The 270,075-nt window shown below is 40.8% G+C and overlaps 1 protein-coding gene across 1 annotated transcript; it reads right to left on the bottom strand.

Moving 5' to 3' along the window:
* Window positions 1–26,823: 26,823 nt before the first annotated feature.
* Window positions 26,824–205,723, bottom strand: LOC126235919 (proton-coupled folate transporter-like). The gene is made up of 10 exons (XM_049944879.1): window positions 205,546–205,723; window positions 166,065–166,343; window positions 128,305–128,479; window positions 115,981–116,167; window positions 96,129–96,273; window positions 95,945–96,046; window positions 72,612–72,749; window positions 55,868–55,951; window positions 35,534–35,690; window positions 26,824–27,231 (listed from the first exon to the last, which is right to left on the bottom strand). The coding sequence occupies exons 1-10, from the start codon at window positions 205,640–205,642 to the stop codon at window positions 27,144–27,146; spliced, it is 1,452 nt and encodes a 483-aa protein (XP_049800836.1). The 5' UTR covers window positions 205,643–205,723; the 3' UTR covers window positions 26,824–27,143.
* Between the last annotated feature and the right edge of the window lie 64,352 nt (window positions 205,724–270,075).

Here is a 270,075-nt window from a genome sequence, read left to right as displayed (position 1 = left end):
GGTTGCGGTTTACAATATTTGCACTGCAAATATGAAGTTGCTTAATTTATTTATCAAGTACCCAATGGGTGTCCGCCAACTCAACTTTTTATTCAGATTTAATCCTAAGGATTTGACTGAGTCAACTTCTTCTATATCTTGGCTGCTGTGAATGACCTTAATATGCTCACATTTTGATTGTTTGGTTTTAAATTGCATCATGTGTGTCTTAGGTATGTTAAGAGTCAACACAGTTAATTGAAACCAAATTTCTAAGGTACTGAGGGTACTAATCAAAGATTTGGGAATTTTTTCTGAGTCCTGTTTTTCAACTGCCACAGAAGTATCACTTTCAAACAGAACGGATGGGGAGCTGATATTAAATAGTGAGTCATTAATATGGAAGGGAAGCAGGACTCAGTGTAGTAGAACAGCATCAGATATTTTAACCGTCAGAGTATTAGTTTGCCCCATTTAAAGAAATCCTAATTCTTTCCTTTCTGTTTGATAAGTAAGATTTAAGTCTTGTAGGGCACTGTCCTAATACTATCATTTTCCAGTTTGTAAATAAGCAATGCATGGTTATAGAATCAAGTGCCTTTCTGAAGATTCCTGACACCTTATTGCTCTTGTCTAATTTCTCAGTGAAAATGTTTACTGCATCTATGGTGTTTTTCCCTTGCAGAAAACCAAATTGATTATTTGGGATAACAGAGAATTTTGCAATGGAGTTTTTCGATTTGGGTAATAGCAACTTTTTTCGTATAGTTTAGAAGTGATTGGAAGAATTGAGACAGAATGATAATTTCCCATAACCTCTCTTGATCCTTTTTTGAAAAATGGCTTAACTTTGACATGTTTCAATGTTTCCGGGAAGCAGCCCTCTTCAATACAATGATTTATTATTTCAGCTAGGGGGTTTGATATTGTATTATTTACCTCTTTAATAACTTTGGCTGGTATTCAATCCCACCCTGCAGAGTTTTGCTTTATAATGCTAGGGTTACATTTTCTACATACTTCAGGGAAATTTTTGAAAATTTTGTAGGGTGTTCAATCTTTTCATTGGGGCCAAACAGATATACTTTGGTGTAATAATCTGTTACAGTGACATCAGGCTTTGCTAAATTTATAAAGAATTTATTGAAGCAGACTTGTATTTGAGTTGGAATTACAATAGTGTTCCTTTCAATATTAATTTTTGTAATCTCTTGGTTAGAGATTTTAACAACTAGTTCAGATTTAATGCCTGATCACAAAGCTTTATCTTATTTTTAACAGTTTTTGAAAACTCTTTCAGTACAGTTTTATAGAGTCTAGCACATTCAATGAAATCACTATCTGACTTATCATTTAATAGTCAGTGCAGCTTCCTTTTCCTTACACTGTGTGGTACAATTTAATTTATTTGACACTTTATCACTACCGAGTCTAGATGAAAATATTTCATTAAAAACACCTAGAACACTGTTTACGTAAGAGTTTAAAAAGTTTTCATCACTCACAGTACAATGATCAATAGGCTATTTTGTCCATTTACCTTCTTACTAAACATTACAAAGTTTTCTTTTCTTAAGTCCCTTGTCATATGTGTTCTTACACTTGAAATGTTCCTTCCTGTCTGTGGCAGCTCAATAAATAATGCACAACGATCTGAGATACCCAATCTAGTCAAAATTTACACAAATCTTCATATAGAAAGGGTACTAAAAAAAAGGAATTATTTTTTAAAAGCAATGTATTTTCAAATTGCTTACAAAACAACCTTATCCCATTAAAAATACTCTCCATTGCAACTAATACATTTGTCCCTCATTTTTTTTCTTGACTTCTTCTGTTTTGACAAATCGGTGTCCTTTCATGCCCCTTTTCATGCATGAAAATAAGAAAAAGTCACATGGAGTCAGGTTTGGCGAATAAGGTGCATGGTGCTGAGGAACCATGCCATTTTTTGCCAAAGAGTAACAGAGATGACTGTGTGTGCAGGTGCATTGTCATGGTAGAATAACCAGTCTCCTGTCTGCCACTAATCGGGTCTTTTTTGGCAAATACTGTTGCACAATCTTCTTAAAACTTCTTAAAATAGTCTGTGAACACAAGCTCTCGAATTTGTTCAATATATTCGTCGATTTGGGAAGTTTATGGACATCCAAAACAAGGTTTGTCATCAATTGACATGTCGCCATTTTTAAATCGAGCAAACCACTAATGCAATTGAGATTTTGCCATAGCGTCTTCTTGGTAAGCTGGTTTCAATATTGAAACAGTATCAGCAGTATTTTTACCTAGAAGAAAACAAAATTTCACAACTGCACATTGTTCACTTAAACATGTCATCATAAAAAACGAATCAAGAACAACAAAGCGTTAGCAAAAATAATTATTCAGATGGACAGAACAAGCCAGATCAACAACACAGGCGGCACTAAACTGGCAATGAGTTGTGCTATACACATTTAGCAACAGAAATACGCACTACACAAGCTCTGCCCATAGCAATGTTATTCTGGTTTTTTTGGGGTGTCATCTTGTACATAATTAGATGGAGCATTATCAGTACAGTTTGCTGATTGGCCATTGGAATAACTTCCATAAAACTGTAGGGAATTGTAGAGTCTAAAAACTATAGAGAAAGACACAGACTAGAACACAGCTAATAAATAATTGAGGATATACGAGGTGTGGCTAGAAAAAAACCGGACTAGTACTGGTGAAACAATAAAACGAATGCAATAAGGCTGAAAGTCGCGTGGCCTGTCACGTGACTCTCGCTCCGCCTACTGCTCGACTTTTCATCTGCCTCCTGCACTCAGTCTGCCCGTGGCGTCTGTTTTAAGTAGTTGACGTTTTGTCTGTGCGTCGGAAAATGTTGAGTGTACAGAAAGAACAGCGTGTTAACATCAAATTTTGTTTCAAACTAGGAAAATCTGCAAGTGAAACGTTTGTAATGTTACAACAAGTGTACGGCAATGATTGTTTATCGCGAAGACAAGTGTTTGAGTGGTTTAAACGATTTAAAGATGGCCGCGAAGACACTAGTGATGACACTCGCACTGGCAGACCATTGTCAGCAAAAACTGATGCAAACATTGAAAAAATCGGTAAACTTGTTCGACAAGATCGCCGTTTAACAATCAGAGCAGTGTCTGAGTTAACAGGAGTTGACAAGGAAAGTGTTAGGCAGATTCTTCATGAAAGTTTCAACATGAACAAAGTGTGCTCAAAAATGGTTCCAAAGTGTCTCACAATTGAACAGAAGGAACGCCGAAGAATGATTTGTTCTGACATCCTGGAAAACATTGAAAGTGATCCCACCTTCTTACAAAATGTTATTACTTGCGATGAATCGTGGTTTTTTACTTACGATCCCGAAACTAAACGCCAATCGATGCATTGGAAAACTCCTGGTTCTCCACGACAAAAAAAAGCACGAATGTCAAAATCGAAATTCAAGGCAATGATGTTTTTTTTTTTTTTTTACATCAAAGGGATTGTGCACATTGATTGGGTACCAGAGGGACAAACAGTGAATCAGCATTACTACATTAGCGTCCTGGCTACCCTACGTGAGCGAGTATGGAGAAAACGGAACGATTTGTGGAGAAAAAAGTCATGGATCCTTCACCAAGACAATGCCCCAGCTCACAGTGCGTTGTCAGTGAAGGCGTTTTTGGCAAAACACAACATTCCCATCTTAGATCATCCACCCTACTCACCTGATTTGGCCCCCTGTGACTTTTTTCTTTTCCCTAAAGTCAAGTCAGCTTTGAAAGGAACTAGATTTGAGACTGTTGAAGCAGTAAATGAAAAAGCGACGGAAGTAATGTATGGACTTACCGAAAATGATCTGCAGCATTGCTATGAACAGTGGAAAATTCGTATGGAGCGGTGTAGAGACCGAGGAGGAGAGTACATTGAAGGAGATAACATGAAATTGTAAATAATTGTAAATAAATGTTTTTTCCAGCATCAGTCCGGTTTTTTTCTAGCCGCACCTCGTATACGAAGCTGTAACACTGAAATGAATAGGTTGTCACGAGAGAGCAGTCCTTGGTGGGCTACATCAAACCAGTCAGATAACTGATGAGTCAAAAAGATAACTAAGAAACTATGGAGCTTTATCTGGAACCAAGGTGTTGTTGTCTTCATTGATATACTCTGTTGAATACTGATACATCTCTGTCACCTGATAGTGAGGTCAATACCTTCCAATGTCCTCCGCTTTCAGTGACTCTTCCAGCGGCTGGTAAGAGGCACTAGCGTGCTGTCACATGGACCAGGCCACTAACATCAAGACAAAAATAAACTCTGACTGAGCAGCTGCACGATACTTCAAATCCTTCAGTGCTTAAGTCTTTACTTCACTTGCACTGTATTTCTGTGACCTGCCTGTTTAGTGGATTTCCAGTAGATTATGTTTTGGATTGCAGTTGTGCGGATTGATGATGGATTTTCTTGACCATGGACTATCGGGTTTATTCTCTTGGTGTGTTTCACAAATTACTACAATCTGGCATGCCCTGGAATCATGAGCAAGCAAATGATACAGCATTAGAACTCCAAAAATTACAGCAGAAACGCCATCACACTACAAGTCAACTCGCCCAACACGAAACAGGAAAGAACCACAACGTTTGTTATGGCAAGTGATTCCAGAGAAATGTTGATTTCATCTTCTAAAACATCGATCTGGAAAGAAAACTTCAATTGTAAAAGTGTTAAAAATGATATGTCATGTGCAGCTGTCGAACATAAGGTAGGCCAAAACAACCTAGTAAATAAGTCATCGTCGAAATTTATGCTCCTGCACCAAAATGTACAATCTTTATCAAATAAAGTTAGTGAGATAGAAATATTGTTATCAGATGAACTAAAAGAAGTGTCTGTTATATGTGTTAGTGAGCACTGGTTATCCGAAAATATGTTACATCACACAAGGATAGAGGGCTTTACCCTTTCATCTTTTTTTTTTGTAGGAAAACCTCCATGCATGGAGGAACATGCATATATGTTAGAGAGGACGTCAAACACGAAAATTTAAAGTTCACTAACCAGCTAGGGGAAGAGCAAAACTTCGAAATTTCTGCTACAGAACTGACAAATTTAAAAATAATTGTTATTTGCATATATAGAAGCCCAGATGGAAACGTAACTACTTTCATTGAAAATCTTGAGAAGGCACTTAACAATATAAAAATAGTTAGTAAAACAACCATCATATGTGGTGACTTTAATATAGATTTCAACAAGAACTCAAAAGACAGATTAAACCTTGAGGCCTTATTAAAAACCTACAATATACATACAACTATCAAATCCCCCACCAGTCACCAAATCGTCAAGCAGTGCTATAGATCAGATACTAATAAATATAGATAAATATTTATACAAATCTGGAAATATGAATACAGGTTTCAGTGATCATTATGCACAGTTTATTGAATTCCCAGTAGACACTGCAGGAAATACTGAACAACAAATGACAAGAAACGGTAGAAATTTTAGCAAGCACAACCTAGAACACTTCAGGCACTTACTGAAAAAAGAAACATGGAATGATATAGACAACTATGAGGACACATGTAAAAAATTTGACATGTTCATGGAAATATTCTCCCATTATTTCAATATTTCTTTTCCAGTTAAAAACCAAACATTAAAAACTAAAAAAAAAGAAATGTTACATGGCTGACGAAAGGCATTAAAATATCATGTGCTGAAAAGAGGAGACTTTATGAAATCTCAAAAACACAAAATGTTACAGAAGAATTTCTGGTGCATTTCAAGAATTATAAGAGAGTGCTTCACAAAGTCATAAAAGAATCTAAAAAAACAACAAATGATCACCATATAAAAATGGCCAGGAACAAAATGAAAGCCATGTGGAAGATAGTCAGAGAACAAGTAGGAAACGAGACCTCCCAAAATGTAAATCCCCAGGTAATCCAAGATGGCAAAAAAATTACAAATCCAGAAGAAGTAGCCAATGCTTTTAATACATACTTTGCAAATATTAGTGAAAAATTACTATCTGACATAAAATCTTCAAATAAAAATCCTGCTACAACACCATCCAATCAAAATAGAAACTGCAACTCCCTATTTCTTACTCCAACCAACCCTAAGGAAATTATACTATCAATTAGAGAGTTAAAAACAAAATTTTCAGCAGGTGTGGATGAGATTCCAGATTATGTCATTAAAAATGTGGGGGACCTCATTGCAATACCATTAGCCCACATTTTCAACAGTTCATTAACAAATGGAGTCTTTCCTTCCTGCTTAAAGACAGTGAAACTAAAACCACTGTTCAAAAAGGGTAAGAAAGAAGACATAGCCAATTATAGACCTATTGCCTTACTATCTACATTTTCGAAAATACTAGAAAAAATTTTTCATAAGAGGTTGCTAGATTTTCTAGAAAAGTGCAAAATATTATCCACAACCCAACATGGCTTCCGGAAAGGCCGATCAACAGAAACAGCAATATATGAATTTCTGGGTGAAGTACTTGAAAAAATTGATAGTGGACAAAAAGTAACTGGCATATGCCTCGATCTGTCTAAGGCTTTTGACATCATAGACCACACTATTGCTGCAGAAGCTTGAAAGAATTGGTATCAGAGGTATGCCTAACAACTGGCTTAGATCATATCTTACTGACCGCAAGCAAGTAGTAGAAATACATTTTCACAAAGAAAATAAATCAACAAGACACTATTCTGATTATAAAGCAGTAAAATATGGAGTACCGCAGGGCTCGGTACTGGGCCCCATCCTATTTTTGATATATATAAATGACCTAACATCAACCAACCAGTACCATAGCACTATCCAGTTTGCAGATGACACAAGCATATTAGTCAGCGGGAAGACTGCAGAGATACTACAGACAAGACTGTCTGAGGCATTAACAAATGTTGTAAACTGGTTCAACCAAAACAAACTAATAATAAATAAAAGCAAAACAGTAGCATTAAATTTTCATAATGTCAAGAGAAACATTGAAGAGGATATAAGAATTCAGATGTCAGACACGGATATTGCAAGTGTGTCTAATACAAAATTTCTGGGGATCTGGCTACACGATAATCTTAGATGGGAAACTCACATTGACAACATATTAAAGAAGCTAAGTACCATGTGTTATTTAATGAGAGTGCTAGAAAACTGCTGTCATAAGGACTGTCTAATGACAGTTTACTATTCTAATATACATTCTGTCCTAAAATATGGGATCACTTTTTGGGGTAACTCGCCATCCTGCCTAAAACTCTTCAGGATGCAAAAAAGAATAGTGAGAATCATGGCTGGAATAAAAAGGAACAAACCATGTAGACCATTATTTAAAAGGATGGGGATTCTTCCCCTTCCATGTATTTTCCTATTTGAAAGTGCAATGTTTATAAAGAAATATACAATAACAAATCCTAGTACCCTCTCCAAAAATGAAAATGTTCATCATCATAATACAAGACAGAAAACTGACTTTCATGTACTCCATACAAAAACCAGTTTGTACCAAAAAGGAACATTACACCATGGAAAAATTATCTACAATAAATTGCCAAGAGAAATTAAAGTAAAGACTGATGTAAACATTTTTAAAGCAGCATTAAAAGAATATCTGTTGACACATTGCTTTTATAGTGTGGAAGAGTTCCTCCAAAATCCTCGAGAGTCTAAGTGATGATTATGCAAATACTGTAACCATTAATATTGGCCCATAAATACATTCAGATGTAATTCTCAAGTTTCTAATGGGGTTCAAGTATAAGTTGTATACCGACTTGCCCAGTATATGAAGTAAAATTCTGTGATTGTAATTCTCTAGTGTACATGTCAGTTCATAGTGTAGAAGAGTTCCTCAAAAATCCTTAGAGCTTAAGTGAGGATCATGCAAATACTTTAATCGTTAATATTGGCTTATACATGTATTCAGTTGTAAACTTCAAGTTTCTAATGTGGTTTAATTATAACTTACACATTGACTTGCCCAGTATATGAAGTGCTGTAAAATTTTGTAAACATCATTTTCTAGTTTCTAAAGTGTTTTAATTGTAAGATATACTTTGATCTGTCCAATATCTGATGTGCTGTACTGTACATGTAAGATTTACTGGACCAATAAATACAATACAATACAATACTATTCACATTTTCTGTCTTATAAACAGTGTGTTGCACTGTAGCTGGTGTAGTGCTCGTGAAGACGGCTTGAACTTAGTGTGATGTGTGAGGGCAACAGACTAAGTTCAGTGGTCAGTGGGCCAGAATTCATGAAACTGTTCCAGCATCAGCTTATACTATAGCAGCTTAACAAGTAAGAATAATATCCACCACCACCAGTTGCACCATTCATCCAGGAGACAGAGTCTGGGTCTCATACTACAGACATCTGAAGATCCACTTTCACACAAATAACATAATCAGTGTTGCTAAACAGGATAGATTTCTACTGTCTACTGAGCCTCAAATACTCTGTCATCTGCAACAATTATGACCTCCTGATAAATCTGTTTGTTTTGATTTGTCTGAAACCCATAGTTGGTCTCTAGCATTATGAGCAGAAAACATGTTGTAGCAGCTCGGTTCACTCCGTTTCAATGCCACAAGAAATCACATCAGTTATATGCTATGGGGGCAGTTGATCTGAAAGGGCTGAAACATAAGTGTTTATTTTTGTGAGGATAGTAATAAAAGATTCCCTCACTATAATAATTTACTAAAGAAAAAAAAAACGTATATATCAATATACACTCCTGGAAATTGAAATAAGAACACCGTGAATTCATTGTCCCAGGAAGGGGAAACTTTATTGACACATTCCTGGGGTCAGATACATCACATGATCACACTGACAGAACCACAGGCACATAGACACAGGCAACAGAGCATGCACAATGTCGGCACTAGTACAGTGTATATCCACCTTTTGCAGCAATGCAGGCTGCTATTCTCCCATGGAGACGATCGTAGAGATGCTGGATGTAGTCCTGTGGAATGGCTTGCCATGCCATTTCCACCTGGCGCCTCAGTTGGACCAGCGTTCGTGCTGGACGTGCAGACCGCGTGAGACGACGCTTCATCCAGTCCCAAACATGCTCAATGGGGGACAGATCCGGAGATCTTGCTGGCCAGGGTAGTTGACTTACACCTTCTAGAGCACGTTGGGTGGCAAGGGATACATGCGGACGTGCATTGTCCTGTTGGAACAGCAAGTTCCCTTGCCGGTCTAGGAATGGTAGAACGATGGGTTCGATGACGGTTTGGATGTACCGTGCACTATTCAGTGTCCCCTCGACGATCACCAGTGGTGTACGGCCAGTGTAGGAGATCGCTCCCCATACCATGATGCCGGGTGTTGGCCCTGTGTGCCTCGGTCGTATGCAGTCCTGATTGTGGCGCTCACCTGCACGGCGCCAAACACGCATACGACCATCATTGGCACCAAGGCAGAAGCAACTCTCATCGCTGAAGACGACACGCCTCCATTCGTCCCTCCATTCACGCCTGTCGCGACACCACTGGAGGCGGGCTGCACGATGTTGGGGCGTGAGCGGAAGACGGCCTAACGGTGTGCGGGACCATAGCCCAGCTTCATGGAGACGGTTGCGAATGGTCCTCGCCGATACCCCAGGAGCAACAGTGTCCCTAATTTGCTGGGAAGTGGCGGTGCGGTCCCCTACGGCACTGCGTAGGATCCTACGGTCTTGGCGTGCATCCGTGCGTCGCTGCGGTCCGGTCCCAGGTCCAGGGTCACATGCACCTTCCGCCGACCACTGGCGACAACATCGATGTACTGTGGAGACCTCACGCCCCACGTGTTGAGTAATTCGGCGGTACGTCCACCCGGCCTCCCGCATGCCCACTATACGCCCTTGCTCAAAGTCCGTCAACTGCACATACGGTTCACGTCCACACTGTCGCGGCATGCTACCAGTGTTAAAGACTGCGATGGAGCTCCGTATGCCACGGCAAACTGGCTGACACTGACGGCGGCGGTGCACAAATGCTGCGCAGCTAGCGCCATTCGACGGCCAACACCGCGGTTCCTGGTGTGTCCACTGTGCCGTGTGTGTGATCATTGCTTGTACAGCCCTCTCGCAGTGTCCGGAGCAAGTATGATGGGTCTGACACACCGGTGTCAATGTGTTCTTTTTTCCATTTCCAGGAGTGTACAAGGTGTACAACTTTGCTTCCCCCGTTTGCTGATGGGTGGCGACAACGGTAAGTAGCGGTCGAAAGAAACAGATCGCAGACGTCAGGCAGTTAGCTGGAACCTCGGTCAACATAACCTCATTCAAACATTAGTCGATCTGTGTCTGCATCATAAAGTTTTTCTTGATTGAAAATGTCAGTTTATGAGCCTAATTCTCGTCGTTTGCGGGAGGTGTTACTGTTTTGTTTCAGTGTGAAGAAAACATCGGCTGAGTCTTAATCGAATGCTCTCAAGTACACATGGTAAGGACGCTATTAGTGAAAGAAAGTGTCGTGAGTGGTTTCAACGCTGCAAGAACGGCGATTTTAACGTCTTAGACCGGCATAATGGTGGAAGAGAGAATGTTTTCGAAGATGCAGAATTGCAGACATTGCTGGGTGAAGACTTAAGTCAAACTGAGGAAGAATTGGCATGATTAGTGGGAGTGACACAGCAAGCCATTTCAAAACGTCTCAAGTCTATGGGCATGATTCAGAAAGAAGGAACTTGGGTCCCATGTGAGCTGAAACCAAGAGACATTGAACGGCGTTTGCGTGTTTGTGAACAGTTGCTTCAAGGGCAAAAACGGAAGGAATTTCTGCATCACGTTGTGGGACGAAAAATAGGTTCATTACGATAACCCTAAACGCAAGAAATCATGGAGATATCCCGGCCATGCTTCCACATTGATGGCCAAACCGAACATTCAAGGCTCCAAGATCATGGTCTGTATTTGGTGGGACCAGGTCGGCGTTGTGTACTATGAGGAGTTAAAACCAAGTGAAACAACAACAGGTGCTCGTTATCGCCCGTAATTAATGCGTTTGAGTAGAGCATTAAAAGACAAACGGCCACAATACAGCGAGAAGCATGATAAAGTGATTTTGCAGCATGAAAACTCTCGACCCCACAATGCAAAGAGGTCAAAACGTATTTGGAAACGTTAAAATGGGAAGTCCTACCCCACTCACCGTATTCTCCAGACATTGCTCCCTCTGACTATCACCTGTTTCGATCAATGGCGCATGGCCTGGCTGACCAACACTTCAGATCTCATGAAGAAATCAAAAATTGGATCGATTCTTGGATCCCTTCAGTAGATGAACAATTTTTTCGATGAGGGTTTCATACACTGCCCAAACGATGGGAGAAAGTAGTGGCCAGCGGTGGAAAATACTTTGAATGATATATGTGTAACCAATTTGTTTCATTAAAGCCTCAAATGTTGGGGAAAAAACGGCAGAAGCAAAGTTGTACACCTGGCATATAAAAATAAGAGATAATAAAGCCATAATCAATCATTACCACTATAGAAACATTCCAGTTAAAGTGTTCTCACTGAGTAAAAACTTTGTAATCAATCATCTAAGAAACAAACACCTAAAATAAAAATTGCAGTTCTAGAGAAAAGAAAAAGAGAATAAACCAATAACAATTAGAAAACAAAACACAGTCTAAGATGAAAAACTTCACATCACTGATCTTGCAAAACAATATTTTCAGTTAAAATACTGAAGCGAATTTTAAACAAATATTCATGCTGTAAGCAAAGAATATTTAAAGAAAAACAATGTAAAAATAAAAGACAATATTCACACAAATAATCAAGAGAAGACATATATAAGTCAGCGTAATAAGATCCATGCTGTGAATAATAATATATATGAAACATATAAAAAGCTCTAAAAATATTAAAAAAATATCAACACCAAAAATCTAAAAGAAGATCAAGACACAATTGTACTTAATAATTTTAACTTACCTCCCAAATTTAAAGGAGGAGCAGCATTATTAGATGCTCCTACATGAAATCATCACAAAACTATTCTAGGTACTGGTATAAGATTAATTATACCCTTGTTAATTAATAATCTTAAATTAACCTAAACATTCATAAATAATGTTTGATAAACAAAATCAAACAGGAGAACATAAACTATGACCAATTATTAGAGAAAGTGAACCCATACAACTCCATCAGTTTTTGTTATTAAACCACTAACAACCATTCTTATATGAACAAGAGAAGAATAAACACCATTAAATGTTTACATTTTGAAGAAAAAATGTAAATATCAACAAAATATATTACTAGAGAGATAAAAATAGAATATATAACAACACCGGTTTTTTAAATCGGAGATAAGTCTAGTCACCACTTTTAGAACTTAAGGAATCTATTTTTAATTTATTTATTCATTTTCATTGGATCCGTAGACAACATACACTATATGGATCAAGTCAAATTTGTATCACAAGAATTGAAGTAGTATAATATGCTTAATAACTATTGTTTAGCAAATTATGGCTGTATACATCAATATTCTTGTTTACTTCATCTACAATGTAGTTGGAGAGTTTCATACCCTTCTTTCCCGAAACCAATATTTCAATACACTAACCGCTGAAATGATTAAAATAGTAATTATATTAATATCAACGGTAATAAATAATAATTTTATTGAATTTATACAATTTCAATAATACATTTTTTTTAATTTTCGATACCTTCCTTATTGGGTTAGTAACAGGAACAATACAGAATGTCACTGATTGTCATGCATTTATTTTTCGACATTTATTGGTAGCATATTATTTATATACTTATTTATTTACTTTTATTTATTTATTTTCATCCAACATCAACTGATTACAAAAAAGTTTTTTTTGTTCCAATCTTCTGGATAAGTCAGAGCCTTTCTAAAGTTACATATTATTCCTGGCATTATTATCTACACAACTTTTTCTAAATTAGTTGAGAGAACAATGTTACATACATGCACTATACATAAAAACAATTTGCTATTGCAATACATAGATTAAGAAATTTTCAGTTTGTGACCCAATCTTCCGATATGAGATTCAAATATTTACAGTTTGTGACACAGTCTAAGATCTGAGATTCATATATTTTTAAATAGATGGTCCTCCACTATATGAGCATACTAATTCTAGAAACTCATCTGTTGAATACACAGGATTGTTTGGAAGGCATAATTTTAATTTATCTTTTAGTTCTGTAATGGGAAATTTGGAGATATTAGGATGGAAGCAAATTCGTAGGTTTATGCCTTTTTTTTTTACTGTCATTATGATTATCTTAAGTACTTACAGGTTATGAACAGTTAGTATTATAAATTCTTTAAACATATTTCTGCAGAACTCCCTGACACATTTCTTTCCCATAATTCTAAGTGCCTTCTACTGTAGGATAAGTATATTTTTCATATTACCTTTACTGCTGGACCCCCACACCTCTATGACATAGCTTACATGGGATTCAAATAGTGCAAAATATGTTTGCCTCAGAGTGATAATGTTACAAAAAGGTATTAGTTTTCTTAGGGCATATATGCCAGTAGATAGGATTTTGCAAATATCATCAAGTGTCAGACCAAGAAAGTTGGTTGAGTATTCTTTTTTAATATATTCATCACCCATAAAAATTTGGGTTTCATGAGTTTTTTGCCTCCCAAGATCAAAGTCAATATAGACGGATTTACTTGTATTTAATTTTAGTTTCTTTTCATTAAAATACTGCACAATTATGCCTGCAGCAGTATTGGATTCCACTTTGAGCTGCGGATAGCTTGGATAGCGGCATATTAACATGGTATCATCAGCATATAAGATAGCTGTAGTGGGGTTTGTTATAGACTGAATATCATCAACATAAATAATAAAAAGAAGTGGTACTAATATTGTCCCCTCTGGAACACCAAAATTAATGTCAGTGGTGTTTGATGTGTATGCTCCCTCTGTAGTGCTAATAGACACAAACTGCTTTCTATTTCTCAAGTAGGATCTAATCAGATTATGGACTGTGCCTCGAATGCCATAGTTCCAGAGTTTTTCCAGCAGTATGGTCATATCAACACAGTCAAATACTTTTTGTAAGTCTAGAAAGATGCAATATACATGTTCTTTATTATCTATTGCTTGTGTGACAGCTTTGATTAAGTTGGATGCTGCTGTAATGGTGGATGATTCCTTGATGAACCCATACTTTCCCTTATAAATCACATTTTTGCTTACCAGGAAGGTCCAGATTCTTATGTATATTACTTTCCCAAAGATTCTGAATATTATTGGAAGGAGAGATATGGGTCAAAAGTTTTCTACGAGATTTCCATTTCCTTTTTTAAAAATAGGCACAACTCAAGCAATATTCAACTAATCTGGAAATAGAACATCTTCCATATGAAACTTGATAATTGCTGATAAAGGTGATGCAATTTTATGAATACATTTCTTAAGAGTGTCCAAACTATGACCATCATATCCTGCTGCATGAAAATTCTTCAAGCTACTGGCTATTTTAATTATTTCTTCTTCACTTGTTGATGTCAAAAATATACTTCCTGACACTTGTGTTCCTCTGGATTTTTATTTGTGATTTTTAAGCTGATAGTTTACACTGGAGCCAACAGAGGAAAAGTAATTCTTAAGTAGATCTGCTACCTTATTCTGATCAGTTTCTATTGTGCCATTTATCAGCAAGTGATTTTCAGTTGTATGTTTCCCAGGTTTACCTATTTATCTATTTACTAGTGACCATAATGTTTTGGAAATATTATTTGAGTTTTTTATGACACTTTCAGAATCTTTCATTTTTCGGAAATTAGGAGGTCTATATAGTATTTCTGATACTTTTTGAACTCTTCTTTTAATTTTTTATTGTTCAGGTCATTTAACATAGCATACTCATACCACCTTAGTTTTTCTCTAGCCTCAGTGACTGAACTTGATACCCAGTTTCTGGTTACAGCATGTGACTGAATTCTGTTTTTTATTAATAATGGGCGGACTTGGTTGAGAATGTAGTATAGTTCAGTTGAGAATTTGCCATAACTGTAATGTGTTGTTAGGATACTGTTCCAATCCACATCGCTTAGCATGTTATTCAAATGAGTTATATTCTGGTCTGTATTCATACTAATATATCAATTGCAACTATGTGTAGGAACCTTTTTTATGTTCACACCCAGTTCTACTGCATGGTGGTCTGACAAAGCACTTATAATAACAGAAGACATAAGATCATAAAAATGAGTACCAGTGATTATGTTATCTATTGCAGACTGGCATGTTTCAGTTTCCCTGGTTGAAGTCTTTATCAGGTCTCTTACATTACATTCAAGCAGAGCATTCTTGAATAGTCTAGCGTGTAACTTATCTGCTAATACATTTATGTTGAAATCTCCTATAATTACTAACTTATTCAGGTGTGATATAAAAACATCCTCTATCATGTCACAAAACGTTGTTAAGAAAACTTCAAAGTTTCCACCTGGCAGTCTATATAAACATATAACATAAATTTCATCACTTGGTATCTTTATATGTGCTGCACATTTTTCAATTGTCTCTTCTAATGAATATTTACCTACATTTACAGAATTAAAATCAAATGTGCTTTTTCCATACATTGACACACCCCCACCTCTGATGGAAGATCTGCAAAACTTATTAGCTAGTACCATGTTTAGAGGTTTAAAAAGTTCTGATTTGGCATCAGATAACCAGTGTTCACTAATAGGAAGCACCTCAGGCATAGTTTCATTTACAAACACGTCTAATTGTTCATATTTATTGCACAGGCCTGTACATTCTGGTGGATTATTTTAAAGTTGTAAACACCTTGTTGTAGATTTCTCTCCTTTTCGAACTTAAATGAGGTTATATCTCTGTTTCTCTTGTGGGCTTCCTCCTCTTCCTAGTTTCCTCTAAAAAGTCATTTAGATGGCATGCAGGCATTGTCTTCCATCTGCTGTCTGAAGTTTTTTATTTGACAGTGCTGCTTCTGCTAATGTTGGCATTGATTGTGCTACTGTTGTGGATGGTTTTGCTGTTGCTAATGATGGTTCTGTTGCTCTTGCTGCCGATTTTAGTGCTGGTATTAGGGCTGGCTCTATAGTTGATGAAGCTTTTACTGCATTCATTGGTGTTACTGTAAATGTTCTTGATGTTTTTACTTCTTTTGGTGGAGATACTGCTGCAGGAGTTGGTTCTGCTACCATTGATTCTGCTGCTGCTGGTATCAGAGGTGGCTCTGCTGTTGTTGTATCTGCTGCTACTTTTGTTGTTATTGTTGCTGTGATTGTTTCTGATGCTTTTAGTATTTTTGGTGGAAATACTTCTGCCAGTGTTTGCTGCCAGGTAGGGTGCTCATCATTGTTTGCCCTTCTTCACATTGGATTTCTGGCTCTGCTTATTTTGTGTCTTTAATGGAAGGAGTATTTGCTGAGTGCTTATGCTTGGAAGAATGGGCTGTTGGAGCTGATGGTAATGATGTGCTGTCATTATGTTTGTTGAGTCTCTCCAACGTTTCACTGATTTTCCCTCACTAAAGTTTCTTGCCCTTTTCGTTCAGATGCATCTCATGTTTCATGAAGCAGTCTCTCTTAAGAAAATCTATACAAAGAAAGTTTGTATTTGCATATATTTGGTATATTTTCTGAAATTGTGAGTTGGGTTCATTAATTTCTGTGTTTACACATGAATCGGGAATGAGATCATGTCTATATGGAATGCTAATGACAATCACGTTCTGCTTCTTAGTACTGTCCAGAAATTTAGTGTTATTTATCTATATTTCAAAACTCCATCCAATGAAATCTTTCAACTGTAATCAGTTACTATAATCTTTACTTTAATAATATTAATTACCATTATATTTACACTAATTATTTTACACATAATAATATTTAAAGACTTCTTTAAAAACAACAAAACTATAAATACTAATTATTCTTAAAGAATCAAATTTGCCAAGATCACTAGTTGTTCTTTTTATTACTATTACTAGTTTCAACAGATATATGTTGTCATCGTCAAATCTTGTAATGTAATTACATATAAATGGTTTTTACAACACTGAAAGTGTTGCATCAATTTGTGACAATAAGTAGCAAGAAACACCAGCAAGTCACAAATAAAATACCACACAATTAAAACACACGTTATGCTGAACTCACCATTGTGGAGTCAAGTGATTAGTACTGTATATGCTGGGACATCAGCACAAAATATTGTATGTTTTAGTTGTGTGGTATTTTATTTATGATACACTGGTGTTACCTGTCACTCTTTATTGCAGTTTGACGCAACATCATTATGTGACTTTCAGTGTTGTAAATAGCATGTATATCTAATAATGTTACAAGACAGCATAGATATGTTGAAACTGGTAGTGGCAATAAAAAGAATACTAGTGATCTTGGCAAACTTTATTCTTCTAGAATAATATAACCTTCAGATCACCAATAACAGACACAATGTCAAACATTTGTAATAAATATTAATAATTCAATTAATTATCAAGAAATAATGATATCTTCAGAAAAACTGCAGAACAGTTCAACATTCACCATCACAGTAATAATAATACTAATTATTATTATTTATTTCTACCATTATCACCAGATGTTAAAATTACTAATGTCAACCAAGGACCAGTCTGTAATATAAGATAATTATTTTAATGAATAAAACCATGCAATTAAGACACCCTTCAATTAAAATTACTAATAATTCTTTAGTTGACTTGCCAGCACGAACAAATATTTTATTTTTATGAAATGTTGAATATCTATTAGCATTATATTTAGTAATACAAATTGTAACTAGGTTACTTTTAACTATAAATTACACCCCAAATAATGATACAGCATTTAGATGCATAATTCATATTTTTCAAGATGTATATAATGGTTGAATAATTCAAACATTATGTGCAAATGGAGCATCTATATTTATCATTTGTATTTATTTTTGTGTAGGATTGGGAATTTATTATGGATCATATATTTATATACACACAGGAATAACTGCAATAGTAATTATATTTTTACTTACTGCAGCTGCAGTCATAAGATATATTTTATCTTGAGGCAACAATAATTACAAATTTATCATCAGCAATTCCATATCTAGGAACAGATTTAGTTCAATAAGTGTGAGGAGTTTTCGCTGTAGATAATGTGACTTTCAATCAATTTTATACTTTCCATTTTGTGTTACCATTTATTAGTGCAGCTGTAGCTGCAATCCATTTATTTTTTCTTCACCAAACAGGATATAACAGCACTTTAGGATTAAATGGAGATATTGAAAAATCCCATTCCTCCCACATTTACATTCAAGAACTGTCACATTTGTGTTAATAACGTAATGACTAATTATATTACACTTAATTAATCATTATCATCTAGGAGATCTATAAAACTTTGCACCATCAAATTTTCTTGTAACACCAGTTCACATTCAACCAGAGTGGTACTTCATGTATGCCTACGCAGTTTTAAAATTAATGCCAAATAAGTTAGGAGGTGTTACTGCATTACTTTTAGCAATTCAGATCTTAATAATTTTACCATTCACCATTTTAGGATATTCAATTTTATCCTGTTAATCAAATCTTGTTTTATATTACAGTAGTTATTGTATGTTTATTAACATGACTTGGATAATAACCATTTGATTAACAATCACTTATTTTACCCACTTCCTAATTAATGTTCACACAGTGAATTCATCAGGATAAATAAATTATGGAATAAATATCAAATAAGTTAATTAGCTTAGGAAAAGAGTATGTTTTGAAAACATAAAACTAGAAGTTTGACTCTTCTATTAACTTGCTACTTCTCAAAAACATTCTCTAAATAAATGGCATGAATAAAGTTTTTAAACCAATAAAGAAAATAAATAATTTAAACACAAAGGTAAAAAACTCTTTCTAGCCAGATATATCAATTTATCAGTAAAAAAGTCATGGTAAAGGCATGGTGTTATTTTGTATAGCTCCAAGCTTCACCTTATTATTGACCATAAACCCTTGGTTTCCTTGTTCAACCCTCACACTTCCTTGCCTGACAAGGCAGCACACCACCTGCAATGCTGGATACTGCTCTTGTCTTGCTGCAATTACAAAATCCATTTTCATCCTATATCTAAACACACCAATGCAGATGCCTTGTCCCACATACTGTGGGTCCTGATCCAAATTTTAACCATGAAGAATTTCTTTGCTTCTATCTTGATGCTGAAACACAGGCCACAGTTGAGAATTTCCCAATTACAAGCTTTAGCATAGCAGCTGCCTTTGCTACCAGTTTGGTTCTCTGACAGGTGATACAGTTTGTTCAGCAGGGCTGGCCAGATAAACTGCCAGGTCTGGCTTCGAACCCCCTCTGCAACTACACTGATGAGTCAAAACAAGCTTAATAGCTCATTTGTCCATGTTTGGAATGAAATGCATCCCTGATTCTGCATATCTGGGATCGAACAGTTTGTTGATAGGATTGTGGAGGTATGTGGTGTTAGATATCTATGCACTGCTCATGTAGTTTGTGTAAACAACGGGCTGCTGATTTGCATAAGTGCTGATGGTGCCTGATAGCGATCCTGATGGATTACATAGGATTTACATCAGGTGAATTTGGTCTCTGGGATATCAACATAAGTTCACAATAATGCTCCTCAAACCACTGCAGTGTGGTTCTGGTTCCCAGACATGGAAAATTATACTGCTGAAAGACAACATTGCCACTGAATTGAAGGGACACAGGTGGTTTACAGCTGATAGTGTGTCTTTGAGTAGTAACACAGGTCCTATGCAAGCACAGGAGAATGTCACCTACAGCATAATACTGTTCTCACCAGCCTGTATCTGCAGCGCACTTCATGTTTTGAGCTGCTATTCACCTCGATGATGGCATTTGTGGAAATGACAACTGACATAGTGTAGGAAAAATGTGATTCACCAAAAAAGCCAACTTGTTTCCATTGATTGATGGTTGAATCCCGATGTTCCTGTGCCCACTGCAAATGTAACTCACAATTTTGTTGGGTCAACATGTGAACACATAGGGGTGGTCTGCTGCAGAGCTACTTGTTCAACAATGTACAATGAATGGTGTACTCTGGAACACGTGTGCATGTACCAGCATTGTGATCTTTTGGCCGTGTTGCCTCAATTACCATCTATCCTATTCTACCGAGCAGACAACCCTCCAAAACCCACATTCTGTGAAGAGTTATGTATGTCCAGCCATTTAGTGCCTATTGGTAGTTTCACTTCCGCCTACCTCTTTCTATAGATGCTCTTGACTTGAACATTTTCTCAGCTCTGCCATTTTTGAGATACTCGTTCACAGGCTCTGGATAATAATAATCTGCCCTTTGTCAAAGTCACTTACCTCAACGGATTTCTACATTCGGAATCCATATATTCACTAGGGTGGCCCTTTCCATGTCTGCTCCACTTACATACACCAACAGACAGCATCCAACATTGTGGTGGGCAGAGGTCATGATGTTTCGGCTATCATTGTATTTTTCCTTATGGTATCGCCACTCTGTTTCTGATGTTGCTTTACAGTTGTCCAAGGAAGATCTCTCTTCCAGAATATTCATTCCTACCATGTTCTGGCATGAGGTTCTGTGCCTTCCCCACCAGGGACATTAGGAAGTTTTGTGCACTACACTGTTAGCTAGGAGATGTGTTTTTTGGGCAGTGATTGATGGTGAAATTGTCCATTTTGTTGAGGCTAACAAGCAGTGTGCCTGACAACAGGTAGCTCCCAGTCTGTGGCTCCCTGGCCTGCTCCACACCAGCCATGAGAACTCATTCACATAGACTTTGTGGGTCCTTCTTGAATTCTTATTGGCTCTTGGTTGTGGCTGGATTTACCTGGTTTTCTTACATTCTTCGTGTTCGCCAGTGTTGGCTGAGATCACATTTCCTATGCTTTTGAGCGTTTTTTCTATTCAGGGGTTGCTTTGTACCTTAGTTTCTGATAATGAACACTAGTTCTTTCCTAAAATCTTTCAATTGTTTGGTTTCCATGATGGCATTCATCATGTTATGGCTGTGCCATTCCACCTTCAATCAAATGGTGAGGTGGAACAACTAGTGCACAGGTTCAAGTCCCAAATGAAAAAGTCTGTTGTGGATTCTTTGCTGGATGACACCCTTCTCCATTTTCTGAGCACCTATCACTTCATGTCTGTGGGGGAGTGGAGCCTGGCTGAGTTCGTTCTTGACTGGCAGCCTCACACACTCCTCCCCATTCTGCAGCCTGCACCCCACCTGCTGTCATTGGTTTTGTCCAGCTACTGTGCACCGGATTCGCTGGGGGGTGGGAGGGTGGGGGGCACAGGCACGAGAGTTTAGTTGAGAGCCCAAGTGAATACAGCCATTGTTGTCTGGCACCAGGGATGCCATCTTTGTGATGGCCGTATGGCCGACAGGCTGGCGGTGTGCCACTTTCATCAGTTGCAGGTTCTGCTCACCGCTGGAAGCTCGCAGGTGTAGCGCTGTCATAAAGGCCCGCCCCACCACCCTTTGCCTCAAGCCCCTTGTCACCAGCTGTGGAGGTGCCTCATCCCATTGGGTGCCTCACATGTGCAGTGTTGCTGTGGTTCCAGCTTCGCAGCAGTGGGCACTGGTCCATCCCCAGCCTTGAGTCCACTGCTGTAGCCTGCTGTTCTGGTTGGGCCATCTGTTCTGTCCCCTTGCATCATTGCCTCAGCTATCACCACCAATGGATCCAATCCCATGTCTTCTGCACTGATAGCTGCCTGCTTATGATGATGATGCAGAGATGGTGATGGCACCCTCCTCCCCAGTGCTGTCATCAGACAGTGCTCAGTCCCACCAGCCTCTGACCTACGCTCAAGTAACCACCTGGCACATTGTCCCACTACTATCATTGGCACTGGCTGCCGCCGCTCTGGATTGGATGTGTCTCTTGTTGGGCCACCAGTGTTTCCTCTTCACATGAGGGAGAGGTATGCTGTATCCTGCTACTAAGGCATACGAGTGTGAGTCCGCCAAGAGTAGTGCTGCTGCGTGTGTGTACTTAAATCAACCAGCAACTGCATCAGCATGGGACAGCTTGTACAGGTCACCTGTAGGAACTGTGCCCATGGCATGGTCTCTGCCATGCCATTTACTGGCAACTCGCTCCTGCATACACACGGAGCAGTGCTGACTCATCCCCACTGTGATCTTTTAGTTTGTTCCACTCATGTCAGTAGTTCTGCGTATTGCTTACGTGGCACCTTCTGTATGGTTCAATTGTCTTGTCATGTGTGGAACCATGAGAGGCTTATTTCCATTGTTGTACAGAAGTTTATAAATGCAGCTGTATTTGTGTTACTTGGATTGGTTTCATTTATTACTTGGTTATTCAATTAAGCTCTGTAGTGTCTTCTCATCCTAAAGATAAATTTAAGTCTACCACAGCCATAAAACCTCAGTTTATTTAATAGAGTAATGTGATTCACATCATCAAATGCCTTAGATAAGCCAACAAAAATATCAACCAGCACTATCTTTTTATTTAATGCTTATGAAGTTTGGTGAGTTAAGTCTAAACAGTGATTTACCGAAGATATTATTGCTGCTGAGGTGAGATGCTATTCTAAAATACACCAGTCTCACAAAAATATTGGAAAATGATGTAAATAGTGAATCAGGTTGCTAGCTATTGACATCTCACCCATGGTGCTTCTTATAGAGGGGTTTAACAATGGCAGATTTCAATTTTTCTGGAAAAATGCCTTGAGTCAGTGATTTATTACATATTTCAGATAAGACAGGGCTTATTATACTAAAACACATCTTTAGTACTGTATTGGAATCACCATCATATAATTTTCTTTATTTCAGAAGGAGAAGTTGGTGATACATTCATATGATTCAATTTTACAAGTTGCTTCTTCAACGTACTGTTGTGATTTTTCTCTTGAACTGTTTGTCCCTATACTTTCTACTACCTTTAAGAAATGATTATTACATATATTTGCTACCTATGACTCATTATTTATAGCCCTTCCCCTCAATTCAATAGTACTATTATTCCCTTCAAATGGTTCAAGTCTTATATTTATATCATGGAGCCAAGAGTATCTTTCAGATTTAAAAAAAAAAAAAAAAAAAAAAAAAAAAAAAAAAAAAAAAAAAAAAAAAAAACTATCTATGGAGTGCCATAGGGTTCCATGTTTGCCCCTCTGTTGTTTTGTTGATCTTGGTGTACATGAATGATTTGCCAAACCATCAGACAGTTGCAGAAATGGTGATGTTCACTGATGACACTAGCATTTTTATAAAATGATACACTGAGGATAACCCACAGCAGAATGTCTCTAGGACAATAAATGAGATAGGAAAATGGTTTAGTGATAATGCTTTGATCATAAATAAGGATAAAATGGTATTGATGAATTTCAGTAGAATTAAAAGTAAAGCTAGAAGAAGAGTAAAAGCTGAGTTAGGGAACTATGTTATTGCACAAGCTCCATATACAAAATTCCTAGGTATATGGGTGGATGGTATATGGGAAAGTCATCTAGAAGTTTTGAGTAAAAAATTAAGTAAATGCTGCTATGTGCTAAGAATGCTTCAGGATTGTTGCAACACTGTATCATTGCTGTGTGCCAATTATGCTTACATGAAGAGTTTTCTTAGATATGGAGTGATCTTCTGGGGAAATACAGGTATGGCAAAACAAGCTTTCAAACTTCAAAAAAGAGCTATTAGAATAATGAAAGAGGTTCCCTGCAGAGTGTCATGCAGGGAAATATTTAAAGAATTTAAAATAATGGCTCTTCCTAGTTTATACATCTATGAATGTGTATGGTTTCTGAAAACTCACCAGGAATTTTCAACATTAAATAATCAGTTTCTTAACCATGAAATAAGGAACAGGGATGATTTTCACAGAGACACCCAAAAAGCAGCACTCTACCAAAAAAAGTGTAAACTACTAGCTGAAAATACTTTTTAGAGCATTGCCTTCTACAATAAAGAAAATTAAAGAATTTCATAAATTCAAGGTAGACCTTATACAATTTTTACTAACACATAGTTTTTATAATTTTGAAGAATATCTGAATATTATTTATATATACTGATTTATTATTATTTATATATATTTATTATCATATTATATTTATTATTATATTATATTTATCATTATTTATATATACTGATATAAAATATTTGTATTTATTATCCAAGTTTTTGAAACAAATTAAATTTAAGAAACTATATTTAATTTTCTACATCCATACAATGTATATTGTTAACGGATGAATAAAGAGACTGAATTGAATTGAATTGAATTATGTTCTGTGGCTGGTTGTTCCATCTGTTGTATCATTACACTCCATATAGCCTTAAGTATATATTTATAATTACTGATTTATGACATAAAGTGCATGTAACCTGATTTTTCAATAATGTTTCTGAATAATTCTGAGTAGGTTTTGTGGGCAACTACTTTAGGATCTCTACTTGTTCTTGTTAACAGATACATTTCCCTTTTCCTTTCACATGGTACTTTGACCCTCTAGTGATCCACAGGTTTTACATTACTGTTTAATGTACTTGCTGATTAGCTTATGCAAAAAGCTATTGTCATATAATGATATGAATTTATTATGGAATACATAAAATTTTATGGCAGCATTTGGTTCAATATAAATTGCATTCAAGTTACCTTTTGTAAACTATTCTTAAAAACATTTGTTCTGTAGTCAATAATTACTTTAACTTTTTTCCACTGAGGAGTATCAATACTGTAAGGCACTATCTTATTTATCCTAACTAACTGTGTATCATAATTAAAGAGAGTGTTTGTTACTGGATAAACAGTTATTTTCTTACTTTGAGCTTCAGTAAAGAAAACATTATCAATCAAGGTCCAACTGTCTTTATCCACCTGTGTTGGGGAGCTAATACTGAGATCAGACTGTAGGATCCAAATAAGTTTTGCAGATAATTTTCTACAGAATCCTTTAGAAAATATGACTGAAATCACCACAGACTATTAACGGCTTGCTGATGTCTACAGATAGTGTAGTAAGTAATCCAAATTCCTTACAAACAGTTCAAAATTTCCCAGAGGGGATCTATAATCTATATACAGTTACAATAACAAAATGAACTATTTTATAGTATTAATTCACGCACACGCACACGCACACACACACACACACACACACACACACATATGCACACATGCAATGCATTCACGCACATGCACTTCTATATGCTGCTCTCTCAATATATGATCTACGCTACAGCGTAATTTTTTGTAAGAAACTTACCTAACCTTGTGATTTGGTGGTGCTCAGAGAGGCACAGAATGTTTGTTTTTTTCAGAGCCCTCTAAATTTTCCAGACAAGAAGCTTTTTTACCTTATTAACCAGTCCTCTAATATCCTGATGAAGTAAGCTAACCTTGCTTTTCTGCGCATTATTAAGGGTTTTGTGGGGCTTTTCTGTTATTTTAATTTATTTCATAAAAGAGTACCTGAATCCTGACTGTAACCTAAGAAAGGCACCTCTCATACACAAGGATCTTGCTTTGTGTAATAGTGGTGCCATATGCATTTTCTGCAAGAAACTCAGCCAACCTATCTTTCCTTCTCTTATTCTGGTGTAGGCCGTATCTAGTATATTCCCATCTCCCTATTGTAGCAACAGGCACCACACTCATATGTGACCTCATATCACTCTTCAGCAGCATGCTCAATTCTGTGTTCACACAGCTCACAGAAGTTTTAAACCAGGGCTGTTCATGATGCTGTAGGACCTCCACAAAACTCACATTTGTGCATGTATTTGCTACTCCTATTTCATCTGGGTCACCCTTAATACTATAATTTCTGTGTCCAGCCAGGCTGTTCCCTGGTCTCCCTAATATGATAAAATGATCTTTTTTTGTCAAAATCTTGCCACAAATTTCGTATGTCCTCTGTCACCCTGTTCCTAGTTTGTCCTGTACTATCTGGCCTACACCCTTTCCATGACTACTACCTCTAGCAGCAATACTCTTTTCTTTATATTCTCTTTTGCTGCTGACCTACACTTAGTTTCTTTCCTAGAAATCTGCTGCATCCTACTGTGACAGCTGGATTAGGGCTCTTCCTTTCCTACTTCAGGTAACAAGTCAAATTTATTTGATACTGTAAGCTCAAATGTAGATGAAGAAACTGAAGAGCTGTTCACTTTTGACCATTACGTATTATTTTTACCCAGTGCACGTGATCTTCCCCCTTCAACCTATCTTGTTTTGCAAGTTCTAATTCAGCCAGAAGGGCAAAAATCTTTGTCACCTGTAAAATTAATAAGAGTAAATACAATTATGGGCTCACTGACCAAATATTTAACCCCCTGCATTTCTTTTATTAGGTATGTGTAAAGTCAATGTTTGTGCCTTTTCATTAGCTCCTCTCCATATCTGTGGAATTACACTGTCAATGCTTTTCATCAAATCAATGGGAACATTTTACACTAAGTGTGGGATAAAGTAAAGTTTGCAATGTATCAAATAATGTACCTAACTCCATGCTCTTGTAAATACTTGGCATTTATTGAGAAAATAATTAAATATAGCACTTTCAGTAATTTGAAAGATGCAAACATAGTTCATCAGAGTATACTGTGATTGTCTTTGTACACATAATTTGAAGAATATAAAAAACATTGTAAGAAAAATTTTAAATCTAATTTTAAAAGTCTCAGATTTATAATGAAAATATTCATTGTACTGTCTTAGAAAGCAAAATATTTGTATATGAGATGCAAGGCTGCAATAATATGTTATATATTCTTAACAATGGACAACTGGACTGCTATTATGATTGCTAGAGTGCAATTACATTGACATATAAAATACATCAGAGATTCTTTTCCAAGACTTCTTCACACAACAAAAATAAATAAAAAATAAATATCAGTAATATACATTATCCTATAGTTACTTGCTTCCACAACAAAGTATGCGCACAAATGCCTGTCTTTGATTTTGCATGTGTCCATGCACAATAATCTTTTGTTTCAAGTGTGTCGATTTGTCATAGGCCTTATTTCAGGTGGCAGGTAGGCAACATGCATGACATGTTACAGAGGCAGGAGAGTAAATCAGCCGAATGGCAGTACACTCGTTCAGCTTTGGGACAAGGATTTTTCTTTTTGTTGTATCTTTGCTGCTGCTTCCTCCTTGGCAGCACCACGGCCAAGGTACGCTGCGATCCTACAACATTTAAAGTACATTAGATGAAATAAGTGTCCTGCAGAAGTGGAGCACAGAAACTACAGCATAAAAGACCTAAAAGTTCATTACAAATATTGTGAATATACATCACAACTAGCAGAATATCTTTGTTTGCCAAAATTGCTAGCACAACATTTCTTATGGAGACAAATGAAATCTTGATTTTTGTTGTCACAGAAGCAGGAAACAAGGGCGAGGGAACAGGATGTTACACCGTGTCATCATCAACATAGTTGGGTGAGAACAGGAGGAAAACTGACTAGGGTGTTGAATCATCTTGGTATTTGCTGTAACTCTAAAAGTACTACTGCAACATACGTTACTTTCATATCTGTTGTTATTCAGTTTGATAAATTATGTTTTTAAGGAGTTTCTCTATTTGTGAATGAGACTGAAAAGTGGGAAACAATTAGACAGCTGAAACACACCAAGTAAAGAAAAAGTTTTTGGGCTTCAGATATAAGGGTTGATCAAAAAGTTTTCATTTGAGGATGTCGCTGCAGTGTATATGCAACATGGTATGACTCCAATGTGGGTTTATATGCACAGACATGTGGACAAGGGATTAGTCTGGCTTTTGTGTGTTTCTGACAAAAAAAGTTATTCTTTTCTTGGCTGCCAAAGGACAAACACTGGTAGACATCTACTGGACAATGAAGAATGTGTATGAGACAGCATGTCTGTCAAAAATTCCCATTGCGTCTAAGGGGTGCTGCTGCTTCATGATAAAGAACATCCCCATATTACATATGTCATAATTCAGAAGTTAAACAACTCAAATGGGGGACACATGCACACCTGCACTATAGTCCTGATCTCTCCCCATGCAATGATCATGCCTTCAGTCCCTTGGAGAAGGCCTTGAAGTGTCAATGATTCCTCTTGGATAAGGATGTGCAGCATGCAGTTACTGACTCCTTCAAGTAGTATGAAGTGTTTTACCAAACATCTGTCTTCAACCTCATACATCAATAGAATGATTGCCTCAATGCTCATGGAAATTTTGCCAGATTGGCATACTGATTCTGGACTGTATGGCCTTTGAATGGAATCTTTTTGATCGTCCCTCATACTTTCTTCACAAGGAAGAAAAGGCATATAGAAAATGGGACAGCAAAAATAAAATGAATAGATGAAAGATATTAATAAAGATCAATTCAGGTCCTGGATCCATTGTGAAAGAGAAGTTACCATTAAACAAATTAGAAGTACTGTTTTAAGTACTGAGATTTAAATTCTTGAGTATTAGTGACTTGCTAATAATCAAAAGGTCACAGATGAGGAAATAACATTTGGAAATACATCAGAGAGTACAGATGAGAATACATAATAAGTAGACAATCTGGAAAAAAGTGAAAGATAGAAAATGAAAAGCATTGCAAAGACAGAATTGAGAGAAAGGGACCTGCAAAATAGTGCTGAGAAAATGAAAGACAGAGAAAACTGATATAAATAATGGCTAAATGAGTAACATAAACCAAAAGTATATTGAAGTGTTACTCCCATCTTCAGAATTCAGAGATGGAATCTGAATTACCCAGTTTACTAGGATCCATATATCAATTTGTTCTGAGGTTCTATTTTCCGATCTCCTTGTCAGTTTGACTTTCAAAGCTGAAATAGTTGTTACTGTAAATGAAACTGAGTGGAATAATGAGGACTGATTTCTTGTGTTTGCAGTTGGAAAGGCACTACAAAAAGTGTTCAGCAGCTCACAGCTAGTGCACAAACAAAATGTTCATTTAAAGTTGGTGACACGGACAGTGATGAGGATATCAAGGAAATACTAATGTTCTGTATAAAAAAAAGGATGTTTGAGGCAAATGGTTGTTTGGAATATGAATCAAAGAAAATGAAATACAGAGATATTAAATTAACATCTAGAAAATCGCCAACAGAGCACACAAATATCAGAAATTTATTAATGTAGTGAATGGTTAATAATAAAAATGTGGAGGTAGGTAGCTATAAAGAAATAAGCACACCAGACAAAAAATTAGGCACCCCCAGATGGCATCATAATGAAGTTATTATGTTTCACGTTCATGGATCATTTGCAAAATAAATTGAGGGGCTGAGAGTACAAGTGGTACAAGTGGCAATTTCACAAGAAAATGATCTAAATGCAAATTTGGAAAGCTAAAGTGTGGATCTCGTCTGGGTAAAAGTAGTGCAAGCAATTTCATGCATAGTGCCACACTTCATGATCATAAAGTTAAAACTCTAAGTCAATGTCTGGATTCTGTTTAGAATACAACTAGTACAAGTAAAATGGTGGATAGAACAAGAACTGATGTTACCTTTAATGAAGGTTCAGGTGTGCATATTTCTACAAGTATAGCAAAAGCCTAATACACATAATTTTAGGAGAACTTACAGAAATATTTAATGCATTTTTAAATAGCCCATTTTTTGAAGTACCACTTGTATATCTTGTGGCAAAACCAGTATATTGAGCCAACATATCATAAGATCCTTGAAACTGGTTATACATACACAAAATGTTAATGATTTTGGTCTCTCTGAGCATGCATTTGTTCCCTGAGACAGGATGGAAGCAGTGAAGCAGGTCAGCAGAAAGTTTTCAATAGTGGAAATGAAAACAGAAAACTCATTCAATTAAAGCATTGGATGCTGTAGCAAAGGATGAAGCTGCTAAGCACATAGAAGGAAATAAAGTACAATGGAGGAATACTGGGTGAATCTGAATCAGCAAAGAAAACCCTCTAAAATGCATTTCAAGTATTCAGAGAACCCTGATCTTGTGTTTAAAGAAGTGAGTTTTAGGAGCCATATTATTGGTCCCCCCATCAATACTTTTTTTTGCAGCCTATGCATCAAGATGAGTTTGAAGTAAAATTTCAGAGATAGAAAAATATACAGGAGATGAAAAACTACATCCCTCCACTTTACCATGAGTTCTATAATAGTATATCCCATTCTCAGACAGTAGTTTACCATTGTGTAAGAAGAGGGAGTGTAGACAGATGAAGACTTGGTCAAAGAAGGAGGTGAGGAAGGCTGAAAAATGCACAACACAATACTACAGCATCATGTGTGTTGCACAGGAAGTCATTCTTTAAGATACCACAGAAGGAAATGATTATGATTCTCTATGCACTGACTGAGGGGATTATAGAAAGAAACTATGAACAATCTGTTGCATGTATTGGAACCACAGCAATATATTTTTGTTTAGTATTGTCTTTTTATTTTTATTTGCTGTTTATCTATTGTTTTTCAATTTTGTATATTAATTTCACTTTAATTACTCACACATTCTTGTTCTATAATCAACATATGTGTTGTACTATGTATATCATGTGTGTTGCACCAAAAAGTCTTCAAAATGAGCACAACAAATACAATGTTTTTGCTTGCTACCTGTTTTCCTCCAAGAAGTTTTAAGATGCAAGGAGTATAAAGCATTTTTAATATACTATAAAAATAATTCAGTGGCACTTCAATCTTTAACCATACCTACAACTATACACAGAGTAACTGACCATTAGGAAGAAATATCTGATGTTTCAATAGTAACTCACATAATTTATAGAAAGCCATTTACTCAGTTTGCTTCAGCAAGCACTTGTGCCACTTGTACTGCCAGCCCCACAATTGTAATGATGTGGAATGAATCATACATGTTGCAAATTAATTTGCAAATATGGTTACATGCAGAACATTTATAAGTTTTTTAAAAATTAGATGTGCACATGTGAGTATGTTATTCTTACCAATCACCTTTTGCACATTACAATAACAGAAATTCTTATATGGAATAGGGGGAATTCTCAAGGACAATCTTTTTCAGTTTGTTTTCAAATTTTTTCTGTTTGTCAGGCATTTTATGTCACTGGGTAAGTTACTGAACATTTTAATTATAACACCACGGCTATTCTTGATAATGGCCTCACTTTAGTGAAGAAGAGAATGCACAAGTTTCATCATGTTTGCCATATCTAGCTGATGCCAGTTGTCGATGATTAGATCATCTAGAGCTACCAAATTACAGGGATGTTGAAGTTTATTTTTCACCATCTGTTCCAAATATTTCCAGACATTTCCCATGAGATTAAGATTAAGAAGGCCAGCCAAAGTGCAATAGAGTCCTTAAGTGCTCAACAAACCAGGAATGTAAGCATTCAGTCATGTGAACATGGCTGTTGTCATCTTGGAAGATGAAGTTTCCACAGTATTCTCATCATGAAGATGTAGAAGAAAGATTGAAACATGGTCAAAAAGAATCTTGAAATAAACACCCTGGGTAGCCCAAATGAGTAGGTCCAAGCCATGGTACAAAAAATCCCTAAAAAGCATCACAGAATTATCTTTGGCCTTAACTACACCCCATACACACTATTGGTCAAACATCTCATTGGTCTGTTAGGGACTCAGCCCCTTGTATCATTTGAAAAGAGGCAACATCATGAGTCGTCTGACCACATTGCATGGATCCAGTCAGGGACTATTGCGTTTTGTGTTGTTTCACCCAGTGAAGACCAGGATCAGTTCAAGAACATTTTTCCACACAAGCAGCTTACCAATTGACACCCCTTCCCCTGCTCCCTTTTCCCAAACACATTTTCACCCCTGCAGCTTTTTGTCACTAATTCTGTTACGCAATGTACACAAATCTTGTAATTGGGTGCCACTATGCCCATCCCATGTTGGTGTCCCAAGCAGCCGCAACTAATTGTGATACACCTTGTATAGAAATCTTAACAGTTGTAGCACATCTGGTGCCCCTCTCACTTGGTACCCCAAATGGTGGCTTGTGTTGCTTGAACCTTACACTGGTACTGTTGAAGATATCCAAATTTATAATTTGTCACTGTGAGGTACCTTTTGTGAAGTATCTATTTCCAAATGCCCTTTGCATGTAGCTCCCTTCACAATGTTCACTAAGAAACTGGGTGAGATAGACCTGACAGCAACAATTCCTGTTGAGGTTTGAAACAAACTGTCTCTGATTAGGTGTGACACAAGTCTCTGATCCCTGTTAGTTAGGATCTTTTTACTATCACTGTTCTTATGCCATGTTACATGGCTGCAAGTGGTACACCATTCCTTGTAGGCACCCATTGTTTCACCAAAGAATTGGGCAACTTCATTCATGGAATAGTCATGGGTACATCCAAAAAAGACAGATACTTTCTGCCATCCTGTCATGTCTCCATGACGACCATTCTTACTATGCTGATTCTACACAATCAAGTGGCACGTAAGCACCACTTCACTGCCATGACTTTTTATAAGTGGTGGAGGGTTTTGTGATCATCTGGTACCAATCTATATCATATACAGAGCTCTAGCAGGGCCAGTGTTTTCTTTTAAGGGGAGTAGCTAACAGCTTGTCTGGTGAGATTGTGGTTTCCCTGATACTACTGCATTATTCCAGAACTGATATCACCTGTCATGATAACAATGCATGTAGACATTATACATGTCCACTCCCAGAATTATTTGAAAAAACTGGCACAAAACTATATTATTAAACTGGTCCTAAATTTATGAGATCTTAATTTTAGTGATCACTGTGTGTACTTCATGACACCATACACACATAATACTCAATTAATACTGATCCTACCTCCATATCAGTAATATAGGTCAAGTGGAATTCAATGTAGTTTACCATAACAAAAATTTCTGCCACCACCGATTACAAAATTGTGTTAGATAAGTACAGTAAAAAATCATTAGTTCAAGTCTTCTTTGAGCATTATAGCAATTTGCTAGGCATGACCTTATGTTTTATAGTATTTCCTTGCCTTCCTCTGACCTCAAAAGCAGATCATCTACTCAGTTCTAAGTCAACATAAAGATTATCATGAAATCCAATTCATGGCACAACTTGCATTTTTTCCAGTTCAAAAGTACTGCCAGAAGTGAAAGATAGTCAGATGCTAGAGCAAAGACCAATAAAGTTTTAGATATTGGTCCTTATGATTGTATTCTTTACCACAGCAGTCATCAAGCTGGTCTTAATTCAATAAAATTATGACACAGAAATTTCTATTTATCACACAGCAGTAGGGACAAGCAAGCACAGATAGTCACAAAAGCTGTAGTGTTGTAGAAGGTAGAGGAAAATTATCATTAACAGATGCCAGTTAAATTGGAGAAGTCACCTAAGACTTTGGCTGAAAGAAGACAATGCAATAACAGGTAAAAGAACACTTTCGTCATTTTTGCCACTGACAATTTCAACTGCTGTAAGTTTTGCAAGTATCTGTGACTGCCTCATCCCACAATCACTTGGTTGGACAGAAGTTATTTCAGCTTCTGTTTGACTGAATTTACACTTTGAAATCATTTTATTTATACAGATTTCAGTTATTGTGGTCATACACCGAAGTGTCAAAGAAACTGGTACAGACATGTGTATTCAAATATAGACATATGTAATCATGCAGAATAAAGAGCTGCAGTCAGCAATGCCTGTATAAGACAACAAGTGTCTGGCACACTTGCTAGATCAGTTACTGCTGCTATAATGGCAGGTTATTGAGATTTAAGTGAGTTTGAAAGAGGTGCTATAGTCGGTGCATGACCGATGGGCCACAGCATCTTCTAGGTAATGATGAAGTGGGGCAATTCCAGCAGGACAGTGCAACACCCCACACATCCCAAACTGCTACAGAGTGGCTCCAGAAACACTCTTCCAAGTTTAAACACTTTTGCTGGCCACCAAAATCCCAAGACATGAACGTTATTGAGCATATCTGGTATGCCTTGCAATGTGCTATTCAGAAGAGATTTCCAACCTCTCGTACTCTTATGAATTTATGAACAGCCCTGCATGATTAATAGTGTTAGTTACCTACAGCACTACTTCAGACATTAGTCAAGTCCATGCCACTTCATGTTGTGGCACTTCTGCATGCTCACGGGAGGCCTACACAATATTAGGCTGCTGTACCAGTTTCTTTGGCTCTTCAGTGAAATTCATTCATCAATTAACTTACAGTTCTGAGTAGGATCTTTTACTCAGTTCTTTGAGTTTTTAGCTGTAACGTGTTATGAATTTGAAGAAAAATGTTTTACACTCACAGCAGTTCACAATACTTTTGCTGAAACTTCTTGTGTCCTGGGTTACAAAGGCTAGCCTGTTTCAAGGTTTTGCTTTGGCTATGAACAGTCTGTTGCTTCTTCAAATATTATTCAATTGCATTCTATTCCAACAATAGTCTTGCTATTTAAAGTATCCATAATCTACATCTATATTCTGCAAGTTTACTATGAAATCTATGACAGACAGTGTATTTCATTGTACCATGAAATCATCAGATATCTTTCTGTTTGGTGATAATCTAATGATTTATTTTCGAGTGAAATGCTTGTTAGGAGCTAAACATTATCCAAATGTTGGCCTATCTTGCCTTAAAAACCTTCTAGGTTGCCTGATTTTTAGTTGTATTTATGACCTCGAAAATGTGGCAGAGTCATACAAATATTTATATATGTGATCCTTTAATGTGTACAAACATCAGTATAGAAAAATTTCTTTTATTTCCATTGGCGATCAAAAAACTTTTGGTCCTTAGACTACCTGTGTCAGTCAGCAATGACTATTTTACGATCTGTTTTATGACAAAGCTGACGATGGTCATTGCTGACTGAAATAAGTATTCTAAGAATCAAAAGGTTTGTTATCATTGATGGAAATAAAAAGAAATTTATTCTACACTTCCTGGATTACTATTGCAATCCACGACCGTGTCACAGCTTGTGACACGTCAATGTGTTGGTTGTTTTTTATCTGCATCACAAACTTTGTGATGTGATGTTTAATGCATGGCCCTAACTGTACCATTAAGTGGACTATACTGTCAGTATAGACTAACCATTTTGCATCCATGTGTCTACACTTCAACACCTGACCTGCCCAGAGGAATATGAGCATTAATAGCTTGGTCTTGCCACATGTACTTGGAGGTACTAAGCAACTTAAAAACATGTGACCTGCATAGCTATAATTATTAGTCTGCAAGTGACATAATACTGATGTGATGCTGTTCAGTACACCTTCCTCATCCACCAGTAGACATTTCTGCCCTTATATCCATTTTATATCCTTTGAGCATGAGTGTGTGTGTGTGCGCGCCCGCGTGTGTGTGTGTATTGCTTCTAAGTTCAGTTAGTTTTCAAAACAGTTATCATATAGTAATATTCATTCCAAGCTGAGGATTATTTCCAGTAGCAACAATTAACATTAATAATAATAATAATAATAACAATAATAAATCTCTTATATTTTAGTCATAACACAACTTACAGGATGAGAATCAGATCCACAACCATGACTGAGGCTGAAAGCACATGGAAGGCTCCAGGAAAGGTGTCAATAGTGACACTGAAAAATCCTGTATAAACTGGTGTTGCTATGAGAGGTGTCACAGCCTCCAGTGTGACTGACATGGCAAACACTTTTCCTGCAGGCAGAAGATAGAGTGATTAGATTACATGTTCTTTTGTCTGATAGATCCATAATGAGGAGATCCTCAAAGATGTAGAACATGTCATAAAAAGGCATGGTGATATTTCTTCCAGAGATACTAAGTGAAACAATCTTAATGAATGTGGAATAAGTCAAAAACTCTTAAACAAAGTTTCATTTAAGATGTAATAGCCAACTTGTCAGAAAATATGTAAATGTACAATACACTGAGGTGCATATGATAAATCTTAGGCTGTTGTAGCTACACATCATTGAAGAGGAAATCAGTTTACAATACTTATTTATGTTGCTCACATAGCTGCACTCAGAAGGAACTGGTCACCAATAAATCATTTAGGATTCTTTAAACTAAGATTAATTAGTAGTTAAACTATTTACGGCTGGAAGTAAGTTCTTGAAAATGTTTGTTCCAGTATAATTGACACCTTTCTGTATCAAAGTAAGTGACTTTAAATCTTTGTGAACACTATTCTTATTTCCAGTATTGGTTCCCTGACCTGAAAAAGAAGTATATTATTTTCACCAGCTGCGACATGGGTAACTGTATTCATCTTTTACTGTATCACAATTGGTTTCTATAATAGTTATCAATATTGAAAAGTATGTTACATGTATTGTACCTAATGTTTTTATCAGATTATGTTTCTTATGTAAATGATGACTACATCTAAGACTACAGTAGCAACATCTATTTAGGATGTAGGCAAACATATGTCTGGTAGCTACTGTACTTCAGCAGCCAGTGTGGACGATGTGATCTATTCTACACCTTATTTTAGATCTATGTGGCGATGCTGTGCTGAGGATATTTGAGGATATTTATATGTTTTGACGATGCCATTATGGCCTTATCACTTTGGGACATGGTGTAGAACAGGTACATTTTATCGTATTTTATCTGTCCATTTCCATGGTTGTATGACAGTATATTGTGATACGTAAAGCTGTATTGTGTTGAAAGACTCACTAGGTGCATACATATTTATATTTTAGATCTGAGGATGGTTGTTACTGACTGAAACCGGTGATCATCAAAAGAATTGATATTGTGATCAAAGACTGGAATAAAAAACATTTGAAGTATATTATTTATCACAAATTTTTTCATGGATAAAATTTATTTATCATATATTTGAAAAATGAAAGATCAAAGCCTGTCTACCTTTGTGATAAGTAATACCATTTCACTACCAAAAAGATTTTAAGCCAACTGCCATTGAAAATTTGCTGAAGTGGGACACATGTGACCTCTGAACCTAACTAGATATATATTTTCATGTGCACCTAGGATTCTCAGAATTAAATATCTAATTTTAGAACAATTTTATCAGGATGGAAATTATGGAAAAAGTATAATACCAAAACACACTTATTCTGCTGACAATGAAAAAAATGAAATATTGCACACAAGTTTTCAACATAACCAGTGAAGATGGCTTTGACGTATCACACCAATGTTTTATACATTCTGTGAAGTTTTCTGTGGCATATATGTGCCGATGCATACACATTATGTAGAACTTGCAGTTGTTTCACAAATTAATTACAGTCTTGCTGTAATGTAAATGGCCTTCTCAATATCAGAAACCTGTATAAATCTATACTGTAAATCTTATGGCACAAATGGCATACTATTTGAAGTCAGATGGTTTGGAAGCCATTTTTATCTTATCTCTGAAGGCTTCATGAATTGTCAATGAAACATAAAGTAGAAGGTGCCTATCACCCACCAAATGGAGAGTTCGATCATTTCTTCAATAGCCTTAATACGATAATTAGTCAACTTGGACCCAATAACCTCACAGTACTGGGTGAAACAATTTTATCGGGATAGAAGTTCTTGTAACTTAAAATTATCAGATTTATTGAATTCATGTAATATGGTAAATGTGGTAACTTCAGGCATTAGAATAACAGATTTAGCCTCCAGTAGGATAGATTGTGCAAAAATTAGCGAATATGATGCAGATAAGTTTAAGTTCAGGAACATAGAATTCCTCACTTCTGTGATCATTATTGCCAGCAAACTGATTATTTAAATGTGGATACTCCAGCAGGGTGTATATGCAGACAAGGAAAAAAAATCCTGTTTTTTTTCTGGATTTCCCAGTTAAAAATACTTTTACTTTTTTCCAGGTGAAAGTGCATTTATTTTTGAGTTAGGTGACAATATACTTCCCCTTGTAGCTGTAAAACTAATCAATCCTGTGAATGGTAAAGGTTTTATACACCAGAGCAGAATTTCCCAGCATTTTAAGAAACAAAACCCAGTAAAAAACTATATGTTTTGGAAAGATCCTGGATGTGCGGAAACATGTACACTACATATTTTTGTATTAAAAAAGTATAAATATGAATTCCACCAAATACAACGTGTTGGCTTACAAAGCACTGAAATTGAGATTGTGCTGTGCTCATATCATATGATCTCGCCAGCCAATGACAGTAGATATTCAGAGCATAGAATATGTGATGTAGTCAGTCAATAGCAACCTCACTGTTAAGTAGTGCGAATACATAAGTAGGAAAAGTTAATCGTTTAAGTTAATATACATGCAATATAGCTACAAGAAAAGCTAATCTTTCACATATAATGTTGTTCATTTTTAGCTTGTGTTACCCTTTAATATATGTTGTTGTGGTCTTCAGTCGAAGACTGGTTTGATGCAGCTCTCCATGATACTCTATCCTGTGCAAGCCTATTCATTTCTGAGTAAAAATTGCAACCTACATCCTTCTGAATCTGCTTACTGAATTCATCCCTTGGTCTCCCCCTATGATTTTTATCTCCTTCACTTCCCTCCAGTACTAAATTGGTGATCTCTTGATGTCTCAGAATGTGTCCTACCAAACGATTCTTTCTTCGAGTCAGGTTGTGCCACAAATTTCTTTTCAGTACCTCCTTTTAATCTTCAGCATTCTTCTGTAGCACCACATTTCAAAAGCTTCTATTCTCTTCTTGTCTAAGCTGTTTATCATCCATGTTTCACTTCCATGCATGGCTACATTCCATACAAATACTTTCAGAGAAGACTTCCTGACACCTACATGTAGACTTGATGTTGACAAATTTCTCTTCCCCAGAAAAGCTTTTCTTACCATTTTCAGTCTACATTTTATATCCTCTCTACTTCATATATCATCATCAGTTATTTTGTTGCCCAAACTCATCTATTACTTCAAGTGTTTCATTTCTTAATCTAATTCCCTCAACATCACCTGATTTCATTTGACTACCTTCTATTATCCTCACATTGTTTTTGTTGATTCTCATCTTATATCCTCCTTTCGAGACACTGTCCATTCCACTCAACTGCTCTTCCAAGTCCTTTGCTCTCTCTGACAGAATTGCAATGTCATTGGTAAACCTTAAAATTTCTTCTCCCTGGACTTTAATTCTTATACTAAATTTTTCTTTTGTTTCCTTTGCTGTTTGCTCAGTACACAGATTGAGTAGCATTAGGAATAGTCTACAACCCTGTCTCACTTTCTTTTCAACCACTGCTTCCCTTTTATTCCCCCCCCCCCCCCCCTCTGGATTCTTATAACTGCCATCTCATTTCTGTACAAATTGTAAATAGCCTTTTGCTCCCAGTATTTTACTTCTGCCATCTTTAGAATTTGAAAGAGAGTATTCTCGTCAACACTGTCAAAAGCTTTCTCTAAGTCTAAAAATGCTATAAACATAAGTTTGCCTGTCCTCAACCTATATTCTGTTACAAAACATAGGGTCAGTAATGCCTTTCATATTCTTTCATTTCTCCAGAATCCAAACTGATCTTCCCCAAGGTTGGTTTCTACCAGTTTTTCCAATCTTCTGGAAAGAATTGGAGTTAGTATTTTGCAACTGTGACTAACTTAGTAAACTGACAGTTTGGTAATTTTCACATCTGTCAGCACCTGCTTTCTTTGGAACTGGAATTATTATATTCTTCTTTACGTCTGAGGGTATTTCAGCTGCCTCATACATCTTACACACCAGATGGAAGAGTTTTGTCAGCCTCTCCCAAGGCTATCAGTAGTTATAATGGAATGTTATCTACTCCCAGGTTCTTGTTTCAACTTAGGTCTTTCAATGCTCTGTCAAATTCTTAATGCAGTATCATATCTCCCAATCATCTTCATCTATGTCCTCTTCCATTTCCATAATACTGCCCTCAAGTACATCTCCCTTGTATAGACCCTCTACATACACCTCCCACATTTCAGATTTCCCTTCTTTGCTTAGGACTGGTTTTCCATCTGAGTGCCCGATATTCATAAAAACAGTTCTCTTTTCTCCAAAGGTCTCTTTAATTTTCCTGTAGGTGGCCTCTATCTTTCCCTAGTGATATATGCTTCTAAATCACATTTGTCCTCTAGCAATACCTGCTTAGCCATTTTGCACTTCCTGTCAGTCTCATCCAGAATATTTTATCCAAGAGGATGTCATTGTCATTTATCCATACAATAGAGCTGCATGCCCTCAGGAAAAACTAAAGCCATAGTTTGCAGTACCAACACAGGAGCCACAGGTTTGTCTGCCCTCTTAACAGGAACTCCCCCATTGTGGTGTGGCTATCTATATCACTGAGACAAGCCTCCCACCAACAGCAAGGTCCATAGTTCATGGTGGTGGTTTAATACATAAACACAAATGTGACAGTAAAATTTTAAATAATGTCATAAATGGCTGGTCTTTGGGGCCTAAAATTTTTCTAAGTGGCTGACTCTCAAAGTCTTAAGTTTTGAATGAGAGTCAAATGCTGCATGTTTTAAGAAATTCATTGCATGTTCTCACATGTAACATAATTCATCTTGCATAAAAAGAAATTTGCTTTGAAAGTAATGCTTCTCAAACCACCATTTGCAAATTTTTCCATGACTTGTTAGAAATATGAAGAAACATGATGTCATGCTCATCAAAAGCAGTTTGCTGTTATGAAATATTGCATAGTCTTTGTCCTAAAGCCTTTGGCACATTTTGCTGTTGACAGACACTTAGGTGTCCAATGTGCTTTGTTGCTGTAAATCGCACATTTTCTTTGCAACTGAAGTTTTATTTTGGTGTTATTCTCTCATTTTTATTTTATTGCTAAAGTAGTTTTATTGGTGCAGTAGTGGGAAAAAGTAAAATCTCTGTTAGAGTAACAGTCCTTACCTTATTAGTCAAAATTACAAAAAATTAACTGAAAACTAAAAAATTTAAAAAATCCTGGAATTCTATGAAATTCCTGGATTTATCCCACATGAAAAAATCCCACAATTATCCTGGTTGTCCTGGGGTGTTTACATCCTTCCAAAATCTCCAACAATATTTAAGTAGAAATTTAGCCCAACTATTATGAACATAATCAGATTCAAAAACACACTAGCTAGACAGAACTAGGCAATGTCTACCATTTAGAAAGATCAGATAATAAATGGGATGAATTCTATAGAATTCTGTCATCAAATTAAAACAAAAACAGTCCTTAATCAGTGGGAAAAGAAGAGATAAATTAAAACTACTGGGCAGATTAGCCAAGCTTAGAAAGAATATCCATGTCCTCTGTATGCTGTACAAGTCACCTGTACTGAACATTTTCAAAGAAAATTAAATATCAGTACCAAGCAAACTTTCAAATTAGAACTCCTAAATCTTAGGAAACAAGTCCACACTGAAGCAATAGCACAGTCAGGAAATGTAAGCCATGCCTCCTGGAACCTCATTAACAAATATTGTAAAACATTTATGAACATGGATGGGAAGCAATAAATATCAGACATAAAGGTCAACTGATACAAGACTAGAAACCGTCTGTAAAATTCTCAACAAACATTTTCATCTCCTGAACTGGCACCATATTCCCAGACACAGATCTACTCAACACACCAATACATTGCTACACAATAGATAAGGTCTTTGAATTTGGGGAAGAAAAGAACAAGAGATAAGAAAAATAATTCTACAGCAAAAACAACAAACACTCAAGTGGTTGGGACAGTATTTTCAGCAAAATACTTTAAAAATATTTTTGTTAAACCAATTACACATCACATAAATTGTAGTATCAAAGGCAGTATGTTTTCTAATGCATTGAAAAGGTGCACTGTCAGACTAATACCTACAAAAGGATCAAAGGAGGGAGCGTCAAACTACAGACCAATAAGACAATTTTGAATTAGTTATGCTGGCTCCCTGCAGAAACTCAACATGGATTTTGAAATGATTGCAACACCAGACCAGATGTCACAGAATTTTTGAACCAAGGCCCATAACATTTGACTTATCTGAGGTGATTAAGTATTTTAGTAACAAAGGCCTAAAAGTAAATACCGTGCAGTCTTAGTTACTGGAGTTCAAAGTGGCAACTCATGCCACAGATGTGTATCCCTACACATATTTGTGGAATTTTGTACACAAACAATGAAGACTGTAAATTCTGTGGTCTCCACTTGGATGGCAAGCTTTGTTGGAAAACCATGTTAACTATTTGCACAGTAAAATAAGCAGTGCACTGCATTTTCTTAGCCAGCTGTCCAAAATTGTAATTCATAAAACACTAAAAATAGCGATAAGTTAAAAGTTACATGATAATGATGTGGGGGTGTGTCACTCATGTGCTACTAAAGAGAGCTCTTAGGCTAATACATGGTTGGGGATACCGTGAAACCTGTTGTTATGCCCTTATCAAAAATAAATGTCTCTCTGTATACCTGCTGTAAATACGCAGACTTCTCACATTTTTTGTAAGCCATTAGGGAGGCACCCAAATGCTACGATATAAATATATATATATATAACCAAAACACAAAAATAAGAACAGTTATTATGAACAAATATCACAACTAACAGTAAGAGACCCCAGTCCATGTATCAGTGGCTCAATTTGGCACAACAAACTGCCAGACTCATTATGAGAATATACTGGGAATTCATTTAAAACAAAATTAAAAATTTTTCTTGTAAATAAATGTCTGTAGTCCCTGAAATAGTTCTACACTGTATATATTATGTGTTAACCTATGTAGTTAAATATGTTATGTATTAAGCATGTATACATAAATATTATATATACTTTACCTTTGTAACAATATGAAGTTTGCAAAGCCCATCATTCAGTAACTACGTGGAGAAAGAATATAAATAAAAAGCATATTTTCTAAATGTTTTGAGAATGCTGAGAAAAGGGAAACTCAATGGAAGTTTGATGGGAATTCTTTATCTCTATTCTTATACAGAGGCTTAACGTTGGCATTTTTCAGCCAATTGGGAAATTCCAGTGGTGTCAAGCAGCATCTTTTTAGGATAGGTAGAATAGAAAGAAACAATTTAAGAGAGGTTATAATTGAAACAAACCTTCAGTTTGAGAAGTGACCATCAGAAGCATTATTTCCACATAATATTATCTGTCAATGTGAAGTGCCCGCTGATTGTATTGCATCAGAATATTCAAGGACTGAGGAGAAAAGTTAATATACTATCCATTTGCATTGATGGATTGGAGCTGTCAAAACTAGTTGACATAATCTGTTTCCCCAAATGCCATACAACCAATGGTATAGATATGTTAACTGTTCAAAAATTTTAGTGAGCATATCACTTCTGGAGAGCAATTGGAGAAAAGAGGAGCTGCCACATTCATTGGGAATTGCCATAAGTTTAAGAACATAGACATTCATAAATTTTGTGTAGAGCAGCACATGGAGGCATGTGTGACAGAATTATTAGGGTCATCTTTATCACCTTTCTTATATTGGTACTACTTTGCTTATTTTTAATTTTTCTGGAAATATACCTTCTCTGAATGGGCAGATTGCTGTATCGAAAAGAGATTCAATTATTTCATCATTCAGATGCTTTATTAGATAATTTGATACTTCATCATCTCCTACAGACTTCTTGGATTTTAATTTCTGAATTATGTTTATGAATTCAGTTTTTGTTGGTGGCTCCAGAAACACAGAATGGGATGGTTTCCCAAGTGCTCTAGGATGCTTTGATCCCTGATGATTTCTTTCCCATTTAAGTTTTGCACAGCATATATAAAATTGTTGCTGAGCAATTTTTTCCATATGTAACTATTTTGTTCTTGGCTCTCACTGACTTTATAAAATTTCTGTTACTTACACTCTTTTGACTACATCTTTCAGTGTTGATTATGTCCCATGCTATTTTTACTTTTATGTTTTGAATTTTCTATGGTTCCTTTTATTGAACTGTCTTTTTCTTCTCTCATTGCTTGCCTGTACTACTTCTGACACTGTTTATATGACTCTGTGTTCTCTGTTTGTCAGAGCTCCTTCACTTTAGCACTGAGTTCAATTATTTCTTTGGTCATCCATAATAATCCATTGCCTACGGTGACCTTGCTTTTCCTGAAAGGTCATTTTGGGGATCACTGCATAAAAGTGATGCATTAGGATATTAATCAAAGTATCATACTTTTCATTTGTGCTTTGTGTTTGCATTGTTTCAGTTTGATCTTTTTTCCTCAGTGTTTTTTGATGTTTTGTATATTGATATATCTGACTTCTCTCTTGTCTTGCTTTATTTTTGTTTGTGAGGTCTTTACACAATATACTCGTCCATCCTTACACAACTGCTGCTCTCAATCCCTTACCTCATGGCTCATACCCCTATAATAGACCTAGATGTATGGTAAGACCCATCCCATACTTCCTCCTACCACCACCTACTCCAGTTCAGTCACTAACATCACCTATCCCATCAAAGGCAGGGCTACCTGTGAAACCAGTCATTTGATTTACAAGCTACGCTGCAACCACTGAGCTGTATTCTATGTAGGCATGACTACCAACAAGCTGTCTGTCCGCATGAATGGCCACCGACAAACTGTGGCCAAGAAACAACTGGATCACCCTGTAGCTGAACATGCTGCCAAACATGATATCCTTCATTTCAATGACTGCTTCGCAGCCTGTACAATATGGATCCTTCCCACCAACACCAGCTTTTCTGAATTGTGCAGGTGGGAACTTTCCAAACTGCAACACTTCACTGTCCACTACCCCGGTGCTGCTGCTCACAATGTGGTTTCAGTTGCCTGAGATTGCAGTCGTGTGTGTGAGTTGCATATGTATGTGTGTGTGTGTGTGTGTGTGTGTGTGTGTGTGTGTGTGTGTGTGTGTGTGTGTGTTGTTTGAGCTCTCATTTTTGTAGATACAAAATATTCACCCATTCACTCTTTGCAGAACTCTTGCTTTGCATTCACTGTTTAAGCATTAGTGATAGTATTTTCAGTGATGTCTGCCTCTGATCAGTCGCTCTCATAGGTGCATTTATTATTATTTTTGTATTACACTATAATAATGTTCCTTTCAATTCTTGTTTTGGTTTTGATTCTTTACCCATATCTATGTTGTAGCCTCCACATATTACAACATCCTTAATTTTAAACATCAGTAATAATTTTGCTAGTGCTTTCAGGAATGTTGCAATATTGTCACATGCAGACCTGTATAAACAGAAAATTCTTAGATCTTTACTCATTATGCCAGTAATTTCAGAATCTTTTTCAATGTATGCTGGAAAGTTAATACATTTAGAGTATCCAGTATCTTGTAGATCATCAATTTTCTTCTTGTATATAGCAACACCACCGCCTTTATGTTTTGATCTACAGAAATAATTAATCAGATCATAGTCTCATAATAATGGATTGCAAAGTTCTTCTCCATTTAGTCCATGCTCACTAAGACACAATACATCTGAGTCTACTTCTAGTTTTTTTATTGCCTCGGTCTGAATGTTTTGGTACAAGACTTTAATGTTAGTTTCCTTTCTATGACTCCTGAGTTGTTGAAAATCTGTTGTGATTGATTTTTTTTTCGCGGGGGGGGGGGGGGGGGGGGGGAGGCGGGGTTTTAGGAGTACCTAAATCAGGATGGCCGGATGCAGGTTTGACAATGACATGTGATCACATTATATTCATTACTATTTATCTTGTCTCCCTTCTGTTTCATTTCTGTTGGATAAAAAATATTTTGCTAAGTAGTGGGGAATTGCTCATATTCTGCAAAGTTCACGTTGATTTCATTTCAATTTGTGCAATTTTTTAAAATGCTGATTGCTCATTTCTCATAATTTTGTGTATTTCATATTATTTTTGTGGTGTTGTGCATGATGGTTAAATTATTACATTTAATGCTGCACAAGCTGGCTCTTCTGTTGACACATTGTGATTTCCTTTGTCTTCTTCTTTTTTATTTATTTATTTTTTAAACACACACACACACACACACACACACACACACACACACACACACACACACAAACACACAAACGCACACACACACAGTGTGAGCTTCCAATATTACAGTTAATGTTGCATCTGCTTCTTCTGTTGTAGAATCACAGTGATCTTTCTCTTTTTTGAGTGTAATGGTCCATTTACCACATCTTCCTGGTTGTTTGGCTTTGTATGAGATTTGTCTTCTTCTGTCACTATGTTTTTTCCTGTGTTATTTTGCATTACTGTGGTCTGCAATTTGGTTGTTATTGTGTGTAATTTCCTCTTTTGTGTTCTGTGTTTCCGATTTACACATTTACAGCATTTCTGAAAGTAGAGGTCTTATTCTTATTTATACTGTCATGTGCTCCAGCAGACACTATTAGTGCATATTCTTTTTGCAAGTGTTAGACTTTATTATGACTATCAATAGTAACTTAATTAAACAGTGCACCTGGTTTATGAAAGGACATTAAAAAGAGTGTGTCTTGTGATAACTCATTTAAAATGCATGATTAGTTTCTGCCATGTTCGTCAGTTAGAATGAGAACACTAGTTTCTTGTGCTGCTGCTGTTCAGTGATTCTTGGTGTCATTACTTGCTAATCCCATGCATGTTTGCACTATATTTATGTATGCTGCGGCATCTAACATGTCACATTTGTTGGAACATGCACCACAAAACATAGCAATTTGGAATCTAATTCATTTGTTATATTTTCTGCCCCCAAAAAGTATAATAAAATGTTTTCACTTTCTTATTCTGCACCTAATGCATGTGCACATGTAATATATCCTATGTACAGGAATATTTAAAATAGATGTTTGTGTAAAATCTCTTTGAGACTTACATTTCAGTGGTTTATATTTATGTTCCTGATTATAATGACCACTGTTGCTCACACCTGCAGATATTACCTCTCTATTAACCTGCACATGTTCCCTGGATGGTACTAAATGAGCAAAAGCTATCAAAATGATGCTGAACACTCTTAAATGACCTCTCAGGTAGAACTGACAAATGAGAGACAACCAAAAGGGCCCTTCTCAGGACCCTCAAGTTCGTAAGATTGGACCTTCATTATCAATTTACCAACTGAACATAGAAAGCATAAGCAGAGCAAAGATCGAATGTTTATCCAGAACACTGGAAGTACATTAAACTGATATCATCTTACTCCAAGAAGTCCATGTAGAAGACAATGTACAACTTCACATCAGAGGAAGGATTCTGGGGTTTAAGCTTGTAACTGTTAACAGTCATCTTAAGTGTGGATTGAACAATGGAAAATCCAGGATGGAATGCAACAATATTATGAAAAGGAAAGTTGCTACTCACCATATAGTGGAGATGCTGAGTTGCAGATAGGCGCAACTAAAAGACTGTCACAAATAAAGCTTTTGGGCAGTAAAGCCTTTGTCAAAAATAGACGACAGGACAGACAGACACACACACACACACACACACACACACACACACACACACACACACACACAAATGCAACTGACTCACACGACTGCTGTCTCAGTCAACTGTGAGCAGCAGCACCAGTGCATGATGGGAGTGGTGAGTGGGTGGGGATAAGGAGGAGGCTGGGATGGGGAGGGATAATAGGGTATAGTTATTGGATAGTGAAGTGGTGCTGGGGAACAAACAGGAATGAGGTGAAGAGTGGGTAGGGCAGCTGTGTGCAGTTGGGAGGTTAGACCAGGGGAGAGATGGGGAGGAGGGGGCAGCAGAAAAGGTAAGAAGTAAAGTAAAAATATTGGATGCAATGGTGGAATGAGGGCTGTGTAGTGCTGGAATGGGAACAGGGAGGGGGCAGGATGGGTGAGGAGAATGACTAACGAAGGTTGGGGCCAGGAGGGTTATGGGAACGTAGGATATATTGCAGGGTAAGTTCCCAGCTGTGAAATTCAGAAAAGCTGGAGTTGGTTGGAAGAATCCTTATGGCACAGGCTGTGAAACAGTCACTGAAATGAAGGATGTCATGTTTGGCAGCATGCTCAGCAACAGGTCGATCCACCTTTTTCTTGACCACAGTTTGTCAGTGGCCATTCATGCAACAGACAGCTTTTTGGTTGTCATGTCCACATAGAATACAGCACAGTGGTTGTAGCTTAGCTTGTATATTACATGACTGGTTTCACAGGTAGCCCTGCCTTTGGTGGGGTAGGTGATGTTTGTGACCGGACTGGAGTAGGTGGTGGTGGGAGGATGTATGGGGCAGGTCTTGCATCTAGGTCTATTGCAGGGGTATGAGCCGTGAGATAAGGGGTTGGGAGCAGGAGCTGTGTAGGGAGGGACAAGTGTATCGTGTAGGTTCAGTGGATGGTGGAATACCACTGTGGGAGGGGTGGGAAGGATAGTTGGCAGGACATTTCTCATTTCGGGGAATGACGAGAGCTAGTCAAAACTGGCAGAGAATGTAATACAGTTGCTCCAGTCCTAGGTAGTACTGAGTTATGAGGGAAATGCTCCTCTGTGGCTGGACAGTGGGACTTTGGGAAGGGTTGGAGACTGGAAAAGTAAGGCACGGGATATTTGTTTGTACAAGGTTGGGAGGATAATTACAGTCTGTGAAGGCTTCAGTGAGACCCTCGGTATATTTTGAGAGGGATCGCTTGTCACTATGGGAAGTATTTTCTACCATGCACTTCACAATTGTTTGAAGGATATGTATGTATACTGGGTGTCCCAGTATGAATGGTCAGCATTCAGGGATATAACAGAAATGATGATTTGAAGCAAAGAAGTTTAGTAAACATCGGATCTAAAAAGCATATCTTAACTACAATGATTGCATGTTAAACTTGGCTACTGTGAGATACATCTCTTCCACTGAACATATCTCTTAAGGTATGCATTTTTAAGTCCATGTTTACTAGGCTTCTCTGATTCACATGATAGTTCCTCTCATGTTCCTGAATACTGACCAGTCCTCCTAGGACACACTGTATAGATATAGACGTAGAAGAGTGTTGTAAGTGTTGACTCACTGGACTGTCTGCTGTTCAGGTTGGTGATCAACCCATTCATATTTATTATTACACAAAGTTATTCATCAAGATGGTTACTTTAAGGTTCTTAGTACTTGCATGGTGTGCATGTGTTATGGGACTTGAAGACCAACTTAGTGACTATGTACTTATCACATATTCTCCTGAAAGATAATTTTGAAGTTCTCTATAACTTCAGTGACAATGTTGGTTTGTCTTAATATCCAATTTAAAACATACAGAAACAGTGCTCATCAGATATACCTCTGGAGGGGTAAAAAAAGAGTACTGAATTGCTTAGTCATACTTGTTAATAATACTCCAGCAGTGCTTAATACTGAGTTCGTAAATGCAAAAGTAAAAGCCTGTTACTTATTATTTACCAATATGTATGTTAATGGTCTAAGTGTTTCCAGAAATGTGAATCACTGACATACCGTATTGTTTCTGCGGAGCTATTGATGACAATCTCTTATCATTGAAATAAGTATTTAGTGTGAGTGCAATAGGATTCATCAAGTCAGGTGCATCATTTGTTGGAATTGGTGAACTCATATAACCAACAGAAATAGAAAAGCTATCCTCCAGTGATTTCATTGCACTGCTTGGTGGCTTTAATGGTGTTTACAAAAAATTACTTGCAATAGTGACATTAAGTCACACAGGACGAATGTTACCATATGGCAAACCAATAGGACTACTGTGCAGTTATTGTATTGGTTACTAAATAAGAAGCTAGATAAACCAATGACTTTATTTGACATATTTCTTGTAGAATCCCTCTTCAGATTACCATGAAGATCTACGTGACCAAATATATAAAGACACTATGTAACAAACAAAGCTGTCATGGTAGACTAGCATGCCATGCCATGACAGCTTTGCTTGTTACATACTGTTTTTATATATATGATCACCAAGATGTTCATGACAATATTGTCACACAGAAGAAGATGTAATTAGATGAATGATAAACTCTAACTTCACTTAACAAAGGTTTATCCAGCACCTGCACATACAAGAGCGCAGAGCGAACTGCCTCCAGCCAGAACACATGCAGTATATATACAGCTACAGAACATTCCAGTACAATGATTCTTGACATTTGTGGATACTTTTAGAATGTACTCAAACCGAATGTAGAAATTAAAATTGTACAGTCCAGGTGAGTTTCGACCTCATGATTCTCCATGCAACATTTTAGTATCATAACCACTACACCACTGTGCTACTCAGCTTCTTCTATAACAGTGCTCCCTCCTTAAGAGAACAGCATCTCAGCATTATGTCCTCCTAGTCCGGGAATGAGTCATCGGTCCTGCATACTCCAACTCCTGATGACTGATTCTTGCCCTGGCAGTGATCTTCCTAGAACTTCTTTTGCTGCTATGCTCTTCATCACCTTTCCGCTTGTTGCCTTTCACTGGAGCTCAGAATTTACCCTAGGTGGAAGGATCCTTGTAGGACTTCATACGAAGGATGTGGACCGTATCTCTGATCTTTTGTTGTCTTACGTTAGGGTTGAAATCTTCAACTTCATAAGTAACATCAGACAACTGTCTTACAACCTTATAAGATCCAAAGTAGCGACTGAGGAGCTTCTCAGAGAGACCAACCTTCTGAACAGGAATGAAGATCCAGACAAGGTCACCGGGCTGGTAGACAACAGAGCGGTGGCTTGCGTCATACCTTCAGCGATCATTTTCTTGAGCTTGCAGCATGGGGAGTCAAGCTAACTGCCGAGCTTCCTCAGCTCTGGTTATCACCTGGTCAATGTAGTTATCATCCAAGTCATCAGGTTGTAAAGGAAATACAGTGTTCATGCACCAGGAAAAATGGCGTAAATCCTGTGGTGTCTTGTTTGGCGGTGTTGTAGGCAAACGTCACAAAACGTAGCACCTCACCCCAGTTGCTCTGCTCAACTCTGATGAACATTGATAGCATGTCAACCGAGGTCTTATTAAGCATTCAGTAATCCCATTAGTTTGCAGATGGTAGGCAGTTGTCATGTGATGAGTAATGTTGCACTGACAGTTTATCTCTGTCACAAGATTCTATTGAAAAACTTTCCCTCGATCTGTAATTAATGACCTGGGGGCACCATGTTTGAATTCAATGTCTTCCATGATGAATTTGGCTACCTCGGATGCTTCAACTGTTTTAACAGCTTTTGTAATGGCATAGTGTGCCAGATAATTAGTGCAAACAATAATCCATCTATTGCCACTTGCAGACGTTGGAAATCATCTGAGGAGGTAAATCCCAACATGATGGAAAGGTATTTCAGCTAGTGGAATTGGTATGAGTCGTCCAGGTGGTTTCTGAGGAGCTGCCTTTCTCCTCTGGCACTCTCTACAGTGCGACACATAGTGATGGACACTCCTAAATAGACCTGGCCAGAGAAATCTCTTGCGGATTCTATCATAGGTCTTAGTAAATCCTAAATGTTTGGCCTCAGGTGTGTCATGGAATTTCTGTAGAACATCTAAGTGCATGTGTTTAGGAATCACTGGTAGCCACTTCTTTCCAAATGGATCAAAGTTTTTCTTGCAAAGTAATCCATTAACTACCTTAAATTGTCCTTTCACATCCTCTCACCGATTTACGGCAAGCATAATTTGAGATACCTTGGCGTCCTTCTTCTGCTCAGCAGAGAGCTCCTGGAGTGCAATGAGACAGTCACTATCTTCATCAAAGTCTTGATGGTCTTGCACAGGGTTTCTTGAGAGACAGTTGGCATCTTTGTGTTTTCTTCCATTTTTGTACACTATAGTAATGTCATACTCTTGAAGATGTAGTGCCCACCTGGCAAGTCATCCTGTTGGATCCTTAAGACCTGTCAGCCAACAAAGTGAATGATGGTCTGTAACAACTGTGAATGGCCTTCCATAGAGATACTGAGGAAATTTGCACATGGTCCAGATCACAGCAAGACATTCTCTTTCTGTAGTTGGGTAGTTTCTCTCAGCTTTTGTAAGTGTCCTAGAAGCATAGGCTATAACCTTCTATTTTACATCCGAAATTTGCACCAGAACAGCACCACTGGCATCTGTGTGTAGTTCTGTAGGCACTCTCTCATCATACAGACCAGGTCAGTTGTCAGAGATTTTCTTAGCACATTGAAAGAATATTGCTGAGAACCACCCCAGATAAATTTAGCATCAGCATTTAATGACTCTTTGAGTGGCCTGGCTTTGATATAAAAGTCTTTGATAAAACAACGGTAATAAGAACATAATCTGAGGAAGCTTCTCACATCTCTAATACTCTTAGGAATAGGAGATTCCATTATAGATCTCACCTTCTCTGGGTCTGGCAGCACACTTTTGTTTGACAGAAGGTGTCCAAGTACTTTAATTTCTTTTTCTCCAAAGAGACACTTTCTCGGATTAAGTTTCAGTCCACCTTGTTGGAGACACTTAAGAACAACCCTCAGTCATTTTATATGTTCATCAAATGTCTCTGAGAACAGTATAATGCCATCTAAATAACAAAGACACATCTTACACTTCAGGTGACGTACAATATTATCCATCATCCATTCTAAAGCTGCTGGTGCATTACACAAACCAAATGGCATTTCCTTAAACTCATACAGACTTTCAGGGGTGATGAATGAAGTTTTTTCACGATCATATACTTTGATTTGTCAGTATCCCAAGTACATGTCCATGGTTGGCAAAAACTTATCCCCCTTCAGACAATCTAGTGAATTGTCAATTTGTGGAAGAGGGTAAACATCAATTTTAGTAATCTTATTAAGCTTCCTGTAATCAACACAAAAGCGCCAACTGCCATCCTTCTTCCTGATGAGGACCACTGGTGATCTGGTGATGACCATGGGCTCTGTGAAGGCTGAATGATGCCATTCTTCATCATTTTCTCTACCTCCTTGCAAATTATTTGACGTTCCGTTGCTGACACATGATACGGTCTCTGGCTTATCGGTTGATGGTCTCCAGAGCTAATCCAGTGCTTCACCATCGATTTATCTAATTTGCTCTTCACCTGTGGATTGAAGCAATCAGAGAACTCTTGAAGAATGGCAAGTAGCTTCTTCTGTTGTTCCTTAGTGAAAGCTGGTGATAGTCAAGCTAGAAGATCTTGTCTCATAGTGGTAGCACTAATTTCTCCCACAGACTCGGCATGGGAGGTTTCTATGATGCTCAGCTGTTCTTCAATTAACGTCTCAATGTTTGCTATGCACATGCATCTTAGAAGGATCTGCGGTTCTCGGTTAACTATCCACAATTCACTGAATCTGTTCTTAAATGAGATGACAGAGTCTGGGATGACCAAGTTATTCTTCAGTGGTATGCTTCCCTTACATTCCACTACAAGATCCATGGGTTGATGCATAGCATGACACATGACAGCTACTTTTCTAGTGCTGAATGCAGGAATGATCACTTCATCCAGCACACATAGTCTCCACACATGCGGATGTGCATCTTCCTGTCCACAGTATCTCATCTTGTCTCGCACAATCTTTGAGCAACCACAATCTATAATTGCCTGAGAAGCTTTCAAAAAGTCCCATCTGAGAATGATGTCATGACTACACTCTTGTAAGACGATGAATTCTAAGGGCTGTGTACGGGCCACTTATACCCACACGAATGGTAGATCTTCCTATACGTTTTACATACTTCCCATCAATCACCTTCAGCAGAGATGTTTCGTTGTTGATGAATATGGTTTTCTGCAACTGGTGACAGTACTTCTCCAAAATGACTGAATATGATGTTCCAGAGTCCACAAGAGCTTGGGCTGGTCTGCCATCCATGAGGATATTGATGTAGTTTCCTATCATTTTTGTAGTGATCAACGGCGTAGGATTTTTCTCTTTGGCAGCCTTACCTCCAAGGAAGGTCGCACCCTTTAGTTTTCCAGGTTGCGGCAGCTTGGTGATTGGCTGGAGCTTCTAAACAGAGGTGGAGACCTTGATTGGTGTGTTGGGGAGCGTCCTCTCCAGTGGCTAGCTTGTGGCGATGGTGACCTACGTCGTCCTGCACCCACATCTTCTTGTTCATCTTCATTGCCCCGGAGTTGGCATTGGCTAAGATCAGTCTGCTGTCTTCTGGCATGGGCATCATCAAATATTCACCACCTTTCTTGACAATAGCACACCACATGTCCCGGTCATCCACAGTGGAAACATACTGGTTGGCTATCTTGGGTCCTCCAGACGTGTCTTCATTGGTGCCCAAACAGGTTCCTCATGTGGTATTGTAGGAACATAACTCCACCTGGGTGTTGACTTTTTTACCATTTTAAAGGGAAATGAAGGATGAGAGATTGGGTTCAATGTCTGTTCCTTTTCATCCCTTATGACCTCTTGAAGTGTCTCGGTTTCTTGCTCGCCGTGCAATCCAAGTGCCTTCTGAACTTCCTCTCTCACTATCTGATGAAGAAAACTTGTGAAATCACTTGCTTCCTCCACAAGAGACAGTGATATGGTGTTTGTAAGCCATTCAAGCTTCTTGTATGTAATTCTTTTTTGATGCATTGTCTCGATATACTTGTACCATTTTATGAAGTCGTCTGCTGTTGAAACTTCCTTCAGGAGTAGGGCTTGATATATGTCCTCAGCAACACCCTTCATGAGATGTGCAACCTTATCTTCCTCCATCATTCTAGGATCCACTATTTTACACAGCTCCAACACGTCTTGAATGTAGGATGCTGTAGTTTCTCCTGGAAGCTGTGCCCTGCATTTTAATTTATCTTCAGCCTTGCACTTCTGTCGTGTCTCGCCAAAATACTTGTGCGGTTCCACCTGGAATACTTCCCAGCTTGTGAACTTCTCCTCACTGTTCTCATACCATAGCTTGGCAGTGCCCTCCAAGTAGAAAAATATGTTAGCCAAACACATGGTGTTATCCCATTTGTTAAATTTGGCTATACGCTCATATACCTTCAGCCGCTTGTTTGGATCTTGGCCATCATCACCAGAGAACCTGGAAGGATGTCTCATGTTGTGACACACAGTTGCTGTCATTGTAACATCCTCTTCTTCTTTTGTCTCTGGTAGGTTGCGATCTGTTGAATATGGCTGGAACGTGATTTACTCGCCACATAAATGGCGACTTTGTTGTGGGCTGATGGGAGCTGCTGTGTCGTCAATAATGTGCACTATCACAAGTTCCAATATCCAGCACCTCCACCAGAATAATGTCACATTTGAAGAAGGTGTAATTACATGAATGACGAACACTAACTTCACTTGTCGAAGGTTTATTCAGCACTTGCACATACAAGAGCGCAGAGCGAACTGCCTCTGGCCAGAACATGTATGGTATATATACAGCTTAGAACATTCCAGTACAATGATTCTTGATATTTGTACTTCTAGAATGTAATCGAACAGAATACAGAAATTAAAATTGTACTGTCCAGGTGAGTTTTGAACTCATGACCCTCCATGCAACAGTTCAGTGTCATAACCACTATGCCATGGTGCTACTCAGCTACTCATGTCATGATATGAAGATAGGTACTACCTGAAATGTGTCAAATAATGTCACTGGTTTATCAGCTGGTGGTTTCTTATTTAGTGACCAGTACAGTAATTGTGCAGTACTCGTTTTGATTTACAAAAAATTAGACTTTTATAACCTCTGGTATTATAAAAATATATGAATTTTGTAACTCTTACTAAAATTATTCTTGAAACAAGAAAAAATGCAGAAAATGAATACTGTCAAAATTATGTAATACTGTACTTTAAAAGAGTTACTGTAATGGATGTGGGCTGCAATGGCCATAGATTTCTCACTGCACAAGATTAATTTAAAATATATGAGAAATCAGTTAGTAACAAAGAAAGTGTTCAGTAACACAGAAGACAAATTTTGTGAGAACATTTCATTAAGAATGATGTTAAACTGCCATGAACAACAAAATGAAGAATGACAACAAAACATGAAGAGACTTACCAATTTCGTCTTTGGGGACCATCCTGGCTATCATTGTTCTGGCTAACACCCACACCATTCCACCAAGAGCTGCAATAGCCCCACCTGCAAACACAGTTTGAATGACTAAAAATGGTAGTTTCTATCGATACAGAAATTAAGAAAGATATCCTTTATTCTTTGCAGGGTATGTGCTACACTCATGTAAGACAAACTAAATTTGTATGCCACAGTCTGTACATTGCCATTTACATCAACTGAGCACATTTCATAGACAAAGCTTCAGTTTGCTACAGACTCTTGCTGTTGTCTTTCAAACTCCACAATGACTATCTCACTATGCTGTAACACTAGCATCTTTGAGAGAAAGCACACAGTGGGGAGTCTGGGATATGATCAGCTTATAACTTGATATGTTTTCTGGCTACATCATAGGCAGACAAAAAGTTAGACATAAGTAGTGTTCTGCAGGGAGGAGCTTTCAGGTTAGTATGGTGGCTGGGAGTTCCACTGGCAAAGACTGAGAGGTCAGTGGAGGATTCTCATTTCTAATATTCCTAATATTAAAAAAATATTTCTAATATTAAATATTAAACTGTGTAGTCAAGCACGATCAGTCATGTACTGGATAACAACAGAGCACCATAGCTATTATTTCAACAACCAAAATTACAATACATTCTTCAGTGCTTGCATATTGAGTAATTTTTAAGCATTTTATTATGTAAATTATTTCAAACCAGAAGAGGCCTCCATATTCAACCAATAAAAGGAAGCAGTATGGCGTTTTTATGTTGATTATTTCATTTAATTTCACAAAAAAGTTATTGTTTTGCTGTAAGCATGTGGGAACTAGATTCATATGTATTTATTTAAGTTGAAGCATTGATTTAAAGAATATTGTGTTTAGTATTGTTGAAAATGTTAGCAAGTAAGATTTTATTTAAAATATGTCTAGTAGATAGGATTTTCAGTATTAAAATGGTAGTCCATTTTGTGCATTTTATGATGTTTAACAAAGTTGTGCTTTTGATGAGAGTATCTCAAGTCTTCATTGGTGGGAGCAGTAGGCCACTGGAGAATGCTAGGAAATGGAACTGATCATGGGCATAAAGAAGAAGTGAGAAGAACATTCGTGTATGGGCCATGAGAAAAGACAGTAGCAAAGTTTTAATTCAATGTTGTGCTGTGTCATGTATTGTTGTTTTTCTGACATGTTTCACATCCTGGAGGACCTCCTCACTACGGATCAATTGGAATGAAAGTAAATCTAATCTAATCTAACAGGACATATCTTCCTCCACAGTCCCTCTAACCATATCCTCCTCCCTCTCTCTCTTTCCATCTCTCTGCCTCCCCCTCTTCCTTTTCCACCTGTCCAACACACCTCTGCACCTTCCATCTCCCTCCTGCATCTTCCCTTCATTCCCTCTCTCTGTCCATTTACTCCTCCCTCTCAATCTGTCCATCCCCTCCTCTATCCATCTCAGCTTGCCCCATCCATGATTAACAGCATGTGTAGCCCCTGCAATACAGTTCAATAAATACTACTCCCACACCACTCCTGTCATGCAAGGCAGGCTATACATCAGGGGCCTGAAAACTATTTATTTGACTTTGGTGTACAAGTCTCCGTGCAAAGCAGGTAGATAAAGCAGGTAGTTACTATTCCAGTACAACTTGTCTGTCATTTAACACAGCCTACATGTCGGGGCCTGGAAAATTGTTTCTCATCCTTGACATGTAGGCTGCCTTGCAAAGCTGGTTGATTTGGCAGGCTGATGTTGTTTCCACACAACATGCATATTGCACAAGACAGCCTATATGCCCGGGGCTCAACGAAACTTGTTTTTACCCCTATCTCTGCTCCTATTGGAGCTAGGAGGTTATATATTCCACAGCGTTCATACTTGCGAGTCCTGTTGTTTGTTGTTTCTGTGTCAAATTGAGTTGAAATCAATCCATAAACAGATAACTTTGTTTAACATATCTTAGGATCACCATTTCTGAATAACATTGCTTCATTTCTGAATAAGCTACTGGAATTGTGCAACACATGCTATCGCCTACACTAATTTGCAAATATTTTCCATTTTATCATTTCTGATCATTGCTCATAACTGCAGTTTATTATTATCAATTGATTCACATGACTTTCCTGTGTGTAATTTATAAGACTGTAAGATCACAATTTAACACATATTATTTACCTATTGGGCATAAAACAGACATTTACGGCTTGACCTTAGTGAGCCACATTTTCAATTAGAGCTGCATACAGTCCAATACTTATTCTAATTGCTAACTCACACTCCACTGCCTGTGTAGGAAGAGTAATGAACTCAGTAAATTGCAAGCTTAGAAAGAAATTTTTTACTTGTTGAAGAGTACACATGGATTAATACGTGACAAGCTGAAAGAGTATGTCAAACCAGAATTTGAGTCCAGATCGCTGCTTTTTCCAGTTACTGTGTTGTCTCTTAAGCCACTGGAGTATGCCTTACAAGATGACCCAAAGCTTCAAACTGTCAAAGGCTCCTCTACTTTCTGACCACACACAGTTTTAACTTATTGCATGTAAAAAAAAAAAAAAAAACGGGATAAAAGGACAAAAATTGAAAGAGTGAGGTGTTCACAATTTTTTTGTTTTGAGAGGCACTCCTAGATAAATTTCATCCTGTAATGACTTCATACAGCATGGTTACCATAGCTAATTTGTTCTCCAGTTAATTAGAGATAGCTGCAAAATTGCAAAAATAGTTCTACTGTTGGTATCACTTGATCACTTGTAAATTGATAAACCATACCATTAGTGATAGCTGTGAAATCAGAGTAATAGTCCCACAACTGGAATCTTATCTTATTCCAATAAACAAACTCCAGGGTGTAGTTAAGAATAATAATGGGCTCCATTTCACCACTAAACAATCTGAGGAATTCTGTACGAAAAATGATAATTAGCATGTGATGTCTATTCTGTTCCATATAAAGGAAGCAAATAGGCAGAATGGACAGCATAAACATTTAAACAGCACTGGATAAAACCCTGTGGAAATGAGGTTAAACAGTACATTCATGATGAGGTCAGCAGAGGTAGAGCACACACTCAGAAAGGAACAAAAGGAGTCAGATTCTTTACAACAAAAACATCCTGTGATTCCCCTTAATCCAGTTAGAATAACAGCTGAAAACAGAAATTAGGATAGTCTACTTTGCTAACCAATGTGCCATCTTGTTTGGATGTTGAGGAGTTCCCAATGCAGGTAGCACTGAATCATTTCCTTAGTATATATTACACCATGTCACTGAAAGACAAGAAAAGGTCTGCAGATATACTCTGCAAAAGACAATCACAGTGGAGCTCACTATGGCCACATAACGTACACTGTCAGCATCAAGGATGACATCCTTCTTTGGCTGTACCTTACATGACTGCTTTCCACTGGGACCACCCCAGCAATGACTCAGCTTATGAGGCAACATCTCCATCCACACTGGTATCTCTGTCAAGGACAGTCGTACAGAAGATAAAAAGCATTGCCTTTATTGAACACTCAATGGCCCACTCCACCACCAGCCCACCAGTCATCAGACCTACACTTCACTACCACGATGAAACTCATAATGCCCTGGAGCTCAGTGATATCAGCCCCACTGAGCACAGCTGGAATATCATATAGATAAATATTTGAGAGGGCAACCCCCCCTCCACCCAAAGAAGTAATGTAATGGGCAAAGCTTTTGTGGTTCTGATGTTAGTAACATAGTTACCATTCCTAAGTTAGTAAGTCAACTGTTATTACTGAAGAAGTCTTAATGCTGCTTTTATCTAGTGATCTCACTTGAAAGAAGGCTACATGAGCCGAGAAGCCCAAACATGATCATCTTCTCTGTTCCACATCAACATGACTTGCCAATCTGGTCACGTGTACATGAAGAAATGTGAAGCTCAAATAAACAGATCCTAAATATGAGCATTGGAACTTTAATAGTGGCAACTATTTACTTACAGCTCGTACAAAATAGAAATGTGTTTCAAAGTTTCACTGACCTTCAAAGTAGTCACCAGCATTGTGTATAACTCATTGCCAGTGATGTGGGACTTTAAGGATACTCTTAGCAGTGCCAGTTGTGTCGACAGTGTGAGTGGCACGGTCTATTTCCCAACAAATTTGTAGCAGTTCTGAAGTAAGTGCCGTGAAGTGTTTCCTTCAGTTTAGAAACTGAGTTGAACTCATGAAGGCTTAAGTCAGGGGAGTAGGTGATATAGCACTTAGCAGCCCCATCAGTCAAACAAATGAAACAGCTTGCACTGTACGCGCTTGAGCATTGTCCTGCAAAATGATGGTCAGAAAGTGTCATCACTTCTGTCTCTAATCTAGTCATAGGTTGTGTTCCAAAAATTAACAGCATAGAGACAGAAGTGATGACACTTTCTGTACGACCTGACCATCATTTTGCAGGACAATGCTCAAGCATGCACAGTGCAAACTGTTACTGATTCGTTTGACTGATGGGGCTGCTAAGTGCTATACCACATACTGCACTACCCTGACTTCAGGCCTTGTAAGTTCAACTCAATTTCTAAATTGAAGGAAACACTTCAAGGCATTCACTTCAGAACTGTTACAAATTTTTTGGGCAATAGACCGTGCTGCTTGAACTGTCAACACAACTGGCACTGCTAAAAGTATCCTACGACTTCCTCATTGCTGGCAACAGGTTATACACAATGCTGGTGACTACTTTGAAGTTCAGTAAAACTTTGAAACACGTATCTATTATGTACGAGCTGTAAATAAATAGTTGCCACTATTAAAGTTCCAACCCTCATATATGCACAAGATCATAAAATGTTGCATTTGTGGACATACGAAGAAGATTCCACACATCCCATGGCTTTCATCTTAATGGACTAGGGAAGGACTTAGTTATAAAACAGTTCCAAAAAGTAGTAGACAGCAAATTGAATATACAGTGTTTTGCTACAGACGCCATCCTTCTCAAGCACAAAAATAACAAATACTTGGGAGAATCAACCACAAAATGTTAGATCAGTGAAACACTGATATTTTTAACAATTACTTCATACGTACTGTCAAAAATGATGTCTCTATGAAACAGGATATACAGCACACATTTCAGTCCAGTAACAAACAGAACTGCAGTATACTACCCACAGTAAGCACATATGACATTCTGCAGCTTACTCATAACCTCAGAAACAGAAAATCAGCTGTATTAGATGAAATTTCTCCATATATATTGAAGAGATGCAAATATGAACCAATGAAACCACTAGTTCATCTAATAAACTGTGTTCTTGAAGACAGTGTGTTCCCTGACTAGTCAAAACTGGCTGTAGTTAAATCAATACACAAAAAGTAGGAAATAAAGCATCTAAAGAACTACAGATCCTTTGCTCTAATATCAGCTTCCAGCAAACTGATAGAGAAAACAATATTAAAAAAATCTTGGAACATCACAACAATACTGACATATTAGGTGATTTACAGCATGGTTTCAGAAGAGGTTGAAGTACCGCCTCATAAACAATACAATTTGTCCATCATGTACTTCAAAAAATAAATGAAAAATCCCAAGCAGCAGGAGTATTCCCAGACCTCTCAAGGGCTTTTGACAGAGTACATCATGACATGCTCTTATCAAAAATTGTGAAGAGTGGTGTCACTGGAAAACTCATTCAACTGCTAGAACCATATTTAAAAGGTAGACGGTAGTGCACAGAGATTGTATACTCTAATGGAGAAACACTGGGGAGGAGAAGGTCAAGTTTTAGAAATAGACATTTCAGTGTTCCTCAAAGCTCCACTTTAGGTCCAATCTTATTTATGCTGTGTAAATGATTTTCCAGGTTCTCTTGACAATAAGCAGTTGATCACTATGCATGCAGATGGTACATCTGGTGCCTGCTGTGCCTTGCTGAAGAGATATACAACTTTATTGGAAAAGCAAGAGCTCACTTTGAAAGAGACAACCTAAAAGTAAACATAGAAAAACTAATATTATAAATTGTAAACCAAGTGGTCCAAACAGACAAAATACTGTGATTGATGAAATTCTACCAAAAACCTGTACAGATTGTAAATCCTTGGGTTTACATGTAGATGATTGACTTTCATTGAAGCACTAAGCTGATTATGTCTGTAAAAAAATAACACACAGTCTATACATATAAAGAAGATTATCACCATATCTTAATTATGAAACACAAGGACCATATTATGGATTAGTGTACCCTTTCTTATCTCATGGAATAGTACTGTGGCGTTGATCATGCCAAACTAACACGAAAAGGGTGAAGTGAACTTTGAGGATCGTAGCAAGAGTAGCAAGACCTTGTGCTTGCAAATCATTATGTAAATAAGTTAGAGGAACTGATAAAGCAGCAGAATTATGACGTTTTGAAAAACGAGTGTAATGAAAACATACTGGCAATTTTCGTTTCAAACAAAACTTCTGCTAGTAGTAAACGAAATCTTTCTGGCGGTATGACATCGTCAGTAAATAAAGTACAAAGAAAAACGGGTAATAAAGACACGGCAGGACGAAATGTGAACTCAAAACATAAGACAAGTGAATCTAAATCATCTGTGTGTTCTAACAAGAGAAATGTTTCTCCAAAGTGTACTATAAAAACGACGCAACGAGGGCACCTGGAGAACAACAAATATCAAGTCTGTGTATTAGGTGATAGTCATGCAAAGGGTGTGGCACAAATAATAAATGATCAGCAGTCACAATTCAGAGTAACAGCCATTGTCAAACCTGGTGCTCCCCTTAATGAAATAGTAAATAATTGTGAAAACTTAGTTAAGACTGGAACATGCTGTGTGCTAATAGGTGGAGCAAATGACATATACAAAAATGAAAGCCAACTAGTGACAAGGGCACTTCAAACAACTCTAAAAAAGCTGTCAGATCTCAAATTTAAAGGTTCTCGTTGTAAGTGTGCCACATAGACATGATCTAATCAAGGAATCATGTGTAAACAAAGAAATAAAGTCAACAAATAATAAATTCAGCAAGATCTGCTGTGCTTTTAAGTGTGCAACTTTTGTGGATGCAAACAGCTCAGTGAGAAATCAGTTCACGAGGCATGGACAGCACAGGAAGTATTATGGAAAAAAGATGATGGGTGAAAAGATACTAGAAGAAATAAGCTGCATAACAGTAGAAAAGTTCCATAAAATCCCACTCCAAATGAGGGCAGAAGCAGAAGAAATGAAAACCTTAACAAGAGCAACATTTGCTGAAGCACTAAAATCATCATCATCTGCTACTGTAAATATTAAAATGTCATCAGCTGCCACAGCTAGTATAAACAATCAATCAGCATCATCCACTTCAAGTAGGAAAAGCAAACAGAAACAAGAAACCTGTGGTATAACAGGATTTTTGATATCCAGCCGTAATGAAAACTCCAAGATAACAGTGTTAAACGAAAGGAGAAATACCACCAGTGCTCACTCCCCTGTTCTAAAGATTATGACTCTAAATGTGCAGTGCCTCAAGAACAAATATTATGAACTTGAAATAGCAGTAAGTAACACCCAACCTGATGTCTTGTGTATTACTGAACATTGGTGTAAGGACCAAGAAATTAGTAGTATTCATATTAATCCATTTAAACTGGCAAATAATTATAGTAGGAAAATTGCAAAAGGTGGTGGAGTCAATATTTACCTTAGACAAGAGTTAGAATTTAAAAAGAGATGTGAAGCAGAGAACTTAAGTATTGAAAAGTTTTTTGAAGCAGGTGCTGTCCAGCTATATGGCCTCATGAAAAAAGTCATAGTCATAACAGTGTATAGGTCACCATGTGGAAACATAGAAGTCTTTTTTGATAAATTAGAATTGTTGCTAAATACTATTTACAAAAAAGAAACTGTGATTATTCTTTGTGGTGATTTCAATATTAATCTTCTAGTTGAAAGTCAACAAAAAAGACAATTTTTGGACATATTAAAGAGTTTCAACATGTCACCACACATAAACAATTCAACTAGAATAACAAACACCTCCAATAGTCTCATAGATAACATTTTCTCAAATATGTCAGAAACTGACAGAGATAACAAACATAGATTTAGGATTGTCTGAGCACAATGCTCTCACCATTGAGATCCCTTTAAGGTCAAAGGAAGATAAAGGTGTAAATAATATTTACAAAAGAAACTTCTCTGTGGACAGCTGTCATCAGTTCATAAGTATCTTAGAAAATGAAAATTGGTTAGATGTTATGAAACAGTCAAGTACAGATGAGGCATATAGTGTATTTGCATTGATTTATATGATGAACTTTGAGATGTGTTTTCCAAAGAAACTGACCAGAATCAAGTCTACTGGATACGTAAAGTCAAGTTCTTGGATGACTCTTGGAATTAAGAAATCATGTGAAAACATGAAAAAACTGAATTCAGAGTTGAGGGAGTGTACAAATATTGATTTTATAGAATATGTAAAGAGTTATAGGAAAATATACCTCAGAGTAATTGCCAATGCAAAGTTATTAAATAATAATATGGAAATAAAACAGTCCAGAAATAAAACTAAAATAGCATGGGAAATTGTGAGAAAAGAAACCGGGGTACCTACCAAAGACAAGGAAATTATTCTAAAAGATGAGGAGAATAAAATGGTAGATAAATATGCCATACCTAATTATATAAATAATTACTTTTTAAATGTACCCCAGACATTAAGCAGGAATCTTGGGGAGCAGATTAAGATGGAAGCACCCAAGGCAGCCAGCAGTATGATGGCAGTTCCAACAAATGAAAAGGAAGTTTTAAAAGTGATTAAAAGTCTGAAGTCCAAGATGTCAGCTGGAGTAGATGAGGTGCCAATAATATTAGTAAAGAAAACAGCTAATCAGATAGCGAAACCATTGGCACACATAGCAAACTTGTCAATGGCTGAGGGCGTGTTTCCACAAAAACTGAAAATTTCTAAAGTCTTTCCCCTGTTGAAAAAGGGTGATAAACTTAAAATAGAAAACTACAGACCTGTCTCACTCCTCCCAACTTTCTCTAAAGTTTTAGAGATACTAATGAAATATAGAGTCACACATTATCTTAATATGCACAATCTGATAAACAGTAATCAGCATGGATTTCAAGCTGGGAGAAGTACCGAAACAGCTGTACTAGAATACACAAAAGAAATAATCACTAAATTGGAAGAGGGAAATAGTGTAGTTGGGATAAATCTAGATTTGTCAAAAGCCTTGGACATTGTTGACTACAGCATACTTTTGAAAAAGCTTGAAGCTATAGGTATCAGAGGACCGGTAAAAAAGTGATTTGAGTCTTATCTGGAAAAGAGGATGCAGGTGGTTGAAATTACAGCACCAAATATTAATCAAAAAATTAAACTGAGATCGGATCCAAGGGAGGTCACAGTAGGAGTACCCCAAGGAAGTGTATTAGGCCCCTTGCTGTTCCTCATTTACATTAATGATATTCGGGTGTCAGAGAGAAAAGCTAGAATCATGTTATTTGCTGATGATACTAGTTTAATAGTTAGTGATATGAAGCAGTCATTGCACAGTACTGTGGACCATGTCCTACAAGATATACAAAAATGGTTTAGTGCTAACAAGCTAACACTGAATGCAAAAAAAAAAAAAAAAAAAAAAAAAAAAAAAAAAAAAAAAAAAAAAAAAAAACTAATTATGTGTGATATGGAAAAATAAGTGAACAGGACGACCTAAAATCCCACCATGGAGGGCAACAACTTGAAAGAGTACAGTGTGCAAAATTCCTGGGTATGCACATTGATGAGAAGATTAATTGGAAGGACCATGTGGTGAACGTAGCACTAAAACTAAATTCAGCATGTTTTGTGCTTAGAATAATTTCAAGAGTTTGTAGTTTTTACTGTACCAGATTAGTATATTTTGGCTATTTTCAGTCCATTGCATCCTATGGGACAGTATTGTGGGGAAAAACAAATTGTCGTCTAAATGAGATTTTCAAATTACAAAAACGTGCTATTCGGATAATGACCCACAGCCCACCTCAAACACATTGTAGGCCCCTTTTTAAAGCATTGAAAATTTTAACAATTCCATCATTATACATTCTGAAATGTCTGTTGGTGATCAAAAGAAATCAGGACAAAATGAAAACCAATACAGACTTCCATAATTACGATACATGGCAATGTAAAGATCTCCACATACAAGCTGTAACAAGGACCCGAAGCCAGAAACATGTATGTAATCAAGGCATCAAACTTTTTAATGCACTACCAAAACATATCAAAGGGCTGGAAAATGAGGATAAATTTAAAACTGTTCTAAAGAACCACATGCTTGACAAATGCTATTACAGCATAAGTGAATATCTCTGTGCAACTGTATAAAATATATGTTTAAGTTAATGTGACAAATGAAATTACATCAGTGCATAATAAATTATGTTATAAAAACAATTATTAGTTGTACATTGTATTAAATATAAGATAGATTAATATGAATTCAGCATAGATACAAATTTTGTAAAGATATTATATAGTTGTGAAAATGTACCCTGACAAATCCTATATCACAAATGTGATCATTGGGATGATAATAAATAAATAAATAAAAATAAATAAAATCAGGAACTTCTTGCAAACCTTTATTCATTAGACACAATATTCTCACAGTTTATACCATGTATGTACTAGAAACTATTATGCTAGTGAAAGAAGAAACTAATATCACAAAAAGAAACATGGATGTTCACAACTATGAAAAAAGGCATAGAAAAGACTTTCATAGGTTAAAAGAAGATTCACTTTAACAACTTGAGTTTCATTAATTTTAATGATCCTCAGTCAATAAACAGTAAAATTATGTACATAAATTAAATTTAAACTTCTAATATTTACAGGTTTAATACTTACATCTGCTTTCATTAAATCCATCATTCAGACATTTGCTAGTTTCTTGGCTATTACAACCAAGTGTTGTCAAAAATTAAAGTAAATTATTCATTTCAGTGATCCTCAGTTAAGAACAGTCAGATTATGTACAAGATTCCACTATTTATAGACTTCAGACTTACATCTGCTTTCCATACATCCATCATTTACACAGTAGGTAGTTACTTGGCTGTTACAACAAAGTATTGTCAAAAATTAAAGTACAATAAATTTTCATTAAAATGGTCTACTGCACTTGTAGAGAAACTCATGGATGGAATAGAAGAAGTTGGCCACCAAAAATTCTTTATGGTTGCTGGTAACTTATTGAAAATATGCGTTGCTGAATACTGGACTCCTTTCTGGGCAAGAGTAAGTGATTTTAAATCTTTATGTATTAGATTAGATTAGATTAGATTAGTTTTTCGTTCCATAGATCCGTTCTGAGGAGATCCTCGAGAATGTGGGACATGTCAATTTTTTTTTTTAAGCTGAAATAACAATACTAATAGTATGAATATATACAATACATCATTTGTTTCTATTAAAAAATTCATCAGTGGAGTAGAAGGAGTTGGCCACTAGTAAGTCTTTCAGGCTCCTTTTAAACTGATCTTTATTTGTAACTAAATTTTTTATGTTTACTGTCAAATTATTGAAGATGAGTGTTCCTGAGTAGTGGACCCCTTTTTGAACTAAAGTAAGTGCTTTTAAGTCCTTGTGCAGATCATTTTTGTTCCTGGTATTGTATGTATGAACTGAGCTGTTTGTTGGAAAAAGAGATATATCATTTAGGACAAATTTCATTAATGAGTAAATATACTGAGAGGCAGTAGTTAGTATACCCAGTTCTTTGAAGAGGTTTGTACAGGACGTCCGTGAATTTACTCCACAAATAATACGTATTACACGCTTTTGGACTCTGAAAACTTTTGTTTGACTTGAAGAGTTACCCCAAAATATTATACCATATGACATTATGGAATGAAAGTAGGCAAAGTATGCAAGCTTTTTCATTTTTATGTCGCCTATGTCTGCTAACACTCGAATTGCAAATACAGATTTGTTAAGGCATTTCTGCAGTTCTGTGGTGTGCTCTTCCCAACTGAATTTATTATCAAGTTGTAATCCCAGGAATTTAAGACTGTCAACCTCTTCTATCTGCTCTTCTTTGTATTTTATGCATATGCTGGGTGGAAACCTCTTACAGGTTCTGAATTGCATATAGTGTGTCTTTTTGAAGTTTAATGTCAGTGAGTTGGCTTTAAACCATTTATTAATATCCATGAAAATATCATTAGCAGATCTTTCTAGAACTACATTTGACATACTATTTATTGCAATACTTGTGTCATCTGCAAACAAAACGAACTCTGCTTCTGGCAGTGTAACTGATGAGAGATCATTAATGTACACAAGAAAAAGCAATGGCCCTAAGATGGATCCTTGTGGGACACCACATGTAATTTGGAGGCACTATCAGGCATCACAGAATAAATCAGGCATCACAGAATAAGAATTTGAAAATGTTTCAAATAATGAAATAAAAAAAGTTAGACAAGTGTATTAGTGCCAGTAGAGACTTCGAAGGAAACTGAAGGTTTCTTGTTCAAAAAGTAAATAAATAAATTTGAAAATGAAGTGTGGTTTCTTTTGGGTACCCCTTGTCATCTGTTGAATTCAGTTCTTAACAGTCTTCATGAGTTGCTGGCAGTTGTTTAGGAATCACAGATCAGCATGGTGCTCTTTTGGAATCTGTTCGTTACATGTAACTGCTGACAGTTATTAAAACAGGTGCTATACTCTATAGGATTGTGCTAATAATTCAACTGATGTCCTTTGTGGTAGGAGTCTGCAATGTCAGTTGCCCCAACTGGAAGACATGTTTTGTTGTGCCCCACGATTTTCATCTCTGGCACACTAGTGTAGAAGTTGTCACCAAACCATCTGTGGTACTGGTTAACATATTACACTATCAACATCTGCAGTAACATAATATCTAGTTGTTAGTTTGTTTTGAATGACCGAGCGAGGTGGCGCAGTGGTTAGACACTGGACTCGCATTCGGGAGGACGACGGTTCAATCCCGCGTCCGGCCATCCTGATTTAAGTTTTCCGTGATTTCCTTAAATCGCTCCAGGCAAATGCCGGGATGATTCCTTTCAAAGGGCACGGCTGACTTCTTTCCCCATCCTTCCCTAATCCAATGAGACTCATGACCTCGCTGTCTGGTCTCCTTCCCCAAACAAACCCCCCCCCCCCCCCCCCCCCAACCCCTCTTATCTGACCCCTCTGTTTTGAATGGATAATGTTCTAGTCCATCATCTGCAGAAATGAGTATTTTTATTAAGGGGTTTTGAACGAAGGACTCTGATGTGATACATGTTTATTTTAGTGATTGCATACTGAGCAGACTATCAACAACAGCAAATTGTGGGCATCTTCCAAGCGAGTAATTTTCTGGGTAAAAAGCAAGGAAAAATCAGAAAAAATTCTGGATATGATGATGTTTAGTACAGCACAAAAGCAATAATACTAAGGATAATAACAATAACTGCAAATAAGAAACAATTAAATATCTTGAAGTGGGTAGGACACTAAAGAAGAGATGAAAGATTTTGATACCTAGTAGGCAAAATTACACTAGATGACTGAAGCAAAGATGGCAGATGAAATTTAATGTTATGTAACAGTGATTCAGAATTAAGGAATAGTGTACTGTAACTGTGGAACATGGAGTGGTATTTCAATGAAGATAATTCCTGGCTGTTGCAATACATAAAATTAAGGAAAGGCAACCAATCACCCATAGTGCATCAATGCATGGAGCACATAAACACATAACAGAAAGCAGCATTCACACAAACTTTTGAACACTAGCTCTTTTTCTAGCAATGGAACACATACATTCACACACACAACCATGCAGACACCCAAACACACACTCCCGTGACCACAGTAAGACTCCAGTCTTGCCATGGCCACAAGAGTGTGTGTTTGGGTACCTGTGTGGTTGTCAATTTGAATGTGTGTACTACGATACTGCATGACCTGTGTTGTTTGGAAATTCAATGGAATGTACCTTCAGACATGCATGCATGTCTGAAGAAATAGGCACTGTGATGAATACGGCCATTATGAAATACATGAAATGTATATACAGTTGCAAATATGGCCAACCAACAGCTGTATAATGGAACAACAATAATGAAAATTTGTGCTGCGTGGAACTGGAACCCGAATTGCCCGCTTATCAGGAATTTTCATTGTCGTCATTCCGTTACGCAGCTGATGGTTGTCCATATTCACAGCTGTGAATGCATTTAATTTATTTCATAATGACTCTAGTCACTGCAGTGCCTGTTCCAGATAAGCAAGCATGTCTGAAGGAACAATGATCGTAATTCTGAACAACACAGGCACTGTAATATTGTATTTATCCACCAACCCGAGGCAGGTGACTTTAAATTAAAATCTCTCCCCTGCATGGTAATATACATAATGGATGTAAAAGTGAAACTGTAGACACATGGTTGATAACTTATGGAAGTTTGGGTCTGCCATGAAGTGTGCTCAGATATCCTAATAGTAAGGTGACCGCTCACAATAAATCCAGGTTTGAGTTCCAGTCTGGCACAAATTTTAATTGTTTTCACTCCATTATACTGCTGGTGGTTGTCCATATTCACAACTGTGAATATATTTAATGTAATGTGTATACTTACTATTGCTGGAAAACAAGCTAGTGCTCAAAAGTCAGTATAAATGTTGTGATTATTCAGTTTCTCCTGGTGTATTTGTTGATTGAATAGTCCACAGAAGTATTGCCCACTCACAGTGTGCAACAGGCACAATGTTTTGGTGATCAGACATGTTACCATCATCAGGTGCGCTGACAAACTGGGATCCTGAGGGCATGTGGCTGACTTCAGCCCGTGACCATTACATCCATGGTCTGCACCCACAGTAGTCACAGAGATGATAGCATCAGTGTCCTTGGTGGTGTTGATGTAGATGCTCTATCTGCCCTGGTCACCAGATCAGTTTGTTTGTTGAGAGTCTTCTTAATTAAACTCAGTGCTGGTTCCCAAGCCTTGCTAAGATTATAGCCGCAATATCAGTTGATGAGATTGTCTCTGATGTGAATTTCTATGGCCTCTCTAATGACAGTGTCCAAGTATTTGGAAGTTGGTCGCAAGATCCTGGTACATTGGTATTCCATCAAGTGATTCTCAGACAAACAATGCTCTGCAGCTGCTGACGTGTTGGGATAGGCCAGTCAACTGTACCTGTTATATTCTTGGAAATGATCTTCGACAGTGTGTACTGACTGTCAAATATACGTCTTTCGACATTGACACAGAATGTAATACATGCAAGCCTTCTGCAAACCAAGACATCTTTGATGCTTCTCAATAATGGTCATGTTTTATTGGGGAGGAAAAAGACACTTTTTACTCAGTGTTTCTTGAATATGTGTCTAATTTTTCCCAATAGTGCACCAGTGTATGGTATAAAGGCAGTGGTTGCCTCTTCCTTACCATTCCTGGGGATGGGAGAGGTCACAAAGGAAGAGGCAGCTACTGCGTTTATACCACACAGTGGTGCACCATCAGGAAAAATTGGGCACTTACTGAAGAAGCACCAAGTAAAAACTCTTCTGCCCATTGAATAAAATACGAGCATTACTGTGAAGCATCAAAGATGATCTCAGTTTGTAGAAGGCCAGTGTATACCAGATTTCATGTCAATGTGGAAAGACTTTTAATGGACAGACAGTATGTACCTTCAAATATCATTGCTGAGAACATCGCAGGTATACTTGACTGACCTGTCCCAACAAGTGGGGGATCACAAAGCACTGTTTGTCCAAGAATCACTTGATGGAGCATCAACATACCAGGATCTTGACATAGACTTCCAACTACTGGGACAATGCCATTAGAGAGGCCACAGAAATGATCTGGCATCAATGGTGGAACAGAACTACAACATCAGTACTACCACAGATGGTGACGCTAGTGTCTCCGTGAGCACCAGTGCATGACTGTGGGCATGGACTATATAGATAATGGCTCACAGGGGAAGCTGACATAAGTTGGCTGCACACCATCAGAAGCTCAGTTCATCAGCACACCTGACAATAACAACATGTCTGATTTCTGAAATATTGTGCTTTTTGGGCACAATGAACTGGCAGTACACCTGTGAACTCTTTGATCAGTGTGAATGTTGTTTTCTGTTAAGTGTTTCTGTGCTCTGTGCATCAATCTATTATAGGAGAATGGTTGACTTTCCTTAATTTTATATATAATGGCACTGAAGCAAAATGTGGGCTGTAAAAAATTAGATGTAACTGTAAAGTGGGGGTACAAGAGGATGTAATGTATGGAAAGTAATGATATAATGAATAGGCGGGGAAAGATGTATAAGAGTGATTCTTACTAGGAGGTGGAACAGATTGGAGAGATTCATACACTGACATTCTGGACTAGTTAATCTAGAACAAAGATATGTGCAATGGGGGGAATGGAGAGGGGAAGGAGAACTGCAGAATATGGTAGAAAACTGTAATGCAGATTCTGGAGAACAGTATGAAATGAGTTGTAGGACATAACAAAAAGAATTAAATGTTTAATTATTTAGAGAATGGTTTATTCAGTAAATGAGTTATTCTGATGACAGCTTATTCTGCAACATTTTCAGCAGTGAAACAGTTTGCTACTGAACAAGCTGATGATAAAAACGCAATACTGGCTTACTTTCCATGTGTCTTATAATATCATAAAGGCCATCTAAGGACTGTGAGGTAAAGGAGGAGTGATGTACTTACCCAGATACATGTACCAGGACTCTGGGGACCAGGCATGCACCAGGTAGCCAGCAATCTTGCAGCCAAAAGTAATGAGTGCTACACAACCATCGGACAACTTCAGCATTCGCACAAACAACATCACCCCCAGCAGGGTACCTGCAATGCGGGAAGGAGAATATGTATTATTGAACTTGAGAGCATCTACTTAATATGTGCAAGTTCAAAATTTTCATTGTATTTCACTGTCAATAAAAATAATTGCCATGATGCTCACATAAACAAGGCATCACATGAATAAACCATAGCTGTCGAAAAAATATCAAGTGAATGTCAATTCATGATGAAGCAGTAAAAATTCTTACAAATGCGTTCATTACAATTTATAAATGTGCACTACAATATCAGATTATAACTGTTAATCTCTATAAATTAGAACTTCACCTTTACGTTTGATACTCTTGACGTTCACTTAATACAAACAGTACTCTAATACTTGTAGTCTGAAGCAAAAGTTTAAATAAAAGTAATGTAATGGAAATTAGCAGGGCAAATGAAAATAATGAAAGATGTAAGTTATAAGGAAATAATTATTAAAGAAGCAGGTGCTTTTAAATATCTAGGAAATTAGCTAACCAGAAAAGGAATCATCAAGGAAGAGGACAGAAAGTTGCTCAAAATTTTATTATTGTGTATCAGACATGATTAGGAATTGAAAAATACTTTCCAAATTAAATATGATAATACAAAAATCATATTATCTACCAATTTTGACCTGCTGAATGGGATGTTGGACCTGGGCAAAGAAAGGGCTGAGTAGAATATAAGTGAGAGAGATGCATTTTCTACAAGGGATCCTGTGTAAGATAGAAGGGACACATAATAAATAAAACAATACAAAACGAGCTTATGTTACAAAGTTATGAATCTAATGTAAATGGATAGATAAAAAGTCTACTCACCAAGAAGAGGCAGGGGAACACACACACACAAAAGGATTTAACTTTTACAAGCTTTTGGGGTGAATGGCTCCTTCTTCTTGTAGAAGAATTAAAGGGGAAGGAAGAGAAGGGAAGGAAAATGGCTGGAGAGGTTTATGGAAAGGGTTGAAGTTCAGAAAAGCCACCCAGGACCCCAGGTCAAGGGAGACTTACCGGATGGAACGAGAAGAAAAGATTGATTTGGGGTCTGTACTGGGCAAGATTTGAAAACCTGAGAGCTTTAAGGCGGAAGATAGGGTAAGATGCAAGACAGAGATTACTACTAAAACATCATGCATGAGTGAATAAGAGTGAAAAGCTAAGTGCATTGTATGTAACAGACGTGGGAGGGGGGACAGCAAAAAATAGATATGTCAGAAAATAAAAGATGTAGAAAACTAAAATGAAGTGAGGAAAGGATTACTTACTGTGAAGAAATGCTGAGACAGAAGGAATTAACATAAATTAAGGCCCAGCAGGTGGTGAGAACCTGCGGAGTTCTGAGAAACTGGTGTCTGGCGAAGGAATCCAGATGGCACATGAGGTGAAACAGACACCAAGATCATGACTGTCATGTTGTACAGCATGCTCTGTGACAGGATATTGTGTGTTGGTTGTATACACCCTCTGCCTATGCCCATTCATCCTGACTGATAACTGGGTGGTAGTCATGCCGATATAAAAGGCCGAACAGGTTTACATAATAGCTGGTATATGACATATGTCATTACACAAGGGGCTCTCCCATTGATAGTATATGTTTAGCCAGTTACATGGCTGGAATAAGTGGTGCTAGGAGTGTGCATAGGGCAAGTCTTGCAGCAGGAATGGTCACAGGGGTAGGAGTTGTGGGATAGGGAGACGGTGCAGAAGGAGGATAGGGTCTGACAAGGATATTAGGGAGATTGGGAGGGTGATGAAAAGCTACCCTAGATATGGTGGGCAAAAGACATTTTTCTCTTATGGGCCAAACAAACCTGTGATCATTGGTACTGCCATTCTCTGTGTACATTCAATATTCCCTGTTATCCTATTTGGTATGGGTCCCACACACTTGAGCAATATTCTAGGACAGGTTGCATGAGTGATTTGTAAGCAGTCTCCTTTGTAGACTGATTTCATTTCCCCAGCATTCTACCAATGAACTGATCGCTGCCATCTGCTTTATCCAAGGCTGAGCCTATGTGATGATTCCATTTTGTATCTCTACAAAGTGATAAACCCAGGTATTCATATGAGTTGATGTTATAGTCATAGAATACTATTTTTTTTTTCATTTTCTGAAGGGCACAATTTTACATTTCTGAACATTTAAAGCACACTTTAATAAGAATTTAGTGTAACCAGAGAACTGTCTGTCTATTCCTGTGATTTGGTTTCCAATACTTTCACTAGACCTTTTTTTTTAAGTTTGTTCTTTCTGAAAGACAGAGCTACCAAATAACTGTTGACACAGCTACAACAAACAGCACAGAAATAAAGAAATGGGAGCTCGGTCGATGCCAAAGGTAATCATATAAAATACATCTGGACTCTTCATCAAACCATAAAAAGCTTGTTAAATAAGAACGAGCAGGTAGAAAACTGAAACTGAAAATTGATAGAAAATTGAAAAATTGAAAGGCATTTGTACAAAAATGTAATGCAACACTCCCACGAACCACAGACCTAACTGAAGTGGGGTGGTTTGCATGTCTCTGTAATACAGACAGCCATTCCCTAGATGCAGCCTCATCAGAGGGGTATTTGTGGGGAAGCCAGCATATGCTTCCTGAAAATGGGCAGCAGCCTTTCCAGAAGTTGAGTGGATGATATCCTGTAAGATTTATTGAAGTGCCTTTAAAACATTAGCCGACATAGCCTCGCTATGCTGATACTGTGAATGGTTGAAAACAAGGGGAAACTACAGCTGTTATATTTCCTGAGGTCATGCAGTTCTACTACATGGCTTAATAATAATGACATCATCTAGGATAAAATATTCTGGAGGTAATACATCTTATAATATTCATATAGTTTTATATGGGGCAGTCAAATGAAAACAATACAGATGGGAAAAGTGAGTAAATTGTATATTATGTCAAAAGTAATTACTATAATTGTTAATACATTTAGCCCATTGTCGGACATGATGTTCAGTGCCTTCACAGAAAAATGTTTGCAGTTTCCTGTGGAACCATAACTGAATCCAGGTATGCATCTCTTTGTCTAATGCAAATGTGCAGCAACCAATGTATTTTAGAAGGCTTCAAGAATAGGAAAAATGATCGGAGGGAGATCAGGGCTGTATGAAGAATATGTAAAGCCTTCTCATTAAAACTTCTGCAGTGTAATTGAAACAACCTTGACAATATGTGGACAGGCATTATCCTGCAACAGAATGATGCCATATGTCAACATTCCTGGACACACGGATTTGATGACATAGTTCAGTTTTATGTCCACACTCACAGATTATGAGAGAGAAAAAGAAATTGTATGGACAAAAATCACAGAAATTTGTTCAGAATTATCTTTCTTTCATCACAGTACACAATCTATTAAAAATAAAGGACACCAGCTTGAAGTTAAATTACAGTCTTTGAACAGCACAGCAGTGTGCATTATAGAGCACTGGTGCAGATATGATGAAATACAGCTTATAGTGTTATCACAAGTTCCTACTGGAGGGTATCTTAAAGGGTTGGGGAATCACGTATTTATATCATAAATGGCACAGATTTTACAGCTAGAGAAGTTGGGACCCTAATTAGTGCAGATAAAATGCTGCTGATCTAACATAGCTAGGTATCCATAAAAAGTTAATAATTCTGTGTGTGTACTGTTCACCTAGTGGAAATGTGGATACTTTCTTCAACAAATTAACTGAAGTTCTAAAATAAAGAGTTTCAGCATCCAACACTAACATATGAGAGGTACAGAATTTCTTGTGGCTAAATTTGGGATTTATCCCTCAAGAGTCAGAGACGCGAAGTTTTCCATTCTCTCATCATCTATAAATGAGTAAAGATGTCATTTATTAATGTTATGGTAAAGGGTATGTTTCAAATAATTCACAGGGGCATATTTTTTTTACATGTATTATGTGCTAGTGCAGATATTTGTTTGTGTTATATTATTATTTGTCTGAGGCACTCTTTGGGTGGTGTGCACCAATTGGAGTACACCAGCCGATGCCTTTCTGTCACAACACGTACACAGTGAAGCTACCAACACTATACACAATGCTGAATGAGAGCCTCAGGAAAGGTAACGTAAACTCTTCACTGAAGAATGTTTGTCAACAATAAAATTAACATTTGATTAAATACTTTCATATCATTTTTAGAGAGTATTAAGACTACTTTCACACTGACAACACATTGTACATTTCATATTACAGGGTGTCTTATACTCAAGCTGAAGGTCATTTCAAAAGTTCAGAAGAATAGCCAATGAGTAGCATGCTAAATGTACTTCAAGACTGCTTTTTTCACAATTTTTCCACCGAGAACCATCTCACACAATAATATGTGGAGATATGGATACTAATACAGTTATTGAGGGTGTCATACTGAAAAATTTTGACATGACAGAAATGGTAAACACTGTTACGAGAGTTTCAAAAAGTTCAGCAGCAGCATGTGCTTACAAATACCGATGTGGAATATTGTAAAGTATTTAAAAACAAATCTTTGCCTCTCTGATCATGACAGTCAGATAATAAAGCCAAAGACAGACTCAGTAAAATCTGCAAAACTGTTAGCCTGCAAGTAGTTCACCCAGGAGCATAAATTACACATTTTTTCTATGATATTTGCAAAACAAACATGGGATGAAGTGTGTATGGAAAACAATGGAAATTCACCTATTCTCTAAATTCTGCACCCTGTTTAAATTGATTTTTGAGGAGACACTTTCAAAAACAACCCACCTCCGCAGTAGCAGCTAAGGAAAATACATCAGTAGCTACAGCAGATATTAGGAAGTCCTCCCAAACATTTAAATTTCTGTTCATTGCAAAAGCATTACACTAATTCACAGTTCCTATATCACTATCACAGATATGAAAAGCTATATAGGATGGTACTGCTTGCTGAAAAAAAAAAGGTCAAGGACAGAAGGTGGGGTAGAGTAACAGCAAATCCTCAGGAACAGGAAAATTTTTTAATGACTATTTCTATGGTAATTCAAGAAAATTGTGACAAAATCCCTCTAAAAATCCTCAATGAATTAAATTGCCAGCACAATTATGCTGTTTCCCACAACAGAGCTTGAAATCAGGAAAACACTATAGAAACTAAAAAATAAGAACTAAGTAGGCATAGCTAATGTTCCAGACTCTGCATAGACAGCACACAAATCCCCTTAACAAACATTGTATATGACTCCTTTAGTTAAAGTATTTTTCCAGATTACCTAAGGCATGCAAGAGTTGTGCACTTACTAAAGAAAGGTATTGCAGAGAGTGTATAATATTACATATCAGCTTTACTACTGTCAGAATTCTCAAAAATTAATTGAATCAATCGTGAAAGATAGGACAATGAGTTACATTATTAAGAAAAAAACTTTTTAATGAAGAACATTTTGGTTTTCAGAGTGGGAGAAATTCAATATCAGCCATAACAAGAGTTAACAAAAGGGGTATTTGAAACTCTTGACAAAGATGTCCATGTTACAAGCATGTTATTAGACTTGTACAAGGCTTTTGACACTGTTGACCATAAAACACAACTAAACAAAGTAGAGCACCAGGCATAAGAGGAATAGCAAATGAGTGATTTAAGTATTACCTTAGGGTACAGAAGAGAGAGAGAGAGATATTTCACTTGTGTGCTGATGATAACTTTCTAGTAAAACAATTGTCAGACAAGAAACATATAAAAATAAAGGGGTGCCTTGAAATAATGTATTGGGTCCAATTCTGATCTGAGTTTCCAGATAGTATAACAAATGGAGAAAAAGTTCTCTTTGTTGATGACAAAAACACCAGAGTCATGTATAAAACATAAGAACTGTTAATAAAAAAGGCAAATGAAACTCTCAAAGACGTTTACAATTGAGCAATAGGCAATAAATTAACTTTGGAAAAAAAAAAAAACAAAAAAAAAAAAAAACAAAAAAACAAAAAAAAAAAAAACAGAAGACACTTCAGAAAAAGAGAGAGAAAACAACTCTATCACATTAAGCACAGATAATATGATAAACATATAGATTGTGTGACAAACATAAAACTTTTAGGAATGTACACTGATTGTCAATTAACATGGAGTCAATCCACAAAGATGCTGGCAAATTGAATGTCATCAGCATTTATGCCCTTAGAGATCTATCATAAGTTTGTAATAGCTGAAGTATTCTTATGTTCACTCACTTCTTCACTATGGGATCCTTTTCTTTGTGGCAAAGGCACAAAACATTGATGCAGTTTTCAAACTGCAGGAAAGGATCATTAGAATAATAACCATAAATAGTTGTGAGGCACAATGTAAAGAACTATTTTTAAAAAAACTGTGTATCCTTACTGTGCCAAGTAATTAGCTACATTTACCAATCTGCTGTGCATATCAAATTGCAAGTATTTCATGAATAGTTTTATACACAATCATGGAACAACAGGCAGTTTGAACTTGCAGTTACTAAAGAAAAACAAACAAACTACTCAAAACAATATTTTCACCAGAAATTAAAATTGTATATTAAATTGCCAAGGATATGAAAAGGATTACTACAATAGATCTATTTAAAAGGGGAGATAAAATGTCATTCATGTGTATTACTTATTACTGTAGAATGATTCTACTACAAACAATGAAAATTTAATGTAAGGTCTATGAAGTAAAGGTAGAGAAATTGGGGCTTGTACAGAGCCATATAAAATACTGTTTGTTCCTCTGTTCATTTACTAGTGGAACAGGAAAGGGAATGACAATTTGCAGTATAAGGTATCCCACACCATTACTAAGCACTGTATGGTGATTTTGTAGTATTTATTTATTTATTTTGATCCAACATCAACTGATTACAAAAAAAAAAAAAGGTTTTTTTTTTTTTTGTTCCAGTCTTCTGGATAAGTCCGAGCCTTACTTACTAGGGTTACATATTATTGGCTGGCACTTTTATCTACACAACTTTTTCTAAATTTAGTTGAGAGAACAGAGTTACATATATGGACTATACATAAAGAAAATTGTTATTGCCATATTTAGATTAAGGAATCTACAGTTTGTAACACAGTATTCATATCTGACATTCAAATATTTACGTTTGTGACACAGTCTAAGATCTGAGATTACATATATTTTTAGATAGATGGTCTTCCATCATATGAGTGTACTAAATCTAGAAACTCATCTATTGAATATACAGGATTGTTTAGGAGCCATAATTTTAATTTCATTTTTAGTTTTGTAATGGGCAATTTGGAGATATTAGGATGGAAGCAATTCAGTAGTTTTATGCCTGCGTAATGAGGGCTTTTCTCATAAAGTGTTGTTCTATGAGAGATTATGTGGGGTCTCTCTCTACCTCTAGTGTTGTGATTGTGTATTTCTTTATTAAGTGTTTTATTACTATTTACTGCCATAATGATTATCTTCAGCACATACAGGTTATGAACAGGTATTATTTTAAATTCTTTAAACAAATTTCTGCAGGACTCCCTGGCACATTTCTTTCCCATAATTCTAAGTGCCTTCTTTTGTAAGGTAAGTACACTTTTCATATTACCTTTACTGCTGGATCCCCATACCTCTATGCCATAACTTAGATGGGATTCAAATAGTGCAAAATATATTTGCCTCAGAGTAGTGATGTTACAAAAAGGTGTCAGTTTTCTTAGGACATATATGGTAGTACATAGCTTTTTGCAAATATCATTCACATGATCAGACCAGTTTAACTCTGCATCTAGTGTCAGGCCAAGAAATTTGGTCGAGTATTGTTTTTTAATGTATTCGTCACCCATTAAGATTTTGTTTTCATGAGTTTTTTGCCTCCCAAGATCAAATTCAATATAGACAGATTTATTTGTATTTAATTTTAGTTTGTTTTCATTAAAATACTGCAGAATTAAGCCTGCTGCAGTATTGGATTCCACTTCGAGCTGTGAATAGCTTGGATTGCTGCATATTAACGTGGTATCATCTGCATATAAGATAGCTGTTGCATGGTTTGTTATGGACTGAATATCATTTACATAGATAATAAAAAGAAGTGGTCCTAATATTGACCCCTGTGGAATACCAAAATTTATGTCAGTGGTGTTTGATTTGCGTGCTCCCTCTGTAGTGCTAATAGACACAAACTGCTTCCTATTTGTCAAGTAGGATCTCATCAGATTATGGGCTGTGCCTCGAATGCCATAGTTCCACAGTTTGTCCAGCAATATGCTCGTATCAACACAGTCAAATGTTTTTTGTAAGTCTAGAAAGATGCCACATACATGTTATTTATTATCTATTGCTTGAGTGACACCTTCGATTAAGTTGGATGCTGCTGTAATGGTGGATAACCCCTTGACAAACCCATACTGCCCCTTATAAATCACTTTTTTGCATACCAGGAAGTTCCAGATTCTTATGTATATTACTTTCTCAAAGATTTTGGATATTATTGGAAGAACAGAAATGGGTCGAAAGTTTTCTACTAAATTCCTGCTTCCTTTTTTAAAAATAGACACAACTCGGGCAATTTTCAACTCATCTAGAAATAGACCATCTTCCATATGAGAATTGATAACTGTTGATAAAGGTGATGCAATTTTATGTATACATTTCTTAAGAGTGTCCAGACTAGGACCAACATATCCCGCTGCATGGGAATTCTTTAAGCTACTCACTATTTTAATTATTTCTTCTTTACTTGTTGGCATCAAAAATATACTTCCCGACACTGGTGTTCCTCTGAATTTGTATTTATGATTTTTAAGCTGATTGTTTATGCTGGAGTCAACAGAAGCCAAGTAATTGTTAAATAGGTCTGCTATCTTATTCTGATCAGTTTCTATTGTGACGTTTATCATCAAGTGATTTTCAGTTGTATGTTTCCCAGATTTACCAATTTCTCTATTTACTAGTGACCATGATGTTTTGGAGATATTATTTGAGTTCTGAATGACACTTTCAAAATGTTTCTGTTTTTCTGAAATTAGGAGGTCTACATAGTATTTCTGATACTTTTTGAACTCTTCTTTTAATTTTTTATTGCCCAAGTCATTTAACATAGCATACTCATACCATCTTAGTTTTTCTCTAGCTTCAGTGACTGAACTTGTTATCCAGTTTCGGGTTACAGCATGTGACTGAATTCTCTTTTTTATTAATGGACAGGCTTGATTAAGAATGTAGAATAGTTCACTTGAGAATTTGCCATAGCTATGAAGTGTAGTTAGAACACTGTTCCAATCCACATTCCTTAGCATATTATTCAACTGAGTTATATTTTGGTCTGTATTCATCCTAATATATCTATAGCAACTGTGTGTAGGAACCTTTTTTATGTGCACACTTGGTTCTACTGCATGGTGGTCTGACAAAGCACTTATAATAGCAGAAGATGTAAGACCATAAAGACGAATACCAGTGATTATGTTATCTATTGCAGACTGGCATGTTTCAGTCTCCCTGGTTTCAGTGTTTATCAGGTATCTTACATTATATTCAAGCAGAGTATTCTTGAATAGTCTAGTGTGTAACTTATCTGCTAATACATTTATGTTGAAATCTCCTATAATTACTAACTTGTTCAGGTGTGATATAAAAACATTCTCTATCATGTCACAAAACTTTGTTAAGAAAACATTGAAGTTTCCACCTGGTGGTCTATATAAACATATAACATAAATTTCATCATTTGGTATCTTTATACATGCTGCACATAATTCAATTGTTCCTTCTAATGAATATTTACTTACATTTACAGAAGTAAAATCAAATGTGCTCTTTACATACATTGATACACCCCCACCTCTGATAGTAGATCTGCAAAACTTATTAGCTAGAACCATGTTTAGAGGTTTAAAAAGTTCTAATTTGGCATCAGATAGCCAGTGTTCACTAATACCAAGCACATCAGGCATAGTTTCATTTACAAATACGTCTAATTGTTCATATTTCTTGCTCAAGCCCTGTACATTCTGGTGGATTATTTAAAGTTGCAAATACCTTGTTGTAGATTTCTCTGCTTTACCAACATAAATAAGGTCAAATCTCTGTTTCTCTTGTGGGCTTCCTCTTCTTTCTGGTTTCCACTAAAAAATCATTTAGATGGGATGGAGGCACTGGCTTCCGTCTGCTGTCTGAAGTTTTTTTAGTTGACAGTACTGGTTCTGCTAATGTTGGAGTTGATTCTGCTGCTATTGTGGATGGTTCTGCTGTTGCTAATGGTGGTTCTGTTGCTTTTGCTGTTGATTGTGTAACCGTTCTTGGTGCTTTTACTACTTTTGGCGGAGTTGGTCCAGCTACCATTGATTCTGTTGCTGTTGCTGGTAGCAGAGGTGGCTCTGCTGTTGATGTAGCTGCTGTTGCTGCTTTTGTTGCTGTTGTTTCTGTCATTGTTTCTGATGCTTTTAGCATTTTTTGTGGAAATACTTCTGCAGGTGCTTGCTTTAAAACTGTTAAGAGCTAATGGTAATGACATGCTGTCACTATGTTTGTTCAGTCTCTCTAACATTTCACTGACTTTACCACACAAAAGTTTCTTGCCCTTTTTGTTCAGATGCATCCCATGTTTCGTGAAGCAGTCTCTCTTAAGAAAATCTGTACAAAGAAAGTTTGTATTTGGATACATTTTGCATATTTCCTGAAATTGTGAGTTGGCTTCCCTAATTTCAGCGTTTACACACGAAGTGGGGATAAGGCCATGTCTACAAGGAATGCTAGTGACAATCACGTTCTGCTTCTTAGAACCGTCCAGAAATTTCCTTAAGTTGTGCACAGCATTCCGTAACTCATTCCTGTACACATCATTGGCACCTCCAATTAATAAAATATAACGATTTGTGCTTTTTTTGTTGTCTTTTATGATGTACTTCATAATTTCCTGCATTGGAGCGCCTGGTTTTACGCAACTGTAGGCTTTTAAGTCTATTGAGAATTTCCGCAAGACCGCGTCCATGGCTATCAGAGTAAATATTTAGGCCTACCTCATTTTCTGTGCTGTTGGCAGAGTACGATGTTTTTGGCGTAAATACTGATGTTTCAGCGGGTTCAGTAAGAAGCTGAATCATGTTTTCTAATAATTTAATGTACTTTCTAGCTGCTTTTAAATCTTTGAGTACTTCTTTTTTCACACTTAGTTCGAGTTCAGTGTTACACATCTCTGTGGCAGCTTCTCGACCGTTACACGGATGATTACAGTCACACGAAAATACATTATTGCGATTTACTTTCGCGAAGCAGCTTGAATGATACCATATATGTTTTACGGGACACGTTCTAACACCGGTTTTCACTTTTCACCACACGAGCGACACTTCACTAGTATGTAGGTAGATGTGGATGTCAAGTTCATAAAACAATAAATGCTCTTTCCATCACACTATTACCCCTTCCGTGACCAGTGGGACATATATTCTTCACATGTAAATTTATTTCCTTGAGTTTACAGGTATCTGAAAGTCCCAAACCTGTGTGGTGGTGTGATTAGTGTTGCATGTATCAACTGTTTGGAGCCAAAAGGCTCATTGTTTGGTGCCTAATGCATGAGACATCACTTAATTCTTTAAGTTATGCATTGTGTGCATTTTGTTTTCATGGTCTTATGTATTTTTTTGTGTCTACTATAGTTCAGCTCGCTAAATATATTTATTGTCTTTCTTACACTGTTTGCTAGAAATATATATGTTTGTGCACATATTTATTTATAAAACACTTTTACATTCATATAGTGGTTTTGATTTATTGTCAGTGTATGCAAAGAAGTTCTAGTTGTACCTTTTGTTCATATTTGTGCCTAGATTTATACATTTATTTATGTTATTTGATGCTATAATCTTATTTTATTTCCCTTGGTTTGATATGAAATGGAAAACTACACAAACTTATGGTTCTTTTGCAATGAATGCTTGCCTTCCCCTTTTGAAGCATGTGTTACTGAAATAAAAACTAGTCTCAATTCATTAATAGTCCTGGCTGTTTACAGGTCAACATCAGGAAATATAAAAATGTTTTTAGTCTCATGGACCAGGTATTGTCAGTTTTATTTTCAAAAACAACGGATTTTGTAGCCTTATGTGATTTTAATGTAGACTGTCTGACTGATAATAACAATAGAAGTAACTTCCAGAATGTGATGTCCACTTATAATCTGAATTCAGTAATCAATTTTCCCACTAGAATCACACCAGATTCCCAAACTATGATAGACAATGTATTTTTAAATGTAAGTAGATACCAGAACATTAATGTAAACCAGATTATAAATGGTCTCACAGACCATGATGGTCAATTAATCACTCTTTACAGTGTTAACCCTCTTGTTAAACTATCTCCCCAGTGGAAATGTATAAGAATAATGAACAAAGAGGCAAAAGAATCCTTCAATTGTAAGTTGCAGCTAATGGACTGGTTCTTTATTTACAACATTGATAATGCTAATACCAAATATCCAAATTCCGTAAGTAAGCCTTGGATCACAGAAGGTATTAAACAGTCATGCAGAACTAAGAGAGAAATTTATGCTAAAGTCAGAACAACTAATGATACACAAAAATGGAATCATTATAGATTGTACTGCAAAATTTTAAAGAAAGTAATGCAGAAGTCAAAAGCCCTTTTCTATGAGGAGAAAATAGATAAATCTAATAATAAAATGAAAACAATTTGGAACATTATAGAAAGTGAGACAAAGACAAAAACAAGCGACACACATGACCTAAAAATCAGGCATGGGGGTAACTTAAGAGAAAATCAAAAAAGTGTGGCTGAAATTTTTAACAAACATTTCCTGTCAGTAACCCAACAAATTGGCTGTAGGCCCTCTGTTGAGGAAGCTATGACTTTATGTCAGGATGCATACTCCAACATATTACCAGAAATGTACATTAGTCCTATCATTGTAGAGGAAATTCAAACAGTCATCTGGTCTTTAAAGTGTAAGAACTCTACAGGAGTAGATAATGTATCCAATAATTTATTGAAATTTTCATGTAAATGGATTAGTGATATTCTGTGCCATATTTTTGATGCTTCATTTCAACAAGGCACTTTTCCTGAAAGACTCAAGTATGCCATTGTGAAGCCCCTACACAAGAAGGGTGATAGAGTTGAGCTCACTAACTACCGCCCTATTTCACTGTTAACAGCCTTCTCTAAAATTCTAGAAAAATTAATGCACAATAAAATTACTGAACACCTCATAATGAACAGACTTATCAACAGGAGCCAGTTTGGCTTCCAAAGGGGCTGTTCAACTGAGGATGCAGTTTATGCACTTACAAATGAAGTACTTGAATGTCTAAATCAAAAAATGATAGGAATTGGTGTGTTCTGCGACTTATCAAAGGCATTGTGTAGATCACCACATTCTCATGAAGAAAGCCAAACTACTTGGAATAAGGGGTGTCGCAGGTAACTGGCTGCAATCTTATCTTCAGGAAAGAAAACAGAAAGTAATTTTAAACAGCTAAGATGAGTCAAGGGATACCTCCACTCAGTCTGAATGGACTTCTATTAGTTGTGGTGTGCATCAAGGCTCAATTCTGGGGCCACTGTTTTTTATGTTTATAAATGATTTACCACTATGTGCAAGCCTGCCTTGCAAATTTACTCTTTTTGCTGACGATACCACCATCTTCATGAGTGGAAAATCAGATGTTAATTTCGAGGAGTCAGTTAACAACATACTCTCTGAAGTGATTAACTGGTTCAGTGTTAATGGTCTCTCTCTCAACTCAAGTAAGACAAATTTTATCTGGTCCTTCCATATGCAACAGACCCTAAAAAAATTGAGCTCGGCTATGTATGCTATCAGAATGATGTCTTCCATTGGAGATTTAACCGCTATGAAGTCCGAATACTATGGGTATTTTCACTCCCTTATGTGTTGCGGAGTTATCTTCTGGGGAAATTTAGATTTGGCAAAGAAAATTTTTGTGGCCCCAAAAAGGGCTATTAGAATTATGTGCAGAGTACCCCCTAGGACATCATGCCGTAACCTTTTCAAAAAGCTGCAAATAATGACCACTGTGTCCCAGTACATATATTCGCTGATGTATTTTGTAATTAAGAACCCTGCACAATTTCGATCAAATAAGAACTATCTCAAATGTAATACAAGAGAGAAAGAAAATCCTCATTGTGAACTTAAGAACCTGACAGTTGTTCAGAGAGGTGTCAAATGGTCAGGTACAAAAATGCTTAACCATCTCCCTGACCAGATAAAATGTTTAAGAGAAAATGAATCTCTTTTTAAAGCAAAACTAAAGGAATATTTGTTAAATATCTCTGTTTATTCATTAGAAGAGTTTTATGATGCAAAAAGGGAAATAGCATTTAGATAGAATTATCCATCTTGTTAACATAGAAATGTGCTTGCAATTTTTCTCCAAATTAAAACATGAAATTTTGTATTAACACTCAAAGAAATCTGCTGTTATATGTACAATATCTGTTTTTCCTCTAAACTTTGTATTAACTATGTGCAGTTATGTAAAACATTTTTATATATTTAATGAAGACTGTTTTGTATCTTTTTGTATGTTTGTTGTTTTGTATGTTTGACTCGTTCCACATCTCATGTGACGTGCTCACGATACGAGATCTACGGAACATGAAATAAACAAATAAATAAAATAAATAAATTTCTTTATATTTCTCCCAGTTGATAGCTGCCTTACAAAAGCAAGGTGAAAAGAAAGTTGGTCACATTTTCCTCTGTTATTACAGTCCCACATAATGAAACTGTTTACTATAGCCACATCCAAAAGAAAGACGATGCCACTGTTTGAGTGATCTATTGCCAATAGCATACATTTCTCTCTGCTGGTCAAACCAGTCTACAGCTCCCATTACAGCTGTGTATTCTGCTGTGAATACATGGCAGGATATAACTGATGTTGTACCATCTCTAGCTTTTTCTTGTGATGAATCGTACAACTTTCCAGTGGTAAGCAGTTGACAAAATTATAAATAGCTTATTATCTTGGAATTTGTTTGATATAATACTGGTTCTTACTCTCTTTTGTTTAAATATCCCAATTCCGAGTAAAATTGTCATTTTAAATGGGATGTACATGTCTCACTTGATTCAAGGAAGAATAAATTTAGGGAGCCATTTTTCTTCTCCAGCGGGACATATACATCCCATATAAAAAAATATAGAACTATAAACAACAATCAAACTTTAAAACATGGCCTCACTCAGAAACCATTCCAGAAGCAGAACACCAATATTTCAAAATTATAATTCATTTAGTCACAAAAATGTTGAGAAAGAGTTTACTGGAAACATAATGGGAAAAAGTTTAGTAAATTCACAGTGTAGAAATTTAATTCTTTCCATAACACAATGAATCCAGTTTCTCTTTACCTTGCATAAGGGATAGTTGTAGCAGAAACTACGAGAAAGGATGGCTAACATCTGAGATCAAAGTACAGTATCTTGTGCCAGGAATAGAGAGCTTTACTTAATTCAGAGGACTAGTTGTAATCAAGACTTAGCAGTACACTACAAGCGATACTGCAAAATTTTTCAGTTTGTGATAAAAAAAGCAAAACCTATGTATTATCTACAGAAAATTTAAAAGTTCAGAAATAAAAGCAAAGGGGATTTGGAAAATCATTAGGCATTAAATGAGTAATTTCAATAAGGCAAATGCTATTCAACTTGCACGTGACATTAGCTATGAGACAGATGATGTTAGATTGAAATCACTGGCCACTAAATGCAGTGAGTTCTTTCTAAGAGCAGAAGAAAATACAAGGACAAAAAATAGACTATTGAAAAGAAATATATTGGACATACTTAGACATGCACTGCATACTCCACCAGCAGGCATTAGCTTTGCCAAATCTATTATTGCAGGTATCCTATTAAAAAACTGCACTCCTTGAAGAGGAGCACCTTTAGCCAGCAGTATGCAGTGAACCCTCTAAGCAGACCCCATGAGAACTACATACAGGTGCTGCTTCCAATGCATGTACAGTGAATATGGATGCAAGTTCTGGACAGGCAAGATCTGCCCACTGTCAAGATCAGATCATCCTAGTTTCCTGGCCATTTCCCATGGAACTTGTAGAAATTGTACTTGAGTACTTGTATTTGTGCTATTACACCCCTGTGTTTGGCAAATGGCTGCCAAGAAAACTAATGTTTACCTCTGCTACACATTTCTGCTGCCAATGTATTCCTGTTACCAGCACATGAAGACCTGTGTAATCTACAATTATTGGAGTAAAGGCCATGTTGTCAGTCCAAGGGCTTCATTGTGGATGTGAATGGAGCTTTTATTCTATCAAGTACTGATACCTCAAATGACTGGTACATGATACATCGACAGTACTACCGTGTTCATGTTTGCGAGGCTTCTCTCACTCCATCTCAGGAGTCACTACCAAGTGCACCTGTACATTATGTCTACAGCCCACCTCAGAGTACGCCACATCCAAGGGACTGGGATTGGGTAGTCCACAGACGTCTTTAAGTATGAATGTCTTACAATCTGTTGAGCATCTACATCATGGCTCAGAAGCGTTTTTTGATACAAGTGACTAAGACAATTCACTATCTGATCAGAAGTAACCATACAGCTCTGTACAGTGTGGAACTCACCTCTAGACATCATGAGCGGCAGACCTGTTGGTATGAAAGGAGGTGGGGATTATGGTGCAGTCAGCAGAGATGCAGTAACAGCAGAATGAGTAGTCATGAGAGCTCATAGACTTTGAATGTGGTGTAACCATTTCATGTCACCTGAATAACAAATGCATCGGGGGAATTTCAGCCCTTCTAAAGCTGTCCTAGCCGACTGTTGGTGATGTGACTGTGAAGTGGAAACGCAAAGGGATAACCATAGCTGAATCAAGACCAGGCATATGTCATGTACTTGTAGACAGGTACCATCGAGCGTTATAGATGGTGACCATAAAAAATCGCATGAGCTACACATGTCTTTAGTTAATGCTAAGTGACAGTTGAAGTTGTGTAAAAAGTCGTGCCACTGGACAGTGGATGTCTGGAAACAAGTAATTTCTAGTGATGAATCACACTATACCCTGTGGCAACCTGATGGAAGGGTTTGGGTTTGGCCAAAGCCTGGAGAACATAACCTGTCACCGTGTGCAGTGCCAACAGGGCCATTCCATTCCAAGTACTATAATCTTGGCAAAAGTTCCTACATGACTGTCACAGATATTAATGAAATTTTGTATATGTACCCAATGAACATTATTGAAATTTCATGATCATCAATTCAATACTTCCGGAGACTTAATCATTTGTTTGACCCCGTGGCGCAGCTATCAACAGTGCACACGTGAGTCTTCGGCCATTTTCAGACATAATACCTCCGGTAATATTTTCTTGAAAGAAACAAAACTGGGTCATCTTGTACAACTTTTTGCGCTCTCTTCAGCGAAATAATAAAAAGAGATTATCTGGGCGTTTTGCGTATAGACGACTTGAAGCAAAGTGGGCCAAAAAAATAGACACTCGAAAAAATGTGCAGTTTAGCTTTAAATATCTCCGGAACTAATTACGAGGTCCACCTAAAACTATGCATATAATAACTTATCAATATAAGATCTCAGAATATAAAATGTCATTCTGCTACCGCTTTCCAATAGTTTACAAATTGTGATTGAAGTTGACGATTTTCCTACAAACACTAGAAACTGCTAGTTTTGGCCCACTATTACAAAAAAGAGTCTTCTGTAAACTCATCTAATCTGTTTTGATTAGAAGCACCCTATTCTAAACCACCTAAAACTGTATTTGGTTTTGCAATGCAAGCTTAAAAGGCCCTAAAAAATAAGAATGTGAAACGAAGTCGTACAAAAAAAAAAGTAGACCCTAGAAAGAGATGTGATGTTTAGCTTCTTCTATCTCCGACAATAACTGTGGGATAAACTTGAAACTTGGCCCGTAATAACTCACCGATACGAAGTCTTAGAATATAAAATTTTATTCTCTTACTGCTTTATAACAATTTGTATACTGAAGGCAAACATGACGATTTTTCTAAAAATTCGAAAAATGGCCGTTTTTAGACCACATTCACAAAAAAAGTTTTCTGCGATCTCTTTCAAATAATTTTCACCAGAAAGACCGTATTCTAAACTAACTAAGACACAATTTTTGGTTTTGGAATGCGAGCATGTAAAATCCTACAAAAGAGAACAAGGTGGAGATGCAGAGATATGCGCCCATATTGTGCTGGTACCGGTACTCAAATTAAATCTAATGTTTTCTTATTATGTTCTGCCATTGTTTAGTATGCTCTGTGGAAGATAATATTAAAAGTCCCGATGACTAGGAAATGAACTCGAGTCTGAAAAATTGCAAGTAAGTAGCCTTTTTTGTTTTCTAGACACCTCTACAGCATTCACCATGTGCGTACCCAGCGAGGGGCAAGGGGGGGGGGCAGGTGCCCCCCCCCCTGTAAGATATTCGCAGTTTTTCTCTAGTTTACTGTTTTATTTAATATGAAATGCTGTATGTTGTCTCGAGTCCTTGTTTCCTGAGACTAGTATGACCTGCCCCCGCCCCCCCCCCCCGCCCCCAGTTCAGATACTGGGTACGCCCTTGGCATTCACCTCTACAAAATTATTTTTATAAAAAATGGAATGGAATGGAAATTCCGTAAAAAGAATAGTTTCTCTTTTTTGTGGTTCTAATAATTTGAGGTAATCACATTTTAACAGTAGTTTTTTAGGTTCTGTCTTATCAAAATTTCTTGCCATCAGTGACATCATCTGGCCAAGACTATTGATTTCCTCGTGACATCCTACAGCAAATTAGTGAATTCTGAAAAACATTCAAGTAGCTTGAAGTAAACATAAGCTTAAGATCTTAAATGAGACCTCTTCTAGCTTTGGCCTCTGTCTCTTAGGCCTGTATAAATGTATCATCAGTTTGGGGTAAAGTGTAAAGGAACCTTTGTCAGGTTTGGGAACATGTGGTGAAGACAGTTTCACCCATGGCTGCTGTCGCACAGCTGTTGGGCATGGTTCCAAAGGCAATGAAGATGCTGGTTTTCTCATTTTAAAAGGATCCAGCATGTTTAAGAAAGCATGAACCATAACAAAACACTTATACAATGTTTCATATGTACACAAACGTTCCACATTAACTGCAAACTATGCTAACACAAGTGCACCATACCTTCAACCAGAATTAAACTAGCACATCAGTAGCATTACACAATAAAATGATGTACTAATAATTATCTATGACATGAATAAATTCCAAAAACTGTCAGGAAGACTGCTGTGAAGTTAGGCATTATTTACACAACGTGTAACCTTCAGGCTAATACGGTATACGATGTGTGCTGCACTTGTTATGCAACAGTTTGCTATCATGATCTCTCCTGCCTGTGTAATAGACAGTTAGTTTGTTACGTTTGTAACCAGTTTTATTTGTAGTTATAACAGATTGAAATACGAGGAGGGACCTAAAAGAAACAGGATTGTCATAAAAAATTTATTGATGAACATTTTTACAAAATTACTTCAGTCACCTTCAAAATACTCTCCATTACATGCGATGCCCTTGTCAAGTCTATTTTCCCACTGTTGGAAGCATGTTTGGAACTTTTCAAGTTTGATGTTGTCCAGTGCCCTTTGCGAAGCTGTTTTTACCGCCTCCACATCGTTATAATGCTCCCCTTTTAACGTTTTTTTCATTTGTGGAAATAGGAAAAAGTCGCACGGGGCTAGGTCCGGCGAATACGGAGCGTGGGGAACAACAGACCACCTCTGAGATGACAAATACTGGGTCACTTGTAAGGCCGTGTGTGCTGGAGCGTTGTCGTGATGCAGAAACCAGTCACCTGATCGCCAAAGTTCCGGGCGTTTCCTCCTCACATCCTCTCGCAGACGCCTTAAAACATCCAAGTAAAAGTGCTGGTTAATAGTCTGGCCAGGGGGTACGAATTCCCGATACACAATTCCACGAACATCAAAAAAGACAATGATGATTGTCTTCACATTTGACCTCACTTGCCTTGCTTTTTTTGGTCAGTGAGAGTTGGGAGTCCTCCACTGGCTTGACGCTTGAGTGGTTTCTGGGTCATACCCGTAACACCAACTCTCATCCCCTGTAATGACTTTGTTCAAGAAGTTTGGATCACGTGCAATCTCTGTTTTCAAGTCCTGACACACATTCATGCGGATGGTTTTTTGCTCCTGTATGAGAAGGTGCAGAACAAATTTAGCAGCAACACGTCTCATGTGCAAATCCTCACTCAAAATCCACTGGCATGAGCTCCAACTGATTCCTGTCTATGCTGAAATTTGGTCGATCGTTTGGCGACGATCCTCGTTGATCTTTTTGGCGGACCTTTTCAATGTTTTCCTCATTTCGCGATGTTGAAGGGCGTCCAGAACGCGATTGGTCTTCAACACACATCTCACCACGTTTAAAGCGCCCAAACTACACGAAAACCTGTGTGCGGCTCATAGCGTCCTCCTGGAAAGCTTTCTGAAGCATTTGGTGTGTCTCCGTTGCAGTTTTTTAAGCAGGAAACAAAATTTCACACACACTGTTTGCTCTTTTAAAGTTGCCATAACGACTTCGCAGAGGTAACCCGCCAACATTTGGAGAAACACAATACCACACTTGCACGTTCAGCTCTACACTGACGCCGTCTGCACAGCTGTTTCATGAAGATCTCTACTAACACCATCTAGCGTGAGAACCCTGCACTACGTCTACGAGTGGTATCGCCCTCTGAGTCCGGTTTCTTTTGTGTCCCCCTCGTATGTCACGATGAGTCCTGACAAAAGACACACTTTTTTATGAAGTTTTTCGAGTTTATTAGACTGTATCTCACTTCCTAGTCATCAAGACATCTGATATAGCACTCCCCAGAGAGAACTGTGCGATTGGAGAACATAACAAAAGACGACAGATTTAATTTTAGCACTAGCAGAATATGGGCCAACTTTCAATGCACCTCCATCTTCTTGTTTTTTTTTTTAGGGCCTTATATGCTCGCACTGCAAAACCAAATATAGTTTTTAAGTGGTTTCGAACAGAGTCTTTCCAATGGAAACGTTTAAAATAGTTTGCAGGAAACATTTTGGAAAAGTGCGCAGAAAATACCCATATTTTGACTTCTCAGAATCAACTTTGCCCTCTATTTGTGAACTACTGGAAAGCAGTAGGAGAATAAAATTTTATATTCTAATACCTTGTGTTGGTAGGTTAACATGTGCAAAGTTTCACGTTTTTCCCGCAATTTCTTCCGGAAATAGAAAAAGCTAAACTTCACATTTTTTCCAGTGTCACCTTGCATCACCTTGTCGTTCTTTATTGCAAAACCAAATGTAGTTTTCGTGGGTGGTTTAGACAATGTTCTTTCTAACAAAAATAGTTTAAAAGAGTTTCCAGAAGACTCTTTTTTGTGATAGTGGGTCAAAAATAGCCATTACTGGTGCTTTTAGAAAAATCTTCAACTTTGCCCTCAGTTTGTAAAATTCTGGAAAGCAGTAGGAGAATGAATTTTTATATTCTACGACCTTGTATTGTTAAATTATTATGTGCAAAGTTTCAGGTGGATCCTGCAATCACATCCTGAGAAATTAAAAGTAATACTTCACATTTTTTCGAGCGTCAATTATTTGGCCCACTTTGTTCCAAATTATCCATATGCAAAACACCAACGAAATCTTTTTTTTATTATTTCGCTTAGGAGAGCGCAAAAAGTTGTACAAGATGATCTATTGCCGGAGATATTATGTCTCAAAGTTGACAAAGACTCCAGGCGTATTGTTGATAGCTGCATTATTGGGTCAAACAAATGCTTATGTCTCCAGAAGTACCAACAAAGTGGCCCAGTGGTTAGCACACTGGACTGGGAGGACGATGGTTCATACCTGCATCCGGCCATCCTGATATAGGTTCTCCATTACGTCGATAAATCACTTCAGCCAAATGCCGGGATCGTTCCATTGAAAGGGCAGGGCCAACTTCCTTACCCATCCTTCCCAAATGTGATGGGACCGATGACCTCGCTGGTTGAGCCCCTCCCCCAAATTAACCAACCAACCAACCAATCTCGGAAGTAACCAACCAATCTCGGAAGTAACCAACCAATCTCTGGAAGTATTGAATTAATGGTTATGGATCTTTAACAGTATTCATTGGGAATACATGTGGTTGATAAAAGTTCATCAAAATCAATTATGGTCATGTGGGAACCCCTAGACCACTTGGCATGGAATGACCTAACAGTGATGTACAGAGGAGGTGGTATTATGTATAAGGATGTGTTTTGTGCTTATTGTTTAAGAAAACGCTAAATGAGGAAATATTTGGACACATTTTACAGCATTGTGAACTGTGTATAGTAGCGGAACAATATGGAAATGAAGACTGTGTATATTAGCATGACAATCCATCCTTGCCTAAGAGGAAATGGTTTGTGGACAGTAATGGAATGGAATGGTCTAACTGGAGTTCTGAACTGAACCCAGTGGAACATCTTTCAGTTCTTGAAGAAGAATTGGCTGCCACTCATCCACAGACATTCAGACATCTCACTGGAAGCGTCCCCAGCAGACTTCAACCTGTCACTAAGGCAAAGAGTGGACACATCCTATATTAATGTCCACTAATAGACATCCAGATACTGGTGATCAGATAGTGCATGTGTGGCCTGACATCTGTATTGATTGCCACAGTGTGAGCTCTGGGAAATTGATACTGGCGAATTGCAGCCTTGAGGCAGCATGTGAGGTGTGTCTGGTTGAAGAGCATAAGGAGACAAGGATTAGGGTCTGAATCTCAGTGCACCTCACTACATTCCAGAATGTCATTTATTGAACACAAATAGAACACACTGACTTATCAGTTTGGTTCTTCCCAGGGCCGCCTGTAAGTATGAAGCTAACTTAGGGGAGCTGCTTGAAAAGTTTCGGAGTGCACTTTAATTTTTTAAAATTTATTTTCCCATCCTTAAATACACATGCAGCTTCGATATTAATTTTTGGTCGTGCTTCAAATGCGTCATCAAGTGTGTGTTCATGACACTACAATGAGTATATTGCTACACAGTAACATTACTTTTCTTATTTTCCACTAACTATTATCACCTTTGATCTTTTTTGTTGTTTCATAACCAAGAGAACAGTCCCATCCTTCCACAATCACCTCGTTCTTAAATGCCCCAAATGATTGTGAAATAATGAAATGTAAGAACTCATTGAAACATTGTGTGTTGCACCTCACCTATAGCTGTCACGCCGCTATTGTAGAACTGGAACAGCTGTGCATCCTGAATGGTCCAATGGAATTTTTGGTTGAGAAACAGGAACATGACATTTGCCTCACCTGCAACAAAGCAAATATAGCTAAAGACTAATATTTTATCAACATACAGCTAGTCTGCTGAGAAAGGATGACATTACCGTACCAATCAGTATGATGATGTTGCTCACGATGACAAAGACGACGATGATGATGACGGTGCGTCCATAGTAAGGCCGCCTCCTGAGACACGACTGCAAGGCCTCACGCACCAAATCCAACTCAAACACACCACCGCAACAGCCTTCACTCTGTGAGAACAACAAGCACATGTCAGTTTCGGGTAGCAAGAGATCAGATGTTTTGACAACTGATTGGCAATTAAAAACAAAGTCTGCCAAAGATGTGAAAGTATATTAATGCTATGACTCTGACAGAAAACGACAAAAGAACTGAGCGATTTGTCTCAAGAATCATACAAGGTCAGTGTAGCCCAAAAGGACGTGTAACAGAGGTGTTCACGGAAGTTAAGTTGGAATTTCTCGAAGAAGGCGACATTGTTCTTGTAAAATTCTGTTTGGTAAGCGCAAATTACTAGTACCGGTATCTGAAGTATACTGCACAACCATTCTACGTCCTCCATTGCATGAGGTATCTCGCATGTGGATATTCAGAATAGATATGACCAAACAGCATGTACAGAAGCAACTATTGTCTCATTTCCCTCTCTCATTGCATAAATGAAATAGGAGCGAATAGATGATTTTGATGCAAAATAACCTCCATCTTGCACTGAACAGTTGTTTGCGGAGAATACTTGTTGATGTACATGTATTTGGAGAAACATACTTCAAACTTCCATTTGATGAGCAAGATTTGCGTTTTGTGTTATTGTAAGGGGAATGTCAAGAGGTTGCCTTAGGAAGACAGCGGCCAGTTTCTTTATGCAAATTAGCTGAGTTCAGGAAGTGCTCCTTCCCTCGATGTTGATACAATGTCAACATCTTTCTTATTTGCAGTCCATCGGTTGCCCATCTACACGTTAATTACATTGCAGTACATTCACCAACACAGAGGCCAGAATTTGTTGACGGAGTTTTGCAACTCATTACATACTCCCCAAGGCTTTATACAGTGCATGATGAAAAGTAGGCTAACTTGCACTACTGCTAGTTATTCACTTTCCTGTTCCGCTCACAAATGAATTGAGGGAAAAAAGGACTGTCTGTGTTTCTATACAGGCATAGGTTATTGTTTCTTGTCTTTGTAGCCCATGTGCGGGAAGTGTGAGGCGTGTTTTTTTTAAGTAAGGTCCGTTTTGTTATAGGCACTAGTAGTTCGCTCGCATACCGCAAGGGGTGCGTGCCTCGTGTACCACCATGCCTTGGGAACAACTGTGCTCAGTTTCAGCTCTGTAGCTGACTTGTACGGTTCTGTTCTGTGCTTTCAAAATATTTAAGACTATCAACTCGCCCGCCGTGTGTGAGGTTCACTCAGTGATACGGTTTTTGTCAGCAAGGACAGATTTGCGAAGTGTACAGTGTTATTGTTATGAATGAAAGCAAAGTGCGTACATGGGTACGAGAATTCAAAGATGGCCGTGACAACGTCCATGATGAGGACCGCCCCGGTCGCCCTTATTTGATTACAGACGATTTGGTGGCTTCAGTTGAAGCGAGGGTTCGTGAGAACAGGCGCTTCACAATAACAGGCCTGTCAAACGAATTTCCTGATGTGTTGAGATCAGTGCTTTACAACATTGTTTTTGAACACCTAAAGCTTAGTAAACTTTGCTCCCATTGGGTCCCAAAACTGCTAACAGAGGACCACAAAAACCAAAGATTTAAGTGTGCGATGAAGTTCTTGACTCGTTATCACGAAGAAGGTGATGGCTTCTTGAGTGATATCATAACTGGAGACGAAACATGGGTTTCGCATATAATGCCCAAATCGAAGCAACAGAGCATGGAATGGAGACGCACACACTCGCCTGTAACATTGAAGGCCAAAAAGACTCTGTCCCAGCACAAAATCATGGCGTCGGTGTTTTGAGATAGGCATGGTGTTTTGTTGGTCGACTTCATGCAACGAGGAACCGCTACCAATGCAGAAACATACAGCCAACCCAGAATGATTCAAAACAATAGACGCGGCATGCTGACAAAGAGAATTGTCCTTCACCATGACAATGCAAGACCTCACACTGCAGGTCAGACCCACGATTTATTGGACAGTTTTGGCTGGGAAGTTTTAGACCACCCACCCTACAGTCCTGATCTTGTGCCAAGCGATTGCCGTCTGTTTCTCCACCTCAAACAACACCTCAGTGGCAACCGTTACAATGATGACGACGACGTGAAAACAGCAGTGAACTCTTGGTTATCGGAGCAGGTGGTAAGTTTTTATGAAGAGGGTATTTTAAAATTGGTTGAGAGGTATTATATGTGTTTGAACAAACTTGGCAACTATGTCGAAAAATAGAGTGAAGTATGTACTTTCTGAAGTACTCATGTTCAAACGGACTTTACTTAAAAAAACACGCCTTGTATGTTGGTACTGTAGGATTTGGTGATAGTAGGATCATTCTGCAGTCTGTATGCTGGTTTTCTAAATTTTCTCAACAGTTTTTTGCAAAAAGAACATCTTGTTCCTACCCTCGACTCTACCTAAATTAATGTAACATTTCCGTAATACTCGCATTTAACTGAACGTGCTAGTAACGAATCTGAAGTGCACCTATGTCTGCCTTTAATCTGACCTAGTGTGGCCAGCCGAAATGGCCGTGCGGTCCTAGGCGCTACAGTCTGGAGCCGAGCGACAGCTACGGTCGCAGGTTCGAATCCTGCCTCGGGCATGGATGTGTCTGATGTCCTTAGGTTAGTTAGGTTTAATTAGTTCTAAGTTCTAGGCGACTAATGACCTCAGAAGTTAAGTCACATAGAGCTCAGAGCCATTTGACCTAGTGTGGCTCCCAAACACTTAAGCATGATTCAGAAACGTGTTGCATATGTATTCTGTATGCGTTCTTCTTTCTAGATGATCCACACTTTCCTAAAATTCTCCCATAAACTTAAGTCGACCATTCACCGTCTCTACAACCGATATGACATACTCATTCCATTCCATCTTGCTTTACTACAGTATGCCTAGCTATTTAATCAAAGTGGCTGTGTTCAGGAGTAGGCTTCATTGCTAATGCCGTATTTGAACATTACAAGATTGTTTCTCCTACTCGTCTGCATTAGCTAACAATTTTCCACATTTGGAGCAAGTTGCCATTCATCATACTGTAGAATAAACCCAGTGGAAGTGAGAATGTCTTGTTAATCTATTTAAAATTTTCATAATCAACTATCAAAACGATAGTCAGACTCATTACCTTCGTTGCTACTCCTCTCCATATGATGGTGTTTTAGAAAGGGCAGGCTTTTATTATTTGCAAGTGTCTTCTCATTGGTCATGTCAAGAATACCATTATATCAAAAGATGTTATTAACAGTTATTACAAATGAGTGGTTTATTGAAATCGATGCCAAATGAGACTTGTTTTTGTATGAGATATTACATTTTTCAGGTTTAGAAAGATTAGGAATATTTCTTGGGTATTCAGCTGAGTAGCATCGACTAGAAGGTGCGATAATTTGGCAAGCAGACTTCTTACAATCTTCAGGCATTTCTGATGAGTGATTGTCTTCTGACGTGCGCTGCCCTTAAGGCCCTCCTTCCTGTCGCTGCTCTCTAGTCGGTCGTCTCAGGGTGTTGATCTTGCGCAATGGTGGGGGAAGCACACCTACGGGGCACGATCTGTTATCTTCAGTCCCTTTGCCATCAGTAACAGGAACGAGACTGTGGCGCGGTGACGACACGTCCTCTTCAGCTGGCATAATGGGAATGGATTTCCATGCAGACTACCCATGTGTTTTGACCATGCTCAAGGCTGGCTCTCAGGCCTTGCTTTATAGAAAACTGCTGTCTGTTTATTACCGTAGTTCGTTATATAGTCAAGTTTCTGCAGTCTCTTTTAGAACACAACCCAGAAGGTGTTGGACTGTTGCAACAAGTTGGTGCCATCATAAATCTTGACATGTCCATGGGAGATGCAGGTTGTTTGCAGATGACACAGTCGTTTATCGGCTGGTAAGGTCATCAGAAGATCAGAACAAACTGCAAAACGATTTAGAAAAGATATCTGTATGGTGCGAAAATTGGTAGTCGACCCTAAATAACGAAAAGTGTGAGGTCATCCACATGAGTGCTAAAAGGAATCCATTAATAACAATGAGCGCATGGCATTGGTGGCCGGGAGACCCCCTCGCGGGGCGGTTCGGCCGCCGTTCCATAAGTTCTTTAACGCCACGACGACGACTTGTGAGTGAATGAGGAGGAAATGATGATGAAAGACACACATTGACCCAGTCATCTCGAGGCAGAGAAAATCCCTGACCTCGCCTGGAATCGGGACCCCATGCGCGGGAAGCGAGAACGCTACCGCAAGACCACGGTTACACGATAAATCAGTCAAATCTAAAGGCCATAAACTCAACTAAATATCTAGGAATTACTATTACGAACAACTTAAATTGGAAAGAACACGTAGAAAATGTTATGAGTATGGGTAAGGCTAACCAAAGACTGCGTTTTATTGGCAGGCCACTTAGAAAATGTAACAGATCTACTAAAGAGACTGCCTACACTACGCTAGTCTGTCCTTCTTTTAGAATACTGGTGCGCGGTATGGGATCCTTACCAGATAGGACTGACGGAGTACATCGAAAAAGTTCACAGAAGAGTAGCACGTTTTGTATTATCGCGAAATAGGGGAGAGAGTGTTACTGAAACGATACGGGATTTGGGGTGGACACCATTAAAACAAAGGCGTTTTTCGTTGCTGCGGAATCTTCTCACGAAAATTAAATCACCAACTTTCTCCTCCGAATACGAAAATATTTTGTTGACCTCAACCTACATAGGGAGAAACGATCAACATATCAAAACAAGAGAAATCAGAGCTCGTACGGAAAGACATAGGCGTTCCTTATTTCCGCGCGCTATACGAGATTGGAGTAATAGAGAATTGTGAAGGTTGTTCGGTAAACCCTCTGCCAGGCATTTAAATGTGATTTGCAGAGTATCCGCGTAGATTTAGATGCTGTACTATGACGAACTTTGTTGGCTCTTCATTGTCTGTGCAGCCATTATGCTCCAAGCATCTCTCCTGCGCTGTCCAGATACTCTGGCTTACATACATTTTCTCACATTGGCAAGGAATATGATAGACTCACAGTTTCCAGAATCCTAGGCCATCCTTGAATGACCCCAACAAAGCTTTTTTTCTTGGCTTGTGAGCTGGACATACCCTTGTTGTTATGTTTCCTGAGTATTCTTCCGATTTTCGGCGATGTTTTTCGACATATGGGATAATGGCCATCGCAACTTCATCCTCAGCAAGCCGTGACCTCAGCTTCTTCAGTCTTATGGCACACTGTATCTGGCGGCTGCTGTAATCATTTGTACAGAACATGGTCTGTAGGTGCTGCAGGTCAGCTGCTAGATTGTCTTGGTTCCGCGTTTCACGGACTCTGTGCAGTACTGTACTATGGACATCTTCTCATTGTGAAGGGGATGCCAGTTGGAGGCATGCAGGTACAATCTGCGTGCATCGGTTTATGGTAGACACCGTGTCCTACTGTGCCATGTGATGTTCACTTGACTAGCACATTCTAATAATACCACCACTTGTAAAGTAGGTTAGAAATCAGATTAATAATGTTGCTCACGCAGCATATGTTCGATTTATCGGGCAACAACAAAGTTATTGACTGTGGATGGTATCGTCAGAATGGAAATAATGAAGTCACTGTAAAAAAGTCATTATTTTTGGCACTTATCTTGAATGGATTCCCACGTAGATTTCCTCGAAGTTGGTATGGCTCATCTTGATGATTCTAGGGTGATTTCACTTTGACTGCTAGAAGGTCCAGATCTGTATTTTAGCAATATTTAAAGACCTAACAAATGCGTTTTTCAGGAAATTCTTAATGATCAAACAATCCCAGATCAGAACAAAGGTATGGTAGAAATAATTTTTGACTTGGTGTTCACGATCCACATTTTTATTAATCTTGTTGTAAATTCACATATACTACTTCTTAATTGCCACATAACCAAGAGAACAGTTTTGTATCACTCTTCATATATTTAATTTCCACTTTAACCAAACACAAGACTTGACTGTTCTTTTACAAAGCGAAATAACAACTTAACTTCTGCAAAGTGAAACAAAGACTGCTCTGTGCGCATTCGCGCCAAAACGGTTACAAGTAAGTCAAAGATTACGATAGTCTCACCGAAATGAATACACGCAAGAACCATATCACTGTAATATATCGATACATCGGGGTACCTATACATTAATAAAACCAAATGTCACAAAATATGTCTGTTACTTCGCACAAAAGTAGTGCGATATTACTGGGATCGAGAACTGGGGTTGGAGTGACGTAATGGCCACGTAAATAAAGAACCATTACAACATCCAGAAATGGATTTGATTATTTTCTTCTATCACCAGCATGAGTCTGATGTTTTGGTGCAACGAATTCAGCTGCTGCAAGCAGTCTTGCAAATGATGTCGTCTGTGTGGGCAGGTTACGAATGTATCACCTACATATCGAAAAAAAAGCACGAGATTTTACAGACTGCCGACTCCAGGGCCGTGTTTCCACGTGCCTCCATAAACATAGTGGCCACTACTGGTGACAGTGGGTAGCCCATCAGAACTCTATCTGTTTGCTCGCCTGGGCAAAGGAGACCTCATAGTGAGCTTCGACGTGATGCCTCTCTTTACAAGTGTACCTCTAACAGACTTCCTACGTCTTACAGGGGAAAAGTACTAATGAAACTGTTTGAATTCGTCATTACGTCTACTTACTTTGTATTCAATGCAAATTATTAGGAACAAACAGGTGGAGTGGCAGTGGGTCGCCTTGCGAAAGACAGTCAACAGGAACAACTGAAGACGGCAAGAAGTTGGCTTTACGAAGTATCGCACCTTCTGGATGAAGGCAGATGCCTGAATTGTTTTCGGTTCTGAAATGTACGTAATTATATATAGTCTCCATATGAAAATTCCTATCATAACTAAAAACAGAGCCATACAGAGAGGACTAGCAGTACAAACAGGGAGTTCGAGCAGCGTTTTGATGGGAGGTAGTCATTACAAATCTGAATAAAAGCTTTGTTCAAAAAATGTGTGTGAAATTTTATGGGACTTAACTGCTAAGGTCAGCAGTCCCTAAGCTTACACACTTCTTAACGTAAATTATCCGAAGGACAAACACACACACCCATGCCCGAGGGAGGACTCGAACCTCCGCCGCGACCAGCCGCACAGTCCGTAACTGTAGCGCCTGAGACCGCTCGGCTAATCCCGCGTGGCAGAAGCTTTGTGTTTCCATTCTTGAGAGATAGGGAATTTGTGTTAATCTTTTTAAAACTTTACCGGTAGTTGTAAGCTGGACAGGGAAAACTCTACTCTTTAACTGGTGACTTATGGACAGATGAAAATTGGTGTAAAATTGCCAACTCCTTTTTCTGACAAGAAGGAAGGGATCGAAGATGAGGATAAAAGATATAGGGAAAGTCAGCCTGGGCCTCAGGTCATTAGAGAACTACCATACGGTACGAAAGGCAAAGATATGCCTTCGTAGATTCAGCGTCATTGAGTAACTTCTATGTTACTTATCCTGTATCATTTAACTTCGCCGGACGGTGTGGCCGAGCGGTTCTAGGCGCTTCAGTCTGGGACCACGCGACCGCTACGGTCGCAGGTTCGAATCCTGACTCGGGCATGGACGTGTGTGATGTCCATAGATTAGTTAGGTTTAAGTAGTTCTAGGGGACTGATGACCTCAGATGTTAAGTCCCATAGTGCTCAGAGCCTTTTGAATCATTTTTTTTTAACCATTTAGCTTCACCAGCCGCTTTTTCTCAGTTCTATCCCTTCTTCTGCCAGAAGGAAGAGCCCCTGTTTCTGAAAACATTTTAGCTTTCTCCTCGTTTCTATCTTTACCCACATGAAAATTCGATTTTTTTTCCTATCCATATCCTACATATTGTCAACTCTTTCATCTGTGCGCCGGCCGCGGTGGTCTCGCGGTTCTAGGCGCACAGTCCAGAACCGTGCGACTGCTACGGTCGCAGGTTCGAATCCTGCCTCAGGCATGGATGTTTGTGATGTCCTTAGGTTACTTAGGTTTAAGTAGTTCTAAGTTCTAGGGGACTAATGACCACAGCAGTTGAGTCCCATAGTGCTCAGAGCCATTTGAAGTCTTTCATCTGTTATTAATAATACTAACGGTATCCAGTTAATTTTACATCACTCCAACATCACTACAAGTGTACTGAGGACCTAATTGCTTGTGATAGGGTGTCGTGAATTGCTCTAAAGGTCCTTAAGTGTCAATGCTCCTTCCTTGCGCGTTCTCGCGCCTTGCCGGCCGCGGTGGTCTAGCGGTTCTAGGCGCTCAGTCAGGAACCGCGCGACTGCTGCGGTCGCAGGTTCGAATCCTGCCTCGCGCATGGATGTGTGTGATGTCCTTAGGTTAGTTAGGTTTAAGTAGTTCTAAGTTCTAGGGGACTTATGACCACAGATGTTGAGTCCCATAGTGCTCAGAGCCATTTGAACCATTTTTTTCTCGCGCCTTTCGGTTTTACTGTACGACCACACTCTCCTAGACTCAGGAATCTAGAGCCGTCATCATGTTGTCGAACGTATAGCTGCAAATCTGTTTTGTATTTGTCGGAAATACCAATAGCAACTCATTAACAGCGCAGAATTTTCAATGTTCATTCGTTTACATAGTGATGAGAATATAGCTAGAAAAATAACGAACTTAGTGATGTAGAAATTAGCAAGCTAACATGTCAAACTTTTACTAATACATGCTCCACTCCCACTTTTGAACTCAGGGAAGGTCATTGTCATTAACATAGCACTGATCGTTTCTCCCATTTTCTATAATAATACAGTATTTAAAACTAATACAAATTTTTCGCGTAAAAATTATTTCTTTCTTAAAAATATTTATTTAAAAACGAAAAAATTGGCACTGTTGTTACGACTAATTGATATTTCGCCTTTTTTATTCCGTTATTAGAAAAATAAAAACAAACACCTTTTATAACCAAGATCAAACAAATACCGGTTACTCAGGACTGAAATACTGGTATCGGTTTTAACTGATCGGTTTTTGCCATTCCTGCCACAGCGATCGCGCCGCACCGCGCTGCGCAAAATAAGGAAAGCAGTTCAACGCAGCGCGGCGCGGCAGGTGGCAACATCAAAGCGCGCCGCTCTGCGCAACAACAAATTCCGCGAAGTGTCTGTACTTCACAGGAAATGGATCGCTCGTGCGCGGCTCTGTTAGGACGCTGTCTCCCGTATCCATTTTTATCGACGAGCGCGCGCACAGTGGAGCATTGACGCATACACTGCTCCGTTCTGTGCAGTTCTGTCCTCGTGTGCGTCGTTCTGCTTTAATCTGCGCTGCACATTTGTGCGCTGCGCGACGCTTTCGGTGTGGACGTAGCTATAAGTAAATTTAGGATGCTGTAATGAAACTTACTCATCTGAAAGACCAAAATAATTTTAGTCCCTTTCTGTGTTACTACTTAGCTGGAAATTTCAAATTAAGCGTGCATAGTGACATCTAGTACTTTATCAATCTTCAGCAGCTGTATTTCTACTTGTTGAAATAATCACCAACCAGTTGCACAAAAGAAATATTGCTCTTGTACCGGTTTCAGGCACCCATTGCCCTTCTTCAGAAGGTTATAATCATCGCATTATTTGTGAGCGTCAAAATTAAGACGTATGTAGCATACTGCTGTCGACATGTGGTTCATTAAACCTGTATAAAAATGGCACTGGCATGATGTCTGCACTTGTTGGTTAGTTTCCTTTCGCCATTTTTGTACAGCCGCTATGAACCACGTGATACATCTTATTCTTGACATTCGCAAATAATGCGATGATTATAATCTTCTGAAGAAGGGCACTAGGTGCTGTAGAACAAAATTTCTTTTATGCAGATGGTTGTTGATTGTTTCAACAAATAAATATATCTGGCAAGTGACGCCCTATATTGTCTGTACATGAATTTACTAAAATTCTGAAGTTTCGGTCGGCTCTTTCGAGCTTAGCGATAAGTATGGTTCAAATTCAAATGATTCAAATGGCTCTGAGCACTATGCGACTTAACTTCTGAGGTCATCAGTCGCCTAGAACTTAGAACTAATTAAACCTAACTAACCTAAGGACATCACACACATCCATGCCCGAGGCAGGATTCGAACCTGCGACCGTAGCGGTCGCTCGGTTCCAGACTGTAGCGCCTAGAACTGCACGGCCACTACGGCCGGCCGCGATAAATATGTCGGCTATTGCTCGATGAATATTCTCCTTCAAGTATGCAAGGACCCTTGCACGACGTAAACGATGGATTTCAGATATTCCCAATAAAGAAGTCACAACGTCACAAGGGAAACTGGGCCCGTTGCAAGCTACGTAGGATCATCTCCCAAAATCAGGCGCCCGCAATTTGATTTCTGTGTCGTGGCCCTGCTTCCTGAAATAACACATCCAAGACAACAAAAAAGATCTCGATCATATTGAGAACTGCCGATTCAGAGTTACTGCACGTCCGTTTCCTAAAAAAAATACGGAATAATGACCTCAGCTCTCGACAATTCACCCCAACAGCTACACCTGCTTAATGAAGGGCCCCTCATTAAGTTCTCTGGAACAGTTAACGTTCCGATAACACACACAAACAGATGGAAGTCACTAAAGAACGCTATCGCGTCGATAAGCAACTTTTCAATCATCTCTTCGCGTGCATTTTGCTGAGCAACATCATCACTTTCGCTCAGTTCCTCCACCACTACCTGTATGTATGAAAATTGAGAATTCGTCTCAAAGGAAGATCCGAAAGTCAAAGGGCAGCTGAAAGATAGCGTGCCGAGCGGCGAGGACTTCTGTCTCACTACTTCCATGTTTTACTGTGGTTCCTGGACCGCAGCAGCCACATTCTTCTTCTTTACATATTTCCGGTTGCCCTGGGGTATCTATCAATGAAACAATAGACTGCCGGCCAGTAACAGGACTTTGGGCGGGAGTATGGAAGCGTACACGGGATGCGTGTGTGTGTGGTTTGAGGTTTTCGGGCGCTTGCCAATGACAATGACTGACAGAAAAGAAGGCTTCTACGACGAGTGCGCGTTGCTCCTTTGGCCAACGCATTGTTGGTGCTGATGTCATGTGGTAAACGAACTTCCTGACTCATCGCTTTTAATGAGACCCCCCCCCCCCCTCCTCCCAACACTGTACCCCATTAAAATCAACACATTTCGTCGCAATGCCCAATAATTTGATCCCTGCTAGTATCTCTAGCAGATACTGAAAGACCGTTTAGTACATTAAAACATCCATGAAGACGTGAAGAAAGTCCTACGTTTTCCACTGACGCAGAAAGGATTAGCAGGTTTCAAAATACTTGCTGTGGAACCTACTTTGGATCATCAATTAAACTTTAGTAGTACAGGGTGTTCCAGGAGGAATGGCCAATGTTCAGAGATATGACGGGAACGATCATTCGTACCAAAAGGTCTATACAGCAAACATGAAATTTAGAACGGGTCTGTAAGAGCTATGAGCACTTCTCTATCTTCAATACTGCGAGACAAACCTCTTCTACTGCAAGCTCTTTGATTTCCTTATTTTAAGAAGTGATAGTATGGACCAAACCAAGAAAAAAACGTTCAGGAAACATGAGCTCTAAAGTGAATACCTTAAGAGCTATGACCATTTGTTCACCTTCGTTAATGCGAAACACATCTTTTCTACTGAACAAGTGCTCATAGCTTGCAAAGTATGCATTTTAAAGCCCATGTTTACTAGACTTTTTGCTTCGAATAATCATTCCTATCATATGCCTGAATATTGACCATTCCTTCTGGGACACCCTGCATCTGCCAGTAAAATTAAGAAACTCTATTTCTTGAAATTAACTTTTCATCGCTTATATAGCTAATTTATAATATTGTACCGCAGTATGCATTCGGTCGACTAAAGCGAGATCTTCAGGATTCGACTGCGGGGTTTCCTTTTTCTCCTTTAGCGTGGTGTGTGTTACAACAATTGGGAAACTATTCATCGTTATATCATTCTACATGCTTTTCTAGAGTTTGTTTGCTGTGCAAGTACTGATACACTCATATATAGTAATATTCTATAAAACAAAGCTTCTTTGTCGAAATTATTTCAGAGCTCTCTTACAGACTTCCAAAACAATAAGCTCATGTATGGAGCACTCTTTGTTGTCACGTCAGAGGGTCTGATGAGACCTACCTCGAGACCTGCCCTGCCTCTCAAAAGGCCTGCTGATGCCAGAAAAATCAACACCGACGTCTACATTACTTCTCTTCAATTCGCAATTAAGTGCCTGGTAGAGGGTACATATCGAATCACCTTCAAGCTATTTCTCTATCGTTCCACCCTCGAACAGAGCAACAAAATGTTTTCGCATTCAGAACCGGCCTGGATGGCCGAGCGGTTCTAGGCGTTACAGTCTGGAACCGCCGACCGCTACGGTCGCAGGTTTGAATCCTGCCTCGGGGATGGATGTGTGTGATGTCCTTAGGTTAGTTAGGTTTAAGTAGTTCTAAGTTCTAGGGGACTGATGACCTCAGAAGTTAAGTCCCATAGTGCTCAGAGCCATTTGAACCATTTCTCGCATTCAGAGAAAAAGGATGGTGATAGGCATTCTTTGAAATGACCCTACTACAACGCAAAACGCCTTTGTTTTAATGATAGCTAACCTCAAGCATCATACACACTCAAGAAACGATTGTCATCTTAAAATTTTTCAACAAGAACCAAAGTAAGAATATATAAAAGCATAATCAGGCCACTATTACTACATGGGGCAGAAACATGAAGAATAGATAAATACACGAAGAGAAAGATAAAAGTTTCTGAAAATAAAATCCTGCGAAAGGCATTTGGACCAATCTATGAGGGAGGAGAATGGCGAAGAAGAAAGAACAGGAAGCTCAGGGAGCTATACAATGAACTAGATATGGTTGTGGAAGCCAAGACAAGAAGACTAAAATGGGCTGGCCACTTTTATGGAAGTGAACAGGGATCTTCACTGAGAGAAGTCTCAGAGAATAAACCGGATGGGCGAAGACCTCTAGGCAGGCCGAAAATTAGATGGTGAGACCAGGTTGTCAAGGATATCCAGGTACTAGGAGCAAGAAAAGAAGATGCCCAAGACAGAATACTGTTGTAGAGGCCAAAAACCGACTGCGGTTTGTGGGGCCAGGAGAGTAAGAGTGAGCAAGTACCCTCAACTCGCGTGTCATATCCGTGACTCTCTCTCTCTCTCTTATTGCATGTCAGTACAAAACGAGCAGACCTTTGAACTTTTTCGATGCCCTCCATCAACCCTATCTGATGCGGACCCCATAACGCGCAGCAGTACTGTAGAAGAAGATGGACAAGCGTCATGTAGGCAGTCTCTTTAACAGACCTAAGCGTTCTGCCAGTGAAATGGAGTCTTTGCTTCGCTTTCTCCACAACGTTATCTGTGCGATCGTTCCATTTTAAGTTGTTCGTAATTGTAATTCCTACTTATTTAGCTGAACTGGCAGCTTTACATTTGTCTGATGGAATTTAACGGGTTCCTTTAAGCACTCAAGTGAATGGCCAAACACTTTTCATTATTAGAATCAACTGCCACTTTTCGCACCACACGGGTATCTTGTCTAAGTCATTTTGCAATTCGTTTTGATCTTGTGATGACTTTACGAAACAGTAAATGATAGCACCATCTGCAAACAATCTAGCAGGGGTCCCCAGATAGTTTCCTAAATCGGCTATATACGTTAGGAACAGCAGAGGGTCTGTAACACTTCCTTGGGGAATTTCAGACATCACTTCTGTTTTACTAGATGACTTTCCGTCAGGTTCTACGAATGGGAACCTGGTGCCAAACAGATACAGAGATGAGCAAATGTGTCGGGATTTCCCCAGTTCACTGCTACTAGACCCGTGTCATCATAACGCGCCTGTGCGTAACACACAAAGTATTGCGCCATAATCTAAGAATGAATGCAAAAATTAGAGAAACTTTTTCCGAACTTTGTCAATATATGCGTCAGAGTATTAATATTAAAACTGTTAATCTCAGACTATCAGATGAAGATGTTTCGCTAAATATGTTATTTTAAGAAAAAATAACTGGTGCTACATAATGCAGCTAGAAAGCTAAAAATTGTTCAGAATGTGCAAAGGTATGTCACAATTAACATTTACGAGTCTCAATTTGATCGGTGCAATATTTTGGTCATAATCGGAATTTTTACGAAAAATCGAAGGCGCTAAATATTAGACTCAGAAAGATGAAAAATCGTATCTAGCCCCAGTCTGATATAAAAACATTAACTATGTAACTCCTTTAAGTTACGCTAATAGTTTTAAGTAATTTACTAAAAACCAAATATGGGGCAGAAATATCCTTGTTCGTAATAGATTACGTAATTTATGATAAAAAGTTCTAATTACAGCATTCGATTACATTCATTAAATTATACATCTGTACCAAGTTTCAAGACTTAAGTGTAAATAACAGTCAATAAAAGCACTCCTAAAGAAGTAGTTCAGAGGTCATGTTCTACTGTTGGTTTCGTTCTAAAAGTTCTAGCTAGCAAACTTTAAATGCAGTCGAGCTAAAACATTTTTAGTAACTAAAGGCAACTTAACTCTATTATATGAAAATTTCGAGTATTATAAATTGTTTCACGAGACAGTTATAATATGATACGTGTCTGAGAAAGTGGTCAGTTTGATGCTGCCGACTGTGCCTTGAGCGGTTGACAGCATATGTTCCGTCTTTTTTAATCTCTTTTTGTTTGTTATTTTTCGTTGGATTTGTCCCATGACAGCTGTTTTAAGTTCGTCATTGATCCATTCACTCAGTTTTATTATTACAGAGGAGAGACAACCCTCTGACCGATCACGCTGAGCTACCGTGCCGGCTCCGTTCGGCCTTCCGCTGCGTCCATATACAGTAAAAGTACGGCCAGAGACGCAGTGAAAGAGACACTTCGTACCGAGCTGTCAATCTGTCCACGTTCGTCAAACGCCGGCATAAGCGCTGCCTCGGATTACGTCGGCGCTAGGTACCCACCGAACGCATGTTTTCGGTAAAAGTAGGAAGTTAATTTGCGAGAACTGTACACCGTCCTGGACCGGTTTGATTCCACGGAAGTAACTGTGTGTGCCCTGTAATGTTGGAAAAACCGCACTGGCAAGTGGTGAGATTATTTTCAACTTTTGTGGCGAGCAGGTAACTTGGACTAGTAGAGGTCAGGGCTCTAGACTATTTTACTTGGAACTTAACGCAGATGTCGCCTCTGAACTGCTAATGCTGCTGTTTATGATAGGAACATTATTATTATTGTTATCAGGAATATTATTATGTTTGTGCGTGTGAACTTTCATTGAATATTTTAATCGGTTAGAACGCAAAACTTTTATTTATACTCATAATTTCTGATCCTGATGAGTAAATAGCTAGTAGGAACATTTTCATTCGGTGAGTACAAGAAGAATGTGGGCTTACAGACTGGAAATTATGGTCAGTATGTTTTCCATCACTTTCTGCCTGACCGCAAAAAATATCGTAGTTTTTCAGGCTCTTGCGGATACGGCGGCGAATATTATGTTCATTTATATAAAATTCACCCGCCGCATCACAACCTTTCTGATAGGAAATCGCGAATTGAGTTGCAGGACCGAGATGATAGGTATCCCATAGCATGCAATTTGATTATACGCTCCTTGTGAGAAACTGTATCAAAAGCCTTCTACAACGTGTACAACTTTGCTTCCGCCGTTTGCCGATAGGTGCCGACAACAGTAAGTAGCGGCCGAAAGGAACAGATCGCAGAAGTCAGGCAGTTAGCTTGAATCTCGGTCAACATAACCTCATTCAAACATTAGTCGATTTGTGTCGGCATCATAAAGTTGTTCTTGATTGAAAATGTCAGTTTATGAGCCTAATTCTCGTCATTTACGGGAGGGTTGCTGTTTTGTTTCAGTATGCGGAAAACAGCGGCCGAGTCTCATCGAATGCTCTCAAGTATGTATGGTAAGGACGCTATTAGTGAAAGAACGTGTCGTGAGTGGTTTCAACGCTTCAAGAACGGTAATTTTAACGTCGTAGACCGGCATAGTGGTGGAAGAGACAACGTTTTCGAAGGTGCAAAATTGAAGACAGTGCTGAGTCAACTCGCGTCAAACTCAAGAAGAATTGGCGCGATTAGTGGGAGTGACACAGCAAGCCATTTCAAAACATCTTAAGGCTATGGGCAGGATTCAGAAAGGAGGAACTTGGGTCCCGTCTGAGCTGAAACCAAGAGACGTTGAACGGCGTTTGTGTGTTGTGAACAGTTGGATTGGATTGGATTGGCTGGGGGAAGAGACCAAACAGCGAGGTCATCGGTCTCATTGGGGTAGGGAAAGACGGGGAAGGAATTCGGCCGTGCCCTTCCAAAGGAACCATCCCGGCATTTGCCTGGAGCGATTTAGGGAAATCACGGAAAACCTAAATCAGGATGGCCGGACGCGGGATTGAACCATCGTCCTCCCGAATGCGAGTCCAGTGTACTAACCACTGCGCCACCTCGCTCGGTGTGAACAGTTGCTTCAGAGGCAAAAACGGAAGGGGTTTCTGCATACTATTGTGATCGGGGACGAAAAATGGGTTTGTTGCGATAACCCTAAACGCAAAAAATCATGGGGATATCCTGGCCATGCTTCCACGTCGACGGCCAAACCGAATATTCACGGCTCCATGATCATGCTCCGCATTTGGTGGGACCAGCTCGGCGTTGTTTACTATGATGTGTTAAAACCAAGAGAAACAATCACTGGTGCTCGTTATCGAATGCAATTAATGCGTTTGAGCAAAGCATTAAAAGACAACCGGCCGCAATACAGCGAGAGGCACGATTAAGTGATTTTGCAGCACGACAACGCTCGACCCCACTTTGCAAAAGAGGTCAAAACGTATTTGGAAACGTTAAAATGGGAAGTCCTACCCCACCCGCCGTATTCTCCAGGCATTGCTCCCTCTGACTATCACCTGTTTAGATCAATGGCGCATAGCCTGGCTGACCAACACTTCCGATCTCACGAATAAGTCACAAATTGGATCGATTCGTGGATCACTTCAAAAGATGAACAATTTTTTCGACGCGGGATTCGTACACTGCCAGAAAGATGGGAGAAAGTAGTGGCCAGCGATGGAAAATACTTTGAATGATACATGTGTAACCAATTTGTTTCATTAAAGCCTCAAATGTTGGGGAGAAAACGGCGGAAGCAATGTTGTACACCTTGTAGTAACACAGGATTATGGGATCAATTTCAGACCCCTTGTCGGTAGCACTCATTACTTCATGAGAATGAAGAGGTAGTGTGTTTCACAAGAACGATATTTTCGGAATTTGTACTGTATGCCAGTAGATCGTTTTCTTCTACAAAAATTATTTTTGTGTGTTTGGACCGATAACTGCAACTATACTTTTAATATTGTTGCCCATGACCAATCACGTTTGATCAAGCAAGGAGGGAATGGAATGGAAGGGAATGGGACGGAACGGAATCCCCGCAAATGAGATTCAGAGTAATTTGTTGCAGAAGAAGTTACTATATCACACAATAGCCCATAACGACAGTGCTTCAATTGAACAGATACGCCTGCGAGGGCACTGCTTTCCATGGGGCATATAGAATTTGAAAAATGCTCCAATATACACTCTATCACAAAATGACGCACCATGAAGGCATTACCTGAAGGGGCCAGAAATAGGTAGATGCGACGTTCATGTACAGACAAACAGCTGATTACAATTTCAGAAAAACTGGATGCTTTATTCAAGAAAAAGAGCTTTGAAATATGAGCAAGTCAATAATTGGACCTCCACTGACCCTTATGTAAGCAGTTATTAGGTTTGGCATTTTGTTGGATGTCCTCCTGAGGGATATCATGCCAAATTCTGTCCAATTGGTGCATCAGATGGTCAAAATTCCGAGCTAGTTGGAGGCCGTGCCCATAGTTCTCCAAACGTTCTCCGGTGGGGAGAAATCTGGCGATCTTGATGGCCAAGGTAGGGTTTGGCAAGCACGAAGACAAGCAGTAGAACCTCTCGCCGTATGCGGGCGGGCATCATCTTGCTGAATGTAAGCCTAGGATAGCTTGCCATGAAGAGCAACAAAACGTGGCGTATAATATCGTCGACGTACCGCTGTGCTGTAAGGGTGCTGCAGACGACAACCAAAGGGTTCCTGATATGAAATGGTACTCCCAGACCATCACTCCTAGTTGTCGAGCCATACGGCAAGTGACAGCCAGGTAAGTATCCCACCGCTGCTCAGGGTGCCTCCAGAAACATCTTCACTGGACATCAGGGCTAAATTCGAAGCGGGACTCATCAATGAAGACAATTCTGTTTCATTGAATGGGATTCCAGGCTCAATATGGCGATATGGCAGACACCTCTGCAAACGGTCTTGTTGGTGTAGAGAGGTCAATTGTAGTCGGCACAAGGGGCGCCGGAAGCTCTATCCCCTTTCCGTGGCTAATGGACCTTGTTGTCACTAAAGCACCGGTTGCCCGCCCGGTTGGCCATGCGGTTTAACGCACAGCTTTCTGGGCGGGAAGGAGCGCCTGGTCCCTGGCATGAATCCGCCAGGCGGATTTGTGTCGAGGTCCGGTGGCTCAAATGGCTCTGAGCACTATGGGACTCAACTGCTGAGGTCATTAGTCCCCTAGAACTTAGAACTAGTTAAACCTAACTAACCTAAGGACATCACAAACATCCATGCCCGAGGCAGGATTCGAACCTGCGACCGTAGCGGTCTTGCGGTTCCAGACTGCAGCGCCTTTAACCGCACGGCCACTTCGGCCGGCTCGAGGTCCGGTGTACCGGCCAGTCTGTGGATGGTTTTTAGGCGGTTTTCCATCTGCCTTGGCGAATGCGGACTGGTTCCCATTATTCCGCCTCAGTTACACTATGTCAGCGATTGCTGTGCAAACAAGTTCTCCACATACGAGTACACCACCATTACTCTACCACACAAACATAGGGGTTACACTCGTCTAGTGTGAGACGTTCCCTGGGGGGGTCCGCCGGGGACCGAACCGCACAATAACCCTGGGTTCGGTGTGGGGCGGCGGAGGGGTGAAGTGGACTGCGGTAGTCGTCGCGGGGTTATGGACCACTGCAGCTGCGGCGAGGACGGAGCCTCTCCGTCGTGTCTAGGTCCCTGGTTAACATACAATAGAAAGGACCGGCTGCACGTCGGATCGATGATATGGTGGATCTGTGGCTCTGTGCCTCTATGACAACTGCTCGGTCCTCACGTTCTGTCGTCTCTCTAAGTCAGTCGCTCCTTCTTGACATTGTGTTTGACCATAATTGATCAATTCCTGCCAACATTGTCGAATAGTGGCATCGTTCCTGTTCACATGTCGGGCGATTACTCCAATTGGTTGGTGCCTTTGTACCCAACTACACGTCCTCTCTCAAATGCTGCCATCGGTGTATGTTGTTCACGCGTCTGTTTGCGAGGCATAATAACAGTCCAACTGAGTACACGGGATTAATTTCACAGAGACTTTACACCCTGTTATCGACACGTCACCCGTTTACTATCCTTGCCAGCTGTGTGTGGAACTGCCCTGCAGCCTTACATATTTATCAGTCAGCTGATAAAGTTTAAGTTTTACATTTTTCGTCGATACATGCCTGAATATCAGTTTGTGACCAGTTTGCATAACCCTTCCGCGGTTCGTTTTGTTTTCTTTTTTTTTTAAGAGTGTGGTTGCATCATCATTCTGAATGTATTGAGATTGCAGCCGCACCTGCAGCTGTGTGATGAAGCCTACCTTCTTCGTCTGCGGCGCTCGTGGGCGGGACTCCGGCAGGTAGAGCAGCGTGTACAGCAGGCAGAAGGCCATGCAGCCCACGGCGACGCCGAAGACGCCGGCGTACGACATGGCACCAAAGAGCGGCGATGCCAGCCCCGCACCCAGCATCAGCGACAGGTACTGCGACGCGTCCAGCACGCCTAGCCTGCAACCGCACACCACCACCTTTCTCGTCTCACTCTTTTCATGTCCTGCACAAGTGGGCAAGGTCTCTTACCTTAGATCTGACATTTATGACTAATCATCTGGCGCTAAGACCCCTCATACGATGTACGATCGAGAACATGCCCTCGCTTTGGTGCCCGTCATATGCCAGATCAATTTTTTTTCCTTTATTGTGATTTCATTCCCCTGCTCCATATGGGCAGGGGAGTGCTGTCAGCGGCACAATCCGTCGCTCTTCAGCCGAGTGACATGACAGCTAATACAAGAAGAAAATGTTAAAGACGATAAAAATGTGGACATAAAACAGAGTAAGGGAAGATAATTGAGGTAAAAATACGCTGACATGGAGATGTTCATGGGAGGACAATTTAAAAAGTCGACATAAAGTTAAAAAAACACAGTGGGCGATTCGTAAAACAAGAAAAAGACATTGAAGTCACATGCACAGGTTAAAAGTTGGCCACAGTATCAAAAACACTCCAGAACAACCCACTTTAAACCCACTTGGAGCACACATGATGATGAAGAAAACTGCCAAGTGGGACCTGCCGAGGGAGAGGCCAGAGAGGATAGGATAGGAGGGCAGAGCAAGGTGTAGCAGGGGCGGGGTGGGATTAAAAGAATAGGGGCGTCAGCAGGTGCACCAAGAGGCAGGAGAAAGGTGGGGCAGGAGATGAAGAGGGAAGACAAGGAAGGAGGCAGAGACACTGAAGGGGAGCACAAGAGATAGAGGGGGAGCAGGAGGGGAAAGCCGCTCAGGAGAAGAGAGGGAGAGGAGAGGGAACCTTGAGGAGGAGGCAGGAGGAAGATGGGGTTAGAGTTGGTAGGAAGGGTAAGATGTCAGGGCGAAGCTCATCATCCGAGAGGCGTAGATGGTGGAAGTTACGTTGGGAAAGGAGGCAGAGGGTGTGGAGATGGAGAGAGAGTGGGACACAACGGTAAAGGCGCGGCAACAGGCTGGGGGTGGAGAGGAAGGGAGAAGGGACCAATGAAATCGCTCCCTCACTATGAAGCCCATCGTATAACCAGCTACGAGAAGACGCAGAAGTAAGGTTTCAGTATTGTCAATTTAGAATTATGAAACGTAATACAGCCAATCGTATGAGGGTCGGTAAAAAGTAGTGCATCACATTTTTTCTCGACCAATTTCTGTTGAAAACACGCAGAATTTGTATGGGCTTCGTGAAATATGCCTTCTTCAGCACCTATAGTTTCATGCAGTTCCGATAGCTACACGTAACTGTTCAAATGGTGTCTAGCAGAGAGTTCCACCGTGTTTCTTTTGATGGAAAACCATAACATCGTGGATATTTATAGATGCTAGCTGAATTGCGGACTACGGAAACCTGGCAGCGAACAAAGCAAGGCTAGTCGTTGGGTAAGGCATTTGCCATTATGACAACAAGGTCTCGCAAACCTGTCCAATCTCCCGCTTGCCAGCCGGCCGCACTCAGCTGTGACTCCTGCAGTTTTGGAACGTGTGGACACTCTCATTCCAGGTGATTGATTGATCACAAACACCTCGCTGCTGAGCTGGGCGCCTCTGATGGTAGTACTGACACCTTCGTCCACCAGTTCGGGTACTCGAAGGTGTCTGCCTCACTGCCTAACAGAAGACCATGAAGAGCTTCCATCTGTTTGGTCCAATGAAGGATGCACCCCGCAGGAAGCAGTACGTGGACGATGGTGAGGTCACTGATGCAGCAAGGCGCTGGCTCCGACGTCGGTCAGTAGAGTCATACCATGCGGTCATACAGGCCCTCCCAGTAAGGTGGCGTAAGGCCATCGCATTGACAGGAGACTATATTTGAAAATAGGGTTTTGTAGCCAAAACAGTGGGGAATAATATGGTATACTGGAATGCTGAATAGAACCAAAACGTCTTCAGAAAAAAATTGTTGCCGCGCGGGATTAGCCGAGCGGTCTAGGGCGCTGCAGTCATGGACTGTACGGCTGATCCCGGCGGAGGTTCGAGTCCACCCTCGGGCATGGGTGTGTGTGTTTGTCGTTAGGATAATTTAGGTTAAGTAGTGTGTAAGCTTAGGGACTGATGACCTTAGCAGTTAAGTCCAATAAGGTTTCACACACATTTGAACATTTTTTGAAAAAAATTGTTGCATTACTTATTGACCGCCCCTCGTAATTTCCTTCCACATTTTATATTATTTTATTTCCAATTTTTGGGTAAGTAATAATAGAGTTGATGTTCTAGATGCAGTGTTCTGCTCTCCTCTCTGTTAAGGTGCTGTGTATAGCAGTGGTTCCCAACCTATCTGAGACCATTACCCTGAGTTCAATCACATATTAGCTTTGCCTGAACCTACCATCATCAACGATAGCACCTAATTAGAATAAAAAATAATTTTCTTCTAATATTTTCATTTTGAAATGATAAAAGATATATTATATTTAGGTTTTGTAGGAGTTTTGCTAAACATCGAGCTAATGAGTCAATGAGACAATTGGTATAGCTTATTTGTAACAACCTTTTCACAGAATGATGAAGCACTTCCAGTGCCTTGTGTTACCTCAAACTACTTCTTAGAGAAGAAAGCCAACTATCCACATAGAGGGCAGTCTGTTGATGCAAAACATGACTTCTCTGCACCAGTCCTCGCCTTAGAGGCACTCGCTTCAGCCTCATCCTGCACCCCTATTTAATATAATTAAAATTAAAATATGTAAGCTATACTTGGGTCTGCTGTCTGTAACTCATTTGATAACTTCTGACCTGGCAGGAATTTGAAGACGTCTCGATGCCAGTACTTCGTGTCTGACTACTAATATTACTACTGCTACTACTACTATTACTACTAAAATAATAACAATACAGTGTAGGTCCTAGAGCAATGTAGTAGCAGTTTCATAGTTATTGTTGTGCAGTCATAATAGTTCGCTTGTTGTTGAGAAGTGAATAATGAAGCAATTTCTAACCTACTGTGGAAACTACCTACAACTCAGTTCATCTGTATCTAAGTTCCCTAATCATACTGTAATCATTGGAGGAGACTTTTATCATCCAACAATGATGATTGTAATTTTGTTAATGGTGGGCGTGACAAGACATCCTGTGAAACAGTACCATACGCCTTCTCTGAAAACTACATAGAGCAGATATTTCGGGAAAAACATTCGTGATGGAAATATATTAGATCTGATGGCAACAAGCAGACCTGACCTCTTTGAGGATGTCCACATCAAAACTGGTATTAGTGCCCATGAAGCAGGCAGTTAATAACAACAATGAATACCAAAGTAAAAAGGGCAACTAAAACAAGTAGAAAGATTTACATGTTCAGCAAACTAGTGAAAGAAGTAGCAGTGGCATATCCCACTGAGCAACTTGCAACTTTTAGCTCAAGACAGGGGCATGTAGAAGAATTGAGGCTCAAGTTTAAAAGAATAGCTGAACATACTCCAGATAGATATGCTTCCAAGAGAACAGCAAACTACGGACAGGACCTCCATTGTATGCAGTCACTGTAAAGAGCTTTCTAGAGAAACAGAGACTACTGCATTGTAGATATAAAACATAGCAAAGGATAGACACATGCTGAATGAAACGCCTTTGGCAGTCAAGAGAGCAATGAGTGAAGTCTTCAGTGACTACTGTAGCAGAACATTGCCGACAGATCTTTCAGAAAACCCAAAGGCTGTTAGTAGCACCTAAGTTAGTGTCCAGTCTATAATGCACAAGATAGGAACTGAAATTGAGAGAAGCCTCAGTTTAATCCTCGTACGAAGGAAGAGATGAGTGAAATAAATATTAATGCCCGTGGCGTTGAGATACAGCTGAAATCGTTAAAATTGAACAAAGCCCTAGGACCCGGTGGAATCCTTATCGGATCCTATGCCCAATTTGCGGCCGAGTTAGCTCTCCTGTTAACTATAATCTACCGTAGATCCCTCGAACAAAAAATTGCGTCCAGTAACTGGAAGAGAGCCCAGGTCACACTTGTCTACAAGAAGGATAGCAGAAATGATCCGCAAAGTTACCGTCAAAATATTCGTGACATCCAGTTGTTGTACAACGTTAGAACATATTCTGAGCTCAAATATAATGAGGTATATCGAACAAACGACCTCCTCCATGCCATCTAGAATGGATTTCGAAAACAGTGATCAACTGAAACGCTGCTCGCAAGTTTCTCACATGACATCCTGGAAGCTCTGCATGAAGGCCTTTAGGTAGATGCAGTATTCCTCAATTTACGAAAAGCATTTGACTCATTGCCGCACCTACGCTTATTATCAAAAGTACGATCGAATCGGGTATCAGGTGAAATTTGTGATTGAATTGAAGTTTTTGGTAGGGAGGACGCAACATTTAATCTTGGTCGGAGAGTCATCGACAGATATAGCAGTGTCTTCGGTTGTACCATTATTTTTTAAAGACCTTGGGGACAATATTAATAGTAACTTCAGAAATTTCGCAGATAATGCAGTTGTATTCAGTGAAGTACTCCTACAATCTGGAATCAACTGCCCAAATATTCAGTCAGACATTGATGAGATTTCAAATTGTCGCAAAGATTGGTAACTTGGTTTAAATATTCAGAAATATAAAACTTTTGCACATCACAGAATGAAAAACATAATATCCTATGAATTTACTATCTGTGGATTATATATTGAATCGGAATATTCATGCAAATACCTGGGTGTAACACTTCGTATGGACATGAAATGACACGATCAGATAGGCTGAATAAAGGGGAAAGCAGATAGCAGACTTCGGTTTATTGGTAGAAAACTAGGGAAGTGCAGTGAGCCTACAAAGGAGATTCCTTTACAAACCACTCGTGGGACCCATCATAAAATACTGTTCAAGTTTATGGGACACGTACCAAATAGATCTGACAGGAGATGCTGATCGTATGCAGTGAAGGGCTGTACGAAAAGTCACAACTGTTTTTGACACGCGGGAGAGTGTCACAGAGATGTTGAAAGAACTGAACTGACAGACTCTAGAAGATACACAGAAACTGTCCCGAGAAAGTCTACTAACAAAAATTCAAGAACCGGCTTTAAAACAGTGACTCTAGGAATATAATACAGCCCCTTACTTATGGTTCCTATAGCGATCGTGCGGACAAGATTACATTAATTACAGCACGCACAGAGACATTTAAACAGTCATTCTTCCAGCATTCCGTACGTGAATGGAATGGGAAAAAGAGTTGGATAACATATTACTTTCTCCGATATACGTCGACCGCGACGAAAAAGTGAGAGAAGAGCTCATACGGAGGTTTATCAATGGTCACTCTTCCCATGCCCCCCCCCCCCCCCCCTGCGGGTTCGTGGGTAAGAATAGGCCCGCGGTATTCCTGCCTGTCGTAAGAGGCGACTAAAAGGAGTCTCAACTGTTTCGGCCTTTAATGTGATGGTCCCCTAAGGGGTTTGACCACTCCGTTTCTAAATTTTTCCGTTAGTGCGTACCATTTGGGGAAGGACACCTTACGTGGTGCATCTAAAAATCCATCTTGCCCTAAGATCTGGCACACCTGATTTTTCATGGAGTTGGACTTACATCGAGCTTCCGGCCACATCCACTGCAGTGTCTTCCGGGTAGCATACATTCCCTCCAATGTGCACTTCCATCTTTGCCCTCATGATGTACATGGATATTTCGACACCCAACATCCAGCACGGTAGCCAGTCCGTTGTGGTGGGGTCGTCATGTACCCTCTTGGTGGTAGCCCCCTGACTACACAGGGATCGCACTGCTGATGCCTGAGCTGCTACCTCCCCACGTATGCCGAGGAGTAGATGCCTATCCCCCTGGGGCATCAGGACTCCCGGCAAAGGCCATCCTGCCAGGTGGTCTTTGCTGTGGCTGGGTGGCGCCCGTGGGGAGAGCCCCTGGTCGGAGTGGGTGGCATCAGGGCGGATGACCCGCAATGAAGTGTGGTACATCATCTCTCGCTGGTGGGCCTCCACCAGCAGTCTCTAAGAGTTCGAGGTCTAACCTCAATGGCAAGCAACTCAATCCAAGATCATTTCCCTCCCTGGCCACTCCATGGGAGGAACGCATGGCTAAAGACAGCAGTGGAGATTATTCACCCCATTACCTTGTCTGTACGTGGGTCGATGGTGAATCTTTTATGCAAACTAAGCTTCAGTTTTTTGTGGAGCATTTAGAGGACAAGTTCGGGGAGGTGGAGGGCTTGTCCAAGATGCGCTATGGTTCTGTGCTCATCAAAACGGCATCCTCTGCCCAGTCACGGATGTTGCTCAATTGTGACAAGTTGGGGGATGTTTCAGTTAGCATCACGCCGCATAAGAGTCTCAACATGGTCCTGGGTATTATATTCCACAGGGATCTTCTTCTGCAGTCCGACGATGAATTACGCGCCAACCTCGAACGACGAGGTGTTCACTTCGTCCGGCACGTCCATCGGGGTCTGAGGGATAATCAGGTAGCCACCGGTGCCTTCATCTTGGCCTTCGAGGGTGATGTCTTACCCGAAAAGGTTAAGGTGATGGTTTACCGTTGTGATGTGAAGCCATATATCCCTCCTCCGATGCGGTGTTTTAAGTGCTGGAAGTTCGGGCACATGTCATCTCGCTGTACTTCCAGCATCACCTGTCGAGATTGTGGCCGTCCTTCCCATCCCGATACTCCATGTGTCCCGCCTCCTATCTGTGTTAACTGCGGAGAACACCATTCCCCCTGATCACCGGACTGTAGGATCTTCCAGAAGGAAAGGAGGATAATGGAATATAATACTCTGGACCGCCTGACTTACACTGAGGCCAGGCGGAAATATGAGCGGCTCCATCCTGTGGCAATGACGTCAACTTACGCCGCAGCTGCCACGACGGTTTTCCCATCGTCCCGAATTGGCTCTCAGATCGGTCAGCATCCACCAGCCCCCTTGCTTGTGGGGGGCCCTTCACAACCTGTTGCTCCTGCTCCATCTACTTCCGGAGCAACACCCCCCCAACAATTGGGGACATCGGTTCCTCGTTCCCAGCTGGAGAAGCGTAGGACTTCTTCGGCTACTCTCGCAAGGAAGGGGTCCCTTGGGGACCTCCCTTCGCAAGTTCCGACCAGCGGCACAGCAGACACCCGCAAGTATCTGAAACAACCACCGGTCGCTGGTCGTAGGGCGTCGCGGTCGTCTTCAGTCCCTGAGGCTGACCCGGTGCGGCCCTCCCAGCCATAACAACCTAAGGCACAGCGTGCAAAGCAGACAAAGAAAAAGGCTCCCAAGCATACTGACATTGCGGTGGCACCTGTCCCACCGCAACCTTCTCACTCTGCGTCCGAAGATGAGGTGGAGATTCTGGCGTCCGCTGAGGACCTGGATCTCGCCAGTCCCTCAGACACAATGGATGGCTGTTGTACAGGTGGTGACTCAGTAGCAGCAGGGGCCCAGGAGGCGTAATCTGCCTCCCCAGTCCCTTCCCGCCTTTCCCATCCATGGACAATACCATCCTCCAGTGGAACTGCAGCGGTTTCTTCCACCATCTAGCTGAGCTCCGACAACTTATCAGCCTTCACCCTTTCTTCTGCATTGCCCTTCAGGAAACTTGGTTTCCCGCAATGCGAACCCACGCCCTCCGTGGCTATCGGGGTTATTATAAGAACCGGGCAGCTTATGAAAGGGTGTCTGGTGGCGTCTGCATATATGTCCTTAACTCTCTTCACAGCGAGTTTGTTCCTCTACAAACAGCTTTAGAGGCTGTCGCTGTTCGGGTGTGGACGCCACAGGCTGTTACCGTCTGCAGTCTTTACCTTCCACCGGATGGTGCCGTCACGCAGCATGTCCTGGCTGCTCTGATAGCCCAATTGCCGCCACCTTTCTTGTTGCTGGGCGATTTCAATGCCCACAACCCTCTATGGGGTGGGACTTTCTCCGATGACCGCGGTCGTGCCATGGAGCATTTGTTGGCTCAGCTCGACCTTAGCCTTTTGAACACCGGTGCTCCCACGCATTTCAGTGTGGCCCATGGCTCGTCCTCGGCCATCGATCTCTCTCTTTGCAGCCCCGGCCTTGTCCCATCCCTCCACTGGACAGTGCATCCTGATCTGTGTGGTAGTGACCATTTTCCCATCTATTTGTCACTGCCCCAGTGTCATTCTTCTGGGCGCCTGCCCCGCTGGGCTCTCCACAGGGCTGACTGGCCGGCTTTTACTTCCGCTGCAACCATCGAGTCTCCCCCACGGGGTGACATTGACGAGGTGGTCCGTGTCTTAACCACGTCCATCATTTCGGCGGCCGAGGCTGCCATCCCCCGCTCTTCTGGACTCCCTCGGAGGAAGGCTGTACCCTGGTGGTCGCCGGAGATTGCTGAGGCTATTCGCGACCGTCGGCGGGCCCTCCAACGTCATAGGCGGCGCCCGTCGCTAGCGACCCTCATCGCCTTTAAGAGACTCCGTGCCTTGGCCCGTCGTCTTATTACACAGCGTACGCAGGAGTGCTGGGAGAGGTATGTCTCCTCCTTGGGCTCCCGTGTCTCCCCCTCGCTCGTGTGGTCCCGGATCCGGCGGATTTATGGATACCAGACCCCTATTGGTGTCCCTGGGATCTCCTTGGACGGCGCTGTCTGCACGGACGCTGCCGCCATTGCTGAACACCTTGCTGCGCACTTTGCTAAGAGCTCTGCGACTGCAACTTATCCCCCCGCCTTTTGCTCTCTCAAGGAGCGAACCGAGCAGACGCTGTTATCATTCCACACGCGTCGTTCTGAAAAATACAATGCTCCTTTCAGCGAGAGGGAATTCCTCGCTGCCCTCGCCGATTGCCCTGATACAGCACCAGGACCAGACTGCATCCACGCACAGATGCTGAAGCATCTCTCCAGGGACACATCCTCACCATCTGTAACAGCATTTGGAGCGAGGGCGTGTTCTCGTCGCAATGGCGAGAGGGTCTTATTGTCCCCATCTTGAAGCCCGGTGCGGACCCACTGGTGGTGGACAGCTATCTTCCCATTACCCTCACCAACGTTTTGTGCAAATTGCTCGAACGTATGGTGGGGCGGCGTTTGTGTTGGGTCGTTGAGTCGCGCGGTCTCCTCGCTCCATCCCAGGGTGGCTTCCGTCGGGGCCGGTCTGCAGCGGACAATTTGGTGCGGCTGGAGTCTGCTATCCGTACGGCCTTTGCCCAACGTCAGCATCTCGTTGCTGTATTTTTTGATCTGTGGAAGGCGTATGACACCACATGGAGGCATCACATCCTTGCTATGTTGCATGAGTGGGGTCTTCGTGGTCGGCTCCTGGCTTTTCTTCAAACCTTTCTATTGCGCCGCTCTTACCGGGTGCAAGTCGGTACCACCTCTAGTTCCTCTTATACGCAGGAAAGTGGGGTCCCGCAGGGCTCGGTGTTGAGCGTCTCCTTATTTCTCGTGGCCATTAATGGTCTGGCTGCAGCCGTGGGGTCGTCGGTGTCTCCTTCTTTGTATGCCAACGACTTCTGCATCTCATTTAGCTCCACGACTACGGGAGTCGCCGAACGCAGGCTGCAAGTAGCCATTCGCAAGGCAGCATCATGGGCTCTGACTCATGGTTTTCAGTTCTCTGCAGCCAAGACTCGAGTTATGCACTTCTGCAGGCGTCGGACGGTCCACCCTCATCCTGAACTTTACCTTGACGGCCACCTGCTTGACGTGGTGGACACTTGCCACTTCTTAGGACTCGTCTTTGATGCCCGGCTCACATGGGTTCCTCATATTACTCAGCTGAAGCAAAAGTGCTGGCGGCACCTCAACGCCCTCCGCTGCCTGAGCCACACATCTTGGGGTGCGGATCGCTGCACGCTGTTGCGATTATACAGAGCCCTTGTGCAGTCCAGGCTTGATTATGGGAGCCTGGCCTATGGGTCTGCATCACCCTCAGTGTTGAAGTTGGTAGACCTCATACACCACTGTGGGGTTCGGCTTGCAACCGGCGCTTTTCGTACGAGCCCCGTGGGTAGTCTACTGGTGGAGGCCGGGGTTCCCCCGCTGCGGATTCGCCGCCATCGACTGCTCGCCGACTATGCTGTCCACGTGCATTGCTCGCCAGGCCATCCCAATCGTCGCCTGCTTTTCCCTGCCATGGTCCTCCATCTGCCCGAAAGGCGACCTAGGTCTGGGCTTTCCATAGCTGTTCGCGTCCAGTCCCTGCTGTCGGAACTAGGGTCATTCCCTCTTCTGCCTCCCTTCCGGGTCCGTGCACCTACGCCTCCCTGGTATTTGCCCCAGCCGTCCGTCAGTCTGGACTTGGCACACGGACCCAAGGACTCGGTTCCGCCTGTGGCCCTCCGTCGCCGTTTTCTTGCGCTCCTCGCCTCATTTTCGGGCTGTGAGACTGTCTACACTGATGGTTCCCTGGTTGATGGTCGCACTGCCTACGCTTTTGCTCACGCTGCCCATGTTGAACAGCGCTCCTTGCCAGCTGGCTGCAGTATTTTTACTGCAGAGCTGGTGGTCATCTTGCGCGCTCTTGAGCATATGCGTTTCTGCTCAGGTACGTCCATCGTCGTCTGCAGTGACTCCCTGAGCAGCCTCCAGGCCATCGACCGCTGCTATACCTCTTCTCCTCTGGTGTCCTCTATTCAGGAGTCTGTTTCCGCCATTACCCGTTCTGGTCGTTCGGTGGTCTTTTTTTGGACGCCAGGTCACATTGGCATCCCGGGGAACGAACGTGTTGACAGACTGGCCAAAGGGGCGATCGACGCCCCAGCTTTGGAGATCGGCCTCATGGCTCGCGATCAGCAGCTGGTGTTACGCCGTAAGGTACTTGGGATGTGGACTGCTGAATGGCGTGGTATGACTTCCCCGAATAAACTGCGGGCTGTCAAGGAGACGACCGATGTGTGGCGCTCCTCCCTGCGGGCTTCTCGCAGGGACTCTGTCATCCTGTGTCGGCTGTGCATAGGCCATACCTACCTGGCGCATGGTCAACTTTTGCGTCAGGAGGATCCCCCCCCCCCCCTGTGTCGGTGTGGGTTTCGGCTGACGGTCGCCCACATTTTGCTGGAGTGTCCCCGACTGTGCACCCTCCGGCAATCTTTTAATCTCCCGGGCACTTTGCCTTTGATTTTATGCGACGATGCCTCCATGGCTGACAATGTTTTAAATTTTATCCGTGGTAGTCCTTTTTGTGGTTCCATTTAGGGGGGTCCTGCACCTTTCCCTTTCTGTGTCTTTTGTCCTCGCGTCTCTCAATATTTGTTGCTGTTTTGGTGTGTCGTCGGATGGTTGACTCTTTCAAAAAAAATGGTTCAAATGGCTCTGAGCACTATGGGACTCAACTGCTGTGGTCATTAGTCCCCTAGAACTTAGAACTACTTAAACCTAACTAACCTAAGGACATCACAAACATCCATGCCCGAGGCAGGATTCGAACCTGCGACCGTAGCAGTCGCACGGTTCCGGACTGCGCGCCTAGAACCGCGAGACCACCGCGGCCGGCGGTTGACTCTTTCCCTGTTTTTTTTTGTTCTCGTGGTCAGTCAACCAGTCTCCGGCCGTCTTCTTTTCTTCTGTTTCTTTCTGTCTGGTGTTCATCTGTACTCTTCTTGTCTGTAATGTTCGTTGCCGCCTTTGTGTTCTTTCAGTGCCTGGGGGGAGTCTCCTTCTCCTTGGGGTTTTACCTGCTCCGCGAATTTATGTCTCGCCTGTTTTTGGAATGGGGGACTGATGACCTTAGCTGTTTAGTCCCCCTTAAACATCCCAACAACCACCATCTTCCCATGCACCGATTGCATATGCAACAGGGGAGAGCGTACGGCAAGTACGCACTGCAAGGTGTGGCTGTAGCGTTGGATGAAATATTAACATCGCAAGATATTGCTTCCAATACAGGTCTCAGTCTTTTTTTTTTATCCGCAACTCGTCCACGTTGAGGATTACTGTTCCAATCTGTCGGAGTAGTCGTCATTTGTCCCAGCACCCATCTTAAATATTCGACAACGAATGGTGTAGTTGTTTCTTATTGTTTTCCAAGACATGTAGGACATATGGTCATGTCAACCCTTACACCATTCTGGAGCAAGTGGCGATGCTGTTTCCGAACACATTTGAGTTACATTATTTGCTGAAAAACTCCCTAAGGGCAAATATGTTAGATATTTGTGAATAGCGGTAGTAACTTTAGCGCTGAAGATTCGGAAGTGCACGTACCGGATTTCCTTCTCCTCCGGACTGCTGATGTCGACGATGTAGACGTTGGCGATGGCCATGAGGTTGAGCATGCCGCCACTGAACGTGTTGACGATGGAGGGTAGCAGCAGCCACTCTGCCTCCAGTTCCGGAATCAGCGACAGGCCGCAGTACAGCCCGTACGAGATGAAGTTGCCTGCAACCAGTCGCCACGTCGCCTGTCGCAGCCCCATTACAAAGGAACATCTCTCGCTATACTAAGCAGTATTGGTTTTCACGTCTTACGATACTTCGAGATTCTGAATAGTTACAGCCAACGTCAGTGTGTAAAACATGATGTATTAGAATTCGACAAAAAGCTCCATCCACAGTTATTGTTTAACATTTTGCTGTATGTCACCGTTCACTTAATTCGGGGAGTGGTAACATGATCTAATTTTCAACTTCGTATCTTACAGAGTGCCCCTACCATGTCGTTTTATGCAACCCACAATGTTATAGCTGGCCATCATAAACCATACGAGAGATTTTCATACTCTCTCGCTCGCTGCGCGTGAACTATTCGTCCTACACAAAAATTGAAAAGGACCTTTTTGTAAGAAATTTAATGTAGTCAAACATTTCACTGGGATACGTTCTCACCGGAGGGCCACGGTTTTTGAGTTATTAAAGAAACACATACAGAAGTGACCTTCAAACGCATCTCCACCCCAACACTCATCCCTCACCAGTAAGGATTTCTAGTATGTTGTTCGTGGCAATCCTTCCTATCACTGCACAAAAATTTCAGACTACAAGAACTATTCCCGACATACGTCCTTCTTCAGTCTTCATGGACTGGGCTATTGCACCACCAGCACAGTCGGCTGCTCCGTTAACATTGTTAATTTAAACGTGCTCGTAAGAGTAATGAACGGAAAACGACTTTTGTAAGCGTTACGCGTAAACTAATTACGTTGACAACTCGATCCGAACTTAGCCCTTACAACCGCAGTATGTTTCGTAGTCAGAAGGCCTGACGAATACAACGATGTAATTTTTTATTTTATGCTTTTAAAATTTACCAAATAATTAGGTAAAATTTACACAAAAGTCAGTTTTACAATTTGTAAGTGCTCGACTAGTTGTAAGCCAATGGCGTAATAAGGCCAGTCAATGAAGGCCAAAAAATGTCGAATGTTCCAGTTGCAAATATTTGTACAATGGTAGGAGGGAGTGCCACGAACAACATACTAGAAATCCTGACTGCTGAGGGATGAGTGCGGAGGTGGAGTTGGTTTGGCCACTTTTGTACATTGTTCTTGAATAACTCGAAAATTACGGCCTCTAGTGAAGCCGGCCGGGGTGGCCGACCGGTTCTAGGCGCTACAGTCTGGCACCGCGCGACCGCTACGGTCGCAGGTTCGAATCCTGCCTCGGGCATGGATGTGTGTGATGTCCTTAGGTTAGATAGGTTTAAGTAGTTCTAAGTTCTAGGAGACTGATGACCTCAGAAGTTAAGTCCCATAGTGCTCAGAGCCATTTGAACCTTTAGAACCTCTAGCGAAAACGTATCCCAGTACAAAATTTAACTACATTAAATTTCCTGCAAAACAGTCCTGTTTATTTTTTCATGGGACTAATAATTTGCTCGTAGCGTGATTTCTGATGGCCAGAATTAACATCGAGAGTTGCATAAAACGACAGCATCAGGGGCACCTGACTCACCCTGTATGTGCCACATGGGTCTCTCAGCCATGCCGAATGCAAGGTGACTTTTAAGATGTGTTTATATCGGCCCTACTTTACGATAATATGTGACCGCAATACTATTACAGATAATGTTGCTGCCATCGGGCTGCAGTACGCAGCAATACTGTGGTATAGCTGGGCAACCGCCTATGGAGCAGGCTGTTGCAGGGAATTGCCGACAGCGCTACAGTGCACAAGTCATGCAATGTGAGTGGTGAAATAATATTATTTCGCTTCAGTTCGGAAGATAGCGCGCATACGGTGAGGCACTCGATTTGTTCATTGTCTGCAGAGAAACAAAAGTGAGCAAACGAAGACAACTACGTGTTCTGTAAACGTGATCGTACATCGACGACCACAGCTATGGTACATGGAAATGAGTACAGGGTTATTAGTGAATACTTCCAGGGTTTCAGAGGACGACTGATCGAAAACTGAAAGACACTCAGAGAAAAATGTATCATTGTATTGAGCATCTATCCAAGTTTCGATTCGTAATATGCGCCGTGGCGTACTTTCAGAGTGCACCAGTAACGGCAGACACGTCAGAACACGTCGATAAACTATCCTCTCGGTATTGTCGCACTGCATTTGATCGCACCTGCAAGTAAACAACCCATTGATCAGATTTCCAAAGCAGGCTGCCATGAAAGTTGCAGCAGAGGCTTCATTGAACTGCACACACGAATTGACGTCTGTCGCGTCACAAACGGTGTCCATATTCAGTGCCTGTAAAGTAACGTGACGTAGAAACTGGGAGCACCTGTACAGTAATATGAGTGGGAAACTTGGAGAGATGTTCTATCCACTGATATGTGTCTAATTTCTGTATGTCTTGTAGTTTTCCATAGTTCTCTTCTGAAACCTCAGAGGTACTTGTGAACAGGACATTCTCGCTACTACCATTGCAGTAGTTAACCATAATTTAATCTACATAGGTTCTTAGGATTTTTAAACTTTTTTGCAGCTCCATCATGTCTGCTTCCTCGTTTATAGGCAGTAAGCTACAGACTGTAGGTTTTTATATTGGCATATTGGCGAGGCATTCCTCTTCATGGACGATAATTCGTGCCCCACCGTGCACATCTTGTGAATGACTTCCTCCATGATATCGACATCGCTCGGCTAGAGTGGCCAGCATGTTCTCCAGACATGAACCCTGTAGGTTTTTATTGCAGTCTTTGTATACACTACTCACATCCAACAACTCTGGTAGTTGATGCATCACATTTATGAAATTATTAGTTCTGCCAATCTACTGGTAAACCATAATATCATTGACTGTTATTTCAGATTATTTTAATGAATTCTTTCAGTCCTTCCACCAAAGTGTACCAATCACCTTTACCAAAAAGCATGTCAATAACAGTGAACTTTAAAGAGGAACATGAAACTTACGTATCTATTATTAGTAGAGAAAAAATAAAGGGAGATCTTCAGGTTGGTTGTAATGGTATATAGTCTTTCATATTGGTATTAAATATACAAAGTCTTGGACGAATTGCTGTCACCATGTATTCAAAATTGTGTTTCAGCATTCTGGATAAGGTATACATCTAACTTTGGTTCACTTACTTAAAGAAGAACATATCGACCTAATCCTACTTTTCTTTTACTTACTAACTTCGTACCACGTGGAATGCAAATGCAGGCTAATCACACTCTCTTACATTAGCTCACTTTTTTCCGTTTTGATGCAATACTGTGACCCGTGTAAACGCTTCTGACCCTGAAATGTACTTCTACAAACATTGCCGGGCAAAAGTGGTAATAAGTGTTGGTGACCATGTGGCTGCCAAGAACATTGCCAGGAGGTATTGTTGGCAATATGCGATTTTTACGGTCTGTGTAAATATACCTTTGGATGCATACAGGAAACCAAACAGCTTGCAGGTAACGTTGAAAGGAATCGAAAAGTAATGTACAATTTTGACACAAAACAATATTTACAGAAGTAGGATGGCACTGCTGGTTCGAGCCCGGGAGCAAGGGAGATAGGCAACCCACACGTCCAGTGAGTAGATTATCAATGGTCACTGTAGCTAGAGTGGGCGTTAGATCAGTCACTAAAGACAAGTGATTTCAGGTTATGCTTCTGGTGTCAGATTACACACTTGTGCTATATATTCATAATTAATATAGATAAGAAACAGGGATCCCTACACTCTCAACTACCTAGTCCCAAGTAGTTTTCAAGGTCACCCAGCAACCCACTTCTCTCATCCCAAAGACATACATGCAGATCATAGTATTTTTGCCAGGATAGCAAATAACAGCAAATATTCTAGTACAAAGACATTTACACACAGAAAAAACTCTTTATTTTTATTTGGTATAGTTTTAAAGATATCCAGCTGAATTTTAACTTACAAATTAAATCCACATCATAATCACTTATTTTCTTCTCCAGCCAGTAACTTAACAATTACAAAGTGGGTACATTTTCGGATTCTAATGTATATCTAATCTGATTCCTGCAAAAGTTCTGCTTTATTGCTTTAACAATTACCTCTGTTCCATCTTGCAGTTCCTCTAGGCTTAATGTAGTAAGTGTTCTGGCTTTTGCCTCTTTTTTCAGCTTTGACGCTATTATTCAAGCGCTCCACATCTTCCTGTATGTGAACTAACAACTGCTACAGATTCTAGCGGAATTTCTGTACAGAGCTAAAATTTTACAACTTTTGCAACGAATGTCCATTAAATTTAGTTATTTCAACACTTTTAAACCCCGAAAATCGCTGTTCTGTTCTAGGTGCCAACTCCACACTGCCATATTTAGATGGAATATAACCATCCTTTTCAAGTCAATCCAAATGGGAATGCAGGTTTCTTAGAACATTTTCCTGTGTCCTGTAATGTAGTTAACATTCTCGATTTCTTGATTTCGGCCAGTACTCCGACATGTGAGCAATTTCCATTGCTACTTAATGTGAATGTAGGTATTTTATATTATTTAGTCATAGCCAGGTCTCCTCTGTACTTAAAGCAACATGTAAACTTTGCTTGCACATCTCCAATAGTTTACTCTTTTTTCAGTTCAGTTTATAATCTTCCTTTGTGCCAGTTGTCGTTGTCATACGCTATAGTTTTTGATTATTGACTTCCATGTCCTCAATTACGTTTTCTTTTTCGTACAAATAACACATTAACTGTAATTAGGGGCGTAGTTTCCTTGATAGGGAATTGTTTAAATATGTTCGATCACAGGTTCTTTTTCTTAAGACTTGTAGAATTACATTGTTTGTGGCGACCAGACCTAACTGGCAAATCTATATTTGATTGTGTCATGGAGTGTAATGTCGTAGATAGAGAAAAATATGTTTCTACCTGATTGGTCGGCGCCCGGAATCAGTCACTGGTCCAGGAGCCTTTATAGGCAGGCCCTGATCCGGCCAGTAATGGAGTATGCGTGCCCTGTCTGGGGATACGCGGCAAAGCAGCACCTGGACAAACTCCAGAGGCTGCAAAACCGCGCCCTCAGAAGGGCACTCCACCTACCTCTCGGATTCCCCATAGACGACTTACACGCCGCAGCCGAAATCCCACTCCTGAGAGAGCGTTTCCAGGATCTGGCAAGGGCCTTCTATGAGGGTTCTTCCAGATCCGGAAACGCGCTCATCCATTCCCTAGGTCGGTATGACATGTCCCGCGATAAGCATAAGCGCCCTATGACGATCTTCGACGATTAAGTCGAAGAGAAAATCCCAATACCCAATCCCTAATCCAGTTCCTTCCCATATAACACCAATCTTTTCGCCTACCCCAGGCAAGTACCAGACTCACTCACAACAAACATCACAAGTCACAGACACCAAAAAACTATAGAAAAATCACACACACACGTTCACAGGGGAGTAAAAGCCGAAAGGCTACAAACTCCCCCTCACACTTCCCCAAAGAGGGGAAAGTAATAGATGTGAGCAGCAGCAGCCTTTATAGGACCGCGCAACACAGCATCTCGACATCCCAAGTCAGGGCCTGGTCACTGGCCAGTCACCCGCGCTTGGTAGGCTGATAGGGTCGGTGTTGTTGCTGGATACGTATAACGGTGACAACGAAGGCAACACCCGACACCCCCTTGGCGGCTTGTCTCCCATTTTGCGTCCTGACATGGATCCCTCCACGATAGTAGGAGCGAGAGTCGTTCCCCAAGCGGGAGGCTCTCTAATAACAATCATTCACACTGCAGACGGTGACACCAAGCAGAACTCTGCTCCACCACCACCACATACACCCACACGTTCGGTTATCTCACCAACGTCAGCACAAGGACTTTCCCTCCCCACCAAAGCCTTGCCGCCCCCTGCTCAACTTCCCCCAGAGAAGAAAGCCAGGAGCAATCCTCCACAACGCAGGGAGAGGAACATCCTCCCCAAAGTTTCCCCCACACCCAGACTGCAGTCCCTGGATAGGGAAAAGACCTCCCTTAAGAGGAATCGCAGCGTTAGGGACGCCGACAGTCCGAAGACGTTGCGCAAGAGCAAATCGGAAGACTCATTGGCAGTCTCCCCACCGGCAAAAAGAGGGGCGCAGGAAACTGCCCCCTTAGACATGCCGATGGTGGACGAAACAGAGAGAGCGGCATAACCCTCCCAGGCGACATTCCGAGCGACGAACCGCCCTTCGAACAGGCCAGAAGGACCGTTCGCCGCTCCTCACTCCAGGAGCATCTGCCCACTCCGATAGAGAGCAGAAATCGGTTCGAACCAATTGACCCACAGGCAGCCCCCCCAGTACTACCACCGGTCAAAGCGGGAGCTAAAAAACTCAAAATACCGCCGATAATAGCGGAATGCCCAGAGTCCTATAAGGCCCTCGAAGATTTGCTAAAAAGCTCTCTCGGAAACAGAGAATTTAGCACAAAATCGGGAGGCGGCGACAAAGTAAAAATCTTTGTCAAAACATCTGAGGACTACAAGAAGGTAAGGGACGTCTTGCAAAAACAAAACATCCCTTACTACACCTTTAGGCTAGTGGATGAAAAGCCTATTAAGGCAGTAATCAGAGGTACCCTGAGAAAGATGTCCCATGAGGAGGTCAAGGATGAGCTTGTAGGACAGGGTTTTGACGTGACAACGGTCACACACGTAAGGAAAAACTGGCCCCTTAAACTGGTGATACTAAGAGACACTCCACAGAATAGGAAGGTATTCCAAGTATCAAAAATTATGTCACTTGACGTAACTGTCGAGAAGTTACGACAGAAAAACAAGTATAGGCAATGCTACAACTGCCAGGGAGTGAACCACGTAGCTAGGGACTGTACAATGCCCCCACATTGCGTGCGCTGTGCAGGAAACCACCAATCCAGGGATTGCCCAAAAAAAGAGAATGGAGGAGAACCAGTCTGCTATAACTGTAAGGGCTCTCACCCAGCAAGCTATGGCGGCTGCCCCACCATCCTAAGAGCAATTGAAAAACAGCAGGCTCACACGGCGCAGCAACAGCCACAGAAAGGTAGGAAGGGCAGGAGAAACGGTTGGAGGGGCCAATCCCAGCCAACCGAACAGAATAGGAAAGCGCGGATGTTGCGCGAGACTGTCGCTCCAACCCGCCGCCACACAAGTGTAGTTGACGGGCGCCAATATTCTCGCGTATTGAGCCCAACCAACTACACCCCAGAACAAGCCAGTACCGATCCGACTGGCCCTCTCACCGTCGACAGGCACCAAACCACGAACCCGGAAGGACCTGCGCCCGCCAGCCAGCCACGGGTTGCAGAAGGCATGAAAAGCGGACCACTGAACGAAGGGCAATCTTGCTACACCGCCGCCAGTGGCCAGCAGACATGCAGTAGCCAAACTCCCGCAAACCAAGGCGACATTGCGCTGCTAGCCAGTTCTATGAACCAGCTCATGGGGGCAGTCACGACGACACTCTCCATGATGCAGCAGCTAACAGCGCAGTTCGCCGAAATATCAGCCACAATGGCAAAAATGTCCTCGCAATTAGCTGCGAAAATTACCGAAACCCCCAATACCCCCCACCATGGATAGACGCCTACATATCCAAGGGCTAACCATCTGCGTCTTCAACGCAGAAGGTATTCACAAACAGGTACAGGAATTTAAGCAATTCCTGAAAGACGAGGACATAGACGTGTGTTTGATGTCGGAGACTCACCTCAAACCGGGGGTGAAAGCTTCGGCACCAAACTACGGAAGCTACCGCAAGGATAGGCAAACACACGGAGGCGGGGTTGCAATCTACGTAAAACGAGGCATCCCCCACCATCAGTTAATTCCCCCTGACACACAGTCAATAGAGGCGGTAGCCATAGAAATCCAAACTGCCACCGGCCCCCTCACGCTAGTGGCAGTCTATAAGCAACCAAGTGTCATCCTCCACGAACCCGACATAGCGGCACTAACCCAGCTACGAGGCAAGCTCCTAATTGGGGGAGACCTCAATGCGAAACACTCTGACTGGAACTCCAGGCGAACCAACAGAGCTGGCCGCCAGTTACAGAGACTTGCGCGCACCCACCACCTAAATGTGTGGGCTCCCGAAGAACCCACACACTTCCCTCGAAACGGAGCACGTCCAGACGTTATAGACATCGCTATAACGAAAAGGATTACGGGCTTTGTGGCCGCGAGTTCGCTGAACAAAATGTCATCCGACCACAATCCCGTACTCTTCGAAATAGACGTGGGCGAATGGCTTCCGATCCAGAACGGACACCCATCGTTCAAACGAACGAACTGGGAACAGTTCCGAGACGGACTAACGGAAGACATCGCCCACACCCCGCCTCCGAACGGGGACAACACAGAACAGGCCCTCAAACACCTGACTCGAACGATCCTGCAAGCAGCGGAAGCGGCCACCCCGAGGCCCCCCCCATAGTGCACCCAAAAGTAGGCAACTCCCCCCGCACCTGCTTGCGCAAATACGACACAAAAATAGGATCGCGAGAGAGTGGAAAATGACCCGAAATCCAGGTACTAGGAGACTACTAAATAGATTGCAACGAGAGCTGAGAGCAGCGCTCGATGAGCACAGGAATAACGAATGGTCTGCTCGTCTGTCCGCCCTTAAGGTGGAGGACAACAGCTTGTGGCAGGCAACCAAACAATTTACTAAAAGACGCGCAAAAATGCCGCCTCTGCACGGAGAGCGCGGCCTCGCGTTTAGCGCTGCTGACAAGGCAAACGCACTCGCAGACGTCTTTGAAAGACAATTCCAACCGGCAGAGGCACAGGATAGGGCCCACGAAGCCGTCGTCAGAAGACAACTCAGGGTCTTCCTCGCAGCAGAAGACGACGAAGATGACGCACTGCCACCCTTCTCAGTAGAAGACGTAGTAGGCGCCATAAAAGCATTACCCACAAAAAAAGCGCCTGGCCACGACGTGCTCACAAATGAAGTATTAAAGAACCTACCGCCTGTTGCAATCGAGCTCCTAACAGACATCTTTAACGAGATCACGCGATCGCGCAGATTTCCAAAAGCGTGGAAACACGCGGAAGTAATCGCGATCGCGAAACCTGGTAAGGACCCCCTTTTCCCGCAAAACTATAGGCCAATTAGTCTTCTCCCTACCCTGAGCAAGCTATATGAACGCCTTCTGTTGTTCCCTATTCAGCAGCACCTCACTAGGGAACAGATAATACCGAAAGAGCAGTTTGGCTTCCAAAGAAACCACTCTGCAACACAACAGCTGATGAGGGTAGTAGAGGCCGCTACCCTAGCACACAGCTACAAAGGCTACTGTGGAATGGTCATGCTAGATGTAGCGAAAGCCTTCGATACGGTCTGGCACATAGGTATACTGTACAAGCTATATACCCAAGGTTTCCCTGGGGCTTTGGTCAAACTAATAAAAAGCTACCTCACAGGACGAACTTTTGTAGTCAAAATCGACAACAAATGTTCCTCCAAAAGGGACATACGGGCGGGAGTACCACAGGGATCGGTATTAGGGCCCACCCTGTACAACTGCTACACAGCAGACACCCCCACAGCCCAACATGTTAAAAATGCACAGTTCGCGGACGACACCGCCTTCCTCTCTCTCAGTGGGAATCGCAATGTCGCCACCGCGCGCCTCCAGTGCATATTAAACAAGACAGAAACGTGGGCCAAAAAGTGGCGGATCACGCTCAATGCAGACAAGACCCAAGCGATAATGTTCACTAAAAAGCTAGGGAAAAGACCTCCCAGATACAGACCCCCACCTGTGCTGACATTCCAAGGCAGGAATCTACCATGGAGGAACTCGGCACAATACCTCGGGGTTACGCTAGATAAACGACTCACCTGGCAGACACATATAGCAAACCTGAGAAAAAAAGCAAGCACCAGGCTACACGTTCTATACCCAATCCTAAACGCCAGTAGCGGCCTTTCTGGCGAACTAGGAATCAGGGTCTACTGCAGCCTGGTCAGGCCCATATTAGAATATGCGTGCCCAGTGTGGGGCTACGCAGCAAAATACCACCTAAAGAGGCTCCAAACCATACAAAATAGGGCACTTAAAAGAGCCATACACGTGGACACTCGTTTTCCCACAAACGACCTCCATGAGATAACGGGCATAAAACCACTAAGAGAGCGCTTCAAAGAACTCTCCATAGCCTTCTACAGGCAGGCCCACCGCTCACAAAATGAGCTCATCAGCGGACTAGGGCAATACGACCCACAACAGTTTAGGTGTAAGAGACCAAAAATACTTACACTGAACGATAATTAAAAACATGAAAACCCCATTAAAAAAAAAAAAACATATATATACGTATAAACATAAAAAAAATTTACATACAAATAAATGTTAAAAAAATTATAAAAAAACACAAAAAACACCCTAAAAACAAAAAAAATAATTTAAAAAAAAAGTAAAAAAAATACAAGAAAACCGGCAATCTGCCCCACAGGATATACAAAAATCGTGTTCACTGCACACATAGGACATACCTAAAATAGGCCAACACTAGAAACAAATTCCACTCTAGGCAGGAGGAAATGTCTACAGACAATACCCTCCACAAAAACCGGCTCTCAAACATGAGGCCAAATATTAGTGAAAGTAGTAGTAGCATCTCGACACTTCGCTTGAAGATGATGGGTACGAAACCCTTCGAAACGTTGCGAGAAGACGACGCCTTTACTCGGCTGATCACCCGAGAAGATTTCACGAATGGAATACGCCGAGAAAGTCTCAAATCACGGTTTCCCAATGTTTAATTTAGTTTGACAGTCTTGCACAGTGTCAAACATATGATCCACTCTGTAATTGTATATTTTAGCCTGCGTCCTGGTAGTACCATGTTCCTTAGTCAAGAATGACGTAAAAGTTACTCATAATTACGTGTCTGGACATTTTACAAAATCTGTAACGTGGTTACCGATAACTTTGTTTACTCCCGGGATTGTGATTCGAATATAATTTTGTCGCATATATTTACAATTGGAGTCCATCTGCGCTAAACAGTCAATCCCAAATGTTGTACCATCGTCCACAGCCACATTACTGTTCACCTCGCAGCCTCCTTCCATGCAGAAGTCACCGGTACGATATTAGGTAGTCGCACATCCCTCCTTTGTTAAATATCCTGGCAAAATATTGCGTTGTCCTAATCGAAAAGTATTAGTCATCTGCCCGAAACTTCTGCAATATTCCAGGCCATAGGCCTTTTATATTTTTTCGAACTGGTTTTCATACCTTCTTTGCCGATTTTTCCCAATATTTCTATTGCTGTCTCATTATCTCTCCCGTACAGGAGATGTCTCACGGTGAAGAACTTGGAGAATTTACTTCATCGATGACAATTAAATGACCCACACCATCTCCTTCTTTAGCATCACAGACTGTCCATTTTATAATTGTTCTTGCCAGTCCACTTGATTGTTGCTTTTAACTATCATAATATTGATAATGAAGAAAAGAACAGCAATGGATCATGAAATCCGTGGTTTTATTTCAGAAGATCTAGATTTCAACTATTACATAGTCATCTTCAGTGCTAAAAATTAGAAAACACATAACTTCAATTGAAAATGTCACACTTTTGATTTGTATCCCACAACAGGATCTGTCCCACTGCTTTCGTTCAAAAGTGATGGAATAACTACTTTTAATGGACACTCGTTTGCAAAAGTTGTTAACTTTAAGTTCCATACAGAAATTCTGCAAGAATGTGTAGAGGCTGTTAGCTTATTTACAGAAAGGTGTGGAGCGCTTGAACTGTACTGTTAGGGCGGAAATACGAGGCAAAATTAAAATCCCTATATGCTTGCCACTTTGAAGTTAGAAGAAATGCAAGAAGGAAGACAGCTAACTTTTAACCCCATAAAAATGATATTTGACAGAACGAAAATTATATATGTATTAGAATTCGAGAAAGTACTCTCTCTGAATTTGTCAAATTACTGGATGGAGAAAGAAATAGATAATTTTGATGTGGATTAGTCAATTCCCTAAAAAACACACTCAGAGTGTCGTTGCGCGAAAGTAGTAGGGAAACGCGACTTAGAACAAACAAACACCACACAGAATGTTAGAGAATGGCGACCCTGCCAGGATGGTAAAATACGATGATTGAAGGTCTACCACATGCCTAACTAGGTCAGAAAAATATCCCGTTGAAAAATTTTCGTAACAAAAATTTTTTTCTTGAAGTTACACATAGTCAAAAACAGTAGCTGCAGCGATAGATAGTAAGAAAGTATTCAATAGAAAGCGAGACATTCTATCAGAGACAATAGCATAATTAAGTTATGAATTTTAATATTGTTAGAATTAAGTTTTCTCTCCAATGCAAGTGCACAGGTGGCGGATACATCGTTGGCAAGTTGGTTCTGACCCAACAAGTAAGTGAATGGATTGTCAGTCCTGGGTATAATAAGTGTCAAGTCGTGTGAGCAAAAAGTTTATGAAATGCGTGAGATCGTATGAGCGCATGTTGACGCGAAGTAGGGCGCGTGAATTGCTTTTAAAACAGAAAATAAGGGATTCGGAAAGATTAGCAATGGCAGATCGAGACATTGACCCAGGATGAAGATGGACAGTGAATAGAGGACAGTACAACAGACGATGCAGTATCGCGAGAAATAGGACAGATAACGCACCATAACGAGGATAATGTACGCCAAGGCATAGAAAACGTACGTCAGCATACGACAGAGGAGCAGGAAAGTAGAGAGACAGTTGATGAGGATTCTAACTTGCGTCTGGAATACGTAGAACCCATAGTACAAGTAGTCATAGCTCCCTCACAACAGAGTACAAGGAATTCGAGCAGAAAAGTGTCACCGCACAGTTCGTTGCAATCGGTTGCGAACCAACGCTTGGGCGAAAACACGGAGCGTAGGACGTCGGAAGAAAACGCAATAGGACCCACCAATCTGGCAGAAGTATTACAACAAATTACGGAAACCATGACAAGGCAAAATAAAGAAATAGCGAACCAAATTCAAATTCAGAATGCAGAAACCACGAGACAAATGCGTGAGATTAAAGAACAAAACAAAAAAATTCAGTTACACCTAAGTCATATTGAAGATGAGGTAAAAGAATCTCGAGAAGTGATAGGAAACTTAATAACAGGTCACAATCAATTGAGAACAGAAATTGACAAGGTACAAGTGGACGTACAAACATTGCGTAATGACACTCAGGACGAGATCAAAACATTACGTAACAACACCCAGGGAGAAATCAAGAAACTAGAGAAACAGATAAACGTAATTACTAGAAAAGCAGCAGGTACAGCGCGTGAAATTGTTGAAAACAGTGTGTTACACAAACGTATCACAAAAGCTGCGCTGAAAAGATATGATAACCGCATAGTCAAAATAGAAGCGCAAACGAAGCAACAATTTCAGAAATTGCGAACAGAGTTGTTGCAAACTATTGAAGAGCGTAGTGAACAGTATCGAACAAGCACTGAGTCTGCAACCACATCCGTATCTGTAACAGCACCGGAAAAACAAGCAATTAACGAAGATATTACGCATTTGCGATTCCAATCTCAGGCGGAAAGTAACATATGTGAAATCAGACAACCTGCACAGCAACAAACACGTTTCGAAATTCTTGATGAACAGACGGCACCACAAACACATGCAAAACCACAAATGTATGTTTCAAGACAGTCTGGATCGTCCAATGAAGCGGCAAGGTTAGCCAGACAAGATACCGAACCAATAGGTGACAATGGAAAGTCAGGTCGCGAAGATTACAGTGCAATGCATTCAGCTACACGTTCACAACCGATGGAAGAAAATTATTGCGTACCACTCCAACGATACTACGCAAGGGTAGGCGAAAGTTACAGTGGACAATATCCAATGGATCTACCACAACCGGAAAGAACGACTGGAGAAATAATCAGAAACAAAAGTGGCGAAGAATCGCGAATTTGATATGGAACTATGACGAAGTACGACAACGATCATTTCCTCACAGTCAGAAAATTTCAACACTTTCGAGAAGGAAACTCATTACATCCACGAACTTTTATTGATCAATTCCGAGTAGGAGTACCAGAACACTGGACGCTAGCACACAAATTAGACTTTATATGTGCACACATGTCAGGAACAGTCGCAGAAACCATGCAGAATGTTGCAGCCACATGCCGATCGTACGAAGATTTCAGAGAGAAGTTTCTCTCACGATATTGGTCCAGCGAAGCACAGAACAGAGTGAAGTACGAATTATTACAGAACCCATATTTTGAAAATTCAGGAGAGAAGAGTCCCGTGAAATTTTTCGAAGTAATGGCAAAGAAAAATCAATGCTTAGATGTACCATACAGTGACGGAGAGTTGATTAAATTATGCGCGATGAAACTACCATTGAAATACCAGCAATCATTAGTAGGTCGCGGAGGCAATAACGTCGAAGCATTTAAAGGAATTCTAAGGGAACTAGAGTTCATATTTTCGGAAGATAACGCAAGAAAAAGACGAAGCGCACGTGAAAACGAAAGCAAAAAGCAGTGGAATCCACAAGACACAGTACGAAGAAACAATAATTACGAACCACGTGATAACTTCGCACCAAGAAACGACAACAGATTTCAACAAAAAAACGGTTATGGATTTAGAAGAGAATATGGCAATAACCATTATTCACCGAGGAACGGCAACAACTATTACAGAGGGAACAATGACAACTGGAACGGGTATTGGATAACCAATAGACCTACAAATTATCAACAAAGAAACCAATATCAACAAGCTGAACAAGAAATGAGAATACATATAGAAGAGGTGGAGGTAAGACCACCAAACCCCGAAAAACGTTTGAATTGACAGCTAAACGGCCAAGCCAAAGAGAGTGACGCACCGACCCAGGATAATTGCAGCACCTTGAACAGAGAAGTAAATACCTTATCACGAGAAGAGAAGAAGGAAGAAACAAAACCGCAGGGACCAGATGAAAACGAAGACAGGAAAATAACAATATTGTGTTGGGACGAAATTAATTGAGAGAATGCTGACAAGGAAGATGAATTACCAGAGGCATGCACAACGAATGTAGGAGGAAAGGACGAAGTAATGAGTATTGCAGAGCTATTTGAGATGGAAACCAGGGAAAGCGAATTCAATGAGAATAATGCACAGTTGACAGAAGTTGAAAATAAGTTACTAGTGGGCACACAACCCAAGGTATACAATGAAGGAAGTTATGAAGCGATAATTAGAGCATTTAAATGCGATTATGTGGAAGTAGCGACAAAGAAGGAGAAGATAGACAAGGATGAGGAAAAAGTAGAGGATGTTGAAGAAAGCGTAAATGAAGGAAGAAATAGAGAAGAGGAAATAAAAGAGAGAGAAGTAGCAGTCGAAGCTTATCCTACGGAAAGTTCGAATTAACAAGGGAAATTCCTGAAAAGACTCATGTATGATTCAGTGGAGGATTCGTTGATGCAAGAAGAAGAAGAACAGAACCAACCCTTTCAAATTCAACCAATTGTGAAGGCCATGGTAAAGCATATCCCAGTCAATATTGTAATTGATAGCAGAAGTGAACTGACCGTGATCTCAGAAAATTTATTCATGCAGTGTAATGCCAATGAGGAATTGCCAGTTCTGAAAACACGTAAGATTTAAGTAAGAGGTCCTATTAGAAACAATGCTGCGGAAGTTACAAGACAAACAAGGTTAACTATTTCGTGCCAAGGTCAAAAGATCGAAGCCAGCTTCATGATTATACTTAAACCAACTGTAGATTTGATTATAGGTGCAGTTTTTTTAAATGAGAGACAAGCGATAATAGATATGGGGAAAGGTAGTGTAACATTCGGGAATGTCACACTTCTCTTTGAGCAAAAGCTAAAATTAGGAGAAATACCAGTTATAAACAAACAATTAAAAATGATGCGAGATAAAGAGGATGAAGAATTAGGATGGTATGCACAAAAGGGGGAATCACCTCAACTCATCTTAGAAGTCCATAAAGAAATCGACGAAAAATTTCAAGAAGTTCAAGTAAATAATTAGCAAAATATTTCAATTTTATGTTGCAGATAAGATCGTCAGGAGAAAGGAGAGAGGAAGGTGGGAAAAAGAAAGTAATTTCAATAAAAAAAAAAACAAAAATAACACCAATAGTAGCATAGATTAAGGTGAAGGGATAAAGTGTAGACAGTCTAACAGCATGAAATACTAAAATGCTACACACCACGACATTACACAAAAATAAAAAACGAATTTGAGGATCATTGTAGAAGTTAAGACTCACTATATCTTAGAATTGTAACATGGAAAGGGAGCCGAAATTTGTAAAGCTTTTTAAAAAGGCGTAAAACGATGTAGGTACTAGACATATGTTAGATGATTATAAGTAAAGCTTTTTGTAAGAACCATCGTAAAAACTCCAGCAAGGACCAGATGCAATGACCCACAATTCGCAACGAGAGAAGTATCAAGAAAGAAAAGGACGTAATTAGCAAGACATGATTCCTACAAGGCAGAAACATCAAGAGAAGGGAAAGGACAGCGACACCAACAAAGGGCACTTGTATCCGAAGTGGGCAGTAAATCTACTGCTAAAGGGACCGGTGCAGGGACAGACAAGCAAACACCGGACTTTCGCCGCTCTTAAACCCCGGGATGCCCCGACTCAGCGGAGCGAGCAAGAAATGGCCCGATGAGAAGACCGCTTGGGCAAGCCACCACTGGCAAAAAATATGTGTAAAAGTCACACTACTGCTATTAAACAACACGCTGATGCACGAAACTGAAGAAAACTTCCAGAAAGTAGAACTGACACGTCCAAACAATTTATCAAACTGTTATTAAGAGGAGAACTTCAAAGCGACTAGTTATCAATAAATATTCCCATATCCCGCCCAGAGAAGAACCAAGAATCAAGTAAGAAGCAGAGAAAACGCAGGAAGAACAGAAGTTGAAGATTCGCAAGATTGAGACCAAGAAAGAAGATGGGTGAAGAATAGACGACATACCTTCCCAAATCCCTATCCTATTGTAAACTAGTCGTCTGCGAAGTATTACAACGAAAAACGACCGCTTTCAGCGACACATAACGATGACTTTCACGCATACAAAGCCAGTAAACCTCGAGATTCCGCACTCACAGCTCGATTCCATTATGGGATCTCCACAACAGCAATACACCGTTGCAAAGCCAACAAGGAACGACAAACGAAGCTGTACATCAAATACTTGCCCACATCCATCTCGCTCAAGTCCATCAACTTCGTGCAAAAACATTCGTCAACCTCATGCATTAACATTCATAGCATAATGAAAATGGTGATGTAGGAATTGTGCAAAAGACACGTGTGAAAAACTAAATAAGTAAAGCACACCAGAAAGCTAATAAACTACAAAGTAACAGTCATTGACTATGGACTTAAGTAAAAATTGACTATCGATAAAAATAAGTCATTAGTTCTGAAATGGACAGTGTATAAAGAACAAAAGTAAGACATAATAAACACTAAAACTATATGCCACTTATTTTCTCCTCATAAAAATAAAAGAATAACTATATTTTACTAATTTTCTCCTTATAAAAACAAAGAATAAAAAATATCTTGTCTGATGTTTTCCCCTTTTTTTTTTACATTTGTACCATTTGTTAGGATAATATCTCAAGACTTGTGTATGTATATCTCTTTGTCAAAGCAACTCTTGGAAATAATTCTTATTTGTTAGCATAACAATGTTGAAATGAGTATCTAGAAACAAAAACATTTTACTTGTACATGATATTTAGAAAATGTGTTAGGAATAGATTTTACTTAATAACTACATTTATAAAAAAAATATTTCTAAGAAAATCGAATAACAAACTTCATAAAAAACAAACTTAACACTTAACTAAAGAAAGAAAATAATTAAAAATTAATAATGATAATAGCATAAAAATATTCTTCTCTTGTCAATATAAACAAATTTTTGAGAATAATGTAGAAGAAAATAAAAATATAAATTAGTAATACAAACTAGCATAGAACTAGAATAACGTGACTGAACAATAGGAAATAAAATTTAGATAAAGGAATAATTTTTGACTGACTTAGACAACAATTCAATCATTACCTAACTTCAGTGCAAAAATTAAGTTCGAAGGGTGGTGACATGTAAGGTGTCAGGCAAATCCTACACCTTCCATGAAAACTCTGACATGATAAGCAAATCCGGCAGTATGTCACATAGCTCCGAATAAATCCTGACATTAAATTAATCAAAGTAATACGATCAACGAGTGAGCAAATGGAATACCACAACCTAACACAAGAACGCTTAAATGCATGTCATACCTTCCCACCGTGAAACAGACGCAGTTCCAAGGGAAGAAACGAGAACAGAAGCTGAGAGCAGAACTGCGTTAAGCTAGAAGGCCCTATGATAAGGGACGGACACCCACATGGCCGACTGACCGCCAGGACCACACCCCAGCCCATGTTAAAAGATAGAGCCCTCCAGAAGAACAGTATAGATCTTATGATAATACTAAAAGGGCTACACCAGCTGCAAGTTTTAGCGTGAGACTTTTTCGCGTCTCTGTTACATTGCAAACGTTAAAAACATTGCCCCACCACAAAAAGTATAACGTTTCTCATTGGGTAGACAGAATTTTTGTAGGCAGAGCTTAAGATTAACATTGGGACCCTGATTGGTCAGTTGAAATCACAGCCAGATAGCTTTTTTTAAACCAACTTCGGTAAACTGTAGTACGGAGAAGTTAGGAGAGAGTTGCTTCCGAGACGGCGAGCTGTGTGGAGCTGCGCCGCCCGCCACCCCCTGACGCTGCCTAAACACCGTCAAGGTAATGAACGCACGCGATGCCACATAACAGCGCATAACGCTTCACTCAGAACTGCAGAAGTCTCATCTGTTACATCCCCTTTTTACGTAATACTAGTGTCGATCGTCAATTAAAGCTCATGGTATTCACATTTGCTACTTGAAGTTAAATTCTGAAACCTGATGATTTTTCTGTTATATAATTATTGAGAAGCCACATCAGTCACTGTAATTTACGACAAGTTAAATAAGTAATTAAAGATAATTGAGGGTCACTGTAGACCATTTTGATAGTTTTCTCTTTTATGAAACTTAACTTAAATCTAGATTATAGATGTGATATGGCATAGGTCGTCCTGCGATCCATTGTAGAACTTGGAAACCCATTCAGGGAATATTTGTTCACATTTTTGTTGAACACAGTTGGTTTTTATCATCCTGTATTAAAATATTTCCTTTTATCAATAGTGCAATTTATAAACAATGTTTTGTGAGTAGAATAAAATTTCCAATGGTAAACTTAACTGCTTTTTCGACGTTATTTTACCAGCTAACTAAAAATAGGAAAGCCTTGAACCCCTTCCACTAAATTTAGTTAGTATTAAGATTCTTTTACAGGGAGTGCAGTGGAGCTGACGCTGAAATCATTAAGTATTTGATTGTATCATCGCTAGTCTCACTGAACTCTTCTGAACTCTTCATGTCATGTGTGGTCTGGCGTCTCCTTACCAGCAACAGGTCCCAGGTTCAAATTAGTCAGTTCCCTAAAAAAACACGCTCAGAGCGTCGTTGCGCGAAAGTGGTAGGGAGACACGACTTAGAAGAAACAGACACCACGCAGAATGTTAGAAACTTATGTCCGGAAATGCATGGTTTTCATTTTAGAGACCGTTTGTTCAATCATACATCGTTACAGGGGCTGCGATAGAATGCGCGCTGTACCATGCAGCCACAGTTACAGTATGAGTTGAAAATGGTTTCCATGTGCTTGAATGCATGCTTGTACACGCCGTAGCATGTTCTGTGTCACACATTCACATCGGCCAGGCTGCATCTGAACAGTGTCAAAGGCAGCATGAATACGCTGCCCCATTGTCTCCACATCTGGAATGGGCTCTGCATACACGATATTTTTGAGACGCCCCATAATCAGAAATCACACCGGTTGAGATCCAGTGAACGAGCAGGCCATGTAATTGGACCCCCTCATCCGATCCATTCACCAGGGAAGACACGATTGAGATGCGTCCTGACGTTAATGGTGAAGTGAGCTGGAGGGCCATCACGTAGCGGCCACGTAACCCTTCGAACCACAAAGCACTTCTTACAGCAGGGGAGGCAAAGTCACCCGCAAGAAACACAAGTTACCCGGCCCACCCATTCTGGTAGTACCGGTGCTGATGATTCACTGTCGCCATACCAAGGAAGCCGGCCGTTGTGGCCGAGCGGTTCTAGGCGCTACAGTCTGGAACCGCGCGGCCGCTACGGTCGCAGGTTCGAATCCTGCCTCGGGCATGGATGTGTGGAATGTCCTTAGGTTAGTTAGGTTTAAGTAGTTCTAAGTTCTAGGGTACTGATGACCACAGCAGATAAATCCCATAGTGCTCAGAGCCATTTGAATACCATGGAAGTTCTGCATACTCTCCCATAGATGACAGTTATGAAAGTTGAAGATTCGCTATGCGTAAAGGTGACCTCATATGTGAATAGGATGGATGACACAAATCCTGGAATCGTGGTTTCCTGGTGAAGAAAACAGTGACAAAACTGCTCCCGATGTGGAGAGTCTGTAGCTAGTTAGCCCTGCACACGCTGTAACTGATAAGGGTAGTAACAATTGTTATGGAGAATGTTCCACACGGTCGTCTGCTTCACCCTATACCGGCGGGTCGTACAGATACGGTGGTCGCTTTCCACAGTGTTAATAACATTTTCCTCTAAGTCTGGTGTCCGTACATTTGTAAGTAGGCTGTTTAGGTTTTTTTATTGATAACGCCACCTCAGTATGAAAATCACCGGCTGTGCCGTGTGCAGTCTGTGGCTGCTTTGCATTGTTGTAATACTCAACCATTGTAGTGTTAGGCAGCTGGCTGTGAACAGCGCGTAGCGCTGGGCAGTTGGAGGTGAGCCGCCAGCAGTGGTGGATGTGGGGAGAGAGATGGCGGAGTTTTGTAATTTGTCATGATATCAAGGTAAATACATTGTTTGTTCTCTATTAATATCTTTCATTTGCTAACTATCCCTATCAGTAGTTAGTGCCTTCCATAGTTTGAATCTTTTATTTAGCTGGCAGTAGTGGCGCTCGCTGTATTGCAGTAGCTTGAGCAGCGAAGATTTTTGGTGAGGTAAGTGATTTGTGAGACGTATAGTTTAATGTTAGTCAGGGCCATTCTCTTGTAGAGAATTTTGAAAGTCAGATTGCGTTGCGCTAACAAAATATTGTGTGTTGAAAGTCAGATTGCGTTGCGCTAAAAAAAAAATATTGTGCGTCAGGTTAAGCACAGTTGTGTAAAAATTATTAAAAGGGGACGTTTCATATGGCGACCCTGCCAGGATACCTCACTGGAATCTTCTGATTTGTTCTTGTAGTTTGTGTAATTAGTGTAGATTTTGTTTATTGCTAGCGCGTAATTGTAGAGAATTTCCTTTGTAGTTGCAGTCTTTCATTGTTGTACAGTAAAACAGTTGTGGCATGCATGTAGATTTGCACCAAGTATTTCGCAGCTGCGCTTGCAATTAACTACATATTATTTTCAGTGCTATGTTAATGTGTTCTCTTATTTTTGCTCTTCAAATTGTGTTTTTCTGTGTTGTCATGTGAAATACTGTGACAATAATGGCGTGTGAAAAACGTAATACTAGGCTCCAAAGTAAACTGCGAAATGACAGTGAAAACGAAAGCAGCATGTTAGCGCCACCGAGTAATGAATTAACTAATGTTAACAGTAGTAATTTGGTAATTGCGCATAGGGAAATGGAGCGGGTTGCAAACAATGGCGTAGACAGTGAAACAATTAGTGAGCAGGGAAGCATTATCGATCGGTCGGTCGGCAACAGCTCGCCTCAGGAATCCGAAATGACAGGACACAATTTCGCAAATACTGTAGATTCAGGTTCTGGGTCATCACCGTTTTCTCAAATGAGTCAAGACACATTTTCTGCTTGTCAAAATGTGAATGTTGTCGGTGAAAATGCACTGCCAAAAAGCATAGAGAAACAGATTCCAGACACTAATACATTATTATTGCAATTAATGCAACAAATGGAACAAAATCAGAGACAAATGGAACAAAATCAGAAACAAATGGGACAAAAGCTTGAAAAATTAGACACAATGGAACAACACCAGAGACAAACACAGCAACAGTTAGACGCAATGGAACAAAATCTTCAAAAGTTAGACTCATTGGAGCAAACTCTTGAACAAACACGTGAGGATTTAACTAATGAGTTACATCACATTGAATCGAAATGTCAAAAAGTCTGTAACGACGTAAAAACACAAATTTGTGAGCATTTTCAACCTATTTTTTCGCGGCATGAAAATGCATTACAGAATCACGAAGCAGCCATAAAAGAACTGCAAACCATTGTTCATGAAAACCATGAGACCTTGTCGGCTAAATTTGACTCAGTTGCATCTACCGATTCGGTTATGCAACTTGCAAAAACTCAGGAAAACTTGAAGGACACAGTAGATTTGATTTCAACACAAATGGACACTCTGAAACTTGGTTCAGAAAAACACACTGAGGAAATGTGTTCACTATCGGAGAAAGTAGGCGAACTTTCGGATCAGGTCACTAACTTATCTACAAAGGTAGATGATGATCTGAATGACACAAGACCTGTAGCCTTCACTGACACAGAAGAGTATGAACAAATTAGAAAATTCAAACAAAATCAAAATCAAATTAATACGCAACACCAAAGAGAAATCCGCGAAGTACAAGATCAGCTGACACAAGTAATACAAGAATTACATATTTCAGAGGACACTCGCGCTCCAGTACGGGAAGAGGGACATAGAAATACGGAACAACCACAAAATAATAACACAGGACACTTCGGAAATTATGAAAGAAATTTTGAGATGGAACCGCCGACACGACGTAACAATGACCGATATGCGACTCGCCGACATGATGACTTTGACTATAAGCTGTTCATTACCACACGTAAATTCAAAACGTTTAAAAATTCTGCCAACGACATTCATCCACAAGCGTGGGTCCATCAATTCTCTCATTGTTTTCCCCCCAACTGGTCATTAGAACACAGATTAGAATTTATGTGTGGCTATTTAGAGAATGAACCAGCTGTAAGAATGCGTTCGGTCATTCACGATTGTCATAGTGAAGGAGAATTTTACCATGCCTTCCTCTCAGCATATTGGTCTCAAGCCACACAAGACCGAGTAAAACATGGCATCATAATGATGAAACATTTCGAACAATCTGAATTCTCCAGTCTTGTGAAATATTTTGAAGACATGTTGCACAAGAATCAGTACCTGTCAAACCCATACAGCCCCTCAGAACTCATCCGCATTTGCTTAATCAAACTGCCTGAACATTTGCGACATATTATTTTGGCAGGACGTTGCAAAGACGACATTGAAGCATTTCAAGGACTCTTACAAGAACTGGAAATTGACACTGACAATCGCGGAACGCACGAGCACAACAATTACAGATCACATCCGTCGCAATTCCGCGATGAAAGAAATAATAACTGGACGCGACAAGGCTATTCTCACAACACAAATCGTGACCGAAACAGACACCACCCGTATAACAACCGTTGGCAGAGTAGTAATAATTACAGGGAAAGATCACCTCTCCGCGGTAATGACTATCACAGAGACAATCAGAGAAACAGACAATATGGGAACCAAAACAATTATTATTACGAGGGACAGAATAACTTTAGACGCAACGGTCCAGCGCGCAGTTACGATTCAGGGAGAAATTCTCCACCACTTAACCGACAAGAAAGAAACCACAGAAACTACCAACATGACGACAGACGATGTGATCGTAACGACAGACCTGAATTGCATCAGAACTGGCGGGATTTAAACAGGGCAGGGCCGTCTCGTCACGGTGAATTTGTAGAAGTTAGGTCTCCAAACCCCAATAACGACGCGCGCCAACAAAGAGACAATAGGCAGTGACTCATACAGCTGGCAGCCACGAAACGCACGTGTGACACTAACGACGCAGCTGCCGTAGCAAGTAATTACGTAAAAATGGAAGACATTAGGGACATCTTACTCCAAGAACACGACGTAAAACATAACAACATTGCATATCCTGTGATTCACATTACAGTAAATGACGTAAAATTTACGGCAGTACTTGACTCTGGCAGTCACATTTCAGTAATTAGTGAAACAGCTTTTAGAAAATGCAACATATCGAACGATTGCCCCACACTTCCGTTACGTAAGATTAAATTACAAGGTGCAATCTTTGGAAAAAGTGTAGATGTACGCCAACAAACCTACTTAGAATTCTTTTGTCAAAGCCACAGCTTCTCTATGAACTTTCTTATTGTTCCATTATTGTCGACGGAAATTATACTGGGAGTAGACTTTTTGAATAAATACAAAGCAATCTTAAGCTTTCACGATGCTGAAATAAGTTTAGAAAAAGAAGGTAAGTCAGTAGCTTTGAATTTTGAAGATTGGCTCTCAAACCATGACGAAGAAATTAATCGGCTTTACCTCCTGTTAGACAACAGTTCGGAATTTTCGACGGAACTTGACACTAACAATCACTCTGCAAGTACTGACAGGGGTGATATCGACGGCGCATTTGATACTTATGAGTTAATTCAGAATAAAATTCAAACAATTGAGAATTGTAATGACACTGATAGGCAGGACCTTTTTGAGATTTTACAAGCACATTCCACAGTTTTTACTCATAAAACAGGAACCATCAAGGGATTTCAATACCAATTTCGTGTTCGTGAGCATACTAAATTTTGTGTTAGACCATACGTAATTCCGGCGCATTATAGGGACCGTGTTAGAACAGAAATACAATCTATGCTTGACGAGGGCATTATTGAGCCTGCAGTAAGCTCATACAACAATCCATTACATGTTGTTGAGAAGAAAAATGGATCAGTCAGGCTTGTCTTAGATTCGAGACAAATCAATACGATCATTATTCCTGAAACAGACAGGCCGCAAACGTTGGAAGAACTTCTTCAAAATTTTAATGGTGTAAAAGTGTTGTCTTCCATTGATCTCAGATCCAGCTTTTATCAGATCGAACTTCATCCAGAATGTAGAAAATACACAGCTTTCCTTTGTTTCGGCGTTTGTTATCAGTTTCGGAAACTTCCTTTTGGTTTGAACATTTCTTCAGCAGCATTCATTCGCGGGCTAAATTCCATATTACCTGAGTTCTTAAAACGTCACATCACCTTATATGTGGACGATATTCTAATAGCAGAAGCTTCATGGGAACAACATAATCGCATCCTCAACAGTTTGTTACGTATTTTTGCAGAATCTGGAATCACAGTTAACTTGGAAAAGTCTGAATTCGGTAGGTCAAAGGTGAGGTTTTTGGGACATATTATTTCTTCTGAAGGCATTCAGCCGGATCCTGAAAAGTTAGAAGCAATCAGAGCCATTCCAGTTCCATCCACAAAAAGACAAGTCCGCAGTTTTCTAGGTCTCGTAAATTTTTACCGTCGTTTTCTGAATATGCAAATTCTTGTTACACCAAAACTTTTGTTCTCTCACTGGAAAAAATACTATTTGGAACTGGGACGAACAAGCACAGTTGGAATTCAATTCTTTGAAAGAATCGCTACTTAACGCGCCAATTCTAGCTCATCCAGATCTGTCACAAGATTTCTGCCTTAGCACGGATTCTTCTAAAGTCGGTCTTGGTGCCCATTTATTTCAAGAAGCCACAGAAAATGACACTACTGTTCAGAAAACCATTGCTTTTGCTAGCCGAGTGCTAACAAAATCTGAAAAAAATTATTCCGTTACTGAATTAGAAGCTTTAGCTATCGTTTGGGCATTTAACAAATTCCGTTTCTTTCTTTCTGGTAAGCACGTAAAGGTATACAGTGATCATCGTGCATTACAATTTCTTATGTCTTCAAAATTAAATCATGACAGGTTAAAACGTTGGGCATTGTTTCTGCAAGAATTCCACTTCACAATAGTCTACATTCCCGGCAAGGAGAACATTGTTGCGGACGCACTGTCACGCGCACCGGCTGGGCTTGAGAAAAGTAACACAGAAGGCAACCTCGAGAAAAATTTCAGTATTCTTTACATTCAGAAAGTCGCCTTTGAAAACTTCATCACCACATCTTTGAAGGACATTGCTCATGAACAAGATAAAGATCCGATTTGGAAAGATATCAAAAGCAAATGGCATGAAAAGACACACACACAGATTCGGCATTATTATCTGGTTAGAAACAACATACTGTTCAAACGCTGCACTGTTGATGACAAGCTATGGGTACTTTGCATTCCTGACGATTTTGTTAATAAGCTCATTTGGTACATTCATTTCAGCTACGCACATTTTGGTCCACGAAAATGTTATCATATTCTTCGAACGACTTGTTATTTTAACAATATGGAAAAGAGAATTCGAAGAGTCTTGTCTATTTGTAAACTTTGTCAAAAGGCGAAACCATCTACTGTCTCACATCGTGCTCCGTTGTTTCCTATTATTCCTTCTAAATTAAAAGAATTTGCTGCAGTTGATCTATTGGGACCCCTTGTCAGAACATCGAATGGATTTTCGTACGTTCTAGTCGCTGTTGAACTTACTTCCAAATTTGTTTCTTTCACTCCGTTACGTAAAGCCACTGGACGATCTGTATCCAACGCCTTTGTTAAAAATTTCTTATGTGAAGTTGGCCACGTTGCCAAAGTCATTTCAGATAACGGACCGCAATTCAGATCTGCTGTTTGGTCTCGCATGCTTCGCAACCATAAAATCAAACCTGTTTTTATTTCATTGTACTCACCACATTGTAACCCCTCCGAACGGATTATGAAAGAAATCAATAAGCTTTGCAGACTTTATTGTCACAGAAAGCATCAGCATTGGGACAGATATTTACACTTATTTCAAAACGTGCTGAATGAAATGCCTCATGACTCCACTGCTTTACCACCTACTCTTGTGCTGAAGAATGAAAAACCACCAAACGGAATCAGAGAACTTGTACCTTTCCCGAATACACGTAAACTTCGACACAAAGACATAATTGATTTGGCTCTTAAAAATATAAAATCTGCAGCAGACAAAAGGAGAAAACTACACGGAAAAGCAAATGCAAAGAAATTGTATATGGGTCAGAAAGTTCTCATTAAAGCTCATTCATTGTCACATAAGAAGAAACACTTGAGCCACAAATTCTTTCTAGTTTACAATGGACCTTACAGAATCCGACGTATACCACATGATAATTGCGTTGAAGTTGAAACTCTGCGTACTAGGAAGAGTAAAGGTTTACACCACATTTCACATGTAAAACCGTTTATTGAAAGATAATCTGCTTTTTTTTAATGCAACATTTTGGTTTACTTGCAAATACATTATGGATTCAAGGTGGTTTCTGAGAGATACCAGATGATACAGGGGTTAGTTTATGTGACAGCTACACGATGTTATCACGACGCTACTAATGAGTGACAGTTTACAATGTTGCTTTTGAGGTGTTTCTGTTTTATATTTGCACAGTTTTCTGAATTCTTTTGGAAAGAAAAACATGTTTTATTAGTAACTTTTGTGGTATAGCTACAATGAGACAGCCTTTTTCGTGGCACAACAATACGTTACAGGACAGTACTTTCCTCATCACGGCAATAAGCGTAATAACTAAGATATCTATACGCAAAGCATTTCACTTTTGTGTATCATGAGGTAAGTACAGTGACTTTTGTGGAACTCAGCTTTCGGAGGACGATATCTACGACACTTACACAGAGATTATCTTACAACAAGACGCACAGTTTAGCGCTACAGGACACGTATTTGAGTGATTAATTTTGTACTTAAAACATTTATTTTTAAAGATTTTTAAATTGCAAAGAAAGTTTTCCGAGATATATTTCATTCCATTGCTGTAATCTGTAACACCTGAGGGTATAATTACATTAATCCTCAGGGGGGTACACGCTTACTTTGTGTACCATGTGTTTGGCACGCACAAGGAGCCCTAGCTAATATGGTATTTGCTTATACAACTTTACACATCGGTACCATATTTCTCCAACACATAAATTACACAGCTATCTGATTATTTACCTGAGAGAGACAAACATTTTTTTTACTACATTAGTGACAGACGTTTACGTAATTTCACAGTTGGATACCTTCACACTTATGAAATTGTATTTTGTCTGTACTTTGTGAACTGTTCATATTTTTTCGGAACCATTGTGATACTATGAGATCTTTGAATGATGTGTTTGGTATGGGATTATGATTTTTAAAGTACGTTTGAGGCAGATGACACTTTTGACATGAGCAGAGAATTTTTTTTAGGTTTTGAAATTAGAAAGCTACGACGATTTTGAGAGTTGACTGAGGTGTTATGATGTTATTTTTACGGCGACGATGTGTATTATGTTGTTGAGGTATGTTTATTATCAATGAGATGATGCTATATGAGGAATCTGATTATGATACGTATGTTACGATGAAATATTGAAGTGTCGACGAATATGTATATGTATAATAAGGTAAGGAGTAATGAATAGTGGATAGGAACTCTGCTTTGTGGAAAAGGATGTTGGAAACTAAGAATCGTATTTTAGAATTATGAAATGTGTGTAAATGCGTGAATGTATCACAATGCCGACGAAAATTTTTTGGACACTGTTATATTCATAGGATTTTGTTTTTACAGATTTGCAACGCTAATTCTTGACCTGTGAAACATTTTTATATAAGACTGCCATTGTAGTGGAAACTGCTGTCGTAAATATTTCCGTACGAAAGTTAAGAGACCACCTGCACGTAATGCGTCGCGGGCACCCACCTGGGCGACAGCCGCCCGAACAAAAAAAAAAAAAGGCCATTAGCCTTCCAGCGGCACAGGTAGAAGAAAAAAAAAAAAAGGGGGAGGCCATTATAATCGCTATTGACATTCTTTTGTAGAAAGCATCGCAAAAACGACACGGTCGAACTTGAAAACATATGATTACACTGGATGCCTAATGAAATGACGAGAAATATTTTTATGTCTATACACCTGATTATGACTACTGTCTCTCTAGTTGAGAGATTTTTCTACTAACTTATGAAATACCTCATGACTACTGAATGATATTTTTATGCTTTGCTTTGTACATAGTTGCTTATTTCATTTGATATCTAGTTTCTAGCTGCACTGCAGCATTGGTTCAAATAAAATTTTGTAGATGTACTAATATAAATATTTTCTGTCTACAGATCGAGTAAATAATAATTTAAAAAACAATGATGGAGCAAAAAAAAAAAAAAAATCATTTACCTTCACAGGAACTGCATACATAATTTTCTTTTCTAGTACTTAGTAATTTTTTTGTAGAATTAGTTTTTGTGGTGCACCACTTTAATTACTTAGACATTAAGATGTGATTATACATTTCCCTTATCTGCATTGTTATCTTTAGTCTACTATTTTTTCTGCTTGAGCTATGTCATGTTTAGGTATAAGTTGCTGCTGTTTGCCAGGCATAGTGTTATTGAATTTGACTTTGTATTATTCTGTTAAGCCAGTTTTACTAATGATTTCTTGTTATTATTTGTTGCACATTACCTTAGATTAGTTGTAATATTACAATTGCTTTGCTAATTTCTAAAATGCTGCTTCCTTTGCAAATCTGCAATTTTTGTCATTGCTGTTTGCGTTTATTGTTTTATGTGTTGCTGCATTGCCTCGTCCCTTAGTTTAATGTCTGAGCTCAGTAGATATAAGTTAGCTTAAGAGGGGGTAGCCTATAAGATAATGAGTAGCGATTAATTAAAAAAAATGCATTGAGAAGCTATACGAGTAAAGTACAGAAAGCAGGTATAGGTAGGATTTTCTTGGGAATAAATAATGAGGTAATAAATATGTGAAATAAATACAGAAAGCATGCTTGGATAGGATTTTTTTGGTAGAAGCAAAGGTTGAAATAAGACGAAAGATCTATGGAATGAAGTTTTGGGTTGGACTGCAGTACCAAATGTTACACTGAAAACAAACCCTGTCCTTTCCTTTTGTGTTATGCCACTATGTGTTTGTGTACCCTTGTGTATTTCTTTTCTTCCTGTCTCTGTGTAGTTTCATAGAATTTTTCTTCTTCTAATACTAAGCTACATGAACTATGATGAGGAATACTGTTATCCTCAAATATAATTTGCATTGATAATATGTTATTTACTTTGTAAACATGTTTAAACAGTATTTGTTCTGTTTTGTTTTAATGCTCATGTGGAAGTTGATATTCCAAAAGTTATTCTGATCTTTATGTATGTACTTATGTCATTATTTTTGTAACACTGATGTATATGTTTATTTCTATTCTTTTGTAAAGCCCCTATTACTACGAATGTTATCTCTACTATTATGTTTTTGATGATGTATTTTGTACCTTTGTAATTGTATTCTTATGTTATAAAATTGTAATTGACACCAGGTCATCAAATTAAGTAACTTGTAAGTTACATTTCACTGCACACGTTTCTATTGGTCATAGTATATGGACAATATGTGAGGAGTAGGGACTGTTAGTGTTTGCACGTGTGTTAATAATTCAGCAAGGGACTGGATAACAGCATTACTTGTTCTAAGGACAATTCCAACAACTTTGTGAGTGCACAAGTGGTGGTTATGGACTTGTTATATTATCCGCAAGACTCTTCAATGGTAATTGTGTACCTGCACAGTCACAACAGATGGCTGCTGGCCATCTCTACAAGGACTACAGTGGGTCTGCGCCTCTGGTGGCCCACCAGTACCATTATCTCTACAAGGACTGCAGTGGGTCTGCACCTTTGATGACTCACCAATACCATTATTTCTACAAGGACTGCAGTGGGTCTGCACCTCTGGTGGCCCACCAATACCGTAATCTCTACCAGGACTACAGTGGGTCTGCTCTGTGATGACCTACCCACCAATACTCTTCAAAACTTCGACTGACTCTGCTGTGGGTTTGCTCTCTTGTGGCCTATTACCTGTCAGCATGTCGAGAGTCAGCACTGTCTTTCCGTTGGAAGGACAACGATACTTCTTCAAGACTGCATGGAAATCCACTACTTCCGTGTGCATTTTCTTTTACTGCTCAGATATGAGAAAAACACTGCAATGTGATGAATGATCAGAACTGTCTTTATGGACTGTGAGAAAATTTTAGCTTTTGACCAACATTGTATCAATAAGTGTGTGCATTTGATTTCTTTGTTATTGTAATTGTGAAAAAAAAATTTTAACAAATATGTATTGGCCAGTGCCCAACAAAATTTGTAAAATTTTTTGTGGGGAGCATGGGGGCTATGTAAGTAGGCTGTTTAGGTTTTTTTATTGATAACGCCACCTCAGTATGAAAATCACCGGCTGTGCCGTGTGCAGTCTGTGGCTGCTTTGCATTGTTGTAATACTCAACCATTGTAGTGTTAGGCAGCTGGCTGTGAACAGCGCGTAGCGCTGGGCAGTTGGAGGTGAGCCGCCAGCAGTGGTGGATGTGGGGAGAGAGATGGCGGAGTTTTGTAATTTGTCATGATATCAAGGTAAATACATTGTTTGTTCTCTATTAATATCTTTCATTTGCTAACTATCCCTATCAGTAGTTAGTGCCTTCCATAGTTTGAATCTTTTATTTAGCTGGCAGTAGTGGCGCTCGCTGTATTGCAGTAGCTTGAGCAGCGAAGATTTTTGGTGAGGTAAGTGATTTGTGAGACGTATAGTTTAATGTTAGTCAGGGCCATTCTCTTGTAGAGAATTTTGAAAGTCAGATTGCGTTGCGCTAACAAAATATTGTGTGTTGAAAGTCAGATTGCGTTGCGCTAAAAAAAAAATATTGTGCGTCAGGTTAAGCACAGTTGTGTAAAAATTATTAAAAGGGGACGTTTCACATTTCGGGTACGTCCTCCATGACAAACGGCGAAACCCTATTGCAAACACTGAATGCTGTGGTCGCTGTCGGCGGGGAAAGGTCTCCTGATACAATCTTGCTGCCCGCCACCCGTTGCCATTTGCCTTTCCGTAAATAAAAACCATGTCGGCAAGCTCTTGAATCGAATACGGACCCATTGTGTACAACGCTGCAGCACATCCACTACAAGGTGAGTCGTCCGCCTCAGTAGCTGAGTAGTGAGCGTGACGGAATGTCATGCCAAGGGGCCCGGGTTCGGTTCCCGGATGGGTCGGACATTTTCTCCGCTCAGGGACTGGGTGTTGTGTTGTCCTAATTATCACCATCTCATCCCCATCGACACGCAAGTCGCCGACGTGGCGTCAACTCAAAAGACTTGCACCAGGCAAACGGTCTATCCGACGGGAGGCCCTAGCCAAACGACATTTCCATTTACAAGGTGAGTCAGCAAGAGAAATGAATCGGACACAACATTATCAGTTACTATGGCAGGAGAGGGCACTAGAGCATGACATATGAAGAACAATACCACCCTATTGGAGGAAAGCATGCATGCTGTAACTTTGGCAACATGGTACTGCGCGTATTACACCGCAGTCTCTGCAACCAAGTTTGATTGAATAAATAGTCTCTAGCAGGGAAACCATACATTTCCAGACAGAAGTTCATTAGGCCTTTTTGTTCTGTATCCCCTCATCGATCAATCCTTAGAGTTTGTACACAGTGGAAAAAGATCACCCTGTATATTGTACAAGTGTGCAGTCTGACACCAAAAGTGTAAACTAAACCCCCCCCCCCCCTACCCCGGTACGTTATCAGTGGCCTTGATCTAACGCCCACTCTGTCTAAAGTGACCACTGATAACCTACTGCTAATCAGTTATAGAATTATTACATCACCAGACGTGCAGGTTGCCTGTCCCCGTTGCCCCTGGGCTCTAACTAGCAATGCTATCCTACTTACGAAACCATCACTAATCTTATTATAGGTCACAAATGACAAGTCGGACATAAAACTAACTAAGCCATATGTAAAATGAACGCTTTATCAAGATTTCATAGAGTTGCTTTGTATAAACGAATCACGTCGGTTGCAAAATGTGCGAAACGTCTAGTCGTGAACCAAACGAAAGGTGGTAGTAAATTTCGAAGCCCGTTCTTGCTGTAGGCTTGGCGATACTTTTCATTTTTGCGAGATTTTCGCGTGCCTCTTTGGACATCCGTACAGCTGTTCTGAGTACAGCGGGTTTCCAAAGTTCGTTCTTGTGAGCATGGAGCTTGAACTTCATTATTGATGAAACCAATAGACAAAATAAGAAGAAGAGGGATTTTCGCCTACCTACACTATCTGCTGGCGACGTTTCCGTATGAAGAAGAAAGTCGTCCTGTATATAAAGCACCATTAGTGCCCACCGTAAGATAGTAACTGCAGCAAGTCAGTAGCTTCGCAGAACAGGAGCAGAGTGTCCCTCAGGGGTATACACACTGAACCAGAAAGTGACAAAAATTTTTTAGTCGGGTAATTCATTAGCAGAAGTTGTTCCTCCCCTTCAGTCAAAACTAGTTGCCCCGAAGTCAGACAACTAATTATTTTCACTAGGAATCGAATCTTCTACTAAAGGAATATTTCTGTTTCACTGAAAGCAGTTCAAGTAGTCTACTAGCGGGGGGAAGTCGTGTCCCTCCATAAAGCGAAAAACGGCAACAATGATTGTGGTTGATGAGCCGCACAGATATCTGATGAGTTATGCAGTTAGTTTTCTCGATAAAGCATCTTCTGGTTAGGAACAAATCGCTTTTAGTGTTCCACAGTGCTCAATATTGTGTCTGCGTCTACTCTTACAATATGAATGACCTCCCCTCTTATATTGATAGCGCAAAAATAATTATCCCTACAGATGGCGCAAGCAACATTATTTTTTTTTATTTTCCAGTAGTCGGTTTCGGCCCTTTCCTCAGATCATCTTCAGGCTTTTCCACGCCATTATGGCTACTGGTGGCTGCGCAGTGACAACCTTCCTTCTACGGATCTCGCTTCGTCTGCCGCCACCATCGGCCGTAAAGCGGGGAAAAGACTGAAGATGGGCTGAGGAAAGGGCCGAAACTGGTTGCTAACAAATAAATAAATCTGAAAACGCGATCGAGACTGTTTTTTATTTTTTGTCCTTTGTGAAAGACAGAAAAAATCATATTAAAAATTAATTGAAACAATTGTTTCTGGACAACGTCTAGCTTGTAGATGATTTGTTAAACCGTTGCTAAATTTAAACGTAGCGATTAATACTGCACCCAATAACGTAAATATTCAGCGCATAGCCGTAATTTAGTGCGACAGTGCATTAGATTTGTCAACCAATGAAGATCCTCCATATTGTAGCGAGATACAACGAAAACGATTCGCGGAATTGTGCAGATAACTGAACTACTCTAAATTAAACTAATCTAGAACAGAGCAGTGTCTAAAATTTGTATTGGACGGCCATTCATCCTCCAGCATGTAAAGTCAATTACAACAGCATCTACAGTTTGAAATATGCGTGCTCGGAATTATGTGTACATTGCCTTCTAAGCGACGTCGTGCTATGGTGGCACTGTAAAGAGATTTTGCAAACTCTAGGAAGAAAGGCTAGAGTTTCACCCACCGTCGACAACGAGGTCATTACAGACGGAGCACAAGCTCGGATTGCAAAGCTTTGGGGAAGGAAATTGGCAATGCCCTTTATAAAGGAATTAGTCAGGTATTTGGTAAGAGCGATTTAAGAAAGTCACGGAAAGCCTAAATCAGGATGGCCGGAAGTGGATTTTAACCGTCGTCCGCTATGTATGAAGTTGGACTCCAGAGGTGATGCTATGTAAATCACAAATGTCCAAGAGAAAAACGAGAGATCGCATAGTGTGTGTTACATCCCCTAAACACTATTCAACGCCCTCTCTCCCCCACAACCTTTCCCGTTTCGCCAGCCGCTGACGTTGCGCTTTAACGAAAGTACATGTATATTCCTTCTTAGAGTCACAGGTAACATCCACAGAGAGCAAAATAAAGCATAAATGTAGCCTGAGATCTTGTGATACATTTCTTCGTAGAAGAAATCGTTGACGCACACTTGTGTGGTGTTTCAATGCCGGTATGTGGCTAGGCTAGAAAGGGACAGAGAGGCGATGGTATGCAATTCTGTATCACTGCATCAATGGTCTGGATTAAATTCCAAACCTCGTAGTAGTTTCTCATGTAGTGGGCAGATGGGGCACTGATGATGGAAATCTGTTTCCGTATTGGAACATTAAGCTCGGATGCCCCCTTTGTGCTTTTGGGGAGAGTAGGCTCCGTACCAGCACTGGGTGTCAGCCCCTCTCTTCTCTCTCATCTTCGTCGTTATTAAATCTAAACTGTGTATGTGTTCGTTACGGTAGCCTACGAGGGACATTCAATAATTAAAGAGACTGATGCAGAAAAAAACTGTCTATTTTTACAAAATGGAACTTTTACTTTTTTTCAACATAATCCCCACCAATATTAATGCACTTGTCCAAATGATGAGCCAGTTTTTTTGCACCTCATTCAAAGAAGTCTTCGTCTTGCTGTTTGAGCCAATGTACCCACAAACTCCTTGACGTCATCATTGTTGCCAAACTTTCCTCCACTCTGCCTCGGTAGCTACACGGTCGCAGAGGCGGATTACTATCTAAAGGGACCCGAGTTCGATTCCCGGCTGGGTCGGAGATTTTCTCCGCTCTGAGAATGGGTGTTGTGTTGTCTTTACGTTCGTATCTTCATAATTGACATTCTAATATTGAAACGGCTGTGGGGACACGACCCGAAAGAAAAAAAAAATCCACGTAATGCCTCCTCGAGTGGATCAAACAAATGAAAATCCGAGGAAGCTAAATCTAGACTGTAAGGTGGACGGGGAAGTATGTCCTAACCCTTTTTTTTCCAGTGATTTCTTGGGTCATATGGGCGGTGTGAGGGTGAGCATTGCTATGTAACAATATCACGCCTTTCCTTTGAGATCCGCGACGTTTTCCTCCCATTGTTAGGTTTCATTTGTTCATGAGCTTGTCTGAGTAATAGGAACTATTTATTGTAGGTTGGTCTTCCCAACAGTCACAGAAGACGAAACTTTTGTGGCCCAAAAGACGGTCAGTATGACTTTTCTCGCTGTTGCTTGCGTTCTGAATTTCTTTCGGCAAGGTGATCTCATGTGCTTCCATTCCATGCTGTGTCTTTTGGACTCTGGTTGAAAGTGGCGAATCCAAGTTTAATAACACGTTAAAATCTTCTTCCGCAAAGGGTCACTTCCCCTTTCATAACGTTCTTTCAAGTCTGTACACATTTGTTTCATTGCGTTGTTGTGTTAACTTTTCGGGACCCATATTGCACTCGCTTTGCTGTAATTGAGCTTGTTACTGATAACATTATGAATTGCGCCAACACTTACTGCAACTGTAGCACGTCGGTTTCTTTGGATAAACTTGTCCACACGGTTTTCAAGCGAAGGAACTGACACTTCAACCCGCCGAACAGGACCTTGCTCGTCAGTCACTGAGTATCGACCATTTTTGACCTGTTCTACCCACTTATAAAAACATCCGTGGTTCGTGCGATTTTCATCATATTGTAAAGTCACTCGAAAAAAGATTTTAGGTGGTTTTTCAACTTCGGAAAGAAAAACACGGATCACTGAACTTTGTTCATCTAATGCAGAAACTTCAAGCGGACCCGCCATTGTAAAATACAATATCGAGGCTATAAACAAAACAGTTTCTTGTCGTCAACTGTTCCCACCTCAAGCCAGTGATACCAACCCAAAATCATGAAAGTACAAAACTCTTACAAACTCTTTCATTTCTACATCGGATTGTCTCTTCAGTCATTGAATGTCCCTCGTACACTATACAGATACAAAGGCACAGCACTCACAGTTCTAGAAGTTCAAAAATGTTCAAATGTGTGTGAATTCCGAAGGGTCCAAACTGCTGAAGTCATCGGTCCCTAAGCTAGCACACTGGACTCGCATTCGGGAGGACGACGGTTCAATCCCGCGTCCGGCCATCCTGATTTAGGTTTTCCGTGATTTCCCTAAATCGCTGCAGGCAAATGCCGGGATGGTTCCTTTGAAAGGGCACGGCCGACTTCCTTCCCCGTCCTTCCCTAATCCGACGAGACCGATGGCCTTGCTGTCTGGTCTCTTCCCCCAAACAACCCAACCCATCGATCCCTAGACTTACACACTATTTAAACTAACTTATGCTAAGCCGGCCGCGGTGGCCGAGCGGTTATAGGCACTTCAGTTCGGAACCGCGCTGCTGCTACGGTCGCAGGTTCGAATCCTGCCTCGGGCTTGGATGTGTGTGATGTCCTTAGGTCAGGTAGGTTTAAGTAGTTCTAGGTCTAGGGGACTGATGACCTCAGATGTTACGTCCCATAGTGCTTAGAGTCATTTGAACCAACTATTTAACTTATGGTAACAACAACACACACACACATGCCCGAGGGAGGACTCGAACCTCCGGCGGGAGGGGCCGCGCAATCCGTGACATTGCGCCTCTAACCGCGCGGGCGCTCCGCTCGGCTTCTACAAGTACCACTGTGAGTGAAGAAGGAAGTTTTTTGGGTAGCCGAACAACATCTCGGATTCTCCGAGCCGTCAGCACCGCACGACGTGACGTTTGGAGATTGTACTACGATGAAAGGCTCCTACCTGAGAAACACCAGATGAAGATGGGCTTGCGGCCGTACTTGTCGCTCCAGGGCCCCAGGAAGAGCGAGACGATGGCGGGCACGAGGGCCTCTATGATGGTCTTGTACATGACGAGCCTGCTGGAGTAGGCGCGCTCCTCCGAGGTGCAGCTGGCGATGTCGCTGGTTCGGCACACGCGCTCCAGGAACAGCCCGCCTAGCACCGAGTATGCCAGCACGAACGAGAACATGAACACCAGCACCATCGGCTCCACCGTCGGTCGGTACCCCCAGCATATCGCTGAAACCAAGGGAAAGAAAAACCACTCGAAATCTGCGTTAGAATGGAAATACACTCCTGGAAATTGAAATAAGAACACCGTGAATTCATTGTCCCAGGAAGGGGAAACTTTATTGACACATTCCTGGGGTCAGATACATCACATGATCACACTGACAGAACCACAGGCACATAGACACAGGCAACAGAGCATGCACAATGTCGGCACTAGTACAGTGTATATCCACCTTTCGCAGCAATGCAAGCTGCTATTCTCCCATGGAGACGATCGTAGAGATGCTGGATGTAGTCCTGTGGAACGGCTTGCCATGCCATTTCCACCTGGCGCCTCAGTTGGACCAGCGTTCGTGCTGGACGTGCAGACCGCGTGAGACGACGCTTCATCCAGTCCCAAACATGCTCAATGGGGGACAGATCCGGAGATCTTGCTGGCCAGGGTAGTTGACTTACACCTTCTAGAGCACGTTGGGTGGCACGGGATACATGCGGACGTGCATTGTCCTGTTGGAACAGCAAGTTCCCTTGCCGGTCTAGGAATGGTAGAACGATGGGTTCGATGACGGTTTGGACGTACCGTGCACTATTCAGTGTCCCCTCGACGATCACCAGTGGTGTACGGCCAGTGTAGGAGATCGCTCCCCACACCATGATGCCGGGTGTTGGCCCTGTGTGCCTCGGTCGTATGCAGTCCTGATTGTGAACCTCACCCGCACGGCGCCAAACACGCATACGACCATCATTGGCACCAAGGCAGAAGCGACTCTCATCGCTGAAGACGACACGTCTCCATTCGTCCCTCCATTCACGCCTGTCGCGACACCACTGGAGGCGGGCTGCACGATGTTGGGGCGTGAGCGGAAGACGGCCTAACGGTGTGCGGGACCGTAGCCCAGCTTCATGGAGACGGTTGCGAATGGTCCTCGCCGATACCCCAGGAGCAACAGTGTCCCTAATTTGCTGGGAAGTGGCGGTGCGGTCCCCTACGGCACTGCGTAGGATCCTACGGTCTTGGCGTGCATCCGTGCGTCGCTGCGGTCCGGTCCCAGGTCGACGGGCACGTGCACCTTCCGCCGACCACTGGCGACAACATCGATGTACTGTGGAGACCTCACGCCCCACGTGTTGAGCAATTCGGCGGTACGTCCACCCGGCCTCCCGCAAGCCCACTATACGCCCTCGCTCAGAGTCCGTCAACTGCACATACGGTTCACGTCCACGCTGTCGCGGCATGCTACCAGTGTTAAAGACTGCGATGGAGCTCCGTATGCCACAGCAAACTGGCTGACACTGACGGCGGCGGTGCACAAATGCTGCGCAGCTAACGCCATTCGACGGCCAACACCGCGGTTCCTGGTGTGTCCGCTGTGCCGTGCGTGTGATCATTGCTTGTACCGCCCTCTCGCAGTGTCCGGAGCAAGTATGGTGGGTCTGACACACCGGTGTCAATGTGTTCTTTTTTCCATTTCCAGGAGTGTATGTGCTGGGAAAGTGCACAAACCAAATTTCTGTCTACTTTAAGGGGGTAGGACGTCAAATGGGCCGACTTGGAGCAGGAGAGGCACCACAGGACATTTTATTTTCTATTGTCTATACTTTTAGAAATAAATTCATAAAACTTTGTCAGCATGACCAGGAGGGATTCAGGATTCACACTCATACCAGTGCGCAGTGGTTAGCACACTGGACTCGCATTCGGGAGGACGACGGTTCAATCCCGTCTCCAGCCATCCTGATTTAGGTTTTGCGTGATTTCCCTAAATCGTTTCAGGCAAATGCCGGGATGGTTCCTTTGAAAGGGCACGGCCGATTTCCTTCCCAATCCTTCCCTACCCCGAGCTTGCGCTCCGTCTCTAATGATCTCGTTGTCGACGGGACGTTAAACACTAACCACCAGTGGAAGTGTAAAAAAATAACACAATAAAATTTTTTTAGGTATGAAATTTCATCATTTTTTCACTGTTGGCTGCATTTGTTGCTATAGGTACATTTTTCTTCACAAGTAAGAGAGATCCTTTGATGAATTTTGAACACCATACAGACCATACTTACAGGTATATGAAACTCTAGAATTTTCCAAATCTAACTACAAAATTTGATTTTTTTCGAAACATTGTTTAAAACGTAACGGCTAATTCATTTTTTCATAAATTAAATAGATTCTAGAGTTTCAGACACCTGTAAATATGGTTTGTATGCTGCGCAAAATTCATGGAACAGTCTTTCTTACTTATGAAGAAAAGTGTACCTATAGCAACAAATGCAGCCAATAGTAAGTGAAAAAATGATGAAATTTCACATGTAAAAAAATTATTTTGTTATGTTTTTGAACTTCCGCTGCTACGAGTGTGAATGCTGAATCCTTCCTAATCATGCTGACAAAGTTTTACGAATTTACTTGTAAAAGTATAGACAGTGGAAATTAAAATGTCCTCTGGTGCCCCTCCTGCTCCAAGTCAGCCCGTTTGACGTCCTACCCCCCTTAAGAGAAGCAGTGTATATAAGTACGAGTAAAATACTGTATTTCTGCTCTCCAAAGAGATTCGTTATCTCGTGTTATTAGGGGGGAGCGTTACTTCACATTGCTAGTAGTGTGTTATAAAAATATTATTTGATTGATTTATGAATATTTAATGATGCTCATATAGAGAGGCATGCAATTAACGCCCTGTGAAACTGTGAGATGATTTAATATTGTGTATTTAAGTACTGTTCTAGCCTTAAATATATACGAAGGCGTGCTGAAAAGAAATGCGTCCGAATACTTTATATGAAAACTCTTAAAATTTTTTACATGAAACAAACGTTACTAACATTCTACATTTTTATCTTGTCTGCATACATTCTAAGACAAAATAAACGACTCACCACGAAGAAATAATCCGAATGCGCCGAAAATCTGCGGATATAATGTACAGAAAAAAAGATTACAATTTCGACACAGAGGGATTACAGACACTGATTGCTTGGGGGCACTGACTAAAGTCGATGGGGAAAGTTGAATCAATTAATGCCCACTCGTAGCTGGAATTCCTTTGTCTCTCAATTCACAATGGCTGCTTGATCAGAAAACGTTGTCTGTTCTTTCGGACATGTACGCAAGAACAGACACCACATATATTGATTACAGTTTCAGAGAAATTAGATGATTTATTCGAAAGAAAGTGCTTCACAAACTGAACGCGTTGGTCCACTTCTGGCCCTTATGCAAGCAGTTATTCTTCTTGTCACTGATTGATAGGGTTTTCTCTGCTTCTGAGGGATATCGTACCAATTTCTGTCAGATCGTCAGAATCCCGAGTGTGTTGGAGGGCGTCACCCGTAGTGCTTCAAAAGTTCGCAACTGCGGAGAGATAAGAAGACCTTGCTGGTCAAGGAACGGTTTGGAAAGTACGAGACAAACAGTGTAGAAACTCTCACCGTGTGCTGGCGAACTTTATGTTTCTGATATGTAAACCCAGAATGTCATGCCATGTAGGGCAACGAAACGGGGTGTAGAATATTGCCGATGTACCGGTATGACAACCAAACGAGTTCTCCTATGAAATGAAGTGGCACGCCGTACCGTCGCTGGTGGGTCGTACGGTGGGCCACATTCAGATTGGTGTCCCAGTGCTGCCAGGGCGCCTCCAGCCACTGCTGCATTGGTCATAGAGACTCAGTTCGAAGCGAGACGGATCACTGAAGACAATTCTACTCCAGTCAATGAGGTTTCAACCCGAAGTCTGGAAACGCCCAAGACAGCGGTGAGATACCAACATCGCTGTAGCCCCCCTTACGGCCCGAGATCCAGGAAGGATGGTTTGGGGTGCCATTTCATTTCATAGCAGGGCTCCTTTGATTATCATCCGTGGCACCTTACAGCACAGCGGCACGTCGAAAATATTCTACGCACTGTTTTCTTGCCCTTCGTGTCTAACCATCCTGGACTCATATTTCAGCAGGATGTCCGCCCCCGGTAGCTGAGTGGCCAGCGCGACAGACTGTCAATCCTAAGGGCCCGGGTTCGATTCCCGGCTGGGTCGGAGATTTTCTCCGCTCAGGGACTGGGTGTTGTGTTGTCCTAATCATCATCATTTCATCCACATCGACGCGCAAGTCGCCGAAGTGGCGTCAAATCGAAAGACTTGCACCAGGCGAGCGGTCTAACCGACGGGAGGCCCTCGTCATACGACATCATTATCATCATTTCAGCAAGATAATGCCCATCCACAATTGGTGAGACTTTCTACTACTTGTGCTCGTACTTGCAAAACCATACCTTGGGTAGCAAGGTCAATGGATCTCTCTCCAATTGAGAACGTTTGGAACATTATGAGCAAGGCATTTCAACAGGCTCGCGATTTTGACGATCAGTTTGGATTCCGTAGAAATGTTGCAACACGTGAGGCAAAACTGACCTTACGACTTATTTTAGAGGAAAGATTAAGGAAAGGCAAACCTACGTTTCTAGCATTTGTAGATTTAGAGAAAGCTTTTAACAATGCCGACTGGAATACTCTCTTCCAAATTCTAAAGGTGGCAGGGGTAAAACACAGGGAGCGAAAGGCTATTTACAATTTGTACAGAAACTAGATGGCAGTTATAAGAGTCGAGGGGCATGAAAGGGAAGCAGTCGTTGGGAAGGGAGTGAGACAGGGTTGTAGCCTATCCCCAATGTTATTCAATCTGTATATTGAGCAAGCAGTAAAGGAAACAAATGAAAAATTCGGAGTAGGCATGGATATATATATATAAAAAAAAAAAAAACTTTGAGGTTCGCCGATGAGATTGTAATTCTGTCAGAGACAGCAAAGGGCCTGGAAGAGCAGCTGAAGAGAATGGACAGTCTTTTGAAAGGAGGATATAAGATGAACATCAACAAAAGCAAAACGAGGATAATGGGATGTAGTCGAATTACGAGGTGCATTCAAGTTCTAAGGCCTCCGATTTTTTTCTCCGTACTGGAAAGAGATAGAAACATGCACATTGTTTTAAAATGAGGCTGCGTTCATTGTCAATACGTCCCAGAGATGGCAGCACCGTACGGCAGATGAAATTTTACCGCCAGCGCCGAGAATGAGAATGTTTTAAATACTTAAAATGGCGACGTTTTCCTTACTTGAACAGCGTGCAAGCATTCGTTTTCTGAATTTGCGTGGTGTGAAACCAATTGAAATTTATCGACAGTTGAAGGAGACATGTGGTGATGGAGTTATGGATGTGTCGAAAGTGCGTTTGTGGGTGCGACAGTTTAATGAAGGCAGAACATCGTGTGACAACAAACCGAAACAACCTCGGGCTCGCACAAGCCGGTCTGACGACATGATCGAGAAAGTGGAGAGAATTGTTTTGGGGGATCGCCGAATGACTGTTGAACAGATCGCCTCCAGAGTTGGCATTTCTGTGGGTTCTGTGCACACAATCCTGCATGACGACCTGAAAATGCGAAAAGTGTCATCCAGGTGGGTGCCACGAATTCTGACGGACGACCACACGGCTGCCCGTGTGGCATGTTGCCAAGCAATGTTGACGTGCAACGACAGCATGAATGGGACTTTCCTTTCGTCGGTTGTGACAATGGATGAGACGTGGATGCCATTTTTCAATCCAGAAACAAAGCGCCAGTCAGCTCAATGGAAGCACACAGATTCACTGCCACCAAAAAAATTTCGGGTAACCGCCAGTGCTGAAAAAATGATGGTGTCCATGTTCTGGGACAGCGAGGGGGTAATCCTTACCCATTGCGTTCCAAAGGGCACTACGGAAACAGGTGCATCCTACGAAAATGTTTTGAAGAACAAATTCCTTCCTGCGCTGCAACAAAAACGTCCGGGAAAGGCTGCGCGTGTGCTGTTTCACCAAGACAACGCACCCGCATATCGAGCTAACGTTACGCAACAGTTTCTTCGTGATAACAACTTTGAAGTGATTCCTCATGCTCCCTACTCACCTGACCTGGCTCCTAGTGACTTTTGGCTTTTTCCAACAATGAAAGACACTCTCCGTGGCCGCACATTCACCAGCCGTGCTGCTATTGCCTCAGCGATTTTCCAGTGGTCAAAACAGACTCCTAAAGAAGCCCTCGCCGCTGCCATGGAATCATGGCGTCAGCGTTGTGAAAAATGTGTACGTCTGCAGGGCGATTACGTCGAGAAGTAACGCCAGTTTCATCGATTTCGGGTGGGTAGTTAATTGGAAAAAAAATCGGAGGCCTTAGAACTTGAATGCACATCGTAAGTCGGGTGATGCTGAGGGAATTAGATTAGGAAATGAGACACTTAAAGTAGTAAATGAGTTTTGCTATTTGGGGAGCAAAATAACTTATGATGGTCGAAGTAGAGAGGATATAAAATGTAGACTGGCAATGGCAAGGAAAGCGTTTCTGAAGAAGAAAAATTTGTTAACATCGAGTATTGATTTCAGTGTTAGGAAGTAGTTTCTGAAAGTATTTGTATGGAGTCTAGCCATGTATGGAAGTGAAACGTGGACGATAAATAGTGTGGACAAGAAGAGAATGGAAGCTTTCGAAATGTGGTGTTACAAAAGAATGCTGAAGGTTAGATGGGTAGATCACATAACTAATGAGGAGATATTGAATAGAACTGGGGAGAAGAGAAATTTGTGGCACAACTTGACTAGAAGAAGGGATCAGTTGGTAGGACGTGTTCTGAGGCATCAAGGGATCACCAGTTTAGTATTGGATGGCAGCGTGGAGGGTAAAAATCGTAGAGGGAGACCAAGAGATGAATAGGCTAAGCAGATTCAGAAGGATGTAGGTTGCAGTAGGTACTGGGATATGAAGAAGCTTGCACAGGATAGAGTAGCATGTAGAGCTGCATCAAACCAGTCTCAGGACTGAAGACCACAACAACAACAACATCCCTCAGGAGGACAAATAATTCTGTCTGCCATTGCCAAACCGAAAAATTGCTTACGTAAGGGCCAGAGGTGTACCAATGCCTTATTGACTTGCTGATACTGAGAAGCTCTTGCTCTTGAATTTGTCTTAAAGTATATTTGCGGGCATCCTTCCGCTAGAGGGCTCCGAATTATGGAGTGTAGCATTGAGGTGTGTAACGTAACTACGCCGATGCGTCAGAAAGAGCGTCCTATAATCGAGTTTCGAATTCAAAGAGTTTGTTCTCACATGGTGCACCTTCTCCTTCAGCATGAAAATCACATGCCATACACGAGATCTGCAACACCTGGGTTTCAGTGTCATGTATCATCCTCCATACAGTTCATTTGTTTCTAAAACTTGAAGAACACCTTCGAGGACTTCACTTTGATAGTGATGAAGCGGTGCACACAGAGGCAAAGTTGTGGCTCCGTCAATGAAGTGAAACATTCTACAGTGACCGTATCAAGAAACTGGTCTCTCGCTGTGAGAAATGTGCTCGTCGCCATGGTGACTATATTGAGAAATAAATATGTAGGCATGAAGAATAAAGATGTAGAATCTTAAAAAAGTTTTTTTTATTTAAAAAGCTACAGAGTTTTCAAATCAGGAATTCGGAAGCATTAATTTTCAGCACGCCCTCGTAAATGAACACGAAATTTAAATGGTCTGAGCTCATCGGCAGACGTTAGGTCTGTAGACGGCCAAATCTTTCCGCTTATCGTTCCGTTCAGGAATCACAATTTCTACATGAAGAATCTGCAGTAGGTTGACCCGGAGGACAGCATAGAGATAGGATTGTAGGTGTGCATTGTTGTTTTCCGTTTGGGGAACGCCTTTTTCCTAGTATTAGGTACATGGCAGGTAGACTGGAATGTAGAACGTGGTCTTACGCTCTGCAAGACACTGAGTATTTGTGCAAACTTTGGTACAACTGATTGCAACAACCAATAACTAGCGCTACTGCAAATGAAATTATATCGTAGCTCAGAATGCATGATCTTTCCAGGCATTATCAAGTTCGCTGCTCAAGGGTAGTCATTATGGTACTTCGTTCTACGCAGTTTATTAGATATGTGAAGAATATGCAGGAGTATTTTAACAGTACATCCTCAAGGCTAACTACGGGCACTTTATTCTCTAGTACTGCGTAAGAGAGCTAGACTCATGCTAGTTGAAACTGCGTGGAAAGTGGTTTTGGGGTTGGGTTGTTGTGGAGGAGGAGACCAGACAGCGAGGTCATCGGTCTTATCGGATTAGAGAAGGACGGGGATGGAAGTCGGCCGTGCCTTTTCAAAGGAACCATTCCGGCATTTGAGTGGAGCGATTTAGGTGCTTTGCAGACGCGATCAAAAACTCGTAACATACGACGATCGTAGAAGGCCGTATTTTACGAATAGGAAAGAGGATGATAGGGCCGTTACAGTGTCTATTACAGGACACCTTCATCAGTAAATTCCTGGGTAATAGGTTATAAACTGAGTGGTAAAATGTGACGGAAAGGCAGTGGGCGTGATGGATAAGGGGTAGTCATATGTAAACAGTACATATCGAAAAAAAGTAAGTAAACTGTTTACTACTTGAAAAGTAATTGCCTTGACTGTTAATACATTTTCTCCACTGTGAGACAAGATGGTCAGCGCCTTCATGGCAAAATGTATGCAGTTACTTTTGAAATACACTGGTGTCCAAATCTAAGCAACAAACGGAAATTTTGCAATGTTGCTCTTATTTTGCATCAAAACAGAGGTGATAGCAAAATAGAAGCAATGTAAAGAATAGAGAAATGTAAACAACTGCAACGTGCATAACGATAGACAAAAATTTTCTTCGTGTTTTTAACTTAACGGACTTGCACATACATTCTGACAACTGGTTAACGTGCTCAATATGGGCTGTGACAACCTCTGGCAGCAATACAGGCGTGGCAACGACGGGACATGCTGTGAATGATGTCATCAGTCTCATGTTGACGCAATAACGCCCGTTACTCCTGCATTATCGTCCATCAATACGGAGTCTGGGTCCACAACACCTCACAACAACCGCACATGAGGTCCCAAGATCTCTTCACGATACCTGACAACGGTTAAACATTGCCGACCACCCGTGCAATTTCGTGAAGAGGTGTTCGTGTGGTTAACATAATGCCTGCCCACACCATTAGGAATACTCCTCGATATCGGTCTCTTTCCACAGTGTTTAGGTCCTGAAATCGAGTTCTACGTTCCCTCCAGATGCGAATCCATCGAGAATCACTCTCCAGATCAAATCGAGACTCATCTGTGAAAAGAAGATTGGCTCATTGTTCGAGTGTCCAGGAGACATGTTGACGACTCCACTCTAGACGTTCCCTTCTGTGAGGACTCGTGAGAGGTACACATACGTCTGGTCTCCAATAATAAAAGCCACTCTGCCGAAGCCTTCTGTCCACTGTGTGCCACGATACAACACGTCCAGTGGATTCCGTGGGGTCATATACCAGTCACCGTGCAGTACTAAGGCGATACCGTCGTGTCTTTACAGCCAAATAACGGTCCTCTCTTTCTGATGTCTCAAAGGGTCAGCCCTGGCGTGGTCTTCGGGATACAGTTTCGGTCTCTATAAATTGTCGCCATATTCGAGAAACAACAGAACGATTCACATTAAGCCATCAGGCCACATCAGTTTGCGACTGTCCAGCTTCCATTCTTTCTATGGCCCTCCACCGCAGATAATCTGGTAGGCGTCTTCTCTGTGTCATACTGCACCGTCTGCTGATGTGTACACAGCAGTTGTGAATAAGGGACTACCTGGCATCCACTACCTCGTTTGGTAGGTGCCTTACTTCGCCATTGGCGTGGTTGTCCATTGACCGGAATGCCACTTTCCATCCCGAACACGATCGTACGGACATCTATTGCATCTAAGAAGTCACGCTTATTCTGCCAACGGCCTTGCCAAAGAGAACGGAGGAGCGGACGGAGGTTCAGGGCACTCTCCTGTCCTTCCCCCGAAGGCGGAAGAATCAACAAAAATCAACGGCATGAGGATGGAGAAGGCAATGGAAACCACTCCATTAAAGACATGTAACGTGTATCCACAGGACATGTGGCTTGTAATTGAAGAAGTATCATGATAATCTCTCCTTTAGCAAAAGATTCCGGAATAGTCCCCCATTCGGATGTCCGGGAGGGGACTGCCAAGGGGGAGGTTACCATGGGAAAAAGATTGAATAATCAACGAAGTAATCACATTCTACGAGTCCGGGTGTGGAATGTCAGAAGCCTGAATGTGATAGGGAAACTAGAAAATCTGAAACGGGAAATACAAAGGCTCAATCTATATATAGTAGAGGTCAGTGAAGTGAAGTGGAAAGAAGACAAGAATTTCTGGTCAGATGAGTATAGGGAATATCAACAGCAGCAAAAAATGGCATAATGGGAGTAGGATTCGTTATGAATAGGAAGGTAGGGCAGAGAGTGTGTTACTGTGAACAGTTCAATGATAGAGTTATTCTTATCAGAATCGACAGCAAACCAACACCGACAACGATAATTCAGGTATAAATGCCACCGTCGCAAGTTGAAGATGAACAGATAGAGAAAGTGTATGAGGATATTGAAAGGGTAATACAGTATGTAAAGGCAGATGAAAATCTATTAGATGGGGGACTGGAATGCAGTTGTAGGGGAAGGAGTAGAAGAAAAAGTTAGAGGAGAATATGGGCTTGGGACAAGGAATGGGAGAGGAGAAAGATTAATTGAGTTCTGTAATAAACTTCAGCTAGTAATAGCGAATACTCTGTTCAGGAAACACAAGGGGAGGACGTATACTTGGAAAAGGCCGGTTGATACGGGTAGATTTCAGTTAGATTACATCACGGTCAGACAGAGATTCCGAAATTAGATACTGGATTGTAAGGCGTACCCAGGAGCTGATATAGACTCAGATCACAACATATCAGTGATGAAGAGTAGCCCAAAGTTTAAGACATTAGTCAGGAAGAATCAATGTGCAAAGAAGTGTGCAGACGAGAGAGCGGATAGGTTGAAAGAATACACTGAAAGCCTCTTGATGGGGAAGATTTGCCTGATGTGGTAGAAGAATAAACAGGAGCCGATGTAGAAGAGATAGGGGACGCGGTATTATAATAGAACTGAAAAGAGCTTTAGTGGACTTAAGATCAAATAAGGCAGAAGTGATAGATAACTTTCCATCAGAATTTCTAAAATCGTTGGGGGAAGTGGCAACAAAACGACTATCCACGTTGGTGTGTAGGATGTATGAGTCTGGCGACATACCATCTGACTTTCGCAAAAACATCATCCACACAATTCCGAAGACGTCAAGAGCTGATAAGTACGAGAATTATCGCACAATCAGCTTAATAGCTCATGCATCCAAGTTGCTGACAAAAATAATATTGTCGCAGAAGGAACTGAGTACCGCAGTCACCGTGCTTTGTGGCTATGATACTAAGTTGTTGCATGCAGGGTCGTGAGTTCAAAACACACATGACCTGTAATATTTTAATTTCTATATGCGGTTCGAGTACATTCTAGAAGTATCCAAAAATGTCAATAATCATTGTACTGGAATGTTATGTAACTGTATACATACCATATGTGTTCTGACCGGAAGCAGTTCGCTCCATGCTCTTGTATGTGCAAGTGCTGAATAAACCTTCGTTTAGTGAAATCATGAGTCACCATTTATTTTGCAGTCGGGTATTAATGAGCTGTTTGCCTTTATTTTGAGTATTATTTCGGCATTTTTCCACATTTAAAGATAGCTACCTTTCACTACACAAAGTGTAATTCCTGACATCACTCGGCAAGATATTCTCCCGTAGACGGCAGCACCTTAAGTCAACAATCTCAAAGTTGGCGGAGGCGATTAGGAATGCTCCGCACTACGGAAGCGGCCACACAGTATATGCCCAGTTTGTGAGTTTTAATTTTTAGGTTAGGTGAAATTCAGAGGCTCCCAGGTGAAAACCGACTGTCTCATAAAGCAAATATCGGATGTCACATACGGAAATTTGTAATTTTCTTTACTTACTAAAAAATCCTGCTAGATAGTATCTAAAAGAAGGCCACGGTACTGAGTTACACAAGTCTTCCTTGATTAAGGTATTAGACAATGTCAGTTAAAATAATATTACATTTTGCATTGTCGGATCACAATTTTTATTGCCTACGAGGCCACGTTGTGCTAGGTATTCTGCCGGGTTGCAACAGCTGTTGCGTGCGAACGACATAAATGCTGAATAAGAAGCAATGCCAGTGCTTTGGGCTATTTAAGATGGTGGCAGGCCCTGTCCACTCTGGCTTCAAAACAATGTACAGCACTAGTCTATAGTGCCATCCCCCTTCTTTTTTTACTTCCATGCCATACACATTAAAATGTAGAAGTATCACAGATACAAGATCATCAACGTTAGGCGTCATCGGACCGCATTCCGCCTCCTTACTGTAACTTGTTTTTCCTTACATGTTTCGAATAGCCAAGAGGAGAAGGTTATGACGTGAAAAGACGCTTTCGTAATCCATGAAATTCCACTTTTACTGTATTTGTATCTATAGCAAGTGACGCTGGAACTCCGAAACCAATTCTTGCTTGTTTATTGGTACTGCTTCTTGTTCGTCGCATTTTCAGCTTTCAGCTCGTACGCACATTTTTAATGCTCACGTTTGGAAAAAAATCTTACCTAAGTTTTCTTTTTTAGCCCATAAACGTGTGAAATGAGGAAAGAAGCAAGGCACGGTGTCTTATCTTCTGCATACCAGTGAAACGAACGGTTATTGAAATGTCAAAGAAACAGAACTACGTAGAGGTATATTTCGATGCCGAATAGAGTTGTTCTTTTATTAGACTGTCAGTGCATTAGTCTTAATGTAGTTTACACATCTTCTCACTTTAAAATCTTACCTATGATGCATTATTCAGTGTGTCGCCAATAATAGCAATTTACAGGGTAAAGGAAAGCGATATAATTTTTAAACATCTTCCAGCATTGTGGAATGCTATAAATGTGACTAAGGGAATGGTCTCAAACGCTTAAGACCGTGAAAACGGATATTTTGTTTTAACATGTATGTAAGTAACTTTTTTTAGAAATGAAAGCATGACCCGTAGTCCCACCTTTCCAACGCTAGCCTATTTGTTTCTTTTCCCGGAATATTTCTCGCCAAGAACTCCGTCAGTTTTTTACTGTCCAAACACAGCACAACTGGAATATTCGTCTACTTCGTTCATCTGCTTGGTTTTACTTTTAAATTACGTTTTGAGGTTTTGAAAGTGTATGGAATGGAAATGAGCGTTTGGCGTCATTGGCCGGGAGGCCCCTTACGGGGCAGGCCCGGCCGCCTTGGTGCAGGTCTTATTACAGTCGACGCCACATTGGGAGACCTGCGCTCCGGATGGGGATGAAATGATGAGGAAGACAACATCCAGTCCCTGAGCGGAGAAAATCCCAGACCCAGCCGGGAATCGAACCCGGGCCTCTTAGGACAGCAGTCCGTTACGCTGACCATTCAGCTAGAGGGGCAGACTAAAAGTATACAAGTCTATACCATGCTTCGTGATATACCAATAATTAGTTACTTACTTAATTACTTAGTTTCATGTTTCATGTATCCTTTTCCCCATAACTCCTAATAACGTGGAACGACTCATTATATATTGACATAATTTTTTTATAGCTATGCCTTCATGCTGATCATTTATTAATTTTTTGTTTTTTAATTAAATACAGATGCTAGTCAGTAATACCTACCCATCACGATTCACACGTTACAGTAATAGACAGTCTTCTGCGGAATAGGAGGAATTGTCAAAGAGAAACGTTTTCAATTTAGTTTCAGATTTTATTTTGTAATGTGCCAGGAATTTTATCTCAATGGGTAAGTGATCAAAACTTTTGGATGCAAGATTGTCAGCCCCTGTTTGTGCTACAGAAAACCATAATGCGACGTGGTTCTTCTGGTATTGTAATTACGTACATAATTATTCCTTTTGAAGTGCAATGGATTACTTACAAGAAACTTCATGAAGGAATAACTATAGTGTGAAACGGATAGATTGCTACTCACACACCGAACAGCAGGCAGGCACGACGAAAAGAGTGTTCAGATAAGTTTTCAGCCGAAGCCTTCTTCAGAAAGGAAGCGAACCATACATACACATTCAGGCAATCACACACACACACACACACACACACACACACACACATGAGAGCTGTCTCTTGCTGTTCTAGCCAGCATCTTTTTTAAAAGGGCAGTAAATGTAAACAATGAATAGCTATCGGCGGGAGGAATTTAGGGCATGACATGCTGCTCCAGCAATCAGCGCGGTTACGTAGCTGTGTGTTGTGAGGGTAAGAGACCGGTGATAGTGTGGCTCTGATGTAGGAGCGCTTGTGATTTGGAAGGCAATGAAAAACACGGGAAAGAAGAAAAACAACGGACACTGAGTAAAGTGAAGCAAACCCAAAGTCAAATGACAGAAATAGAACCAATACAATAAAAGTAAACAGTCCAAAAATAATTCAGGTATACAAAAGAAAATATCGCTTGAGCGGCTCCACTTACGAATCAAATGTGGTTCCTAAAACTTTTAGATTACCATTGGATCGTTTAGTATACCCATAAAGAACTCAAGCTGGCATTTTTGATGAAACAACTACATCTCCAGAAAATCAAAGCACCCAACACGGTCGAAAATGGGCACAGGCACACCGGAGTGACGTCACAAGTATCTGAGGTGAACCATAGAGGTAGGAATCTACATCTACGTGATTGCTCTGCTATTCACAATAAAGTGCCTGGCAGAGAGTTCAATGAACCACCTTCAAGCTGTCTCTCCACCGTTCCACTCTCGAACGGCACGCGGGAAAAAGGAGCAGTTAATTTTTTCTGAGCGAGCCCTGATTCCTCTTATTTTAACGTGATAATCATTTCTCCCTATGTAGATGGGTGCCAACAGAATATTTTCGCGATCGGATGAAAAAAATGGTGATTGAAATTTCATGAGAAGATACCTCCGCAAGGAAAAACGTCTTTGTTTTAATGATTGCCACTCCACGTATCATGGCTGTGGCACTGTCTCCTCTATTTAGCGATAATACAAAACGAGCCACCCTTCTTTGTATTTTTTCGGTGTCATCCGTCAGTTCCACCTGATGCGGATCCAACACCGCACATCAATACTCAATGATAGGGCCGACAAGCGTGGTGTAAGCAGTCTCGTTAGTAGACCTGTTGCACCTTCTAAGTGTTCTGCCATGAATCACAGTCTTTGGTTTGCTCTACCCACAATATTAACTATGTCATCGTTCCAATTTAAGTTATTTGTAAATTTAATCCCTAAGTATTTGGTTGAATTTACAGCCTTCAGATTTGTGTAACAAATTTAGCGGATTTCACGTAGTACTCATACTTTTCTTTATTCAGGATCAATTGACACTTTTCGCACCATACAGATATCTCATCTAAATCATTTTGCAATTCGTTTCGGTCATCTGATGACTTTAAAATACGGCGAATGACAGCATCATCTGCAAACAATCTAAGAGGGCTACTCAGATTGTCTCCTATGTCGTTAATATAGATCAAGAACAATGAAAGTAATGTTTTGGCCCACTTAAGATGTTGGACGACGGCTTCACGATTGCTACGTTATGACAACTTTCTTTTCTTTTCGTGCATGGTATCTGATTATCTTTGGAGGCGATATTATGAAACACCATCTTTGCATTTACATGTAAACATCAGGTAGTTAATAATATCGTTAATAATACGAAGCGAACATGCGTTATGCAGAATGAAGATACCAAAGTCTGTAAGAAACAGACAAAACAAAATACAAAAACCAATGAATCACACAAAACGATATAGTAAGCGCCGCTTATAATATAAAAATACTAAATATAACAATAAGAGAGAAAAAACAGGAGGGGGGGGAGAAAAATGGGAGAAGACATTATTATGCAAAGGTCGTACAAGATTAAGAAAAAAAAGAAGGTGAAAAGTGTGACTGGAAACGTGAGAGGAGAGAAGGAGGTTGGAAAGAGAGGGGGCTCCAACTGTAGATGACAGATAGTTAAATGGAAAAGAAGGAATTGTAGTGTTGGAAGCAGGTATACACGAGGTGGGGTTTGAGGTAGCAGGGGCGTTAGGTGGACAAGAAGCAGCAAAACAAACATGGGTGGATATTGGATTGAGTGTTGAAATTGGGCAGATTAGAAGGGGTTGAGGAGGTGGGAGAAGGCTTGGGGATGCAGGCAAGAAACTACGGCAGACAGAGCGTAAACAATGAAAAGACTTGTGAGTGAGGAGACAAGAAACTACAACAGGCACAATGATAAACAAGGAGACGAAGAAAGGGAGGAAGGAGAGTAATCTATTGGATTTCATTAGTATAGCAATGATGGCAGGGGGAGGGAGATATGAAGGCAAATTGGCAGGCATGTATGATGAAGTATAAAGAGACATGGTAGACATGTTTAGTAACGTTTCAGGAGGGGAAGGAAAAAACGGAAAGAGATATGGAGTGGGTAAAGAAAAATGGGAATGGGACAGGGGGTGGGATGGAGGGGGGGATAAGAAAGGGGAGGGGAAGAACATGGGAGTGGAGCCACAATTTAGTGTTCAAGTGTGCATATGAAATATGATACAAGAATAGGAAAATATGTAGTAACCATCATATACTTATTGAAATGTTATAATGTGATGATTGCTCCTTAGTTGGTAAAACACCTAAAGAAAATAACTTTATTTCAACAAAGCATGATTTCATCAGTGTACACGTACACCATATTATTAACAATAGATGTACACTGAAGAGTCAAAGAAACTGGTACACCTGCCTATTACCGTATAGTGCCCCCGCGAGTACGCAGAAGTGCTGCAACACGACGTGGCATGGACTCGCCTAATGTAGTGCTGGAGAGAATTGACCCTGCAGGGTGTCGAGGGGGTGGAGATGTCTTCAACAGCACGTTGCAAGGCATCCCAGATATCTTTAGTAATGTTCAATTCTTGGGAGTTTGGTGGCCAGTGGAAGTGTTTAAACTCAGAAGACTGTTCCTGGAGACACTCTGTAGCATTTATAGACATGTGGTGTATCTCACTGTCCAGCTGGAATTGCCCAAGTCAGCCGGAATGCACAATGGACATGAATCGATGCACGTTGATCAGACAGGATGCTTACGTACCTGTCACCTGTCAGAGCCGTTATCTACACGTATCAGGAGTCCTACATCACTCCATTTGCACATGTACGACGCCATTACAAATCCTCCACCAGCTTTAACAGTTCGCTGCTGACATGCAGGGTGCATGGATTCATGAGGTTTCCTCCATACCCGTACACGTCCATCCGCTCGATACAATTTCAAACCAGACTCGTCCCGACCAGGCAACATGTCTCCAGTCATCAACAATGCAGTGTCGGTGTTGACGGGCCCAGGCAAGGAATAAAGCTTTGTGTCATGCAATCATCAAGAGACACGAGTGGGCCTTCACCTCCGAAAGCCCATATCGATGACGTCTCGTTCGCCCGCTGACACTTTTGATGGCCCAGCACAGAAATCTGCAACAGTTTGCAGAAGGGTTGCACTTCTGTCACGTTGAACGATTCTCTTAGTCGTCGTTGGTTCCGTTCTTGCAGAATCTTTTTCCGGCCGCAGCGATGTCGGAGATTAGATGTTTTACCGGATTCCTGATTTTCACGGTACAGTCGTGAAATGGTGGTAGGGGAAAATCCCCACTTCATCGCTACCTCGGAGATGCTGTGTCCCATCGCTCGAGCGCCGACTATAGCACCACGTTCAAGCTGACTTAAATCTTGATAATCTGCCTTTATAGCAGCAGTAACCGATCTAACAACTGCGCCAGACGCTTGTCTTATATAGGCGTTGCCGACCGCAACACCGTATCCTGCCTGTTTGCATATCTCTGTATTTGAATATGCATGCCTAAAGCAGTTTCTTTGGCTCTGCAGTGTAGATCCTAAATACTATAAGGAGGTTTACTAGGAGCTAGGAACTAACAAAATCTAAACAAGTACAATGAACCTTAACATAGAAGATACTTGTGGAAAAATGTTTACATGCTTCAGTTGTGAACATTTGTAAAGTGCATTTTACATGTCTTTAAGTTCTCCCTCTCATAGACACAATGTACAATATGTTTTCTTCAACTCACACCAAATGTATAATATTCTGTGCTTTTAATGTTGCATACCTATTGACCTATTTACTACTGTAATATCTAAACTCGTATGTTGTCATGCCACAGCAACAAACATCTTGAGGTATTGCTCACAGGTTTCCTAACTCAATTAGATGTGTTTTCTGAATTAACGTACTTCGTTAAAAGTTTCTGTAAATGAGTCTGTTTGAGCAATGTATTTTGGTTACCAGCTGACAATCCAAAGTGGGCTGTTACTGCCTCTATATTAAATTATTGATGACTTTATTTTGGCACTACTTTTACATTTAATTTACTATCTTCTTGGATATGAATAATTCTGACACTAGTCACAACTGAAGCATGTAGCAATTTTTACACAAGTAGCCTCCATGATAATTTACGGTTCATTGTACTTGATGGAGATTTTTTAAGATTCTCTGCTCCTAGTAAGTTTCCTTGCAGTATCTGTTGTTGATAACATATAGTGCACATGTACATTGATGTATTTAGGCTTTGTTGAAACAAAGTTTTTTCTTTAGGAGCAATTACCCCATGTTACATAATTTGTAATGCATTATTACATTTCTATTAGTGTATTGTGGATAATGCGTATTTTCCTATTCTTGTATCATATTTCATATGGATGCTGCATTATGACTGCTGTCTCATGTTGTTCCTGCACCTCCCCTTTGTTTACCCCTCCTACCAATCCCATATGTAATATATATACGGTACTTTTTGCAGAATGCAAGTAACGTCCGATGCCGACTTTTTCTCGTCAATACATTTTTTTCTTTTCCTCTTACATGATATTGTAATCCTCTTACTCATCCAAGGCTTACAGGTTTAATAATGGCATTTCTGGATAACTTTTTTGGAAATATTTCATCTGCTGACACAAATTCATTTTTTACATCTCTTTCTAAATATATTTCGTTCCATAACATCAAAAGCAAAAGCAAAACGAGAATAATGGAATTTAGTCGAATAAAGTCGGGTGATGGTGAGGGAATTAGATTAGGAAATAAGACACTTAATGTAGTAAGGGAGTTTTGCTATTTGGGGAGCAAAATAACTGATGACGGTCGAAGTAGAGAGGATATAAAATGTAGACTGGCAATGACAAGGAAAGTGTTTCTGAAGAGGAGAAATTTGTTAACATCGAGTATAGATTGAAGAGTCAGGAAGTCGTTTCTGAAAGTATTTGTATGGAGTGTAGCCATGTATGGAAGTGAAACGTGCACGATAACGTGTTTGGACAAGAAGAGACTAGAAGCTTTCGAAATGTGGTGCTACAGAAGAATGCTGAAGATTAGATGGGTAGATCATATAAGTAATGAGAAGGTATTGAGTAGGATTGGGGAGAAGAGAAGTTTGTGGCACAAATTGACTAGAAGAAGGAATCGGTTTGTAGGGCATATTCTGAGGCATCAAGGGATCACCAATTTAGTATTGGAGGGCAGCGTGGAGGGTAAAAATCGTAGAGGGAGACCAAGAGATGAATACACTAAGCAGATTCAGAAGGATGTAGGTTGCAGTAAGTACTCGGAGATGAAGAAGCTTGCACAGGACAGAGTAACATGGAGAGCTGCATCAAACCAGTCTCAGGACTGAAGACCACAACAACAACAACAATTCTTTTAACTTATTCGTAAAGCATTGTATCCTTGTATCATTAATAAGCCACACTACTTTGTATGAACATGCTTCAGATTTGTAAGTTACTACATCCTCTAGTTTCGTCAGTTGTGAACCATGATCTGATAGTCCATTTTTGTCTGGGTACACTATAAATGTTTGAAGCCCTGTCTATAAAGATGTTCTCAGTCACGGTCCTGCTACCTTGCGTGAGAGTGGGACAATCAACTAATGAAATCAAACTACAAAATAATGACTTGTCTCATTTTTCCTATAAAAACCTTTTGAGAAATCTTCATTGAATCTTCTGCAAACTACTGACCGTTTCTTCTTGTCTGACAGGTAGCTCAATAATGAACATAACCTTTCGTCTCCTGTTTACAGTCTGCTGCTTCCAACCAACACGGAGTTTCACAGTTATGGATAGACTAGTGAATCGAGCTTGGAATATAACCTGTGACAATAAATGAACAAATTAAAAGAAAATTCGAATGAAATAGCCGTAAGGTTGGGAGATTTGTCTTGAAAAGCACCCATGAACAGTTCACAGTCAAGAAGCGCATCAAGGGAGTTGCTCTCCATCATTCTGTAGTTCAGTAAGAGAGGTACCCAGCTCCAGAAGAGACGTAGTAGTAAGCTAGTCACCAAATCTCTGTGAAAATCTTCTAACTCTTGCAGTCTCTGAAGGACAACAGGACACAAATCACTTAGCAGATATCGTGCGAATTCGTGTATTATCTTTTTGGTCATTTACGGTTGAGCAATGCCAAGAGATGTCTGCGTCCACTCTTACTCAGGAAAATCAATCATAACAGAATTCGCTGTAGAAAATATACATCAAGATTGCTTTACAACATCTCAGTCCTCAGACGGACTAGCGACTTCTGTTATAACACCACAAAAGAGGGTAAAAGAAGACAGCGGCCAGCAGACGCGTATAGTTTGAAACTCGGTCGCGAGGTTGAAGTGGGTGCGGCGTATCTGTTGCAACTATGAAGACTGGTCTAGGAGCCACCGACATCATGGCTGGCAGCAGCTCGGCTGTGTACAGAAGGCGTTAAACGCAGGCAGGCAGTACCAGCCACATAACAAGAACAGCCCTGCCGAGAGATCTCTCAACTTCTGTAGCTCACTTACAAAGTCGTCTTTAGACTATTTATCTTACGTCTAAGTTAAATTGACCTTTATTGTAGGTTTCAGTTTACAGAAATAAGCACACTGATATATTTATCAGTCAGTAAAAAATTCATACAGGGAGAATTGGAAGAAACGGTTACGAAGATACAATTTGTTTATAAAACAAAAAAACACACACACACACACACACAGCGCGCGCGTGAGAGAGAGTGAGAGCCGTTTGGTTTACACACGTCGGAACGGGGGGGACTAGCTTTGTTTTAGTAAATGATTCTTGCCTGTTGAAACTATGTTCAAAATTGTTTCCTTTAACTGTTTCGTCGAAACTCTGATATTCCCTTAAGTGTGAAAAATCTAGAATACAACTGGAGCTAATCATTCTAGACTTTTCACGCATCGTTATTTTAGCTCAAGTCCTCCGGTCCTTTTTTGCTTCACTGTAAACGTTTGCTTCTATTTCGTAATTGGTGCATATGACATATCGGTGAGTGCAGCACATGTTAAGTTTAATATGAGTAAGAAAAATGGTTCAAATGGCTTTGAGCACTATGCGACTTAACTTCTGAGGTCATCAGTCGCCTAGAACTTAGAACTAATTAAACCTAACTAACCTAAGGACATCACACACATCCATGCCCGAGGCAGGATTCGAACCTGCGACCGTAACGGTCGCTCGGTTCCAGACTGTAGCGCCTAGAACCGCACGGCCAATTTGAGTAAGAGTACCGGCAAAGCTTCAAGACTCAAGTGCACTCTGAGAGAGATTTACGACGGGAAGCCCCTACTATGAAAAAGGTCATACCTGCCAGGCGTAAGCTATGTTAATCCTGTGAGGGCCTGTCAGAACAATGGGAACACTTATTTGTGTTTGAAGTGCTTTAAGCAACACACAAATAGCAAAGCTCACTTGTTTCTTGAGAACTCTCAGTTACGTGATGCTAGGTGTATCACTAAATGAAACAGGTGTAACGCACAGACTAGCTGAAAGTGATTTTCCCGAAATTAAAAGTCTGAACTATCTGTGGCGTGGCTGGTGTATAGTAGTTGAAACATCGGTGAAAGAACACTAACACAGAGACAGAATAAAATGAAAGTACTTTTCTCACTTGCTTTATTCCCGACTGAAAAAAAATTGAAATACTGTACAACGATTCAGAGATTTCAATTTCAGGAGACGTTACTGAATTAAAACTACATTTTCTCTCATTTACGATTGTCGTGAAAGTTCTGAAAACCAAATTCCGCGTATGTATCCTACTCTGGCCAATACGCCAGTCATTGTTTGCTTTCTCTGTAGCGCGACAACTCTTGAGTATTTGCCTCTCAGTTACCAGCAGCTCGTCCGGCCCCGGTAGCTGAGTGGTCGGCGTGACGGAACGTCAATCCTAAGGTCACGGGTTCGATTCCCGGCTGGGTCAGAGATTTTCTCCGCTCAGGGACTGGGTGTTGTGTTGTCCTAATCATCATCATTTCATCCCCATCGACGCGCAGGTCGCCGAAGTGGCGTCACATCGAAAGACCTGCACCAGGCGAACGGTCTACCCAACGGGAGGCCCTAGCCACACGACATTTCATTTCATACCAGCAGCTCCACTACCACTAAGTTGCAGCGCGTAGTTTGCGCAGAACTTTTGGTTTGGCTACTTCATAACATGTTCCTGTGCGAAACGGAAGAGTAACTGGATTTTGGCTATGTTCAATGTTGCGTTTTTAGTACTGCACTTGTTCTTGTAATCATAAGAACTAGGCCCTTACGTACAGAAACGATCGAAAGTAGCTTTCGGCTGGAACCGCAGTTGTGGACAGTCGTTCCTGCTCAGGTTTGTCAATAAACAAGAACTCTGGGTGCTATTTCCGGCTCTGCTGCGAAAAGCAATAAGGAGTTCCTTTCGAAGATGCTTTATTTTGCCTAAGGTAAATAGGGGCCACATTACCGGTATTCAGAAATGAGGTCGCCTGTTTGTCCACAATGCAAAAGCCACTGGCATCTCGTAAGTAACTGCGAAAATGCTCATAACAGAATTTTAGGAGGAGGGCAAACAATATCTTTGATCAATTGATTCTGCAGAAAAGATGCCTATCATCCACTTCGTACATGACAACAGTTGCCTACACACACCAAAACAACTGTTCAGAAACTCGGAAGTATCGGCGTAGGAACAGGCAGTGAAGTCCTCAGAGACAATCAGTCACGTTAGGGTGTCGACGGTTCGAGGCTGCTAGCTGTGTTGGGAATGTACTTGAGAGACTTTTCGGAAATGTGATTTAGCGACATGAGGGAGAGTTAGAACCATATTTACGGCTCCCTCGTTTCCTCCATCCCTGGGAAACTCTACGAAACATTGCATAATAAAGGATGGTGAATTTCGTGTTAAAAATAAAAGGGGAACCTTTTATTTTAAATTTCATCATTTATATAGTTAATTTCCCTTTTCGGAGTATTAAATGATTCCCACGTCTCTCAAACTACATTCTGTGCATTGAGGATTGGTGATCCTGATGTTAAGAGGAAAAAAGATCTAATTTATTCGGTTTCTCATTTTTAATTTTTTTATTTTTATAGTTGTTTAGTAATGATGGGTCAGTTAATACCATAGAAAAGGACATTTTTTCCTGCAGTTTCTTTTACGTTAACATTTCTTTATATCTTTCAAAAACAAGGAGACATTATCGATTAGTCGCTCATTTTTGTTTTATAATTACATATTTCGTCTGAATATGTACAAGCTACTAATTGGAAAGTTCTTGATCCAACCCTGATAGTGCAAGTTCATCAAATATCTGAAACAAGAATTTTATTTCTGGGGCAAAATCCAACAGCCATTCACCTTTAAGAAGTACTAGTGTAAAAGCGTTATAATAATTGAGGGCTTTTAAGTGTAATGCCCCCCAATTCAAACAGCATTAAAATCTTTAAAGTAATGTTTACATATTACAAAGAGGAGTCTTGGTGGTGGTAAGTTCCTATGGGACCAAACTGCTGATGTCATCGGTAAGTAATGTTTACATATTGCAAAGAGGAGTCTTGGTGGTGGTAAGTTCCTCTGGGACCAAACTGCTGAGGTCATCGGGCCCTAGCCTTACACACTACTTAATCTTACTTAAGCTAAGAACAAAACACACAGACACACACACACACACACACACACACACACACACACACACACACACACACCTATGTCCGAGGGAGTACTCAAATCTCCGACGCGCAGAGCCGCGCGAACCATAGCAAGGCGCCTAAGACCACGCGGCTACCCCGCGCGAGAGGAGGAGTCTTGACGTTACAATTATATGTTATGTGTAATTTTCAGCTATGAGATGAATTTTCCTACATTTTAGCGGAAAAAAATTGGAAAATGAGAACTTCTGATTAATAATAATTGATTTGCTCCTATCCTGAAATGGAATTGTGTCGGTTATGGAAAATGGTTGCTAAGTGTAAGTATCTATTAATGAAATATCTTTCGCTCTTAGCGACAGACGAACCTGTAAATTTCTTTACATAATTTCTCCCCCCCCCCCCACTCCCCGGATATGTACCGATATGTTCCCTGACCATGTGTCATAAACACAAGAGTTTACTCGTACCAAAATAAGATGGCCTGACAGATTGGAATAGGCGAGGGAACTCCTGGAAAATAAACAAACAATATCACTAACGTAATAAAAGATTATGACGCTTTCGACTTAACCAAAAGTTTCGTTTTAACGTTTTCAAATGGTCGCCGTAATTATTTTTACCACAAAAGAGGAAGATAAAAACTATAATGGTTAAATCGCATCTTTTTCATTTTGGTAAAACGTTATGATAGTGTTCGTGTCTGTAGCTGATTGCCCAGCTTGTCTGACTGCTGTGTGGAGGACCGCGTTCCAGTTCCTGTCTCGGCCTCTAGATGCTAGCTGAGGCGCTACTGAAGCAGTAAGCAGCTGCAAGGGCTGGGAAGATTGGCGGCGGTCTGGAGAGCGGCTTGTTGACCACATCCGAATGACGTCATTAGCAGAGGAGAAGACACGGCGGGCAGTTGGTACTGAATAGTCGGTCAGGGCCAGCACGAAGAGCTGAAGGAGAGGCAACCCTCTTGTACCACATATCCGCTGATATGCCCTGCGGCAGTGCGGGAAGCAGATGGGCACTTTTTGTGTTGTTGACAGCATCGTCAAGACCTAAAAAAGGGCCGCGCTCCAGGTCAACCAGGTCGTAAAGTTTCTTTTGCATGCCAGTGCACCTGTCGTCTTTCGCTTTTGGGTACTTAATCTGTTTAATAGGCTTGCTCTTTCGTATGAGTAACGGGTGACTGTAAATGTTCAGACTGATTAATGGACACACCACACATTAGTCGCGGCGCGTTAATGTAAGGTTACTGCAATGTCAGACGGAAGGACTCAAGGCTACGAGGAATCGATATTTTAACTGCATCGAGAAAAAAATCTGTCAACGTTAAAACTAATTTTTGTGTTTCTCGAGCATACTAAAACACATCAAAAGAAGACCATTAACATTTTCAGTATTTTCTTGGAAGAGAACATCTTAACGCAATTGCACTATCTCGTGACACAGTAAGCTGAACCAAACCGAATCGATTCGACTAAAGGCCGTTGGTCTGGTACAAACGCCATCCTGAGTTCGGCTTTTAGATGGCAAATTCCTGGCTAGTTTTCCATTCCCATTTCCATAACACAGTATAGAAGAAGTCGACCCAGTTCGCATATAAATGCTGCACACATCGATGAAAGTGGCACGATGGTAGAGGTAACACTCGCATCCTGCATGAGTTGGGTTTACGTCTGTGTCCAGCCATCAATATTTAGGTTTCCCGCGCTTTCCCAGAATGTTTTAAAACTTATGCCAGATGGTTCCTTTGAAAGGGCTACAGTCAATTTTTCTCCCATCCTTATCTTAACCGAACTTGTATCGAGCCTCTCTCGTGGGCTTGTTGTCGAATGGACGTTGAAACCTAATATTCATTTTAGTTTTTCTCATGGCGAATACGACTTACATCTCTTCAAATAACTGAGTATTGAGCTGACAGGAAGGATACCTGTCCGCGGACTAACACTAAAACTAATTTAAAAATCAACAATTTGCGGTAGCTTATCATTAGTGGGACGAAATCTGAAGGAAATAAGTTTCTAGCGCAAATGTCTCCTTCTAACATGACGCCATGATAAACATATGTAGATTCATGAAATATTGAAATGCGACTTTGGCAAATGATAGCACACAAAGAGGAGAGTATTTTGCAATGTGGTTATTATGCAAAACTTCAGTATCTACCATGTTATTTCACTAACTGCAGGCATTTCTGAATGTCATTTTTAAGGGCCATCGACAGCTTGTTAAACGAGAAATCTGTGGACTTTGAACAGCATAAGCGAAGATATTCTAGGCTAATTTTTGTACTGAGGATGTACTTTTTCGTAAGATATTGACAGTACTTTTTCTCAGGTTCTCACTTAATAAACTTAATAAACCACAGATTCAAAATTCCTTGCCACTGCGTCTACACAACATGTTAGTGAGATATCATTGTATAAACTGCGCTGATTTTTGGCAAAAGAAGCAAATTTTAACATTAAAATGAGAAAAATGTGGATTTTACTTAAAATTCGTCGCTCACGACGCCAAGACGCTTCCCTGAATGTTACAAATGCTTAACAAACCTGTCGAAAAGTGATCGCTGTTTTTGTTGCATTTTTAGTGGAATTCTTTTTAGATACTAGATTAGATTAGATTAGATTAGTTTTTCGTTCCATAGATTCGTGCTGAGGAGATCCTCGTGGATGTGGAACATGTCAATTTTCTTTTTTTTTTTAAAAAAAAGCTGAAATAACAATACTAATACTATGAATATATACAATATATCATTTGTTTCTATTAAAAAATTCGTCAATGGAGTAGAAGGAGTTGGCCACTAGTAAGTATTTCAGGCTCCTTTTAAACTGATCTTTATTTGTAACTAAATTTTTTTATGTTTGCTGATAAATTATTGAAGATGAGTGTTCCTGAGTAGTGGACCCCTTTTTGAACTAAAGTAAGTGCTTTTAAGTCCTTGTGCTGATCATTTTTGTTACTGGTATTGTACGTATGAACTGAGCTGTTTGTTGGAAAAAGAGGTATGTTATTTAGGACAAATTTCATTAAGGAATAAATATACTGAGAGGCAGTAGTTAGTATACCCAGTTCTTTGAAGAGGTTTCTACAGGACGTCCGTGAATTTACTCCACAAATAATACGTATTACACGCTTTTGGACTCTGAAAACTTTTGTTTGACTTGAAGAGTTACCCCAAAATATTATACCATATGACATTATGGAATGAAAGTAGGCAAAGTATTCAAGCTTTTTCATTTTTATGTCGCCTGTGTCTGCTGACTCTCGAATTGCAAATACAGATTTGTTAAGGCGTTTCTGCAGTTCTGTGGTGTGTTCCTCCCAACTGAATTTATTATCAAGTTGTAATCCCAGGAATTTAAGACTGTCAACCTCTTCTATCTGCTCTTCTTCACACTTTATGCATATGCTGGGTGGAAACCTCTTGCAGGTTCTGAATTGCATATAGTGAGTCTTTTTGGAGTTTAATGTCAGTGAGTTGGCTTTAAACCATGTATTAATATCCATGAAAATATCATTAGCAGATCTTTCTAGAGCTACACTCAACATACTACTTATTGCAATACTCGTGTCATCTGCAAACAAAACGAACTCTGCTTCTGGCAGTATAACTGATGAGAGATCATTAATGTACACAAGAAAAAACAATGGCCCTAAGATGGATCCTTGTGGGACACCACATGTAATTTCTTCCCATTCTGATGATGACTGATGACTTAATTCAATAGTCCCTTGCACTGACACCCTTTGTTTCCCGTTAGCGAGGTATGACTTGAACCATTTTGCAGCACTGCCCATGACACCGTAGAATTCTAATTTATTTTAAAGGATGTTGTGGTTCACACAATCAAATGCCTTTGACAAATCACAGAAAATACCTGCTGCTTGTAACGTGTTATTTAATGAATTAAGTACATTTTCACTGTAGGTGTAAATAGACTTCTCGATATCAGAACCCTTCAGAAATCCAAACTGTGTTCTTGATAATATGTAATTTGTGGTCAGATGGTTGAGAAGCTGCATGTACATAACTTTTTCTAAAATTTTTGAGAATGCTGGCAAAAGTGAAATCAGTCTGTAGTTTGATGGTATCTCTTTATTCCCTTTCTTGAATAGACGCTTTACATTTGCATACTTTAGCCAGTCAGGAAATTATAATTGACTGGCCACACAAGTAACTCAGAATTGTACTAAACTCACAAGAACATGCCTTAATTAACTTTTTTGATATTTCATAACCACTAGAATGCTTTGTTTTTAAAGATTTTAGTATGATAGTTATTTCTTTTGGTGAAGTGAGTGACATATTCATGTACCTGAAACTATTTGTAAAGGCTAGTTTCAGATATTCAAGGGCATTATTTACTGATCCTGACGATCCCATTCTATCAGTAACGGATATAAAGTACTTGTTAAATAGATCTGCCACACTATGCCCATCGGTTACTAATGTGTCATCTACCCTTACTGCTATTTGCTCCTGTTCCTTTCTGGTTCTACCAGTCTCCTCTTTCACTATCTCCCATATTGTTTTTATTTTGTTCCCTGGCATTGCTATCTTCTTCTCGTAGTGCATTTGTTTGGATGTCTGAATTACTTTTTTTTAAATATTTTACAGTATTTCTTGTATTTAGCTAAATCATCACCATTGGAGCTATTCTTGGTCGACAGATACATTTTCCTTTTTGTCTTACAGGAAATCTTTATTCCTTGTGTAATCCATGGTTTTATTATAGACGTCTGTTTGATTTGAGTAACTTTTAGAGGGAAACAGTTTTCAAACATGGTATTGACATTGTTCATAAATGTGTTATATTTTTCATTCATGTCATGAGCACTATAAACATCTTTCCAGTTCATATCTTTGAGCAGTTTTCTAAAACACTCAATTTTTGGTTAATTGACTACTCTCCTGTACCCAGATTTAGCAGTCTTGATAATCTGCTTAGAATTTACATCTAAAACAAGGAGCTGCATGTCATGATCTGATAATCCATTTATAACAGGTTTTATGTTATGATTTTGTTCCTTTGATTTGTCTATGAAAATGTTATCAATGGCTGTCCTTGAGGATTTAGTGATCCTAGTTGGAAAATTTACAGTGTGAGTTAGATTGAAAGACAACATTACTAACTGCAGTATATGTTTGCTGGAAGATTGCATTAGAAAATCTGCATTAAAGTCACCAGCAATAAAAATTTCTGTGTTTCTTCCTGTTAAATAACCCAAAAGATCCTCTAGATGGTACTAACCAAGCAGAGGTGACAGCAGATCTTTTTTGATGGTCACCATGCAAGTGTGGGCTTAGAGGAACTCCACTGAATATTTACAAAAACTGTGAGTGTAGACCTCAGTTTAGAACGGCACTACCCCTCCAGCTCTCGACATTTCCTGTACATTGCCGGCCCACAACTCCCACCACTACTCTCTACCCACACGCGTCCTGCAGATTGCGCATTTATCTGCCACATTATTCTGCCCACACTCTACTGGGTGTATCACAATCAATAGCAGAAACTGCCACAATACTGAAAGTAAAAACGTTCCAGAGAAAACGAGTCCACAAACTGTTTCCTAGACAGATGCGAATGTGTGGCTGCAAGCCATCACTGAGTTCAGTATGGAATATTGTTCTAGTTATTATAAGTGAAGAATGGAAATGTTAAAGGTTCTAACTACTTTTTTTTTTTACGAAATAAGTTTTCAGTTCTGCTGTGTTGTTGGTGCTCTGTTGCACGTGTATAAGTACTCAGCTATTCGTGTACTACTGAAATATTCTCATCTCATTATCGCAGCCCACATCATGAGCCTATGATATGCAGAGCGACATCCTGGAATGCAGTACAGAGTCCACTGTTTGACCACGAGATAGGGTAGCCTGCCCTGAGTCATGAGAGGGCTACTTCCGAAGCAGAGAGCCACCCTCTTGCTGGAGGGAGGTCAGGGCTGCCTCCGCGGTATCGTCAGCTGTGCTGTCATCACAGTTGGACAGTTGCAGCCGGAGACATCACAGACAATGGCATTCGAGTGATGTCACAGTCAGCCTCGCTCTTTGCGCTGTCAGCAATGCTGGACGTCTATTGTTTCGCATGAGAGGTAACTGGACGCGTCCTCCAAGATGCTTCTGATGTAGTATGGCCAAGGTTCAGAATGGAGAAATAAATCTACTGTCATCCTGATGTCTCATTTCGCTCACCGTAGGTGACAATCAAAGGGTCATCTAACAATATATTTACTTTTTATTTGTCTCATTATTTGTTGCAGTAATTGAGATGGTATCAGAATATCTTCTCAATTTCTTACACAGAAATGAGTTATGCACGGAAAGAGATAACTGGTTTTTGATTCTTATGCCAAATGTGATATATGACACTCAGATCGACTGACATTTCCAAGGTTCAAATGTAGTTGAAATGTGAAGTTATCGATGAAGCCCGTATATAATTAGACACAAATTCGATTTGCAGTTTTGATGTAAGTGAAAGATTTGCACTGATATCATTTTCTGCCATTGCATGTTTCATCTACATTGATTTATTCATTTCATTTCAGAGCAGTTAATTCATTTCATTACTTTTTACTCTGTAAATCAGTTTACATAAGACACAAAGGGGCAAATGTGGATGCAGTAGGCGGAAGTTATTATTTCAGTCCAGGTTTTACACCAATGTTACTGATGGAGGAAAAGTATTACTAAGAATGCTTCATGCAAGCGATTTGCAGAAATTTTGAGCGATAAGGTTTTGAATAGCCATGAGTATTGCTAACAATTTCGTGAGTCTGTGAATAAACATATCTTGAAAAAAAGTGTGGCTCTAATACACTACTGGCCATTAAAATTGCTACACCAGGACGAAATGCAGATGATAAACGGGTATTCATTGGACAGATATATTATACTAGAACTGACATGTGATTACATTTTCACGCAATTTGAGTGCATAGATCCTGAGAAATCAGTACCCAGAACAACCACCTCTGGCCGTAATAACGGCCTTGATACGCCTGGGCATTGAGTCAAACAGAGCTCGGAAGGCGTGTACAGGTACAGCTGCCTATGCAGCTTCAACACGATACCACAGTTCATCAAGAGTATTGACTGGCGTATTGTGACGAGCCAGTTGCTCGGCCACCATTGATCAGACGTTTTCAGTTGGTGAGAGATATGGAGAATGTGCTGCTCACGGCAGCAGTCGAACGTTTTCTGTATCCAGAAAGCCCGTACAGGACCTGCAACACGCGGTCGTGAATTATGCTGTTGAACTGTAGGGTTTCGCAGGGATCGAATGAAGGGTAGAGCCACGGGTTGTAACACATCTGAAATGTAACGTCCAGTGTTCAAAGTGCCTTGAACAAGAGGTGACCGAGACGTGTAACCAATGGCACCCCATACCATCACGCCGGGTGATACGCCAGTATGGCGATGACGAAGACGCGCTTCCAATGTGCGTTCACCGCGAAGTCCCCAAACACGGATGCGACCATCACGATGCTGTAAACAGAACCTGGATTCATCCGAAAAAAATGACGTTTTGCCATTCGTGCACCCAGGTTCGTCGTCGAGTACACCATCGCAGGCGCTCCTGTCTGTGATGCAGCGTCAAGGGTAACCGCAGCCATGGTCTCCGAGCTGGAAGTCCATGCTGCTGCAAACATCGTCGAACTGTTCGTGCGGGTGGTTGTTGTCTTGCAAACGTCCCCATCTGTTGACTCAGGGATCGAGACGTGGCTGCACGATCCGTTACAGCCATGCGGATAAGATGCCTGTCATCTCCACTGTTAGTGATACGAGGCCGTTGGGATCCAGCACGGTATTCCGTATTACCCTCCTGAACCCACCGATTCCATATTCTGCTAAAAGTCATTGGATCTCGACCAACGGGAGCAGCAATGTCGCGATACGATAAACCGCAATCGTGATAGGCTACAATCCGACCTTTATCAAAGTCGGAAACGTGATGGTACGCATTTCTCCTCCTTACACGAGGCATCACAACAACGTTTCACCAGGCAACGCCGGTGAACTGCTATTTGTGTATGAGGAATCGGCTGGAAACTTTCCTCATGTCAGCACGTTGAAGGTGTCGCCAACGGCGCCAACCTTGTGTGAATGCTCTGGAAAGCTAATCAAAAAAATGGTTCAAATGGCTCTGAGCTCTATGGGACTTAACATCTGAGGTCATCAGTCCCCTAGAACTTAGAACTACTTAAACATAACTAACCTGAGGACATCACACACATCCATGCCCGAGGCAGGATTCGAACCTGGGACCGTAGCAGCAGCGCGGTTCCGGACTGAAGCGCCTAGAATCGCTCGGCCACAACGGCCGGCGAAAGCTAATCATTTGCAAATAACAGCATCTTCTTCCTGTCGGTTAAATTTCGCGTCTGTAGCACGTCATCATCGTGGTGTAGCAATTTTAATGGCCAGTAGTGTAAATTAATTATTGACTTTAACAAAACGTTCGCAGGTACCTCTTTTCCTAACTTAGTTACTTGTTCACGAAAACGTGTACCTGCATCTATACATCTCCAAGGAAGCCTAGTACAGCTGCTCCAAGGTGAGTTTTTGTGCTTCAGATAGCTAAAACAAATGTTATTCAGTGTATGTGAGTGTCCACGTGCCTCGACGCCTGACTTTGATCTGGCTGCACAGCTTGCGGAGGACAGTGTTATCCCAGTGTCAACAGCTGTGGCCACTTATCTGCTCTTGTCTCTAGTTCAGTGATGCGTCACTGCTAGTACTGTAATTTACATCGCGCACCAGTTGCAGAACGGTATCTATACACTATGTCTGCCTACGAGCGACGGAAAAGGAGGAAACACCGCAACTTGATACAGGATGTTAGAATGCTGTCTGGTGACTTAGAAATGGGAAATTACGGCGGAGAAGATGTTTACCCCCATAGAAAATGGTTCAAATGGCTCTGAGCACTATGGGACTTAACTTCTGAGGTCATAAGTCCCCTACAACTTAGAACTACTTAAACCTAACTAACCTAAGGACATCACACACATCCATGCCCGAGGCAGGATTCGAACCTGCGACCGTAGCGGTCGCGCGGTTCCAGACTGAAGCGCCTAGAACCGTTCTACCACCCCGTCCGGCTTACGCCCATAGAGATTTGAAAGAAATTCTGAAGGCTGTACATCAAGGAGTCATTCGAACACGGAAGAGAGATAGTGGTGGAAAATGAAGTGATCTTATGGCATAATGGCCCGCCGACCCCTATCTGGGGTTGTTCGACCGTCTGGTGCAGGTCCTTTTATCTGACGCCATTTCGAAGATTTGCGTGTCTAAGAATTGATTATAACCGTCAGTGCAAGTCCACATAGAATCATGTATAAAATTTATACTGCATAAATGTATACTTTTATATTGCTTAAACATCTGTCAGAGTTACACATCTAAATGATACCTCCTTTGAAATTAAGCAGAGATTAATACTGGCCAACAGAGCCATTTTGCCCTGACAAGACTTCTATCCTCAAGGCTCCTGACTCGTACCACGAAATTAACTATGTATACATCACTTATACGACCAGTGCTTGCATATGCCTCTGAAGCCTGGACATTAACAACTAAATATATTGTAACACTGGATGCATTTGAAAGAAAGGTACTTAGACGAATTATCGGCCCAATCTGTGAAAGAGGAAGATGGAGGAGGAGATACAACCATGAGTTGTATACCATATACAAAGACCAACCCATCAGAAGGATAGTTAAATCATCCAGACTGAGGTGGGCGGGACATGTGGCTTGCATGAACAATACGGAAGTACCAAAAAGAATATTACAAGGAAAGTCAGGAGGCCAGAGAGGACGTGGTCGACCAAGAGCCAGATGGGAAGATGGAGTAATCGAAGATCTTAGGAAGATGGGCTATAGAAACTGGAGAATATTGGCAAAGGACCGAGAGAGATGGAAGGAAATTGTAGAAGAAGCCAAGACTCATCATGAGCTGTAGAGCCAAGAAAGAAGAAGAAGAAACATCTGTCAGACTTATTTCAGTTATGGTTTTATTTAGAAGCTTAAATGGTCATAGTAACATCTCCATTTGTAATATGTACTTCGATACGAAACACGTCATAAATATCTTATTTTTGACCTGTTTAACACGTTAAATCTGAAAGGTGCCGGTCACTGAGGAAAGAATTAAATTGTCACCCTAAAGTTATGCAGAGCTTCGAGTAATCTAGAAGCCGCAAGTAGAACATTTTTCTCAGTCTTTTTGCCGTTTTCCTGATAGTTCAACATCGTGTTGACTTGTACTTTAGTTACACGATTATAGGGGAAAATGCGTCGTGATTTTTGGAAAATACAGAGCACGTATCAGAATGGGTAGTCAAGGATTCCAAACGGACTATCTCGTTCTGCGAGTTCTGTTTTTAAACAATAAGTGTATTCACTTGGTTCATAAAGCAGACAGCTTGCTACACTATAATATTGTATATTACACGGGGTATATTTGTACACATTGAAAGTATAGTGCGTGATATGTAAATGATTTGCGACTTCCAGGAACCTTTGAAAGGTTTGCGCAACTCTACCCTCGAGGTGTACTTTTTGACCTTGCTAATTATTACAGCTACCAGAAACAATAAAAAAGACGTTAGTTTCAGTATATGACAGATCAGTAACTGATATTGTATATCCTCTTCTTGCCCTATACCACACATTTATGTGATAATGTATTTGTTTAGAATGTCACTTTTATTTGTAAAAGAAATTACAAGCTGCTGGCCACTCACTCAAGCGATAACAACGGCTGTAATGCGTTCTTATTGTATGCACAAAACGACATTTTCCGTGTCAATTGAGGTAACATTTATCAGGCTGCAACGCCGCACGCAGCAACGCAGCACTTGTATCAGCTGTGCAAGCTGCCGTATTTCTGTTACATTCTGATGGTTACGAGTATAAAAGGTACGTGTAGATTGCTAGATCAGCGGCTAATTTTGTCATAAGTTTTTTCCGTGTATCTGCGGGTTTTCTTTCTCATCCTCAACGAGACTTCCCTTGCGGCATTGCTTTCCCAAGGTACGTCAGAACGAGAGAGCAATTGCTCAGCAAGGCGAAAGAGGAATGTCTGGTAACCCCAGTAAGAGCACACGTAGTAGATCACTGTGGTACTAACGCTACACTTTGGATTCATTAACCGACTAATCGGTTAACTGATCTAAATTATTAGTAATGCTTTCGAAATATGAGCTAGTTTTACCATCCGATGGAACTAAAGTTCGCGGTTGGTAATTCCGCACCTGCGCGACTGGTAATTTCAACGTATATGCCGCAGGGATGGCAGTTATCGCTGAGACAAACAGTTTTCGGATATACCATTTTTTTTCATCTCCGATTCAACCTGACATAAAACTGCTCAAAATAACCGGTTTCTGAAATAATTGATTTTCGGGTTTTATTACTATTGTTTCCAAGAACAGACGTAGACATGGAAAAATTATAGTAAAGGTGTATGAGTAGGAGATTTCGATCGATATGTGGTTGAGGCTGTGGCAGAAATCAGTCTCATTGTCTCCAGCAAAGATGGCGAAGGTGAAGGAGACGGGCTCGGCGACAACGAGGGCGAAAGGTCTCAGGTAGGTGACTTTACTACATCGTCACTTTTGAATGGTATTGATTTTTCACCCTGTAGCAACCACAAAATAAGTATTCAGTTGTTAACCAAAGACTACTTCAACTCAATAAAATTATAGGTTTATCAATCAAATTTACCTTACCTTCCAAGAAATATTGCGGATGTTTCCTTCTTATATGACGTCGCAAGTTTGTCGTACCTCCTCCAGTTTTTAATCTTTTAGAGCAAATGGAGCATTACACTTCATTTGCTGCCACACTTCATAAAATACTTTCAAGCTAAGGATGGTGCCACTGTGCAATATAATCAATGTCCGGGGGCGACAGCGGCAAACTACCGTGAGACCAGGCGGGGACAAGTCTTGCGTAATGCAAGTACGCCGTGCTGTCTAATAGGCAAAGCCACACGCAATAGGTGCATTATTGTCTCAGCAGTATTGTGCCAATTTTTATGCTACGTGTTTGTTGCTAAATTCCAACTGTTGGCGTTGTTATTAAGATAGCACTGACCGTGTTTCCATTTTCTATAATAATTCAGTATTTCAGAGCGTTGGAAATTAAGCGAAAAAACCTTACTCGTTTTTTTAAAAAAATCTTTTATCTAAAAACCAAAAATTGTAGTACTGCTGTTAGGGAAAACTGATACGCTGGCTTTTTAACCCGTTATTAGCAAACAATGAAAAAATCTATTAATACCCAGACGAAACAAATACAGAAAAGTATTGGTTATTCAGAACTCAAATACCGGTATCGGTACTAACCGGTCGGTTTTTCCCATTACTACTTGCCGGCCGCTTGTCTCAGTTCGTGTCATGTCTCGTGGTGACAACGAACGTTACCGATCCCACTGCCACGAAGCATTTTTTCAATCGTGTGTTCAAATAAGGTAACGAACCGATACAGAAGGAGGTTGTAAGGAACTCCGCATAAAAGTTTTTTACATACAACAAAAAATCTACCAAATTTAGACAACACGTATAGCATTCAGCTCGTGGTACCACGTAATATAAGCGCTTCAGGTTTCATGCGATGGTACGCAACTGTGCTGATAGTTTGCTACTCGATTTGTCTTTGTAACTTTTTACTGTGAAATAGGCCCAACTGAAGTAACTGACTTAAAAAAAATGAAAATACAAACTGGAAAATTAAGATAAATATTTGTAACTGGTCGCTGAGGTGTATTAGTTACGACACAATTAACTTCTTAGTTCAGCAGTATAGGACTGCGGACATCAATGCTTCTATAATTTTGTGGGTAATTTGCATCAATCTTTGTATTCTTCTCGGGAGCTGAGTATTTGAACTTCGCATTCACTCATTGTGTCTCCTGATGATGGAACAGTGCCTCCGAAACGGGTTGTAATTAATAAAAATAAAGTTTCGTAACTAAATACAAAGTTTTTTTGATTTATACCTTAAACTTGTAGCCACAGAAGCAGCCTTTATAAGCATTATTATATGTAAAAGAAACACGTTCTCATTTAGTGGCATTTTAGAACTATGCATTGTATAACTTTTGTAGTGGAGCTCTTCAATAATGGGTAACGGCTAATGTGTTACATGTTAGCTTTATACATTCTTGGCCATTAATAGGTGATGCCGCTGGTGAAACTTCAATGTGTTCTGATTCCTACTCATTGCATTTAACGTATTGCCCGGCACTTGTTTCAAAACCTTAACAAGCATTGTGTCTGTGCGCTCCTGTTTTCGATCGAAGTTTCTGATATTGAGAAGGGCAAAAGAGCGATCTATATTTAACTTTAACATACTTTTATAGCCAAGATAGCATTAATAAACGTTTATTATTGACAGAAGGTTTTCACAGCTGAAACTCTCACCTTCTGACATTCAAAAAATTTTTGTTATAAATCGTGTTCCATTATGAGCTTATTACCGATGCCATTTCCTCATTATGGTTACAATATACAGCACACTATACATATTTTTATCAAAAGTAAAACCATACACAGATAAAAACTAGACCCTTGTGGAAATAGGGATGTTCACAAATGTAGCACTCCACCGAGGCTTGTTATTCCTTACTACGCACAACATGTAGTAAAACGTAAACATGTGAGCAAGTTGCACTTTGCTACACATCGTGCATTGTAAGGAATAACAATCCTGAGTAGAGTGCTGCGTGTGTAAACATGCCTCTTTGCACAACGTGCTGTTTTTTCTCTGTATATGGTTTTACTTTTGACAAACGTGTGTATAATGTGCTGTATATTATCCATTATAATGGCGACACGGAAAGAGTAATAAGCTCATAACAGAACACGATTTATAACCAAAAGTTTTTTAAAAATCAGAAGATGACAGTTTCATCTGCCGAAGCCGGTCATCGAAGTAAATATTAACGAATGCGAATCTGGCTATAAAAATTTTCCACCTCCTTGACTGCTGATCAACAAAATGCATGCTTACTTTAAGTAAAAAGTGATCTCTGTATCACGGTGGACAGAGTAGTTGCGAGTATTATCAGGTAACTTCCCCAATGGCATTCTAATGTTTATTTCCATGTTTTGAACCATTTATGAAATTTTTGGGGTCTCTACATTACTAGGAAAATCCTGTATATTGCAGTGGACATGCAGATTACTGTAAATACCGGCCTGTGATTTGTTGACGGTCAGTCGCTTCCAATTATCAAACGAGAAGTTGCACACCAGAGCTTACGAAAATGAACTGTTACTCGTAATGAACTGGCTCCAAACAGTGATCTGATCAACTTGGTTTTGCTTACGGAAGGATTCAAAAAATGTTCAAATGTGTGTGAAATCTCATGGGACTTAACTGCTAAGGTCATCAGTCCCTAAGCTTACACACTACTTAATCTAAATTATGCTAAGGACAAACACACACCCTTGCCCGAGGGAGGACTCGAACCTCCGCCGGGACCAGCCGCACAGTCCATGACTGCAGCGCCTGAGACCGCTCGGCTAATCCCGCGCGGCCCGAAGGATTCCCTAAATGACATTGGGTGCCAAGCAGTGTGGATCTTTCTGCATGGGCTGTGTGAAAATTTATTTAGATAAACTGCAGAATATCAATATCGACGATAGGCAGTTTGAAGCCGGCTCTTCCCCGAATACAACATTTAATCCTCTCCCTTTCTTTCGTTATGCTTATGTGTTCATGTATCACTGACTCAGTGATACAGGGCAAATTATCCTATGTGTGTATACTTTTCTACGACTAAGAACTCACTGTTTAGGATATTGCCCTGGGGGGGGAGGGGATTTTCTCTTTTGTAGATGTACTTGGCTGGTTCAAATGGCTCTGAGCACTATGGGACATAACATCTGTGGTCATCAGTCCCCTAGAACTTAGAACTACTTAAACCTAACTAACCTAAGGACATCACACAACACCCAGTCATCACGAGGCAGAGAAAATCCCTGACCCCGCCGGGAATCGAACCCTGGAACCCGGGCGCGGGAAGCGAGAACGCTACCGCACGACCACGAGCTGCGGACTGTAGATGTACTCTCACCCCGCCAAACGTGGGCTGTTGTAGTGGGTACCGTACAGGTGGCTTCGACAGAGTCTCTGCTTTTATTAGGAACATTTCTCCCGACTAACATACATATTTTACTGCACACTGAAGCGAGCAGTCAGTTTTCAGGGGTGTTGGTCTCCTGTCACGCCGCGTGAGGTACCTGACTTTGCGGGTGGCTTGGTCCCGCTGTCCTCCTTCTCCTTCTCCTTCTCGCAGTCCTGCTTCAGAGGCACGGCCGCTGCTGCGTCTTCGGCCATGGTGGGGGCGCTGTGTGGACCTCTCTGCTGCTGCTGCTGCTGCTGCTGCCGCTGGTTGGAGCCCGTGGCGCGCCGCCGACTGCCGGCCTCGTGTTTGGGGACTCGCCGTTGCTCTGCCTCTACTTAACGCCGCGCCCAACTACGGTGCCGTGAACATCTCTGATATCTCCGCGCAAGTACTCGCATCGAGTACGGTCCTTACGGCGGAGGTATCTCCAGTGGCGTCCAGTGATAAGAGACGCTTATCGCGATGAACTCATTCTTCGCTGATACGGTACTAATTTACTGCCAAATCACTCCGTTTACATCAGTGTTCGTAAACATTGCCATATGTACTACAGAGAACAACATACTGTATTGCTGCATGTCGGAAATAGAATGAATTGTGGTTGGTAGTGACATCAATCTACCCTCGATATGTTAGCGAAAGCCGGCCGAGGTGGCCTAGCGGTTCTAGGCGCTACAGTCTGGAACCGTTGACCGCTACGGTCGCAGGTTCGAATCCTGCCTCGGGCATGGATTTGTGTGATGTCCTTAGATTAGTTAGGTTTAAGTAGTTCTAAGTTCTAGGGGACTGATGACCTCAGAAGTTAAGTCCCATAGTGCTCAGAGCCATTTGAACCATTTTGTTAGCGAAAATACATGTTAAAAATCGAAGGTAGGCAATCAACGTCGCGCGAAAACGTACTTAATTCTTTCTCAGGAAACTTATTTAGGACAACTAGTTCAGGAGCCGACTTGAAGTGTAAATTATCGTGAAAACATCCTTGACCTCTAAGCGACAAATGGTTCAAATGCCTCTGAGCACTATGGGACTTAACATCTGAGGTCATCAGTCCCCTAGAACTTAGAACTACACACATCCATGCCCGAACCAGCGACGGTAGCGGTCGCGCGGTTCCAGACTGAAGCGCCCAGAACCGCTCGGTCACAGCGTAAGCGACAAATAATCCTGACCAAATAAGGTTCAAAATGGTTCAAATGGCTCTGAGCACTATGGGACTCAACATCTTAGGTCATAAGTCCCCTAGAACTTAGAACTACTTAAACCTAACTAACCTAAGGACATCACACACACCCATGCCCGAGGCAGGATTCGAACCTGCGACCGCAGCAGTCCCGCGGTTCCGGACTGCAGCGCCAGAACCGCTAGACCACCGCGGCCGGCACCAAATAAGGAGCATCATGACAGATGATTAGTGACCACAAGGTTGTTATAGCTAGAATGAATACCGTAACATCCACATCCACAAAACATAAACGTGAAATACGTCTATTTGAAAAAAAAAAGAAAACAGATAACAATTCTCTGAACACCTCTCTAAGAGACAGCCTCCACTCCTTCCAATCTGACTACGTAACCGTAGACCAAATGTGGTTTAAATTCAAAGAAATAATATCGATGGCAGATATGCACCAAATAAATTAATAAAAGATGGTACTGATCCCCCATGGCAGACAAAATAGGTCAGATCACAATTCCTGAAGCAACGAAAAAAGTCTGCCAAATTTAAAAGAATGCAAAATCCCCAAGATTCGCGAAGTTTTACAGAAGTTCGAAATCTAGCGCAAACTTTAATGCGAAAGGATTTTAATAGTTTCCACAACGAAAATCTGTCTCAAAATCTGGCAGAAAATCCAAAGAGATTGTGATCGTATGTAAAGAACCCCAGTGGTAAGACTCAGTCAAAACCCTCTCTGCGCAACAACAATGTTGATGTTATTGATTACAATGCCACTAAAGCGAAGTTACTAAACACAGTTTTCCAAAAATTTTTCACAAAATAAGACGATTTAAATATTCCAAAATTCTAATCAAGAGCAACTACCAACATGAATAACTTAGGAGTAGATAGACTCAATATAGCGAAGTAGCTTAAAAACACTTAAAAGACAAGGCTTCCGGTCCAGATTGTATACTCCTTTCAGAGTATGTTGGTGCAATAGGTCCATACTTAGCAATCATATACAACCGCTCGCTTGTGGGAAGACCCTACCCAAAGACTGGAAAGTTGCCCAGGTAACACCGATACCCAGTCCGCTGAACTAAGTCATCACTGATTCAGAAAATATTGTTCTTGTGAAACACAGCTATCTCTTTATTCCCACGAAGTAATGAGTGCTGTCGAAGGGGACGTCAAACATATTCCATATTTTTAGATTTCCAGGAGGCTTTTGGCACAGTCCATCACAAGTGAATTCTAATTAAATTGCCTGCCTATGAAGTATCGCCCCCCCATGAACCATGGACCTTGCCGTTGGTGGGGAGGCTTGCGTGCCTCAGCGATACAGATAGCCGTACCGTAGGTACAACCACAACGGAGGGGTATCTGTTGAGAGGCCAGACAAACGTGTGGTTCCTGAAGAGGGGCAGCAGCCTTTTCAGTAGTTGCAAGGGCAACAGTCTGGATGATTGACTGATCTGGCCTTGTAACAATAACCAAAACGGCCTTGCTGTGCTGGTACTGCGAACGGCTGAAAGCAAGGGGAAACTACGGCCGTAATTTTTCCCGAGGGCATGCAGCTTTACTGTATGATTAAATGATGATGGCGTCCTCTTGGGTAAAATATTCCGGAGGTAAAATAGTCCCCCATTCGGATCTCCGGGCGGGGACTACTCAAGAGGATGTCGTTATCAGGAGAAAGAAAACTGGCGTTCTACGGATCGGAGCGTGGAATGTCAGATCCCTTAATCGGGCAGGTAGGTTAGAAAATTTAAAAAGGGAAATGGATAGGTTAAAGTTAGATATAGTGGGAATTAGTGAAGTTCGGTGGCAGGAGGAACAAGACTTCTGGACAAGTGAATACAGGGTTATAAATACAAAATCAAATAGGGGTAATGCAGGAGTAGGTTTAATAATGAATAGGAAAATAGGAATGCGGGTAAGCTACTACAAACAGCATAGTGAACGCATTATTGTGGCCAAGATAGATACGAAGCCCACACCTACTACAGTAGTACAAGTTTATATGCCAACTAGCTCTGCAGATGACGAAGAAATTGAAGAAATGTACGATGAAATAAAAGAAATTATTCAGATAGTGAAGGGAGACGAAAATTTAATAGTCATGGGTGACTGGAATTCGAGTGTAGGAAAAGGGAGAGAAGGAAACGTAGTAGGTGAATATGGATTGGGACTAAGAAATGAAAGAGGAAGCCGCCTGGTAGAATTTTGCACAGAGCACAACTTAATCATAGCTAACACTTGGTTTAAGAATCATGATAAAAGGTTGTATACATGGAAGAACCCTGGAGATACTAAAAGGTATCAGATAGATTATATAATGGTAAGACAGAGATTTAGGAACCAGGTTTTAAATTGTAAGACATTTCCAGGGGCAGATGTGGACTCTGACCACAATCTATTGGTTATGACCTGTAGACTAAAACTGAAGAAACTGCAAAAAGGTGGGAATTTAAGGAGATGGGACCTGGATAAACTGAAAGAACCAGAGGTTGTAGAGAGTTTCAGGGAGAGCATAAGGGAACAATTGACTGGAATGGGGGAAAGATATACAGTAGAAGAGGAATGGGTAGCTTTGAGGGATGAAGTAGTGAAAGCAGCAGAGGATCAAATAGGTAAAAAGACGAGGGCTAGTAGAAATCCTTGGGTAACAGAAGAAATATTGAATTTAATTGATGAAAGGAGAAAATATAAAAATGCAGTAAATGAAGCAGGCAAAAAGGAATACAAACGTCTCAAAAATGAGATCGACAGGAAGTGCAAAATGGCTAAGCAGGGATGGCTAGAGGACAAATGTAAGGATGTAGAGGCTTGTCTCACTAGGGGTAAGATAGATACTGCCTACAGGAAAATTAAAGAGACCTTTGGAGAGAAGAGAACCACTTGTATGAATATCAAGAGCTCAGATGGCAACCCAGTTCTAAGCAAAGAAGGGAAGGCAGAAAGGTGGAAGGAGTATATAGAGGGTCTATACAAGGGCGATGTACTTGAGGACAATATTATGGAAATGGAAGAGGATGTAGATGAAGATGAAATGGGAGATACGATACTGCGTGAAGAGTTCGACAGAGCACTGAAAGACCTGAGTCGAAACAAGGCCCCCGGAGTAGACAACATTCCATTGGAACTACTGACGGCCTTGGGAGAGCCAGTCCTGACAAAACTCTACCATCTGGTGAGCAAGATGTATGAAACAGGTGAAATACCCTCAGACTTCAAGAAGAATATAATAATTCCAATCCCAAAGAAAGCAGGTGTTGACAGATGTGAAAATTACCGGACAATCAGTTTAATAAGCCACAGCTGCAAAATACTAACACGAATTCTTTACAGGCGAATGGAAAAACTAGTAGAAGCCGGCCTCGGGGAAGATCAGTTTGGATTCCGTAGAAATACTGGAACACGTGAGGCAATACTGACCTTACGACTTATCTTAGAAGAAAGATTAAGGAAAGGCAAACCTACGTTTCTAGCATTTGTAGACTTAGAGAAAGCTTTTGACAATGTTGACTGGAATACTCTCTTTCAAATTCTAAAGGTGGCAGGGGTAAAATACAGGGAGCGAAACGCTATTTACAATCTGTACAGAAACCAGATGGCAGTTATAAGAGTTGAGGGACATGAAAGGGAAGCAGCGGTTGGGAAGGGAGTAAGACAGGGTTGTAGCCTCTCCCCGATGTTATTCAATCTGTATATTGAGCAAGCAGTGAAGGAAACAAAAGAAAAATTCGGACTAGGTATTAAAATCCATGGAGAAGAAATAAAAACTTTGAGGTTCGCCGATGACATTGTAATTCTGTCAGAGACAGCAAAGGACTTGGAAGAGCAGTTGAACGGAATGGATGGTGTCTTGAAGGGAGGATATAAGATGAACATCAACAAAAGCAAAACGAGGATAATGGAATGTAGTCGAATTAAGTCGGGTGATGTTGAGGGTATTAGATTAGGAAATGAGACACTTAAAGTAGTAAAGGAGTTTTGCTATTTGGGGAGCAAAATAACTGATGATGGTCGAAGTAGAGAGGATATAAAATGTAGACTGGCAATGGCAAGGAAAGCGTTTCTGAAGAAGAGAAATTTGTTAACATCGAGTATAGATTTAAGTGTCAGGAAGTCATTTCTGAAAGTATTTGTATGGAGTGTAGCCATGTATGGAAGTGAAACATGGACGGTAAATAGTTTGGACAAGAAGAGAATAGAAGCTTTCGAAATGTGGTGCTACAGAAGAATGCTCAAGATTAGATGGGTAGATCACATAACTAATGAGGAGGTACTGAATAGGATTGGGGAGAAGAGGAGTTTGTGGCACAACTTGACCAGAAGAAGGGATCGGTTGGTAGGACATGTTCTTAGGCATCAAGGGATCACCAATTTAGTATTGGAGGGCAGCGTGGAGGGTAAAAATCGTAGGGGGAGACCAAGAGATGAATACACTAAGCAGATTCAGAAGGATGTAGGTTGCAGTAGGTACTGGGAGATGAAGAAGCTTGCACAGGATAGAGTAGCATGGAGAGCTGCATCAAACCAGTCTCAGGACTGAAGACCACAACAACAACAACACATGAAGTATCGTCTCATTTGTGTAACTGGATTCGTGATTTCCTGTCAGAAAGGTCACAGTTTGTAATAACTTGACGTAAAGTAATTTTGTGAAACAAAAGTAATACCTGGCGTTCCCCAAGGGAGTGCTACAGGCCATCTGTTGTTCCTCATCTATGTAAATGATTTAGGAGACAATCCGAGCAGTCCTCTTAGATCGTTTGCAGATGATGCCGTCATTTACAGTATGTAAAGCCATCAGATGATCAAAACTAATTGCAAAATGATTTAGACAAGATATCGGTATGGCGCAAAAAGTGACAAGTACTTCTAAGTAATGACAAGTGTGAAGCCATCCACACGAGCACTAAAAAGAATCCGCTACATTTCAGTTAGTTGATAAATCACAGAAATCTAAAGGCTGTAAACTCAACTAAACACTTAGGAATAACAATTACGAATAACAAAGTGGAACGATCACATAGCTAACGTTGTGGGGAAAGCAAACCAAAGTTTGCGATTTATTGGCAGAGCACTTAGAAAACGTAAGAGGTCTACTAAACAGGATGCTGTCACTACATTTGTCCGCCCTCTTTAGGAATAATGCTGTACGGTGTGGGATCCACATGAGATAGGATTGACGGAGGACATCGAAAAAGTTCAGAAAAGAGCAACTCGTTTTGTATTATGGTGAAATAGGGGAGAGAGTGCGACAGATATAATACACGAATTGGGGTGCCACTCAGTAAAACAAAGGCGTTTTTCGCTGTGGCAGGACCTTCTCATGAACTTTCACTCGCCAACTTTCTCCTTAGAGTGTGAAACTATTTTATTTGCGCCCACCTATACAGGGAGAAATCATCATCTCAATAAAGTAAGAGAAATCAGAGCTCGCACGGATAGATCTGGGTGTACGTTTTTCCCGCCCGCTGTTAGAGAGTGGAACGGTGGAGAAGCAGCTTAAATGTGATTCAGTGGACCCTCTGCCAGGCACTTAATTGTGAATTGCAGACTTATCATGTAGATTTAGATGAATCATTTTTGCATACATCTATGTCTACATCTACATCTACGTCCATATACTATAGTCCACTGTGTAGTGCATGGTAGAGGGTGGTTCCCAGGCTGTAACACAGGGTTTACCGGAATCTTAACCATGATTTAAAGTGGTTACTATTTTTATGATGAAGACGACACACATTCTGTAGCATTTCAGGCCGATACTTTTAACAGTTTGAATGATGGGATCAAGCAAAGTCCATGTATCCGGTACAGTTGTTGTTGTTGTGGTTGATGCAGCTCTCCATGCTACTGTATCCTGTGCAAGGTTCTTCATCTCTCAGTACCTACTACAACCTGCATCCTTCCGAATCTGTTTAGTGTATTCATCTCTTGATCTCCCTCTACGATTTTTACCCTCCACGCTGCCCTCCAATACAAAATTGGTGATCCCTTGATGGCTCAGAACATGTCCTACCAACCGATCCCTTCTTCTAGTCAATTTGTGCCACAAACTTCTCTTCTCCCCAATCCTACTCAATACCTTCTCATTAGTTATATGATCTACCCATCTAATCTTCAGCATTCTTCTGTAGCACCACATTTCGAAAGCTTCTAGTCTCTTCTTGTCCAAATACGTTATCGTGCACGTTTCACTTCCATACATGGCTACACTCCATACAAATACTTTCAGAAACGACTTCCTGACTCTTAAATCTATACTCGATGTTAACAAATTTCTCTTCTTCAGAAACACTTTCCTTGTCATTGCCAGTCTACATTTTATATGCTCTCTACTTTGACCACCATCAGTTATTTTGCTCCCCAAGTAGCAAAACCCGTTTACTGCTTTAAGCGTCTCATTTCCTAATCTAATTCCCTCAGCATCACCCGATTTAATTCGACTACACTCCATTATCCTCGTTTTGCTTTTGTTGATGTTCATCTTCTATCCTCCTTTCAAAACACTGTCCATTCCGTTCAGCTGCTCTTCCAGGTCCTTTGCTGTCTCTGACGGAATTACAATGTTATCGGCGAACCTCAAAGTTTTAATTTCTTCTCCATGGATTTTAATTCCTACTCCGAATTTTTCTTTTGTTTCCTTTACTGCCTGCTCAATATACAGATTGAATAACATTGGGGATAGGCTACAACCCTGTCTCACTCCCTTCCCAACCACTGCTTCCCTTACATGCCCCTGGTCCAGGGGCATCCGGTACAGGTGCGCCACATACCGCAAAAGGGGGAAAACATCAAGTAGAGTAATATCTGGCGATAACAATGGCCATGGGATTGGACCATCCCGTCCAGTGCACCAATAAAGAAATTCTTTATCGAAACGTGGTGCTCAGTCTAGTTGAACAGTTCACAGAATTGAGGTATAGTATAATTTTAAAGCTTGTCCAAGTACACACAAGTAGTAACGGAAGAAGTAGAAGGGGCGATGACTTTGTCGGGCGTTAGTGCACACCACAAATTCGTCTTCGGGCTATCATTTATGCTCTCCCTTGTAACTCTTGACATTCCGTTGGCCAGTATGGTCACCTTACGTCCGCTGACACTTGTGAGCGTACAGCCCCACAGAAGTGGCGAGCGACTTTACATCTACATCCATCTACAACTACATCCATACTCCGCAAACCACCTGACGGTGTGTGGCGGAGGGTACCTTGAGTACCTCTATCGGTTCTCCCTTCAATTCCAGTCTCGTATTGTTCGTGGAAAGAAGAATTGTCGGTATGCCTCTGTGTGGGCTCTAATCTCTCTGATTTTATCCTCATGGTCTCTTCGCGAAATATACGTAGGAGGGAGCAATATACTGCTTGACTCCTCGGTGAAGGCATGTTCTCGAAACTTCAACAAAAGCCCGTACCGAGCTACTGAGCGTCTCTCCTGCAGACTCTTCCACTGGAGTTTATCTGTCAACTCCGTAACGCTTTCGCAATTACTAAATGATCCTGTAACAAAGCTCGCTGCTCTCCGTTGGATTTCCTCTATCTCTTCTATCAACTCTGTCTGGTACGGATCCCACACTGCTGAGCAGTATTCCAGCAGTGGGCGAACAAGTGTACTGTAACCTACTTCCTTTGTTTTCGGATTGCATTTCCTTAGGATTCTTCCAATGAATCTCAGTCTGGCATCTGCTTTACCGACTATCAACTTTATATGACCATTCCATTTTAAATCACTCCTAATGCGTACTCCCAGATAATTTATGGAATTAACTGCTTCCAGTTGCTGACCTGCTATATTGTAGCTAAATGATAAGGGATCTTTCTTTCTATGTATTCGCAGCACATTACACTTGTCTACATTGAGATTCAATTGCCATTCCCTGCACCATGCGTCAATTCGCTGCAGATCCTCCTGCATTTCAGTACAATTTTCCATTGTTACAACCTCTCGATATACCACAGCATCATCCGCAAAAAGCCTCAGTGAACTTCCGATGTCATCCACAAGGTCATTTATGTATAATGTAAATAGCAACGGTCCTACGATACTCCCCTGCGGCACACCTGAAATCACTCTTACTTCGGAAGACTTCTCTCCATTGAGAATGACATGCTGCGTTCTGTTATCTAGGAACTCTTCAATCCAATCACACAATTGGTCTGATAGTCCATATGCTCTTACTTTGTTCATTAATCGACTGTGGGGAACTGTATCGAACGCCTTGCGGAAGTCAAGAAACACGGCATCTACATGGGAACCCTTGTCTATGGCCCTCTGAGTCAAATGGTTCAAATGGTTCTGAGCACTATGGGACTTAACATCTGTGGTCATCAGTCCCCTAGAACTTAGAACTACTGAAACCTAACTAACCTAAGGACATCACACACATCCATGCCCGAGGCAGGATTCGAGCCTGCGACCGTAGCAGTCGCGCGGTTCCGGACAGCGCGCCTAGAACCGCTAGACCACTGCGGCCGGCCCCTCTGAGTCTCGTGGACGAATAGCGCGAGCTGGGTTTCACACAATCGTATTTTTCGAAACCCATGCTGATTCCTATAGAGTAGATTTCTAGTCTCCAGAAAAGTCATTATACTCGAACATAATACGTGTTCCAAAATTCTACAACTGATCGACGTTTGAGATATAGGTCTATAGTTCTGCACATCCGTTCGACGTCCCTTCTTGAAAACGGGGATGACCTGTGCCCTTTTCCAATCCTGTGCAACGCTACGCTCTTCTAGAGACCTACGGTACACCGTTGCAAGAAGGGGGGCAAGTTCCTTCGCGTACCCTGTGTAAAATCGAATTGGTATCCCATCAGGTTTAGCGGTCTTTCCTCTTTTGAGCGATTTTAATTGTTTCTCAATCCCTCTGTCGTCTATTTCGATATCTACCATTTTGTCATCTGTGCGACAATCTAGAGAAGGAACTACAGTGCAGTCTTTCTCTGTGAAACAGCTTTGGAAAAAGACATTTAGTATTTCGGTCTTCAGTCTGTCATCCTCTGTTTCAGTACCATTTTGGTCACAGAGTGTATGGACGTTTTGTTTTGATCCACCTACCGCTTTGACATACGACCAAAATTTCTCAGGATTTTCTGCCAAGTCAGTACATAGCACTTTACTTTCGAATTCATTGAACGCCTCTCGCATAGCCCTCCTCACACTAAATTTCGCTTCGCGTAATTTTTGTTTGTCTGCAAGGCTTTGGCTATGTTTATGTTTGCTGTGAAGTTCCCTTTGCTTCCGCAGCAGTTTTCTAACTCGGTTGTTGTACCACGGTGGCTCTTTTCCATCTCTTACGATCTTGCTTGGCACATACTCATCTAACACATATTGTACGATGGTTTTGAACTTTGTCCACTCATCCTCAACACCATCTGTACTTGAGACAAATCTTTTGTGTTGAGCCATCAGGTACTCTGAAATCTGCTTTTTGTCACTTTTGCTAAACAGAAAAATCTTCCTACCTTTTTTAATATTTCAATTTACAACTGAAATCATCGATGCAGTAACCGCTTTATGATCGCTGATTCCCTGTTCTGCGTTAACTGTTTCAAATAGTTCGGGTCTGAGTACAGGCAGGAGCACTCAGTCGCGACCGGCCGGTATTCGTGTGTTGACGGCCACCCAAGATACTGCGTTCGGTGGAGCGCTTTGAAAGACAGGTAAAGGAACGAATTCACATTACTGCACACAGATGGCTGTCCCTTTGACGTATAATGTACCGAGTGATCAAAAAGTTAGTATAAATTTGAAAACTGAATAAATCACAGAATAATGTGAGATAGAGAGGTACAAATTGACACACATGCTTGGAATGACATGGGGTTTTATTAGAGCCAAAAAAATACAAACGTTCAAAAAATGTCCGACAGATGGCGCCTCATCTGATCAGAATATCAATAATTAGCATAACAAAGTAAGACAAAGCAAAGATGATGTTCTTTACAGGAAATAATATGTCCACCATCATTCCTCAACAATAGCTGTAGTCGAGGAATAATGTTGTGAACAGCACTGTAAAGCATGTCCGGAGTTATGGTGAGGCATTGGCGTCGGATGTTGTCTTTCAGCATCCCTAGAGATGTCGGTCGATCACGATACACTTGCGACTTCAGGTAATCCCAAAGCCAATAATCACACGGACTGAGGTCTGGGGACCTGGGAGGCCAAGCATGACGAAAGTGGCGGCGAGCACACGATCATCACCAAACGACGCGCGCAAAAGATCTTTCACGCGTTTAGCAGGATGGGATGTTTTTTTTTTTTTGGTTATAATAAAAACCCATGTCATTCAAATCATGTGTGTCAATTTTTACCTCTCTATCTATATTATTCCGTTGTTTATTAAGTTTTCAAATTTATATTGACTTTTTGATCACCCTGTATATATGAAATGTTAAAATTATCGTTTTTAATATTTTAAGGTAATACAGCGTATTTCTTTTGATTCACGCTAGTACGAAGGTTTATGAGTGCGGCGACCATTTTGAAAGGGGCAGACGTGGTTATATACGGAAATTACTTACTGCTGCGGAAAAAAAAAATATTTTCCTTGGTAGACAGATGTTTTACACAAGACACTGCGTAAAATGGGATTTACCTGGAAAAGATCTGTATGTAAACGAAAGATTCTGGTAGAAAGAACGGATATAACTGACTAGCGATATAAGTACCCGATCCAAGTGAGGAAATTAAGGGAGATAGGCAGAAAATTCTTTTATATTGATGAAACTTGGGTGGACAACAACATTACTTACAGAAAATGATGGCAGGGCCCTGTCGTTGATGTCATTATGGACAATGTTAGCACTAGCAGTAGGATTATAGTAGTCAATATTGGATCAAAGATCTGTTCTTACCCAACGCACAGTTGATTTATAAAGCGGGATGTGCAACAGGAGACTACCATTGGAAAATGCATTACGAAAATTTTTCGAATTCGATATCGACTAAAGTAATTCCGAATCTGCGACCGAACTGTGTTATTGTTATGGACAACGCTTCATATCACAACAAGGAGCATAACAAAGCTCCAACTAGGTCCTCGGATAAAAGCGAAATGATTGAATGGTTATTAAAAAATAGGGCGGAAGCTGATTTGTCAATGAGAAAAACAAAATTATTTGATTTCATTAAACAACATAAGCCGGAAGACAGAGTATTTGAAAGTAATAAAATACTTGAACCTCATAGACACTATGTGCTGTGACTTCCACCATACAACTGTGTCTTAAATCCAATTACGTCAGAGGAAGAAATATTCTTGGAGATATTTGCATGACGAAGTTGCTGCAGTTGGTGAAAGAAGTATGTAGCCATTTTCTGAGCTTCCATTTTTTATTCCGAACTAAATTTTGCAGTAACCGAAAGAAAGCGTATAGAAACACTTGCCCCAATTGTTACAGGTTTTGAAACGTAACTCAAGGTAATTGGAGTGCATACTGCCTCCACGTGAAGAAACTTGAGAGTACTGGGTTAAGGACAGGATTATTGAAGACATAATAGACGCCATAGTTATTAATTTAGAAAGTGATGACGACGACGACGATGGTTAATGACAGTGACAATGTTTATGATGACCTCTAAAATACGATGCATGTAAACAGGCAATGAATAATTTTTTTAAAAAGTACGTTCTGTGTCCTTTCAAGCCTGCTTCTGCTCATACATTATAAAGTTTCTTTTGGTAGAAATGTACTACATAGTAGTAAAAGTGTTACACTGTTTTCCTAGATAAATACAGTCACATGTGGTCCAAAGCGATTAACATCTGTATCACTAGTTCTACAAATCAGGAATAATTTAAGAACTTCATGGTAAATTAACTTTTCGCTAGTGAACGTGATTCAATCACGTAAAACCTATGATGCTTATGGAACAGCAGCATTTTAATGTATTCTCCCACTAAAACTCTATCTCGGTTACTATTCACCTGATTCTAAGACATATTGCTTAAAACACGTGTGCAATAGCTATTCTAAACACTGCTGAAATTTCTTTCGAAACATGTATACAGGTTCTGGACTTCTACGTAACAAGCTTGAAATACGTGGTGCGTTCACATATTAATTTTTACTTTTTGGCAAAAATTTACTTGTTAATCTACAGCAATGTTATCCTCTTCAAAATATTCCCCATTACATACTATACACTTATACCAGTGCTTTTTCCAATTCCCGAAACACTTTAGGAACTGTTTCCTCTGGATAGTTTATGGGTCTCTTAACTTTGCATTTTCAATCTCATCCATGCTTGTAAAACCGCCGTCCTTTAAGGCCTGCTTTGAAATGTTTATACCACTAGTACGCTCTTGGTTTACTCATAAGAGACTCACCAAAAGCAATATTAACATTTCTAAAAATTTGACACACTTTATTCCATTCTTATAATAAAATTTTGTACAGATTCTCTAATCTATTTTTATACAAAACAAATAATAGTTGATGCTACTAAAACACATGTAACCTTTTTGACAGCTGACAGAGTAAATACCCAATATGCATAACACTGTACAGATATTTTCAGACATGTTTACGAAGACAGTGACAAAAAGTTGTGCAAATCGGACTAATACAACACACGAATTTATAATTTTCTGGTTGTTTTTTAAACACTCCTCGTGTTGCAAGAATTGTTGAGTTTCAATGCAGCCCTTCAAAGAAAACTTCTACCTTTTAGTAGAAGCACATAGTAAGAACAAGCCTTAAATTGTACAGATTGATTGCACCATATGGGGTTTGTCTTACGAATAGCAATAGAGGAACATAAATTCACATGAATAGGCATTCGGTTCTATGTTTGTAGTAGAATCCTGACTTCCGTTCTTATGTTAATATTATGTACTCTATAATGTGGTGTTTTGAAGAAGCTATCGTCTTTTGTTTTCTTTATAGTCTTAAGGCATTTGTCTAAAAAAAAGAAAGCAGCTGGGACATATCTGTACACGGCGTCGCCACAGACTTAAAGCGCGCGCCACGGCAGGGACGGTACTACGTTGTGAAACAGCCTGTAGAAGCGCCCTGTGACGTAGGAGGGTAGTCAGAGTGGGGACTCGCTCGTTCGCTCTTCAGTTTACCCACAGACTACAGGGCCTTGATGAGGCAAGATCTTCGATGGTTTGGTCCACATTGGTGGTGAGATAGTTGCATTTCGCGGATGACGGAATATTTCTTTCACTTCGAACTTGTAATATTTTCGTGGAGTGTCGTTGGCGAGAGCTCAGAATATTTTTCTACACAAGTGAACTTGGAAATTTTCGCGACTGACAACTCATTTGAACGTAGACCGCCTTGTAGTTGCATTAAGCTTGTGAGCTGGACACTGAATATTTTTGTGCACAAGCGAACTTAAAATAATTTTCGTGTGGTTCAAATTCACGTGGACTTTAATATATTTCTGCAGTTACACCCTGCTAGTAAGTTAGACTTTGTATATTTTTTGTGATTAGACAGTGTGGGACGTGTATTCTCAAGTGGCGCTGGTTGAACGATAACATTTCTGTGGAAAGTTTTTCGGAGTTTGCCACGATTTGACGATAGCGTCGTTTGTAAACAAACCATCGGGAGGACAGTGATTTAATTTTTGAACTGTGAACTTTAATTTCACTTGTAGTGTCGAAAAGTAATAAAACAAGTTCTTTGTAATACTTAAACTGCTATGAGTGTGTACATGATTTTAGGTTAGTAATTCCTGTCTGCATTTATTTGGACTACGATTAAATTGAAACTCTAGGAACATTCACTTGGGTCCCCTCAGACGTGGTGTAGCCAGTTTATCTAAGCCCAGCCATACACTGGAGTGGCCCATTGTTCTGTCTTTCTGTAGAGAGGACTCTGTGCTCTACTATAGACAGTGGGCATTCAGACTTTATTGCTACGATTTAATTTTTTAAATTTTTTACCCTGAACTGCACCAAAGATAAAGCAAGCCAGAGTAAACAAAATTTAAACCCGAGTACAGTTGCATATGGTTAGCCTCGTCCGAGGCCAAGCAAACGAAGACGGTCGCATGCCGCTACTTGAACGAAACGTTGCTTCACCTGAAAATACTATTAGCTGTAAGAAATATACATTCCATTTGTTGTGGATTCAGGAACTGAAACGCATTACCATGGAAACTGAATGAATCCGTCAACAAACTATAAACACTGGATGTCGTAGACATATGACATAACCAGGCAGTAATAGGATTTGACTCTCAGCAGCTGTATGAAATGTTATACCAAAGTATTTGCTGAATGCGAATTTTATTACCTCGGCTGCTATAGGCGTAGAGGTATTGTCAATCATAAACATACGAAAAGCTGTGCCGGAATCGCGAGTGGTTGCGTTAACCATTTCAGCTATCCAGCTTCTAGCCCGGTCCGGCACAAATTTCTGTATGTCACAATAGGGTTAATACATCTACACCCATTGGAGCTGACGTCATGAAATTCACATTCAGCTAATTATTTGGAATAAAATAGTAATAGCTGTTTAGAATCAGGGTAAACATTCTGGGACACAATGTAAAGCAGTGGTCTCCATTCTGAGACAATTGCCCCTGAGTGCTGTCAGATATCAGCTTGTAATCCTCCCACCCCCCACCCCCAACCCCTGCCTCTCACGTCACACCTGAATAAACCAACATGGAGAATGACAAAAATCCTCAAATACTTTCATTTTTAAAATGACGAAAGCTGAAGAACATTTAATTTTTGTAGATATTTTATTGAACCACGAACTAATGATCCATTGAGACAACTGGTCTGCTTATTTCTAGCAACAATTATTTAAAGAAGGATGAAAAAATTCGTACTTGCCTGAGTTCCTTAGAAGAGAAAGCTAACTAGCCACATTGAGAGTAGACAGTTGTTACAAAACATGCTTCCTCTGGGCCGCTCCACTCCCTAGCGACCTTAATTTCGCACACACCCACTATCCACGTTTGAAGTCAACCAATTTATCATGTGTGCACAATACTTATTGTTGGTAAATCAGATGTTTGCTGGATTGGTTACTTTTGAAGTGGCAGAAATTGTAAGTCTTTGGGTTGCCAATCCCCGTTTCTGACCACTGTCACTGATAATAACAAAGACAATAATAATAATAATGCTGACAGTTTATTCGTTTATCTGTTGTGAAGTAAATAATGAAGCAATTTGTGGTCTTAGGTAGTGTTAGTGTTTGTGGTCTTAGGTAGTGGCAATAACCTGGCGTTTAAATCTCTCATGTTTACTACAAGCATTTCCTCGTAATTTTCTTCAAATATTGGTGTGAACAAACGTAACTGAGGTGTCGTAAATTCTGATGATTCCCCACAATGATTTTAATCTCCCCAGACATTAAAACATGGCGGAAACAGTTTGAGTGCGCGGATTTTCATTATTATTATATAGTCTATTTTTTAGGTTGGTGCGTAAGTTCATAGCGCTTATCTATAAGATTAATAAACACAGGATATACACATAGCAGAGATATTACTTATCAATAACAAATACATAAAAAAAGGCGTTGCATCACCCCTGTTCCCAGAACTCCTGAAGATAGACGTTGACTGTGGATATTGTATCACAGACACAGTCCCTTTGACTGTTCAGAGATGCCACTAAACCCGCCCCTAGACGTAAACAACCATGCATGAGAAGCACCTGTTAGACGGAGGGCGTCAGACAGCCGATCAGTTCCAGTCATTCCACCAGGAAGGAGGTACACGGCTCGTGTTGCCCGTAGTTCAACCATGCGTAGACGGTCGATCGCGTCCGCATTGTTACTTTGTGCCAGGAATGGCTGTCAGCAAGGTAAGTGTCCAGGTGTTTTGGAGTGAATCAAAGAGATGTTGTTCGGACATGGAGGAGATACAGAGAGAAAGGAACTGTCGATGACATGCTTCGCTCAGGCCGCCCGAGGGCAACTATTGCAGTGGATGACCGTTACCTACGGATTATGGCTCGGAGGAACCCTGACAGCAACGCCACCATGTTGAATAATGCTTTTCGTGCAGCCACAGGACGTCGTGTTACGACTCAAACTGTGCGCAATAGGCTGCACGATGCGCAACTTCACTCCAGACGTCCATGGCGAGGTCCATCTTTGCAACCACGACACCATACAGCGCGGTACAGATGGGCCCAACAACATGCCGAATGGACCGCTCAGGATTGGCACCACGTTCTCTTCACCAATGAGTGTCACATATGCCGTCAGTCAGGCTGAACGCCTCAGACATACTGTCCAGCGAGTGCAGCAAGGTGGAGGTTCCCTGCTGCTTTGGGGCCGACATACGCCGCTGGTGGTCATTGAAGGCGCCATAACCACTGTACGATACGTGAATGCCATCCTCCGACCGATTGTGCAAGCATATCGGCAGCATATTGTGAGGCATTGGTCGTCATGGACGATAATTCGCGCTCCCGTCGTGCACATGTTGTGAATGACTTCCTTCAGGATAACGACATCGCTCGACTAGAGAGACAAGCATGTTCTCCAGACATAAACCCTATGAAACATGCCTGGGATAGATTGAAAAGGGCTGTTTATGGACGACGTGAACCGCCAACCACTCTGAGGGACCTACGTCGAATCGCCGTTGAGGAGTGGGACAATCTGTACTAACAGTGCCTTGATGAACTAGTGGATGGTATGCCACGACGGATACAGGCATGCATCAATGCAAGAGAACGTGCTACTAGGTATTAGAGGTACCGGTGTGTACAACAATCTGAACCACCACCTCTGAAGGTCTCGCTATATGGTGGTACAACAGGCAATGTGTGGTTTTCATGAACAATGAAAAGGGCGGAAATGATATTTATATTGATCTCTGTTCCAATTTTCTGTACAGGTTCCGGAACTCTCAGAACCGAGGTGATGCAAAACTTTTTTTGATGTGTATATTCTTCCTCACTATTTACAACTGTGTTCAACGTTGCGGTAACTTATCGATTCCGTCACTGTAGAAATCACGTAGTTTTGATGCAAAGAACTCGTCTACACATTTTCGGAGTGTATTTTCCGGTAAAGGAAGTCCCTTGAAGATTATACGATAGGGAGTGGAGAAGGTGAAAACACGAGGGCGCAAGGTCAGGTGAATCAGAAGGGTGCGAAATGGCTTCCCAAACCACCTCGGTATAGTGCTTTTTGACAGTCTTGCAGAATGCGGACTGGAGTTATTATGGAGTAGCATCACTTTGAAACACGTATGTATTCATTACCAGCGATGGCGAGGCATGACAGAATCTCTGACCAGAGAGTTATTTATCGTGGCTAGTTTGGGCTTGAGCGCGCGAGTCGACTGTCGGATAGTAGTAGCAGTCTGGTGTAGTAGCCGGTGCTAGTCTGCGGGAGTCGGCATGCGTCGACGGCGTGCTGTTCTTCCGAATCTGGTCAGGATTGTGGTGGGCGATGTGTACTATTGTAGAAGGTAATGAAGCAGCATTGCGCTCAGCTAATAATGTATGGTAATTGTAATTAATTTGTTCAAGAAATGCCCCAATAATAATTTTTTTATAAAGTAAATCTTTTAAAGAAAAGTAATCATTTCAATTTAAAGAATTTTTCCACTCTTTTGAAGAAAAAGCATTCATTTCAATTTAAATAATATTTTCCTATGCATTTCCTCCAAGAATCAGAATTAAATATGGGCCAGCATTGCACGGAGCTGTGCCGAAAAATAAGAGCAGATATAGATGCAGTTTTACTGAGGTAAGAATTTATCAGGTTTAATTATTTCTCAGGGCCGAAGGTCAGCATTGCTGCCCTTATAAGATTTATCAGGCTTAATTATTTGCGTTGGGATGTTACATTCAGTTCATGGTTCATTATCTAATTAATATTATTGTGTGGGTTTTTGGTCAATCTGCATTTATCAATTTTGTGGGGAGTTTACATTTGGGCCATTATTATTCTTTAATTTTGCAAGGAGGCTACGCTTGGCTCATTTTTATTATTCAATTTTGTGGAAAGTTTACGCTTGGCTTCATTTCAATTTAACGATATATGGCTGCATTTCCATTTACATTTATTATTGACATATTCTCACGGGGAGGTTACACTTGGCGACATCCGGGCCAGGATCGTATTTCTTTGTGAATCTTCTGATAAGTAGTCAGATATCTGCTCTTATTTACTTAATATAATTAGCATATGGCGCAACGCATTTTCTAATTTGTCAATCTTTCTTCCACAGATCATCGGCAATTTTGTTTCCTCTTTGTTGCATTTGTGTTTGTTGATTTTTGCATTGTGCTTATTTCATTTGTGATTAATTTGTTTTGAGAAAAATGCCGCGAAAAACTGTTAACAGTACATCGCGATGTGTAATGAATGAAATAGCCGATTCTAATAATTTGAACGATAGTACTTGTGACACACAATGTAATGATGACAATCCTCCGTTTACTGACAATCAGTCCGTACCGACCATTAATAATAATTTTTATCTTAACGTTGAGCAAACGAATACAATTGTGTCCTCTGTTAATTTAACGACAATTGATAACGCGGGGCGTTCTGTTGCAATGAGCGCTGCCCAGCTTAACACAACCGGTTTGCAAAATTCACGTGACGAACAGATGAATTTTTCTAATGAAAATGAACAGGATACTCAAAGTAGGACAGATTTACTTGATTCCGAGGTAGTGACTAACAGTGCACGTCCGATTAGCAGACATTTTCAAGAATCACAGAATATACAAATGGATACACAACACGTGACAATTGCAGGTACACCATCAAACAACACAGAGAATAGAAATGCTGATTTTGGCTCGGATCAATTTATGGCATTTTTACGACAAATTAATGAAAAACTAGATAACAATTCCAAACAACTTAAGGAAGATTTCAAACAACAGAACGAAAGACAAGACGAAAATTTCAAACAACTTAGTGAACAGAATAAACACCTTAATGAAAAATTAGACAACAATTCCAGACAGCTTAGTGAACAGATTAGAGCCGTTGCCGCGCAGTGTCATGATACTAAGGAACAATTACGCGAGGAAATTGAGGCTTGTGCTAGGAAAAGTAGCGAAGAAATTAGATCTGTTGCTCAAGAATTAAGGGATATGCAAACAGCTACAACAGAAACACTTAGAGACGAAATTAGTGCAGACGGTAAACAATGCTCTGAAAAAGCAACACAATTACGCGACGAGTTTAAATTAATGACGGCAGAACTTTCGCGCACAATGGATGCAAAGATAGACGCGAAATTCGACCAACAGACCACTCAAATTGACGAGCGTTTTAATCTTCACCTACAAAACAGTGATACGCGTTTCCGTAAATTTATACAGGAACAGAATAAAGTAAAACGACAAGTCATGGAAACAATCACTGCACAGAGACAGGATGATAAACGTAAATTGTTTGCGAAGGCAAAAACATACGTAGACAACAATATTGCTACAGTGTCAGACGAAATTAATACCATAAAACAGTTGAACACAGAATTACGTGATGAAATTTGCGATCTTAAATCGAAAACAGACACACACACAGCAGACTTTCAGACAGTGACAGACAGACTCGAACAATTAGAACTAACACAGGATTCCGATGTCGTCAAAGCTGACGTTAAAAAATTGAACGAAACCACACGTAAATTACAAAAACAGATTAATGCTTCTGACTCTAAAAACGATGATCAGGTAAAAATACTGACTGAAAAATATGATGATTTGGCCAGTCGTATTGATGTTATCGAAAGTAATAATGACAGCAAATCAGACAGTACGGAACCGATTTTGTCTAACCAAACACCTGAATTCCAAAATTTACAGCAGAAGATCAGTGAGATAGATTCGTCTAATAATACATTACGTAGAAAACTGTCAAGTTTACAGCAAGAAGTAACAGAGATGAAAAATGTTTCAGCGTTTAACACATCGCAGCAGACGCCACTTTGCGAACATTTGTCAGATTCACGCAGCGTGTATAATTTGGGTAATTTACAGAGAGTACGCAACTTAGATTCCGAACAGTCACAGACAAACAGATTCTCACACAAACCTGAACGTGTTCACACATTCAGTGACAAGAACATTGATTATAAGCAATATTTATCTGTAATAAAATCTAAGGTATTTGAAAATGACAGAGCACAGGTACACGCATTGAACTGGATACGACAATTTGTTTTTGTATTTTCAATAGCATTGCGTGTAATGCAGAAATTTGAATTAGCATGGATACAGCAATTTGCTTCTGAATTTTTACCGCCATTGCCTGTAACGCAAAAGCTGAAATGTATTTGCAGCGCGTAATTGACCTCAGGGGATTCATTACGCTTTAATGAGTATGTGCCGTAGCGTGCACAGGGCTCCGAGCTGTAGTAGTGCTGTTTCATCTTTAGTTTTCTGCACTGCTGCCTTTTCTTCTACTATCCTGTATATCTATCAAAACAGCTCTTTAACTATTGCTCTACCTAGTATTAAGAAAAGTGAGTAAAGAAAACCCGATAAGACAAGTTATACCGAAAGTGACACTTTTTCATTAGACGCTCCAGAAATGACACCTACGAGAACTTTAATATCAGAGAAAATTTTAATCATCAGTATGTACAAAATTATCAGCAACAGCAAACACATTTTGGTAACAATAGAGGTTTTTCTCCGCAATAGCATCAAAGCCAGCCGGTTAGCATACCTAACCAACAATGCAGTCTACAAGGTCAACCAAACTTTAATGTTTCGCCGCGTGCACGTATAGTCTCAGCTCCAACAAATAGTAACGCACGGCAGCAAGGAAATAACTACGTGCAGAAAACACAGTACTTCAATTCCTATCGCAATGCGCCGTATAGCAATGACTATCACGATAGACTTAAAAACAATGAGCACAATTTTCAGCGTACATCTAATAACAGTCGGTTTTATCAACAGCAAAATCATCCGCAAGAACATATTCTCATGAACGAACCAGATAGTAGATATCATCCAGAAAGTAATACGTCAGGAAGAATTAACAGAACAGTACAAATAGTTGAAATGCCACAGCATCCTCCTGAAAATAATAACACGTCAGAAAGAATTTGATTAAATACAGTACAGGTTGCATATTCCAGTAACGCAAGCAACAATTTTGACACGCAGAATCTTGTTCACGAGAATGTTATTTGAAACATGCTTTGTTGAATGCACCACTTTTATCACACCCAGATCTTACCAGAAATTTTTCCATTGCCACAGACAGTTCTAACACCGATTTAGGCGTACATATTTTCCAGGAAATTGAAGGAGATGGCTCTACAGTAATTAAAAACATCGCATTTGCAAGTCGCATTCTGTCACCTGCTGAACGAAATTATTCTGTTACAGAACTTGAAACATTATGTGTTGTTTGGGCTTTTACCAGATTTCGGCATTTTCTTTATGGAAGACATACCACCGTTTACACAGACCATAGATCTATACAGTTTTTATTTTCGGCTAAATTTACTCACGACAGATTAAGCAGATGGAAACTTTATCTACAGGAATTTAATTTTACAATTGTTCACATTCCCAGCACACAAAATGTTGTAGCAGACGCACTATCTCGTTCTCTCGGCAACAATCAGCAAGACATCGCAACCAACTTCTGCAAAGCAAATTTCAGCATCATGTACATTCAACAAGTTGCATTTGAAAATTTTATTTCGTCGTCATTACAGGACATAGCGCAAGAGCAAAGTAAAGACAACGTGTAGAAAGAGATTAAACACCTCTGGCAAGATAGGAATAATGTTACGATTAGAAACTATTACACCGTACGCAATGACATTCTGTTTCGCCGCTCTCATCCTGACAGCAATAATTGGTTATTATGCATTCCTGACGAACTTGTTAACAAATTAATCTGGTATACTCATTTAAGTTACGCACATTATGGAGCCAGAAAATGTTTTCTTATACTGAGACAGAACTGTTATTTTGCCAACATGGAGAAACGTATACGACGAGTTTTAGCGTCATGTAAAATCTGCCAGAAAGCTAAATCAGATACGACTTCACATATTCCTCCATTATATCCCATTGTACCTGTTAAATTGAGACATATGGCCGCTGTAGACATTTTTGGTCCGATTCCCAGAACTAATAGAGGTTTTTGCTACATCTTTGTCGCTGTTGAACTCACTTCAAAATTTGTTACCTTCACTCCTTTACGCAAAGCTACTGCTAAAACTGTTTCGAAAGCATTTGTAAAACATTTTCTATTTCATGTAGGGCATGTGTTGAAAGTAATTTCCGACAATGGATCACAGTTTCGATCTGCTATATGGACACGTATGTTACGAGCTAGAAACATTTCTCCGATATATATATCCAGGTACCATGCTTCTTCGAACCCTTGTGAACGAATAATGAAAGAAATTGGTAAACTGTGTAGAATTTACTGCAATAAAAAACATATTGATTGGGACACACACATACTCTCATTCCAAGATGTAATTAATTCCATACCAAATGAATCTACTATGCTATCTTCGTCTGTTATACTGATAAATGTTGAACCACCTAACAAAATTAAAGAATTAGTAACATTTCCTACATCTCGTCGACTACGACACCATGAAATAATTGACATTGCGCTGAACAACATCAAACGTGCCGCAGAGCGCCGGAGAAGACAACAAAAACAGGTTTGTATACGCCGTGACTTTCACGTTGGACAGAAGATATTAGTACGTACACACTATTTAACCAACAAAATAAAAGGTAGGTGCAGTAAATTTGAACTTCTATACGCAGGTCCATATCGGATTCGCAGCATTCCTCACCCCAATGTTGTACACGTCGAAACTTTGAGAACCAGAAAATCGAAAGGAAACCACCACATATCGAATATCAAACCTTTTATTGAATGAAGATACTTTATGATTTAACATGCTGTAGTGTCATTTCCTAATTTTTATGACCACTTATGCAATTATATTCACATGAATACTTACTGATGATTGTCGTATTTTTCTTGGCAAGTGCCCGGCATGGTAAAGTTAGCAGGTCCCTTTTCTTGTCGTTACACATCAGACCGTGCATATTTTCCAGATGAACTTACACATTTTTATCACCACTTGTGTAATTATATTTATGTGACTACTTACTGACGATTGTCGTTTTTTTTTTTTTTTTTTTTTTTAAGTGCCCGGCAAGGTAAGGTTAGCAGGTCGCTTTTCTTGTAGTTATACATCAGACCGTGCACATTTTCCATTTTTTATGTATGTATGATTGTTTTCCTGTTTGTTTGTATGCATTATGAAATAGTTAAGATATAGCAAACACCAGTTGACTTTGACATTTTTGCCCTACGATATCTCAACATCGTGACTATTTTTACATTTTTTGCTGCAGCATTATGATATTCTGTGTACATTTTTGCATCTGAACACTATCTATATTTTTTGACATATTACGTTTTCTGTCATGCTATGGTGTATGCTTAATTATATCACTATAAACCAGGTTTTATCTAATGGGTATGTGAATTAAATGCAAGACATTAATCTTTGTTCATCATTTTCAGAAAGAAGTAACGTGTAAAGGAAATAAATTAAACAGAAATGGGAATTTCACCTACGGAATAAACGAAAGCAGATGCAAAAACCTTATGAGGAAGAGTAAATGGATCAGAATTAACAAGCATTAACAAGAAAATACTATACACATCGTAGAATAGCAGTCTTAACTAATTTTTTCTTTCAGAATACGAAGCGATTGATGCAGGCTGTCAGACAGAACTTCACATCTTAGTTTTAGTGAGGAAATATGCTAGAAATAAGGAATAGTTGTGTAATGAATAATGAAGTGATTTTCTTTGCAGATGATAATGAATGGTGTTGAATAATGATGAAGAATATGCAGCTATGAATAATGAAGTTTTTCTTTACAGGTGATGATAATAATGGAGTTATGATAATGAAGTGATGGATAATGAAGTTTTTTCTTTACAGATGAGGATGATGTTGAAGTTTATGTATTTATGCTCTGTAGTTATTTAAGTATTTGTTGCAGTTCGTCTTGACAGTATGTGTTGTATTGCATAGTATGGTGACTGAAGGTTTTGGAAAGGACAGCTAGGGAACACATTTTATACACATTTCACTACCTGTTAATTCGAAGTTCACTACTTTTCAGCAAAAAATGCGTTTCTTCTTTCAGTCTAATAATCCATTTTTGTATATTTTGCAGGAGAAATTATTCATGAAATTAATGTACTATAAGCAATTGTTCATTAAACCCATGTCATTTATGAATGTGATTACATATACTCTACTTGTTCATAACCTTGATACAGCTGACTCGTGGCGAATGACGTTACACATCTTCATTTGCAGCAATAACTCAAAAGCAAATATTGTTATTAATTATCGAACCCAACGCAATGCATTGCTAGCACAAAAAAATGCTTTGTAACTGGCAAATGAATGCCACTGATTAATGTAATAAGATGAACTATGAGGACAATGTTTACTATAATTAGAGTAATTATGCCATTTATTAACTCATTTTCAATGATGACTTCTGATGGTTTATAATTAGGCAATGAGTGCTAATGTTCTCTGTAAATGACTTCTGATGGTTTGTAATTAGGCAATGAGTGCCAATGTTCTCTGTAAATGACTTCTGATGGTTTGTAATTAGGCAATGAGTGCCAATGTTCTCTGTAAATGACTTCTGATGGTTTGTAATTAGGCAGTGAATGCCAATGTTCTCGTAAATGACTTCTGATGGTTTGTAATTAGGCAATGAGTGCCAATGTTCTCTGTAAATGACTTCTGATGGTTTGTAATTAGGCAATGAATGCCAATGTTCTCTGTAAATGACTTCTGATGGTTTGTAATTAGGCAATGAGTGCTAATGTTCTCTGTAAATGACTTCTGATGGTTTGTAATTAGCCAATGAGTGCTAATGTTCTCTGTAAATGACTTCTGTTGGTAATTGGGCAATGAGTGCCAATGTTCTCTGTAAATGACTTCTGATGGTTTACAATTAGGCAGTGAGTGCCAATGTTCATTGTTAAGTTACTCATGAACATTATTCTGTAATACTACGTACATGGTACAGAAATGTTCAATGACTGGGCAATGAGTGCCACCCATTACTAGTTTAATTCTCAATGAAGACTAGTATGTGACTTAATGTCGTTCACCTTCTAACCTAATTACCTGGAATTACTGCAATATCCGTTTGTCCTGTATATCCTCACGATTATGGAGCACTATATTTGGTTTTTGCAGTAATTCTACGTTGCTGTAACAGACAAGAACGTGGTGTTGACACGACATGCTGTCCACCACAATGAGCGATGAGATGCTATTATGGTCCCACTGTTTGGTGTACCCAATGTACTACCAAAAGGATAACATGGAATATTACTACGGCATTTCAGTGTCTTGGCTACGCTGATTAATACTTCTGGGAAAAGAACTTTAGATTGCCTCACTTGGTGTTGTGCTTCTGTAGAAAGATATGGACTTCCAGTGCAGCTGCGTGCAACCTAAAGTGCTACAACCATGACGCAATCCTTCCCTTTCCTATCCTAATTCTTGTGACGTAGTAAAAAAAAATCATTTTCTTATCATGATTTGTATTTATGGCCTATACATTTTTGTGATTTGCAAATATGTTCTGAACTACAGTGCATGTGCACTTTTGTCATTTTGTTAACATGATTTCTACTCATTGCATATACATTTTTTTTGTGATTTGCTGATATGTTCTGTACTCATTGTATATATATTTTGTCATTACCTGATATGTTCTGTACTCATTGTATATATATTTTGTCATTACCTGATATGTTCTATACTCAGTGCATGTGCACTATATTTACTTCATGTTCTACACCTATATATTTGTATATTCTGTGATTAATTAGTTAAAAAAAATTTGTTGCTCATGGCAAGTCCAAATGACTCACCATCGCTGCCAAATTTTTGCCCCCCCAGTGGAGGGTTATGAAACATGTATGTATTCATTACCAGCGATGGCGAGGCATGACAGAATCTCTGACCAGAGAGTTATTTATCATGGCTAGTCTGGGCTTGACCGCGCGAGTCGACTGTCGGATAGTAGTAGCAGTCTGGTGTAGTAGCCGGTGCTAGTCTGCGGGAGTCGGCATGCGTCGACGGCAATCATTTCAATTTAAAGAATTTTTCCACTCTTTTGAAGAAAAAGCATTCATTTCAATTTAAAGAATATTTTCCTATGCATTTCCTCCAAGAATCAGAATTAAATATGGGCCAGCATTGCACAGAGCTGTGCCGAAAAATAAGAGCAGATATAGACGCAGTTTTACTGAAGTAAGAATTTATCAGGTTTAATTATTTCTCAGGGCCGAAGGTCAGCATTGCTGCCCTTATAAGATTTATCAGTCTTAATTATTTGCATTGGGATGTTACATTCAGTTCATGGTTCATTATCTAATTAATATTATTGTGTGGGTTTTTGGTCAATTTGCATTTATCAATTTTGTGGGGTGTTTACATTTGGGCCATTATTATTCTTTAATTTTGCAAGGAGGCTACGCTTGGCTCATTTTTATTATTCAATTTTGTGGGAAGTTTACGCTTGGCTTCATTTCAATTTAACGATATATGGCTGCATTTCCATTTACATTTATTATTGACATATTCTCACGGGGAGGTTACAACTTCACGCAATCTCCACGGTTGATGCTCTTGGATTGCGTCTTCAAGACGTCTCATTTGTTGATAATAAGTATCAGCAATGATGGTTACACCTCGGGGAAGCAATCTTTAGTACACCATACCATCTCTGTTCCACCACATATACGAGGGCTATCCACAAAGTACATTACGTTTTGGAATTAAAAATAAATAAAGTATTGGAATTTTTTTTATTTTATACATATGAAAGCCACACTTAAATACTACTTTTCTACATAGTTTCCATTTGAATTAAGACACTTATCGTAGCGATGGACGAGCTTGGAAATTCCTTCGTCGTAAAATTCGGCCGCCTGCGCCTTCAACCACGTGCATACCTCTTCTTGAAGCTGTGCGTCGTCATCAAAACGCTGCATAGCCAACCACTTTTTCATTGCTGGGAATAAGTGGAAGTCGCTCGGTGCCAGGTCGGGACTGTACGGCGGATGAGGAAACAACTCCCACTTAAAAGATTCGAGAACTTCATGAGTGGCATTTGCCATGTGGGCCCGGGCATTGTTGTGAATCAGCAAGATCTTTGAGCCCAACTTTCCCCTGCGCTTGTTTTGTATTGCTCTTCTGAGGTTGTGCAGAGTTTGGCAATACCTTTGAGAGTTTATTGCCTCTTTCCAGGAAATCCACAAAAATCACGCCTTTTATGTCCCAAAAGGCAGTCGCCATCACCTTCCTTGCCGACATTGTCTGCATGCATTTCTTGGGTTTTTGGGGGGAATTTGTGTGCCCCCACTGCATTGACTACAATTTTGTCTCGCAGTTCACATGCTTAACCCATGTTTCGTCACCAGTAACGATGCGATCGAGTAATGAGTCGCCATCTTCCTCGTAAGCGTACAAAAACGTTAATGCTGCAGCCATTCGCTGATTTTTGTGAATCTCTGTCAAGATTTTTGGTATCCATCTTGCACAAAACTTGTGGTAACCAAGCTTTTCTGTAATGATTTCGTGCAACAAACCTCGTGAAATTTGTGGAAAACTCATAGAGAGTTCCGTTATTGTGAAATTACGGTTTTCACGGACCGTGGCATCGACTTTTTCGACAAGTTCGGCAGTCACTATGCTGAGTCTTCCACTTCGCTCTTTGTCGTGAACGTTAGTTTGGCCATTTTTAAATTTTATGACCCACTGATGCACTCCACCTTCAGTGCTTATGTTGTCCCCATACACTTCACAAAGCTGCCTATAGATTTCTATCGGTGTACAGTTTTTTGCAGTCAGGAACCTTATTACACCACACACTTTACACTTCGCGGCATTTTCAATTAACGCTGACATTTCAAACTGTCACAATAACTCAACGGAGTACAGCACGAACCTCTCACTAGCACGGCAGGATGCCGACTGAGCGGCGGAATGCCATGACACCAAGATGGCCGCGCTAGCCCCGCCCCTAACGGACAGAAACGAAAATGTAATGTACTTTGTGGATAGCCCTCGTATAACATTATCTTCTATGGATGCACACAGGTCATTGTACGGGGACTGGATGCTTTGTTTCGGCTCTACAGTTTCATTCTTTTCCATATTTTAGCATGAAGACACCATTTCTCGTCACCAGTAACTTGAAGGATAGGAATGGTGGTGTTTATCACGAGCCAGTTGAAGACGAGCAAGCAGAGAAGCACATATGGCCGCTCACTGAATTTTGTGATTTTGGTTTAGAGCATGCAGTACCCATACCCCCGACTTTTGAACCTTCCCCAGTGCACGAAAATTCCGCACGATGTCGGGATGAGCACAGTTCCTCGCATTTGCTAGTTCCCGAGTGCACTGATGTGAATCGTTGTGGATTAATACGTTTAAACTCTGAAGGCCTTACTAAACTTGAAAAGTCATTAATGTTAAAACGATCCCTCTTAAAACGAGAAAACGTTTTCTTTCCGTGCTCTGTCCAGTGGCATTATTCTCATACACCGCGCATACGTCCCTGGCTGCCTTTGCTGCGGTCACCCCTCAATTAAACTGAAACGGAGGATCATGTCGGAAATATTCCAATTTCTGCACTTGGTTCACCATTTTCTAGCGTCCACATCTCCACTCACTCCACAATGACAATTTGTAAACTCAAATAGCAACAGTGAACTACAAATAAAAAATGACAGTCGATAACTAATGATAATAATAATACTAATAATAATAATAATACTGGGTAGTCCATACAGCAGTGTAGTAGCCATTATATAGTTCCCTTGTGTTGTGCTAACCATTTTTTCGTTTATCTGTTGCGAAGTAAATAATGAAATAATTTGTGATCTATTGTAGGAACTACCTTGAGCAAGGAGAAGGCATTTTCATGAGATATTTAAGCTTAGCATATGTGGCGTATGCGTCTCAATTTTACTGTCGTAGATGCATGGTACAAAGGACAAAGTATGTATACAGTGGGTGAACTGTGTGAGGAAGACGTTGTTCATACCTACGTTTCACATTCTGTAATCTCCATCACATGGTGTCACGCCTTAGTGCTAGTATTTGCAAAAAATAAAAATATTAATTATTTGATAATTTATGTAATCAATATTGCAGTCTTCCGAAATGGTAATAGTATTAATGGTCTTTTAAAAATAATTTACTTTCGTGACAGAAACAGAGCCGAACCCTCTGGGTTTCACCCCTTTGAAAATTTTATTTTACGCCTTAGGTTGGGTACCACTGCTGTAGGGGAAATTGGTAAACAGCTTTTGTTGTTGTTTTGAAATAAAGTAATACTGCGAAAAGTGTGGGGTAGCAAGGGCCATATAACAAAATGTAGATTTTTAACCAAAGAAGTTGTTTTTGTAGTTCACAAATTAATCTCTTCGTATATCAAAAGGGCAAGGTAATGAAAGAACAGTTGCTTAAAAAGCCTTTCAACTTGTGGGTCATTCAACATGGCACAACGGATAAAACATGTACGAGACTGAGGTTTCCTGCAAGGAACTTCTGGGTGTTTCTTCATAAAGTTTTGGTAGAATCTTTACCTTCCAATTTCTTTTCTCTGTTAAATCTGTGAGGCAGTTTTAAATTTTCTGTCAAATCTTAAGCAAACTTTTGAAACTCCATCTTAGGTATTGGCATCAATCTAGAATCTAAATCTCTCATGTCTACTACAAGCATTTTCTCGTAGTTTCCTTCAAATGTTGGCTTGAAAAACCCCATTTGAAGGTTCGTAACTTCTGCTGATTTCTTAGAACGATTTTTATTTTCTTTGCGGTGTAGTTCTAGGAACATTAAAACGATCGGCAGCTGCACTTTCGGTTATTTCGGCTTTGAGAACACCTGAATCCACTTTTTCGTTTCAGTCTCGACCTTCACCAGCACGCTTCTTATTCAATCTTGGCATTGTGCCGTAAAAACAAAACCAAACAATCCCTTATTTGGTCCACACTTCTCGATTTGGTACGGTCTATGCTTTCCGACCGACATTGCATATTAAAACAAGGAGGAAACAGAAACCAGTTTGAGTGATCTAATTTTCATCATTAAGATACAATCTACATTACACTATTTAATTGTTAATACGATAATATTACTTCTTGGCATAAAAAACCAATACTCAAAGTTACGCCGTTCAGCAGCTTCGACACTCAAAAGCTTTTGACACAAACTCAATAGCTACATAGATTCTAACAAATGGCGGAGTGGCGTTTGCGTTTCATTCTGAGCACTGCATGTGTCTGCTATTTTGCGGCAAACCATTCCTACTGCTCTTCTTTTTACGCTTTCAATATTCCCTTTGGGACCTATTTGGTATGGGCCCCACACACTTGAGCAGAATTCTAGGATACGTCAAAGGAACTCTCCTTTGTAGACTGCCTGCATTTTTCCAGTATTCTACCAATGAATCGGAGTCTACCACCTGCATTGCCGACGACTAAGCCTATGTGATCGCTCCATTTCATGACTATATATTGGATTGGAACAGAGGTGCGTAGCGTTTTTCGGTAACTTTAATAAGCAGAACAGATACACATAACAGAGACTGTAGCCTTCAATAATATATTCTTCTACACTATTTGCGGCAGTCTTCCAATGCTGGGGTAACTTTTTGATTCCGCGACTGTTGAAATCATTTGGTTTTGAGGTGGAGAACTCGTGGAGCCATGTTCGGAGAGCATTTTTGTTCGGAAAGGAAATTCCTTTAAGGTTGTTGGATAGTGAGCGGGAAAGGCGAAAATCTGAGGGCGCAGGCTCATGTGAATAAAGTGGGAGCGGAATGGCTTCCCAACGCAACTCCTGTATAGTGTTTTCTGTCAGTCTAACAGAATGGTGCGGACGCTATCGTGGAGTAGCATTACTTCACACAGCCTTCCTGGCCGTTGTTCTTGGATTATGTCTGCAACAAGTCTAGTCGTTGACAGTAAATGTCAACAGTGATGGTTAGGGGAAGCAATTCGTAGTACACCACACCGTCGCTGTTCCACCAGATGCATAACATTATCTTTTGTGGATGCTCACACGTCTTTGTACAGGGAGCTGGTGATTTGTTTGGGCTCAACTGTTCCTTTCCTTACGTTAGCATAAAGACATCATTTATCGTCACCAGTAGCGATACAACATTGGAATGGTCGGTGTCGTTCACGAGCCAATTGACGACAAACAGGCAGAGAAGCACATATGGCCAGCCGCTGAGTTTTGTGATTTTTACTTAGAGCATGCGGTACCCATACACCACATTTTTGAACCTTTCTCGCTGCCTGCAAATGTCACACGATGGTGGAATGATCACAGTTCATTTGCCAGTTCCCGATTACACTGACGTGGGTTATTGTGGATTAATGCGTTTAAAAGATCTTCATCAAACCCCGAAGGTCTTCCTGAATGTGAAGAGTCAATAATGCGAAAACGATCATCCTTATAACGAGAAAACCATTTTCTTGTCCTGCTCTGTCCAATGGCATTATCCCCCTACACGGCACAAATGTTTATGGCCGCTTCCTCTGCTGATACCTCTCTACTGAACTCAGACAGATGAAAATATCAGAAATGTTCCAATTTCTTCATTTGGCATACCATTTTCCACAGCTCGACTCACTCTTTCAAAATGACAATATATGAACTCAAATAGCAACAGTGAACTACAGATAAAAAATGACAATCGATAAATAAACCCGTAGCAACCGGAATACCAACATTCAAAACAAAAACGCTACGAACTTATGTATCAACCTAATATTTTGTTAAACCCTGGTACGTATGCATGAATTGATTGTTTCAGATTGTCACTTCGTGATAATGTACTCATTGGATACTATGTCTTTGAGTTTTGTGGAGTTCTTTCTGTCATAAATTTTGTTATCCCACATGATCGTACTTTCGTTAACAAGTGCTTATGTTGGTACAGAGCCTAATCACTTTTGGTAGTGAAGAAGAACTGCAGCTAACTCACTGTCTTGATATGTTGCTGTCACTATGTCACGTGAGAAAACCACGAGTTTGGTTTCACATGACTGATTTTTTCGTAATTCATTTTGGTTGGTATCGAGGAGATAATCCCGTTCAAGGTACCTCATTACGTCTGAGCTCAGAATATATTATAAGATGCAACTACAAATAAAAGTCAAGGATGTTGGTCGGTATTTTTGTGGATGACGACGTCTGTTGACCTCATAGACGGGCGTGACGTGTGCTTTCTTCCAACTCTTGGGTATTATTGTTTGTTTGAGAGATACACGGTAGATTATAGTTAAGACATGGGTTAACTCACCTGTAAATTCGGTATAGAATCTAATAGCGATTGCACTGGACCCTGAAGCTTTGTTCAGTTTCGGTGAATTCAGCTTTTTGTTAATGCTACTGACACTAATACCCATATCGCTCATTTTTGCGAGGGTGTGAGAATTAAACTGAGACAGTACTCTTGCATATTAATTTGTGAAGGAAAGACAGAGAACTGACTTCAGCATTTCTGCTTTTCTACTTTTGCTTTGTTACGCTCATATTCACTTCTTGTCTCATCCATGGATGGCTCTGAACACTATGGGACTTAACATCTGAGGTCATCAGTCCCCTAGAACTTAGAACTACTTAAACCTAACTAACCTAAGGACATGACACACATCCATGCCCGAGGCAGTATTCGAACCTGCGACCGTTGCGATCTCGCGGTTCCAGACTGAAGCGCCTTGAACCGCTCGGCCACACCAGCCGGCTCTCATCCGTGAATCTGGACGCTAACTTAAATAACGCCAACAGCTTTAAATATGACCAGAAATTCTTTTAGTTGTGTGCAGGGTCCTTCGATAACATTCTGCTAAGATAGTCGTTGGAAGCTGCACGTATTTCGCTATCGACAGACAAGTCCATTCCTTCAGGATCTCTCTACGTAGAGTCCTATGCTTTGTTATCCAGCTACTGAGCGGTACTCGCTGTTTCTTTAGAGCCAGAGGTTCCCAAACTGGTGGGCACGCCCCCCTGGAGGGGGGGGGGGCGTGATGATGTTGCAAGGGCGGCGCGGGTGGAGTTAGCGCTATAAACCTAATATTTCTTTTTAATATAGTTTTTTTAATAAAAATGAATGTGTAGGTATTAATGATAGATTATGGTGCTAAATGTAATCGTTTGGCGTCGCACTTCCCGCAATGCTATCTCAATAACCTATTCTAGAACATACAGCTTTTGAAGATCTCGTTTAGAATGTCACGTTTAGAATGTCACACACAGAAACTCAAAATTACGAAGGCGATATGCGTTAATTCTAGTATATCAGATTTGTAAACAACTTTCTTCTGACAATTGGAAAACAGAAAAGTCACGTATTAACTATTCCGCACATTTGTACACATGAACTGAACGTAATCATGTCATAACTCTTAGCCGTAGTAGACTATGTTCATCAGAGTAATAATCACTTACACTGCGTAACTGCAAAAATGCCGTTTTATTATCCTGTCAACCCGGGGATCCCCATGTGATGCAATTACAGTGATTTTAACAGACTGTATACGTTTCAAATGAACTGGCGGGTTCGTAATTTGGACGCCAGGGTTATGCCCTTTGTCACCAGAAAAATGTGCACGACGTGAATGTGAAACTAGTACAAGTGTTCGTTCTGAGCACAGTACTTCACGCCGTTCTGGAAACATTGTCGTGAGTGCTAACAATGAAACATAACCCAGCTAGGTAGACAATGAAGTCCATTAGTGAGGCTATTTTTTTTTTTTCGAACGGTCAGTGCTACAGCTCTTTCATTCGGATTACTTATCTGACAAAACAGTTATTTTGCTTCTGCCTTTTTGAAATACGGCATAATTTCGTTTGAAATTAGTGTACGTTCTTTGCTGCGACAATGGCTTCTTTTGGTACGAGTACAAACTGCTTGGCACTGTGCACAGTTTCCAGCGATGTGTGAGGTGTTTCCATGACCTTACTTAATTACTGTAAAATTTGACGACCAATTCATTGATGTTATCTCAAAACTTTTAACGTTTCGTTTATAAGTAACGAAAGATAGGGGCACGAAAACGATTTTCGCATAAAACCCCAGGCTGCACTCCTCAGAACAGCACCACAGAACAGGTAGCAAATTCTTAGGGTGCCTGTGGGCTGTTTCCGCCCTAATCCGGGAAAAGCCCGTTTCTCCCAGCAAGAGCCCTGCTCGGCCACCAGGTCGCAGATAGACAGTGCCCTGACTACCTGCGCTGCGGCTGGGCTTCCCCGTTCTTCCCCACTCCTCACAGGCAGTCATCTGAGGTGCCGACAGATGACAGTAGCTTTCCTTTATTTCAGTTGGTTGCTTGCAGTTGTTGACACATCTGATGTATTGGTTTTTGCTGAAATCGTGTTGAATCTTTCACAGTTGTGCCTCAATGTTAGTGCGAAATTATAGTGTTAACTTCTTGTTTTCTTTTTACTTCACCATGAGTGTCGTGAAAAAACGTAAATATAATGATGATTATATCAAATAGGGTTTTGCTTCTATACAAAAAAATGGTGTTGACCAACCGCAATGTGTTATTTGCTATTAAGTATTGAGCAATGGTACAATGAGACCTTCTCGTCTGGAACGCCATTTGTGGGCAAAGCATGGTGCATGAAAGAGAAGCCGAAGGAATTTTTTGCTGCAAAATGTGATAATTTGAAACGGATGAAGTTGGACACTGCTGGATCCTTCGCTCAGACATCAGAAAAGGTACTGGAAGCTTCGTATGAGTTATCGCTACTTATTTCAAGGACCAAGAAAACTCATATTATCGGAGAGACACTAGTCAAACCCTGTTTGTTGAAAGCTGCTGATATTGTTCTTGGGTCAGAAAGTAAACAAAAACTTGCACAAATACCGCTTTCTGACAATACTGTGAAACGTGGGATTGATGATATGGTCGAAGACATACAAAATCAATTAGTTACGGCCGTCAAACAATTGCAGTTTTTCGCAATACAGTTAAACGAGGGTACCGACGTTGCGAATTGTTGCCAACTGCTAGCTTTCGTTCGCTATATAGAAAATGAAGCAATTAAAGAAAAGTTGCTGTTTTCTACAGAGTTAAAGACAACTTCAAAAGCAACTCATATAATGGCAGCCGTCTCTGAATTCTTTTGTAAAAATGAGTTATCATGGCAGAAACTGATAGGCGTATGCACAGACGGCGCTCCATCAATGCTTGGATGTCGCTCAGGATTCGTGCAGATGGCCAGAGAAAAAAACCATAGTGTTACTGCTATCCACTGTGTAATACACCGTGGAGCATTGGCAGCTAAGAGACTTCCAAAGGAACTCAATGATGTCTTGAAATAGTGCATCAAAATCGTGAATCATATTAAAAAGAGTGCGTTAAATTCCAGGTTATTTATGGCTCTTTGTGAAGACTTGGGAGCAGAGTATAAAACACTTTTATTTCATACAGAAGTACGCTAGCTCTCAAAAGGAAATATGCTACGAAGATTATTTGAACTTCGAGACGAAGTGATGCAGTTTATGGAAAATAACAAACAAACTGAATTGTATGTGGAATTTAGAAAGCCCGGTGTTCATGTTGCATTGGCTTATCTTAAGATATTTTCGAATCTTAAAACACGTTGAATTTGAAATTACAAGGTGGAGAGTCAAACATAATTTTTCATCGGGATGCCATCAAAGCGTTTACTGATAAGTCGCAACTATGGAAACATAAAATTTTAGCCTGTAATTATTCCTGCTTTCCAAGATTGTTTGGAATCCTGGAAGAAGCCCGATTTCACAACGATTTTAAGGATACTAATACTAAGAGTAAAATATCGAACCATTTGCAGCACCTCATTGATGAATTCGAACAATTCTTCCCTAACAGTTGTGATGTTAAAATTTATTATAGGTTAGCGACGGATCCATTTCACGTTGGCGTGGATGTGTTGCCAGACAGACTACAAGAGGAAGTCTTAGAAATTAAAAATGATTCTGCAGCGAAGTATGACTTTGAGAAGATGGATAAGCCTTTATTTTGGGTGAAATATCTCACGGTGTATCCCAGCGCAGCAGAACAAGCACTGAAACTGTATTTACCATTTTCAAGCACTTATTTGTGCGAAAGAGCATTTTCAGTGGTAGTGGCAATAAAAAATAAGCTTAGAAGCAAACTCAGTATTGCCAATGACTTAAGTTGTGCAGTTTCTACTATTCAGCCAAGAGTTCAAAATCTTGTAAAAAATATGCAAGCTCATCCTTCACATTCATTTATTTGTTTGTTTCTTCCCATTTGTGTGTGGAAATAATACTTTTATAATAAATACGTCATATTATAAGAGAACTTGTTATTTTTCTCCTAACTGTTCTTACATGTAGGTAAAACTGTAAAATTATAAAAAACTATTTCGAAGAAACAATATAAAATAAACATAGTGAATCTGATTTAAATATAAATACTGCGTGTGATCCTTATGGATTCTGACGTTACGTGTGGTATGTTATTTCAACTAATAATAGTATTTCTTCTGGATGAAAACACAGCGAAAGTTTATCCTAGATATGGCAAGCGAAGAGTAGTCCTGGCCTGCATCAACTAATCTGCAAAGGTCGCAGGTCCTGGCGAAGAAACGGTGTGCAGCAAGGGAATGTGATCAAGGTAAGGAAGTTGTTTTATTCATATTTTTTAAAGTTCTGAGTAGTCTGCAAAATTATTTCCTAAAACTTATTTTTTATTTTTTGTCTGGTTCTGAGAACTGGGCGTTTGTCGCCGTTCGGTAACTGTCGTCGTTGACATAAATACCAACCTATGCGCAATGACAATTGGGAGCGCTATAGGCGTACAAATCAGTGATTTTCGTTAACACCGTGACTGAGTGACTATTTTTGATAATGAGTGAAAGGAATACGCTACACTCAACTTAAAATAATGGCCCGCATCAACTAATCTGCAAAGGTCGCAAATATTTTTCCTTGTTTACCAAGGACTTTCTTTACTTTAGGAGTGGCTTAATATCACTAGACTAGACTGATGACGTAATAACTGCGACTCGATACATTAACAGCCCACCATGTTGCATGACGTCACGATCACAAATTTTTCAATAGTTTCTTGATAATTAATAAAAATCTCTATATTTTTTTAGGGGGGGGGGGCATGGAAGTTTTCTTTTCGGCAGAAGGGGGGCGTGACAAACAAGAGTTTGGGAACCTCTGCTTTAGACGTTTCTTTACAGTAACTGTGTACTTCGGAGACTATGTCCTATCACGACTTGTTCTTTAACATACATATCTATGCAGTACTTGGACAATTGTTTTTCTGAACTTGAACCACAAGCCGTCTGCATGGTCCTGTCTAGATGTAAACATTTTGAGTTCAAAATGGTTCAAATGGCTCTGAGCCCTATGGGACTTAACTTCTGAGGTCGTCAGTCCCCTACAACTTAGAACTACTTAAACCTAACTAACCTAAGGACATCACACACATCCATGCCCGAGGCAGGATTCGAACCTGCGACCGTAGCGGTCGCGCGGTTCCAGACTGTAGCGCCTAGTACCGCTCGGCCACTCCGGCCGGCATTTTGAGTTCCTCTTTGAGATGTGACACTACTGTCCATTTACGTAGTTTGCTGAAGATGTAAATCTTTCTGTTTCGATTGCTGTTTGTACTTTGGTAACAGTCACCTCATGGTCCCTGATACCAGTTTCCATGTGAACATCCACAAAGCGGTCTGTTAAATTTGTTGTCATTACAAGTATTGTATTTTTTGTCATGAGTAGCGTTCTGAGCTGTCTGTTATAAGTAGTTTTCAGAGGAAGCATTTACTAATGTTTCGTAGGACGTCTCGCCAGACCCACCATTTATAAATCTGTATTTAGCCAAATAGATTCTCTGACCTTTCAGTACTCCCCCAATGATGATACTATCTTTGAGAACACACGTATAAGTTAGCTGATGTTATCTCCGAAGCTTTAAATTGTATCTGGGAGATAGTTTGGTCGTCAATGTACATTTGTCCCTGGAGATAAGGCAGATGAACCAGCAGACGAGTGAAGCAGTAATACCAGTCGCTCTACGGAGAAGTCATCGGAGATTATGCTGCTTAATTATGACTTGACTGAAAAGTAGCGGCTCCAATGTCTTAAAATCCGACAACGGCCGTGAGAGCGGTGTGTGTACCCCTGACCCTCCATACTGCATTTGAATGGCACCACATGACAAAGGACGACACGGCGGACGGTCGTCACTACGCAGTCTTCTGGACCTTATGACGGAGATAGTTTTTCAGTTTTAATTACGACGTACGAAGTTGCTAAACTATAAGCAGTACCCCCAATTCGAAAAACAGCCATTGTTCGGGATTGCTGTTAAGGTTTGCCTCAACACAATGGTCAGCCAGAACATCATGACCATCGACCTACTTCGACATAAACACATCCAGGAGATAGCAGCGTCACCCGGCGAGGCATGACTGCTAGTCAGACGCACGCACGGTACATGTACTCGTAGTATCAGTGAACGCGCTATCAATGTGTAGAATGGGGAAGGCGTACGAACTACACTCCTGGAAATTGAAATAAGAACACCGTGAATTCATTGTCCCGGGAAGGGGAAACTTTATTGACACATTCCTGGGGTCAGATACATCACATGATCACACTGACAGAACCACAGGCACATAGACACAGGCAACAGAGCATGCACAATGTCGGCACTAGTACAGTGTATATCCACCTTTCGCAGCAATGCAGGCTACTATTCTCCCATGGAGACGATCGTAGAGATGCTGGATGTAGTCCTGTGGAACGGCTTGCCATGCCATTTCCACCTGGCGCCTCAGTTGGACCAGCGTTCGTGCTGGACGTGCAGACCGCGTGAGACGACGCTTCATCCAGTCCCAAACATGCTCAATGGGGGACAGATCCGGAGATCTTGCTGGCCAGGGTAGTTGACTTACACCTTCTAGAGCACGTTGGGTCGCACGGGATACATGCGGACGTGCATTGTCCTGTTGGAACAGCAAGTTCCCTTGCCGGTCTAGGAATGGTAGAACGATGGGTTCGATGACGGTTTGGACGTACCGTGCACTATTCAGTGTCCCCTCGACGATCACCAGTGGTGTACGGCCAGTGTAGGAGATCGCTCCCCACACCACGATGCCGGGTGTTGGCCCTGTGTGCCTCCGTCGTATGCAGTCCTGATTGTGGCGCTCACCTGCACGGCGCCAAACACGCATACGACCATCATTGGCACCAAGGCAGAAGCGACTCTCATCGCTGAAGACGACACGTCTCCATTCGTCCCTCCATTCACGCCTGTCGCGACACCACTGGAGGCGGGCTGCACGATGTTGGGGCGTGAGCGGAAGACGGCCTAACGGTGTGCGGGATCGTAGCCCAGCTTCATGGAGACGGTTGCGAATGGTCCTCGCCGATACCCCAGGAGCAACAGTGTCCCTAATTTGCTGGGAAGTGGCGGTGCGGTCCCCTACGGCACTGCGTAGGATCCTACGGTCTTGGCGTGCATCCGTGCGTCGCTGCGGTCCGGTCCCAGGTCGACGGGCACGTGCACCTTCCGCCGACCACTGGCGACAACATCGATGTACTGTGGAGACCTCACGCCCCACGTGTTGAGCAATTCGGCGGTACGTCCACCCGGCCTCCCGCATGCCCACTATACGCCCTCGCTCAAAGTCCGTCAACTGCACATACGGTTCACGTCCACGCTGTCGCGGCATGCTACCAGTGTTAAAGACTGCGATGGAGCTCCGTATGCCACGGCAAACTGGCTGATTCTGACGGCGGCGGTGCACAAATGCTGCGCAGCTAGCGCCATTCGACGGCCAACACCGCGGTTCCTGGTGTGTCCGCTGTGCCGTGCGTGTGATCATTGCTTGTACAGCCCTCTCGCAGTGTCCGGAGCAAGTATGGTGGGTCTGACACACCGGTGTCAATGTGTTCTTTTTTCCATTTCCAGGAGTGTATATGAGTTTGACCGACGACAGATTGTGATAGCCCGGAGGCTCGACACAAGCATTTCGGAAACTGCATGACTTGTCGGGTGTTCGAGAGTGCAATGGTGACTGTTGGCGCGGGTTCGATTCCCGGCTGGGTTGGAGATTTTCTCCGATCAGGGACTAGGTGTTTGTATCGTCTTCATCATCATCATTTCATTCTCATTGACGCGCAAGTCGCTGCAGTGGCGTCATTTCAAAAGACTTACACCAGGCGCTCAGGTCCACACGCCGGGAGGCCCTCGCCACGCGACGTTTCATTTCAATGTCTGAAGTAGTGGTGAAGGGAATTGTCACCATTAATCCTGCAGGGCTGTCCATAAATCCGTAAGAGTACGAGGGGTTCGATTCTCTTGTGAACAGCACGTTGCAAGGCATCCAAGATATGTGATAACGTAGATTTTCCCTGCGTATCAAATACTGATGATTTTCACGGGTTTGCAGCCGGGTTCCATCGTCCTGACGACAACACGATATTTCGGCGGACCATCTGGCCGCCATCTTCAGATGAGATTGAGTGCACAGTCACGCCGGAACTGAAGAGATCTCACCCTTTTTTTTTTTTTTTCCTTCATTGAATTTCAATTCCCCCCGAAGGGGACGGGCTGGCAGCAGCTTAGTATGCCGCTCTTCAGCCTACAGACTTTGTTAGAAAGATGAAGAGAATAAATAATAAAAACAGGCGATAAAATCGAAGACTTAAAGAGTAACATGGCGAAAAGAAATCGTGGAACTTAAAACAAAGAACAGAGGGATGATGACGCTAAGAAAATACATTTTTTTTTTTAAGAGATCTCAGATTCGGCGGCTCCTTTATACCGCGGGCACTGGCCGTTGCGCGTGCGCGAGCAACGGAAGAGCTACCCTCTGTGAGGCGAAGAATTGCAGCGGCGCCAGCGGTGAAAACTGTTAAAGCGAGGAATCGCAAAATTAAAATGCAGCCGGACGGTAACCAGACCGTTGTTGTTTTATATGTGATAAAATAGGATTCCACGTCTTACTTAAAGAAAAACCTTTATCTCTGTTAATAATATCATCAGACAGACGTATTTCAACTGATTCTTTCAATACACAATCCCAGTAACGGGAAGCTGAGGCAATAATTTGCGTCTCTTTAAACGCCATATTGTGCCCTTCATTAAGACAGTGTTCAGCAACGGCTGATTTTTCGGGCTGGAGCAGACGTATATGCCGTTGATGTTCCACACATCGATCTTGGACTGTAAGAATAGTCTGACCAATGTAGGCCTTTCCGCAGTGACAGGGAATCTTGTATACCCCAGGCTTCCTCAGTCCCAAATCATCTTTAACCGATCCTAGAAGGGATCTAGTTTTGGCCAAAGGCATAAGGACGCTTTTAATATCATACTTGCTGAGGATTCTTGAACTTTTCGAAGAAATACTTCCCACGAAGGGTAAAAAAGCAACTGATTTGGAAGTGTCCACCGTTGGTTCTCTTGGGGGTCCAAATTGAAAAGCACGAGTAATTTTGTGATCAGAATATCCATTCTGCCTGAAAACAACCTTAAGGTGATACAACTCCTGTTTCAAGTTATCGGAATTCGAAACAGCATAAGCCGTCTTGACCAGTGTGTGTAAAACTCCCAAGCGTTGATGTTGTGGATGACAACTTGTTGCATGGAGGTAGCGGTCTGTATGCGTGGGTTTTCGGTATACACGGTGTTCCAAAGTCCCATTTTCTTTCTTATGAACTAAGACATCCGAAAAAGGTAATTTGCCATCTTTTTCAATTTCCATCATAAATTTGATTCGTGGATGAAGGCAGTTAAAATGATCTAAAAATCCATGAAGAGATTCCATTCCATGTGGCCAAACGATGAAAATATCATCCACGTATCTCAAAAAACATGTTGGTTTAAGAGAAGATGTCCTAAGTGCCATATGCTCAAAATCTTCCATAAAGAGATTGGCGACAATAGGGGAAAGAGGACTCCCCACAGCCAACCCGTCAGTTTGTTCAAAAATTGCTTCATTAAATAAAAAATACGTCGATGTCAATACATAGCGACACAGCTCACTAGTTTTGTCATCCAAGAGCTGACCAATTAGCTATAAAGACTCCTACAAATGTACTTGAGTAAAAAGTGAAACAAAATCAAAGCTCACCAGAAGGTCAGATGTTCCAGGGTGTAGAGACGTCAGGCATTGACCGGATAGAGCGGAAGACCATCTCTCTTATTATGAAGAGCTCATTGCCTGAGGATATCATTAAAAAACTTCATCCAAGGGCGGCAGTACCACCCAGGTTGTATGATCTACCCATGGTACATAAACCTGGGGCACCTCTTCGTCCGATCGTTAGTAATCTGGTTGCCCCTACTTATAATTTGGCCAAATATCTTGCTTCTGTTCTGAGCCCACACGTTGGGAAGTGTGAACACCACATATCCAACTCGTCCGATTTTATTCAACGCCTGACGTCTCTACACCCTGGAACATCTGACCTTCTAGTGAGCTTTGATGTTGTTTCACTTTTTACTCAGGTACATTTGGAGGAGTCTTTATTGCTAATTGGTCAGCTCTTGGATGACAAAACTAGTGAGCTGTGTCGCTATGTACTGACATCGACGTATTTTTTATTTAATGAAGCAATTTTTGAAGAAACTGACGGGTTGGCTGTGGGGAGTCCTCTTTCCCCTATTGTCGCCAATCTCTTTATGGAAGATTTTGAGCATATGGCACTTAGGACATCTTCTCTTAAACCAACATGTTTTTTGAGATACGTGGATGATATTTTCATCGTTTGGCCACATGGAATGGAATCTCTTCATGGATTTTTAGATCATTTTAACTACCTTCATCCACGAATCAAATTTATGATGGAAATTGAAAAAGATGGCAAATTACCTTTTTCGGATGTCTTAGTTCATAAGAAAGAAAATGGGACTTTGGGACACAGTGTGTACCGAAAATCCACGCATACGGACCGCTACCTCCATGCCACAAGTTGTCATCCACAACATCAACGCTTGAGAGTTTTACACACACTGGTCAAGAGGGCTTATGCTGTTTCGGATTCTGATAACTTGAAACAGGAGTTGGATCACCTTAAGGTTGTTTTCAGGCAGAATGGGTATTCTGGTCACAAAATTACTCGTGCTTTTCAATTTGGACCCCCAAGAGAACCAACGGTGGACACTTCCAAATCAGTTGCTTTTTTACTCTTCGTGGGAAGTATTTCTTCGAAAAGTTCAAGAATCCTCAGCAAATATGAAATTAAAAGCGTCCTTATGCCTTTGGCCAAAACTAGATCCCTTCTAGGATCGGTTAAAGATGATTTGGGACTGAGGAAGCCTGGGGTATACAAGATTCCCTGTCGCTGCGGAAAGGTCTACATTGGACAGACTATTCGTACAGTCCAAGATCGATGTGTGGAACATCAACGGCATATACGTCTGCTCCAGCCCGAAAAATCAGCCGTTGCTGAACACTGTCTTAATGAAGGGCACAATATGGCGTTTAAAGAGACGCAAATTATTGCCTCAGCTTCCCGTTACTGGGATTGTGTATTGAAAGAATCAGTTGAAATACGTCTGTCTGATGATATTATTAACAGAGATAAAGGTTTTTCTTTAAGTAAGACGTGGAATCCTATTTTATCACAGATAAAACAACAACGGTCTGGTTTCCGTCCGGCTGTATTTTAATTTTGCGATTCCTCGCTTTTGACAGTTTTCACCGCTGGCGCCGCTGCAATTCTTCGCCTCACAGAGGGCAGCTCTTCCGTTGCTTGTGCACGCGCAACGGCCAGTGCCCGCGGTATAAAGGAGCCGCCGAATCTGAGATCTCTTCCCACCCACCTGCCCCCATTGTAAAGCCTCCCACTTCCTCAAACAGTGTCCCAACCTCGCCTCCCCCCCATCCTGCAACACCTGCAATGAACCTCACCCCATCTATTCCTCCAAATGCAAAGCCAAGCCCCCTCCCACCAACCCTGAACTCACTGTCCCCCTTCGCCCCATTGACCCACCTATCCACCCTAACAATTCCCTCCGCCCTCCCCCTACGGCAGAAGACATCATCCGGTTCCTCACCGTCGTCCTGCAGAACATCCACCCCTTCCAGCGCCCCCACACACTCCAGCAGATTTCCCTCGCTGCCCGCTCTGTTTTCCACTTAAACACCTACGCCACATACTCCCACAACCAGGCCCACTTTACCTTCACCCGTCTAGACACCCTCGTTTAAGCCCCTCTCCCCTTCCCGCACCCTTCCCGCACCCACTCTCATGGCTCGTCAACAGTATCGTCTCCTCTACCTCAACATTCGCTCCCTCCTTGCAAACAAATACCTCTTCATGCATACCCTCTCCCAGCACCAGGTTGACTCCTTCATCCTTAATGAAACCTTCCTCCGACCCCACCATGTGGTCCGCATCTCCCCTTATCTCCTTCACCGCACTGACAATCCCCTTCCCCTAGCTCGAGGCGGGGTCGCTATCGGCCACCTCCGGCATCTCCCTGTCCGGCCACAACCCCTCCTCAATGACCCAACCGAACACCTTCTCCTCAGCCTCTTTTTTCCCTCCCTCACCGTCACCTGTGCCACTATCTATATTCGCCCCGCCGCTCCTCTCCCCTTTGACTTCATTTCCCATGTTGACCGTACCTTCTCCACCTATGTGATCGCCGCTGACCTCAACATCCACAGCCGTGACCCTGCCACCCTTTGGCGGTGGCATCAGTTCCTTGCCACCCTCCATGGTGACCTTGTTCCTCTCCCACAGCACACCCGTCCTGAAAGTAACTCCACCCCCGATGTTATCATCGCTTCCCCCAACCTCCTTGGTCGCATTGCCGTTGATGTCCTCGATCCCGTCGGTAGTGACCATCTCCCTGTCCTTCTCACCATCTCCTCTACCCGTCCTGCCACTGCAGCCACCCGCCCCCCTGCCCCTCCAAAGTCTGTCCATGACTACCACCATGCCAATTGGGATGCCTACCGGGAATCCATTGCCTTACAGGTCGACAGCCACCCTCTCACTTTCCACCACCCTGATGACATCACCCATGCCTCTTCCTTCCTCCAGAAGACCATCACTGACGCTGTGGAGGCTCATGTCCCTACCAAACTCATCCACCCTCACCGCCCTACGCTTCCTCCGCAGGCCGTCCTTCTTCTGCGTGAATCCCGCAGGCTCTACCGCTCCTTCCTCCGCACTCGTGACCAGGATACTCTCACCCGCCACCGGCAATTACAGCGACATATCCGGAACCTCCTTACAGCAAAGAAACGCCGGGACTGGCGTCAGACATGCACACGCCTCAACTCCACCCTCCCTGTCAACTCCTCCAAGTACTGGTCAGCCTTCCACCGCCTTACTGGTAGCCATCCCACCCCGCATTACCCCATCCTCCATGACGATCGCCCTTTTCCTGACAACCTCAGTAAGGCTAACCATTTTGCTTCCCACCTATCCGAGGTCTTCTCCATTCCTGACGATCCCCATTTTGATTACTCCCTCTCCCCCACTGTCCTTGACCGCACTGACACCTCGGTCCCCCCGCTCGCCCCTAGCTTCCAGTACTTGGATCGGCTACCCCCCTCCGACATCAACACTCCCATCACCATGCAAGACATCACACTCGTCCTCCGCTCCAAACGCAACACCGCCCCTGGTCATGATGGCGTCACCTACCGTCACCTCAAGGAATCCCCTCCATCCTTCCTGTCTGTCCTTGCTACCCTGTACAATGTCCTCCTCTCCACTGGCTTTTACCCTGACCTGTGGAAGACTTCCCGTGTCCTGCTGTTCCCTAAGCCTAACAAACCCCCCTCTGCTACCTCTTCCTATCGTCCCATCTGCCTCACCTCCGTGTTCAGTAAGGTCTTTGAGGCCATCCTCTCTCGCCGTATCCACTGCCACCTTAACCAGCACCGCCTCCTTCCTCTTACCCAATGTGGCTTCCGGCCTTCCTTCTCTGCTGACGACCAGCTCCTTAACCTTACCCATCTTCTTTCCCTCCAACTTAACTCCCGTCGCTCTGCTATCTTTGTTTCCCTTGACCTCCAGAACGCCTATGACCGTGTCTGGCATCCCGGGCTCCTTTTCAAACTCCAGACCTATGCTCTCCCCATCAACTTCGTCCGTCTCGTTGCTTCCTTCCTCTCCCATCGTCCCTCCTATGTGACTATCCACAATTCCAACTCCCATACTTTCTACCCCTCTGCCGGCGTGCCCCAAGGTTCTGTCCTTTCCCCTCTCCTCTATCTCCTGTACACTGCTGATATGCCCAAACCTCCCCCTCCTGTTCATCTTCTCCAGTTCGCTGATGACACCGCCTTCCTAGCCCTTTATCCTACCCTTCAACGGTCCCAACGTACTCTCCAAACCCACCTTGACCAATTCACCGCTTGGTGCAACCAGTGGTTCCTCCGTGTTAATCCCTCCAAGACCCAGGCGATCATCATAGGCCGCACCACCCGTTCCTTCCGCCTCCATGATTTCTACCTCACCATTTATGGCCGTCCTATCCCCCTCACTCCTACCCTCAAATACCTTGGCCTCACCCTCGACCGCCACCTCACCTGGACTCCCCATCTCCTTACCATCCAAAACAAAGCTCACAACCGCCTCCGCCTCCTGAAACTCCTGTCCGGCCGGACATGGGGTCTGCATCCTTCTACCATCCTCCACACCTACAAATCCATGATCCGCCCCATCCTTTGTTATGCCAGCATCGCTTGGATTTCCGCCCCTCCCCGGTTCTATAACGCCCTCCAAATCCTCGAACGCCATGCGCTCCGCCTCGCCTTCCGCATCCGCCTTCCGTCCCCCACGCGCATCCTCTATGACCTCATCCCCTTCCCCCACCTTCTCCTTTTCCTTGAACACATCCGCACACTCTATGTTGTCCGTCGCCTTGATCCCCCCCACCCCCTGGTGTCTCCCTTCCTCTCCACTCCCGACCAGTTGCCGCGCCTTTACCGTTGTGTCCCTCCCTCTCTCCATCTCCACACCCTCCATCTCCTTTCCCACCACAACTTCCACCGTCTACCGCTCCCGGATGATGAGCTTCGCCCTGACATCTACCCTTCCTACCAACTCTAACCCCCTCTTCCTGCCTCCTCCTCAGGGCTCCCTCTCCTCCCCCTCCCTCCTTCTGAGCGGATTTCCCCTCCCCCTCCATCTCTTGTGCCTTCTTTCAGTGTCTCTGCGCTCCCTCCTGCCCTGTCTTCCCTTTTCCTCTCCCGCCCCATGTGTCTCCTGCCTCTTCGTGAACCCACGGTTCCCCTCCTCCCTTCCTCCCGCCGCTTCCCCAGCTGCCCCATGCTCTCCCCTCCTTTTCCATCCTCTCTGCCCTTTCCCTCGGCAGGTCCCACCTGGTAGTTTTATTCTTCGTCGTGTGTGCTCCGAGTGGGTTTTAAGTGTGTTGTTTCGGAGTGTTTTTAATAATGTGGCCGACTTTTAACCTGTGCCTGTGCATCTAGTGACTTCCATGTGTTTTAAGAATCACCAATTGTGTTTTTTAACTTTCTGGTGACTTTTTTAACTGTCCCCAATGAACGTCTACATATCAGTGTATTTTTACCTCCATTTTCTCCCCCTACTCTGTTTTATGTTCCCCCTTTTTACCTCCTTATGTATGTATTATTTTATTCTTGTTTTAATTGTCATATCACTCGGCTGAAGAGCGGCGGATTGTGCTGCTGACAGCCCTACCCTGCCCGCATGGGGCAGGGGAATGAAATCACAATAAAGAAAAAAAAAAAAAAAAAATGAGATCTCTTCAGTTCCGGCGTGATTGTGCACTCAATCTCACCTGAAGATGGCGGCCAGATGGTCCGCCGAAATATCGTGTTGTCGCCAGGACGATGGAACCCGGCTGCAAACCCGTGGAAATCATCATCCCAGATATGCTCAACAATGTTCATGTGTGGGGAGTTTTGTGGCCAGGAGAAATGTTTAAGCTCAGAACGTGGAACCACTCTGTAGCAATTCTGGACGCCTCCTGCTGGAGTTTCCCAAGTCCGTCGGAATGCACAATGGACATGAATGGATGCAGGTGATCAAATAGGATGCTTACGTGCATGTCACCTGTCGTATCTAGAAGTATCAGGGGTCTCATATCACACCAACTGCACTCGCCCTGCACCATTACAGGGCCTCCACTAGCTTGAACTGTTCTCTGCTGACATGCATGGTCCATCCTCTCGATACAATTCAAACGAGACTCGTCCGACCAGTCACCAACAGTCCAATGTCGGTCTTGACGGGCCCAGGCGAGGCGTAAAGCTTTATGTCGTGCAGTCATCAAGGGTACTCGAGTGAGCTTTCGACTCCGAAAGCACATATCGATGATGTTTCGTTGAATGGTTCGCACGCTGACACTTGTTGATGGCCCAGCATTGAAATCTGGAGCAATGTGCGGAAGCGTTGCACTTCTATCACGCTGAACGATTCTCTTCAGTCACCGCTGGTCCCGTTTTTGCAGGATCTTTCTCCGGCCACAGCGATGTCGGAGCTTTGATGTTTCAGCGGATTACTGATATTCACGGTACACTCGTGGTATTTTCGTACGAGAAAATCCCCACTTCATCGCTATCTCGGAGATGCTGTGTCCCATCACTCGTGCGCCGACTATAATACCACGATTAAACTCTCTTAAATCTTGATAACCTGCCGTTGTAGCAGCAGAAACCGATCTAACAACTGCGCCAGCAACTTGTTCTCTTATATAGGCGTTGCCGACAATGGCGCCGTATTCTGCCTGTTTACATATCTCTGTATTTGATCAGCATGCCTATACCAATTTCTCTGGCGCTTCAGTATAGAGGATGTTGAGTGTACTACCTATACGAAGATGAAATCTTGGCACAGTATAGGAATAGATGGAGAACAGTATCAAACTAGGCTGATGGTTTAAAAGGAAAATATAGGACAGCAGACTGCGTTTATCGTGGTAGCGAATAGTACGTACGCGGGCGGCATTGAATAACAAGCAGAAGCGAAGGGATTCTACTTTCAGCATGCCAACGAGGCAGTTCAGCTGCCCGTTGTGGTCTCAGGCATTCGTCGTTTGTGGTCATTGCAAGGGGTAACAGATGCCTGCGTGTTGTTATTGGTCCAGCACGCAGTATATGATGTCGAACTACTGACACAAGCAAGTCCACCCTGGTGACAGTACTCAGGGGTCGAGCCGACACTGTGGCCGAAGCTTCACGATCCTATGCTTGTAGATGAGATGGGCTTCACGCTGCAGACGCCCGTCCCTGCCTAATGACCTCTCCTATGTACAACCGCCAGGAAACAGCACTTGAAGCCGCCGAAAAAAATTAACAGGTTTTAACGTTTTGTTTACGCTTTTACACCTGAGGGGGAGTTGTTTACGAGCGAGTATTGTGACATTTCATATAATTAACTTCACAATTTGTTCCATTAAGTTTCGGGTGTGCAGCTGCAAGAATTCTCCTTCTTCTTCTAATATTTCGGCCGTATAACGTTCAGCCATCTTCAGAGTGAGCCGCAAGACTGCCTCTCCAGTGCTCACTTCGTCCCTTTATAGTCGAGTACCGCTCATTTGCATCTGTGGCCGCATGCGCAGGTGTAACTGTAAAATAAAGCCAAAGACGCTTTATTTGTACAATACTGTAGTATCGAACGGTATTGTGTTCGCCAGAAATCCAAGTGAGAATCTGGAACTAGGTTGTGTCTCAGCATGTGCAGCGGCTGAAATCTGCGCCATAAAAGAGTTATGTCGGGCAAGGACAGCGGATGTTGTGCTGAATAGAGTCACGGCTAAAATGAGGCGCGGACTCAGCATAAATTGCACTGTCAGCGGTTGTCACGTGGTCAGTCTTATCGCAATAACACCAAGGTCCTAAACGCACGGGATTCTGCATTATCTGCCTTGCTCCTGGGTTGTCGGGATATGGTCCCTGGTCCTGCAGCTTCTTTCAGCACAGTCTTTGTTTGTTAAACCGATACATTTTCAGATGAGGTGGGCGATGTAATCGGTGTAGTGCATTTTTATAGTACGTGTCCTGTCGCGAAATTTACTATCGCATGATAAAAGTCTACATCTTGCGCAATTCTATATTTACAACAGAAAATCACTGAATTGTAGTGAACACTGTAGTAGCAATAGTTAATTCGCCCACAGCTTCACAGATCAAGAAAGAAATATTCTTAAGATAATTAAACTTTTGGAAGCACGCTTAAAACGATGGCAAAGAGATGCAGCATGTGCATGCGAGCAAATGGTACTAACTTTCAGTGTATCTTGTGAAATATGACATCCTGTTTTCGTTGCTGTTGTCAAGGATGGAAATTTTTTCTGATGACATTTTATGACCAAAGAGCAAAGTTTTTTCAAGGTATTGGTTTTTTAAGAACGTAAACTGTTGTTCATAGTATATCGATGTAAAAAATGGCAATTATAGAAATTATTACAAGATTGTGTTTTTCTTTTATATCTGTGCGTATGGCCTTGTCTGTTTCTTACGAAATTTTAAAATTTGGTTGCAAGTTTTTTTAATTTGTTTACATATATACATACAAAAAAGTAAAACATAATTTACTACAATATGTAAGCGTTTTCGGCCATATCTGATCTCTGAACAAATTCGCTGCGACTGACAAGTTAGGACGCACATATGTCTGTATCTCCATGTGCATCTACATCTACAGGTACGTCTATACTCCGTTGGCCACTTCGTGATGTGCAGAGGAAACCACGTTGTGCATCTTTGTCACTTCCCTCTTTCCTGTCCCAGCTGCAAATGGTGCGCGAGAAAAACCATTCTTTGTAAGTCTCTCAGTCAGTTGGAATGGTTCTGCCTAAATTCGTGGGATATACGAAGCAGGAGGAAATATAATTCTTGACTCTTCTAGGAAGGCAAGCTCTCGGAATATTAATAGTACACCACGTCGAAATGTTAATGCTCCTTTTGCAGCATCTGCGACTGGCATTGGACGAACATGTCCGTGATTATTTCATGGTTACTGAATGAACCTGTAACCAAACACGCTGCTGTTCTTGGGATCTTCTCTACTTCCTCTGTCAATTGTATCTGTTGCAATTACCTGACATTGTCACTGTTGCAGGAGGTGATCTGGAAATATAGTGTTGTAGTTTGGAAAACTTTTTATTTGCCAAGATGGCAAGGAAGGATACAATGATTATTAGCTTCGACCAGTTCAGTGGCTATTTTCAGATATGAAAGTATACAGAAGGCTGCAGGCCAATATTCGTAACATAGTTTTAAGGGTACATACCACATGACAGAAAGCAGCGTCTGCTTTACGTCGGCTATTAAAGCGAGACTTTTGTTACAATCATGTTAGTAATTCCAAACTGTTAAGATAAAATAGATTAAGCTATAATGATCCAGGGTCATCGCTAAAATGTTACGTTTAAATAGATTTTTAGAACACACACACTCCAAGAATTGTTGTTACTACATATACAGGGTGTTACAAAAACGTACGGCCAAACTTTCAGGAAACATTCCTCACACACAAATAAAGAAAAGATGTTATGTGGACATGTGTTCGGAAACGCTTAATTTCCACGTTAGAGCTCATTTCAGTTTCGTCAGTATGTACTGTACTTCCTCGATTCACCGCCAGTTGGGCCAATTGAAGGAAGATAATGTTGACTTCGGTGCTTGTGTTGACATGCGACTCATTGCTCTACAGTACTAGCATCAAGCACATCAGTACGTAGCATCAACAGGTTAGTGTTCATCACGAACGTGGTTTTGCAGTCAGTGCAATGTTTACAAATGCGGAGTTGGCAGCTGCCCATTTGATGTATGGATTAGCACGGGGCAGTAGCCGTGGCGCGGTACGTTTGTATCGAGACAGATTTCCAGAACGAAGGTGTCCCGACAGGAAGACGTTCGAAGCAATTGATCGGCGTCTTAGGGAGCACGGAACATTCCAGCCTATGACTCGCGACTTTTGAAGACCTAGAACGACGAGGACACCTGCAATGGACGATAACCCTAATGTCAGCGTCAGAGAAGTTGCTGCTGCACAAGGTAACGTTGACCACGTCACTGTATGGAGAGTGCTACGGGAGAACCAGTTGTTTCCGTACCATGTACAGCGTGTGCAGGCACTATCAGCAGCTGATTGGCCTCCACGGGTACACTTCTGCGAATGGTTCATCCAACAATGTGTCAATCCTCATTTCAGTGCCAATGTTCTCTTTACGGATGAGGCTTCATTCCAACGTGATCAAATTGTAAATTTTCACAATCAACATGTGTGGGCTGACGCGAATCGGCACGCAATTGTGCAATCACGTCATCAACACAGATTTTCTGTGAACGTTTGGGCAGGCATTGTTGGTGATGTCTTGATTGGGCCCCATGTTCCTCCACCTACGCTCAATGGAGTACGTTATCATGATTTCATACGGGATACTCTTCCTGTGCTGCCAGAACATGTGCCTTTACAAGTACGACACAACATGTGGTTCATGCACGATGGAGCTCCTGCACATTTCAGTCGAAGTGTTCGTACGCTTCTCAACAACAGATTCGGTGACCGATGGATTGGTAGAGGCGGACCAATTCCATGGCCTCCACGCTCTCCTGACCTCAACCCTCTTGATTTTCATTTATGGGGGCATTTGAAAGCTCTTGTCTACGCAACCCCAGTACCAAATGTAGAGACTCTTCGTGCTCGTATTGTGGACAGCTGTGATACAATACGCCATTCTCCAGGGCTGCATCAGCTCATCAGGGATTCCATGCGACGGAGGGTGGATGCATGTATCCTCGCTAACGAAGGACATTTTGAACGTTTCCTGTAACAAAGTGTTTGAAGTCACGCTGGTACGTTCTGTTGCTGTGTGTTTCCATTCCATGATTAATGTGATTTGAACAGAAGTAATAAAATGAGCTCTAACATGGAAAGTAAGCGTTTCCGGACACATGTCCGCATAACATATTTTCTTTCTTTGTGTGTGAGGAATGTTTCCTGAAAGTTTGGCCGTACCTTTTTGTAACACCCTGGATACGTTATCCACCACTGAATTGCATTGCATTTGCGATTTTGGCAAATAAACAGTTTTCCACAAGAAAACTACAACACCATATCTTTTGCGTTTTATAGACTAACAAGTTATATTGAAGTAATCTGGTGTGCACTCAATTCCTAGTATTTTTCTCACGCTCAGGAGCCTATTGCCAATGGCGTTGTCGCAATGGTAACACCGTTTCCCGTTAGATCAACAAAGTTAAGCGCTGTCGGACTGGGCTAACATTTGGCTGGGTGACCATCTTATCTGCCGAGCGCTGTCGGCAAGCGCGGGTGCACTCAGCCCTTGTGAGACAAACTGAGAAGCTACTTTATTGAGAAGTAGCGGCTCCGATCTCGTAAACTGTCGGGAGAGCGATGTGCTGACCACATGCCCCTCCGTATCCGCATCCAGTGACACCTGTGGGCTGAGGATGACACGGTGACCGGTCGATACCGTTGGGCCTACCAAGATCTGTTCGGACAGAGTTGTAGTTTCAGAGTTTATTATAAGAATGCATAGTGTCTTTTCTTTCAGATAATTCCGGAACAGCAGGCACCACGCTTTCTTATAATTGATTCACCTCCATGGGCAAGGGATCCACCACGTTCAGAGCGGATGCACTTCTACGTTCGACTTCCTGCGGAAATCTCTAAGTAGCGAGCATGGAGGACATGGACAGGGGCTGCAGATAGGTGGCGCTGGGTGGGAATGTGAGTCGAGAGGCGTGCCGAGACAGTCCACACAGTTGCGATAAACACTAGTGTCCGGGTGGGCAGTGGTTAATACAACTGTCTAGTAAGCAGCACAGCCCGGGTCCGAATCCCCGTCGCCGATGATGCAGCACAAAGTCCTGAGGGAGGTGATTTCTATAACCCCTTTCCTTATGCCGGCCGCGGTGGCCAAGCGGTTCTAGGCGCTTAAGTCCGGAACCGTGCGACTGCTACCGTCGCAGATTCGAATCCTGTCTCGGCCATGGACATATGTGATGTTCTTAGGTTAGTTAGGTTGAAAGGTGGCTACACTGAGTCACAGCGCCAGAGATTGCGCCAAAGAGTTTTATTCCGCCACCTCCACTGGCAGTGCTTGTTGAGAAGACGTCGTGGAGAGTGCTTGTTCAGAAGTTGTGGTAGTTAGTGCCTTGCTGAGAGGATGATGATAGCTGTACTATTTGAGGCCATGTTGTGTGCAGTTGTTTTGATGGGCTAGAAACCAGATGTTGTTGGACTGGGGATGTTTTCGTCAATATATATGAAGGTAAAGAAAATTTTTTTTATTTCAAATGTCTTAAATAATAATGCCTCTTGGTCACAGGTTCAGTCAACAAAGCATCTGGCTTGTGTTCATGTATTAGACTGTAATTTGGGTTTCTATGTACAATTATAGTATTTCAGTTTTATTTAATTAATTCAGTGTAAATGGTATTTAAAATGTCTTGTCTTATTGAGGAAGAACCGTGCCAGATGTGTACATTGAATCACACTTCCACACACAGAACAGCTACACTTGTGCCTTGTTGTTTCGTAGCTTTCATAGTTGCTGGGGACTTAATTAATTAATTGTGTTAACGGAAATTTCGTTTCATTCTTTGTTGTTGTTCTATGCAGTCAGATTGCGTACTAATACTAGTCAGGGCCAACCGTTTACGAGACTTCGTAACCGGACAAACAGCGACTAAAAAAAATTTAAATTATTTGCATTCTTTTTAATTAAGCCCCCATGCACGTGGCGACCCTGCCAGGATACGAACATGGCATCTTCTGATTGTAAAAATAGCAGACAGTAGTATTGTTGTAGTAATTTGTAGTTTAGTAATTGTAGTGTACATTGCATGTGTAAATTTGGTAATGAACATTTGTAGTTGTCTTATCTTTCTTCTAATGGTATTTTTGCAGAATTTAATTTTTGATGTCTTGTATACACGTTTGACAATTTTTGCAATTATGAAGATTTCAGTTGTTCGTTAATAGTGTTTGTCGGGAAGCATTTCGTGTGAATGGTATTGTTGGTGATAAAGTGTCATATTGTGTGTAATTTTCGTATAGTGACGAGTTTTATATGTTTTGTAAATGATTACGCGATCGATGGAAAAGGCAAAAATGATGAATAGTGAGAATGACGAAATTGTTAACATGGCGAACTCGCCAACACAGGACAACAGTATGATGAATAATGAAGTAGAAAACAATTTAATTAGCAGGGAAAATAGTCCAGAGCCAGTTCAAAATTTTTCACAATCAAACCATTTTCAGAATACGAGTTTAACGACAGAAGACTCTGGAATAGTATCGAACACAGATAGCTTTACAGCTTTGACGGAAGAAGTTGGTTTTGCGGGAAACGTTAGGGGCGAAAAGAATTTCGAACTAGTTAATATGGAGCAGTTGATGAGTGCAATATTTAATTTGGGATCTGAATTAAAAACAGTGGGATCACAGTTACGATCTGAATTTAAAACAGAGATGGGAATTTTGGCAACACGGTTAGACTCACAAATAGGAACAATTAAAACTGAGATGGGAACAATGGAAACACGGTTAGACTCACAAATAGGAACAATTAAAAGAGAGATGGAAACAATGGAAACACGGTTAGACTCACGAATAGGGACATGTTTTAAAAACATGAAAGATGAATTAAAGAAAGAAATTAGAGAAGAAGTGCAACCGATTTTGAATGCTCACAATAATAGATTAATTTCAATAGAAATCAGACAAAAGGAACAGGATAGAGAACAGGGAGAAAGAGATCGCGTGGTAGTACAAAAATTTTCAGAGTTAAATTTACAACGTGCACACGATAAGGAAGAAATATTTGAAAGAATCGAGGAATCCGTACCAAATGACAGAATAAATAACCTAACACAACAGTATGAACAGTTAACTACTAAATGTGTCAATACTGAAACCCGAGTCGCGACACTTACGGAAGACGTAAATAAACAGAAAGAAAAAATAGGTGACTTATCGGAAAGAGTTGAGGAGATTTCAGATAAATTGACAAGTCTTAGTTTAAATGGGGACAGAGATTCAGATGATACAGCTCCATTGCCATTTGCAGAAACCGAAGAGTACCAGAACATAAATAAGCATGTTGAAAATCAGGGAAAATTTAATGAACGCGTTAAAAGGGAATTTGAGGCATTACAAAAGCAAGTCAAACAAATGGAAGGCGAAATCGTAGGAAAAGACAGTAGAAGAAATTTATAATCACAGATAGCAGCGGGTTTTGAAGAAAATAATTTGTTTCATTTACGAGATGCAACAAGAGAGCGCCAGGCGCGCGAACTTGACAATAATCGACATTCGGACTGGGACAGACGCGGTAGGTCTTTATCGCCACGAGGCGAAAACTTTGACTATAAACACTTTTTAACTGTTCGGAAATTTAAGATCTTTCGCAATTCTAAGAATGACATACATCAATGTTCATGGTTAGATCAATTTACGTACGCACTTCCGCCAAATTTGCCACTAAGTCACAAACTGGAATTTATGTGTGGCTGTTAAAGTCCTCAGGGGATTCACTACACTAAGTGAATATGTGCCGTAGCGTGCACAGGGCCCCGAGCTGTAGTGGTGCTATTTCCCTTTTAGTTTTCTGCACCGCTGCCTACTCTTCTACTATTCTTTGTATCTATCAAAATAACTCTTCAACTATCAATCTATCTAGAGAGTCGGTAAAGAATAACCGGATATGACTATTTTACCCAAAAGTTATTTCGGAAATTATCGTTTGGATTTACTGTATCTTCTGCAGCATTAATTCGTGGTTTAAACGAAATTTTACCTGTTTATCTTCGTGACAATATTACTTCATATGTTGACGATATTCTTATTGCTAAACGTTCCTGGAGTGAGCATAACAAAATTTTGGATTCATTATTACGTATTTTTGCAAGAGTTGGCATTACAGTGAACTTGGAAAAATCTGAATTTGGTCGTTCTCAGGTGAAATTTCTTGGTCATATTATTTCTACAGAAGGTATTCTTCCTGATACAGAGAAACTAGACGCTATTCGTAATTATGCTGCTCCTACTACAAAACGTAATGTTCGTGGTTTCCTTGGTGTCTGTAATTTTCTTAGACGCTTTGTTAGATTGGATAATTTGGCCACACCTCGTTTATGTGAACTATCTGGAAAGAATTCTAATTGGTGTTGGGATGAGGAAGCTCAGTCAGAATTTGAACAACTTCGTGATGCTTTAGTTGCTGCTCCACTTCTTTCACATCCGGATTTATCTAAAGATTTTTGTTTGGCGACGGACTCATCATACAAAGGCCTAGGTGCACATTTATTTCAAGAGATAGAAGAAAACGGCGTTGTAATACAGAAAACTATTGCAGTTGGAAGTCGTGTTCTCTCTAAATCAGAAAAGAATTATTCGATTACGGAACTTGAAGCCTTGGCTGTTGTGTGGGCTTTCACAAAATTTCGCATATTTTTGTATGGGAGACATACTAAGGTTTACATCGATCATCGAGCTCTGGAATTTCTTATGTCAACAAAATTAACTCATGGAAGATTGTCACGATGGGTGCTGTACCTACAGGAATTTGATTTTAGTATTGTTTACATACAGGGTTCTTCAAATATTATTGCTGATGCTTTATCGCGTGCACCTATGGGTTTGAAACAAAGTGCTGAAGAGGACTGCAAAGAAAACAATTATTGTTTGATGTATATTCAAGGTGTTGCGTTTGAAAATTTTATTTCGTCTTCGCTCCAGGACATCGCTAAGGAGCAAAACAAGGATCCAGTTTGGAAGGACATTAAGGAGAAGTGGAGGAGAAAAGAATGCGTAGCGATTAGACAGTATTATTTAGTTCGCAATGATAATCTTTTTAAACGCAAATCGGTCGACAACTCTGTCGGTTAGTTTGCATTCCTGATGAGTGGGTTAATAAATTGATTTGGTATACACATTTCAGTTATGCACACTTTGGTCCCAGAAAATGTTTTCATAAATTACGAGAAAATTGCTACTTCAGTAATATGAAAAAACGTATTCGATCTGTTCTTGCCAAATGCAAATTATGTCAAAAGGCTAAGCCGCCAACTATTTCTCACAGAGCACCGTTGTTTCCTATCATTCCAGCGAAATTAAAGGAGATGGCTGCAGTCGATTTGTTCGGTCCAGTGGTTCCACTCAAGTGGCAGGAAGATTGTCTACACACACACTTTGTTAAATCACTAAGCGGTATATACTTCTTTTTGGAGAGAGGAAGCATTTACATATCTTGGCACACTGACAGTTGTTCAGCAACCGTACATTTTGATTTGGCTTGGCAAACATTGGTCTTGACATGATGACTATGACGTTGACTAACTATTATTGACTGTTATACACTCTTGCCACTACTACTTGCTACACATGTTGAACATCAAATTTTGACAGAATTGCATTTACATAGTTAACACTATTCAATTACACAGTAGTACTTAATGTGGATGAAAAATGAGTGAGTGTGTTTTCCTTTCCTAATCCCAAATAATTGGTACCGACCTATCTCTTAAATATTATTTTACTTGTTTGTTGTGGCTTGCACTAACACCCATAAATATTATAGGTTTACTGATATTTGTGTATTTGTAATATTTAATATGACAACTATCTGATATCATTTGTGTGTTTATTATAATTTGTATGTTTAGTGTAAGAGCATTGATTATAATTTTGTAAAAGCAATTGTGTGTGCATTCAAACTGTTGTTCGTGCTTGCACCTGTTCAACATTGATGGGTGCCACTTGGAAATGTTTAATTTCTGCTAATGAACTCTGATGAACTGTCTAATTAGTGATAGTGAATATTATGGACTGTTACCTGCACTTGTTCAACATGATGGGTGCCACTAGGAGATGTTTAATTTCTGCTGATGAACTCTGATGAACTGTCTAATTAGTGATAGGGAATATTATGGACTGTTATCTGCACCTGCTCAACATTACTGGGTGCCACTGATGGAACTGCTTCTACTGAAATGATGTCACTTGTTGGTGTCTGCACCTGTTCAACATTACTGGGTGCCACTGTTGGAACTGCTTCTACTGAGATATGTTACTTCTTGCTGTCTGCACCTGTTCAACATTACTGGGTGCCACTGTTGGAACTGCTTCTACTGAAATGATGTTACTTCTTGCTGTCTGCACCTGTTCAACATTGCTGGGTGCCACTGATGGAACTCCTTCTACTGACATAATGTCACTTGTTGGTGTCTACACCTGTTCAACATCGCTGGGTGTCACTGTTGGAACTGCTTCTACTGAAATAATGTCACTTGTTGGTGTCTGCACCTGCTCAACATTGCTGGGTGCCACTGATGGAACTGCTTCTACTGACATAATGTCACTTGTTGGTGCCTGCACAGTTCAACATTGCTGGGTGCCACTGATGGAACTGCTTCTACTGAGATAATGTCACTTGTTGGTGTCTGCACCTGCTCAACATTGCTGGGTGCCACTGATGGAACTGCTTCTACTGACATAATGTCACTTGTTGGTGTCTGCACCTGCTCAACATTGCTGGGTGCCACTGATGGAACTGCTTTTACTGACATAATGTCGCTTGTTGGTGTCTGCACCTGTTCAACATTGTTGGGTGCCACTGTTGGAGCTGTTTAATTACTGCTGATGAAATGTTATGAGACTGCTATTTGCACCTGTTGCTGAGTGCTACTGCTGGAACTGTCAACTACTTGTTTATTGTACTATTGACAAGATTTTATGTGAATATTTGTATAAACTGATTTTTTGTGTATTTACTGTTTATGAAATATTATGAGACTCTTACCTACACCTATTCGTCATTTGCTGGTGCTATTGATAGAATGATACTTGTGTAAACTATTATGTAAAATCACATGTATGCAAGCATTTGTATTCCTTACTGTATTTTATATATTAAGTTATTGAAGGGTCAGTGCAAAGCCAAATTTTATCTAGTTATGTGATATTTACTTATTAGTATTATCTTTTATTTTTGTCTGTATTTTTTGGACGAATTTGGTGGTATTTTCACCACCAATGCTGCCAAAAATACCATCAAATTCTAGCCCGTGGAGGAGGAGCATATGAAAGGTGGCTACACTGAGTCACAGCGCCAGAGATTGCGCCAAAGAGTTTTATTCCGCCACCTCCACTGGAAGTGCTTGTTGAGAAGACGTCGTGGAGAGTGCTTGTTCAGAAGTTGTGGTAGTTAGTGCCTTGCTGAGAGGATGATGATAGCTGTACTATTTGAGGCCATGTTGTGTGCAGTTGTTTTGATGGGCTAGAAACCAGATGTTGTTGGACTGGGGATGTTTTCGTCAATATATATGAAGGTAAAGAAAATTTTTTTTATTTCAAATGTCTTAAATAATAATGCCTCTTGGTCACAGGTTCAGTCAACAAAGCATCTGGCTTGTGTTCATGTATTAGACTGTAATTTGGGTTTCTATGTACAATTATAGTATTTCAGTTTTATTTAATTAATTCAGTGTAAATGGTATTTAAAATGTCTTGTTTTATTGAGGAAGAACCGTGCCAGATGTGTACGTTGAATCACACTTCCACACACAGAACAGCTACACTTGTGCCTTCTTGTTTCGTAGCTTTCATAGTTGCTGGGGACTTAATTAATTAATTGTGTTAACGGAAATTTCGTTTCATTCTTTGTTGTTGTTCTATGCAGTCAGATTGCGTACTAATACTAGTCAGGGCCAACCGTTTACGAGACTTCGTAACCGGACAAACAGCGACTAAAAAAAAATTTAAATTATTTGCATTCTTTTTAATTAAGGCCCCATGCAAGGTTTAAGTAGTTCTAAGTTCTAGGGGACTGATGACCTCAGATGTTAAGTCCCATAGTGCTCAGAGCCATTTGAACCATTTGAACCTTTACTTATCTTTCTCGCTCCACCTCCTTCAGTTTACTCAGGAGTCCGCCTAGCTCTTCTGCGTATCAGCCACTTGTCTAGTGGCCCACAATTAAATTTCCGCGTTAGTTTGCGATCAGCCGCGGTGCTGCCAATTACTCAACTCGTCTGATCAACTAGTACGAGGGTAATCCCAAAAGTAAGGTCTCCTTTTTTTTTTTTTGTAAGTACAGAACTCTGTTTGTGTGGCAGTTGGTCACACTGTTATGAAGAGTGCTTCAAGCGCTGTGTGTAAACATGCGCACAACGCGCTGTCTTGGCTTGGCAGCGTTGAGAATGGAGCTCCCGTTGGTTGTTACCGCCAAGTGCGAATTGCGGGCAGTTATTCGGGTTTTGAACGCAAAGGGCACTGCGCCGCTTGACATCCATCGCCAATTGACGGAAGTGTGTGGTGAGTCGTGCATGGATATCAAAAATGTTCGTAAGTGGTGTAGAGAGTATGCAGCTGGTCGGACCGAAATTCACGACGAACAAAGGAGTGGGAGACCGTCAATTTCTGAGGAGACCGTGTTGAAGGTTTAGCAAAACATGCATGAAGATCGGCGGATCACCCTGGATGGTCTCTGCACGTTGGTTCCTGAGGTTTCCCGAAGCACCGCTCACAGAATTTTAACGGAAACATTAAACAACCGGAGGGTGTGCGCAAGATAGGTGCCACGCATGGTGACTGAGGACCACATGCGGCAACGAGTTGATGCTTCCTGCGCATTTCTTCACCGCCTTGCAGCCGAACAGGACAACTTTCTGGACTCAATTGTCACGGGTGACGAAATCTGAGCTTACCACTTTACACCTGAGACCAAGCAACAATCACGCCAGCGGCGGCATCCTTCTTCGCCAAAGCCGCGGAAATTCAAACAAATACAGTCTGCCGGTAAAGTCATGACAACCGTTTTTTGGGATCGGAAAGAATTGTTGGTCGACTTTATGCCCACTAGGACCACAATTAACGCTGACAGGTACTGTGAGACTCTGAAAAATCTCAGACGGGCAATTCATAACCGGAGAGAGGAATGTTGAGCAAGGGCCCACACATTCGTCATGACAACGCTCGCCCACACATCGCTCGGCAAACCGTTACTCTCCTGCAACAGTTTCAGTGGAACATAATCACCCATCCACCCTATAGCCCTGACTTGGCACCCAGTTGCTATCACCTGTTCCCTAGGTTAAAAGAACATTTGGCCGAAAAGCGATTCAGCTCCGACGACGAGGAGAAACAAGAGGTTCATAACTTTCTGAACAGCATGGCTGCGAGCTGGTATGACATGGGCATACAAAAACTGCCACAGCGTCTACAAAAATGCATCGAGAGAAATGGGGATTATATCGAAAAATAGCTAAATGTTCATGCTGTAAATTGATGTAAAGCATTGTAGAAATAAACAGGTCTATGTACTTATAAAAAATAGGAGATCTTACTTTTGGAATTACCCTCGTACATTATTTAGTTTTCTCCGTTTTTCCCGTTTTCTTCCCCCCCCCCCCCCCCATTCCCCCACAGCAGCATATTTTAAGTTTATTTGTATTTCTTTTTAGGTTCCAGTTATTGGTCCCCATCTAGATTCGTCTATCTTGGGCTGGACGTGGTTTTTAAAATGAAATTCTAAGAATCGCGGGAAAGTTGTATTCCACTATCATGTAGTAATTGTAAGCATTGGTCATTGCCAGATTTTATATTACTTGCATTCAACCGTTTTTGGCGATAATCCGACGTTCTTTTTATCCAAAGCTGTCACTTCCTAGTATTGTTTCACGGTTTATTTCTATTCAGGACTTCACCTGATATTGTGACTAACGTTACGAAACCAGTCGTGCTTTTTAAATCAAAGAACCATGCAGCTGCATTGGTGTTGTTACTCTCTATATTCAAGCATTGTTCCAACGATCGTTTGTAAACCACCACCAACGTGGATGGACTGAAGAGTCTTGCAATGAATCACAGTTAGACACCCCCCTTTCCTGCAATTATTTACGTGGTAGTTTCACTTTTAACGGTTGCTTATGCATACTTCCGGATATGGTACTTAATGGAAGTAGCTATTATCAACGATTGTCCGGCAATCGTATAATTATCCATAACGGAGATTTTCGCATATTTATGCACAGTCCGTTACATTTGTTTATATTGAGGATCTACTGCCAATCCCTGCACTAAACGTCGATCTTTTGCGGGTCTTACTGCTTTTCACTACTTTTCTAGCGTTACGACTTCTCTGTGCTTCCTGATTTGAAGGATAATAAATGTTACACATCACAAAATGATTTTGGAGTCCACTACTTAGTTACATATTGCTGTAACACACATAGTTTACGCAATGCATACGAGAAGAAAGGACGACACCCAGAGACAGGAAAGCATTTTTTGAGTTTTTAAAATAGATTTACATATGATGAGAGAGAACATTTTAGGGTCAATACGAAAAGTACTTCTACTTCTGTAAATGAAGTTGTTGCAGTAGATGAAATGCACTGAAGGAACGTTGGTATGTGGAAGCAATAAAGTAATAACAGGAGCAAACCAAGATGAGATCGGTTTCAA

This window comes from Schistocerca nitens, chromosome 1 (assembly GCF_023898315.1).
Source record: "Schistocerca nitens isolate TAMUIC-IGC-003100 chromosome 1, iqSchNite1.1, whole genome shotgun sequence".
Lineage (NCBI taxonomy): Eukaryota > Metazoa > Arthropoda > Insecta > Orthoptera > Acrididae > Schistocerca > Schistocerca nitens.
The sequence above is the reverse complement of the archived record's forward strand: the minus strand, read 5'-3'. Positions and strand labels throughout refer to the sequence as shown.

What these genes read in the sequence shown, in the direction of transcription:
- LOC126235919 (XM_049944879.1), bottom strand. Translation starts at nt 205,642, where the DNA reads ATGGCCGAAGACGCAGCAGCGGCCGTGCCTCTGAAGCAGGACTGCGAG. An exon ending in CAACATCATCATACTGATTG is followed by an intron (nt 96,047 to 96,128) that starts GTACGGTAATGT and finishes GCTTTGTTGCAG; the next exon opens with GTGAGGCAAATGTCATGTTC. An exon ending in GTGGATCTGATTCTCATCCT is followed by an intron (nt 27,232 to 35,533) that starts GTAAGTTGTGTT and finishes TAAATGTTGTAG; the next exon opens with GATCGCAGCGTACCTTGGCC.